We start from the raw sequence: 288358 nt of genomic DNA on the forward strand, positions 1-288358 counted from the left end.
GCAGATATATTGATGATGTGCTGATGCTATGGACTGGAAGTGAAGTGGAACTTAATGGATTCTTCACATGGCTTAATAACCAATCTAAGGACATTCAGTTTACCATGAGTATGAGTAAGACCTCTATTGACTTCTTAGACATCAGCATAAAGGTCATAATGGTCACCTCCACACCACCCTCTTTCGAAAACCCACTGAACGGAACAGCCTTCTACGATACACAAGTCACCATACAAGGAGCCTACGGGACAATCTACCGTTTGGCCAGTTTCTCCGGATAAGGAGGAACTGTTCACTCAAAGAAGATTACTTCCTAGAATCCGATCTCCTGATCAGGAGACTAATGGAAAGAGGTTACCCAAGACGACTGGTTACAAGAGCAAGAAAGAGAGCGTGGTATAGCCCGAGGGAGGACCTGCTGAAGCCCAGAGAGCGTCCCGTGGATCCGGAAAGGATTATCTGCGTTACCACTTTCTGCACGAAGAGTAACCTGATTAAGAAGACGGTAAACAAACACTGGACCATGGTATCGGATGTTATCAACCATGAACAACTGCCTATGCATGCGTTCAAGAAGGCCAAAAACATCAGGGACAAAGTGGTCTCTTCCTACCTAGGAACCCCGGCCCCCCCCACTCTGCAAAGCATATGGAACCTTCCCCAAGTGGTCGGTCATTTCAAATGTACGAAGTGCAAAGCGTGCCCACAGGCAATGGAAACCAAGGTCTGGAACTATCGTAACAATACAGTTACTTTGAAAACAATGACTAACTGCAATACAAGTGACGTTATCTACGCCATCATATGTCCTTGTGATCTGGTATACATCGGACAAACCAAACAACATGTCAAAAAGAGGATCTTACAGCATTGCAGCAGGATAAGGTGCCAAACACCGGGCTCCCCTTTGGTGGAACACTTCACGTCTAAATCACACACCCCTGAATCCTTCAAATGGCTGGTAATTGAAAAAATCACGGTGGGACCCAGGGGGGGCAATTTGAATTCACTATTGAACGTGAGGGAGTGTAAATGGATGTACACTTTGGACACTGTTGACAATGGCCTGAATGAACTTGATGCTACTTACTCGCAATTAGCTGGATTGGCACCCGACCAATAAGATGCTTAAACTTAATTTATGTAACTTTCAGGACAGGTATTCCTTCTTAAACTGTACATTTGTATCAACATGTTGAAGATATAGCGATGCTGGATATGAGCGATCTGCACGTAGGGAATATTGGGTCAGATCTTAATACTTCCCTTGTTGAGTGTTGATATGTACATGTACACTAACACCAATATATGATACATCATCATCATGGGTCCCTTAATACAAATGTCACCTTGCTCCTTAGCACCCATGCCTATGTAACCCCCTTTTTTGCCAGTGAGGACACCGACACAATCTCTATCACCGGTGCATTTACTGCGTTTAGCCTATGCCCTTGGTTCAGGTTGTACACACACGGATGGGTCATGAGGTATTCCGTTACCAGTACTTTGTCTCTGATCACTGGAGCCTTGTGTTAGCATTTCTTTCTCTGCCCTTTGTTTACCCAAACACGGAGGTCTTTAGATAGTCTTCGTTATAATATACAGTAATTCAGACCGACCTCCCGAGTCCGGAGGGGTAATAGTGGCTCGAGTCTGGCGCATGCGCCCCACGCAGTCCTCTAGCCGCGCAGCAGCCAGCGGCAGCACCGCGAGGTGCCGGGACACGCCCCTTAGAGACGCTCCCTAGTAACGCCTGTTACATGTATGGGCTGACGGGCGGCTGCGAGCTGTCACTGTGATTCAATCGGCAGCAGGCACGCAGGTATGCTCGCTCCGCGCTCTTTTGATAAGTTACCTAATGAGATACCGAGGGGAAACACCCAGGCAGCGGCACTCCTCTAGGTATTTTAGAAATGTTGCCATAACTTCCGAAATCGTTGTATCTCTTAATAAGTACAAGATAGCACGATCTTTTTAGATTGAGCTCCCCCTCTATCCCCCATAGTCGGATGCCTACCACTATCTTTGCGTTCTCACCCACGGGTTTAATTAATAATTATGAATGATTGTTTGCCTTAAGCTTTTAAATGTTTAAGTATTAGTCACATGAGTTGGCGGCCCTCCATAGTAGGACGTGGTCTTGACAGCCACCGGTAGGGATCTGGTGCCCCCATATTATGGACGGACCAATAACTTTCCTCATACCCCTATTGAACTCTGTCTACAACGATGTGGGGACATGCGAAGGAATACATTTTCTTCTTGAGCTCCCCCTTTATCCCCCAGACTCGGATGCCTATCATTATCTTTGCGTTCTCACCCACGGGTTTAATTAATAATTATGAATGATTGTTTGCCTTAAGCTTTTAAATGTTTAAGTATTAATCACATGAGTTGGCGGCCCTCCACAGTAGGACGTGGTCTTGACAGCCACCGGTAGGGATCTGGTGCCCCCATATTATGGACGGACCAATAACTTTCCTCATACCCCTATTGAACTCTGTCGACAACGATGTGGGGACATGCGAAGGAATACATTTTCTTTGTATTTTTCCAGACGGTGTAACTCACCTACACGTCGAACTCCACCGCCCTTTGGATGTAGGACGCTTGCCTCACCCCTGGACAGACCGGTCCTAGTATCGGCATCCACGACATTTGTAAGAGACTATTTGCTCTTCAAAGAACGGGCTAACTCAGTAAGTCCAAGTTTTCTTGTTTGGTTTAACTTATCACAACCTGCCCACATTATCCTTCCTAACCATAATCTATTTCCTCCAGAGAACAACGCTACAGGCGCGATTCCCAACTCTGAAGGGAACATCACCCGAACGCCTGGGCATGTAGGTACACCTTGCAATTTGCCCTGTTTTTAAGAATTTAATTAATTCCATCTAGTGATACACATTTCTGTTTTCCCAGGTGCTCAATGTCACTGTTTTTAACTGTCCTGAGGAAGACCCCAAACTGAGGACCCACCCGCCCTTAACTTGGGGGTCGAAACGTCGACAACATTCTCAACACATACACGCCCTACCAAACTTGCTAAACTTAGCTCCTGTGTATAGTGTATTTTTTGGGAACAACTGTGATCTGTAATATGACTGGAAATGTTCTGTGAATAGGACAGAATTGTTTATAGGACACAATTCCTTTTCTTTGTCCCTCATTCTTTTCCAAACACACCCTACCCCCCTTTAAAATCCCTTTCCTATCTGACAATCACCGAGCACTAATTGAATAATCATATATAATTTACCATGTATTGTATGAATATGAAATATAGTATATGTGTAATTGCAGTAAATTACTACGAACAGTTGGATTAAATGCAATTTAAATGACACGTACTTGGTGGGTGTACTACTTTTTTGTTTAAGTAATGATGTGTTTAACTGTTTTGTAATCGACCACCCCTTTTTATAACATTGTACTGACCCAGGTCGATGAGGTAAGGGTTTACCCCATTATTACCTACCACATTTACTGAAAAAAACCATCCTCCTTAAATTAGCTGCTCTTACGCCTTACAGCTCATTTTATTAAAATTACGCCATTGCTGAAGGTTGAGACGGCAGTCAATTGATTGAAAAATCTTTTCTAGATTGGTTATAGCTATTTGATCGTTCTGGGTAGATTTGAGCAATTTGTACCAATTCCCAATTCCCTGAACTTTAAGTACAAAGTGAGCTTTACTTAATAATAACCCTTTGGAATTATCCAAGTTACTCAGTCCTGAATAGAGCTTATTTATCTGAAAATGGCCAAAAAAAGAGACGTCTTAATATTGCTGTTAAACAATCTAATTTCTTGCCAGGTTCTAAGTCTTCCATTTTTATAAAAATCCTGAAGCTTGGAGAATCTAAATTTAGCCCAGAGATCACAAGTCCGAATGGACACATGTAGTCCCAAGTGGAGGCATTCAACTAATCTCAACTGCTGGTGTAGCCTAGGTATATCACATGTCTCCAAAATCTTCTGAAATTGAGAGGCCACTATCTTGGGAGTCTTGTATCGTGATCTCTTTGGAACCTTAGGAATTCGCAAAAAAGGTGCAAAAGCAATCTCCATTTCCCCCAGCATTAAATCAAGAATTTGTTTTGTGGAGGACATTTCTTCCAAGCTATTATAATCTAACCAATTGATTAATGAATCTTGGTAGTATAATCGTAGATTGGGAGCGCAAGACTCCCGTCTATAACATCAAGTTGTAAAATTGCTAACTTTAGTCTAGGTTTTTTACCCTGCCATATAAAAGAACTCATTTCTGGATTAATTTGCTCGAAAAAGTACTGAGGAACCCTAACCATCAAGTTAGAAAATAAGAATAAGAACAGGGGAAGTATATTCATTTTAATAAGAGCTACTCTGCCCATAATTGTCAGGGGAAGATCCTTCCATTGAGAAAGCAGGTTCGCATTTTGTTAAACATAGGAATATAGTTAAGTAAAAACAGATCTTCCACGTGGGATGAAACAAATATTCTCAAATATCTTATAGAGTGGGTCCTGAGATATAGCCCCTGCATCGAAAGAGGTAAGACAGCTGGCAAACAGTTAAAAAGAAGAGCTTCTGATTTTGCTTGATTAATTTTATATCTCCCAATAACTGTGATTTCACTTATTGTGGCCAAAGCAAGTCTGATATTATCTTCAAAGCCATATCATCGGCAAACAGCTTCAATTTAGTGGCGCCTGGGATCGGGGACAAGATATAGCGATCTTGCTGTATCGCACAGGCTAAAGGCTCCAAAAATAAGGAAAACAGTATTGGAGAGAGGGGGAGCCTTGCTGCGTCCCCCGACTAATGGAGATCGTGCCCGCTCTATTGCCATTAATCATTATGGACGCTTGAGTATCTAAATATAGGTTTCTAACTGCTCGACAGATTTCAGATGGAAGCACCAATCTACTTAAAATTGCAGAACATTCTACTGAACTCTGTCGAACGCTTTCTCTGTGCCCAACATCATAATGACTGCCTTGGTCCCATTGGTGTTAAAATAATCAATTGATTGACACAGATAGTAAGTATTGACAGCTAAGAGTCTACCCTGGATAACCCCATTTTGGTCGCTGTGTACAAGGAAAGCAGACACTTGAGATAAACGATTCGCCAGAATCTTTGAAAAAATCTTATAATCATTTTAAAGAAGACTTATTGGTCGATAAGAATTTACTTCATCCTCTGTTTTGCCTTTTGTGACAAAGCTAACTACTACAGCTTGCGTAAATTAGACTGGGACCGTTTTGCTTTTCAAGATCTCATTAAATAAAAGTTTCAAAACAGAGCTAAGCTGTGTTAAAAAAAAGTTTGTAAAACTCTATAGGAATCCCATTGCCCCTGCATGCTTTAGCAGAGGGTGAAGACATCACAGTTATTTATTTCTTCTGCTGTGATTTCTGTAATTAAACTGTTTTCATTTTCTCCTGATATAATGAAGGGCAGTTAATACAGTTGAGCCAGACATCCGCTGCCTCCACTGAGCTAATATAAGGATCAGAATAAAGCTTCTTATAGTGTTAAAACAAATGGCCTTAATTTCGATGGGGTGTGAAGTAGATCTACCAGAAGCTGGGTCCTTTATCTTTTTGATAGTAAGTGATTGGCCTTACGTTTTGCTGACCAGGCTAAATATTTGCCTATATGCTCATTCTCCTCGTACCTTTTCTGTAAGACTCCATCATGTGCAAGGATTTCTTTGAAAATGAAAATATCTTGAAGATTATATTTGGACTGAAGCAACATACTTGTATTTTCCCTGGAGGGTACTGCTAAGTATTGAGCCATCAGATTAGAAAACTGATTCTCAAGCTGCGACTTTTATGCCTTATCCTTTCTCCTTTTTTTTTTTTATTAATCTTTTTATTAATGCACATAAAATGAAATCAGAAAACACATACAATAAATACACTGGGTTGCATCTCACACGCATTACATATACATATGTCCTCCTGATCAAAGAAATACAGCAGAAATAACAACATACGGGTTCAGGGGTCCTCCAACATTGCTGGATCATCCGGCATGGCAGGAGGAGCGCATATATCACCCCTATACGTATTCCAGGGCCCCCAAATCTTGCCCCATTTCTTGGGTCTCCCCCTGGTCACATACACCGCCCGTTCTCTAAACATGCACCAATCCAAGTCTTCCATCCATTTCCCAACAGTAGGCGGCTGATTCACCCCCCACAATTGAGCGATATTGCGCATGGCAATACCGCATGCCAACGTGGCCCACACCTTTCCATGGGATGAGAGGTCAGTTGGGTCCCAAACATTCATGAGACATCGCCGCGTCTCCAACTCAAAGCTCACTCCCCACACCTCACGTACCTTAGCATGAATATCAGACAATACCCCCGAATGAGAGCACAGTCCCACAACATATGAAAGAACGTTCCAGCCTCGCCACATCCTCTCTTGCACGCATCACTCGCAGCCAAGCCCATTCGCACCATCCGTGGGCCAGTCACATAGCAGCGGTGGAGGATCTTTAATTGAACCAGTCGGAGCCTCATTTGAATTGCAACGACCCTCGGAGCGGCCACGGCCTCCCTCCAGTCCTCATCATCTAGGATCAGTCCATCAGCTGTCCACTGGTCCCTAAGTACCACCAGGGGATCCTCTGTGTGATTAACTAGTTTTCTATAAATCAAGGAGATCGTCTTCATGGGAAGATGACCATCCAACACTCGATCCTCCAACGGGGAAGCCTCCGGGAGCGTCGTTTCCCGGGGAATACCAGCAAGCAGCGCATGCCTAATCTGGAGGTAACTAAACCTTTCACTCCCATGCAATTGATATCGTTCCTGCAAAGTTTCAAACGGCAGGATGCCATCCTTACCCAGAGATCTCCTACTCGGGAAATCCCAATGAGGTCCCATTTGTCAAAATCCTTGGACTTCCATAAACTGCCCAAACGTTCAGAAATCCAGAGAGGTGTAGCCAGTGTGATTTTCCCCTCCCATTTGAGGGAGCGGTTAGCCTCGTGCCAGACCTGAACAGCAAACGCCGCTGGTCCCGCCAGGGGAAAACGTCCGCGCCTCGCATACAGAGCCCTAGTAAATTCTCCCCCGGAAACCTGACCGCGGTCCATGGCATAGGCTAACGGCGAGGAATAAATGGCCTGATTAACCGCCGCCAATTGTGATGCCCAATAATACTTACGGATATTAGGCAGACCGACCCCCCCCCGTCATACCAGGGCAACGTCAATTTCGCAAATGCGATTCGGGGCCTACCATCCCAAAGAAGCTGTCTCTGGAGAGACTCAACCTCCCTGAAGTATGACAGAGGAATCGGGTCTATGGAGTTCTGGAGCGCGTGTAGGAAACGAGGAAGAGCCATTATCTTAAACAGAACAGCACGACCGAGAAGAGAGAGTGGAAGCGATTTCCAACGAGTCACATCGCGTCTAAGCCAAACCAGGGGCGGCAACAGGTTATTGGAGTATCTGCTCTGAGGGTCCAAGGATATAAAGATACCAAGATATTTGAATCCCTCCGTTTCCAGTTTAACCGGACAACCTGGAGGAACCTCCGAGGGATCACCACCCAAAACAAAAAGGACCGACTTCGTCCAGTTAATGGCGAAGCCTGAATATCTTTCAAACACCTCCAGAACGTCTAAAAATGCTATGAGCGAAGTTCGAGGAGAGGTCAGATACAACAAAATATCATCCGCATAAAGCGATATCTTGTCCTGCCAGTCGGGTGTCCATCTGAGCTCCCTGATCAACCTATCCCAACAGACCCAAGCCGCAAGCGGCTCGAGCGCCAACGCAAATAACAGCGGGGAGAGAGGACATCCCTGTCTGGTGGCCCTCTCCTAACACAAAATCAGCCGATCTATGGTTATTGACAACTACTCGGGCCAGCGGACCGGAGTATAAAAGGCGGACCCAAGAAACAAACTCCGAGCCTATACCCATCTTGCCAGAACGGCAAAAAGATAGGGCCATTCCACTCTGTCAAATGCCATGGTGGCATCCAAGGATAACAAAATAGTCCGCTCGTGTATTTGTGATGCCCCTCCGAGAACCCCATGCAACCTGCACAGATTAAGAGCCGTATTACGGCGGGGCATAAAACCTGACTGATCCGGATGAATCAGTGTCGTGATGACCTTTACCAGGCGGGTCGCAAACAATTTTGCCAAAACTTTTGGTTCGACATTTAACAAGGTGATCGGCCGATATGAAGAACACTCGGTCTTCGGCTTACCTTCCTTATGCAGGACTATGATGTTCGCAGCACGCTGATCATACGGAAGCAGACCACTCTCCCTACTCTCCACAAACATGTCCCTGATGAAAGGAGCCAACTTATTTGCGTTTACTTTGTAGAGCTCAACGGGGAGCCCATTAGGGCCAGACGCCTTACCAGAACGAACCCTTCTAATCGCCTGCGCCACTTCATCATTTGTAAGGGGAGAGTCAAGGAACTCCTTGTCCTCATCCGAAAGCGTGGGCATCAGAATGTCACGGACCAAGTCCGCGTTCTCGGACTCCGAGTATTTACATTCAGCCGCATATACCTTCTTATGATAGCCAGCAAACACGTCCACAATCTCCTGCAGATTCGTGATTTTATCTAATTCTGCGAGCTGCAGCACCGGAATCAACCGCGACGCCCAATCCCCTTTCTCTAACTAGGCAATCAGGTTCCCGGCCTTGTCCCCGTGTTCGTACACCCTACTCTGGGTATCTGCCAATTGTGACTTTGCGTTATCCCGGGCCAGGCTCCGGTACTCATCCTTAAGGAGGCTCAAACGATGCAGCCCCTCCGGCGTGGAAGCAAGCGACACCTCCCGATCCAGCGCAAGCCACTCTGATTCCACCCTATCAATCTCAGCATGCCCCTCCTTCTTCTTTCCAGAAATATACGATAGCAGTTCCCCTCTAAGGACAGTTTTGTACGCTTCCCATTGGAGTCCACCGAGCCTACGTTCTCTTGAAAATATCTGTCGGCCACTCGCACAATCTCCTTCTTTGCCACTGGTTCTCAGAAACTCCAAGCGCTAATAGGTGCAACCCGGGCCACATCACGCCCGCCAAGGTCTAAACTGATCCAAATAGGTGAGTGATCCGAAACCCCCCTAGCCAAGTGCCGCACCTCCCGGAGCCACGCAGCCTGGGCCGCAGGCACCAGTACATAATCTATCCTGGAAAGGGATTTGTGCGCAGCCGAGACATGTGTGTATTGAGAATCACCGGGGTTCCTAAGCCTCCACCCATCAACCAGACCAGTAGTGTCCACAAAATCAGCCTACCACCTCCGGGACGGCAACAACTCCCGAGCCGGGCACCTATCAACATACCCATCCATAACTGCGTTGAAATCGCCACCAACAATCAACAACCCAACAGGCAACGTCAGAAAAATCTTGCACAGATCGTGAAATGATTCAGTCTGAAGGGCTGGAGGAACATAAACAGACAAAAAAGTTACAGTTCTCCCCTCCCACAACCCCGAAATGCCAGCATATCTACCCCTATTATCAGTCCATGTGGCCTGTATGGCCAGCGGGAAGGTGTTCTTAATCAAAATCCCGACCCCTCTCGACCCAGTTGTAAAACCAGCATGCGCAACCAACTTATAGCCCCCTCTGTGGAGAGCCATGCACCGCTTTCCCATAAGGTGAGTGTCCTGTAATAACACCACATCTGGGGAGTATCTCCGAATCAAGTAGCCAAACACCCCTCTTAATCTTGTCCCCCAATCCATCCACATTCCAACTCAATGCCGAGATCCTCACCACCCCTTTAACGGAGGATATAGCCATGCCAAAAAAGAACAGGATAGCATGTAGACACCCAGTGTGAAAAAGAATTACATACAATAATACAAAATACAATGAAACGCAAATCCACCCAGGACCCCCCCCCTCCAACCCCACTCCCTGCACCCCTGCATATGGCTTTCACTCATCCCCAACTAGCAGTGTGCCTGTCGCCCCCAACTAACCTACAAAAATCTAAAGGTAGAACACAGAGGAGGGCCTACGAATCGACCCACCATCCCGCGACTCTTTACGGACACCCCTGTACCCTAAAATCCTCAACATCATGCACACAATTCTGCAGGAAGTCCAAATTCGAACCCCGCCGAAACACCCCCCGGAACAACTGTCCAAAGCCCCCTCCTGAACTCATGCTACACCAAGTTATTGTTCCTCAGCTTCCCCCTGATCACAGGACTCCTTCTCCGGCCGCTGCACACTATCCAACCAGTCCGCGGCCACATCAGGATTGTCGAAGAACCAGGCCTTCCCATCAAGTTCCACTCGAAGACGGGCAGGAAACATCATGGCGTACCTCATGCCTTTGTCTCTCAGTTTCTTCTTGATCGAGAAGAACCTCTGCCTCTGTTTCTGCACCGCCTGAGTAAAATCCGGAAAGAACAGGAGCGTCGCATTCTCGAATTCCAAAGGATCAGCCGCACGAGCCACCTGCAGGATAGCGTCCCTGTCCCGAAAATTAAGGACTCAGGCAATGATCGGTCTGGGATTCGCCCCAACCCGGGGTCTGCTGCCCGGCACCCTATGGGCCCGTTCCACCGTGAAAAACGTACTGAGGCCCTTTGGTTTGAGGTGGTTAAGGATAAGGTTCTCCACAAAAGATCCATGGCCTGCCCCTCCACCTTCTCCGGGACACCCAGGATGCAAACATTGTTGCGTCGGGCCCGCCCTTCGTACTCATCCAGCCGCCGATCGGTGCCCTCCCTAGAAGTCCGAAGATGCAGCGGGCTCACATCGTCTATAAGACTCGCTGTCTTTACCTCCAGCGATTTAACCTTCTCGTTCGCCTTCGAGAGGTCCACCCTGATCAGCCCCATTTCTAACGACACAGTGTCAAGCTTAGTATCCAGAGTCTCCATCTTGTGGCCCAGGGACGTCTGGACCCCATTGATAGCCGCCATGAGGTCTGTTAAGGTTGGTTCTTCCGCAGCGGCGCGATTGTCGGCGCCGCCTCCCGGTCCCTTCTTAGACTCCTGAGGTGACCCCTTAGGCAAGGTATACCTATCCAGCTTGTTAGACTGCACCTGCCTGCCTCCCCTGACGGTCTTAGGCAGCTGTTTTTCCGAGTCCATCTTTGTCGCCATCTTGTCGCACTCCAGGCGACCACCGTCGAGGTCTGGGATGAAGCCCGGTGGGCACCCAGCCGATCAGTGCGTATACCGTCTCTCCGACAGGGGCCAGACCATATTCAGTGTCCCAGGTTCAGGCGCACAGCAGCCGATACCCCCGGGGCGAACGTCCACCAGGACCACCTGCGGCGCAATCAGCCCCTCCAGACGACCCAGGCAAAGGCCCACCGGGGATGCAGGACTGCCTCAGTTCAGTCTCTTGCACCTGCAGCGCTCCGCATCAATCATGGAGACCCGGCATCGTCGCAAATGCCCTCCGGGATTCAATGGGCACCTCCACCAGTTTGTGAGTCACCTCGGGACCCCCAGCACACAGGGTGAGACCGATCATCTCCCGCCCTTCACCACTTTTAAAACCAGCATTACCGCCTCAGCGGAGACATCTTCAGGGCACCCCACCAGGGACCCCCAGCCAGGCCTCTGTATAGCCCCGGGCCCAGCACCAGTAGCCACCACGGGGGCCGACAATCCCACCAGTCCGGTGTCACGGGCCCGCAGGGGGACCACCACACACCCGGTCCATAGTTCAGGGACCCTCCTCCTCCGGGGGGGGGCAGAGAAGCAGGCAAGGCAGCAAGAGGGCAGCAGCCAGCAACCCCCGCGACCGCTGACCGGACCGGCACAAGGCCGTCCCGGCGGCCGATGTTGACTAACTCCGGCCGGGGTGTGCTGAAACTCGAGGCCCCGGCTTCCAGCCGCCGCAGGTCGCGAACTTGCAGGCGGCGCAGCGCGGTCGCCGAGGCACCAGGAGAGACCGGGGATGTCTCCGCGCTCCGATTAGGTTCCCCCGCCCAAATCACGGGTTGGGGGACAGGATAGTAGGCAGGATCGCGAGCCGGTGAAGTGGGGCCGGCCGGAGCCGATCCTCAAGTGGCCATCTTGGTCGCCGGCTCGGCTCCTCTCTATCCTTTCTCCTTTTATATGCACGTTAGTTAATTACTTCCCCTCGAACAAGTACCTTGAAAGACCCCCAGACTGCGAAGATTGGGACTGTGTTTTCTTTCATTTCCAGAAATCCTCTAGAAGCAAACACATACCTGCCACCCATTTGTCATCGACTAAAAGGGACTTATCCAATGACCATCTAAACTCGGTTTGAACTTGGGATGGAATTAAAAATTGGACCGAAATGAATGCATGGTCAGAAAAAGGATTTTCGATAATCACTGATTTACCCCCAGATTCATCATGAACACATTTTGCTATTCCTTAATAGCGAAAAATACCGATCCGCTATTAAGGAATAGCAAAATGCTATGCATCAAGAAATCACTAAAAAAATAGCGATTTCTAATAATTCCTTAATTGCGACTCGCAAATTGCGAGTCGCAATTAAGGAATATCTCCCCATTCATTCCGAATGAATGGCAAGACAATCTCAATTTGCTAATCGCAATTAGCGATTCGCAAATTGAGATTGCGATTTCAAGGGTGCAGGGGTGTCCAAAGGACACCCTGTTGCATCCCTGAAATTGATGTGTGCACATATGTTGCCCTTAGGGCATGTGTGTGCGCAACATGAAACTTTAAAAAATGCACTTTAGTGCATTTTTCAAAGTTTTTGCAAATTACCACGAAGTTGTACTTCATGGTAATTTGCGTGCCCTAATAGCGAATTCGCTATTTTTTTCACTTTCATGCATTGCATTTAAAGAATCTCAATTTGAGATTCCTTAAATGCAAAGAATCGCAATTTAGCGAATTCTTAATTAGCGATTTTTGCATTTGGGATGATGCATCCCAAATGCAAAAATACCGATCGCAAAGGGGCCGATTCTGAGAATCTGCCCCTTTGTGAGCGGATTTAAGCTTGATGAATCTAGCTGTTAGTGCTTAAAAGAGCATGTGAGACAAGAAAAAAGTCAATTCTTGACGACAAATGATATCTCTTTGAGTGGCAGGTGAACTTCTTCTCTCGGAGGAGTTCATCACGGCAGCAGTCAACCAATCTCAAGTCATGTATTAATTCTTGACATAACTTGACAGATTTGGGTTTAGATTGAGATTTCTGAGGTCATGATGAATCAATAGCTGGATTGATTAGCAAATGAAAGTCCCCCCCAATAACCAAATATTCTGCTTGAGCAGTGGCAAAGTAGTATAGTGACTCCAGCACGTCTGGTGAATCTTCTATTGGGCCATGAAAGGTAACAAAATTAAAATATTTGGTTGCAGATCCTCATTTGCAGCCAAAGCCATCGTGCGTTATTATCGTTCTTGACCATTGTAATATCCCCCTGAATCTTTTTACTGACCAATATTGCTACATCTCTAATAGCCGCATTTGCCGAGGCGAAGAATTCATATTGAGCAAAAGCAGGGGTTTTATCCCTAGACGCGCCCTCCTCGTAGTGAGTCTCCTGTAAAAAGTTTATGTCGGCTTGAAAGGTGTTAAACCAAGCCAACATAGAGTGGCATTTCAGTCTATTATTAAAACCGTTCACATCACAGGAAATCATCTTTAATGGTCTAGAAGTCATTTGAGAAAAAAATAGAATAGATTAATATCTTGATCCTTTGCAATTCTATCAAAAGTTTGCTACATTTTGTATTTTCACCCCCCTGCCCTCCGTGACCCCCACACCCTCCCCCCCCTATACCCTTTGTGAGCTCAGGGATCACCTCAATCATGGAGCATCCCCGTCTGGGGCTGCCTGAGGAGACCCATCCCCGTACAGCAGAAGCCCTCCCACCTTCCCCAAGTGACCCTATCCACCTCCCAACAATGCTGTGACATGGCACCCAGGTGGTAAGCCAATAGCTGGTGGTCGAAGAACACATAGAGAAATACAGAGGGGAAGAAACAAAAGGAAAAACACCTAATTACACCTTCCTTTCCTTAAGCTTATACTCTTAACCAAACTTAAAAGTTAATTTAAAGCCGCCCTCCCTGGATGTTGTAGAGAATAGAGGAGCTCCTGTACCTCTTGAACTGATTCAAATATATGAACTTCCCCTTTATGGAACACTTTCAACTTTTATTGTTGAACTAGTCCTGCAGGAGCACTGGCTTGTTGAAAACCATTTACCAAGCCTCTAAACTCTTTTCTCTTCCTATCCGATTGGGCATACATATCTGAAAAGATTTTAAACAAGAAGTTGTCGCTTGTCTGATACCTTTTATCACAAATTGCACAGGCTGATATTTTTTCCTTTATTCAAAAGTCTCAAAAATTCACAATGGTTGTTCTTGGGTATTAGGCGTTTGGATATTGAACTGCCAGAACTCTGTGTGCACGTAAAATCGTGTGATCCATCTTCTGGGTAGTAGCTTCTGGGCATACATATTTAGTGATCAAGTCTGTGATAAATGTATCCATTGGTTGACCTTTTTTCGAATCCTTCTGTAACCCATGTGATAAGTAAGTTGCATCTTCAAGCACGATTTTCCGCATCATCAACCTTTAACTGAAGACTTGCTAACTCAGATTGTAGTTTAGTTATGTGAACTGTTTGCAGGGGAGTTGAGTCTTCAAGACAAGATATACGCTGTTCCGCTTCCATAACTCGTGATGTAAATTACTGGACATGAGACTAGATTGAGTTCAGTTGTGACTCTGTCCTTTTCTGAGCTTCATCTTGGGTAAGTTTCATGTTTTTAAGCTCTGTTAAGATCTGAATAACAAGGATTTGAGTGAGAGCTTCCGGTAGTCACCGGCGGCCCGGCGGGGCAATCCACCCGCCATCCCTGTAGAAAAGACCCACCGGCATATTACAATGGCTGGGGGGTCCGTGGCAGACGGAAAGACTGTCTGCCGCTTTTCCACCCGGTCGACATGTTGACCTGGCGAAAAAGGGTTCAATATGGTGGTGGTGTCTGAAAGACACCGCCAGCCATATTAGAATGTGCATTTTGGAATGCCTGCCGCCACGGAAAGGCATGCGGGGTCTGCATGGGGAGCCCGTTGCGGGCCCCCATAGACTCTGGGGGGTGGGGAGTGCACATGGGGGATCCCTATGGCCCCCTGCATTTCAAAGCACAACGTGGCAGGCACCGCTTTGAAAAGCACAACATGTATTTTTAGCATTGCTCGCCGCAATGTTAAAAATACGGGATACGCCCGCCACTGTTGTGGGCGCATCCTAATTGCGCCCATGGGACCCCCGCCCTTTTGGCGGGCGGTCCCTTTTAGCGTGAGGATGGCGGGCGGGCGGACAAAGTCCGGCCGCCATCCTAATGATGCCCTAAGAACAGTAGGCCTGTGTATCAGCTATTTGTGAATCCGAGAGAATGCCATCTGTGTCTCTCCACAGCCTCCTGCGCCTCATTCACAGCCGCAGACTGGCCTGCAGGGCAATCTGCCAGGGCCTGAAGGGGTGGTCTCACAGATCAGTGCCTGGGCTCTTTTTTGGGTGTTTGGTGGCCTGTATTATGGTCTGGCGGGCCAGTTATTAGTGTAGATTTCACCAGGTTTTCCCCAACCATTACCCACAGCAAGCACAACTGCATATGCAGTCTCCCTTACCTTTCAAACCACTTACACATCTTGTCTTTATAACTTTAAACCTGCCCTGATTTGGGAATGTGCCCACTCTTCTTTAGCTATCTGATTCACTAACAGGGGCGACTTTTAATTTGGTGCTAGGGCCTATTTTCAGTCCCAGTGCGACACTGACCCTTCATTCATTAGAGTAGGACCCCCCGCACACCAAGGTTCCTGCACTCATGCCTCCCAACAGTGCAGTCCAATATGCAAATACAGATCTAATTCTTATCGAAATTCAATTTAACTGAATGTACAGCACAGCTTGTAATGGTAAAAAGTAGAACTACAAGTCACAAAACAGAATAATTATATGTATCACAGATAAAAATGCACCACAGTGACTTAGTAGCTACGTGCCCCTGATCGCAGTACTGCAATCTGGGTGTATCTAAAGCAGAGGACTTCAAACTTTAGGATGCCGGGACCCCCCTGTCAACATTTTAAGGCATAAGGACCCCCTCCTTACAACCATTTCTAAACCTGTAGGCAGGGCTACTGGAATTATGAGGCAGGGGAAGGACCAAATTACACTACAGGCTTGACCAAATTGTGTGGGAAGAAAATCTAAATAATGTTATGTGACATCGCCAATTTTGGAATAGCATTGCTTCATTATTTTTACACACTGTAACAATAAGGAAAGATTTCACTCTATCAGTGCCAGTTTATAAACAAAAGAAAGCAATTAACATCAGAAATATGTCTATTCAACCTTTGTGATGGGCCTTCCACTCTGCAGGAATACGTGCTGCCACATTAGGTTCTGAGCTTGGCAGTTTGGACAATAATTTTGAAAGCCCAACTCTAGGGCCTTTTCGTTTATAGAGGACTTCAAAAGACTGGCCTTTTAGCGGAAGATACCTCAAGCAGGGGATATTACCGGCCCAGCTTGAATACTCAACACACCTGTGATGCCATTGCGGCCACAGGATTAGGTTGCCTCACCCCGTCCAAATCACCCTCATTGCGTTAGTCGAGTCCAAACGTCGACGCTCTACTCCAACACGAGGCCTGTACCGCTTCCCCCAGCCCATCTTCTGACGTTGCATTGCTGCATAAAAAACTGTATATATAAAAAAAGTATTGGAAAAATGTTCCTTACTGGACAGGTCTCTTTGTACTGGTCTTATTTACCAGTTTGTTCTTGAAAATATTTGAATTGTGTATTCTCTAACCAGTCACCTTCACTTGCACTTACCTATTACGAGCACGCCCAATCCCCCTTCTTTCCTTTTTGCAATCGTATATCAACTACTTAATTGTGATTTTATTCTTAATATATAGAATAAACAGACTTCATTTGATTATAACTGTTCTGGTGCTCCTGTTTCACATTCATTGTATGTTGTTGAAATATACTCTTGGAACATAGTGGCTTCCCACATGGTATTAAATACTAGTGTTGAATATGAATGCAACACACACTAGATAGTTTTGAATTTAGTTCTCTTTAAAAGAAGTCACGGGCCAATACTCTTTCATTCCCGCATTGTACCCAGGTCTAGTGATTTTTGGGTTATCCCATTATTTGTAATGCCACATTAGAAGCTCACCTGGCCCGGGCTGGGAGCAGCAGGGGTCCCTTAAAACCCTGGCGGTCTTGTGCCGAGTTAAGCCCTTTACCCAAGCCGCTTTCCTCTCACCCCCTCGCCTCTCACTTCACCTTTAATCACCTTCTGCCATTCTGTCTTTTCACTGCCCTCATCTCTAACAGCCTCTTGCATTTGCGTCATGGCCTCTCTGGCCCGTCACCTCCTGTTTCCCTCAGCACTTATCATTCACCTCAAATGTTATCTACTTGTACCTTACACCTGTTCAGTCCCCCATTCATCTTTCACATCTCCCCTTTGTTCTTCCATACCTTCTTGAACCAACGTCCCTCTCCCCTGTTACCTCAGCACCAGTGCTTAATTTGAGCAGGTGGTTTCCGGTGCTCCACACTGGCACCTAATTGTGCACACTGGCACTATGACAGTCTGCCACATGGTGGCTCTGACTGTGTAATTTAGAGATGAGCAGAACAGCTGTTTATTAATTCAATATACATTAAAAACGATAAACTCCTGACACCATTGCCATTCTTACAGCTTTAGGGGCTTGAAATAGTCTGGATAGTCACACTTGTACAAGTGTTATTGTTGGTAGGTACATAGGTATTGTCATTGGCCGCCCAGGCAAGGCAATGAATGGGTGGGTGGTTAAAGTTGCAGTGGCATACTGATAAGGGCCCTGGCCCATATTTTATAACATATTAATCACTGCTCAGCACCCACACCAGTACTCCCTCTCTTCCCCTATCACTGCTGTCCCTCACCCAGTCCTCCTATGATTAGGGTTGCCAGCTCATTATTTTAATGCCCCAGATGGTACAAAAATAAGCAGTCACGTAAAGCCGTATTTTTAGCACTTATCTGTGCATACTTAAAACAGCAAATATGAATAAAAAGCACTTTTAATTGTGTTCTAGGGCTGCCTCAATGATCAATGACTGATGATTAAAGGGAAATAAGCCAGAAAAGTCACATAACCAATGAATATAATTTTTTTTATTTATAACTGTATTTAGTGTCAAGAGGAGGTCTTTGCAGGCTCTTTAAACAACACAGGGCTGGCATTTTTCTTTTGGCAACCCTACTTTATATTCCTTTTCATGAAATGCATTCTCACACTACCCCAGTAAATGTAAAATGCAAATGTAAAGAATAGGCAGAGTGAGGGCCCAGGGGGTACTGGGACCAGAAAAAAACGAAGCCTCGGTAACCAGTTTACAAAGGTATGTAAATATGCAAATGGTCTTTAAAAACCTGTGAAAAGGCTCCAGACACTGCCCAGTCGAGCCCCCAGCAGCTCCAGCTGCACTGCAGTAGCCGGACTGAGACACACGACCTGGGAGGAGGGGTGCTGAAGCCCTTGTAGCCCTATGGGCCTGGGCAGAAGTGTGATCGGGATTGCACAACCCCCTTTCTATCACTCCACGGGCCCCTGGGGGTTGTGCCCCACAGTTTTTCTACCCCTGATCTAAAGTGTCTCCGTTCTGCTCTCTGTAATCTGTCCCCTTACTGGCGGTGGTGTCAATGCGTACTTGTACTGTGCTGGCTAAAGACTTTCCTTTTTTTCAAGAAATGGGTTGATGCCCCTTTAAACTTTTAAGAGTTCGCTATTCAATACCCTTCAGAAGAGAGAGTGTCCCTTTGGCTTAAAAATATGTGTATTTATTCATTAACAGTAAGTTTAGACCATTGTGCTCCTCAAAGTCTAGAATTTTTGTCTGTACTTTTTGTCTTGGCTAGTATTTCTTCTGATATCTGTGGCATGTTTTTTTTCTTTCTCTCTGTTGGAGTTAGTTTGGGGTTGTTGTCGCGATTGACACTCAGGAGAGATTTCTTACAGAATAAAAAGATAAACAAGAAATAAAGAAAGCCAGGCACTAATCTGATTGTGAAGCACACCCAAGCAGACTTCCCAGTCTAAGACATAAAAGAACAAGCTAGAGCATCCCAAAAAGGACAACATGCACAAAAGCTGTTTGGAAACAGCTACGTCATTGTCTTCATACAGTGGGAACAGAGCCAGCCATTTTGACCTTTAGAAGACCCTAGTCCTGAAATAGACCCCACAAGGTTACTAATCACAATAGTGGAAACATGTTGACCTGTTTAAAGGAGAGAAGAAAATACAACCTAACCAAATTGATAATAAGGCCCCCCTCCTTGGTTAGCAAAATCAGTAGGTCACTATGGCTAAGGTATAATTGCTTATAGATTTTTTACAACTAAACAATTGTGCCCCTAACTTTCAGAAAGACACTGCCTTTCACAAGGGATATTCTTCTGGTGATATATTTTGCAACACAACTAATAACTAAATATTTTAAAGAGAATTAAAAAATGCTGGACTACTATAAATGATAAGAACATTTTCCCATGCGATCTTCACTATCCTTCTATGCAATGTAATTCCTGTTTAGATTATATTGGCTATGCAAAGCCCATCCGTTGGTGTAACAATTGTTAGAAACCTCCCTACAGATTACAACACTTGGGGCTTAATTACGAGTCTGGCGGTCCATGGACTGCCAGACTTGTGGAGGCTCAGCGGCCTCTCGGCCACCCTATTACGATGAAAGCTGTCAGACCGCCATTGCCCGCTGCTGCTGCTAGGGAATCGCCGTTCCCTGGAGGTGTTGCGGTGGTCAGGAGGCAGTAATATGCTTGGCGGGACAGCAGCGGGAAGTGTATTGCCCTGATGTAATAATTGATACGCAAACATGTGAACATGAGAGACAGATGTTGGCAGGAGACCTTAATGATGGCCCCCATAAAGCAATTATAGGAACATGCGTGAAGCCTACAATTGCCAACTAAGTATCGCATAGTTCAGATATGAAGAAATAGGTGCATTTCACTACCCTCCTCAAACACGGAGCTCTCAGACTTGTAAGGCCTAAATTAAGATTCTCTGATAATAGGATGTTACCCACCGGGAAATCTGTTATCTTATTTATATGAGAACATTATGCATTACATATCTACACATTTAATTATCTATATTTTGTGCATATTTGTATTGGTGTATAAATGTACCTATCTAACTGTGCATCTATGAATCTTTGTATATTTATTTCCTGATATCAACTTATCTTTCTCTTCATATATTAGTATCTATGCATGTGTATGTTTCTGACTGTGCATCAGATTATCTGTGCATCAGTGCCTCTATGTAACTGTCTATGTATTTATGCATTAGTGTAGTTCATCATCTGTTTATCTATGCATCCTTGTATATCTGCACCTTCATATCTATGTATGTGTGTCTCTATACATCTTTGTAGCTACGCCTTTGTTTCTATCAGTCTAAATCAGTATTTCCATATAACAGAGATTCTATATTTGTATTATTATACATATAACTCTGTATATCTTTAAGGATGATGGTTTGTTTCTGCATATCTATGTCTCTATTCATCGTTGTATATGAATATGTATATATTGGTATCAATATAGCTATTGATCTGTGCATCTATGCCCATACACTTATATTTTAATCTATGTGCCTGTGTATGTATGTGTCACTCTACCTTCGTATCTCTGTCTCACTTTATCCATGATGCCCTGTCTTACAGGTTTCATTCTCTGTTAGGTCAGAGGTAGTGGACTCCGATGCGTAAGTAAACAGAACTGGTTAATTGGGCATGAGTTCCCATCCCAAGATGGACCGCCGCTTGCACTGCTGTTTTCTTAGCGTGGTTTAAAAAATAGATCAACTGAATACTAATGTCCCATAATGGAAACAGGGCAGAGACAGGTGGGCCAGCTTCTGGTCCTGACAACTGGTCCATCCAGCCATGGCTAAATCCTGATCCTGTAGTGGAAACGAGAACCTCTAGATAAAACCAGGATATGTAGAATAGTTTAGTTTCCTGATTTGAAGGTCTATGTTAAACCAACCATTATTAGTCTTCTGTCTCCCATTGTCTTCAATGGTGCACCCAACATTCTAATATAGCCTTAAAGCCTGTCATAGCGGGCTCTACTGACCTTTAAAGACTCTTTCCTTTTTTATTTAGTTTGCCTTTGACTCAGGCCAATAACACTGGAGTAGGCCTTTAATGACTGACAGAATCCCATTGTAGGTGGGCGAAAATAACAATCATCTGTAATATTTACACATTTCATGGAATAGTGGGAATTTGACCATCAGGAATGTTATTACAATGGTGCTGAGACAGAATATCGAGTTGGAAATGTTGACTTACACAAATATCGAGTTGGAAATATTGTGATTCAGAAATATCGACAGCAAGAATATCATGGTCAAGAATATCAAATTTAAGGTAAGAAATATTGTTTAAAAAAATATAGAAGTCATTAATATTGTTGCAAAAATATAGATGTTTAAAATTTCGAATTTTGAATTAGTGTTATGTATTTTAGTTTATCTCTTAAATGTATGTGATGTATTTTTTCGTATAAGTATTGTTTATGTTGTTTTAATATGTGTTAAATTTTTTGTAGTTAAGAATTTTATTTTAATAACATTTTACATTTTTTAGTTCCGTAGCGGGTTGTGGGATTATAGGGGAATAGGGTGGGAAGGAATTTAATTATAATAAATTAATGATTATTTTTTATTTATTGAATTTATATTTTATAACCTTTATTGTGGGAAGTAATTTATTTGTAATTAATTATTAATTGGTTCTTAATTGGTATTAATTAATTAATTGATAATTATGGTAATTGTGTTATTAATTTTAGGTGCGGATTGTGGGGTTTATAGGGGTAAAGGATGGGAAGTAATATTTTTAATTAATTAATAATTAGTTGTATTGAATGTGTTTTTACATTTTATTTTGAATGTAGCATCAAAAAAGAAAAAACTATTTGTAATATTTCTTCCATAAATTCCATAGACTGCTTATGAAGATCAAAATACATGTCTCATTAGATTAGCCAAGAGATCCTCCTTCAAAGACCACCTGGATAACAACGCACACGACAGCAAAGAGCTTTTCAGCATCGTAAAGGAACTCTCCAAACCCAGCGCCAACGCCAACGATATACCGCCCTCACAAAAACTGTGCAAATCACTGGCCATCTTCTTCCACCGCAAGATCGCTGACATCCATGACAGCTTCAACACAATGACCACCCCGACTACGCCAGATCCCACCTCCCCTGTGAACACCACCAGCGCCAACCGCCTGACCTCCTGGTCCAACGTCAACGACGACGAGACATGCAAGGTCATGAACTCCATCCACTCAGGATCTCCGTCAGACCCGTGCCACACTATGTATTCAACAAAGCAGACGCTGCCGTCTCACCCCAACTACGGAAGGTCATCAACATCTCCTTCGAAACAGCCACATTCCCGGAAAGCTGAAAACACGATGAAATCTACGCCCTCCTCAAAAAGCCCAAGGCGGACCCCAAGGACCTCAAGAACTTCCGGCCCATCTCCCTGCTCCCGTTCCCGGCGAACGTCATTGAGAAAATCGTCAACATGCAACTGGCCCGCCACCTGGAAGACAACAACATCTTGGACCTGTCCCAGTCCGGGTTCAGACGAAACCACAGCCCGAGACAGTCCTCCTGGCTGCCACAGACGGCATCAGGTGCCAACTAGACAACGGAGAAACATCAGACCTCATCCTCCTGGACCTGTCAGCCGCCTACGACACGGTCTGCCATCGCACTCTAAAGACACGCGTCCTAGAAGTCGGAATCCAAGAGAAGGCCCTTGACTGGACCACTTCCTTCCTCTCCGGCAGAACCCAGAGTGTCCGCCTCCCGCCATCCGATCTGAGGCCACCGACATCATCTGTGGCATCCCCCAGGGCTCATCCCTCAGCCCGATGCTGTTCAACATCTACATGGCCCCCCTCACACAAGTGGCCCGCCAACACGACCTCAATATCATCTCCTACGCTGACGACACCCAGCTCATCCTCTCCCTCACCAAGGACCCGCACACTGCCAAAGCCAACCTCCACGAGGGAATGAAGGACATCGCTGACTGGATGAGGAACAGCCGCCTGAAGCTGGACTCGGACAAGATGGAGGTATTCATCCTCGGACTCACCCCCTCAGCCTGGGACGACTCCTGGTGGTCGACCACACTGGGAACAGCACCGACACCCACCGACCATGCACACAACCTAGGATTCATCCTCGACTCCTCCTTCTCCATGTCTAAACAGGTCAACACTGTCTCCCCCTCCTGCTACAACACCCTCCGCATGCTCCGCAGGATCTACAAGTGGATCCCGACCGAAACAAGAAGAACAGTGACACAGGCCCTCGTCAGCACCAGACTGGACTGTGGCAAAGCACTCTATGCAGGAATCCCAGCTAAACACCTACAACGACTTCAACGCATCCAAAACGCCTCCGCCCGACTGATCGTCAACGTTCCCCGCCTCAGCCACATTACCCCCACCTGAGAGACCTACACTGGCTCCCCGTCGACAAAAGGATTGTAGGAGAGTAGGGTCTGCTATCCTATGGTCACCCCAATTTTTGCTTTTTGCTTCACTGGTTTTCGACTTAATGTGGCTGTGGGCCTGCTAATCAGACCCACAGCTTGCTGTTCTCTCTCTAAATTCATATCCATGTACTATAGGTACATCACCAATTTGGTACTGGACACCTTATCAGCCCCTGTACCATGCACTATAGGTGCCCAGGGCATAGGTGCATCCAAGGCCTACCAGGGGCTGCAGCATATCTTTTGCCACCCCTGGCTGGCCATTCAAATCGACACAACTGGCTGATCACTCAGCTAGGGCAAGGTGGTGTAATCACCCCTTGCTTGGATATAGTATACCTGTATCTAAACCTATATCTGGACACATATATACCTATCAGTCACTCCTATGGCATGCCTTAGCAATCCTGGAGGCAGAGTGCTTGGTTTTATGTGAGATGGTGCTCTAGCATGAGCTGAGCCTGTCTGCAGTGTTCGGAACCATTTCCTTACTGCTGTTCCAGGATATTGCCATACCATATACTCTTAAGTGCATTATAATCCTTGCGGTTATTGCTAACTTTCGTTTGGCTTTATCAAAACATGTTGTGTAAGGTGTCATACACTTTGGAATACTACTCCCTCACCAGTTCTGGCGACGGGGGTAGCATACCACCCTTCTAGAGGGAGAAGGCATGTTACTTTACTTAAAACGCGGTTAATCCTAACCAGAGCCTCAGTATCACAAAATGGATGCTGCTGCCCCGGCACAAGTCTGACCTCCTGCTGCTGACCGAAACTTGGCAGGGGAGGCCTGGACAAAGGGTTTCCTGTCACAGGGAGGTGCTACACCACCCCAAACAGGAGATAGTGGATTGGAGCAGGGAGGGTTGAAAGAAACCAGACACTGCCTGGGGCACACAAGGTGTCCCATGCAAAATCCAGTCAAACCAGTTCTGGGGCACTCCAGCCCCAGCTCTGGCACGAAACTGGACAAAGGGAAAGGGGTGTAACCACCCCCTTCCTGGGTCTCACCCATAGGAGGGACCTAGCAGGTAATCCAGCCCCTTGATTTGGAATAAAGGTAGGAGCTGTGCCAATGCACATCAGATTATCCTGACTGAAACGTATGAAACGAAACTCTGGACCCTTCGACATCCTACTCGACGTATGTTGGACCTGGCCCTTTTTGGCAGGTTCACCCCGAAACTTTTTGCTTCTTCCCAGCCTGTTTCTGGAACCTGGTGTTGGTGATTTTAGGCCTTGGCGCACCTTTTCACTGTGGTACAGTGTAAAGTGCATGAGCTCTCTGTGTATGTGTGGTGAGTGACCTGCCCTCCCATAGGAATGAATTGGGAATATGTATGCCCATGGTAGTTCCTGATGTGTGGGGAGTGCAGGGTCGAGTTTGGTATGTACAAACTCGTGAGATTGAATGCTGCGTAATGATGTATGCGGCCTGAATGTGTCTAGTGCGGAAGTGCCACTTCTAGACATGTGGGTGCATGTATAGTGAGTCTACTGGCACGTGATTGGCTGGAGCCTGGCTCCAGGAGTGCCTGGGCCTGCTTGTGGATTGACTGTCTGGTTTGAGGATGACAGGGGCTGGGGAGCCCCCAGGAGGTTGTCTGAGTCCGCCCAAGGATGAAAGGCTGCATCTGCTGCCAGGGAAGTGGGAGGAGATAGCACCTGGGAGTGAATGAGGCTGTGCCTGCCTGCCACAATGCTGGCTCCACCTCCCGCTGGGCGGCTGTCGCCTCTGCCCCTCACAATGAAAGGAGTTCCCTATAACCAGTTCTAGCTGGTTCTCACACTGCCTGCACCCTTTAGACAAAGGATTTTATAGTATAAAAAGGGGCTGTGTCCCCTTCCAAAATGTTCTTGTTTTCAACTTGAATCCTGCCAGGGGCGTGCCGCTGCTTGGGCTCAGGGGAAGGCTTGCCTCCCTGAGCCCTGCCCAGCCCCTGGATGCCTGGCTGCCTGCTGGACTGGGAGGCTGGAGGACTTTTCCTGGTTCTTGGGAGCTGCTTGCTCCATTTTTTGATGATCCTGGACTTTGGGAGGGGCTCTAGCGCTTGGGAGCGCTTTATCTCGCCATTAGCGCTGGGAGCGCTTTATTTGCTTTGCAGGTGCCCACCCTGCTTATGGTTGCCCTAGCGAGTGCCCACCTCGCTTATCTGACATTATTTTGTCCCCTGGCAGGTGCCCACCCTGCCAGGGACCTGGCCGCTATTTTTTTTATATATATTTTAACGCGAGGGAGCCCACTCCTCGGTTAATTCATGCCCCGCCTGCGGTGTCTGAGAAGGGCCGCCGCGCTGCCCGCGGCGACCGGAAGTGATCCTCGGCCGGCCAATTGCGGTGCGGCCAGGACCGGAAATCCCGCCCCGCAGCCGCGAGGAAGGAAGCTGCCTGCCGGGTTCCCCGGGGCTCCCGAGTGAAGGGAGAGCCCCGGGGAGAGAGAGAAGTCCGGCGCGAGGGCAGCGAGGCTCCCAGAATGGAGGGAGAGCCCCGCAGCCGGTGAGAGCAAGCCGCTGCCCCGCCGAAGACAGCCCGGTGAGTAGACAGGGCTGGGGGGCTCCGTGAGGCTGCTGTTGGTGCCCCGTGTGTCAGTGGGCCGCTCCAACGTGGATAGATGGAAGAGGACCCCGTGGGGGTCCCAAGACCTCGAGAGCACCTTCAGAGTGCAGGGGGCTACAGAGTATGAGGGGGTCAGCGTGCCCCCATGGGCCAGGTGTTTTCCGAGCCCAGATGGCTCCAACAACGGGGCCATATTTGTTTTAGAAGCCTGGAAGGCTCAGGGGCATTGTTTGTTTTGAGCCCTGCAAGGCTCCAACGGCGGGCCATTTTGTGTTTAGAGCCACTGAGGCTCTAGGGGGCATGTTTGTTTTAAGGAGCTGAGTTGGCTCCCCCCGCCCCCCTTATTTTTGAGAGGAGCCAAGGTGCTCCAAGGCCACAGTGATTTTAGCGTCCCCACGAGGGACTTGGGGGACATCTTTATTTACAGAGCCCCGTGTGGCTACAGCCTGCGCATATGTGTCTTCAGAGCCTGTGTGGCTCCAACAGAAGGTTTAGTTTTATTTCTAGGGCCAGTGAGGGCCCTGGCGCAGTTTTGAGTCTCCAGCTGCCCAGCAATTAGTGGGCAGCTGCACCGTTTAGGTGCAAGATAGAGAGTGAGTCCCTGAGAGGGACAGAGATGGCACATAGGTGCCCGGCCAGTCACAGCTGTGCAGCACTTAGTGCCAGCTGCAGCGTTTAGGCCCTTGTGATTGTTCACAGGTGCCCAGGAAGTAGTGGGCACCTGCACCGTCTAGGTTTTGCGCCAGTGGCGCACCCCTGACTGGCGCTGCAAGGCAGCACGCCCTGACATTCTGGACACAGGGCTCTTTAGTCCCTTTATTGGATGGGGGCTGGTATGTGATTTTATTTAGGCGCAATGTGATTACCTAAGTGATGGTATTTGCCTAATGTGAGTTTTGCGCAATGTGATGTGGTGCTAGGAAATGTAATGCATTTAATATGATTATGCACCTTGATCTTACACCTCTGAATGATTTAGGCATCATGTGTCTCCTTGTTCTTACACCGCTGAATGTATTTCTATGCATCATGTGTTTTCTTTCCTTGCACCTCTGAATGTTTTAGGCATCATGTGTAATGTGTTCTTGCTTATACTCCTAAATGTATTTTATTCTTAGGTGGTTGTTCTTTCCAGTACAGGTGGTCCCAGTGAGGTCCTGGTTCCCTGCGTGACATTTCTCCTAAGGTGTTTAGGGTTGCGTAGGTGGTACCTACCTGTTCCCAGTAGTTACTCGATGTGATTTACAACTGTTATTTTGTGCTATACTTATTCTAAGTTCTAGAAGTGCTATTTCTAAGAGTGTTGATTCTGACAGTGGCCCATGTGGCCCTGTCCTGTAAATAATCCCTTGTGAATATTGCCCGTGCCAGTTGGCACAATGTACATGTGTGATTTCTATCTAATGAGTTTTGACAATACAGAAGTTATTTTTATATAAACTTGTGTGGAGTTCCTTTTGTGGTGTGCCTAGGATGTTGTTGCTGTTGTGTGCTGGCGCAAATGCTTTACACATTGCCTCCGAGTTTAGCCTTACTGCTCGTGCCAAGCTACCAAGGGGGTGAGCTGGGGTTATCTTGGCGTGTGACTCCCTTGCCCTGACTAGAATGGTGGTTTCTGCCTGGCTTTGGCGTCAGCCTTAGCCTACCAGAAATAGCCAGTTCTAACAATGTAGAAGACTGAAGAATCTCCCTTGTGGTCAAGGAGTGACCACCCTGTGCAAACAGGCACCATCCAGCGCCTCACTGTTTGCTTTGTTGCAGTTCCTGCCAGAACTCAAGCAACAGAGATCGACAAGATCCAGCTTCCCTGACTTCTAACAGCCCGATCCACAGTCCCAGCGAATCTGAGACCCATGGAGGTGACGTGAAGCGTGGAGCCGGCCATCTTGGAAAAACTACGAAGTGCTGACCTTGCAGCTCCCGAGGCACCCTCGAAGCTGTGCATTGGGGTTTGTGAAGCCCCAGCCCCGAGCAGCTTTTGCACCGAAGATCTCCCCTCCACACTCACCGAGTGCTGCGTGGGGCCCTTTTGCATTTTTCTGCTTGACACATTGGTCCGGTCACTTGCCCGTTGGCTAGTTGCCCCAGTACCAACGAAACCTTGAATTTGCTCTGCTAGTCTGGTTGCTCCAGACTGGCCCTCGCTCCCCTGAAAAGGAGCACCCGCTCTGACCTTGCTGGTCTGAGTAAGAAGCGATCTTCGAATTCTGCGTGAGTTGCCCTTGCCAAGGCTTGTTAACTCCAATCCGGAAGCCAACACCGCCGACAGCGAGAGCCTTTGTGGGACAGCTCGTGATTCACTCCAGGTCATCCTCGGTGCCCCAGAGTCCACGTGGCAGCGGAGACAAGCTACTTGACAACCACCTGATTGCGCCCGACATCGCCTGGTTCCTTCCTGATTCCTTCCTGGTCACTGGCTAGTGACCCAGACTCTGTCCCCTCTGCTTTCAGGTACTCTACATCTTCGATCCACCCTTGGATCACACCGGACACTTCCCTCCTGGCCGCCTGCAGCATCTTCATCTCCAGGCTCCATAGATCTACACGACGAAACCCGACACGCTTTGGCACCTATGCACCCCCTTCCTGTGGGTGAGGTAACTCATGAACGCCGGTGCTCCTGTAGTGGTTTACACCTCTAGTGTCTAAGTTTAAAGTGTGGTAATTCTAGTCCAGTCGGAAGACTCCTAAAACTGTAACTCGATAACTTTTACGCACCATTGACTTTGCATTGGTGCATGCGTGTGCTTTTAGCGCTGCACCCGAATCCCGCGCTACCCCCTTCCTAACTGCTGTTAGTCCAGTGTAGTCCCAGCGATTCCCAAGGCCCCAGGCCTTACCACTGTTCGTAAAGTGATACTTATACCACTTTTTTGATATATGGTTTTAGTGGCCACCGGCCTCATCCTTAAACGTGCAACTTTCATATGTTAAAGTGTGCTTTTGTTTAAACGCTTGTGCTTCTATACTCATAAAGAGTACAGGGGATTATTCTAGTAATAAATACATATATTTTTATAATATATAACTTGTGTGGTGTCCTTTCATTTGATATTACATGATTGCATATGGTAAAACAGCTGGCTTCACATGCCCTCTTGAGTTTAGACTGAAGGCTGCTTAGTCCATGCTACCCCTAGGATAGCTTGTCTATAAGGTTGACTTACAACCACCACCATAAGGGATTGTTTGGACTGATACAAGGTGCCCACAGAATTGTGGACATCATACATCAGGCCAACTTCTCACATTGGTGTGCAGCGGTTGGGATTTGAGCTTGCTGTTGTTTTACCATTGCAATCTTTTTATCAAATTGAAAGATCACATTAAGTACCATAGGTACATATAAACAAAGCTTACATATTTAAGTTCTACTGAACTTAGTAGTTGTAGATCAAAGGGCGTACCACACCCTGCCTACAACTCACTAGCAAGGTTCCAGTAGGAAAACACTTAGTGTAGGTAAGTGCACCACTTACACCTCACTAGAGTCATGTCTGGCACAGGTGAGCAACCCATTGCTCTTCCTGTGATAGGTGACCTTACCAAGGCACCTTCCAACTATGACAAACTCAGCCACAGGGACTTGAGTGCCTTGGGCACTACAAGGAGGCTGAAAAAGTGTCACAACCTTACCATTCCTGTCCTGATAGCCATCGTGGAGATGGATGATCTTGAGAAAGCTAGTGCATTCCCCTCAGGGTCAGGAGAAGGAGTGAACCCCCAGATACTGAGAACACCACCCCAGAGGCAGAAGATGAGGAGGTGGACCCAGAGTCAGAAGGTCATGATTCAAATCAGTATCAAGGGGATATCCAGGTACCAGTTAGTAGGCTTAACCAAGCCAACTTGGACCTACATGGAAATGGAGAGGACCAGCACCTCCCCAGATTCCATAACAGAATACTCCCAGGCAATAGAAGGGAGAGATCTCATTCCAGGGATTGTCACCTTTCTAGTGCCTCAAGGGAATCTCAATGGGGAATGACTTCATTCAGAGAAAAGAGCATAGGGCAAGAATGAGAGCTGTCAAACTCCAGATAGAGAGGGAGGAAGTAGCTCTGGCCCAAGCTAAACTTGCTTTAGCAAGGGAACAAAAACTGTGTGGGGAGATACCCACTGGTGGCAGCATTATTCCTAGAGAGAAAGGCAGGTCCTATGATAATAGAAACATGACAAAGATTGTGCCTCCTACAAGGAAGGGGATGACATCCACAAATGGATGACTGCTCTGGAGAGAGCCTGCATGGTACAGCAGGTTCCTCAAGAACAGTGGGCAGCAATCTTATGGTACTCCTTTTCTGAGAAAGGGAGAGACAAGCTTCTCACTGTTAGACCTGAGGATGCTAAAAACTACTCTGTCCTGAAGAGTGCTCTTATTGATGGGTGTTAGAACTGGCTATTTCTGGTAGGCTAAGGCTGACGCCCAAGCCAGGCAGAAACCACCATTCTAGTCAGGGCAAGGGAGTCACACGCCAAGATAACCCCTGCTCACCCCCTTGGTACACATCAGATAAAAATCACACATGTACATTGTGCAAACTGGCACGGGCAATATTCACAAGGGATTATGTACAAGACAGGGCCACATGGGCCACTGTCATAATCAAAACTTTTAGAAATAGGAATACTGTCAGAAATTAGAATAAAAGGATATACAATCACTGTAGCACAAAATAACAGTTGTAAATCACATCCAGTAACTACTGGGAACTGGTAAGTACCACCGGCGCAACCCTAACCGTCTTAGGAGAATGTCACGCAGGGGACCAGGACCTCACTAGGACCACCTGTACTAAAAAGAACAACCACCTTAGTATCACACAGCATTTAGGGGTATAAGCACAACACATTACACATGATGCATGAAAACACATTCAGCGGTGTAGTAAAGGGAAACACATGATGCATAAAACATTCAGAGGTGTACGGACAACCACCTAACTATCACACAGCGTTTAGGGGTCTAGGAAAGAACACATTACCCATGATGCATAAACCTACACATTCAGCGGTGTTAAGAACAAAGCAATAGCGCAAAAATCACATGATGCCTAAAAACATTCAGAGGTGCAGGGAAAAACCACACAATTGCGCAAAACCTTACATAAGCCACCACCTGTGGCAGTCCCTAGGCCAACTGGCCTTGTTGGGGCTAAGACGCCCTGTGTCTCAATGTCAGGGGCCTAAACGGTGCAGGTGCCCACTACTTGCTGGGCACCTGGGAACAGTCACAAGACCTAAACGGTGCAGCTGCCCACTAATTGCTGGGCAGCTGGAAATCAACAAAACTGCGCCAGGGCCCTCACTGACCCTTAGGCGCAAACTGCGCCACTGCTGGAGCCACACAGGCTGTGAACTGCGCACTTGGAGCCACACAGGCTCTTAAACAATTATAGGCCCCTGGATCCCTCGAGGCTCTGAACAAATCCCTCGCAGGCAGGAGGGGGCGGGCACCGGCAATGTGCCCCCTCTAACTAATATGGCCCTCGAGCCTCGCTGGGCTCATAAATCAAATATGCCCCCTAGAGCCTCCGTGGCTCTAAACATAAAATGGCCCTCGAGCCTCCCTGGGCTCGTAAATCAAATGCCCCTTCAGAGCCTCTCTGGGCTCTACTTCAATGTTGGGGCGACCCACTGCCAACCGGGGCCGCCCTGCTTGCAGTATCTAGGCCCCCCTGAAGCCCTTGTGGCTTCATACCGACAACAAGCGCGAGATCGCGCTACTGGGGGGGGCGGACACCGACAATGTGTCCCGGCGCCCCTCCTTTCTCTTCTGCCCCACTCACCGGGTCTGGCGGCGGCGCTGCTTCTTCTCCTGGGCTGCGGCGGCGGTGCTTCACCCGGCCCCCCTCCTGGGACCCGGGGCTCCTCCATGCACCACGAGGCTCCCTCTGCTCATGGGAGCCCCGCAACACCTCTACCCTTCCTCCTCTGATGCCGGCGGCGGGCGCGAGACTCCTCATGCAAAACCGGAAGTCCCGCCCGCCGCCAAGCAAATCATCGCCTGACTTCCTGGTTCGCCTCCTCCTCCCCCTCTGACGTGGCGGGGCCTTTTCAAAATGCCGGCGGCTGCCTTTCAGGGGAAACTCGGCCTCGGGGCCGCGGCGGTGATCACACGGGGACAATAACGAGGGGTGGGCACCCTCGAAATCCAAAATAAACATAGAAGCGAGGTGGGCACTCGCTAAATAATTAAATAAATGCGGGCAAAGTCGCAGGGTAGGCACCTGCCAAACCTCACGCAAAATGCGTGACGGCGACACGCTAGGATTTCAGCAAAAAGCGCTCTTAAGCGCTATGGGACAAAATAAAGCACTTCCATCCTGCTGGGGGCACTGGTAGCACCCACAAGCCCCTAGAAATGACCCCTATAGCAAGAAGGGTCCACAGAAGTTCTTCAGGGGATGCAGCAAGTCCTTCCAGGCACTTTAGGCTATAACAAGCCTTGGCAAAAGCAAGAGAAAGTTCCCAGAAGTCTGCAGCAGGGGACCACAGGCAAATTTCCCCAGGGAAAGTCCATCAGGTGTCCAGAGGCTGGGCAGGGCCCAGGGATTCCCCTGGGCCCAAGCAACAGCACGCCCCTGGCTGATTCAAGTCCAAAAACAAGAACATTTTGGAAGGGGACACAGCCCCTTCTTATACACAGAAAAGTCTTTGAAGTCTTTGTGCAGGCAGGGTGAGAACCAGCTAGGACTGGTTATAGGGAAGTCCTTTCAGTATCAGGGACAGAGGTGACAGTCGCCCAGCGGGGAGGTGGAGCCAGCATTGTGGCAGGCAGGCACAGCCTCATTCACTCCCAGGTGCGATCTCCTCCCACTTCCCTGGCAGCAGATGCAGCCTTTCATCCACGGGCTGACTCAGACAACCTCCTGGGGGCTCCCCAGCCCCTGTCATCCTCAAACCAGATAGTCAATCCACAAGCAGGCCCAGGCACTCCTGGGCCAGGCTCACCAGCCAATCATACGCCAGGCACAAATTACACAAATATACCAACTTCTAAAAGTGGCACTTCTAGACTAGATACAATCATGCCACATACACCATTACGCAGCATTCAATCTCACGAGTTCGCACATATCAAACTCGACCCTGCACTCCCCACACATCAGGAACTACCATGGGCATACATATTCCCCATTCATTCCTATGGGAGGGCAGGTCACTCACCACACATACACAGAGAGCTCACGCACTTTACACTGTACCACAGTGAAAAAGTGCGCAGAGGCCTAAAACCATCAACACTAGGTTCCAGAAACAGGCTAGGAAAAAGCAAAAAGTTTCAGGGTGAACCTTCCAAAAGGGCCAGGTCCAACACAACCCCCTTCCAGCCAAAACGCAGGGTAGACCAATCACTCCACTGATGGGCTTCCTTGCTTTGGGCGACAAAACACGGACACGGGCCCGCACGGCAGGGACACCCTCCTGTTCTTCGCCACTCTGAACCCACATGTACTTCTCTCAAACAGAGCTCTCTGGCACAACTAGGATACCCCACTGGTACTCCCTAGTCATCCACGGCCAAGACCAGGCCCTAAGCCATCCAAATGTCACAGGTCCTAACCAATCCACGGAGCGGGGGGCAGTAACCCCTGGCACACAATAGCCATTCTCCACTCTCTCTCTCAGTGTAGCTATAACTACCACTGATCCATCAACCCAGGGACCACACCCTCAGGCTGACCAGAGGTCACGGGCAAGACTGCCCCACCCTACCTCTTTTTCTGGGGTTCCCGCACCCTCACAGGGAAGCACTCACCAGAACACAACTCTCCTACCAGATCAGGACCTCACTCCATCACTAGTCTACCACCTGGAAACTATTCCACTTCTGAGGTACAAAACACACAGCACAGTCCCTCTTCAAGCAGGTGGGGGGACACAGCACACAGCAAAGTCCCCTTTCCTCTACCTTAGTGGAAGCAACAAACTGCAGGTGGGCCCCAGAACACACAGCAAGGGCAGCCCCCTCAGTCTCTTCAGCTGATCCACTTTGGTAGAGATTCCTCTTGACCTGGAAACTTCCTAATCTCCCAACCTAGGATCTAAACCCTCAGGTTGCACCGGGGTCAGAAGTAAGGACACCGTCCCTCTGCACCCCCTTCCAGAGTTCTGCACCCTCCCACCTTGGAGCGGTACCCCTGAAAGCCAAAACCCGGTCAGGACACTGATTACAGATGCCCTTTCCTCCAGGTCAGGCTGAACCTGAACCTGGCCTCCCCCCTCCTCGGGGAACGACCTCCAGAGGCCCCACAAATGGTCAAGCACTCTAGTCGGTCAAATGCCCAGCAAACCAGGACTTCTGCACCCTCCACTTAGGAGCGGTACAGCCCAACACCAGGACCGCCGGAGTTCTGGTTACAGACACTCCCCGTCCTCTAGACCCAGGAAGATCTTCCTCAAATGACCTGCAAGTACAGCCTAGGCCCCTGACCTGGCGCTCCTTTAGGGAACCCTCCAGGCCCTGAGATAGGGTTTCGGGCCAACGTAGGACACACCGTCCCACACTCACTCCGCCTCCACTGAGACAGGACGTGAGCCCCTACACCCCTACCATCCTAATGGGACATAGCTGGGCTACACATGAACCTCTTCCCCTACACAGGATCATCAGATACACAAGCCACTATTTTTAGAATCACTCTCTAATGTCTATGCAAGACATCTAGCACACCGCCAGACGTCCACCTTCTTGTCCAGTGCCTCTGCAGGACCTCCTGCACACCACCAGAGGTACACCTCACGTGCAAGCTCCTTAAAAAAACCTCACACCAACTCCTCTAGCTCAAGACACCACTCATCCACGCACTCCCCCTCCAGACTGGTGAGACAGTTCCTCACTGCCGCTGACTCTCAACCTGTACCCCTCTTACTGAGCATCAGGCACCATACTCTGGGAACTGGGAATGGGACTTCATGCACTGGACACATTTAAGCTGCCACCACTGGATCCTACCATACTGGGGTATCCAGACACACACACTACACTCAAGGGATAACCACCCTCCCAAGCAAGTCATTTCTCCTCCACACTCCCTCTCTTCCATCTACCCACACAGGGACAGGAAAAGGATTGGCCACTGGACCCAGCAAGGGATTCCTAATCTATGGGAACCTCCCCCTCTACTGGCGTCCCGCCCTGTCATTTTCTCTCATCTGCCACTAAACCTAAAGCGCAGGAACACCATCTGGAGATGACACTCTTGAGGAAAAACAAAATCAAAAAACAATAATCCCAAACATGTGACTATCTGAAAAATGCAGAGTTTTGTAATGTAGCCAGTTGTCGCTGTGGCACTGCGCAAACACAAGTCCTAATCCGCATTGCTGACCAACAATGTTAGAACTGGCTATTTCTGGTAGGCTAAGGCTGACGCCCAAGCCAGGCAGAAACCACCATTCTAGTCAGGGCAAGGGAGTCAGACGCCAAGATAACCCCTGCTCACCCCCTTGGTAGCTTGGCACGAGCAGTAAGGCTAAACTCGGAGGCAATGTGTAGAGCATTTGCGCCAGCACAAAACAGCAACAACATCCAAGGCACACCACAAAAGGAACTCCACACAAGGTTATATTAAAATAACTTTTGTATTGTCAAAACACATCAGATAAAAATCACACATGTACATTGTGCCAACTGGCACAGGCAATATTCACAAGGGATTATGTACAAGACAGGGCCACATGGGCCACTGTCATAATCAACACTTTTAGAAATAGGAATACTGTCAGAAATTAAAATAAAAGGATATAAAATCACTGTAGCACAAAATAACAGTTGTATATCACATCCAGTAACTACTGGGAACAGGTAAGTACCACCTGCGCAACCCTAACCATCTTAGGAGAATGTCACGCAGGGGACCAGGACCTCACTAGGACCACCTGTACTAAAAAGAACAACCACCTTAGTATCACACAGCATTTAGGGGTATAAGCACAACACATTACACATGATGCATGAAAACACATTCAGCGGTGTAGTAAAGGGAAACACATGATGCATAAAACATTCAGAGGTGTACGGACAACCACCTAAGTATCACACAGCGTTTAGGGGTCTAGGAAAGAACACATTACCCATGATGCATAAACCTACACATTCAGCGGTGTTAAGAACAAAGCAATAGCGCAAAAATCACATGATGCCTAAAAACATTTAGAGGTGCAGGGAAAAACCACACAATTGCGCAAAACCTTACATAAGCCACCACCTGTGGCAGTCCCTAGGCCAGCTGGCCTTGTTGGGGCTAAGAGGCCCTGTGTCTCAATGTCAGGGGCCTAAACGGTGCAGGTGCCCACTACTTGCTGGGCACCTGGGAACAGTCACAAGACCTAAATGGTGCAGCTGCCCACTAATTGTTGGGCAGCTGGAAATCAACAAAACTGCGCCAGGGCCCTCACTGACCCTTAGGCGCAAACTGCGCCACTGCTGGAGCCACACAGGCTCTGAACTGCGCACTTGGAGCCACAGAGGCTCTTAAACAATTATAGGCCCCTGGAGCCCTCGAGGCTCTGAACAAATCCCTCGCAGGCAGGAGGGGGCGGGCACCGGCAATGTGCCCCCTCTAACTAATATGGCCCTCGAGCCTCGCTGGGCTCGTAAATCAAATATGCCCCCTAGAGCCTCCGTGGCTCTAAACACAAAATGGCCCTCGAGCCTCGCTGGGCTCGTAAATCAAATGCCCCTTCAGAGCCTCTCTGGGCTCTACTTCAACGTTGGGGCGACCCACTGCCAACCGGGGCCGCCCTGCTTGCAGTAACTAGGCCCCCCTGAAGCCCTCGTGGCTTCATACCGACAACAAGCGCGAGATCGCGCTACTGGGGGGGGTGGACACCGACAATGTGTCCCGGTGCCCCTCCCTTCTCTTCTGCCCCACTCACCGGGTCTGGCGGCGGCGCTGCTTCTTCTCCTGGGCTGCGGCGGCGGTGCTTCACCCGGGCCCTCTCCTGGGACCCGGGGCTCCTCCATGCACCACGGGGCTCCCTCCGCTCATGGGAGCCCCGCAACACCTCTACCCTTCCTCCTCTGATGCCGGCGGCGGGCGCGAGACTCCTCACGCAAAACCGGAAGTCCCGCCCGCCGCCAAGCAAAGCATCGCCTGACTTCCTGGTTCGCCTCCTCCTCCCCCTCTGATGTGGCGGGAGGCTCGGCCGGCTGTGCCAATCCCAGCGCGGCCTTTTCAAAATGCCGGCGGCTGCCTTTCAGGGGAGACTCGGCCTCGGGGCCGCGGCGGTGATCACACGGGGACAATAACGAGGGGTGGGCACCCTCGAAATCCAAAATAAACATAAAAGCGAGGTGGGCACTCGCTAAATAATTAAATAAATGCGGGCAAAGTCGCAGGGTAGGCACCTGCCAAACCTCACGCAAAATGCGTGACGGCGACATGCTCGGATTTCAGCAAAAAACGCTCTCAATCGCTATGGGACAAAATAAAGCGCTTCCATCGCGCTGGGGCACTGGTAGCACCCACAGGCCCCTAGAAATGACCCCTATAGCAAGAAGGGTCCACAGAAGTTCTTCAGAGGATGCAGCAAGTCCTTCCAGGCACTTTAGGCTATAACACGCCTGGCAAAAGCAAGAGAAAGTTCCCAGAAGTCTGCAGCAGGGGACCACAGGCAAAGGTCCCCAGGGAAAGTCCATCAGGTGTCCAGGGGCTGGGCAGGGCCCAGGGATTCCCCTGGGCCCAAGCAGCAGCACGCCCCTGGCAGATTCAAGTCCAAAAAAAACAAGAACATTTTGGAAGGGGACACAGCCCCTTCTTATAAACAGAAAAGTCTTTGAAGTCTTTGTGCAGGCAGGGTGAGAACCAGCTAGGACTGGTTATAGGGAAGTCCTTTCAGTATCAGGGACAGAGGTGACAGTCGCCCAGCGGGGAGGTGGAGCCAGCATTGTGGCAGGCAGGCAGAGCCTCATTCACTCCCAGGTGCGATCTCCTCCCACTTCCCTGGCAGCAGATGCAGCCTTTCATCCACGGGCTGACTCAGACAACCTCCTGGGGGATCCCCAGCCCCTGTCATCCTCAAACCAGATAGTCAATCCACAAGCAGGCCCAGGCACTCCTGGGCCAGGCTCACCAGCCAATCACACGCCAGGCACAAATTACACAAATATACCAACTTCTAAAAGTGGCACTTCTAGACTAGACACAATCATGCCGCATACACCATTATGCAGCATTCAATCCCACGAGTTCGCACATATCAAACTCGACCCTGCACTCCCCACACATCAGGAACTACCATGGGCATACATATTCCCCATTCATTCCTATGGGAGGGCAGGTCACTCACCACACATACACAGAGAGCTCACGCACTTTACACTGTACCACAGTGAAAAAGTGCGCAGAGGCCTAAAACCATCAACACTAGGTTCCAGAAACAGGCTAGGAAAAAGCAAAACGTTTCGGGGTGAACCTGCCAAAAGGGCCAGGTCCAACAATGGGTTTGGCCTAACCACTGAACAATACAGGTTGTTGTTCAGAGATACCCAAAAAGCTCAGACTAAGGACTGGACTGATTTTGTTGATTGTGCCACTAAGGCTCTGGAGGGTTGGCTGCAGGGAAGTAAAGTCTCAGACTATACAGGATTGTACAATCTAATAATGAGAGAACAGATCCTTAATAACTGTCAGAGCCAGCTATTGCATCAACACCTTATTGACTCAGATCTGACCTCTCCCCAAGAATTGGGAAAGAAGGCAGACAAGTGGGTCAGAACAAGGGTTAAGCAGAAACCCCAGAACCATGGAGGTGATCAAAAGAAGGCAGACCAGAAGGGTGGAGATAAGAAAGAAAAAGACCAGAAGTCTTCTTCAGGCCCCCAAAATAATTCTAATAAGGAGGGTGGTTCCCAAAATGGAAACAAGAAGAAGAATAATGATGGCCCAAAGAAACCTTGGTGCAATACTCGTAAGTCCACTTCCCACTGGGGTAGTGAATGCACCAAGAAAAATCCAGTCCCTACCACTGCAGCCCCTAAGGCACCTGCACCCCCTAGTACAGTCAGCAGTGGTGGTACACAACCCAAGGCTATAGTGGGGTTAACCCTGGGTACTGAGATGGAGTCTGGCTTAGTCAGAATCCCTACTCAGGCAGTTCTGCTATATGATGTGGACATGTCTGTGTCCACTCCTATGAGTCCCAGTACTTTGGGCAAATATAGGCAGACGCCTTTAATTAATGAGAAACTGGCTCAGGCCTACAAGGACACATGTGCCAGTGTCACTATGGTGACACCTAACTTTGTGGACCCTGGACAAATCATACTAGGTGAGAACTACCTAGTGACCAATGCTAGCAATGCCACTACTACACATAGTGTGGCTGTTGTTAAATTCTCCTGGGGAGGGGTAACTGGCCTCAAGAAAGTTGTTGTGAGTGCAGACCTCCCAGTTGACTGTCTTTTGGGCAATGATCTTGAAGAATCCTTATGGTCAGAAGTGGAGTATAGGACTCATGCAGAAATGCTAGGGATTTCAGCACATGTCCTTGTTGTAACCAGATCCCAGGCCAAGAAGTGCCTACCTGAACCTGTGTTGGATCTTGAAACAATAGACCATCCACAACCCAAGAGGAAGAGCAAGAGGGTTAAGGCAGTGCCTTCCCACTTGCCCCAGGTTGAGGATCAGCCCTCTCAGGAGGATGATTCTGTGACCCAAGAGGAGACTGTCCTGGAAGAGCTTGAACCTGATCAAGTTGAGTTTCTGGGGACAGGGGGACCCTCAAAGGCATATCTGGGGCAGGCTCAGTTAACTTGCCCTTCTCTTGAACCCCTCAGACAGCAAGCTGCTGCTGAGGCTGCTGGGAATGCTCAAGGTACCCATAGAGTGTATTGGGATGATGGGCTCCTTTATTCAGAGGCTAGAGACCCCAAGCCTGGTACAACCAGGAGGTTGGTCATACCTCTGCAATTTAAGGGCTTCCTTCTCACCATGGCCCATGAAATTCCCCTTTGCAGGACAGTTAGGCCAGAACAAGACATGGGACAGGCTTGTCCCGCACTTTCACTGGCCTCACATGTCAGAGAATACCAAGGAGTTTTTTCGCTCCTGTGAAACCTGCCAAGCCAGTGACAAAGCAGGTGGAACAACAAAGGCCCCCCTTATACCTCTACCTGTGGTGGGGGTGCCCTTTGAGAGAGTTGGGGTTGACATTGTTGGACCAATGGATCCCCAAACAGCATCTGGGCACAGATGTATCCTGGTGGTAGTGGATCATGCCACCAGGTAGCCAGAGGCAATTCCCCTGAGGACCACAACAGCTCCTGTTGTGGCAAGGGCCCTACTTGGAGTATTCTCCAGAGTGGGCTTTCCAAAGGAGGTCCTTTCAGACAGAGGTACCAACTTTATGTCTGGATACTTAAAAGCAATGTGGAAAGAGTGTGGAGTAAACTATAAGTTTACCACACCCTACCATCCACAGTGCAATGGGCTTGTTGAAAGGTTCAACAAGACCCTAAAGGGAATGATAAAAGGGTTACCTGTAAAGCGTAGGCGAAGATGGGACATCCTTTTACCCTGCTTGCTCTTTGCTTACAGAGAGGTCCCACAGAAGGGGGTTGGCTACAGCCCTTTTGAACTTTTGTTTGGCCACCCTGTGAGGCGTCCATTGTGGCTTGTGAAGGAAGGGTGGGAGTTACCTCTCAAAAAGCCTAAGCTTGATATTGTGGACTATGTACTTGGTCTCCGCTCCAGGATGGCCGAGTACATGGAGAGAGCATCCAAAAACCTGGAGGCCAGCCAAGAATTACAGAAAGCTTGGCATGACCAAAAGGCTGTTCTGACTGAGTACCAGCCAGGGCAGAAGGTGTGGGTGTTGGAGCCAGTGGCCCCAGCTGCTCTCCAAGACAAATGGTGTGGACCGCATACCATACTAGAGAAAAAGGGAGAGGTCACCTACTTGGTGGACCTTGGCACCCCTAGGAGCCCCCACAGGGTGCTCCATGTAAACAGATTGAAGGCATATGTGGACAGGGCAGACATGGGTTTACTCATGGCTACAGATGGGGAACAGGAGGAAGAGAGTGACCCTCTCCCAGACTTGTTATCCCAAAACCCTGATGATGGTTCAGTGGATGGAGTAGCCTTGGCAGGCAGCCTCTCTGAACAGCGGCAATGGGACTGCAGACAAGTGTTGCAGGCTCATAGACATATGTTTTCTCTTACACCCAGTCAAACTAACTGGTGCACCCATGAGGTGGACACTGGTGACAGTCTTCCTGTGAAGAATAAAATCTACAGGCAACCTGCCCATGTCAGGGATTGTATAAAGGCTGAGGTGCAGAAAATGCTTAAAATTGGAGTTATTGAACCATCAGAGAGCCCCTGGGCCAGCCAAGTAATTCTTGTGCCAAAACTTCATACCCAAGATGGAAAGAGAGAAATGAGATTTTGTGTGGATTATAGAGGTCTCAATGCTGTCACTAGGACAGATGCTCATCCTATTCCAAGGGCAGATGAGCTCATAGATAAGTTGGCTTCTGCCAAATTTCTGAGCACATTTGATCTTACAGCTGGCTATTGGCAAATCAGGTTAGCTGAGGAGTCCAAGGCCAAAACAGCATTCTCAACCCCCAGTGGACATTATCAGTTTGTGGTAATGCCCTTTGGTTTGAAAAACGCACCTGCCACCTTCCAAAGGTTGGTGAATCAAGTCCTTGCTGGGTTGGATGACTTTTGTGCAGCATATCTAGATGATATTGCTGTCTTCAGCTCCACCTGGGAGGATCACCTGATCCACCTGAAGAAGGTTCTGGAGGCCCTGCAAAAGGCAGGCCTGACTATCAAGGCTACCAAGTGCCAGAGAGGGCAGAGCAAGGTTGTGTACCTGGGCCACCTAGTAGGTGGGGGTCAGGTTCAACCATTGGAGAGCCAGATACAGGTCATACAGGACTGGGCTCCTCCAACTACCCAGACACAAGTCAGAGCCTTCTTGGGCCTGACTGGGTATTACATGAAATTTGTGAAGAACTATGGGTCTATTGTGACACCATTGAATGATCTGACATCCAAGAAGATGCCTAAAAAGGTTCAGTGGACAGTTAGCTGTCAAAAGGCATTTGATGACCTGAAGAAGGCCATGTGCTCTGCACCTATCCTGAAGAGTCCTGACTACTCCAAAGAGTTCATTGTCCAAACAGATGCTTCTGAGTTGGGGGTGGGAGCTGTGCTTTCACAACTTAATGTAGATGGTCAAGACCAGCCCATTGCTTTTATTAGCAGAAGGCTGACCCCTAGAGAGAAACGTTGGTCAGCCATTGAGAGGGAGGCCTTTGCTGTGGTTTGGGCCCTGAAGAAGTTGAGACCATACTTGTTTGGCGCTCACTTCCTAATTCAGACAGACCATAAGCCCCTCTTGTGGCTTATTCAGATGAAGGGTGAAAATCCCAAACTCAGGTGGTCCATTTCCCTACAGGGGATGGACTTTACAGTGGAGCACAGACCAGGGACTGACCAAGGCAGTGCAGATGGTCTCTCCAGGTATTTCCACTGAGAACATGAAGACTTATCTGGTCAAGGTTAAGTTTAATGTCCCTGCGTTTGGGGGGGGGTTGTGTAGGAGAGTAGGGTCTGCTATCCTATGGTCACCCCAATTTTTGCTTTTTGCTTCACTGGTTTTCGACTTAATGTGGCTGTGGGCCTGCTAATCAGACCCACAGCCTGCTGTTCTCTGTCTAAATTCATATCCATGTACTATAGGTACATCACCAATTTGGTACTGGACACCTTATCAGCCCCTGTACCATGCACTATAGGTGCCCAGGGCATAGGTGCATCCAAGGCCTAACAGGGGCTGCAGCACATCTTTTGCCACCCCTGGCTGGCCATTCAAATCGACACAACTGGCTGATCACTCAGCTAGGGCAAGGTGGTGTAATCACCCCTTGCTTGGATATTGTATACCTGTATCTAAACCTATATCTGGACACATATATACCTATCAGTCACTCCTATGGCAGGCCTTAACAATCCTGGAGTCAGAGTGCTTGGTTTTATGTGAGATGGTGCTCTAGCATGAGCTGAGCCTGTCTGCAGTGTTCGGAACCATTTCCTTACTGCTGTTCCAGGATATTGCCATACCATATACTCTTAAGTGCATTATAATCCTCGCGGTTATTGCTAACTTTGGTTTGGCTTTATCAAAACATGTTGTGTAACGTGTCATACACTTTGGAATACTACCCCCTCACCAGTTCTGATGACGGGGATAGCATTCCACCCTTCTAGAGGGAGAAGACATGTTACTTTACTTAAAACGCGGTTAATCCTAACCAGAGCCTCAGCATCACAAAATGGATGCTGCTGCCCCGACACAAGTCTGACCTCCTGCTGCTGACCGAAACTTGGCAGGGGAGGCCTGGACAAAGGGTTTCCTGTCACAGGGAGGTGCTACACCACCCCAGACAGGAGATAGTGGATTGGAGCAGGGAGGGTTGAAAGAAACTAGACACTGCCTGGGGCACACAAGGTGTCCCATGCAAAATCAAGTCAAACCGGTTCTGGGGCTCTCCAGCCCCAGCTCTGGCGCGAAACTGGACAAAGGGAAAGGGGTGTAACCACCCCCTTCCTGGGTCCCACCCATAGGAGGGACCTAGCAGGTAATCCAGCCCCTTGAGTTGGAATAAAGGTAGGAGCTGTGCCAATGCACATCAGATTATCCTGACTGAAACTTATGAAATGAAACTCTGGACCCTTCGACATCCTACTCGACGTAGAAGACTGAAGAATCTCCCTTGTGGTCAAGGAGTGACCACCCTGTGCAAACAGGCACCATCAAGCGCCTCACCGTTTGCTTTGTTGCAGTTCCCGCCGGAACTCGAGCGACAGAGATCGACAAGACCCAGCTTCCCTGACTTCTAACAGCCCGATCCACAGTCCCAGCAAATCTGAGACCCGTGGAGGCGACGTGAAGCGTGGAGCCGGCCATCTTGGAAAAACTACGAAGTGCTGACCGTGCAGCTCCCGAGGCACCCTCGAAGCTGTGCATTTTGGTTTGAGAAGCCCCAGCCCCGAGCAGCTTTTGCACCGAAGATCTCCCCTCCACACTCACCGAGTGCTGCGTGGGGCCCTTTTGCATTTTTCTGCTTGACGCGTTGGTCCGGTCACTTGTCCGTTGACTAGTGGCCCCAGTACCGACGAAACCTTGAATTTGCTCTGCTAGTCTGGTTGCTCCAGACTGGCCCTCGCTCCCCTGAAAAGGAGCACCCGCTCTGACCTTGCTGGTCTGAGTAAGATGTATAAATAAAGGTACCAGCAAGGGTTTTGTTTTTAAACTAAAGATTACAGCATCAAAGGTCTATACCACTAGGACTCGTAGACTGAATATATCAGTTGCTGCCGTTGTTTTATCACACCCAGGAATTGATGGAAAAACCTCAAAAGCTACCACACTAGCTCTAAGGAATCAAAACAATTCAGAAATGAGAAGCAACACAAAAGTTCATATTTCAAAAGACTTATTATTTATATCTTTGAGTAAAATGTATCTATTATAAGGGTACACAATCAACTGAATTGATACCAGATCTTCGGTATAAGGAAACAGACATTCATTCCATTAATACAAAAGATAAAAAATCCAGTCTGTATGATTAGTAAATGTGACTTCTTGTTGCAATAACCAGTAAATCAGATGAAAGTATATGCAGACATGGACTGGTATGTCGACGTTTCGGTATTTTGCAGTATTATCCCAAGACCATCATCAGGACGGAGGGCTAATATGGTATAGTTGACCCTTGTAGAAATGATTACACTGTGTGACTTTTATGGAATGGTTAAATTCTAGTTGTTGGTGTCACACTCTTGGAGATCACAAGTGTCTCTCTTTAACGGCGTTATGTCGGAAGTACCAGGCCGGGTTATAATTCTTTCTAATGGAATCGAAGTTCAATTCTTTAGCTTGAAATGAAACGAAACGGGAAACGCTGCCACCAAAATCTCTGGTAGGAGGTTATCCGAGTAAGAAGCGATCTTCGAATCCTGCGTGGGTTGCCCTTGCCAAGGCTTGTTAACTCCAATCCGGAAGCCGACTCCGCCGACAGGTCATCCTCGGTGCCCCAGAGTCCACGTGGCAGCTGAGACAAGCTTCTCGACAACCACCTGATTGCGTCCGACATCGCCTGGTTCCTTCCTGGTTCCTTCCTGGTTCCTTCCTGGTCACTGGCTAGTGACCCAGACTCTGTCCCCTCTGCTTTCAGGTACTCTACATCTTTGATCCACCCTTGGATCACACCAGATGCTTTCCACCTGGCCGCCTGCAGCATCTTCATCTCCAGGCTCCATAGATCTACACAACGAAACCCGACACGCTTTGGCACCTATGCACCCGCTTCCTGTGGGTGAGGTAACTCATGAACGCCGGTTCTCCTGTAGTGATTTACACCTCTAGTGTCTAAGTTTAAAGTGTGGTAATTCTAGTCCAGTCGGAAGACTCCTAAAACTGTAACTCGATAACTTTTACGCACCATTGACTTTGCATTGGTGCATGCGTGTGCTTTTAGCGCTGCACCCGAATCCCGCGGGCTACACCCATCCTAACTGCTGTTAGTCCAGTGTAGTCCCAGCGATTCCCAAGGCCCCAGGCCTTACCACTGTTCGTAAAGTGATACTTATACCACTTTTTTGATATATGGTTTGAGTGGCTACCGGCCTCATCCATAAACGTGCAACTTTCATATGTTAAAGTGTGCTTTTGTTTAAACGCTTGTGCTTCTATACTCATAAAGAGTACAGGGGATTATTCTAGTAATAAATACATATATTTTTATAATATATAACTTGTGTGGTGTCCTTTCATTTGATATTACAGGATTGCATATGGTAAAACAGCTGGCTTCACATGCCCTCTTGAGTTTAGCCTGAAGGCTGCTTAGTCCATGCTACCCTTAGGATAGCTTGTCTATAAGGTTGACTTACAACCACCACCATAAGGGATTGTTTGGACTGATACAAGGTGCCCACAGAATTGTGGACATCATACATCAGGCCAACTTCTCACAAGGATCACCTTCAAGCTCCTCACCCACGCACACAAAGCACTCCACAACGCCGGACCAGCCTCCCTGAACAGCAGACTCAGCTTCTACACCCCCACCCTCCAGCTCGGCTCCACCAGCCTCGCCCTCGCCCCTGTTCCCCGCATCCAACAAACAACCTCCGGCGGCAGATCCTTCTCCTACCTTGCCACCAAGACCTGCAACACCCTCCCTACCCACCTACGGCAGACCCAAGACCTACTCGCCTTCAGAAGACTCCTCAAGACCTGGCTCTTGGAGCAGTAGCGGCACGCCCTCCCCTCAGGGCCTTGAGACCCTCACGGTAAGTAGCGCATTTTACAAGTACTCTGATTGATTGATTGATAAATTATAAATACGTAGAAAACTTAAAAATAACTCATACAACAGACTTGATTATTTCCATTCTTTCCATATTCTATTTAATGTAATCATCGAACCCACTCTCCTTGCATAAACGGTTTACTGATTAAAAATTCTATTTATTTTATTTATCCATTGGGAAATAGTTGGAATTGTTACTGATTTCCAATTAGCCAAAATTAATGATCTTGCTACCAGAGTAGCGATAAAGATAAGTTGACATTGATATAGAGTTAACAAACTTTGAGCTTTCGCTAGACCTAAAAGAGCTGTGGAAGCCTTGAGGGGGAGATCGATTGCCAATATTCTTCTTACTTCCGAAAAAAACATTTTCCCAGAAGCTTGCGATCTGAGTACAAGTAAATCCAACATGTAGCCAGTCTCCTAAACCCTGATGGCATCTAAAACAACAAGGATCAACTGCAGGGTACATTTTATGGAATTTGGCCGAAGTAAAATAAATGAGCCATTTACTGAAAAAAGCCATCCTCCTTAAATTAGCTGCTCTTACTGCCTTACAGCTCATTTTATTAAAATTATGCCATTGCTGAAGGTCGAGACGGCAGTAATTTGATTGAAAAATCTTTTCCAGATGGTTTATAGCTATTTGTTCGTTCTGGGTAGATTTGAGCAATTTGTACCAATTCCCAATTCCCCGAACTTTAAGTACAAAGTGAGCTTTACTTAATAATAACCCTTTGGAATTATCCATCTTACTCAGTCCTGAATAGAACTTATTTATCTGAAAATGGCAAAAAAAAGAGATGTCTTAATATTGCTGTTAAACAACCTAATTTCTTGCCAGGTTGTAAGTCTGCCATTTTTTTTTAAATCCTGAAGCTTGGAGAATCCAAATTTAGCCCAGAGATCACAAGTCCGAATGGACACATGTAGTCCCAAGTGGAGGAATTCCACTAATCTCAACTGCTGGTGTAGCCTAGGGATTTCAAATGTCTCCCAAATCTTCTGAAATTGAGAGGCCACTATTTTGGGAGTCTTGTATCGTGATCTCTTTGGAACCTTAGGAATTCGCAAAAAAGGTGCAAAAGCAATCCCCATTTCCCCCAGCATTAAATCAAGAATTTATTTTGTGGAGGACATTTCTTCCAAGCTATTATAATCTAACCAATTGATTAATGAATCTTGGTAGTATAATCATAGATTGGGAAGCGCAAGACCCCCGTCTATAACATCAAGTTGTAAAGTTGCTAACTTTAGTCTAGGTTTTTTACCCTGCCATATAAAAGAACTCATTTCTGAATTAATTTGCTCGAAAAAGGACTGAGGAACCCTAACCATCAAGTTAGAAAATAAGAATAAGAACAGGGGAAGTATATTCATTTTAATAAGAGCTACTCTGCCCATAATTGTCAGGGGAAGATCCTTCCATTGAGAAAGCAGGTTTCGCATTTTGTTAAACATAGGAATTTAGGGGCATATGTAGGTAATTTCCATTTTGTGATTCTCAAATAGGGATTTTTAGGGAATCGCTATTTGAGAATTGCAAAATGGAATGCAGGTAAAAAATCGCAATTTTCTTGCGAATTGCTAAAATTCCTTAATTGCGATTAGCAAATTGCGAAACGCAATTAAGGAATGAGTGTCCCATTCATTCCTATGGGCCAAGAGGCCCATAGGAATGAATGGGGATACATTCTCAAATTGCGATTTTCTATGAGAAAATTGCAATTTGAGAATCGCAATTCCAAGGGTGCCAGGGTGTCCAAAGGACACCTGTTGCACCCCTGGAATGTGCCTGTAAGTACATGTGGCACATATACATGCCCTAAGGGCATGTCTGTGCGCAACATGGCACTTTGAATTTTAAAAAAAAATGCATTTTGACAGGAAATCGCAAAATACCATCTACTTTGTGTAGGTGGTATTTTGCGATTCCTTAAGCCAACATCGCATTTTAAAAGTCACCCCTACATAACATTTAAGGAATCACAAAATTACGATTCCTTAAATGCTTGAGCAAAATAAGGAATCAAGATTTTTGTGATTCCTTGAATCGCAAACGCCTTCCTACATATGCCCCATAGTTAAGTAAAAACAGATCTTCCACGTGGGATGAAACAAATATTCCCAAATATCTTATAGAGTGGGTCCTGAGATATAGCCCCTGCATCGAAAGAGGTAAGACAGCTGGCAAACAGTTAAAAAGAAGAGCTTCTGAACTTGCTTGATTAATTTTATATCCCCCAATAACTGTGATTTCACTTATTTTGGCCAAGGCAAGTCTGATATTATCTTTAAAGCCATATCATCGGCAAACAGCTTCAATTTAGTGGTGCCTGGGATCGGGGGCAAGATATAGCAATCTTGCTGTATCGCACAGGCTAAAGGCTCCAAAAATAAGGGAAACAGTATTGGAGAGAGGGGGAGCCTTGCCACATCCCCTGACTGATGGAGATCGTGCCCGCTCTATTGCCATTAATCATTATGGATGCCTGAGCACCTAAATATAGGTTTCTAACTGCTCAACAGAGTTCAGATGGAAGCACCAATCTACTTAAAATTGCCGAACATTCCACTGAACTCTGTCAAACGCTTTCTCTGCGTCCAACATCATAATGACTGCCTTGGTCCCATTGGTGTTAAAATAATCAATTGATTGACACAGATAGTAAGTATTGACAGCTAAGAGTCTACCCTGGATAAACCCATTTTGGTCGCTGTGTACAAGGAAAGCAGACACTTGAGATAAACGATTCGCCAAAATCTTTGAACAAATCTTATAATTGTTGTAAAGAAGATTTATTGGTCGATAAGAATTTACTTCATCCTCTGTTTTGCCTTTTGTGACAAAGCTAACTACTACAGCTTGCGTAAATGAGACTGGGACCGTTTTGCCTTTCAATATCTCATTAAATAAAAGTTTCAAAACAGAGCTAAGCTGTGGTAAAAAAAAAGCTTGTAAAACTCTATAGGGATCCCATTGCACCTGCATGCTTTAGCAGAGGTTGAAGACATCACACAGTTATTTATTTCTTCTGCTGTGATTTCTGTAATTAAACTGGTTTTATTTTCTCCTACGATGATGAAGGGCAGTTAATACCATTGAGCCAGACATCCGCTGCCTCCACTGAGCTAATATAAGGATGAGAATAAAGCTTCTTATAGTGTTAAAAAAATGGGCGAAATTTCCTGGGGGTGTGAAGTAGATCTACCAGAAGCTGGGTCCTTTATCTTTTTGATAGTAAGTGATTAGCCTTACGTTTTGCTGACCAGGCTAAATATTTGCCTATATGCTCATTCTCCTCGTACCTTTTCTGTAAGACTGCATCATGCGCAAGGATTTCTTTGAAAATGAAAAAATCTTGTAGGTTATATGTGGACTGGAGCAAGTTAATTTTATTTTCCCTGGAGGGTACTAATAATTATTTTAGCCATCAGATTAGAAAACTGATTCTCAAGCTGCGACTTTTCTGCCTTATCCTTTCTCCGTTTATATGCACTATAGTTAATTACTTCCCCTCGAACAAATGCCTTGAAAGCCCCCCAGACTGCGAAGATTGGGACTGTGTTTTCATTTCATTTCCAGAAAACCTCTAGAAGCACACACATACCTGCCACCCATTTCTCATCGACTAAAAGGGACTTATCCAATGACCATCTAAACTCGGTTTGAACTTAGGATGGAATTCGAAATTGGACCGAAATGAATGCATGGTCAGAGAAAGGATTTTCGATAATCTCTGATTGAGTGCTTAAAAGAGCATGTGAGACAAGAAAAAAGTAAATTCTTGATGACAAATGATATCTCTTTGAGTGGCAGGTGAACTTCTTCTCTCGGAGGAGTTCATCACGGCAGCAGTCAACCAATCTCAAGTCATGTATTTATTATTAACATAACTTGACAGATTTGGGTTTAGATTGAGATTTCTGAGGTCGTGATGAATCAATAGCTGGATTGATTAACAAATGAAAGTCCCCCCCAAAAACTAAATATAATGCTTGAGCAATGGAAAAGTCGTATAGTGACTGCAGTACCTCTGGTGAAACTTCTATTGGGCCATAAAAGCTAACAAAATTCAATATTTGGTTGCAGATCCTCATTTGCAGCCAAAGCCATAGTGCGTTATTATCCTTCTGGACCATTGTAATATTCCCCTGTATCTTTTTACTGACCAATATTGCTACACCTCTAATAGCCGCATTTGCCGAGGCGAAGAATTCATATTGCACAAAAACAGGGGTTTTATCCCTAGACGCGCCCTCCTCGTAGTGAGTCTCCTGTGAAAAGTTTATGTCGGCTTGAAAGGTCTTAAACCAGGCCAACATAGAGTGGCGCTTCAGTCTATTATTAAATCCGTTCACATCATAGGAAATCATCTTTAATGGTCTAGGAGTCATTTGAGAAAAAAATAGAATAGATTAATATCTTGATCCTTTGCAATTCTATCAAAAGTTTGCTACATTTTGTATTTTCACCCCCCTGCCCTCCGTGACCCCCACACCCTTCCCACCCCCTACCCTTTGTGAGCTCTTTCTCCCCACACCCATGGATCACCTCAATCATGGAGCATCCCCGTCTGGGGCTACCTGAGGAGACCCACCACCGTACAGCAAAAGCCCTCCCACCTTCCCCAAGTGACCCCACCCACCTCCGAACAATATGGTGCTGTGACAAGGCACCCAGGTGGTAAGCCAATTGCTGGTTGTCTAAGAACATATAGAGAAATACAGAGGGGAAGAAACAAAAGGAAAAGCCCCTAATTACACCTTCATTTCCATAAGCTTATACTCTTTACCAAACTTAAAAGTTAATGTAAAGCCGCCCTCCCTGGAGGTTGTAGAGAATAGAGGAGCTCCTGTGCCTCTTGAACTGATTCAAATATATGAACTTCCCATTTATGGAACACTTTCAACTTTTATTGTTGAACTAGTCCTGCAGGAGCACTGGCTTGTTGAAAACCATTTATCAAGCCTCTAAACTCTTTTCTCTTCCTAGCCGATTGGTTAGACATATCTGAAAAGATTTTAAACAAGAAGTTGTCTCTAGTCTGATACCCTTTATCACAAATTGCACAGGCTAATATTTTCACCTTTATTCGAAAGTCTAAAAAATTCACAATGATTGTTCTTGGGTATTTGGCGTTTGGATATTGAAATGCCGGAACTCTGTGTGTACGTAAAATCGTGTGATCCATCTTCTGGGTAGTAGCTTCTGGGCATACAAATTTAGTGATCAAGTCTGTGATAACTTTATACATTGGTTGACCTTTTTTCGAATCCTTCTGTAACCCCTGTGATAACTTTATACATTGGTTGACCTTTTTTCGGATCACTGACATAATATCGAGGGACATAATATCGACTATCAAGAATATCGTTGACAAAATATCTACAGACAGAACATCGAGTTTCTATCTACAAACAGGTAAGTACAAAAATATCGAGTTAAAAATATAGTTTACTAAAATATAGTTTATAAAAATATCGATTTATTAAAAACAATGTTAAATTAAATTAATATTAAAAATAATTACTAAAATATACTTAAAAATACTTAAATTAACTTATAATAATTAAATAATTAATGAAAGTTATAAAAACAAATTTTTACATCATATTTGTTAAAACACATATATATATAGTAACATAATATAATTAAATAATATCCAATATTATTACCGTACAATAGCGTAAGTGTAAAAATTACTATTCCCACTCCAGAGAGTGCAACAGTAGGGAAAGCGTTGGATAGCGTAGGGATACAAATTACTATTCCCACTCCAAAGAGTACAACAGTAGGGAAAGCGTTGGATAGCGTAGGGGTTAAAATCACTATTCCCACTCCAGTGGGTGCAACAGTAGGGAAAGCGTTGGATAGCGTAGGGTTAAAAATTACTATTACCACTCCAGTGGGTGCAACAGTAGGGAAAGCGTTGGATAGCGTAGGGGTAAAAATTACTATTCCCACTCCAAAGAGTGCAACAGTAGGGAAAGCGTTGGATAGCGTAGGGGTAAAAATTACTATTCCCACTCCAAATAGTTCAACAGTAGGGAAAGCGTTGGATAGCGTAGGGATTAAATTACTATTCCCACTCCAAAGAGTGCAACAGTAGGGAAAGCGTTGGATAGCGTAGGGGTAAAAATTACTATTCCCACTCCAGTGGGAGCAGCAGTAGGGAAAGCGTTGGATAGCGTAGGTGTAAAAATTACTATTCCAACTCTAATGAGTGCAACAGTAGGGAAAGCGTTGGATAGCGTAGAGGTAAAAATTACTATTCCCACTCCAGTGGGTGCAACAGTATGGAAAGCATTGGATAGCGTAGGGGTAAAAATTACTATTCCCACTCCAGTGAGTGCAACAGTAGGGAAAGCGTTGGATAGCGTAGGGGTAAAAATTACTATTCCCACTCCAGTGAGTGCAACAGTAGGGAAAGCGTTGGATAGCGTAGGGGTTAAAATTACTATTCCCACTCCAGTGGGTGCAACAGTAGGGAAAGCGTTGGATAGCGTAGGGGTAAAAATTACTATTCCCTCTCCAGTGGGTGCAACAGTAGGGAAAGCGTTGGATAGCGTAGGGGTAAAAATTACTATTCCCACTCCAAAGAGTGCAACAGTAGGGAAAGTGTTGGATAGCGTAGGTGTAAAAATTACTATTCCAACTCCAATGAGTGCAACAGTAGGGAAAGCGTTGGATAGCGTAGAGGTAAAAATTACTATTCCCACTCCAGTGGGTGCAACAGTAGGGAAAGCGTTGAATAGCGTAGGGGTAAAAATTACTATTCCCACTCCAGTGAGTGCAACAGTAGGGAAAGCGTTGGATAGCGTAGGGGTAACAATTACTATTCCCACTCCAAAGAGTGCAACAGTAGGGAAAGCGTTGGATAGCGTAGGGGTTAAAATTACTATTCCCACTCCAGTGGGTGCAACAGTAGGGAAAGCGTTGGATAGCGTAGGGGTAAAAATTACTATTCCCACTCCAGTGGGTGCAACAGTAGGGAAAGCGTTGGATAGCATAGGGGTTAACCTTACTATTCCCACTCCAAAGAGTGCAACAGTAGGGAAAGCGTTGGATAGCGTAGGGGTGAAAATTACTATTCCCACTCCAAATAGTGCAACAGTAGGGAAAGCGTTGGATAGCGTAGGGGTTAAAATTACTATTCCCACTCCAGAGAGTGCAACAGTAGGGAAAGTAAATACTTCATATATTATTTAAAAATAAATAAATTAATATCTATAAAAAAAATTATTAAAAGTTATTACCAATTTAATATAATATAATAATTAACCTATTAAAATTACTAATTAACATTAATTATCACAATTAGTTACCTAATAATACAAATTAATTACAAATTAACAAATAATTATTTAACAATTAAAAATTAATTAACAATTAATTCAAATTAAATACAATTAAATAAATGTAATTATTTAATTAATTATAAATAATTTACTTCCCACCCTATTCCCCTATAAACCCACAACCCGCTTCAGAAAATAAATTAGTACAATTAACATAATTAGCAATTATTCAATTAAATTAAATTAATTGTCAATTAAAATTGTATTAATTACACATAACAACTTAATTAACAATTAATTCTAAATAAATACCAATAATTAATTTTACATATTTAATTAATTATAATTAAATTACTTCCCACCCAATTACCCTATAATCCCACAACCCGCTACAGAAAATAAATTAGTAAAATTAACACAATTAGCAATTAATTAATTAATTAAAATTAATTGCCAATTAAAATTTAATTAATTACCAAATATAAATTAAATAACAATTAATTAAAAATTAATACAAATAAATAATTTTACATATTTAATTAATTATAATTAAATTACTTCCCACCCTATTCCCCTATAAACCCACAACCCGCTACAGATTTAAATTACGTAAAAATTAAAAAACACAAAATTCATTATTTTAAAATTAATTATAACATAAATACACACTTTTCACACATATAATAACATAAAAAACACTATAAAAAATTCGATATTATTAAAAATTCGATAATTTTAATAACCTATATTATATACTTCGATATTTTAACTTTCTATATTTTTAACATTCGATATTACATTACTTACCTTAAAAACAATATTTTTTCTGTCTATATTCTGTCCAGTCGATATTTTGTCCACTCTATATTTAAAACTCAATATTATGTCCAATCGATATTTTGGACTCGATATTTTGACTGTTTACCCCTTTTTTCGAATCCTTCTGTAACCCCTGTGATAAGTAAGTTGCATCTCAAGCACGATTTTCCACATCATCAGCCTTTAACTGAGGACTTGCTAACTCGGATTGTAGTTTAGTTATCTGAACTGTTTGCAGGGGAGTTGAGTCTTCAAGACCAGATATATGCTGTTCCGCTTCCATAACTCGAGATGTAGGTTGCTGGACATGAGACTGGATCGAGTTCAGTTGTGACTCTGTCCTTTTTTGAGCTTCATCTTGGGAAAGTTTCATGTTTTTAAGCTCTGTTAAGATCTGAATAAGAAGGGTTTGAGTGAGAGCTTCCAGAACAGCCATACTTCTTGAATCCAGTGATGTTGAGTCCAGTCTCTGAATGATTGGGCTACAGCAAGATCTTATCTGGAGTTACAGTTTTTTTTTTTGTTTAAATTTCTTTATTGGGAGTTTTACATTACATGGTACATAGTTGCACTTCATTATTAACACATGTTGACAGGTAAGTGCAGGCAATTGGATGGTATCATTGCAGTACGAAACAACCATCCCATCATATAGTTTGCATCACAGGTAGGATACAGCGAGATGAAATGGGGATTACTCTTCAGTTGGACCTTAAGTGGAGCAATAGGTTCCTTGGTATCTGTGTACGTGTTCTAGAGGTATGGGTTGATGTTCAGTCCCCATCCCTATCCCTGTAAACCCACTTGTGTAATGTCCATGATTGAATTCCCAATGCGAGTAGGCCGGCTTCGGGGTGCCGGGGGAAAAATATAGGACAGTTAACTAGGGGGTGGGAGATCGGGGGGAGTGGTTGGAGAGCTGTCGGATTGTATAGTGGTAACTGGCTATTATGTGGCTGATTCTGGTTCGCTGTTAGTATGTTGTTGTGTCTGTAGCGGGGGGAGAGAGGAGCCAGGGAGTCGTGTCGTCTGTTCGGGACAGGGGTACTTTTCTGGTAGTGCCCTAGTGCACAGTCGGTTTTATGTATCACACGGCTGCGTCGTGTTGGTCATCGTTTGTTCCATGGAGCACAGGGGTGGATTTTGAGATTGTGTGGCTGTGTGTGATTCCTCTGGTGTCGTCTCCTGAATAAATTGGAATAGTAGTTGCGCCTATTCAATAGAGATGGGATGTTTATGCATCCCCTTCACCTCCTCGTTCCTCAGTGTTTCTTCCTCTGCCGCCCCCATTTTTTCATGGCACCTATCTAAGCTGCTTCTGGGGGTCCTGTTGAGGTCCTCCAATGCATGGCTATTCCACGTTTTGCTAAAAGAATGGCTAGGGATGCAAACCGGCATTGTACCTTTTCTGTCCTTCACCTGCGGAAGATTCCCAGGGCACATGCCTCCCATGTAGATACAAAAGGGGGTGGTGATGGACGGAGCATCTGAACCAATCAAACACTCACACCCAGTCAACAGATCTGGGTTTAATCCATCACCGTTCTTTAGCCCACTCTGCCACCCCAGTTCAGACATGGCCATATGCAAATCTGTCTGACCCTGTGCCTCATGGGAACAGTCCAGCCCGAGATTGACTGTTGCCAGGAGTGTCTCGTGCACTCTATCCCAGTACTGTTGAATTGTGGGACAGTCCCAGAACATGTTTAACATTTGCCTCAGGAGTCTGGCATCTGGGGCATGTGAAATGTGTGTCAGGGTAAATACGGTGGAGTCGGTGGGGTGTTAAGTATGCACAATGTAAAATATTGAATTGAATATTCTTGAATTGTGCGTTCCTAGAAACCTTTTGGAGGTACTCCAATACTTTTTCACATTCTTTGTCATGAAACACCCGTCCTATCTCGTCCTCCCATTTCTGTCATAAGACATGTAAGGGGGCTGTGATCAGTTCCCGAATCGCTATGTAGTGCCAGGTGACTAAGTGTCTTCCCGTACCCATGCGCAGAAAAGTGTGTAGTACAGGGTGTGTCGGTGGTTCCCCCTCATTGAGATCCCAGCAGTGTTGTCCGCTGTCTACTAATTGTCTGTGTATCAGGAATTGTCCTGGTTGGGGTTAGGTCATAGCATTCCCTCATTTGGGCATATGTTCTCAGCTGTCCATCCTCGAACAGGGACTCGACCTCTGTCACTTCGTGATCGGTCCTTATCTGGAGGGCCCTGGAAGTGTAATGTTTCTCACACTGGGGGAATCCTACTAATGGGAGTAATGGGGAGTAGAGGGGCTGACCTCTTGACATACGGTGGATACGCATCATGCATTTGCGGGCTATTGAGACCTGCATAGGGTGTGTACATATAGGTTTGGTACCCGGCATCAGAATTCTCTGGAGGGCACGGATAGGTACACGGCCGTCATTGGAGAACGTCTCCTCCATGTGGCGTTCGGCTGTTCAATGAGATAGCCATTGAAGTTGAGCTGCTAAGAAATATGCATTGAAGGAAGGAGCTCCCAGACCCCCTTGCGTTGTGGGTAAGTATAGTGTACGTAACGCCACTCTGTGTTTACCACCCCCCCATATTAATGTTGTGAGTTATGCGTCTAGCTCTTGAAAAAAGGAGCAAAGTGGTATTACAGGGAGATTAGTAAAGGAGTAAAGCAGTCTGGGTACCATAATCGGTTTTGCTAGGGCTACACACCCTATGGGGGCTAAGGTCTTCCGGAAGGCGACCGCCATACGTAGCCCTGCCAAAGTCTTGTGGTGATTCCCCTCATAGAGGTTCTCGGGTGAGTGATACAGTCTCACTCCTAAATACTGGGGTGCCGCAGCATTCCAACCGAGTGTCTGGGGTCCTATCAATACCTCTGAGCAAGCTAGGTGGGGGCTGAGTGGATAAATCGTTGATTTATCCCAATTGTCTTTGAGTCCAGAGGCCTCTGCAAAGCCTTGTAATATTGTCCATATCGGCGTCAGGTCGCTCGTGATGTCCCGTACATAGATCAAAAGGTCGTCTGCGTATAGTGATATGCAATGTGTTGTGTATGCTATGGGAATGCCCCATGCCTCACCCCTCTGACGCAAGCGGATGGCCATGAGCTCCACTGCCAGGGCAAACAGGAGGGGAGACAGGGGGCACCCCTGTCTAGTCCCCCGCTCCACCGGAAATGGGGTCAAAATTTATTTTCCTATTCTCACCCTAGATGTGAAGCCCTTATAAAGGAGGTGTGTGTATGCCATCAGGGTTGGTCTAACACATATTTTTCGGAGGACCATGAATAGGTATGGCCATAGTAGTGAATCGAAGGCCTTTTCAAGGTACAGCATTAGGCATGCGGTGCGTGGGAATCGATCTGTTGCTCTATCCTGTATATGGAAGAGTCGGTGTATATTCTGTGAAACGTTACGCCTGGGGAGAAACCCGCTTTGGTTTGGGTGGATCAACTGTGGGAGGACTAGGATATATCAATCCGCCAAAATTTTGCCTAAAATTTTACAGTCTGCATTGAGCAGGGTTATTGGTCTATATGAGGACGGGAGAGTGGGGTCTCTATGTAGTTTGAGGAAGGTCACCAGGGTAGATTCCCTGAATGAGCACGGGAGTTCCCCTCTTTGTAGCACATTCTCGTACATGGAAAATAGCCGTGGGGTCAGCTGGACTGAGAAGGTGGTATAGTATTCGAGGGGAAAGCCATCCATCCCAGTGCCTTACATCGTGCCAGTGCTCTGATTGCAGGGGTTATTTTTGGGGGTTTAATCTTTGTCTCTAATGCCTTCCTATCCGCTGATGGAATGTTGGGTAGAGGCAGTGAGTGGAAGAACTGGGACAACACTTGCCGTGTCGACGGCGGTGGAGCCTGATAGACTCTTGTGTAATAGTCGTGAAAGATGCCTATTATATCCACTTGTGACTGTTTAGGGGTGCCTGCCGCGTCTATCAGTTCGGTGATTGATTTCATATCCGTGTTCTGTTTCGCAAGCCAGGCTAGGAGTGTTCCCGCCCTATTTCCCTCCCGATGCACCCGGGTGGCATAGACCCTAAAGTTATTTTTGCGAAGGTGTCTCATTGTCTCTGCATAAACTGTTTTGTCCGACGCTACTTGCTCTGGAGTAGCTTCCCCTTTATCCATGATTTTTGTTAGGCCCGCCAATCTTGTTTCCGCATTTTGCAGTGATTGCTCTAGTGTTTTTCGCACTCCTACTAGCTGTTGGATGCAGTGTCCCCTGGCATCGACCTTAAACATGTCCCATTCTATCAATCTAGATGTGGCTGTGCCATTTTAAGTGCGAAGTATTCTCGGATGTGGTCGCCATGCTTGTGACAGAACACCTGATCAGTGTGGCATTCCTGAGGCAACTTCCATGTGGGTATGGGGGTGGGGTGGTCGCCGCCTGAGGGTCACTGCATGTGCGTCATGGTCTGACAGGACTCTGGCTAGGTAGTCAGTGTGTTGTATTTGGGGGAGTAGTGCTTTGGAGCAGAAGAATCTATCTAGCCTCACCCATAGATTGTGTGGGGCAGAGTGAAAGGAGTATATTTTAATGTTTGGGTTCTTTTCTCACCAGGCATCTACTAGTGTCCAGTGGTTCACCCAATTTTGAAATTGATCTGTCTGTTTCGGTGCGGGGATTGCGCCGGAGGGGGATGAGATCTATCCAGGCTGATGTCTAGGGTGCAGTTATAATCTCCTAACAGTCATGGTATTGTTGTGTATTGTGCTAGCACTCTAGTGAGGCAGTTCCAATATTGCTCCTGCTCCACATTGGGGCATATATGCTTCCGAACAGTATTAATCTACCCTCTAGTAGTCCTGCTATCAGGGTATATTGGCCTTCTTTGTCTACTACTCTTGATTGCTCTCTGAATGGGATCCAGGTCTAATCCAAATCAGGGCACCCCTGGCGAATGCAAAATATGTTGTGGCACAGATAATACCCTGCCATTTTTTGCATAGGCGATCCACCTCTGCCGCCGTCAGGTGCTTCTCTTGTAGGAGAGCTATTTGCACTTGCTGTTGTTTAATGTAGGCGTAGATCGCGTATCATTTGTTTGCTGTGTGCATGCCCCTGACATTTAACATAATGACTTTCAAATCTGTGGTAGGGATCTTGCCTGCCATTTCCTCTGGTATCTAGGCGGTGCGTCTCCTGGCTTAGTGTCCCCTCCACCCCTCATGCCTCCTCCTCGCCCAAAAACCTGCCACTTGTGTATGTACTACATTTCTTCAATCAGTGTATATGCTCCCCTGGGAGTACTGGGGGATGTGAAGTGGGGGGTAAAGTAAGGTGAACCAACGGGAAACAGTCCCAACTCAGAGGACCTATCGCTCAAGGCGATATGTCCAAACTGCACTTCATGTGCTAACTTTAGTTTGTTGCTTGGGCGAAGTGGTCGTCCGTCTCCCCCAGCCGCTGCCATTGCGGCTGCCCGCCTGTTGACTATGTTTTTGTGGTGCCCAAAGATGTCCGTCACAGTTCAATTCTATATTCAATCTTCAAGTGTGTCTAGTTCAGGACTGGCACTGGAGCACCCCCTTGGTGTTGAGCAATATCTCTCGGTTTAGGGGGTCGTTGCGGTCACGGAGTATATCTTCATTGATGTTCGTCATTCCGTGCTGGGAGTATCAGATCAGTGTGTCCGCCGTTTGGGGGGTTACTATTGTTGGTGTTATCGAGCCATCGCAGGGAGTATTCGTGTCGCTGCCATCTTCCTCCGAAGTGAATATATGTGGGCCTCTCTCTCCATCCGAACTGTCCCCTGTTAGTCTCAACACTGTGGCAGCTTGTGGTGCCCTTCGGCAATCAGCTATAATTTGTTCGAGATCGGGAGAGTTGTTGTTGGATGAGTCTGAACGTGGGCTCAGTTGTCTAAGAGTGACTTTTTTCTGTTGTCTTCTCTGGGGTTGTCTATGTGTGAGAGCCGCTGTTCTACCCAGCTGCTAGCTTCCGAGGGGTCTGAGAAAAAGTGGGTGTTTCTGTTGTGGATGATTTTGAGATGGGCTGGAAACAGCAGTGCATATTGTATGTTCTTTTGGCGCAGGATTCGTTTGACTGCTATGAAGGTGACCCTCTGTTGTTTTTCAGCCCATGAGTAGTCTGGGAATAGCATGACTTGTTTGTCCTCCACTCGGAGCGTTCCCTGTTACATTGCGGCTCAGAGGATGGTGTCTCTGTCCTGGTAGTGAAGCAGCTTTAAGAGAAATGGACGGGGCAGTGTTCCTGGTGGTGGTTTGTGGGCCGGTATCCGGTGTGCCCTTTCTATGGAAAAGAAGGGGGTCAGATCCCCCGCTGGTGTGAACATCGCGATCCACGTTGTGATATATCTGAGAGGGTTAGACCCTTCCACTCCATCTGGCAGATGAATAATGCAGATGTTGCTCCTGTGGGATCGTCCTTCTAAATCATCAGTTTCATTCTCCAGGATCTTCACCCGTGATTGCAGGTCTTTCAGGGTGTCTTGTTGTAGTTCCAGGGTGTGCAACGTTTTCTCACCTTGCTTAACTTTGTTTGCCAGCTTCCTGTGGTCATCTCGGAGCAGATTGAGGTCTGGGCTAGTTCCCCAAACTTGTTTTCCATGGTAACTCTTGAGTGTTCAATTGCCGCGAGGACTTTGTCCATTTTGTTCGACATGTACTCTGAGTGTGAGGGCTCCTCTTCCAATTGTGTATTGTTGGGGACCGGGGAGGTTGTTCTTAGGGGTCCTGGGGCTTGTGATGTGCCCGTTGCCATGTTGGTCATGTCCCTCGCCGATGTTCAGTGGTGGATTCCTGCGTCGCGTTCCTCTTGTAGAGGTCTGGATGTTGCTCTCCTACAGTGACAGGGAGAATGCTTCTCCAGTGACAGGGGTCAGTGCCTGACTCTCTGGGTGCTTTTCCGGTGATAACAGTGACACCTCTTCTCTGGGGACAACAGTGTCAGTCTCAGGGAACGCCCCTCTGTGATAGCACCGACAGCCTCAGTGAACGCTCCTCCGGGACAGCGGACTCAGAGAATGCTCCTCCAATGACAGCAGCCAGTGACCGACTCTCCGGGTGCCTCTCTGGTGAAAGCAGGGAACCTGCTCCGCTGGGAATAGCAGTGCCAGCCCCAGTGAGCTCCTCCCCGGTGACAGCCCCTGTACGCGCTCCTTCGGTGACAGCACGGACTGTCCCAGAAAAAGCTCTCCAATTAAAGCAGCGACACCGCTCCGCTGGGAACTGCAGTGACAGCCAAAGTGCCCTCTTCTACGGTGGCAGCCTCAGTAAGCGCTCCTCCGGCTGCAGCATACACAGACCCAGAAAAAGCTCCTCCAGTGACAGCCGTGACTGACTCCCTGGGTGTCTCTATAATAACAGCAGTCACAGTCCTAATGAGCACACCTCCAGTGACAGAGAATGCTCCTCCAGTCACAACCTCAGTGGGCTCTTCTCTGGTGACAGCCCCAGTGAGCGCTCCTCTGGTAACAGCAGAGACAGATACAGGGAACAGTTCTCCGGTGACAGTAGTCAGCAACTGCCTCCCTGGGTGCCTCTCCTATGACAACAGTGACCGTCCTAATGAGCGCTCCTCCAGTGGCAGCCTCAGTGAGCGCTTCTCCAGCAACAGCAGAGACACAGAGAATGTCTCTCCAGGCACCTCAGTCAGCGACTGACTCCCTGAGTGCCTCTCCTATGACAGCAGTGACAGTCCTAATGAGCGCTCCTCCGGTGACACCATCAGTGAGCTTTCCTCGTTGACAGCCTCAGTGAGCTCCTCAGTGACAGCCTCAGTGTGCCCTATGTCGGCTTCAGTCGACCTCAGCGACAAGCTCGCAGGGTGCCCGCCCCACCCGCCTGGGTCACCGGTGCGCCCCTGCGTTCTTCGGTTTCTCGCAGGCCACGGGTCTCAGCACCTAGTGGGATAGGGGGTCTGCTCCATCAGGTTCCAGTCCCACACAGCCTGGATGTCGCTCCGACTCCCCCCACCAGGGAGTGGTCCACAGGGTTCTCCCAGTGTTGGTCTGCCCGTTAGGCTCTGTTTCCGATTGTGCCTCCCCACGCACCTCAAGGCCCGGTGCCATGCCGGTGGAGGGTGCCTTGCTTGGGCGCTTTGCGGGTGCTATGTGAGGTGGCTGGGCGTCAGGGGGGTGTCCCCTCCACTGGGTCCCCACGTGCAGGAGTCTCGTTACGCAGGGCTTGTGAGCGACCGCATCAGCGCTCTCACCTGTCCCTTCTGGCCACACTCCACTGCCTGGAGGCTACTTGTCGGTAATTTCGTATCGGGTCCTTGTCCAGGGATCGGTGATTATCAGGTTCAGCCTCTGATCCCTCTCCCCAGCCACCAGGAGCGCTCAGGGCTCCCGGGGCGCCGCCATTTTGAGTTCACGGCTGGCACCCCACCGAAGCTCCTGGTGTCATCGGGAGCGCCTCCTCAATCGTCCTCCAGGGCTCATCAGGCGCTCCTCAGGGACGTTGTTGCTGTGGTGGCATTTTCGGTGGTTTTTAATAGGGTAGAGCTTATATAATTATCGATGTCGCGGGCTGCCAAGTGGAGCGCTAGGGAAATGCGTCCGCCATGCCCCCTTATCTGGAGTTACAGTTTCGGCTCCCATTGCCTTAGTGAAAAGAGATACATCCAATAGCTGGGGGCTCCCCACCTCCTGAATCGCCAGAATAGAATTAGATTTAGGTAGAATAAAGCTATTTAAATTTGTCTGAGCCTTTACGTTGCGTCTCAGAGCAAGCAGGCCAGGGACATGCTGTTTATCCGCTGGAAGTCCTCTGTTATTAGTATTTGTGTTATTGATGAAGACGTATCATTAGATTGAAGAGTAACTACATTAGCTGAGCTGAGGGGAGGGATATCACAAGTGCTCATATCTCCCAAGGACATTGATTGAGACATTGTTGCTTGCAGGCTGTCACTGCCCGGGGGAGCATTCATAACTTGCTGCTTCTCAGGCTTCTTTTGAAGAGTCACACCTCTGAAACCAAACAAGCCTCTGGATTTCTTAGATGAATCTTTTTGCAGGTCTCCACTTCCACTGAACAAGCCAGACTCCACGTTTTTAATGGATGGTCTCTTGCTCTTACGACGTGAACTCGTACCCCTTGCAGGGTTTGCCGTCAGCCGAGGTTTCACCGTAGTGTCCCCAGAGATTCTTTTCATATTAGTTAGTTTTCCAGACTTATTACCAGACTTATTGCCATTCCTTGAGATGAATATAAAGATATTTAAGACAAGGGCACAAGCCGCACCCAGCCTAGCCAGGCCGCTTCCGTGCCTTAACCCCTACAGAACCTTAGCAGAGAAAAAAAAATGAGCAAACACACTCCTTTCAGGTGGAGAATATTCATGGTTGTGCTGCCGCTAGCGTTCTTTCCCGAAATTCCCAACTTTACCACCTTCACCTCAGCCTCAACCTCACAGGAGAACCAGAGTCCCCTTCCAGCAGCCTCGGATTGGTAACGCGGGCACTCGGGCAATGCCCGAGGGGCCGGTGTCGGAGTTCCTGCTCTGGGCTGCTTTATAGCTAGCGGCCTAGTGGGTGGCTGAGTGGCCTTTCTGCAGGCAGATGGGCGCTCGTTACCACCATCCCACCGTCCCCCCCCAACAACACCGCCGGTCCCCCACCCCCGGTTTAGCAACAGGCAGAGGTATCACTCCCTTTGTCTCGCTGGCCAGCCCATTAATGTATGCACATACTGAGTGGGGCAGGGGGACTCAGTAGAAGTGGCCTCACCTGTTTTCAGGTGTGTTTCACTAGAGTAAACGAATGCGTGCATTTTTGTAAGCCCCCCCCGCCTCCTTCTTTTTAATGCAATTACGCTGAAGCAGTGATTTGAGGAAAAGCATTATGTAAATGGGGGCCTATTTTTTTGCGTGTGCCCGGGCCGATTTTCAATCCCAATTCGACCCTGCCTTCCAGCCTGCCAGCGTAGGTGCAAGAAAAGTTCTGTTCAAGCTTGTTATGCAGGTGAGATCGTGGGAACCCTCCCAGGCTGACAAAACCAAGCCGAGCTGAAAAAGGGAGCCTGGAAACACTCATCCAGAATCACTGAGCAGAGGCCACCGCCGGCGCCTTCACCTTCCCACAGTGCTCGGCCACGCCCACCTCAGTCAAGGAGCATCACTGGAGCCCCTGTGACCGCATTAATTGGTTGTTGATTAGTAATAATTAATTAATTGATAATTATGGTAATTGTGTAATTTGTTTTAGGTGCGAGTTGTGGGGTTTATAGGGGTAAAGGGTGGGATGTAATTTTTTTTATAGGGGTAAAGGATGGGAAGTAATTTATTTTTGAATAATATTTAGGTCTTAATTTATGTTAACTAATTAATTGATCATGAATTATGGTAATTGTATGATTTATTTTAGGTGTGGGTTTTGGGGTTTATGGGGTAAAGGGACGGAAGTAATTTATGCTTAATTAATTAATATAAGGTGTTCATTTATCTTCACTTATTAATTGATAATTAATTATGGTAATTGTGTGTTTTTTTTAAGTGTGGGTTGTGGCGTTTATGGGGTAAAGGGTCGGAAGTAATTTATGTTTAATTAATTAATAATTAGTTGGTCATTAGTATGAATTAATTAATTTATATTTAATTAGGGTATCTGTTTATATTTTTGTGTGTGTATTTTATTGTTATAGGGGTACAGTGTGGGGAGTAAATACATTTTACTTACTTTATAATTAGTTGTTAAGTACTATTAGTTTTTTAATTGAAGATAAGATTTAATTGTGTACTTTTTTTACAGTTTAATTTTAGCTGGGGGTTGTGGGGATTATAGGGGTAAAGTGTGGGAAGTTAAATAATTTTGATAATTTGTCATTTGTTTTCTAATTAATAATATTTCTTTAATGGGTAATTAATTATGTTAGTTGAGAAAGTACATTTTTTTTAAATGTAGATGTGGGTTGTGAATTGTGTGGTGTTATAGGGTAGGAAATAAAAAAAGTAAATGTATGGAATAATTAATGTTTCTGTTTCTAAATAATTTTTCATTACAAATATTTGTTTGGAAATTATTTTTTATTTATTTAATATACTATTTGTAGGTGTTTGTTATATGTATTTAACATTGTAATAGATATTTTCTTCAATTTTAATATGAAATATATTGTATTTGAATTTTTGACATATTTATATATTTTTTAATTTATTCTGCCTTTTAAACATTTTTATTGTTGTTCTAAATTTGTTTGTTTTTAATTTTGAACTGACTGGAGTGAGAATATTAATTATTACTCCTCTGCAATCCAACACTTTCCCTACTGTTGCACTCACTGGAGTGGGAATAGTATTTTATTACCCCTCCTCTATCCAACACTTGCTCTACTTTTACAATTATTGGAGTGGGAATAGTACATTTTTATCCCGCCACTATCCAATACTTTCTCTACTGTTGCACTCACTGGAGTGGGATTAGTAATTTTTACCCCTCTGCTATCCAACACTTTCCCTACTGTTGCACTCACAGGAGTGGGAAGAGTCATTTTTACCCATCCGCTGTCCAACACTTTCCCTACTGTGCGTTCACTGGAGTGGGTATAGTAATTTTTACCCCTCCGCTGTCCAACACTTTCCCTACTGTTACACTTACTGGAGTGGGAATAGTAATTTCTACCCCTCCACTATCCAACACTTTCCCTACTGTTGCACTCAATGGAGTGGGAATAGTATTTATTACCCTTTTGCTATCCAACACTTTCGCTACTGTTGTACTCCCTGGAGGGGGTAATGTAAGTTTGAAAATTTTTAAATAGTTTAATGTTTCCCTTAATACAAGCGTTACTTAAACAAGGAGTGATATATGAGAGAGCATCACCCTGTAATACACCGATTTACCCGATAAAAAAGGATAAGGGAGAACTGGGAGGATGATTCAAGACTTCCTCCCCCTGCACAATATAATAATCCCAGAATTTCCATTGGTACCAGACCCATCAGTGATACAAACAAACCTTCCCATGGATGCCATCTACTTTTCAGTTATAGATCTGAAAAATGCATTTTTCAGCTTTCCACTGCCCCCAGACAGTCAATATCAAACAGGGTTTATGTACAGACAAACTTGGTATTGCTATAGAAGGGTCCTTCAGGGCTGTTACAAGTTTCCATGTATCTTTAACAGGACAGTGAAAAAGGATTTAGCAAATGTAAAATTAAAGGGCACCCTTTTATAGTATGTGGATGACGATTTAGAGAGTAGCCCCACTAATGACATATGCAATGAGCGTACTATTGATCTCCTTTGCATGCTGCAGAAAATGGATACAAAGTGGATAAATACAAATTGCAGTATTTGCAGAAAGAAGTTAATTATTTGGGTCAGATACCATCTAAAGATGAGAGGAGGGTGACACTTGATAGAGCAGAGAGCATCAAAAACATGCCCAAGCTCACCACTACAAAACAAATGCAGCAGTCCTAGGACTCTGTAATTATGTAACAAATGTGGGAAATTGACTACGCCACCCTGACTGCACCACTTTTGACTGCTTTAAAAGAGTCCCATACCAATGGAAACAAAATAAACTGGACTTATGAAAGAGAGACAACATTTTGGGAGCTGAAGAATGCAATCACAAATGTTCCAGTATTAGGTATGCCTGACTACAGCAAACCATTCTACCTCTTCTGTCATTATAGTGGAATGAGAATGTCTGGCGTACTGACTCAAAATACATCTATAGGGCACACACCAAGTGCCTACTACAGTGGGCTGCTAGATCCTGTCATGAATGGTCACTACCCATGCAAGTTACAGCAGCATGTGCAGTCCAGAAAAGCACCACAATAGTGATCGGATCACCTTTAACGCTGTTTTATAGAGCATGCAGTATTTGCTATTTTACAAAGAAGCAAGAGCACCCTCACAACTCAGAGGGCATCTGGGTACAAAGTAATACTTTCAGTACCATCTTTACAAATGGTTCGCTGCCATACAGTTAGTCCAGCAACATTCTTTGCACACCCAGTTACTGACGATGAACAAGTACATGACTGTGCTAATTACATACCAGACAAAGGGAGTAAGGTAGGAGAAGACGCCATCCCAGAGAGCATGTTGCTCTCTGATGATGGGTCCTCTTTCATAAATCAGGGACCTGGGATCAGACATTTGGGAGCCGCAGTTGAAAGAGCTGAAAAGCAGGGATCATATAATACATCGCAAATCATTAGCCATATGCCACTACCTTCCCATTTTCAGAACATGTGGCTGAATTAGTGGCCATTATTAAAGCACTGCAGCAAGTTGAGGGTCTACAGCTCACCATTTATTCAATGTAAGCATATGTCACCACCACTGTACATTCTAGCATTCACAGTTGGGAAAAGAGAGGATTCATTCAACCAGATGGATCCCCTGTGATGCATAAAGATTTGTTGGCACACTTAATAAAAGCTTTAACACTTCCATCTAAAGTTACAGCGATAAAATGTGCAGCACACACCAATCAGCAGGACGTTATCTCTAATATTACACAATACATACACTGGTAGATATTAGCACTATACCATGAACATATGTTAACATATTTCGTTATATAAAGACATTTTATCCTGTTTGGTAATTTCCCATGCTGTCCATCTGCTCAGCTGCTGGCCTATAATTCATGAATGAAAGCAAAGAAATTCACTTAAAAGAAGCACAATTTTCTGTATTTATCCATTTTTAAAGATAAATGCAGACAGAAGACACATTGTTTTCTGTCTGTATTTATCTGTAAAAATCAGTGAAAACGGAAAAACGGGAGCCTTAATTGTGAGGTACAAGGATAAAACTTGGAGAGCTAAAATATTACAGCATGGATTTTTAGGGATATCCTGACCTACGCTTTTCTGCAATAATTATTCCGCTACACCCCAGCCCCATGATTGTCAGGAAAGGCCATATTTCAGAGTAAATGTATTAGTATACATTAATGGTCATTGACACAATGGAGCTACATTTGGGTGCAGGGCCCTTTCTTTATGGAAAGGAAACCAGACTGATAATAGCAAAGGACAATGGTGTCTGGCAGTGTGGGATGATAATATATCATGACTAACTTGGGTAGAAACACCTAAAGCTCTTTGAGCAGGTAGAAAACCTATTCTTTCTCTTTGTGTTTTAGGGGAAATGGAACAGTCCAGGTGGGAAAGAACATCAATTACAATGTCATAAGATATAACGTTGACATGCAATGGGGCACCTTCAGCCTAATGGATTTTTACTAGAACTGTGATGAGTAGCTCTATACGCAACTTCCTTCAGGATGGAAAGGAATTTTCTTTTTGGTCACTGTGTACACTCATTCAAAGGTGATTCCAGGAGTTAACATTTCTGAACTACATGATCTTCCAATAAGCCTTCCACCGACCTTGCTGCACTATGATCAGAGGATGAGATCAGCAGAGTATGGCGATACTACAGACTGGGATAATGTCCTGTAAGAGAACTGACTGTTTAATAATGCGCAAATCTTCTTCAGAAGCATCCTTCTATTCATTTGTAATACTGGCGGGACTGGAATTTGAACTTAATACAATAACTCTGTAACTGTGGTTAATGCTTGTCTTCATTTTCTCATATACAAGGTTCAGTCAAGTCCAAACTAATATGTAGAGAGAACTGGTGAAATTAAAGATAACAGTCCGTATTCGAGCTTCTTCTTCAGCCCGTTCGTTCTTTCTTTTCTTTTGCAGATTCCACGAGATAGCCCACGACGTTGTAGGGAATGTTCCAGGGAAAACACAATGATTGAACCAGGTAAGAAGTCTTGTTCCTTACTTATAGAACATACTTCAATAGGGTAGTGTCTCTCAGAGGGATATAAAGAAACACCTGTGTCTACTAAGGAAAGGAAACTAAATGAACCGGGATAAACCAGTCTACGAGAAATGGCGCTTCTAGTTTTTCCTGAGGGGGATTGTAAAGTATACTCCATTGACATCATGTGAATAGATAGTAGTTAATTGACAACTCTGCATGAGGTACACAACCTCTTCAATTCGACAGCATCTTCAACTGTCCCCCAAAGAATACTCCCACCCATACATTCTAACAATGACAACCCACACATTCTCACAGTGATGTAGATACATTCCATACAATGGAATGCATCAACACCACACATCCCCCCCTATATAAAACAAACAAAGAGCAACTATATACAATGTACTTCTACTATTAATACAATAAAATTATGACAGCACAAAATCTCTGAGCTTTCGAGGAGTATGAAGGACTCGTCCCATTCTTCCTACTCTTCTCGAGTCTGTTCCAGCCTGTTCTTCTATTCCAGGAGACACATCTATGGTTTCCTGCTGACCCATAGTTTGTTCTAGCTCTACTCCATTTTCAACCTCATCCTCCCACAACCAATCATTAAACATCTTAGTTGAGATGTCCGTGGTTTCCCACACATCTCCTTTTTGTGTTTTTTGAAAGTTTTTACATTTGGCAATATGACTCATATGCCAAACACGATTGTCACTTAATCTAGCAGAATCTCTTAAACATTCTACTACCTTTAATGGTTTAGAAAACACACTTTCTCCTTTAGCTACTTTACCAGGTTTCTTTGTTTTCACCCAATCTCCCACATTTAGATCTTCCATTCTAGTAACATTCCTTGTATCATAATTCTTCTTGTATACTTGTTGTACCTTAATGATGTTTTCTTTCACAATATTTGGTGACCATTCAATATGCTTAGTACTATCCATCCACCCTATATTATCTTTTGTGAAAGGTTCCCTTCCCCTCATTAAAACAAAGGGACTACGACCTGTGAGAGATGGTGTTACACGATAACCCCAAAGCATTTTTTTAATCTCCACCTCCCAATTTTTCTTTTATTGCAAGCAATTTGAATAGTGCCTTTGATGACTCGAATAAATCATTCCACTGCACCATTTCCGGAGGGATGATACACAGAAGTTTTAGCATGAAATATACCATTCCTTTTTAAAAAAAAAAAAATCCTTTTTGAGCAGTAAAATGTGTGCAATTATCACTTATTATTCTTTTTGGCAATCCTTCTTTCAAAAACACATCACTTAAAAATGTAACTACGGTATCAGCATCAGCTTTTTCAACAACTTCTAATTCAACCCATTTTCTAAAATAGTCAATTAAAACAATGATACATGCATTCTCTCCATTCCTAGTTTGCACTGGACCAACAAAATCTATCGCTAGTAAATCTCACACCATTTCTGGACACTCAATGGGCATCAACTGTGGTCTCAAAGTCCTTAAACTTTTATCTTAATCTGCACAGTCCTTACACTCTCTCACAATCCTTTCTACCTCAATGTCTACTCCTGGCCACCAATATGAATACTTTACTCTCTTCTTTGTTCTTACAATTGCAAAATGTCCTTCATGACATAGCTCAATTATTTTTTTCCTTAAGCCAGTAGGTGGTACAATCCTTCCTCCCCTACTAATATATCCAGCCTCAACACTCAATTCATTCCTTACTTCCCAAAAACTCCTTTCCTCTACTGTATCAGGTTTCCTTTCTCCCCATCCTTTCAAAATATTTTCTTTTATTTTCCCCAACAGCCCATCTTTCTCATATTCTAAAATCCAATCTTTCCTGTCAATAGATTCCAAACTTTCATCTTCAACTATAGCAACTTAGTAATCATCCCAAATACTTTTCGGTACTTCCTTAATAGGTAATGGAATCCTAATCAAACAATCTGCAATCTTATTTTGCACCCCAGGAAAATACCTTATCCTGTAATCAAAATCTTGCAGCCTCATTGACAGTCTTGCTATCGTTGCTGACGCTTTCACCATTCCACCTGTAGTCAACAAATTCACTAATGGTTTGTGGTCCGTTCTCACATCAAATTCATTACCCCACAAGAATACCCTAAAATGTTCCATTCCCCACACTCAACCAAGGGTTTCCCTTTCAATTACTGAATATAATTCTTCTCCTTGATGCAAAACCTATTACTACCTCCTTATTCCCTTTTTCACACTGTGTAAAAACTGCACCCAAACCTCTTCCATTCACATCTACTGTAAAAACACTTCTCAACTCTGGATCGAATCCCTTTATGGATGTCGCATTACAAATGTCCCTTTTTAAAGTCTCAACATTTTCTTTACATGCACTATTCCACACAAATGTACTTCTTTGTTTAAGTAACTGTCTTAAATCATACGATTTCTACGCAAAATTTCTTACAAATTTGGAGTAGTACTCTGCAAGTCCTAGAAATGAACAAAGTTCCTCCTTGTTCCTCGGTTCAGGTGCCTCTTTCACAGCTTCAACTAATTCCTTTTTCGGGGAGATTCCATCTTTTCCTATGTTATGACCTGAATATGCAACCTTGTCTTTGGCAAACTTACATTTTTCATACTCAGCTGTCAATCCTCTTTTCCTCAAAACATTAAATACATCTTCCACTCTTTGATCATTCACTTCTCTGTTCTCACCCATTATTAGAATGTAATCTTGGAAATATAATATTCCAGGAATATCCTTCAAAATGTCACTCATTATTCTTTGAAAAACCGCTGCGGCGGAAGCTAGTCCGAACGGCATCTTGATGTATTGATCCAAAAGGAATTATAAACGATGTTATCTTCCTGCTTTCTTTATGCAATTGTATCTGATGATAAGCAGATGACATATCCACAGTAGAGAACCATTTCATACCTTTTGTTTTAGACAATAACTCATTAATCTTTGGTAGAGGATATTTATCAACTTGGATTTCTCTGTTCACACCCCTCAAATCCACACACAACCTAATTTTTCCATTCGATTTCCTTGCCACAACAATCGGAGACATCCATTCTGATGATTCTATTCTATCAATCACTCCTGCTGTTTCCCATCTAAGTAATTCTTTTTCCAATTCATTCCTCACAACAAAAGGTACATTGCTGACCTTAAAATGAACTAGTTTTGCATTCTCCTTAAGCTTAATTCTATGTTTAAACCCCTTGAGCATACCAATTTTCCCCGAGAACACATCTTTAAAATTGTCACTTATCTTCTTACTCAAATCATCATCATCATTGAGTACAAGTACTTGCTCCTTGCTACTAGGGTTTAAAATTACCTTCAAGCTTCCCTGATCTTTGTAGCCTAAAACACTCGGACCATATTCTGCAACATACATCCTTCCCTCTGCTTTCCGTCCTTTAAACTCAAATGTGACATCTCTACATCCTACCATAGGTATACTCTCACCAGTAAAACTGGTTGGGTTTACATAACAAACATTAAGTTCCTCACCAATTTCTTTTATAAATGTATCCTTCCACATTTCTAAATTAACAATAGTGTAAGGCGACCCTGAGTCTGCCACTAATACTACCTTCACTCCAGCCACCACAATTTCACACGATGGTTTACTCTTCCCTTTACTCTTTACATCTAAAATTGCATCATTATTCATGAAAATCTCATCATCCTCCTCTGATAGTTCTTCCTCTGTTTCATTTCCCTTTCCTTTTTCATTAACATATTTAACTCTTGTTGTTTTATCTTTCCTATTACATGCACATGCATAATGCCCTATCAAACCACAAACAGCACATTTTTGATCTCTATTTCTACACAGTTTGCTATTAGCTAAATGATTATAGCTTCCACATCTATAACAAGCCAGATTTCCTTGAGTTTCTTTTCTTACATTTGTTCTCATGGGATTACTACTTTTCTTTCATTTTTACCTTCCTTAATTTTCTCTTTCTCAAAATTTTTATTATTCAGTTTTCCCACTTTTATCGCAACACAAACTTCTTCTTTCACTTTTCCTTTCTCTTCGTTTAATGCTGCTTTAGCACATCTCACAGATACTTCTGCTTTTCTCACCGCCGCAAGTACCTTGTTCAATGTGCCATCACCCATAGTCCACAATCTTTCCTGTACTCTTTTATTGTTGGTTAACATAATAATTTTATCCCTTTTCAGTTCCTCCTCTATTTGCCCAAATCGACATCGCTCTAGCAATTTTCTTAAAGCACTCAAATAATCATCAATCTTCTCATTCTGATCTTGTTTCCTCCTGAAAAATGTATATTTATCAATAGCAACACAAACAGTCGGTGCATAATATTTTTCTAGGTCTTCCAAAGCATTGGCATAAACATCTACTTCATCTTCTCCTCTTACTTTCTTCTGCATTTGATGATATTGCCTTTTTTTATTTCCGGTGTCATACTATCATTGTTTATAGTGACCATATAATTAATGAAATAAACTTTCCATTCTTGCCATTTAATGCGTGGTTCCCCAGGTTCTGCTAAGAATGGAATTGGCGGCGTCAGTGTAAATGTTTGTGCTGCACACATTTTCAATTCCTCTTGTCTCTTAAATGAAGAATGACTATTTTTAAATGTTCCTTGAGTGTTGAAAAATAGTTTACTTTTCTTTTTCAAAGGTGAGAATATCTCCGATATGCAAATCAATTATGTTCAAACTTGAAAGTCTAACAAATATAAGTAACTTAAAAGCAGAATTCTTTTCACTCCTTCACTGCGCGCTTTAATCCCAATAACTGTGACTTCTTGCGTCGCTGTCACACTCACCATTAATCACCGCTTGCTGAAAGGTATTATTTCCTTCATCCCGCTTGCATAACCAACTTAATTTCTTGTGCGCTCCACTAAATAAACTATGCGCCGCTGTCCCACTCACCATAAATCACCACTTGCTGAAAGTTTTCTTTTTCACTTCTTAACGCTTACACAAATAGCCCCGTTAAGCATTAACTCCAATGCTGTCGTCTTCCGTGGATATAATTAACTTAATGGTTGCCTTACGCGACTCCTCGGTGCAACCTAATCCATTTCAATGCGTTTCATCCTCACCTAAAATGGCCGCCTTACGTGTTACATCATCACGTCAGGCGCCACGCTTCAGAGGCAGAACAATTACTTTCTTCCTCTTTACTGCTCTCGTGCTCTTGCGCAGCTACACTTCAGGCTTGTTCCACAACTCGTCACTGCTCCCGGATCGTGCACTTCTCCTTGCGCTTCCAACAGCCTCGTGGGTCAAATTTAATTTGTTTCAATTCTCTCTCTTTCTTTTAATAAGCTCCTCCTCACGCTTCTATTCCACTCTTGCTTTCACCGCTCACCTCGTTTAGTATCCTTCGTTCTCCTTCTCTTCAAATTTTGCTTAATTCCATGTACATGAGATCGAACACCTTGCGTGTATTCCTGCAGAGTTGTCCCCCGTCACCAGCTTGTAAAGTATACTCAGTTGACATCAAGTGAATAGATAGTAGTTTATTGACAACTCTGCATGAGGTACACAACCTCTTCAATTCAACGGCATCTTCAACTGTCCCCCAAAGAATACTCCCACCCATACATTCTAACAATGACAACCCACACATTCTCACAGTGATGTAGATACATTCCATACAATGGAATGCATCAACACCACAGGGATCCCCTCTCCTGGATTGGGAAGTGCTCAAACGAAGAAGAGAGGGAAAACAAAACAGAAGAGGATATCAAATAAAGTAAAGGATCTGTGGGGTCACGGTATTACAGTCTCACACCGCTAGTCCTGTCCACCAGAGTTAGCAAGTTTTTTTCAGCACTGTTAACCAGGTCCCTCTGCTATGTGTGTCCACTATAGAGACCCATACCACCTCCCCTATCCCTTCGACTACCCTCCCTCCAGCCAAAGATCCAACCTCGTACCTGGGTTAGCCACGTTTCTCCAGAAATGTGGTGAGACGTCGGGCTGGTCGTGGGACTCCTCTTGCCAGAGACTTCTATGTTGCTTCTTGGTAGGCTGCTTGGGAGTCTGGACCTCCAGCTCGAAGACTCAGGCATTGTTTATCTCGAACGCTCAAGAGTTCACGGTGCAGTGTGATTCCTGAGTCTCCAGCTACTACTCAAGAAGGGCGTAGGACATGGCAGGGTTCTTGCTTCTTTGGTATGCCCCATTGCTTCCGTGTCTTCTCCTCGGTATACGGTGGTCACCTAGGATTTCGTCAGGGCCCGATCTTCCTGTTCAGCCCCATTAAAACACCAGCCTCTCTTGCTCATTGGTAGATCCAGTGTCACGTGAGAGGTTATGCTGATGGGTAGGGAGACAAAATATCAAAATTAAAATATCGATATACAATAATATCGATGTTTTAATTTCGATGGTATAGAATATCGATATGCAATAATATCGATGGACATAATATCAATTTTAAGGTATGTATGTTACTAATATCGAAATTTTGTTGCGTGTTATGTATTTTATTATGTATTTTATATGTTTGTTAAACATGTTTTTAATGTATGTTTAGAAATTAGTAATTTTGTTTGCATTTTGCGTTTTAGTATCAGGGTTGTGGTTGTATAGGGGAATAGGGTGGGAAGTAATTTAATTATAATTAATTAATTATTATGTTTTAAAAAAAATATTTTTGATTAATAATTCATTGTTAATTAATAATTAATTAGTAATAATTAGTTAATTAAATTAATTAGAGTTAATGTAGTAATATGTTTTTATTTTTTGTTATTGTTAATTAATAATTAATTGGTAATTAATTATTATTAAGTGATTAAATGATAATTACATTTTTATGTGATTTTTATGTGTAATGGGTTGTGTGTTTATAGGGGAATAGGGTGTGAAATAATTAAATTAAATTAATTAAAGAGATTGTATTTATTTATTGGTATTTATTATTAATAATTGGTAATTAGTTGTATTAAATTATTTTAGAATATTAATTATAAATAATGTATTGATACATTTTGTTTATTTTTGTAAATATCTTGTTAATTAATTATTAATTGGTAATTAATTATTAATTGGTAATTAATATTGTCAATTAGTTAGTTTATAATGACATCAATTTAATAATATTAATTGCTATTAATTGATTAATTGATATTTATATTAATTGTGTTTTTTGTATGTGTTGTGTGTTGTGTGTTAAAGGGGGAGTAGCGTGGGAAGTAATTTTTTGTTATTTAAGTAAATATTAATTATAAATATTTGGTATTTAGTAATTTTTGTTGTTAAAAAAAATATCTAATTGATAAGTATGTTAATATAACGCTATAACGCTTATGCTATTCAGCGCTTTTGCTACTATTGCACCATCTGGAGTGGGAATAGTAATTTTTACCCCTATGCTATCCAATGCTTTCCCTACATTTGCACACTTTGGAGTGGGAATAGTAATTTTTACCCCTACGCTATCCAACGCTTTCCCTACTGTTGCACCCTCTGGAGTTCGAATAGTAATTTTTACCCTTACGCTATCCAACGCTTTCCCTACTGTTGCACCCTCTGGAGTGGGAATAGTAATTTTTACCCCTACGCTATCCAACGATTTCCCGACTGTTGCACCCTCTGGAGTGGGAATAGCAATTTTTACCCCTACGCTATCCAACGCTTTCCCTACTGTTGCACCCTTTGGAGTGGGAATAGTAATGTTTCCCCTACGCTATCCAACGCTTTCCCTACTGTTGCTCCCTATGGAGTGGGAATCGTAATTTTTACCCCTACGCTACCCAGCGCTTTCCCTACTGTTGCACCCGCTGGAGTAGGAATAGTAATTTTTACCCCTACGCTATCCAACGCTTTCCCTACTGTTGCACCCTTCTGGAGTGGGAATAGTAATTTTTACCCCTACGCTATCCAACGCTTTCACTACTGATGCAATATGTAGAGTAAGTATATATATTAATTTATATGTAGAGTTTTTAATTTATTTTAAATGTATATGTATTAGTTATTATTTTTTAAATATGTTTTAATGTTTATATCTATAATTTTTTTAATTATATGTATTTAAAAAATATTTTTACATTATTATTAATACATTTAAAAAAAGATATTTTTTACTTCTATATTTTTGTACTACGATATTTGTTTTTCGATATTTTTGTACTTACCTTTATGTAGATAGAACTTCGATATTTTTGATGTCGATATTTTTGCTTCGATATTTTTGTATGTCTATATTCTGTCTGTCGATATTATGTCATAGATTCATGCTGATGACTTTGGAGCTGTTCTGTACTTGTGTTTCCGGTTTCCTTGTGCGGCGGAGCTGGTCCTTACTTGCAGTTCCGATTTCTCTTGTATGTCGCCTCCTGTGGTGGGCTGTGGAGAAGAAGGAGGGCTGTCAGGAGAAGAATCAGGTAAGTGGAGTATCTGCCAGGGGATGGGGTCTTCGTCACTCTGGCTCTACCCTTTCACACAATTCAAGCAAAGGCAACTGCATGTTGGCTTCAGATTACCAGCTGGGCGTTAAGGAAGGCCATAAACGCCACTGAAGATGGCTTCAACACAATCAAGAAAGAGTTGCGAGCCATGAGAGTAATGATTATGCAGCACAGATATATGTTACTCTTCATGATGACTATTAAAGGAAGATTCAAACAGCTGGTTGCATGTTAATCTCGGCCAATGAGGCCGAAAATGGGACACTCACAGAAGCCATACAAGATGGTGCACAAAGCGGGTACTCCAACAATTGGTTATCAGAACGGTTCACCTGGATACCATCCTGGATGTCAGGACTATTTAAGGTCGTGTTGCCTCTTCTTGTGATATTGCTCTTGATGTTCTGTGTCATCCAGATAGTCGTAGGATGTTGCTAGAGGGTTAGTCAGAAGTTAGGAGCCTGTTCAGTAATAAGCTGGTCAATAAGATGCAGGACGTTGAGAAGAATGTATACACATTGATGACTCCAAGCAAAAGGGAAAGTGAGGAAATAGTTGAAAAATCAACTAATGGGGGAATGTTATAATATATGTAGAAAATGAAGAAGGCCCACTCATGTCAATGCAAGCATCAGCAGAATGTTGTGTACAGATTTATGTGTTAAATGAGAAATACAGACCTAAGCTAGTAGAATAGAAAGCAGCACTTATGGAGTCAGTACCTGGGGGAGGGAAATAGACACGAGTTTCAGTAGAATAGAGAAATATAATTAGACACAGCAGAAATGGCAAGTTACAAGCTCGCTTTGCGAGAACATGTCTCTGAGAAAATATGTAGATGAAATAGCACAGAGGCACATGATAGGTGGGAGATTAGGCCTTGCAGAGCAGTAGATATGTAAGGGGTAGACCATTGCTAGGCTTCAAAGAGACAAGTCAAGGACAAGCGGTAGTACAATGGGTGATGTGGAAGCATAACGAATAACACATACACACGAGTCACATTCCATAAACATGTGATTAGCTTATTTTTGCAGAGAGTATTACTTTTTAATATAATGTTGTGCTTAAGCAAGTGCTTTATTAAATATTCAAAAGTATGATGTATTTGCGCTCACAAATGTATAAATGAAACTGTCCCCCACATAGTAAGCTGAAACTCAGATTCTGATTCCAAGGAGCTGGCTAATCTTCTGAGCGCTTTATAAAAACATTATACTTATATTGCAAACAGAAGTTTTTTTTCTAATTTGTTTTTATTGATTTTATACAATAATCCGCTACACAGTGATTATCACCGCACATTCACCTTTGCACATAACTTAGTTATACATGGTTACAAACAGATTAGAATAATACACCTCTATAACGCCAAAGGTCTATGAGAGTTCCTGCAGGGCTATGCACAGAAGTCTAAAACCGTTATATGAATCATGAACAGCAAGCTAGTACAGGTAATCACAGCATTGTCAGCCGCACTAGTAAACCAGTATAAACTATTATGAACAATTAGCTCCATAAATATCCATTACATCTACATCAATCTAACACAACTTACCCACCCATCCCTCCCCCCTCACGCTCGGCCATAAACAGCTGTAGGCCAACAGAAGTTTCGTCTTTTTCTTTGGTCTGGCAACAGCACCACACTGCCTCACAGATCAACAACCATAGACGCAATTGTTGAGAAAGCCATAGAGGTCGTAACAAATGAGATAGCTCTAACTGAGCATAGATTGTTCACAGAACTCTGGAGGGGACCAGGGGAGTAAGTTCATAGCACTGACATACTTGTGGACTCAACGGTGAAAGGCGCATCAAGCGAGGACGGTGTGGAACGTATTTCTAGTTTATTTATTTATTTATAAACTGAAATAGCTGAAAATTGAGTCATAACTGCTCAGGACAATCAGTGCATTTGCTTACCACTACAGAGTTCAATTTGTGTCAATTCATTCCCCAGAGTCGCTAAATGCAGGAAGACCAGTAGTCGTGTTCCCCAGTCGAAGCTTCAAACTAATCCAATGAAAACAGACATAGGGCTGGACCCAATGACCCCGGGAAATATGTAAAAAAAATGATCTTGAATTTTACCCAAGCAACTTAGCCAGTTAAGAAGCGACTCACTACTATGGAACTCCAGTTTTACGGTTAGCAGCCAGATTAACCGTAACGACTGTAATGTGTGTGCATTACCTCAATAATGACAGGAGGCTGTTTGGGTATTATGGGGGTTTATTGGCTTTCTTCGCATCAGAGAGCGCCGAGCCGCTGCTTCCTCTCGGCTCCGGCACTCGCGCTCTTTTCCCCGGGATGCGTGCGCATCCCTAACATGGCCGCGGGCGTATTGCGTCATTACGCTATGCGCCGTCTAGAGCGCTAACATTACATATCTCCCCTTTTTACACCAATGAAACAAACGTGAAAACTATAGTCCATCACTCATATCATAGTCTTGGAACCTGGATGGTCTCACCACCGCTCTCCCCCCTCGGGTGCGTCTTACCGGGGTGGTTGGGTCTTCTCCCTCATGAGTCTCTCTAATACCTTCTCTTTGGCTCAGTTCCGCAGGGCTACCCATCGATCTTCTAGCGCTCCTCTCCGTCTCTACTCTGTGGTCGCTATTACTGTCCTGCTCCACATTCGATCCGTACTCTCCGGTATCCCCGTCCAAGTTGGAGAGCTCAATTTCCTGTTCCTGTTCCACTGTTCTTTCCTGCTCCTGCTCACCCAAGTCCCATTGTACTATTCTGTTGCATCGCGCCATCCTGTCTTGCGACCATACATTGCCATCGCTTAGTAGGGCCGCTCTATCATACACTTCTTTGACCTGGAGGGGCTTGCTATACTTGCTGTCCCCCTTCCTTTGCAATGTCGCCAGCTTGACTCTCACCCATTCGCCTTTCTTCAATCCTGTGTCTCTCACGTTTCTTCGTAGGTTGTAGTACTTGGCATAGACCGTTTGTGCTTTCTCCAAAAATGCCTGAACTACTGCTGGGGACCATTGGCTGGTCACTGTCTTCTCCTTCCACACTCTGATGTCTCTCGTGAAGGGATCTCGGCCCCTCAATATTTGGAAGGGGCTATACCCTGTCCCAGTAGGGGTGATCCGGTATGCCCATATCATTTTCCATATTTCCTTCTCCCAGTCCTTGTCACTCATTATGGCCGCCTGTACCGATCCCATCACCACTCTGTTAAAGCGCTTGACTAGGCCATTCCCGGCCGGGTGATATATGGAAGTGTGTTTGGACAGGATTCCATTTCTCTCCATGAATTTAGTCCATTTCTCTGATGTGAACTGAGGCCCGTTGTCGCTCAGTATCGCCTTGGGTATGCCTTCTCTCACAAATGTGTCATCCAGGAACCTGGGAATTGTCTCTGTGTCCATCACTTCGGCCACCTTCGCTTCGGGCCACTTGGAGTACCTGTCTATGAGGATACATACGTACTTTTGGGTTCTTTGCCCATCTAATATTGGGCCCAAGATATCAATGGACAGCTCCTCCCAGGGGTTCTTCGGGGAATCAAACTTTCCCAGGGCTGGCCTTAAGGGCTTGAGTGTTTTGTCCGCTCCTTGGCATTGGAGGCATTCTCTGACGTACCGTTCAGCTTGCAAGTCCATGCCTGGCCACCAGTATCCTTGTTTGGTCCTTAGTTTCATCTTCCCGATCCCCAGGTGCCCTTCATGGAGTAGTGTTAGCAGTTTCTGCATGATTTCTGCTGGGGGAATGACCTTGTCTCCTCTATATACAAACACCCCCTTATCGTCTACTGACAGTTCTTCTCTGATGTCATAATACTTCCGCAGATTTTCCTTGAGGTGTTTCTTTTCTGGCCATCCATTCACTATGCACTCCTTCACCTCTTGTATGTCGCAGTCATCCTTATAAGCCTCGTCCCACTCTTGGTTGCTGATGACCCTTTCTTGGTCCTCCGTCAGCGCTACCATTTCCTCACCTGCTTCTTTGTCTTCCTCTTCAGATTCCATGGCAGCCGCCCTGCTCAAATAGCCCGCTACTTTATTCCGACTTCCCGGGATATACTCCACGTCGTATCTGTACTCCAAGAGCTTTAGGGTCATCTTCGCGATCCTGGGAGTGGCACTGGCATGGCCGCTTGAGGTGAGTACTTTCACCATTGGATTGTGGTCAGTCTTCAACTGTAACCGTGTACCCCATAGAAATTGTCTGAATCTTGTCATTGCCCACACAACAGCCAGCATTTCTTTTTCAATGACGCTGAACTTTTTTTCCGTGTCACTCAGTGTGTCAGGATTGCACTCCGCAGGATCCGCATGCAGCAACAATGCTCCACCTCCGGACCCTCCGAACACCCTGAATATGTCTCACAGGGCGTTCAGACGATACGGTGAGGGAAAAACCCCAAAAGGGGAAAAAACCCAAATGAATAAAGGTAAGAAGGAAGGGGCAGCAAGGGAACAGAAGCTGTAATAGAAAACACACAAGGGTTAATACAATTCTTAACCCTTCTCTCATTTCAGTCTCGCTAGACAACAGGGAGCTTATTTTCACCTGTAAAACGACTTGTGCATGACCTTCATATAACCGGGTCTTCTAACTTCCTTCTGTCCTGTATAACACAAGAAATCCTTATTAACACATGGAATAGTTTCCCTCTGCCTATATCCCCAGTTCTCGCTACAACCTACCCCTTATCCCAAAAGCTGATAACTCTGAAGAAGAGTCCACAACGCTACGAAATCACAAGGTGCTTCAAATCCAAGAAAAGCAAAATCCCAAACGAAGCGCCTGAAGCACAGCGCTTAATAACAGCAAACAATCCTCTTTCACTGTGCAGAGTACTTTAGTAGCAATCACTGTAACAGAGTTTACAAAGTTCAGAACCAAACACGGCATGGCGTAGTTACTTCACTACTGCCATCCGCTTTGGTATTTATATTCCACAGAAGGTTGTATATAGAACACGTCATGTCTTCATGACGGTAATGCGGAGGTCCTCTTCCCCCCCTGCACTCCGCCACAACAAAAGTAAACAAAGCCCAAGGTAATACGCCTCTGTGTACTTGTTCTCGAAGCGCATTTAAATCCAATGTTTCCTAACACCAATCCTCGCAGCCGCAAGGCACTGTAAGCTCAAGTCGAATAACTCCGAACCCTGAAAGGAGAAGTGAACACACGCGCTAGCCAGCGCGTGATCAATTACCGGTAGGCGTCTTCCTCTGTAATACTGGACACCTCGAAAAGCCGTCCCCAAAGGGAGACAGCAGAACAACAGGAACTTCGGGAACTAAGCGCTCCCGCTGCTAACAAAGAATAACGAGCCCCGATCACCTGGGTCCGCCCTGCCATATCCTGCAAACTGCCATGAACCATGGGAAATGTAGTTCTGACCCTGAGCCTCATGGGAACTGAAGTCTTTGGCAGGCGCACGGTGCTCTAAACCCTGACAGTACGCCCTCCTCCCAAGCGCCTCCTAGGACCAGGCTTGGAGGGAAACCTCGAGTGGAAGGAACGGAGTGCCCTAGGAGCATGTATGTTCTGCCACGGCTCCCAAAAGTCATCTTCAGTCCCATACCCCTTCCACGAGACCAGATACCAAAGCACCCCCCTGCGCATCTTGGAGTCACGAATAGACCTCACCTCGTACTCCAAATTCCCGTCGCAAGCAACAGGAAGTGGAGCCGTTCTGCGCGATGTGAGGGCTCTCTTCAACAAATGCACATGGAACACCGGATGAATTCTCAACGTGTTGGGCAACTTAAGTTTATAAGCTACAGGGTTGATTCGTTTCATGATGGGATAGGGTCCGATGTAACGCGGATGGAAAACGCTCCTCAACTTGAAACGTATGTATTTTGTGGAGAGCCACACCTTGTCCCCTACCTTGAACTGAGGACCGGGATCACGATGTCTATCCTCCCATCGTTTGTACACCTCTTTTGCTTTACGCAGATGTTGTTGTACCCCTTTATGCACCTTCCTTAGGGCCTGAACACGTTCTCTCACGGAAGGCTGAGTATGCAAGTCAGTGGCGATGTTGATCGGCAATGTATTAGCGTCATAGCCGAAGTTAGCTTTGAAAGGCGACATGTATGTTGAACTGTGCCATGAATTGTTGTACGCCAACTCAGCCATCCATAACAATTCCACCCAAGATTCATGTGCTTCCTTGGAGTAGCAGCGCAGATATTTCTTTAAGTTCTGGTTTAGGCGTTCAGTCTGCCCATCAGTTTGGGGATGGAAACTGGTAGAGAGTGCTGACTCGATACCCAGCGCCTTACACCACATTCTCCAAAAACGAGCTATGAACTGGGGCCCCCTGTCATTACCCTTGGGATGCCATGTAACCTTATGACCTGGGAGGCCAGTAACTGGGCTGTTTGACTGGCTGTGCGAAGGGTCACACAAGGTATAAAATGCCCCATTTTTGTCAAGTTGTCCACTACCACCAATACAGCGGTTTTACCCTGATCCAAAGGTAGGCCTGTGATAAAGTCTAGACTTATGTTTTGCCATGGTCGATCAGGTGTAGGCATAGGCATCAACAGACCTTTCCTTTTGGTATTGTCTCCTTTTGCTCTGGCACAAATCACACACCTTCCTACCCATCGAGTAGCGTCCCTAACCAAGGACTCCCACCAAAAAAGTCTTCTAAGCAAGCTCACGGTCTTTGTAACCCCTGGGTGTCCTGCCGACGGAGCGTCGTGACACCAACAAAAAGCCTTCTTTCGTATCTCCTCTGTGGGTAGAAACAAACACTCCCCCTGAAAAGGCAATCCCTGTCTCACCTTCCTGCCAGACTTGGCAGCAGTCCAACGGACCCATGACCCCGGTGACCTAGAACCCTTAACTTCACCCTAAAACTTTTCAGCTCTTATCACACATATCACCTTAGCAGAAGGGATGATGGATTGATGTTCTTCCTTAGGCTGTTCTACGGGTATCTCTTGTCTTGACAGGGCATCTGCCTTCCTATTCTCCACCCTGGGTCTGAGGGTCACCACAAAGTTGTATTCGGAAAAGAAAAGCATCCAACGCATTTGCCTTTGCGTCAGATGTCTCGCTGAGGTCATGTATTGGAGATTTCGATGATCGGTATATACAGTCACAGCCTGACAAGCCCCCCACAGATAGGGCCTCCATTCCTGAAAGGCTCTTTTTATAGCCAGAAGTTCTTTTTCCGCTATAGTGTAGTTGACCTCAGCCGAGCTCAATTTCTTTGACAGGTAAGCAACGGGATGGAGCTGACCGTTTTGTGGATCTCTCTGGGAAAGAATCGCCCCTATGGCTTCATCCGAAGCATCTGCCTCAACTATAAAGGGGTGTTCTAAAACAGGGTGTGCCAACACCGGTGCTGAGGTGAAAGCCCTTTTTAGAGTCTGGAACGCATCCTCCGCCTCCCTAGACCATACAAAAGGTGTTCCCTTTCTTAACAACCTGGTAATGGGAACAGCTGTCTGAAAGAAATGCAGAATGAACCGACGATAATAATTGGCGAACCCCAAAAACTCTGCACCTCCCTTACGTTCTTAGGGGCTGGCCAATCCTGTACCACCTGTACCTTCCTCCCAGACATCTGCAATCCGCTTGGGCTGAGATTCACACCCAAAAACTCCACCTCCTGTACTCCAAACTCACATTTGCTCAGTTTTACGTATAAGCAATGCTCCCTTAGTTTGTCCAAAACCTTACACACCTGGGCTGTATGACACGAAACATCCTGAGAGTATATCAAGATGTCGTCGATATACATCACCACAAAGTGGTCCACGTACTCCTTTAACACATCATTTATGAAAAATTGAAACGCTGCAGGAGCATTACAAAGCCCGAAGGGCATGACCAGATATTCGTAAAGACCATATCGCGTCTTGAAAGCCGTCTTCCACTCGTCCCCCTCTCTCACCCTGACCAGGTGATAAGCCCCACGTAAGTCTAGACGGGTATAGATCTTAGTCTCTCTCACCTGGTCGAGCAGGACTGAAATGAGGGGGAAAGGGTAACGGTTACGTATGGTATTCTTGTTCAAGACGCGATAGTCCACACAAGCCCTCAGATCCCCGTTGGCCTTCGCTATGAAAAACAGAGGGGAGGCAGCTGGAGAGCGAGAGGGCCGGATGAACCCCAAACGTACATAATGATCGATGTATTCCTTCAAATGGGTGGTTTCGGGCACAGACAAAGGCGTAAACTCTGCATGATGGTATCGTGGCCCCCTCCACCAAATCAATGCGGCAGTCATACTCCCTGTGTGGGGGTAGTTTCTCCGCTTTCTTCTCACTGAAAACATCCCTATAGGACACATATTCAACTGGTAGCTGAACATCCGTTTCCACAGCGGTTGCGGCCAAGAAAGGGGTAGCCAACACAGCAACATGAGCAGGCGCACATGGCACTATGTGATCCTGGCAATTCTCTAGTACAAAATGGAAAGTTTTTGTCTGCCAATCCACCACCGGATTGTGTTTCCTTAACCACGGCATGCCCAGAATGACCTCATACTGAGGCGCAGCGATTATGTTCAAAGTCAAGTTCTCAGAAAGGACAAATCCCTGCAATATCAAGGACAAACCCAACTCACTGGTTCTTTCAGTTATGTGCCCTGAAGTTAAAGGTTTCCCATCCACCGCTAATACTTCTTCCGGATTCTCCCTAGGAACCCGAGGCAAAGCCAACCGAGTTACCAGACCATCGTCAATAAAATTGCCTGTGGCTCCGGAATCCAACATCACCAGAACCTGATGTTGCTCTAGTTCACATTCGAGTGTCATAACCACCACTAAATGCGATTCTGTTTCGTCTTTACCGAAAGAGGAGAGAGAGGTGAGTTTCCATCCCTGTTCACCCTCATACCTAGGTTTATTGTCCTCCTTAGGTTCTACATCCTGCAATGTTTTAGATACAGCCACCTTTTTAAATCTGTTAACATTACCCGAAGTTTTGGGTTTGGAGGGGCATTCTCGAACATAATGACCCTTCTTCCCACAGTACATGCATAAGCCCTGTACCCTTCTCACTTCTCTCTCTTCCCTTGACAAAGGTGCCCTAAGGGCTCCTATCTCCATTGGTTCGGGAGTTGTTTCTGATCCCCCTGCTACCTTACGAGGGCCCTTTTCACTACTGTACGTTCCTCTTTCCCATCTTCTTCTGTTATTACCTCTTTCAGACAAACGGCTATCCAGTCTTAACACCAGATTCACCATATCCACATAGGTAGTAGACTGAGGATCAACCTGCGCCACTACATCTTTTAAATCCTTTTTTAACCCCTGATAAAAAAGGGACATACTTTTCTCCTCGGGCCATTCCGCTTCAGCCACTAGCCTGTTGAAAGCTGTGAGATAAGTAACTAGTTCTCCCCTGCCTTGCCTCAATTCCAATAGCTCTCGATCAGCACTAAAGGACGTAGCTCTTCGGTCAAAAACTCTCTCGAATTCTGCTTTAAACGCCGTCCAATCCGACAGGATTGCATCATCGCGTTTTACTAAAGGTACTGCCCAATCGGCCGCATCCCCAACCAAGTACGAGATAACAAAGGCCACTCTCGAGTGATTAGTAGGGAAAGAGGATGGCTTACAGGAAAAATGCATAAGAACCTGAGTCATAAATACATGCACCTTGCGGGGATCACCTGAGAACCTTTCAGGAGTAGTCAGAGGAATGGGTGGAGGCACAGTGACCTGTACAGCAGAGGACGGGGCTGAGGCATTAAAAGGGTTGCCACTTAGGCGTTCCACCTTTTCCCGTAAAGCAGCGGTCTCAGCTTTAGATGAGGCCAACTCCTGCTGCACCAAAACCAACGCATGCAACACATCCTCCATGGACGCCATTGTTACCCCACGCGGACCGGGCAGAGTGAAATTCTTGGGCTCGTTATCCTGTCAGGATTGCACTCCGCAGGATCCGCATGCAGCAACAATGCTCCACCTCCGGACCCTCCGAACACCCTGAATATGTCTCACAGGGCGTTCAGACGATACGGTGAGGGAAAAACCCCAAAAGGGGAAAAAACCCAAAAGAATAAAGGTAAGAAGGAAGGGGCAGCAAGGGAACAGAAGCTGTAATAGAAAACACACAAGGGTTAATACAATTCTTAACCGTACTCTCATTTCAGTCTCGCTAGACAACAGGGAGCTTATTTTCACCTGTAAAACGACTTGTGCATGACCTTCATATAACCAGGTCTTATAACTTCCTTCTGTCCTGTATAACACAAGAAATCTTCATTATCACATGGAATAGTTTCCCTCTGCCTATATCCCCAGTTCTCGCTACAACCTACCCCTTATCCCAAAAGCTGATAACTCTGAAGAAGAGTCCACAACGCTACGAAATCACAAGGTGCTTCAAATCCAAGAAAAGCAAAATCCCAAACGAAGCGCCTGAAGCACAGCGCTTAATAACAGCAAAGAATCCTCTTTCACTGTGCAGAGTACTTTAGTAGCAATCACTGTAACAGAGTTTACAAAGTTCAGAACCAAACACGGCATGGCGTAGTTACTTCACTACTGCCATCAGCTTTGGTATTTATATTCCACAGAAGGTTGTATATAGAACACGTCATGTCTTCATGACGGTAATGCGGAGGTCCTCTTCTCCCCCTGCACTCCACCACAACAAAAGTAAACAAAGCCCAAGGTAGTACGCCTCTGTGTACTTGTTCTCAAAGCGCATTTAAATCCAATGTTTCCTAACACCAGTCCTCGCAGCCGCAAGGCACTGTAAGCTCAAGTCGAATAACTCCAAACCCTGAAAGGAGAAGTAAACACACGCGCTAGCCAGCGCGTGATCAATTACCGGTAGGCGTCTTCCTCTGTAATACTGGACACCTCGAAAAGCCGTCCCCAAAGGGAGACAGCAGAACAACAGGAACTTCGGGAACTAAGCGCTCCCGCTGCTAACAAAGAATAACGAGCCCCGATCACCTGGGTCCGCCCTGCCATATCCTGCAAACCGCCATGAACCATGGGAAATGTAGTTCTGACCCTGAGCCTCATGGGAACTGAAGTCTTTGGCAGGCGCACGGTGCTCTAAACCCTGACACAGTGTGCGGGACGCAAAACTCAATGTCTCCACCACTCCTTGTCCCCGGTCCTGCATTAACACCGCGCCGAGTCCCTTATCACTATTTACAACAAGGGGTGGTGATGGACAGAGTCTCTGAATTAAGCAGAGTACTCTCACCCAGTCAAGAGATCAGGGCTAGATCCAACACCGTTTTTTAGCTCATTGCACCATCCCAGTTTCAGAACCTGGCTGTATGCAAATTAGTCTGTCCCTGGCCCAGTGCATCATGGGAACAGGGCAGACCAGACTACAAAAGCCAATTCTTACACTGGGAAGGAAACAAGCTTCCGGGGACCGGTTTCTGGCATTACAGCCGTCTTCGGCCCGGCTTGCTTGAATCCTGATGGTGCAATGAGCAAGGGACTCACATCTGAGTATACCCTTCCACGCTTAGGGTGGACAAAATTATTTACAACAAGGGGTGGTGATGGACAGAGTCTCTGAATTAAGCAGAGTACTCTCACCCAGTCAAGAGATCAGACTAATTTGCATACAGCCAGGTTCTGAAACTGGGATGGTGCAATGAGCTAAAAAACGGTGTTGGATCTAGCCCTGATCTCTTGACTGGGTGAGAGTATTCTGCTTAATTCAGAGACTCTGTCCCTCACCACCCCTTGTTGTAAATATTTTTGTCCACCCTAAGCGTGGAAGGGTATACTCAGACATGAGACCCTTGCTCATTGCACCATCAGGATTCAAGCAAGCCGGGCCGAAGACGGCTGTAATGCCAGAAACCGGTCCCCGGAAGCGTGTTTCCTTCCCAGTGTAAGAATTGGCTTTTGTAGTCTGGTCTGCCCTGTTCCCATGATGCACTGGGCCAGGGACAGACTAATTTGCATACAGCCAGGTTCTGAAACTGGGATGGTGCAATGAGCTAAAAAACGGTGTTGGATCTAGCCCTGATCTCTTGACTGGGTGAGAGTATTCTGCTTAATTCAGAGACTCTGTCCCTCACCACCCCTTGTTGTAAATATTTTTGTCCACCCTAAGCGTGGAAGGGTATACTCAGACATGAGACCCTTGCTCATTGCACCATCAGGATTCAAGCAAGCCGGGCCGAAGACGGCTGTAATGCCAGAAACCGGTCCCCGGAAGCGTGTTTCCTTCCCAGTGTAAGAATTGGCTTTTGTAGTCTGGTCTGCCCTGTTCCCATGATGCACTGGGCCAGGGACAGACTAATTTGCATACAGCCAGGTTCTGAAACTGGGATGGTGCAATGAGCTAAAAAACGGTGTTGGATCTAGCCCTGATCTCTTGACTGGGTGAGAGTATTCTGCTTAATTCAGAGACTCTGTCCCTCACCACCCCTTGTTGTAAATATTTTTGTCCACCCTAAGCGTGGAAGGGTATACTCAGACATGAGACCCTTGCTCATTGCACCATCAGGATTCAAGCAAGCCGGGCCGAAGACGGCTGTAATGCCAGAAACCGGTCCCCGGAAGCGTGTTTCCTTCCCAGTGTAAGAATTGGCTTTTGTAGTCTGGTCTGCCCTGTTCCCATGATGCACTGGGCCAGGGACAGACTAATTTGCATACAGCCAGGTTCTGAAACTGGGATGGTGCAATGAGCTAAAAAACGGTGTTGGATCTAGCCCTGATCTCTTGACTGGGTGAGAGTATTCTGCTTAATTCAGAGACTCTGTCCCTCACCACCCCTTGTTGTAAATATTTTTGTCCACCCTAAGCGTGGAAGGGTATACTCAGACATGAGACCCTTGCTCATTGCACCATCAGGATTCAAGCAAGCCGGGCCGAAGACGGCTGTAATGCCAGAAACCGGTCCCCGGAAGCGTGTTTCCTTCCCAGTGTAAGAATTGGCTTTTGTAGTCTGGTCTGCCCTGTTCCCATGATGCACTGGGCCAGGGACAGACTAATTTGCATACAGCCAGGTTCTGAAACTGGGATGGTGCAATGAGCTAAAAAACGGTGTTGGATCTAGCCCTGATCTCTTGACTGGGTGAGAGTATTCTGCTTAATTCAGAGACTCTGTCCCTCACCACCCCTTGTTGTAAATATTTTTGTCCACCCTAAGCGTGGAAGGGTATACTCAGACATGAGACCCTTGCTCATTGCACCATCAGGATTCAAGCAAGCCGGGCCGAAGACGGCTGTAATGCCAGAAACCGGTCCCCGGAAGCGTGTTTCCTTCCCAGTGTAAGAATTGGCTTTTGTAGTCTGGTCTGCCCTGTTCCCATGATGCACTGGGCCAGGGACAGACTAATTTGCATACAGCCAGGTTCTGAAACTGGGATGGTGCAATGAGCTAAAAAACGGTGTTGGATCTAGCCCTGATCTCTTGACTGGGTGAGAGTATTCTGCTTAATTCAGAGACTCTGTCCCTCACCACCCCTTGTTGTAAATATTTTTGTCCACCCTAAGCGTGGAAGGGTATACTCAGACATGAGACCCTTGCTCATTGCACCATCAGGATTCAAGCAAGCCGGGCCGAAGACGGCTGTAATGCCAGAAACCGGTCCCCGGAAGCGTGTTTCCTTCCCAGTGTAAGAATTGGCTTTTGTAGTCTGGTCTGCCCTGTTCCCATGATGCATTGGGCCAGGGACAGACTAATTTGCATACAGCCAGGTTCTGAAACTGGGATGGTGCAATGAGCTAAAAAACGGTGTTGGATCTAGCCCTGATCTCTTGACTGGGTGAGAGTATTCTGCTTAATTCAGAGACTCTGTCCCTCACCACCCCTTGTTGTAAATATTTTTGTCCACCCTAAGCGTGGAAGGGTATACTCAGACATGAGACCCTTGCTCATTGCACCATCAGGATTCAAGCAAGCCGGGCCGAAGACGGCTGTAATGCCAGAAACCGGTCCCCGGAAGCGTGTTTCCTTCCCAGTGTAAGAATTGGCTTTTGTAGTCTGGTCTGCCCTGTTCCCATGATGCACTGGGCCAGGGACAGACTAATTTGCATACAGCCAGGTTCTGAAACTGGGATGGTGCAATGAGCTAAAAAACGGTGTTGGATCTAGCCCTGATCTCTTGACTGGGTGAGAGTATTCTGCTTAATTCAGAGACTCTGTCCCTCACCACCCCTTGTTGTAAATATTTTTGTCCACCCTAAGCGTGGAAGGGTATACTCAGACATGAGACCCTTGCTCATTGCACCATCAGGATTCAAGCAAGCCGGGCCGAAGACGGCTGTAATGCCAGAAACCGGTCCCCGGAAGCGTGTTTCCTTCCCAGTGTAAGAATTGGCTTTTGTAGTCTGGTCTGCCCTGTTCCCATGATGCACTGGGCCAGGGACAGACTAATTTGCATACAGCCAGGTTCTGAAACTGGGATGGTGCAATGAGCTAAAAAACGGTGTTGGATCTAGCCCTGATCTCTTGACTGGGTGAGAGTATTCTGCTTAATTCAGAGACTCTGTCCCTCACCACCCCTTGATGTTAATATTTTTGTCCACCCTAAGCGTGGAAGGGTATACTCAGACATGAGACCCTTGCTCATTGCACCATCAGGATTCAAGCAAGCCGGGCCGAAGACGGCTGTAATGCCAGAAACCGGTCCCCGGAAGCGTGAGTCCTTCCCAGTGTAAGAATTGGCTTTTGTAGTCTGGTCTGCCCTGTTCCCATGATGCACTGGGCCAGGGACAGACTAATTTGCATACAGCCAGGTTCTGAAACTGGGATGGTGCAATGAGCTAAAAAACGGTGTTGGATCTAGCCCTGATCTCTTGACTGGGTGAGAGTATTCTGCTTAATTCAGAGACTCTGTCCCTCACCACCCCTTGTTGTAAATATTTTTGTCCACCCTAAGCGTGGAAGGGTATACTCAGACATGAGACCCTTGCTCATTGCACCATCAGGATTCAAGCAAGCCGGGCCGAAGACGGCTGTAATGCCAGAAACCGGTCCCCGGAAGCGTGTTTCCTTCCCAGTGTAAGAATTGGCTTTTGTAGTCTGGTCTGCCCTGTTCCCATGATGCACTGGGCCAGGGACAGACTAATTTGCATACAGCCAGGTTCTGAAACTGGGATGGTGCAATGAGCTAAAAAACGGTGTTGGATCTAGCCCTGATCTCTTGACTGGGTGAGAGTATTCTGCTTAATTCAGAGACTCTGTCCCTCACCACCCCTTGTTGTAAATATTTTTGTCCACCCTAAGCGTGGAAGGGTATACTCAGACATGAGACCCTTGCTCATTGCACCATCAGGATTCAAGCAAGCCGGGCCGAAGACGGCTGTAATGCCAGAAACCGGTCCCCGGAAGCGTGTTTCCTTCCCAGTGTAAGAATTGGCTTTTGTAGTCTGGTCTGCCCTGTTCCCATGATGCACTGGGCCAGGGACAGACTAATTTGCATACAGCCAGGTTCTGAAACTGGGATGGTGCAATGAGCTAAAAAACGGTGTTGGATCTAGCCCTGATCTCTTGACTGGGTGAGAGTATTCTGCTTAATTCAGAGACTCTGTCCCTCACCACCCCTTGTTGTAAATATTTTTGTCCACCCTAAGCGTGGAAGGGTATACTCAGACATGAGACCCTTGCTCATTGCACCATCAGGATTCAAGCAAGCCGGGCCGAAGACGGCTGTAATGCCAGAAACCGGTCCCCGGAAGCGTGTTTCCTTCCCAGTGTAAGAATTGGCTTTTGTAGTCTGGTCTGCCCTGTTCCCATGATGCACTGGGCCAGGGACAGACTAATTTGCATACAGCCAGGTTCTGAAACTGGGATGGTGCAATGAGCTAAAAAACGGTGTTGGATCTAGCCCTGATCTCTTGACTGGGTGAGAGTATTCTGCTTAATTCAGAGACTCTGTCCCTCACCACCCCTTGTTGTAAATATTTGAGTCCCTTATCACTGGCGTCCGTTGTGAGCATCGTACGACCTTGGGGGTCATACCCTTGTAGGGGTTCGGCTCCTACCACGTCTCTTTTAATGCTTTCAAACTCCCGCTGCGTTTCTTCCGTCCAGCTGAACGGGGTCTTCTCCCTTGTCAGTTGTCTCATGTGGTGGGTCTTTGTTGCAAAATGTTAAACAAATTTACTATAGTATTCTGCCATGCCTAAAAAGGACCTGACCTCTTCTCTGTTGGTGGGGGGTGGTGCATAACAAATTGCTCTCACGTTCTCAGTCTTTGGTGTGATCCCCTGCACCCCTATTTCATGCCCCAAATAGGTCACAGATTCCATGCCCAGGTGGCACTTATCCCACTCCTCCGTCAGGCCTTTATTCTCCAGCACCCTCAGCACTTTGGTTAGCTTGGCGTCGTGGTCCATCCTGTCTCGCCCCATTACCAGGATATCATCCTGGAAGTACTGGACGCCATCCATGTTCTTGAACAATTGGTGCATCAGCTTCTGAAACACTGCTGCTGCCGATGCTAGTCCAAACGGCATTCGACAGAACTGGTAGCACCCAAAGGGGGTGATGAAGGACGTCAATTTCCTGCTCTCTGGGTGTAACGCGATCTGGTGGTATCCTGAGGTTAAGTCAATAGTGGAGTACCACTTTATTCCTCTGGTTTTGGCCAGCATCTCTTCAAAACGAGGCAAGGGGAACTTCTCCACTACAATGTTCTTATTGAGTTCGCGTAGGTCAACGCATGGCCTGACCTTCCCACTGGGTTTCATTACCACTACGAGTGGTGCTAACCATTCGGAGCACGTGATGGGTTTGATTATACCCTTGATCTCCAGCTCTTGCAGCTCTTCCTGCACTGCCTCTCTCACGGCGAGAGGTACATATATCACCTTGTGTGACACTGGCACTGCTCCTGCCTTGAGTACAATCTTGGGCGCAAACTTCTCCAGTCTTTCCACTGTGCCTCCGAATACCATGGGGAACTCCTTCCTTCACCGGTCTAAGTCCGGTCAGCTTTCCGGTTCTGTGAGTAATATCTGGACTTTTCCTCCCGGATCCAGCTTGATTCCCAGGTCCCCTTGGTCCAACCATCCCAACACTGAGGGTCCTTTCTCTGAGACATATAGTTTGCAGACGGCGCTGCGTCCCCTAAATTCAAACTTCAATGGTCTGAACCCTACCATGGGTATGCGATCCCCATTGTATGTGACCGGTCTTATGTCCAGGCGCTCGAGTTCTGGGCCCAGTGTTGGTCTAAATGTTTCGTTCCACACCGCCCTTTGGACTATTGTGTAGGGCGAGCCTGTATCTGCCACGATGCTGATCGGCACTCCTCCAATCGTCATGTCCAGCACTGGCTTGGTCGATCTCTTGGTGTCCACACAGAGTACTTGGTCGTAGATGCATAGCACGGTATTCTCTTCTTCACAGATGTCTTCCTCCAGGTCGTCTTGTCCCTGGTCCACAAATTTCACTATGTTCCTGGCTGACTTCCTGCGGCACTCCTTCTCATAGTGCCCTACAATCCCACTGAACAGGCATTTGGCTCGAAACGCCGGACATTTCCTGTCGTGGGCCTCGTGCTTCAGGCTTCCGCATCTGTAACAGCTCTTCTTACTGCTTCCTGTTAGCTTGCCTGAGGGTCCTGGATTTCCCTGCCATCTGTTCGGACTTTTCTGCGCGATCCCTTTGTTCTTGCCATCTCTTCGGGGCCCCTCGTCCTCTATTCTGTTTACCATCGGTCTGGCTATTGTCTCTTTCTTTGCCGCTTCAGCACATCGCTTCGCTAATTCTGCTTTCTTGACTATCACCATGACATCCTTCAGCGTGGCGTCCCCACTCGCCCATAACTTCTCCTGCATGGATCTGCTCATGGTGTACATCACTATTTGATCTTTGATTAACTCATTCTGGAATGCGTCGTACTTGCACGTGGATGCTAACTTCCTCAGCGCCGCCACGTATTCTTCAACCGATTCCCCAGTCTCTTGCTTTCTCTGTTGGAAGTTGTATCTGTCGATAGAAACGCAGACCGCAGGCCGATAGTGTTCGTACAACTCTTCAATAGCATGGGCATAGACGTCATCATCCGTACTTGCTCGTTGCTTGGGTACTAGATTTTTGAAAACTCTGAGCCCCTCCGGGCCTAGGTTGTGCAATAATATACGTTTCTTCCTCTTGCTTGTAAATTTCTCCTCATTTTCATCTTCCAGTACCTCAATGAAGTTGTCTATGTAGTCTCTCCAATCTTCCCACCTCATAAGGGGTTCCCCCAGGTTTAGGTAGGAATGGTATGGGCGCCGTTGCTGATGATGCCTGGGCACACATATTTTCGCGCCTTTCCGGGGGGACGGTTCCGCTTTGGCTCTTGGGGCTGCCCGGCGAGTCGTCCTCCTCCTCAGTCTTAGGTTGTCTCTGGGGGCTCTTATTGTCTTCCCCTTCACCTTTCCCCGAGGTCGCCAGCGCTCCGGCTCTTATGTGTGTCATGCAGTGGGGTTCCTCACTGTCTTACCCCTTGCGTGCCCTTGTTGGCCTCTCCGATGTGCGGTATGGCTCCTGTGTAGGAAGGTGGGCTCTGCCACGCTCTCTGATGCTGCTTTCGCCTATGTCGTGGGTAGCTCTTCCGAGCCATGAGCCACGTGGTCCTTGCTCCTGCCCAGGGTTCGGTGTTCTGTCCTGTTCGCCGATCTGCTTTTCACCCGTTTTTATTTTCTTTTATCCGGCTCTCGTCGCCATTGTAATGTGTGTGCATTACCTCAATAATGACAGGAGGCTGTTTGGGTATTACGGGGGTTTATTGGCTTTCTTCGCATCAGAGAGCGCCGAGCCGCTGCCTCCTCTCGGCTCCGGCACTCGCGCTCTTTTCCTCGGGATGCGCGCGCATCCCTAACATGGCCGCGGGCGTATTGCGTCATTATGCTACGCGCCGTCTAGAGTGCTAACATTACAACGACGTCACTGTTGAATGCGATTGTTGCCATATGTCTCATCAGAGCATGTCAGGAAAGCCTTTTTTCTGCAGCAATACCAGCACAGAACTCTCCAGCGCCCGCTTTATCGCACATATCTAATCGCAGCACCACTGGCTCTATTCCCACTAAACAAGGTGTAGGGGCGCTTAGTACTGTTATGCAGATGTTATACATTTTCTAACCAGGGCTTTAAGTGGGGGGGGGTCTGTGGGGGTCTGAGCAACCACCGTTGTTTGGGGGCGCCTCGAAACGGGTCTCTAGGGGGCTCTATTTTCAGGCCTCAAAGGTCATAGGTAGTGGGACCAGACGTCCCGGTCTTTGTTGGTGTTTCGGGTGAGCATGCGCGCGCACTGCTTAAGCAAATCAAGCTAATGCGCTCTAAGTACCCCTGGCATCCCCACACCAGCTTGATCAGAGGCGCAACTAGAGTGCCCACAACTCCTTGGTAGTGTGCTTTCATCGCACCATTGTGTCGATCAATGGTAACTCAAGTGGAATCATTTAGCAGCTTAAACCTCTTCGTGTGAGAAACTGCCTACATTTTGATATTTCTTCTTTACTTCTGATCATGGGAAACGGGCTTGGAAAGGCAAGTCAAACAAAAGTTAGACGTGAAATAATCCAAACGTGTTTTCACAGAAGAAAATGTTATGTGACCGCATCATAACGAGGATGTGAGAGCCCTATTTTGCAAGTGTGAGAACAGCAGGCTGATTTTGTGCGCTGCAACACTGGCCTGCAGCATCACACAGTTGTTTGGAACACCACAAGCCTCCCGGCGTGTTTACCGCCAGTGTTAAAGCCATTGAGGGGCCTATTCAATGTCCTGGCGACAAGCACCCACTGGGATACCCACGGGGTGACGAAGGGGAGGAGGGAGCATTTGCACTGTTGAACAAAACGCCCCTGGGAAGTAGTAGTAGGAAGTGTGGAGATGCAGGGGCTCTAAGAAGGGGTGAAAAAATGACAAGGAATCATTAACATGCAAATGGTCTTTTAACCCCTTCCATGCTCATGATGGAACGGTTCCGTCATGAGCATCGGTCGAGCTGTGCTCATGACGGAACCGTTCCGTCATGACCACGCCCGTTTTCATTAGGAAGGGGTTAAAGACCTTTGAAGTACTCGGGTGCGGCTGTGTGTGCGCCCCGGAAGCTGTCTTAGCCTGGGCTGCCACACAGAGGGGGATCTGAAGAATCCTAGAGCTGACGACTTGTCAGAGCAGGGGGTACTGCTACACTAGTTATCTTTATTTAGACCATGCCCCTACTTAGATAGGCCACACCCCTTTGAGGCTTGCCCGCTCCTTTTAGAGCACCCCCAGTTTTTTTTCCCACGTAAAGCCCTGATTCTAACAGACTGCAAAGAGCTAGGAGACCCCCCCCCATCTAAACCAGCCAGCGTGCAAAGCCATATGGCCATGGAAAACACGAAAACAGAGGTATGGACTTCAACCCAAGCTCCACGTTTTTAAATTTACACCCAGAGGCTTGCCCGTAAGTACTGACAGTAGCAGGAGTGCCCCATTTAAAGCATAACCAAACTGAGACTTAGGAGCAGGCCCATACAAGGTCATCCATTGGCTTGGCAGCCATAAAAATGTCAACGCTGCAGAGAGCAACAAGATCTTAATGGTGTGCAGGGTTGGCTGGATAGGACCATCACTAAAATACATCAAAGGAAACTGCATTGTTCTGAACTTCAGACACATATCGAGTGTAGGGTAGCTATTAAGACCACACATGGAGGGTCCATCTGTTAATACTAGTATTGTTACGCTACCTTTGGGATTTTTTAACAAACCTTCCACTCGATTGTCAGCTCTAGCCAAGATGGGGTTTATTGATTAACAATAGGTACCCTTATCAGGTTTCACCGAGAATGAGTGACAGGGTGTGCCCAGGTCACCTACAGTGACCGCCCCGCCAACTGAGTCTGTGGTACTGTCTGAATGTTATGTTATGTTATGTTATACTACATTTCTAAAGCGCTCAGCTACTCAGAGTATCCCGGCGCTGCTACCCTAAGCCCCCACCACCAGCTGAACAGGAAGAGCCTCTAAAAAAGAAAAAAGGGCTCAGAATAGTAGTGTTTTTAGGTTCTTTTTGAAGACAGCCGGATCCGCAGTCCTCCTGAGAGCAAGAGGAAGCTCATTCCAGGCTAGACCAGCCTTACGGGTGAAAGAGCAGTCCCCTAGCCTCTGGCATGAACAGCGCGGGTTCTGAATAAGGAGTTGGTCCGAGGACCGCAAAGTCCTGGGAGGAATATAGAAAGAAAAGCGCTTCTGTAGATATAGTGGGCCCAATCCATACAAGGCCCGATGGACAATAACCAGCCTTTTAAATTTCAAACGGGCCTCAACTGGGAGCCAATGAAGGTGGCGGAGAAGGGCCCGCACACTCTGCCTGGGGGAAAGACCCCGAAGGAGACGCGCAGCCGCATTTTGAACTACCTGCAGTTTTTTTATCAGATAGCCAGGGCATACCACTAAAAGCGCGTTGGAGTAATCCAGCCGGGAGAGGATCAATGCCCGGACTACAGTTTCTTTAGCCTCAACCCGCAGAAGAGGGAGGAATTTGCACAGGGTTTTAAGTATGCCAAAACAGGTCCCTGTAAGTTTTTTGACATGTGTCGCAAAATTCAAATTTTCCTCGAACCAGACACCCAGATTTTTTGCCAGGCCCTTATCTGATTGGGGAGGTGGGAAGTCCGTGGGCCACAGTCTGGTACGGAAACCCGCAGGGAAAGTTCCAAACAGGAGCACCTTGGACTTCTCCTCATTGCACTTAAGTTGTGCATTGGCCAATCAGCGAAACACCGCGGAGAGACAGCGCTGAGCCGTGTTGACCGAGTCCTCACCCCTTCTCCAGGTAAACAGTAACTGCGTGTCATCCGCATAGGCCATCACCCTAGCCCCCAGTGACTCCGCCAGATAAACCAGGGGAGTCACAACGATGTTAAACAAAAGGGGGCTAAGGGAGGAGCCCTGCGGGACACCAGTGGAGAGAGGGGAGAGGGATGAGGCAAACGGAGGGAGCCAGACTTGCTGTGATCTATCCCCCAAAAAGGATTGCAGGCAGCTCCACGCCATGCCCGCAATGCCGATGTCAGTAAGTCGATCAAGGAGGAGGGAGTGGGGAACCGTATCGAATGCCGCCGAGAGATCCAGCATCACCAGAGCTGCTCTCCCGCCGGCATCCAAACAGTCCCTGATAGCCTCAGCCACCTCCAACAGTGCTGACTCTGTGCTGTGGGCGGCCCGGAACCCCGATTGCGCAGGGTGTAGCGCGCCCGACATTGTCACATAGTTGGTAAGCTGCAGGGTGACCGCCTTTTCACAGACCTTGGCCAAACTAGGCAAAAGCGAGATGGGTCTGTAATTACCGGGAAGCGAGGGGTCAAGGGTGGGCTTCTTAAGTAATGGAAGTAAGAGGGCCTGCTTCCAAGTGAGCGGAACGTGTGCCTCGCGAAGCGACTGGTTGATCAGAATGTTAACTTCCAGATTAACCGTATCGGCTAGGTCGGCCAGCAGCCGAGCTGCGCAAGGATCGTTGGGGGAACCAGATTTCAACGCCCCAAGGATTTTGCGAGAGGCCAAGAGATCAATGGGGAAAAACGCCGAGAAGGAGTGATCTGGGTCCTTCGCCTCACTAATAATAATAATAATCCACATTTGTAAAGCGCACAATCACCCGTTAGGGTCTCTAGGCGCTGGGGGCCGTCGGGAAGATTAAGCAAGCTATTGCCCAGAGTCACATGGTGCTGGGCTAACCTGCCGCCGGTGCTGGGGATCGAACCGTGATCCCCAGATTCCAGCGTCAGTCGCCCTGGCCGCGGCGCCACATCTCTCCCTGGGGCCTGGGAGGCGTCAGGTTTTTTGGAAAAGAGTTTTGGATATCCATGATTTTCTCCCTGAAGTGATTGGACCGAGTATTTGCCCAGATGACTGAGGACGTTGCCACTATCTCCTGTGCACTGGGCGCCACAAAACTCTGCACATGGCAAAGATTTCCTTCGCATTGTTGTTAGCCCTATCAATGTGCGCGGCAAAATGGGTACTTTTTGCCACGGAGATGGCTGAATAATACAGTATCTGTTAGTCCCTAAGAGCCTGTTTGGCCATAGGACAATAGCCGCTGGCCCTCCAAATTCTCTCCAAGACCTTACATGAGTGTTTGAGATCCCTCAACTCTGCGGTGAACCAAGGCTTGGAGGGGGTTTCTCTCCCCAACTTACGGGGGCCAGAGGCCGAAAGGCCCATGACAGTGTCACTAATCCAATTCGAAAACATAGTAACGTTCTCCGGAAGGGTGCTCCCAAGTGTCAGCCGCGAAGCCACCAACTTAGCACTCAAAAGCACCGTGTCAATCTTTCTGACCTTCGGGGCGCGGTGGCGGGGTGGTGGATGGCGACCATGCAAGGCCGTCCATGAAAAAAATACTGGAAAGTGGTCAGACCACGTGGAATGCCCAGTTACAAGCTCACCTATCTCACTTTTGGAGGAAGCTCTGCTTACTGATTTTGAGGCTGTGTCTGAACGTCCAGTCCTAATTCAATCTCTTTTGATATTTATGCAATCAGACCTTCTATGAAAATATTAAGTAATGGAAGTAAGAGGGCCTGCTTCCAAGTGAGCGGAACGTGTGCCTCGCGAAGCGACTGGTTGATCAGAATGTTAACTTCCAGATTAACCGTATCGGCTAGGTCGGCCAGCAGCCGAGCTGCGCAAGGATCGTTGGGGGAACCAGATTTCAACGCCCCAAGGATTTTGCGAGAGGCCAAGAGATCAATGGGGAAAAACGCCGAGAAGGAGTGATCTGGGTCCTTCGCCTCACTAATAATAATAATAATCCACATTTGTAAAGCGCACAATCACCCTCTAGGGTCTCTAGGCAATGAACATCCACAGGCAAAAGTGCAATCTTCTCTCACACAATAAACATCCACAGGCACCAGCTTCTCTCACACAATGAACATCCACAAGCACCAGTGTAAGCTTCTCTCACACAATGAACATCCACAGGCACCAGCGCAAGCTTCCCTCACACAATGAACATCCACAGGCAAAAGTGCAAGCTTCTCTCACACAATAAACATCCACAGGCACCAGCTTCTCTCACACAATGAACATCCACAAGCACCAGTGTAAGCTTCTCTCACACAATGAACATCCACAGGCACCAGTGCAACCTTCTCTCACTCAATGAACATCCACAGGCACCAGTGCAAGCTACTCTCCCACAATGAACATCCACAGGCCACAGCGCAAGCTTCTCTCCCGCAATGAACATCCACAGGCACCAGCGCTTGCTGCTCTCCCGCAATGTTTTTTTTTCTTCAAAAAAACGTTACCTAGCTACCAATTTCAGTACTGCTAATTAATACTGCAGATTCGAAATACAACGCAAACAATCATTGTACTTTACTTTCATATTTGTATTGATTCAACTTCATTTTAAACAACTATTCATCACTTTTGATGCATAGGAGGAATACACATTTCATTCAGTATATTGTGTGACTCAAAATTATATAAAAAACATTTTACAAAAACATATTAGAAAGTCAAAAACAAAGACAAAATACTGTTGTATTTGCATCAATTAATTACACCAGTCCAAAATTTCAACAATTGCCTGTCAAAATTCAAATTCTATGTGGCACTATGACAGGCAGACTGCGGGGGAAATTATTTTTTATAAAAGTTCGCTCCCGGGGTATATTTCAATTATGACACCCTCACTAGAGTCCCATTCAATGTTGGTCCCTCGCAGACGATTAAAGACGTGCCGACGCGTTTCCAATCCCCTTCTGCATTGGGGGATTATCATCAGGGACTTAGACCATGGTGTAATCCAAGCGTACCTTATAGCTTTTGATGGGGTTCTTTTGATGGTCCATCTTCTGTCCTGGAGTCTTCGTACATCTATTTCGATGACTCCCCACTTCTGTTCGTGTTTCCAGACACAGTCAACTTAGGACGTTTTGAATTCACCTTGTGTGAAAGGTTCATCTTCTAGGAGATGAATTGCATCCTCATCTAAATTTGGGGCAGCATCATTTCTTTGCAGCTGTTTTCTTCTGGCATAGATTCTGTATTCTTCCACCTTGATTCGGAAAGTGGCATCTCTCACCAAACATGCATTAACATGCAACCTTCTCTCCCACCTTGATTCGGAAAGTGGCATCTCTCACCAAACATGCATTAACATGCAACCTTCTCTCCCACAATGAACATCCACAGGCACCAGTGCAAGCTACTCTCCCACAATGAACATCCACAGGCCACATCGCAAGCTTCTCTCCCGCAATGAACATCCACAGGCAAAAGCGCATGCTTCTCTCTCACAATGAACATCTACAGGCACCAGCACAAACTTCTCTCACACAATGAACATCCACAGGCACCAGCGCATGCTTCTCTCCCACAATGAATATCTACAGGCACCAGCACAAACTTCTCTCACACAATGAACATCCACAGGCACCAGCGCATGCTTCTCTCCCACAATGAATATCTACAGGCACCAGCACAAACTTCTCTCACACAATGAACATCCACAGGCAACAGTGCAAGCTTCTCTCACACAATGAACATCCACAGGCACCAGCACAAGCTTCTCCCCCGCAGTAAATATCCACAGGCACCATCGCAAGCTTCTCTCACACAATGAACATCCACAGGCAACAGCACAAGCTTCTCCCACACAATGAACATCCACAGGGAACAGTGCAAGCTTCTCTCCCAAAATGAACATCCACAGGGAACAGCGCAAGCTTCTCTCACAAAATGAACATCCACAGGCACCAGCGCAAGCTTCTCTCCCACAATGAACATCCACAGGCACCAGTGCAAGCTTCTCTCCCACAATGAACATCCACAGGCACCAGCACAAGCTTCTCTCACACAATGAACATCCACAGGCACCAGCTCAAGCTTCTCTCCCACAATGAACATCCACAGGCACCAGTGCAAGCTTCTCTCCCACAATGAACATCCACAGGCACCAGCACAAGCTTCTCTCACACAATGAACATCTACAGGCACCAGCGCAAGCTTCTCTCACACAATGAACATCCACAGGCACCAGCGCAAGCTTCTCTCCCACAATGAACATCCACAGGCACCAGCGCAAGCTTCTCTCACACAATGAACATCCACAGGCACCAGCGCAAGCTCCTCTTAAACAATGAACATCCACAGGCACCAGCGCAAGCTTCTCTCACACAATGAACATCCACAGGCACCAGCGCAAGCTTCTCTCACACAATGAACATCCACAGGCAACAACGCAAGCTTCTCACACACAATGAACATCTACAGGCAACAGTGCAAGCTTTTCTTACACAATAAACATCCACAGGCACCAGCTTCTCTCACACAATGAACATCCACAAGCACCAGTGTAAGCTTCTCTCACACAATGAACATCCACAGGCACCAGTGCAACCTTCTCTCTCACAATGAACATCCACAGGCACCAGTGCAAGCTTCTCTCCCACAGTGAACATCTACAGGCACCAGTGCAAGCTTCTCTCCCAGAATGAACATCCACAATAAAGAGGCAACACTGCAAGCTCCCCTTACGCTCAGAGAATGGTCAGTATGCTGCAAACTTCACTTACCTGCAGAGAAACATTACAGAACAAGTAGTCGCAGTACAGGTTTCTCTCATAAATATTAGGTGCAGCAACTGTGCAAACCTCCTTTACAAACACAGAGACATAGCAGCAGCAGCAAGGGTGTAGCTTGGTCAGTAAGTCGGGAGGGGGGCACTTCAAATTTTCAGACAATCACGCTCGGATATCATGTTAACTATTATGTGAGAAGCAGTGCTTGAGGGGGGCTCACGGGCCAATGGAAAGGGAAAGGAGTGCAGATTGTGGAAGGTGTATGCAGTATTTAGTGAAATACCCATGTTTTAAGATCTTCAGAACAGGAGAGTGTATATATGTTTTTGTGTGTGTATTTAAAAATCCTAGGTGAAATCCGACAGACATCTTACCATACCAGACTGAAAGCTCCTGTACCCAACTATTTACTAAAGAATACATTTATTGGGGGGGTGTAACACCTCAAACACCCCCTTGAAGCTATGCCCATGAGCAGCAGCACAATACACACATGCACACACCCAGGCACACGCTCTCTTTATTTCTCTTTCTCTCTCCGTGGTGCAGAAGGGTACCATGTGCCCTAGTGCAAGGTAAAGGAGCCCACGGTCCCTTGGTTTAGTAGTAAAAAAAAGCAATAATAAGGTTGGCCGTTCACACCCACGCACCCCGGCGACAGGGCACCCGTTTCACTACTAATAGCTATGCCCTGAACACAGTGTAGGAACAAGTGTAGAATAAGTCTCAGTAGGCACAACCATCGCAAATTAAATTACAAATGCAATAAAGCACACTTCACGCACACGCAGAACAGGACACCATGCACAGCAGCAGTGGTGCCAGTTTCCCTTACACACGTCACATGTCATGTCAATGTGGTCTTCACATAGTCACAGGTTTGCTCTTTTACTTTCTCATCCAGTCTTTCTGGGTTCGAGAATGTATTGGAACCCATGCAAGCTGCACCGTATTGGTTTGCCCTGGGTCATTGTTTTTAGAAATAAGTGGGGTTGAAAGGGTCACTTGGGTGCCTACTTACCCCAGTTTCCATTCACTGCAGCCATTTCGCGAAGAAATTGGATTCTTTTAGACATAGTTTTGACATTTACAGTTAAATTCACACAGACAGTGCCAAAAAAGCAAGGAAGTGCACTGGCCACTGTTGTCATGCCAAATTTGTCAGTATTTTATCCAGTGATTCTTTCACTATCCCTCCCCAAAACTACACTCTGGTAATTTCAATCGGAAAAGCAACTTTTAAGATCCTCCCTGAATTGTTTCCCTTCTTACTCCTCTGCACAAAACTTTCCAAAATCAAATTTACTTGTTAGTGAAGTATTTTGGAAGTGCTTTATGTAGTTATGTTATAAGACACAAAAGTTTTAATCAATCCAAAATAGGCTTCTATTTTGACCTAACCAACTCAACCATAATTACAGCCACCATCGCCAACTGTAGTGTTTCTCTCTCTCTCTGTCTCTCTCTCTCTCTTTTTGACTCGTTTCACTGATGACTTCATGGCCACTGAGAGATAACAACGTTTTTAATTCTTCTTCTCTTTCTTCTCCTAGGATGGTTACTTCATGGATAGTCAAGGAGGATGGCGAATGACCAACGACGAAGACCCCTGGACTCACTGGGGTGACTACGGCTACCTGCCTGGTGCCACAAATCTTGTGGCTTACAGTGTAAGATGAGTCAGGATTTAAAAGTTGCTTGAAAGACCACATGTGATGGAGCCCTAGTGACGTACCCACTTAGGACTAGTTTTGGGAACCTCAGGAGAAATTCTTTGATCAATAATAACCCACTTTATCCATAAATAGCAGAACATTGGTTGTCAGCAAATACTTGTTTTACTTGTAATCTTGGGGGTCAGTGGTACCTGGTCCTCCAGGTCTCCAACACATTTATGTCAAGGTGGTGTATTTCATCTAGCTGTCATTGTCTTATGCATGAGTAAGACAATTTTGAATTCTTTATTGTGTAGTTAATAAAAACCATTACAAAATATAAAATACCACACTGTTTAAAAAGCAGGGAGTTATCACTGCTATATGAAAGATAACATTTATAAAATGAAGATATCATTCAAACTTCAGGATAAACTTGTCAAGGACCATGGCTCAGCCACATAGATAAGGAGATCATGTTGCAGGTTCAAGTCTTTGCCAATAGCCCTAGCTTTTTCTCAAGATTGGCAGTAAATTTGACTGCTCTGCAAATGAATTGAGGATCCACTGAGCCTAGGATTTGTACGATCGCAGACCGACAGGTGCGAATTCCATGTTCCTTGAACTTGGCCTTTAGCCAACTCCGACGTTCCTGATTCAGAACAGGACAAATGCAAATCAGATGCATGAGTAGACCTAACCACTTACCTGACTCTATTCCAGGAACATGAGACATGCCTACATGGCCTTCACAGGGCAATGGCTATCCTAGCAAAGGTTTTCGATTCCGTTGTCTATGACTGCTTGCCCTTCTCTTAGTCTAACCCTTTATTTTGTGATAGCATTGATGCTTACTCTTTCCATGTCCACCAATACACATTTTCACTTCATTCAGGTGTTCCTTAGCATGATGTTGCTAGAGAACCTTTCCCTTTCCTGAGCAAAGACTGCCGGTAAGTGCCAGGGGCCGTGACAGTGGTATCTAAACTATTCACACCCTTACCATTCCAGCTAGTCAATGTGCTACCTATAAATGTTGGAAGAACAATTTCTGTGTATGTCTTGTTGCTTCGAGTCTTCCATGGCACATTTGTATTATCAAATTGGTACTTTTGCTCAAGAACCATTACTGACTGATTCCACGACTGGACAACAATCACATTGTATTCAGATTGCAGACTCCCCTCTCTGCTTTACATCAGCCGACCATCACAATCGTGTCGTCTCATGATTCTGCCATTGAATCCAGTTACAATACTTTTGGTTAATAAAAATACAGTCTTAGATTCAGAAGGTAGTCAGAAAATACCTGAATGGACCATTTCATTGTAGGGTTAGGTGGGGACTACTCCTCTGTGTGCAAGGCGCATGAGGACTGGCCAGATCTAGGCGCACTCTGGAGGTCTACGGAGATTATTTGTAGCCTTGATGCGCCTCAGAATTTAAAGGAAACAGTTCTGCAAGGACTCATTTAACATAAAGTTACTTTGTATTATACAAATAAATCACTATAGACAATCACTGCTAAATGTAGAGAAAGTAATAGCTCAGCCTCTCAATCCATGCAACAAAAAAAATCTAATCCTTTAAACTAAACATAGAGAATGTCAATTTAAAACATAGGAAAATAGCGCCAGAAAAGTGCCCTGTGTTCCAGTGAGCACATGAAAAAAGAAGAAACCTTGTGACCAAGAGTAAGAGTATATGCATACAGAAGACAAGCAGCTAAAGTCTTTTTTTAATTTAAAAAGAGGTTTTTAATTGAGTTTTATACTGGAGATATTATACTTCGACTAAGGTCAAGGATTGGAGAGGGCAATCAATGAAAAAAAACGCTAGATGCAAATCATAGTCCAATGCAGATGAGCAAATATCAGCAACATAACTTTGAAGGAGATACTTTGAGATCTAAGGTATTATACAGTAAAAAACGTACTTCAAGTGAAGCAACTGTAACCCACTTTATAAATAAATAAATAATAAACGTTGACTATCATAGCATAATGTCTAACCAATAGTTTAATCACAAGTAAAAAGAGAGATATAAGTCAGTCAGAGATGAAAGGAGAGAGGCGAGAAGGGGCGGGGGAGGACTGAATTGTGGCATGTTAACCATTATCACACACCTGGAAGGGACTCACAAAGTGTTACTGCCTCTGTGGAGGGTTCCCAGTAAAGCTGCCCAAGTGGTCACAATCGTGGCTCAGAAACAGTGATTCTGTAGAGTGAGATGGAAAATCCTAAATATGTTTTACTTGGTAGGTACTGATCAAGGCTATCCCATAGATGCCTTGAGCTACGAAACAAATACAACTTCTAATACATATTGTAACCTGCATTTTTAGTAGCCCAGAGCAAGGACACAATGGAGGTTCATTTCCACTCCATCAGTATTATCTTAGTTTCCAAGGTTAGGAATGGGTTGAGGAGTAGTAAGTTGTGAGTTGGCAGCGCCTTGAAAGCCTCTCGGGTGAGTAGCGTGCTTTATAAACCCCTGATTGATTGATTAATTGATTGATAGACGAGATTGAGTGGGCAAAAATCCCCACAGCCTTTATCAGAAAATCAATCATAAAAGTTACTTCACATAATTCTTGAATCATGTTTTGTATTCTAACCCAAAAAGGGTTGCCCAGTACTATGTAGGAGTACAGCATATGTTCCAAATAACCCACCACCTCATTGGCTTTTGAACAGAGTCTGGACTAAGTCAGACCCAGTTGGTGAAATATGCTGTGGTTCAATTTTCTTATGAATAGACCAGAATCTTGACTGTGCTAATGCAGGGGTTATTTTGTCAAGAGAAAGGGAGCACCACATCTTTTGCTTGATGATAAATCTGTAAAAGAACTAGTATGTGTAGGATGAATACATGAGCTCCATTTCTTTTTTAAACTTTTTAAGGGAACATGACTTATTTTCCCGCTTTCCCTCACCCTGCATGTTGTTACAACGCGTTGTTACAACAACCGCGTTGTAACAACACAATACCATTACCCCGCAAGTCTGTATAGAGCTGCAAATCGATGTATCTAGTTTTTTATCTAACTTTCAGAGCTTGGACAGTATCTAGAATTATAGCCCATGAATGTTCTAATATTAGTTGCGAGATTTGATGTATGGAGAGGGTAGCGCTAAGGGGCAAAGAATGTAGTAGTCTTAACCAAAGCAGAGTTTGGCTCTCCTGTGAAACAAACCATCATGTACCTTAAGTAGCCAAAAATGCAAGTTGGTATCTCTGGAAGCCAGGAACATTGAGCCCGCCCCTTAGTTTTGTTAATTTTGAATGTGTTCATGGTGCTCCTAGCTCTTTTGTCCCTTCCACAAAAAATCCGAAATGTATTTGCCTACTAAATTTAAAAAAAAGAGTGAGGGAATGAGATTGGTGGCATACTTGATAGAAAATTAAACGAATTCTGGTCGCAAAACAGTAAGAATTTATCACCAATTTAAAACTGGTGGCATCCCACTTGCAAAGGAAAAGGGGTCCCATGGGACCCCTTCCCCTTTGAGAATGTAAATAATTATATGTTTTTAAGAGCAGGCAGTGTTCCCACGGACCACTGCCTACTCTTAAAAATAAAACTTCAAGGTTTAATGTTTTTCTTTTTAAACACATCCCTTTTTCCTTTAAGGAAAAAAGGCTGCATTTTTTTTAAAGATTGCTTTATTAAAAAACAATCACAGACATGGCGGTTTGCTGAATTCAGTAGGCCACTATCCCTTAGGTGGCTGTGATTCTAATGTGTCACAAACTGAGACCTACCCCATAATATTCATGAGGTAGGTCAATTTGCGTCCTACAAAGAATCCCTAAATGAAATGCAGTGATTTTTATACATTAAGATTCCTGATTTCCTATTTGTAATTTATTTTATTTATAACATTTATAGAGCGCACTGTTACCAAACGGTGTCCTGGTGCTGGAATGAAAGCTCCCCTCGCCTAAGCCTAAAGTTTAATGTAAGAAAAGCCATGTTTTCAAACTTTTGCGGAAGGCCATCAAATCTGTAATCTGTCTAAGAGCCAAAAGCAGAGCATTCCAAGCCCTTGCTGCCCCCAAGACAAAGCTCCTGCCTCCCCAGCGCGCTTTCCTCGTCCGAGGGGTCAGGATCAGCCCCAAGTTAGCTGACCTAAGATGTCTACCCGGCATGTACCATTGAAAGTACTGTTTTAGAAACGACGGGCCAAGACCTCGAAGGGTGTTGAAGACTATGCACAAGGTTTTGAAAGAGATCCGTTTCCGCACTGGGAGCCAGTGCAGCTTCACCAATTCCTGGGAAACGGATGCAAACTTTGGTAAGCCTGTGATGAGTCGAGCTGCTGCGTTTTGCAAGGCCTGTAATGTGTTAGGAAGCCACTGTTGCGTATCAAGAAATAGGCTGTTGCAATAATCAAGGCGAGATAAAACCAGGGCGGTCACCACTGTTTTCTTACACCCATATGGTAACAAAGGAAGGATCTTCCGGTTTATTTTCAATGTAAAGTGAATGGATGGCGTCATTGCATTAACTTGGGGCCTAAAGGTAAGCTTATTGTCGATCAGAACCCCTAGGTTCTTGACCTTCGTGACTGGAATGGGGGGAAATACCATCCCTTCAGGCCACCAGTTCGGACTCCAAAAGTTATCACTGGAGCCGAAAAGTAAAACTTCGGTTTTTAGCCGAGTTTAACTTTAAACAGTTCCTGGCCATCCAGTTGCTAACCGCTGACATACACTCCTGGAATTTACTGGCTACGCCTTCCTCTCTACCTGGTAGCAGTGACACCACAATCTGCGTATCGTCTGCGTAAGATGTAAGTTCAAACCCATATGATTGAATAACTGGGGCCAGTGAGGAAACATAAACATTGAAAAGGGTGGGAGTTAGGGAAGATCCCTGGGGAACCCCACAGGGTAGCACGAATGGTTTAGATTCAAACTCCCCCAGTGCCACAACCTGGACGCTATTGGTAAGGAAAGCTTTCAAGATGTTAAGGGCTTTCCCTTGTATCCCGCAGGCCTCCAAACGGTCCACCAAAATCATGTGGTGGACCGTATCGAAGGCCGCCGACAGATCCAACAGGACCAGGGCTGCTCTACCCCCAGCATCCATCACTTTCCTGATCTCCTCTGTCGATTTGATTAAGGCAGATTCTGTACTGTGACCTGCTCTAAAACCATGTTGCGATGGATCGAGGGCTTTTGTGGCCCCTAAAAATGCGCTAAGCTGAATATTCATGGCTCTTTCTATTAGTTTGGCCGGTAGTGGTAGTCTGGCGATAGGACGGTAGTTATAAGGATCGGTAATGTCTAAATTAGGTTTTTTCAACAAAGGAAGAATCGAGGCCCATTTCCAGCTAGATGGGAATTCACCAGCCACAAACATGTTGCTAAACAAAGTGGCTAAGGTGGTGGCTATAGGAGCCGCGGCTAACTTCGCCACAGTAGCTGGGCAAGGGTCTCGGGGGGAGCCCGACTTTGTACCTAATAGCAGTTTCTTAATTTCCTCCGTACTCACCGGGGAGAAGTTCCGAAGCTTGACCTTATTTGGATTGACTGTTGAGTTCCCCAGCCTGGCCTCTGGCGAGTTATCCCTAACTTGACCTTCAAGGGAGTTAAAGGTGTTCTCCACCTTGCTTAAGAAGAACTGAGCTAGATCCACGCACAATTTGGAGAGAATTGCAATTAGGTCATCAGTATTCCTAATTTTTGCACATCTGGCCCTATGTCTTTCTTGAAGGCGAGGCCCAGAGTTTGGGATATCCAAGATTCCAAGAATTCAGCACATGAGTTAACAACACGGTCCACATTGTCTGGTAGGCCAAAAATCCAGAATTTAAATTCTGCGATTTTTGTTTACAAGTTCAGTCAATCCTCTATATAACATTCATTTTTTGAGCGGCCACGCGTGACTGTTTCTTTGTAGACATATTTGCACCTCCAGCATGTTTATTCTAGATTCAGCTTCTGTAATTGTACCTGCCAGTTCTTTAAAGTGGTTTCAAAGGGCCTGGATACCATGGTATATTTTGTTGGCGCTACCTTTGGTTTCTTTTTTTGTCATAACACACTCTATTTTTGTTCTGCTTTCCTTGCAAAAATCAATAAACACATGCATAAAGACAATGATTTGTTTGCTACTGTGGTCCCAGTAGCCCCAAGTGTGAGCAGGGGGCTCTTCTCCCAACATGATCAGTGGTTTAGCAAAGCACAACATATGTGCAGATAGTATCAACGGGTTCTCCTCACCAGCAGAAAGCATCCACATCACTAACAGCCCAAGGGCAGAGAAACAGACTCGTCCCTCTGCAGCATTAATTAGCCAGGAAACCGAGTGCTGTGTTTCTAGGGAGCCAAAATGCAATAATATGTATGTGGGAGACCCCATGTGTTAACAAGCATTGGCATAGCCAATAGGTCTCGCCTTTGGGACCTTGTAAGTAAAAAAAGAAAAACTGAAGTGTAAGACTTCACGTTTACATTTACTGCATCCTAAATACGAGGTAAATGTAAACGTGAAGTCTTATACGTCCGTTTTTTTTACTTAAATGGTCCCAAAGGCGCGATCTTTTGGCTATGCCAATGCTTGTTTATTGTGTAGTTACGATTTTTGCTACTGACGCTCGTAGGGGCATATTATCAAGGGGGTTTATCTCCGCCTTTTTGGCTTTAAAAGCCAAGAAAGCGGAGATAAAATTATCTCCATATTACTTAGCTGTCGCTAACCCCAGTTAGCGACAGCTAGTAGGAGATAGCTACCATCCTGGGCCCCACTTTGCATGTCAGAGAAATTTATCACTAATGACATGCAAAGTGGGCTTGCCAAGATGTTAGCGACTATTACTAACTTTTGGAGATATTCGCGCTAAGCGCGAATATCTCCGAAAGCTAACACCTGCCCTGAGCAGTTCTTAGCCATGTTATCCAATGGGAGGTGGATAACATGGCTAAGAGCATTAGCTCGGTAATGCATGAATATCGCTGACTTTTCAGCGATATACATGCATTGCGGCCGATTTTTATCGCATTTGCGATAAACCTTGGTAATACCAAATTTTTGTCTCTAACCAAGCAATAGCGATAATTATCGCTATTGCTTGGTAATATGCCCTGTAGTTCTTTGCTCCCATCAATGAAATATGCCTGCATTGTTCCTGCTGACTGGCTGCATCTGTTTTTTTTCGTTTCAAAACTCCGAATGGAAAAAAAGAACCTTTCAGAATCACATCAGTTTAATCACCCATTTTCTTTACCGTTAAATGTTCTTTGCTGGGCTTTCATAGCACTGATGCGACATACATACTGGCATCCACAAAACAGCACACTTTAGAGGCCCCGATCATTACTTGTGCTACTGAGATCGGATGACGTTAAATGCATTCCCAATTTTACATTTCAATCTGATTTTTACAGATCAGGATACAAGTGCATTATTGGAGATATGTACGACTAGGGACTGGCATAATAAAGGTCAGATTATTGTAGGGCATGGGGCCCGAAGTATTCTCCTTACACAGTCAAAGGACAAGATGTCAACAATGAGAAGTAGGGTGTCACAAAAACACAAGCACTAGTCTTTGTAAAGAGTTAGTACGGTAGTAGATGGTGCACACAAGGAGACTAAAGGGGAGAGTGGGGAACTGTTTCCGGGATCGGGTGCAACTCTCACCTGGTCCTCCTCCATCACATCAATAACAAGTTAAGCTATTTTAAGAACAACAACTACGAGGCAGGTATCAGATGTTTCGTCAATATTATTTTTTTCTGAATACACATTGATCTCTGAATCAGCTGCCTCAACACCTCAAATTAGCTTAAAATACTATCAGTATATTTTATCCCCTGTGTTCCGTCATTACGGATTTCATGGGGTCAGAGTTTCTAAATATTGCCTCGCGTTGCTTCCTATGGCAGCATGACTCGGTCGTCCCGGCGTTTCAGAACGTTGCCGGGTTTAGGGACGACAAAGGCGTGCTGCTCAGTATGCGCTGTGATCACATGTTCTCAGGCCAGGCTCGCCCGTTTAGCTCCTCTCCGCAGCAACAAAGTATGTACCAGGCTGCGAATTATAATGACCCGAAGACATAAATCCAGACGATAATAAAAACACAAGTGGGAAAAAGGGCGCCAAGCCTGGAAGGCCCAGACGGCCAAGCCGCTGAATGTAGCGCCAAATCCACGGAAGATCTGCGAAAAGAGAAAGACTGTCAAAAATTATAATGTTTACTTGAAATACGCCACAGTGACACCAGGGCGGTGTACAGCACTTGATAGGAAGCCTAGGGTAGGGGAGGGCTGGAGTGAAAAATCAACCCAGGGGCACATATCGGAAATTTGTATTCCAGAAAGACTACTACAGAGCCTTGATGTTGAGCTAATGACAGGCGATAAGCCGCTATCCCAACAAGAAAAGCGCTCACGCGGCAGCAGGGGGGAGGGATTCACTCACGGGAGCGATAATTGCGACAAGATGGGCCGCGCGCTCCCGCGAGTGGATCTCCTCACGTGCACGCGTTGCCATTGAAGGCAATGGCAACGCGTGCACGTGCTTGGCTGAAAAGCCTAAGCGCTAGGAAAAGGTCATCTTCGTATGCAACGCATGCGCTGCGAAGGCTCGACCTAAAAACCAGCTTCTCCATTGCCGTGCAGTAGTCAATGCCCCACGTCCACTCATGCATAGGGAGGGCCTATTCTGCTCTTCAGTGCATGGCCAGGTCTCTCTTAGCAACCAAATAAGCTATGACAATGGGGCCACGTGTAGCCCTTGTGTCCATCATCCCCAGCAGTACAATTTTGGGGTCTAGTGCTAGGCTGCGACCGCCCACCAGCCCAATCCTGTTATTAACTGCCAGCCAATATTTTCTCTACTTTTAGTTTCTTGAGTCAAATTATTAAGTGTCCATAGTTGTATGATATGATTCATATTTGCAGCAGAATCAGATTTCGGTTTCATCGGTGAATCGGGAAGCGGCGGATCTGCCTTTGTGTGTTTCAGACTGGGTTTGGATTCTTAAGATTCGCTGGTTTCTTTGCCCTCTTTGCTTCTAGATTTCGCTATTGTGCACTGTTCACTAAAGGAAGACGAAGCAAGAAGATGTACAGCCCCTGTAATGTCACAGTTTATTCTTTGTAGATTCTACGGTGTAGTAAGGGACACTTAGAATAAGTAATTTAGTACGACCGACTTTTCTACAAATGTGCAGAAATTGAGATTGCTAAAAACCTGCTTTCAAGCACCAGAAGGTAACTGACCGTGCATTCTCTCATAAGTCCAAAAATATAAAGTAGGCCATGTTACAATTGTTACATAACGGAATGTCCAAAGTCTGTACATGGAAAGGCAGTGATTGTAGATCTGAGCTGTAAAATTCGTCAGAAACTTCAAGTAGGCAAGATATGTTGCACTATATCTCTGATGTAGAACAGACAGACAATTTGTCTACATAGTTCCATGGGAGGAGAATGGCAATTCTCAGATTAACATGCATAGAGAATCAGGATTTCATTAAAGACACGGAGGTTAACATTATGCAATACTCTTTTATCGGCACTTCAATCAGAAGCACCTTTCAAGAACTTCTTCAAACAAGAACAATCCAGATTTAGAACTCCACTCTTCATAAAAGTTACTTTAACAGAACACTCTTCCTCTTTTAAATGTAAAACTGTAATGAAAATGAACTCCTTCCTTCAATCCGAATTTTCGATTTTCCCAACTTTGTAAGACTTTAAATCTGAAAGAAAAAATAACATATATACTAACAACTTGTCCTCCAAAGAAAACATCATAAAAGATTGTAAATTTTCTAGCTTCCTTCTTTCTTTACAATTAAAATATATATATATATATATTACACAATCCATATTATTACTATTCCCTAGGGGCGAGGCAGGAGGAAGAACGTTAGCCTCTGTGTCTTGAATGAAATCCTAATTATCTATGCATGTTAATCTGAGAAACGCCTTTTCATTACAAGACCGGAGCCTACCATTATCCATGATGAAAGCCCTTCAACACCTCCTCTGACATGTGCTGAATTGGTCTAAAATAGGGTTTTCCAAATGTTACCACATTTGACCAATCAGCTGCTTCAAAATATTTTGTAACTTACCTACAGACCAACAAGAATTACTTGGCCATAGCACCTCTTACCGAATGGGCTTTATACCGTTTCATATTCACCCTGCTTTTTCCATTGCAATTTTAACCCATCTAGAAATTGTTGCATTACTTAGCGCCTTAAATGGCCTCACATAAGATATTAATAATTGATTCCCACCATCCCTTCTATTTTCCAATACTCTAGACTCAAATTCTCTCAAACATTTAACCACACATAACTTTGGACTTTCATCAAACTTTGGATAAAAACTTTACATAGACATTGTCTTAGTCCTTTTCCCAATTTCAAACAATACTCCCTCTGGATTAAACATCCTGTTATTGACCTCTAGACATTTTACATCCAACAGTCTTCTGGGAGACACCAAGCACAAAATTGTCACAATTTTAATGGAAAGGTTTTTAGTACTCAAATATTTGTTCAATGGCCATGAGAGAAATCATTTCTGAATCACATTCACACCCCACAAAAAAAATACGTTGACAATTGGGCCTCTTCAATCTCATGCTTTTCATAATCCTACAAACCAAAACATTACTATCAGCTGATTTATCCCCGACTAAAACATGGCATGCAGAAACTGTGGATCTATAGCAATTTAGAGTCCTGTAACTCAATCCCTTTTTAAAAAGTTTCACCAATAAGTTTATAACTTCTACCACAGATGCCTCCACGGGATCCACACTCCATTCCATGCCCCAACCACCCAAATCCCCCATATTCCTTTGTATCTACGTCTTTTACCTGGTGCCCACGAGTCCTCAAGCAATTTTGTAGTCCCCTCAAAAGGTCTTCGAATGATCCAGGACTCCTGACACATTCCAAACAAGAAGGTTCAACACACTGCTCAAAACCAAAGAATGCTCCTCTCCTTCTTCGTTCATCAACAGACCATCCTCTGTCATAATCAACACAAGAATCTCACATGCCATTTTCAGAGCAGCTGGAAACCACTCCTGAGACACCCAAAAAGGAGTTACCAATACTAACTGACATCTCTCCTTCCTCACCTTCAGAAGAACCCTCTAAATTATTGCAAACTGTGGGAATGCGTACCCTTTATATCTATCCATTTCTGTTGAAAAGCATCTACCACTGATGCATCTGGGTCTAGTAACCAACTGTAGTATTTGTGTATCTGAAAAGTCAATCTTGTAGCAAACAGAGCCACATCCAAAGGACCCAAAATCCGATCTATCCTCCTGAAAAACATATGACCCAGTTTCCAGTCACTGACATCCTTCACATGTCTTGAATTTCAATCCTTACCCCTGGTAGATATTCTGCCCTTAAGCTTATCTTGTGTTCCAAGCAGAATAACCAAAGTTTTGTCACTATTTCCGATAGATTCTTGAACCTGCAACCTCAGAAGTGGTTTATGTAAGACAGCACTGAAACTTTGTCCATCTTTATCACAAATGTCTGAACCGGCATTGTTTCTGAAACTCCGCAGGCATACAAACCTGCTGTTAATTCCAAACAATTTATATGATAATTCTTCTCTTGACCTAACCATGCTCCACCTGTCTCATGCTCTCCTAAACAAGCACCCCAACCAATCAAACTGGCATCCGTCTTCAGAAAAAAGTGTGGTACACAACCAAAAATTGCTTTCCATTCCATGCCTTTAGATTGTGCACTTGCCAATCCAGCACCGCTTTTGCTTCCTGATTTCAAATAACTTTGTCCCCATACCATAGGCCCAGCCTCAAAGCCTCTGTCCTTACCCTTTGCAAAGCCCTATAATGCAAAGGACCTTGGAATATAGCTTGTATCAATGATGAAAACAATCCTAATATTTTTGCCAAACCTCTCAGAGCCAAATTGTGCTTTTTTACAACACATACAACCTCCTTCTTTATCATCTTTATTTTCCTCTCCGGTAACAACATCAACTCCCAATGGTGTCTATCCTGAAGCCTAAGAATTCCATACTCAGATGGAATCATAATGGATTTCTCCTTGTTTATGATAAAAGCCAAACTTTCCAAAAGTTGAATCATATCTTTAGTTGAGAAACCAGCACTTCTACATCCTGTGACATCAAAAGAATATTGTTGAGATAAACAATAATTTCTCTAAAAAATGCCACTACACCACACATCACCTTTGTAAAGCACCAAGATGTCAAAGAAAGACCAAAGGGAAGACATTGAAACTGCTTCCTCCATCTGAACTGAAGGAATCTCTGACTGTTTACCTCCATAGTAACTGTGAAATACACATTCTTCAGGTCTAATTTCCCCAACCAGTTTCAAACTGGAAGCATATCCCTTAGTAGATGGATTCTCTCCATCTTAAAATGCCTGTAAACTACAGATCTGTTTAAAATTCTCAGATTTATAACCCGTCTCCATCCTTTGTCCTTTTCCCCCCACCAAAAACAGCATGCTTACAAATCCTTTTGAGTGATCTCCTATTAAAATAATTGATCCTTTTTCTAAAATTGCACTTATTCCTAAATTCACTATTTTCATTTGCCCCTGATTTAGACTTATTTCCTGTGGTTCTTTTACCTGACTTTGTAATTACACAAAATCTATTTTGAAACCCTGAATTGTACTCAAGATCCAAGGATCGTTTGTTAAACATTCCCATTCTTTTACATGATCACTCAACCGTCGTCCTACACTTTTTTGAGAAAAATAAAGCAAATCTCCGTATTCACCGTGGGTACCAGAGGATGCATGTCCTCATCCCCGGACAGTTCTTGATCTCGCAAACTGTCCCCGCTGAGGGAAGAATCCTGTTGAACTCAGGAAGTCTCTTCCAGACCCTCTTCTGATGTAATTATATTGGGAACTTTGCAATCCCCAGCCAGGGTAACACGTCCAGAAACTGTTTGCATATTATTCTGCGCCCTGTCTAGCACTGTGAATGGGGATACATGTTTTCCTGAACTTTTAACCATGCCATCACCAAACAGTACACCTTTTGTATTGCTGCTGGCTTCCTTATTAGCGGTATCACCTAATTTTGGATTTATCTTCCTCAACATCAATTTCCTACATTCTGCAGAAGTCCAGAATTGGTATTTCCTAGAAATACCATAGCGCTTTATCTCCAACCTCGCAATAACTCTACATCCACTTGTTCAGCATGCATATGTGCCTCTTGTGCCATATCCATAATCTTTGCAAGTGGCCCAAAAACGTCTAATAAACTATCCTAACTTTGATTAGCTGATCTTTCCATGCCCCTACGTGGGCCTCTATCCATCTTAAACAGATATCAAATCATATCTGGATCCAGATTGAAAGTATAGCAAACCCCATGCTCATCTGGGGCCTCAAGCACTCTACCTTTAATACATTTCTCATTTCTCTCTCCAAAAGCCTTCTTATCCACTCTTTTATAAATTTACTCATGTAATCAAAAGGCCACCAGCCTGCGCTTCTTGGATGGCATATGTTGTACGGACTAAACATGTCTTCTACCAATGGGTCTTATATTACAGCATTTACCGAAGTAGATGCATCAACCTTAATGTCATCATTCAAAACATCTTGATTTACATCAAACATGTATTCATCATACATTTGACCCACTCCTTCCATGACATTGTAATCAGAATATTTTGTCATTTCTTCATCTGACGTTTCTTGTGTGTTGCTATGGACACATTTGCTCTTCATTCCGCTTCAGACACCCACCTTATTCATTGAGTTAAATCCATCTTTTCTCCTCTTATTCATATGCTTAGGTTTCCTAAGCTTCTTACCCTTCTTACCATCTATTCTAATCTCCTCGTCCTCTGACAACAATCAAAATTCTTCACCTGAGGCACAATCTGTTCTTTTCCTATCCATAACTAATTCCACAACTTCTCTCATAGAGGCCTTTACTTCACTATATATTAGTCTCCTTAAACTCTCTTCACGCAGCCTTCCTTCCATCATATTCTGCTCACCACTATTTCATTCTGTGGACATTTCCCCTTAATATTTGAACAAAATCTCTCTTCTAATCTATTTTCTCAAACACAAACTAAATCTCCAATTTGTCCTTAAAGGAGAAACTATTTTTCTCTTTAAATTAAATTCCTATCCCTTTCTCCTTATCACCATTCCTCCGTTCAGCTGTTAGTTTCCCAGACTCCGTAAGTCACAGAGCTTTCCCTGAAGCTTCAGCATATTTTCTAGTAAACCTCATAGAAATTAGCCTGATCCAAGATGGCACCCATGATTTCGCAAGATCAAAGGAACCAGTCTTGGGCCTTTCCTCTTACTCTATTACGTGAGCGGATTGCAAAGCCTGAACTGTCTCGCTGGTTGTTTCCCTTTGAAAGAAGCATGTGCCTAACTTGCTCTGAGCTTCTTTCCTAATAAAGGCCCTCACTGCAGCACGAGTACCGCCGCATGTACCGGACCGCCAACTGGTAAGCCACAAACACGTGCTAGCATAGCCTTGCCTTAAAAAATGTGGCTAATTAGCCGACATCCAAATTGAAAGAAATCAGAAGTTTTGCAAAACTTGAGCATTACTATCAAATAAACCTGCAAATATTCTACTGATGATCAGTAAGACCAAGAAAAAATCGTCTTCCTTGTATTGGAACAATGCTCGCATTGAGGATACGTCAGTATATAAATACCTAGGAGAAAAAATCGATAACAGTGGGCAGTTTACTACACAGAAAACCAGCATCAGAGGTAAAGGCCTTGCCTTGGCAATCTCTCTAAAAGCACTAAACAGCAAACTTACTGCCCCCCCCCCCCTCCTACCTCTGGTACAAGTAATACGAGCTAAACTCTTGCCAACAATCACTTATGGGAGCAAAGTACAGAGAGGCAGAGATGCAAAGACCCTTGATAATACAGTCATAGCTGCATACAGAATTATTTTTAGCCTGCCCAATCGAACCTCACCAGCACAAATTAGGCTAGAGTTTGGTGTCCAGAAACAGCTTCTGGCAAGACGGGGGCGTACATAACTACCTGGGACAAAGTGCGAAAATCCAAACAAGGAACTCTAAATGAGCATCTTTGGATGGAGTTAGAGCAACACCCTGCCTCACCTGCTGCCAAGTATCTTAAAAGTAGCTTCGCAAATATGGGCTTAATTCAGCTTTAGGATACCCCCACAAATCATATAACACTTAAAAACGTGGTTAATAAAACAATCAAACATCTTTTGTGGGTTGAAGACAAGGCAGCCCTCACGAAAAGGTCACATGGCTGGATGATCCTGAGCTCATATTCAACACAAGCACCACAGAGTTAGCTTGAATTGGGTTATGCTAAAACTGCTAAAATGAAGTTTTTAAAGTACAGGCTGGTCTTGTTACCCTGTATCCGACATTTTCCATATTGGCTAAAAGATAAGGTGGGCTCCCTCTGTCGGTTATGTGGCTCAGCGCCAGAGGATATGTTGCATTTGTTATGCTCCTGTGACAAACTGTTAGATGAACGAAAACATCTGCTAAAATGACATTTTAATCAACGAGGGATACGCTCACGAAGACAAGCTGTTCTTGCCTGCTTTGCACCCCAGGATCCACAGCTGAACTGTAGTTTTGTAAAGTTTATGAAGTGGAAAGGAAAATGCCAAAACTTGATTCCTAATTGCTTTTTAGATAATATTAGAATACAAAACTGTATCTATTTCCACTTAAGGTCATCCAAATAGTATGCATCTTTATGATTTTAAAATGAAACGAAAAATTGTGATTACGATATACTGGCTTTACCAATGCATGTAGATCTAGTATTAAATTTTGATGTTCGTACTGCAATGATTTTAATTAACTGTGCAAATAAATTACTTACTTACTTACGTAAACAAAATTTATGTTTAAAACGAACTTCCTCAACCAAAAGTATTTCCATTCATTCTTTCACTCTCCAGCTCCCAAAAATTATGAGCCCTTCTTACATTAACTCTTCTCACAGACTCTCACTAAAACATCACAGCTGTCTCTTAAAGTACTGTGTAGTTAAATGAAAGGCACTTATCTGATCAGAAGCAGCATTTAAAAGAAGAAGCGTGTTTTGTTACATGGACCTTTATGAAAAGTGGAGCTCTTATTCTGGATTGTTCTTGTTTGATGAAGTTCTTTAAAGGTGCTGCTGACTGAGTGGCAGTAAAAGAACATGGCATAATAGTAGCTCACGGTCTTGTAAAGAAATCCAGAGGATTGAGATGTGTGTGAGATGCATGTCTACGCAACTTAACAATCCTCTGAAAGCACATTGCCGAAAATATTATTCTCTCTTAGGCATCCCAGTGGCCTTTCCTTTGTGATTACGGTCTTACCACTGGTACTGGCACTAGCATACCAGTTTAGGCCAGGTGTCTCACTTACCAATTTGTTATGTGGTTTTGCCGGCGCTGGTGCCAATTTTGAATCAGACAGGATTCAGCATTTAGAAGCAAACTACTGGACAAGTAGCATTAGTGAAGTTGGACCTCATACAACTTTTTATGTGGGAAAATCAGCTGTCCCGTCATTATTTGTCATGGAGAAACACCAATGCAGGTGGATCGGGAGCGGAGCTGACGGCTCAGGCAGCCATCATGCTCAGGTGCTAACGGCCTCCCTCTCACTAACCATGCCCCCCTAGCTTAGGTCTTACACATCAGAACCGAATATGGTTGTTACATTTTATTAGTCCTGCCTAACAGTGGGCATAGGGACACTGGGCCCGATTTAGAATTTGGCGGATACTCTGTCACAAACTTGATGGAAACCCCGTCCACCTTATTACAAATGCCATAGGATATAATGTGCTTGTAATAATGCAGAAGGAATATCCGGTATATTGTTTATGCAGAAATCTGTCCACCAAACTCTAACTCAGGTCCTATGTGTGTATATTATTGTCAATGGCATTACGACCTTTGCATTTATTTGAGAGGCTCCATCAGTGCAGGAAGTAACACTTCATAGAAGATATGGTGGTGGGCCATATATATTACAACAGGTCATAGAACATATGACAGTGGACCATACAAAGAATAGGATATAGAAGATATGACATTGATCAATAGAACTGGCAACTTACCTGCAGGGAAGATGCAACAGTGGCCATAGAATTGGCAACCTCACTTCATTGAAGTTATGCCAGGCTACCACAGAAGATATGACAGTTCTCATAGGAGATGTGGTGGTGGGCCAACAAAAAAATTACATTGTGCCATAGAATTGGCAGCCTATCTACAGTTAAGGTATGACAGAGGGCAAATCAAGATATATTAGTGGATCGCAGAACATGTGATATCAGGCATGGTTTGAATAGGCCAAGACAGATAGTGTGAGATATTAAGCAATGTTAATTACATTCTCCTTTGGATTCAATTTGAAGAATAGCAATGAGGTGCAAAGCTTCTGAGAGTGTGTAGGGCATTCCAAACTCTTGTTGCTTTCCTGAGAAAGTGCATTGGAGGGTGAATATTTTGTTTGAAAACAGATGGCCCGATTCACAGAACTAACTTAAGACAAAATCCTAAACTTACTACCATTTTGGTATTCACAGAAGGCACTTACTCATTTTGGTATTCATAGAGGGCACTTACTCATTACTCATTTTGGTATTCACAGAAGACACTTACTCATTTTGGTATTCACAGAAGGCACTTACTCATTGATGATACCAAAATGAACAAGTGCCTTCTGAGGCACTTACTCATTGATGAGTAAGTGACTTCTGTGAATACCAAAATGAGTAAGTGCCTTTTCTGTGAATGCCGAAATGAGTAAGCGCCTTCTCTGAATACCAAAATGGTAGTAAGTTCAGGATTTTGTCTTGAGTTGGTTCTGTGAATTGGGCCCTGAATTTCGAGAAGTTATGTTCATGTCCTTCTTTGGGTCCCGGATTTGCTGTAACTTTTCTGTGTGATTTACTGCAATTGTGAAGGTTTAAATGTACAGCTTTGAATGCGAGGAAGCTTATTTTATAGGTGGAGCAAGATTCAAGTGTTAACAATTTGAGGTATTTCAGAGCGGGATGATCTTGTCAAATTGTCTTGTTTGGGTAATCAACCTGGCAGCTGAGTTGAGGATACCTCTTAGAGGAGTCAGGCCAGATTTCGGGTCTGATTTAAATCTTAGTGGATGTGTTACTCTGCCACAACGGTGATGGATATCCTGTCCATGAAATATAAATCCCAAAGGATGCAATGGGATTTATATTTCGGCGGATGCAATATCGTTCACTGTTGTGACGGGGTAACGTATCCACCAGATCTAAATCAGACCCTTAGTCCAGTTATTATTGTATTACCATATTTGATGCAGGATATCACAAGAGCCAGAATGGTGGATTTAAAGTCATGTTTAGATATGAAACATGTGATGTTTAGGAGAAGCTTCTTTCTGAATCTGGTGCTTTTAGCAAGTTCTTTGATTTGAAGATAAAGACTGATCTGAGCGTTTAAATAATGTGAAGGGTGGGATCGCTGCTGGACTAAACGTGGTGTCCCTCCAATGGATGGCCAACTGCAATGACTTATTACCCGCAAAGTCAACAGAAGCTCCACCGACAGTCAATTAACAGGTCCCCAACTCTATATGGGGCTGGTGAATCGGCAGGTCTGATGGAGTGGGAGACTGACTTATTTGCAGCAGGCCGAGCCCTCTGCCAAACCCTAAACGGCTCCCACAGTCTTTTGAGGGTTTAGAAAAATTCTGTCAGAGACATCAATGAGCTGATGTTTCATGGGTATGGGGCTAGAATGTCAGTACCATCAGTCTTTAGATACGGTGCACCATCCATGAAATGATGAACTTTGATACACGCTTTGGAGACAATCGCACCAAAGAAATGACATATAGGTAAATATAAAGTGGCAATTATAGATCCTTGTCATAGTCCGAACAGAACAGCTGTGATCACTGACAAGGGATTGCCTGTTTGCCTGTTTTAATGCAGTTAAATATGTTTTCAACCGTTCAGTACCAAACTCTGAATGCCCAGTCTGCCGCATTAAGATTAGAAATGACTGTTACGGATGATGGTATTGAATGCTGCGGACAGGTGCAAGAGTACTTGCAAGTAGTGTTGCCTTCTCTAAAGATTCTTAGAGGGTCATCAATGATTTTGAACAAGGGGATTTCTAATTACCTTGGTATTCAGTTTCAGGAAAAGAGCTATTGTTAGGCCCATTTGCAGAATGTTCACTTGTTTATGCACAACACGCTATGGTTATTAGCTAGGAGCAAGGCTGTGATAGTACAGGGCCCAAGTGATGTCTTCAGCATTGTACTGTGTGGGGCTTTGGCAATGGTAATAAACCAGTGCTTGGGAGACAGGAAAGTTTGTTTCACTTTGAACTACCATCCACCCTCCCTCTTTTGTCAGAATTCAGATTCAATGCAAGTCTGAGTAGAGGCAGATTGCTTGTTGTGGAGGCCGTCACACTTGACTGTTTTTAGGGAAACCATTACAGATGTGCTGGGGACCCATGTGAACCTTCTGTATTGAGGACAGCTAGACATAGGAGTGCCTAAGCTGTTCCACTCGCAAGAACACATTACACCCAGTAACAAGATTACAGTGCAAACATCCTAAGGGAAAATGTGTGGAATGGCAGTGGGCAGGAAGGATCATTGCCAGTTGTACGGTCCCCGCCTACTTGCAGAAGAAGGATTTACCAGCCGGGGCTGTAGCTGACAATGACTGACCTACTTTATACAAACCTCTTGCACTGAACAGTTGGACTTTCTCCTTCTTACCAAATATATTAAAGCCTGGGCTGCTGTCCTGAAGCTGTGAGTACTATACTTGCAAAGAAGAGCTTATGAGGCACTACCTGATGGACTGCTCTTTATTTATTAGCAATAGAAGGAAGGGGCTAGAGCCAGTTATGATGAATTACCTGAAATATAGCATTTGTGAACCGCCGCAGGTGTGGAAATGTACTATTATTGCTGCTGTCCTGTCACTGTTGCAGTTACAAATATATTGAGGTGCTGGGAGGTCTCGTCATAGACATCTTTTTTGTATGCATGTGAAAGGCATGGTCGCACTCCCATGCTATACATGTTTTGTTTCCAATTGAATATAAGGGATTTGTGTTTGGATTTTACATATGATTTTTCTGTGGCTGTCTTACCTGCTATTAGTACTTCTCACCTACCACTTTCTACCATGCTGTGGATGTTTTTTAATTGTTTTAACTTTATCGTCATGGATTCCCACATTTTCTTTGACTTTCATGTTTTGTTTCTAAAGATTCTTACAGCTGAAAGAAATATGCGTGTAAACTGGTCTGATCTAACCCAAGATTGGTACAATTCAAATAAATGGTTTTGTGCTGTAAGTTTCAAGAGCTGAGTAGGTTGGTTTTCTCTATGAATTTGTCCAGGAAAGGTTTCTCTCTTATTTGTCTATAGTTAAAGAGACTGTCAGTTCCAGCAATAAGGTGTTTTAGAAGAGGGCAAACGTAGCCTACTTTAAGGGTACCACTACTTTTAGTAGGGAGGGAGGTAAAGAGTCAGAGGAGAAGGATGAGGGCTTTGAATTTGAAATTAATATTTTCACATTAGATTGCGATATGGGGTGAAAGAATACCATGTTACTGAAGGTATTTTCACCGGTAGGGGATAGCATTAAAATGCTGGTTGGAGAGAAAGTCAATCAGTACCCTGCTTAAACGCATTAATTTTTTAACTGTGCCACCCCAGCTGGGAATGGTAGGTGGAGGATTGTTGGACCCTTAAAAAAAGAAACTCGACTGATCATGAATATTTTTGTGAAGCTCTCTTGATCTATTCATATCATTCTGATATTTGGAACAGAAAAATTAGGAATTTGACTAAAAGGACCTTTTTCCTTCTGTGGGGTTGAGAGTTTGGAGAGAGATGAGAGAGATGCGGATGTCCTTCTTTTCCTCTCCTGGGAACTTTTGAAGTTTTTCTGATTGCTCCTACCTTAGTTGAGCCAACTGATTGGCTTCCTTGGGTTCTTTTTACTTAATTTTGACCGAAGCACCTTATTAAATAGCTTGGTTATATTGTATTTGTTGAGATGTGATAGCTCACTAGGGACATTGGAATGGGGTTTCCTGATTGACAGATTGTTTTCTGTTTTCTGTTAAAATCATGCACAGTTTCTTGAAATCACTAAATCAGCGCCAGATACAACCATTTAATTAATGTTTTTTAAAATGGTAACAGTTTTTGTTCTTTTTACAGGACTCTAAACCTCGTGTTGAAGAGTTTCAGCCCCGTATTGACCACCACCTTCAGGTAATAACAATGAATGAGACAGATCTGCAATGTATTGTGTGTATCAGTCACTGAGTATAAATGGATCCAAATCCTGAGTGAGTGAGGGTGGCTCTATTCAGGTACCCGGCCGGTGCTGCTTAAAAGATGAAAACATACTGTCTAAACCAACCTTAATGAAATGAATTGAACATCCCCAGACCACTAATTAAACAACACTATATCTTAGAATATTACAACCTGTCATGGAGAAAAAATGTTTACTTAAGGAGCAGATTACTAACCTTGGTGAAATTCATCCATGGAAATAATACTAAGATGAAAAATATTTTCAGGTAACCACTGTGCATCCTTATTTCTTTTTTAGACCAGTTACAGTAATAACGTTGTCCTTATTTAAGCCCTGGCACACAACGTGCTGCACCTCAGGGAGAAAGAGTTAGTAGCGTCTTACCAGCCTGGGTACTCGCCAATGACTTGATAAGGCCTTCCACAGGCAGGATGCCTCCTGCTCCTTCCCCTTCACTGTCAACGAGTATGCGTTGACAATTGAAGGGGAAAGAGCAGGAGGCTTCCAGCCTGCAGAAGACCCATTTCAAGGGGTGTGTGTGTTATATATATATTTATATATATATATATATATGTATATATATATATATATATATATATATATATATATATATATATATATATTTTCCCTCTCCGTGTACACCTGCCGACCGCACTCGTAGGCTGGTGCTTGCTTTGTCGGGGGGGTGCCCGACATTTAATATTTGCTCAAACGATTCTCAAACCGCTGTCGCGCGGCCTTCTTCAGTATTCCTACTGAAGAAGGCCGAGTGCCGAAAGCGCGTTCTTGAAATAAACCTTGTGCATATACCCTTGGAGTGCTGCTATCTCTTTTTCCGCGCGACAGCGGTTTGAGAATCGTTTGAGCAAATATATATATATATATATATATATATATATATATATATATATATATATATACACAAAAGCAGGAACCCAATTTGGAAAAAGGCTGCCCAGAGGTAAAATAAGCGTTTTTAATGATTGTTTGCCAGCAGGAGCACTTCGTAAGACACACACCTTCAGTCGAATTGCCAGACGCGTTTCAGAACACCAGTTCTTTCATCAGTGGCATTTGCGGTGACAGGAAGTGGCGCTTAAAGTTCATGCACAGTCATAATTATTCACACCTGCCTCAAGAGGGCATGGCCCCACAGCATTCTGGTCTTCGTAGTGCATGACATTTTTTTCCCAAGTGGGTGCGTCTCCTCCAGTCCAAATAAAAACCTTTTATAAGTGCACCAAGTTCACGAGGGCACCTGCCCCGCCCCTGAGCAACCATCGAGCTTCAAACTGGCTCCCCCCTGCTAGAGGCTCCAGCTTGCCTCTGTTCCGCAGTTCGCAGCTTCTTTTGGTGCTGCGCCGGACCCGCCAAGACAGCAGTGAGCCTTCCTCCGCGACCTGGAAGGCCGTTTTACATCCAACAAAAGCAGGAACCCAATTTGGAAAAAGGCTGCCCAGAGGTACAATAAGCTTTTTTAATGATTGTTTGCCAGCAGGAGCACTTCGTAAAACACACACCTTCAGTCGAATTGCCAGACGCGTTTCAGAACACCAGTTCTTTCATCAGTGGCATTTGCGGTGACAGGAAGTGGCGCTTAAAGTTCACGCACATTCTGGTCTTCGTAGTGCATGACATTTTTTCCCAAGTGGGTGCGTCTCCTCCAGTCCAAATAAAAACCTTTTATAAGAGCACCAAGTTCACGAGGGCACCTGCCCCGCCCGTTCTTTGGAGAACGGAAACCCATACAGTTACTAAAGAAGACGCAACATTTGGCAATACAATAATTCTAGGAGAAATTAGTCACTGAGGAAATAAACAATTTATATATTGAAAGGAGAACATAAGAACAAACAAGTTTCTAGGACAGATCTATCAGCCACATGCATCATTGCACCCATTTGCGATTCATAAATTGTGAAAATTAGGGAATCGCAATTTAGAAATCGCAAACTGCAATGCATGAAAATTCGCATTTCTTTTTGCGATATGGTATTTTTCCTTAATTGCGATTCACAATTTGCGAATCGCAATTAAGGAAAACCCTTCCCATTGATTCCTATGGGCCAAAAGGCCCATAGGAATGAATGGGAAGGCATTCACATTTTGCGAATTTCAAATTGCGATTCGCAAAATGTGAATGCAATTTCAAGGGTGCAGGGGGGGGTCCAAAGAACCCCTCCCTGCACCCCTGAAATGTAACTTCAAATGCAATTTACACACACACATGCCCCAAGGGCATGTGTGTGTGTAAATTAATACTTTCAAAAATGCAATTTGTGCATATTTGAAAGTTTTTGGTAAATTAGCATTAAGGTCAACTTCATGCTATTTTACCACTTCCAAATTGCGAATTCGCAATTAAAAAATGATCATGCATTGCATTTAAGAAATCTGAAATTGCGATTTCTTAAATGCAATCGCAATTTTAGAAATCGCAACATGGTTGCGATTCCTAAAATTGCGAAATGCATGATGCATTCCAAATTAGTCAATTGCATTCGCAAACGTCCGAAAATTGTGATTCGCACCGTTTGCGAATGCAATTGACTTTGATGCATGTGGGTGTATAAGACTTCAATATTATTAACACAAAAGTGAAAGCTCGTAAATGGTTTTGATGATGATTGTATGAACCAGACCATGCTGCACTAATGTATTAAGAAGCCTTGAGAAAGCCCAGGTCTAATTGACCCCTATGGGCGAAATACGTGTCGCTGGTGCAGCTTTAGCAATGTGCTGTTAGGAACAAGGATGTTATACCTACATTGAACTGCACAAAATATTTACAAATCATGTGCAAAAAAGAACAATAAAAAACAGCTCTTCAAAAAGAAACTGAGATCTCCTTGTGCCTATTTAATTACAAACAAGAAGGAGGGGGATAAACTCACAACCATTTCCTACATTTACAATTTTGAGGCTGGAACGATCAAGTGCCTCGAGTGAACCCTCCTCAAACCTACTTATATCTATAGCTATATTGGGCAATACCATCCGGGACTAGGATCCCTGGACCTTAAAAATCTGGGATTGGCTATACCACAATATGCCTTCAAGCATGGGGGTGTCTGCTGTGATGTGCCAGGATATCTCCTAACCCGACTGGGCTGGCATCAACAACAACCTCTGTATGAAGCTTTGGATTAATATAGGCCATTTCAGTAGCAGTTGCAAAGGCTTGTTTGATTTTCTTAAAACTTCACTCACATTTTTGTGACCAATTGAATGAAACCTGTTTCTTCGTTAACTCTCGTAAGGGAGCACTTATGGTACCAAAGTCTCATATGTATCTTGGACATTAACTAGTCATGCTAAGAAACAAAAAATCTTAGAAACGTCTTGTGGGGGATCAGCATTTGACAGGGCGTGTACTTTGACATGATGTGGTGTCATACACACATCTGAAAACATAAGGCTACATTTTTTTACCCATGTCTTTTGGAACTCCCCTGTTTGCATTCAATGTCAAGCCTGCATAAGTCAGTAAACAACATACTTGGGTGAGAGCCTAATCATGCTCCTTCCGTGTAGATCCAAAAATCAGTGTCATCGCTATGATTGAATGCATTGACCACCGGCTGGGTGACACATCAAATGACTTCTTGGAAAAGTTCTGCTGCCGATGACACACCAATACTGAGTCTCTCAATTCAAAACAGACCGACATGTGTAGAAAAGGGTTGTAATATATGTGCAATCTTCTTCTAGTTCCAACTGATGATAACCTTTATTTAAATCAAGGCAAGAGAAGACCTTTGCACCATTCAATTGTGTTATCATGTCAGCAATGTATGGACCTGGATGTTGTTCTCGTTCAATTGCCTTGTTTGCTTGGCGCATTTCAACGTATATTCATACAGCTCCTCCAGTGTCCTTTTTGGACACTACCACTATGTGAGAAACCCATGGCATCGGACAAGTTGAACAGTCAATAATGTCATGCTTAAGTAACGATTCAAGTTCTTTTTCAACAGCTACTTGTAAATAAAAAGCAACTCATCCATGTCTCAACAGGACGGACATCATTGTTAATATGTAACTTTATTTTCAGAGTCTTCAGCTTTCCCAAACCATGAAACAATAATGGAAATCGACTTACTATTTCATGGTGAACATTTATATTGTAATTCACAGAAATCCGTCTCATATCAGCATCAATAATTAAACCGAGCAGACAGGCACTTTCTGCTGTACCTAGAAGCACATGAATGGGTGCTTGCACCTTCATTTTTATGTGTTCAATGTCGCTACAAACGAACCTTGAATTTTTCGATGCAGCCCAGGTATACACTATCATTTTCAATGGCGTAAGTTGAGGATATGAAGATAATTATTGTATTTCTCTTCAGGTATTATGTTTATTGATGCTCCACTGTCGATGAAGAAAGGTATCGAGCACTCATTTGTTCTTAATTGTAATTTTTGGGCAATGTTTATATGACTTTGGTGCTTTAGCCTGTTGACTTTTCTTTGGCTGACATTTTTTCTCACATGCAGCCAGTGTGACATGGGCACGCTTCTCTGAACATCGACATGGCACAACTGTCTTCCTCACATTCACTTGATATTGAGGCAGACAAACTGTTTGACGATGATTTTGATGACGATCAACTTCGTTTTGTGTTAATTTTCCTCAATTGATGTCGCCCCTTGGCCTTATAGGGGTGCGTCAATTGTTGCCTCTGGAATGTTCTGTCAGCCATTTTGTCTTTGCGCCTTGACGCACTTACTTTGTCCTTCACTTTACAAACCATCACAAAATGATTCTCTTTGCCACAGCCATTACGTAGCTGTCCAATGGTGGAAAATGTACCTTCATGTGGAACCGAAAATCCACATCTATAACATAACTTCTTTTTACTTGTAGACATCGCGTTGTGTCCTTCAGTTATTTGCTTTGGATTTTTATACTCATTTCTGATTCACTCTGGGCACCTCTGGACTCTATGTCAGCAACTTGCTTTTTACCAAGCTCCTCAGCTCTGGCAGACATCAACAATAATTTTTTACTAAGAGTTTCTCACAGTATTCATCGCCTGAATGAATCTGACAAGCATCCATCAATAACTCTAAGCTGCATAGCTTCCTCATCATTAAATTCATTGAACTTACTGTGTGTGATGAGTGTATCGAGTCTCTCCACAAATGTATCAACGGTTTTACCAACGTTTTGGCATTCTTAATTGAAAATGTATCATTCGTAATCAACGTTTGGTACTGTATCAAATTTGAGATTCTCTGTTTCTTCAATGTGAAAAAATTTAACTTCTTTGACTGTTCGCAACATTTTCTTTATGACTTCTTTCTCACCATCACCAGCAAGATGTTTTAGATACTTGGTAATCTGTTATCAGTCTCTTCAAGTGCATCAATTAATTCATCAAATGTCTCTATCCATGCAGTCAATATTTAGCTTTTTGGTGGTATCGAAAGGTGGGGGTGGTTTCAGGAATGGAGTAGCAGTGTAGACCAGTGTGGAACTTACTGACACCTCAGGTGGATCCCTGTAACTTGGTGTCTGCAGCTCATCTGTAAGACCATGCAACATGCTGGCCTCTGACTCCTCTTTAAGGAGAGCTGGAAACATGACTTTATTCACAGCCATCTTAAAAATGTCACTATTCTGGGCGTTTATCTTGGCTCTCTAGTTTCCCAAGACCTGTGAAGATTTTCTCAGCCCCACTAGGCAACTCTTGTGCACAAACTGCTTCAGGTATGGATGGCTCCCTAAGCACAACCTGTACACTTCTCCTTGAGACAAGTCTACCTAGGGCTGCAGTATGATGACTCGGCCCTCTCATGGTGGAATTGCCTGATAGTGTGTTGGCCCTGCAAAAAATGTAGTCAAAAGCTCCTTTCCTAGGCTCCATATGTGAAAATAGGGAAATTACTGAAGGGGGGAAATCTATGGTTTGTTTATATATGTCACTTTCATTTGGTGAAGGTTTTAAACCTTACTTTTTGGTCACACACCCTCAGCACTGATTTGTTTTAAATAGGCTGCTGCTGGGAATAGTGCATTTTTTAGTTGCCTTCCCAGCAATGAATCAACTATCCAGTGAGGTGATCCCTTGCACATTTGATGGTATTTTTAACCAATGCACTAAGCAGTTTTTAGGTCGAGCATTTGAGACCTCTTGTATATACTTTAGTATATACTTATATGTGTATGTACTTTGTGGACTCTGGAAATCAGCCCTAGGACTTGTCTGTAGGAGAGGAGGGTCTGCTTCCTATGGTCACCCCCACTTTTTGCTGTGATTCTCTAGTTTTTCAACTTTAGTGTGGCTGTGGGCCTGCTAATCAGACCCACAGCCCAACTGTTCTCTCTCTAAATTGATACCATGTACTTTAGGTACATACCAGATTGGTTACTGGGTCACCCTTGTGAGCCCCTGTAGGGTGTACCATAGGTACCCAGGGCATCGGTGCACCTTAGGCCTACCAGGGGCTGCAGCATGTATTGTGCCACCCGAGGTTTGCCTTCCAAACTGACACCACAGGTCTATTCACACAGCCTGGATAAGGTGGTGTAGTCACCCTTTACTTAGATATAGTATCCCTATATCTACATATATATATATATATAGACACATATACACCTATAAGCCACTCCTATGGTAGGCCTCAACAATCCTGGAGGCAGAGTGCTTGGTTTTATAGGCCTCAACAATCCTGGAGGCAGAGTGCTTGGTTTTATGTGAGAGGGTGCCTTAGCATGAGCTGAGCCCATCTGCAGCTTTCGGAACCATCTCCTTATAGCTGTTCTATGATATAGCCATACCATATACTCTTAAGTGCATTATAATCCTCGCGGTTAATGCTAACTTTGGTTTGGCTTTATCAAACATGTTGTGTAAGGTGTCAAACACTTTAGAATACTACCCCCGCCAGTCCTGGCGGTGGGGGTAGCCTTCCCCCGTTCTAGATGGAGAAGACATGTACTTACTGGTTTACCCGGTTAAAGTTAAACAGAGCCTCAGCATCACAAAATGGATGCTGCTGCCACAGACACGAGTATGACCTCCCGCTGCTGGACGAAACTCCAGCAGGGGAGGCCTGTACAATAGGTTTCCTGTCCAGGGAGGCACCTCCCCAGACAGGGTTTTGTGTATTGGGACAGGGAGGGCTGCATCAGCTGATGCTATTCCAGACACTGCCTGGGGCACACAAGGTGCTCCATGCATAGCCCAGTTCACACCAGTTGCTGGGGCACTCAGCCCCAGTTCTGGCGTGAAACTGGACAAAGGGAAGTGGGTGTAACCACCCCCTGCCCAGGTCCACCCATGGGAGGGACCTAGCCTGGTAGTCCAGCCCCCATCCTTAGTATAAGTATAGGAGCTGTATCCCTAGGACTTTAGATTACCCTGGACGAATCTTTGAAAGACATATCCTGGACCTTCGACGTTCCATTCTGACTGGAAGACGGAAGATATCTTTCTTGGAGTGACCACCCTGTTCAAACAGGCACCAACAGCAACTTTGCCAGTCTGCATTTTTGAGGCTCCCGCCGGATTCCGAAGAATCTGTGACACAGGAACTGGACTTCCAGACTTCTCTGACCCCGACCCACATCCACAGCAAAGCTGAGACCCGTGGCGGACACGAGAGATGTGGGACCGGAACTCCTGGACATCCGGCATTTTGCAAGCTGCACTCCTTCAACGAGATATTTCGAAGTTGTGCTTTGGGGTGCTTGAAGCCCCTGCCCCGAGCTCCATTTGCACCGAAGCCCAAGGCCCCCACACACCGCGAGTGTTCCGTGGGCCCCGCTTTTGCATTTGAGCTTGATGCATCTTCCCGGTTCATAGTCTGTTGGCTAGTGAGCCCCCTGAAGACCTTTCTTTAAATGTAACTTGCTTTCCCGGTTGCTCCAGGCTTGTTCCAGCCTCCCTTAAAAGGAGAAGTGCCACAGACCTTGCTGGTCTGCAACAGAGCCAATCTTGACATCCCGCGTGGGTTTCGGTTGCCAAGGCTTGTTGGGTCCGATCCAGATACCAACACTGCAGTCATTGAGATCCACTGTGGGACAGCTCAAATCCAGCGCCTGGTCATCGTCGATGCCTCTTGGACCTCGTGGTTGAAGAGACAAGTTCGACTACTTCACCTGAAATCACCCAACATCGCCTGGCTCCTTCCTGGTAACTGGCTAGTGACCCAGACTCTGTCCCTTCTGCTTTCAGGTTCTTCAGATCAATCAATCAATCAATCAATAGATTTGTAAAGCGCGCTGCTCACCCGCTAGGGTCTCAAGGCGCTGGGGGGAGGGGGAGTCGCTACTGCTCGAACAGCCAGGTCTTGAGTTGCTTCCTGAAGGAGAGATGATCCTGGGTCAGCCGTAGGTGGGTGGGGAGGGAGCTCCATGTCTTGGCCACCAGGTAGGAGAAGGATCTTCCTCCGGCGGTGGATCTGCGAATTCGTGGGACGGTGGCGAGGGGGAGGCTGGCGGATCGGTGATGGCGGGTGGGTGTGTAGAATGCGAGGCAGCTGTTGAGGTATTTGGGGCCCGTGTCGTGGAGAGCCTTGTGTGCGTGGGTGAGGAGTATGAACGTGATCCTCTTGCTGACGGGGAGCCAGTGCAGGTCTCTCAGTTGGTCAGAGATATGGCCGTGACGGGGGATGTCCAGGATGAGTCATGCAGATGAGTTCTGTATGCGCTGGAGTCTTTTCTGGAGTTTGGCTGTGGTTCCAGCGTAGAGGGTGTTCCCGTAGTCCAGTCGGCTGGTGACGAGGGCCTGGGTGACCGTCTTCCTGGTTTCGGCGGGGATCCACCGGAAGATCTTTCGGAGCATGCACAGGGTGTTGAAGCAGGATAACGAGACGGCGTTGACTTGCTTGGACATCGTGAGGGAGGAGTCCAGGATGAAGCCCAGGTTGCATGCATGGTCCGTTGGCTTCGGGGCTGTGCCCAGGGCAGGGGTCCACCAGGAGTCGTCCCAGGCAGAGGGGGATGATCCCAGGTTGAGGACTTCCGTCTTGTCTGAGTTCAGTTTCATCTTCGATCCACCCTTGGATCCACCCGGACACTTTTCCTCTGGTCGCCTGCAGCACTTCTTTGCAGCTCTCCATAGAAAACGATGAAGAAACCCGACACGAAAAGACACCTATGCACTCTGGTGCTCCCGTGGGTCTTGACTCTCGAAGTGTCCTGGTTTAAAGGGGTTCCATCCTAGTCCATCGGGAAGTGTCCTTAAATTATATATTTATAACTTTTACGAACTCCATAGAAAGTCAATGGTAACCCGCGCCTGTGTTTAGACACTGCATGCGGCTTCCGTGGGCCTCCTACTTCCTACCCTTTGGTCGATTAGTGTAGCCCCAGTGATTCCACAGGCCCTAGGCCTTCTTTCTAATTCTCTTGTGGTACTTATACCACTTTCTTAGTATATGGTTTGTGAGGCCCCTAGGGCATAACGTATACTGTGCAACTTATCGTATATTAACTGTGTGACTTGTATTGTAGTTTGACCTCTGACCTCATAAAGAGTGCAGAGGGGTTGTGTTTAGATTAAATACATATATATTTGATATATACCTTGTATAGTGTCTTTTCATTTGGTACTCAAGGGATTATAATGTCTAAAACAACTTGCTTAACTCGCCTCCTGAAGTCTTAGCCTGAAGTCTGCTGGTTCATGCTACCACTAGGATAGCTTTCTATAAGGTTGGCTTTACAACCGCCATCAATAAGGGTCGATTAGACTGGTGCAAGGTGCCCACTAGAACTAGTGGACATCATATGCCAGGCTAACTACTCACATTGGTGTGCAGCGGTTGGGATAAGAGCTTGCAATTGTTTTACCAAATAATCTTGAGATATCATCTGAAAGATCATATCAAGGTACCTGTAGGTACATATAAATCAAGTCTTATATATACATAGGTTCTACTGAACTTAGTAGTTGTAGGTGGTAAGGGCTTAGCACACCCTGACTACAACTCCTAGAGAGGTTCTAGTAGGAAAACAAGTAGTGTAGGTAGGTGCACACACCACACCTCACTAGCAATGTCCTTGGAAGCAGGGCCTAGTGGCCTCTGCCAGAAGACAACCAAAGGTTGCCTTCTAAGTATGACACATTATCTTTTCAGGAACTAAGAAGCTTGTGTGTGGTCTGAAGACTGAGACAAGGACAGAGTCCAACCTTTAACCACCTGGTAGATATCTTAGTGGATTCATGATGTAGAGAATGCATCAGACCCAGGTAACCAAGGTAGTAGAGAGGGGAGCCATCCCTCAACAGAAGAGAATAATACTGGGGAGGATCCAGTGGTCTCTGATGATGAAGTGGATGCTGAACAGGATGAGGTTGATGAACCTGACCTGGTCAACACAGGACTATCTGGAGGTGGAGAGGGCCATGGTAGGCCCCCCTCTAACCTTCCAAATAGGCCTAACAGTGGAAACAGAAGGCACAGATCACTTCCCAGTGGTCTGATCATTCTGATTCCTCAGTAGGGACCAGTGCCTCTGCTCTGAGGAGGATGACTTCCCCTCAGAGGAGAGAGCACAAAGCTAGAATGAAACAGGTCAAGCTGAGGATCAAGAGGCAATAAGTTGCCCTTGCAAAAGAGACCCTAGCTCTTGAAAGAGAGAAGAAATTGTGTGGGCTAGAGCCCGCTGGTGGCAGCATAATTGCTAGAGATAGGAAGAGGTCTTATGACCATAGAAACCTGAACAAGATTGTCCCTCCTTATCAGATTAGGGATGACATCCACAAATGGATAACTGCTTTGGAGAGGGCTTGCAAAGTACAGCAGGTACCCCAAAGTCAGGGGGCAGCAATCTTGTGGCTCTCCTTTGCAGACAAAGGTAGAGACAAGCTCCTCACTGTAAGAGAAGAGGATGCTGACAACTACTATGTCCTGAAGAGTGCTCTGATAGATGGGTTTGGGCTAACCACGGAGCAATACAGGTTGCTGTTCAGAGATACCCAAAAGACACAGACTCAGGACTGGACTGATTTCCTAGATTGTGCTACTAAGGCTCTGGAAGGCTGGTTGGTGGGCAGTAAAGTAAGTGACTATACAGGATTGTATAACCTTATTAGGAGAGAACAAATTCTTAACAACTGTCAAAACCAGTTATTGCATCAGCACTTGGTTGACTCTGATCTGACCTCTCCCCAAGAATTGGGAAAGAAGGCAGACAAATGGGTCAGAACCAGGGTGAAGCAGAAGGTACAGAACCAAGGTGGTGATCAGAAGAAGCAAGACCAAAAGGGTGGGGAGAAAGCAAAATACCAGAAGTCTTCTCAAGGTCCCCAAAAAGCCTCTAATGGTGGGGGTTCCCAACAATCTAAAACGAAAGAAGGCCCAAAGAAACCATGGTGCAAGTTTTGTAAAGTAAATACTCACTGGACCAGTGATTGCACAAAGAAGGAGGCAGCTCCAGCCACCATTGCCCCTAAGGCAACTGTTCCCCCTAGTTCAGCTCCAAGTGGTGGTTCTCAACAGAAGGGTGTAGTAGGGTTAACCCTGGGAACTGAGATGGATTCTGGCCTAGTCAGAACACCAACTCAAGCTGTTTTGATCTGTGATGGAGACATAATTATGTCCTCTACTGTGAGTCCCAATAACTTGGACAAGTACAGACAGACTCCTTTAATTAATGACAAAGTGGCTCAGGCCTACAGGGACACATGTGCTAGTGTCACTATGGTGACGCCTGGTTTTGTGGACCCTGGACAGATCATACTAGGTGAAAATTACCTAGTGGCCAATGCTAGCAATGTCACTACCACTCACAGTATGGCAATTATTAATTTCTCCTGGGGAGGGGTAACTGGACTTAAAAAGGTTGTGGTTAGCGCAGACCTCCCTGTCGAATGTTTGATTGGCAATGACCTGGAGACTTCAGCTTGTGCTGAAGTGGAGTATAGGACCCATGCAGAAATGTTAGGGATATCAGCACATGTCCTTGTTGTGACTAGGTCACAGGTCAGAAATTGCAACACCGAACAGGTACTGGATTCTGGAACAATGGACCAGTTGCCTACCAGGAGGAGAAGCAGTAGGGTTAAGGCAGTGCCTTCCCCCTTGCCTCAGGAAGAGAATCAGCCTTCTGAGGAAGCTGATTGTGAGACCCAGGAAAGAACTGTCCTAGAAGAGCTTGAGCCTGATCAGGTTGAGTTTCTTGGGACAGTGGGACTTTCCAGGGCAGATCTGAGGCAGGCGCAGTTGGACTACCCTTCTCTTGAACCCCTCAGACAACAAGCTGCTGCTGCTGCAGGGAATGCTAGTGGGACCCATAAGTTTTACTGGGATGATGGGCTCCTGTATTCAGAGGCTAGAGAACCCAAGCCTGGTGCTTCCAGGAGGTTGGTCATACCTTTGGCATTCAGGGGATTCCTTCTCACACTAGCCCATGATATTCCCCTTGCAGGACATCTTGGCCAGAACAAGACTTTGGACATGCTTGTCCCTCACTTTCACTGGCCTCACATTTCAGAAGACACCAAGGAGTTTTGTTGCTCCTGTGTCACCTGCCAAGCCAGTGGCAAAATCAGGTGGCACCACAAAGGCCCCCCTTATACCACTACCTGTGGTGGGGGTTCCCTTTGAACGTGTAGGGATTGACATTGTTGGACCAATGGATCCCCAAACAGCCTCTGGGCACAGATTTATTCTGGTGGTAGTGGATCATGCCACCAGATACCCAGAAGACATCCCCCTGAGGACCACAACAGCACCTGTTGTGGCAAGAGCCCTCCTGGGAGTTTTCTCAAGAGTGGGCTTTCCGAAGGAGGTTGTCTCAGACAGAGTTGCAAACTTTATGTCTGGATACCTGACTGCAATGTGGAAGGAGTGTGGAGTGAACTACAAGTTCACCACACCCTATCATCCACAGTTCAATGGCCTAGTTGAGGGATTCAACAAGACCTTAAAGAGCATGATTAAGGGTCTCCCTGAAAAGCTCAGGCGGAGATGGGACATCCTGCTGCCCTGCCTTTTGTTTGCTTACAGAGAGGACCCACAAAAGGGGGTTGGCTACAGCCCTTTTGAACTTCTGTTTGGGCATCCTGTAAGAGGACCCCTTTGTCTGGTGAAGGAGGGATGGGAGTTACCTCTCAAACCTCCCAAACAAGACATTGTGGACTATGTACTTGGTCCCCGCTCCAGGATGACCGAGTACATGAAAAAGGCATCCAAAAACCTTGAGGCTAGTCAGGAATTGCAAAAGGCCTGGCATGACCAAAAGGTGGTACTGACGGTTTACCAGCCAGGACAGAAAGTGTGGGAGCCTGTGGCCCCAGCAGCTCTCCAAGAGAAGTGGAGTGGACCCCACACTATTGTTGAACAAAAGGGAGAAGTCCCCTATTTGGTTGACCTTGGAACTCCCAGGAGCCCCCACAGGGTGCTTCATGTCAACAGATTGAAACCATATTTTGACAGGGCAGACATGGGCTTGCTCATGGCTACTGATGAAGGACAGGAGGAAGAGAGGGACCCTCTCCCAGACCTGCTCTCTCAGAACCCTGATGATGGTTCAGTTGATGGTGTAGCCTTGGCAGGCAGCCTCACTGACCAACAGCAGCAGGACTGCAGACATATGTTTTCACTGACTCCAAGTCAGACTACCTGGTGCACTCATGAAGCGGACACTGGGGACAGTCTGCCTGTTAAAAGTAAGATTTACAGGCAACCTGATCATGTCAGGGACTGTATCAGGACATAGGTCCAAAATATGTTGGATTTGGGAGTCATTGAGCCCTCAGAGAGCCCTTGGACCAGTCCAGTAGTCCTGGTGCCTAAACCTCACACCCAAGATGGTAATAGAGAGATGAGGTTTTGCGTGGAATACAGAGGTCTAAATGCTGTCACTAGGACAGATGCCCATCAAATACCCAGAAGGCTTGGAAGAAGTAGAGTGGCGGCTGCTGGCATCATCCTTACCTACAGATAAAGCTGCATTCCTTCTTGAATTACTTCATTTCTCGCTTTACCACAGTTATTTCACTTGGCAGGACAAATAATATTTGCAAAAAACTGGAACATCCATGGGGTTTCCCGGGGCCCCTTCCTACGCTAACACCTTCATGGCCCTTTTTAAACACACTCACATCTTAAACAACCCCATATGGAAAGCATATACTGTGGCATTTTTTCGCTACATCGATGATATATTGGTGATCTGGAAAGGATCCAAAATGATGTGAGAAGAATCTATCGCTGAATTAAACCAACATAACCCCAGGATAAAATTCACATACGATATAAGAAATGACAGCATACATTTTCTGGATGTGGAAATCATGAAGACAACACAAGGTCTGGTGACATCAGTTTACAGGAAGCCCACAGACGTGAATAATGCTTTGCACTTCTCCAGTGCTCATCCCATTTCTCTCAAACAACATCTACCCGTCTCACAACTCATGCGGATCAAAATAATTACTTCAGATGCACACACTTGCGCTACAGAAATTGAGAAACAGATGACGCGATTTAAAGCCAGAGGTTATCCCCCGCAAACATTAACACAAGCAGAACAGATTATTGCTTCAAAGGATAGGGAGCAGCTACTCAAACCTAGTACAAAAATCCCCCAAAAACGCGAAGTATTTGTATTGAAATACTCAAGTCAAGCGTCCCAGATAAAAAGAATAATAAGAAGACGCTGGGAGATTATTGATCACGAACCAGACTTTATCAACATTTTCAGGGATCAACCACTGTTTGCGCACCATCAACCTAGATATGTACGGGAACTACTTAAATCAAAATCCACCGATACCAAACAAGTGTTTAAGGGAATGAGCAAGTGCCATAACTGTGGACAGTGTAGTAATGTCATTCTAGGAGATATATTCATGCATCCACATACGGGGAAATCTATAAAATTGCAACATACCTCTAACTGCAACTCTGAAGCAGTTATATACACGATTAAATGTCCCTGCGGGTTGGTTTATGTAGGGAGAACCAGCCGCAAAATAAAAACCAGGATAATTGAACATAAGAGCAGGATTTGCAACCACAACACCACCTCCCCATTAGCAGTACATTGGGATCCATCTTCCCACACAATACCCCAGTTACGGTTCACTGTCCTTGAACAAATTAAGATGAGCTCAGGGGCAGACATTAATACATCTTTAGCTAGAAGAGAAACACACTGGATTAACAAATTGGGAGCATTTACCCCTGAGGGGCTTCATGATCACTATGAGATGGTATGTTTTCTGTGATAATTATTTGCAATATTACTGTACAATCATGTTATCTCATCCTTTGTAAAGAATTTGCACTCTATTTTTATTCTATTTCCCCACCAATTTTGATATCTTCTTTTACTTCGATTATGCACATTTTACACACTCAATTAGATTTATTTACATACAATACACCCGACATTAGGTTTGTTGGACAATAGGAGTGTCCATCGGGTTGTCTTCAACTCATGAATTTCGTTGAGCATATCGCAATTATTGCACCACTCGATGGTACTATTCATCGCTCCAGTATGAATATCTTGACTTTCACCACACTTTATTAATTAAATGTAGGGTGGAAATCAGATACTTTGTTAGGCACGAAGTGCACATAAAGTTTTGTTGACCTCTTTTCACTCCGATCACGTGATGGAAGTTAGCGATGAGGCGGCCCCTTTAGACTTGCTTGGTAGCTTAAATTCATGCGCGTTGTCCCGTTTTCTGGCATTGCAGTCTGCAATTTGATCGGTCGGAAGTCGGCGATGTTATTTCGAAAGCGAAGGTGAGGCTTTGATCTTAGGGCTAGAGCAGGGGCACTTGTATTTATATCTCTCGGATTAACGCCATATTTAATCGGTTACATTTACAGAACTTTCACAGTTTGGATATTGTGGACGGCTCCACATATATGAATTTGATGACTGTCAATATACTCCTGAACGTAAGGTGAGACGGTGCTTTGATTTATGGCATTAAGTACATTGGTAATATACTCTAGACACATTGTCATTCATGGCATTGCTTGTATACAGGGAGTGGTGAATCCGGTACAGCAACACGTGACGTTCTATACTCTTCAGGTTTTTTTTCGAAATACGGGTAAGAGAGCATACCTGTGAGCATTTTCTAATCCTATCACGCTGTGTAAATGAGGTCATTTAAGTGTGCTTTTATATTCACAGAAATTTCACCCCGCTCTGGTGAGTTTTACATTTCTGATTGATTTTTGTAACGGTTTGCATGAAAGCAATATTTGGGCTATAAGGATTTAACTTACAAGTCCACATATCGGCAAAGGCTGTCACTTTGGGTTCCGGTTTGGTATACCTGAGTGCACTATGGGTAACAGTATTACGGCACCAGATTCATACTTTTACTTCACTACATTTTGACTGGCATTCTGAGCCTTTCATTTCTTTTCTTTTACCACGACCATCTATTTACGGGCAGTAGCATACTCTCTTCATTCTTTTTTAGAGTGCAAATTCTGATTCATTATTTATGTAATGAAGTAATAATAATTTTGTTATAGATCCCTGTGGAGGACTGCATTATCATTTGTATTGAAACACAACGGACTTAACATCTATCCCCTGACGGAGGGTTCAGATACGAACCCGAAATGCATTGGGAATGTCCCCATTTGTGAAAATGTATATATGGAATTACTGATGTTATCTGGCATCTTGAACATTTCACTTTGTTTCTCAAATAAATGTAAAAGCATTATTGTAACATAAAACAGCTTCTAGGGATGCTGATATGTTTTTGAAAGTTTTGAAATATAAATGTAATATGAGACAGGATTACTGTGTGTATATGTTATTTTGAAATCATTGCATTTATTTGAAAAATTGAATAAGACATCAATTGTCTATAGCTGTGCTCGACCAAGGCTGTGGTGTTTCCTCAGCCCTCTTTTGTATTTTGCATCCAATACCCAGGGCAGATGAACTCATTGACAGATTGGCATCTACCAAGTTCTTGAGTACATTTGACCTGACAGCTGGCTACTGGCAGATCAGACTAGCTCATAATGCAAAGCCAAAGACAGCATTTTCAACCCCTGGTGGGCATTATCAGTTTGTGGTGATGCCCTTTGGTCTGAAAAATGCACCTGCCACATTCCAAAGGTTGGTGAACCAAGTCCTCTCCGGTCTGGATGACTACTGTGCAGCTTATCGAGATGATATGCTGTCTTTAGCTCCACTTGGGAAGATCACCTGATCCACTTGAAGAATGTTTTGGAGGCCCTGCAAAAGGCAGGCCTAACTGTCAAGTCCACCAAGTGCCAGATAGGGCAGAGTCATGTTGTATACCTGGGCCACCTTGCTAGGTGGAGGCCAGGTTCAACCATTGCAGAGCAAGATCCAGACCATAATGGACTGGACTGCTCCAACCACCCAGAATTAGGTCAAAGGTTTCTTGGGCCTGACTGGGTACTACAGGAAATTTGTCAAGGGGTATGGTTCCATAGTGACACCCCTTAAGGACTTAACTTCCAAGAAAATGCCAAAGAAAAGCTGTCAACAGGCATTTGATGACCTGAAGTAGGCCATGTGCACTGCACCAATTCTGCAAAGCCCAGATGCTTCTGAGTTGGGGCTGTTCTTTCATAACTGAATAAATATGGTCAAGACCAGCCAGTAGCTTTTATTAGCAGAAGGCTGACCCTATTTAGAGGGAGGCCTTTGCTGTGGTTTGGGTCCTGAAGAAGCTGAGGCCATAGTTGTTTGGTACTCACTTCAAGATTCAGACAGACCATAAGCCCCTCTTGTGGCTTAACCAGATGAAGGGTGAAAATCCCAAACTGCTCAGGTGGTCCATTTCCCTACAGTGGTTGGACTTTACAGTGGAACATAGACCTGGGACTGACCATGCCAATGCAGATGGACTCTCCAGATATTTCCACTTAGAACATAAAGACTCAACTGGTAAAGGTTAGTTTAATGTCCCTGCGTTTGGGGGGGGGGGGGTTGTGTAGGAGAGAAGGGTCTGCTTCCTATGGTCACCCCCACTTTTTGCTGTGGTTCTCTGGTTTTTCGACTTTAGTGTGGCTGTGGGCCTGCTAATCAGACCCACAGCCCAGCTGTTCTCTCTCTAAATTGATACCATGTACTTTAGGTACATACCAGATTGGTTACTGGGTCACACTTGTGAGCCCCTGTATAGTGTACCATAGGTACCCAGGGCATAGGTGCACCTTGGGCCTACCAGTGGCTGCAGCATGTATTGTGCCACCCCTGGTTTGCCTTCCAAACTGACACCACAGGTCTCTTCACACAGCCTGGGTAAGGTGGTGTAATCACCCCTTACTTAGATATAGAATCCCTATATCTACATATATAGTATCCCTATATCTACATATATATATAGACACATATACACCTATAAGCCACTCCTATGGTAGGCCTCGATAATCCTGGAGGCAGAGTGCTTGGTTTTATGTGAGAGGGTGCCCTAGCATGAGCTGAGCCCCTCTGCAGATTTCAGAACCATCTCCTTATAGCTGTTCTCTGATATAGCCATACCATATACTCTTAAGTGCATTATAATCCTCGCGGTTAATGCTAACTTTGGTTTGGCTTTATTAAAACATGTCGTATAAGGTGCCAAACACTTTAGAATACTACACCCCCCCCCGCCAGTCATGTTGGCGGGGGTAGCATTCCCCCCTTTTAGAGGGAGAAGACATGTAGTTACTGGTTTACCTGGTTAAAGTTAAACAGAGCCTCAGCATCACAAAATGGATGCTGCTGCCACAGACACGAGTCTGACCTCCTGCTGCTGGACGAAACTCCGGCAGGGGAGGCCTGGACAATAGGTTTCCTGTCCAGGGAGGTGCCAGCACCTCCCCAGACAGGGCTTTGTGTATTGGGGCAGGGAGGGCTGCATCAGCAGATGCTTTTCCAGACACTGCCTGGGGCACACAAGGTGCTGCATGCATAGCCCGGTTCAAACCAGTTGCTGGGGCACCCAGGACCAGCTCTGGCGCGAAACTGGACAAAGGGAAGGGGGTGTAACCACCCCCTGCCCAGGTCCACCCATAGGAGGGACCTAGCCAGGTAGTCCAGACCCCATCCTTAGTATAGGTATAGGAGCTGTGTCCCTAGAACTTTAGATTACCCTGGACAAATCTTTGAAAGACATATCCTGGACCTTCGACGTTCCATTCTGACTGGAAGATGGAAGATATCACCCTTGTGGTCAAGGAGTGACCACCCTGTTCAAACAGGCACCAACAGCAACTTTGCCAGTCTGCATTTTCGAAGCTCCCACCAGAACCCGAAGAATCTGCGACACAGGAACTGGCCTTCCAGATTTCCAGACCCCGACCCACATCCACAGCAAAGCTGAGACCCGTGGCGACACGAGAGACGTGGGACTGCAACTCCTGGACATCCTGCATTTTGAAAGCTGCACTCCTTCAACGAGGTATCTCGAAGTTGTGCTTTGGGGTACTTGAAGCCCCCGCCCCGAGCACCATTTGCACCGAAGCCCAGGCCCCCACACTCCACGAGTGTTCCGTGGGCCCTGCTTTTGCATTTGAGCTTGGCGCGTCTTCACGGTTCCTAGTCTGTTGGCTAGTGAGCCCCCTGAAGACCTTTCTTTGAATTTAACTTGCTTTCCTGGTGGCTTCAGGCTTGCTCCAGCCTCCCTGAAAAGGAGAAGTGCCACAGACCTTGCTGGTCTGCAACAGAGCCAATCTCGACATTCTGCGAGGGTTGTAGTTGCCAAGGCTTGTTGGGTCCAATCCGGATCCCGACACCGCAGTCATCTAGATCCATCATGGGCCAGCCGGACATCCAGTGCCTGGTCATCGTCGATGCCTCCTGGACCTCGTGGCTGAAGAGACAAGTTTGACTACTTCACCTGAAATCACCCGACATCGCCTGGTACCTTCCTGGTTACTGACTAGTGACCCAGACTCTGTCCCTTCTGCTTTCAGGTTCTTCAGATCTTCGATCCATCCTTGGATCCACCCGGACACTTTTCCTCTGGTCGCCTGCAGCACTTCTTTGCAGCTCTCCATAGAAAACGACGACAAAACCCGACACGAAAAGACAGCTATGCACCCGGCTTCCCTGGGTGAGGTAACACGAGAACTCCGGTGCTCCCATGGGTCTTGACTCTCGAAGTGTCCTAGTTTAAAGGGGTTCCATCCTAGTCCATCCGGAAGTGTCCTTAAATTGTATATTTGTATATTTGTAACTTTTACGAACTCCATAGAAAGTCAATGGTAACCCACGCCTGTGTTTAGACACTGCACGCGGCTCCCGTGGGCCTCCTACTTCCTAACCTTTGGTCGATTAGTGTCGCTCCAGCGATTCCACAGGCCCTAGGCCTGCTTTCTAATTCTCTTTTGGTACTTATACCACTTTCTTAGTATATGCTTTGTAAGGCCCCTAGGGCATAACGTATACTGTGCAACTTATCGTATATTAACTGTGTGACTTGTATTGTATTTTGACCTCTGACCTTATAAAGAGTGCAGAGGGGTTGTGTTTAGATTAAATACATATATATTTGATATATACCTTGTGTGGTGTCCTTTCATTTGTTACTCAAGGGATTATATTTGGTAAAACAACTTGCTTAACTCGCCTACTGAAGTCTTAGCCTGAAGACTGCTGGTTCATGCTACCACTAGGATAGCTTTCTATAAGGTTGACTTTACAACCACCATCAATAAGGGTCGATTAGACTGGTGCAAGGTGCCCACTAGAATTAGTGGACATCATATGCCAGGCTAACTTCTCACATTGTCTGGGGACTTTTTTCTATTCAACTGCCTCTATTTAACTGTCTTGATAGAAAACGACCAGCAGAGGTCAGTAAAATACCAGAATTGCTTTCTGCTGAGGGACTTTCTTTTTTAAAATTTTTCTGGCAACTGCTTCTATTTAACTTTCTTGATAGAAAATGACCAGCAGCGGTCAATAAAATACCAGAATAACTTTAGCATTTTCTATATTCCAGTCCATAGTATTTGTCTTCCACCAGCACCAGAAGGCAATAATATTTTTTGAAATCTTGTATTTTCAGTGATATGACCACCGAAGCGCCCGATTTTATATTAAAAACAGAGCTCTGGACGAAACCATTTCTCGCTGAAAGGCAGCATTTCTCTCTATATGTTCCCTTACCTGGCGTGTCACGCAGTTTGGTGCTTACTTTCCCGCCATGTTAAAGAACAGTAGATGTTTCAGCACCCAGGCTAATGTGCTGCATAGCTAAATAGATATAACATCCCAAAGGCGAGACCGTTTGCTTTGGAAATGCTTGTTATGATGAGTTGAGACGATTTTATTTGAAATCACTTTTTATTGAGAATAATATTAGGGACCTCAAAGCTGCACTAAAATTCTTATGTGCTTTGATGGCTCCTTGTCTATGTTTTAGTGTTGCTTCATTTATATGGTGCGCAGTAAATATTAGGAAAGGTATTACTTTCGAGCGAAAATCCAGTATTCACATTTAAGCACTTTTCTGGGAATCAACAGAAAAGATTGGTCCTCAAACTTTGCTGAACTTGCGCTATGTGTAATGTATGTGTTTCTTGAATTGCTACACCTATCTACAATGCAGTTTGTTTTAAAAAGATTTATGGACTGGGTTTAGGTAAAAATAGCTATTATTTAAGAATGCTTATTTTATATTTTTGTTTTACCTGTTGGGATTAAATCTTTATCCTATTTTTTTTAATTAATATTAATATTATTGCTCCTTTATGGTAAACATATTTGCACCGAATAAAGAATTTGAATCAAATAGTCTCTCTTTAGAGTATTTACTAAATCATCATCATCATCATCAAAATATCTTTATTCGATTGTGAAAAATGATCATAAAAAACCAACATATAAATATCTTAAAACAAAAATAAAACCCACCTACTGCTGATCATAAATGCATTGAGAAAAAAGAGAAAGAAAAAACAAATTAAGAAAATTGAAAACAGAAAAAAATAATCACATAACAGTGCTATATTTCAACTCTAAACAGCAACAGTTTAATGAAACCTAGAACATCTTGAACACAAAGCAGTACGTAAAAAACAGCAAGTAAGGCATGCTCATTCGGTAAAAGTTGAAAATAGAAAAGTGCTGGTCATACTTGTGCAAAATTAAGAGCTTTCAGTAGAAGTAGGAGAAAATGTTTCCTCAGTGCTCTAAAAAATATACATAGCAATACAAAATGTAGGGTATCCTATGGAGAAGAACCATTGCAGCCACAGGGACCTAAAGTGCCTGAGGATAACCATCCACGTGGACCGGCTAATAGATGATGTAGTAAATTGAACCTAAAGTGTGCTACCACAAATCTGTCATTAGCATTGGATAGAAGAAAAAGATATGGCTCCACTCCCAGATAAGATTTTAGCAATAAATAACTCTGTAACATAGGTTTACCAAGCTCCACATGTTCACAATGCACTGAAACACGTTCTAAGAACAAGTCCCTCACAATTGTGTGTTCCTTATGACACAGGCTGTGATGGTTATCAAAAATATCTGCCCACCCCAAATTGTTGGAAGCAGTCTTCACTTCGGCAATCCACAGAGTTTTAAGTATGTGGTCAAGGGAGAGGGAATCAGAAAGTAATAATCTGTTTAGCTGATTGCCTTTCCCTGTCCAGATCCTTATCCAACACAAAAGGGGCTAGAGGGCTATAAAATCCTCGATGTGCCTAACCCCAAGTTCCCCGTGAATAGAGAAGGCTGGGGTACTATGTGGAACCCTCAAATGCGTTTTAGAAATTGTTCTCTGTAGTTTGGATCTTGCCAACAGGTTTATAGCCCCAGACTTCACTACCATATAGAACCTTGGAAATGCACTTTGACTGAAAAAGCTTGACAAGAGTAGCTGGTGGCCAGGACCCCAGTCTTTGAGCAAAACTGGCCACTGTCCTGGTTATTTTAACCAAGTCCAGAATCTTACCCTCAACCAAGGGATTCCATTTCAGATTGGCATCATATAACAACCCCAGAAAGCTGAGACCTTAGCGAGGGTATGAGTTCCTGCTCTGAATTTTTTTTACTTTGTTGAATGTGGACCGACTGTCAAAATGTGGGATTTATTGAAATGAACCTCTAGATCCAGACTGTCCATAAAACTGACAAACCTATCCAGCAGGGACTGCAATCTTACAACCGTGCAGGCCCTAAGTATCACATCGTCGTCATATATAGGAGCCCTTGTAGTTGCCTCGTTCCCACCCTGAGGCAGTCAGACTTGGCAGAAAGAAAGGCAAGTTTAAGGGTGAAAAGAAAAGGAGCCAAGATGCAGCCCTAGTGTACTCCCCTTGAAGTTCTAAACAAATCTGTGAGTTCCGAATCCTGGGAATGCAGCTGCAAAAGTGTTGGCATGCAAGTTTGACAGGAGTAAAATGAGTATTCAGTAAGTCATTTATTTATTATCTTCTAAATGTCACTTTGCATTTTCTAACACCTGATTGATCTCCACCTTGCAGTGCTTCTGTTGCAAGTTTTCAGCATTATCTTGCAAAATATGCACTTTGTAAAACAGGTTGAATTCATTTTCAGCGTTAACACTATCATTAACAACTTTATCTTACGTGGCAGCATGGTACCTTGATGTATGGATTGACCAGCAGGTTCTCGACCATCAACATGTAGATTCATGGTCAAGCTTCCGTTGTCTTCATTTGCTTTACAGCGGCTGGAGTTGCGCTTTGACTCCACATGAATGAATAATTGATTCTGTTCTTCGACAGCAACACACATGGCATGCAAAAGCAGTTTGCTTAGACTACGGCACTCTCTCTTGAAGAGCACAGTCATTCTTAAAGATACTTATCCCCTATCTCATCACCATTTATAGCGTCTTCCGAGCATCAGTACTTACCAATGACGACGCCACAAACAGAGCTTTGTATTAAACATCTTTATTCTGCTGCGTGTAACTGCGAACTCAACATTCTAAAACAAGCTTTCATGGCATTGCGCACTGATACCTATGTCACAGCTCTACGGATTCTGTTAAAAGCCAAAAAGGTTCCATCACAAAATATTGAAAGACACTACAGAGGTCATGATGTCCGCCACCGTGACAGAAGGCCATCTACCATATTTAGATATCCCTGCCTGCCAGGCCGGCACCGCACTGTTGTGAAGGAAGCACCTCCACAGCACCTTCCTTTACAGCATTGAAGTCTGCCAAGTGGGCACTATGTTTAAAGTGACTGTTAAAAAACATTTTTGTTCAGAGAAACAGACTCTGAAAATTTTCTTAAAGCAGATACTGGGGCCTGTGATTAGGCGGGCGCTTAGGAGTTTCAACATTTGCTTGTTTCTGGGCTGCAGTGCATACCTTATTGAAACATCGGCCCAACAACACTGACAAAAAATCTTTTTGAGTGCTATTCATAGGAAAGCACTGCTCTGGCAAGAATATCTGGCTTTTGGGCTTGAAATTCACACCTCACTGACCCTTCACTACTTTCTCCCAACTCCAGTACAGGACACCTATAAAAATTCCAGCAAAGAGATTAATTCTGCTCTACCTGGTGGGGGAGAGCAATTTAGAAGATGGCTTCCTGCAGCTCTCAGGCCATAGTTTGTACCTGTTTAGACTGACAGTATGCTCTGCAGTTCGAGCGGAGAGAGATACCATGCACTGTTGCTGTTTTTGTGAAGGCTAAAACAATGCCTAGCACTAAAAGACCAGACCGAAGCTGCTACCCCTCCTTGGGAGAAGAGGATCTGGGATAGCCACAGTGGAGATAAGAGAAACTGCTCTGATCTAGAGGGGAAGAGCCACCAGTCATGAAAAAATACATCCTAGCCGATCTGGACCGACAACTTAGTCATCTACTGCACCATCTACACAGAAACATGGCTACATGGGTATGCTCTATACCACAACCATCATTAGACATCTCATTTTAAAGTGATGCATATCATCCATAAACACAGACCTAGACAAATATAAGGTGTATAGCAATCATCCATAAAGTGTTTCGGGACTGTGCCATAAAAATATCACCCAGTTCCTTGCCCTTGAGCTACTGTCAATGTACAATCAATGACGTCTTCATAGAGACAATAACAAACTCCATCAATGAACTATCGCCCCATCTCCTCTCCCCAACTCTCAGAGTAAGGTTTGATAAGCCTTCAAATCCATAGTATTCTAATAAACTACAATTTAGTAAAACGTTAATGAAGTATCACAACCTAGGACAGTCATCTTAAAATGAAGGGAATGAGCTCTGATGCAATTCCACTACTCTCCACCAAATAAGAACTGAGGGCTGAGAAGTGTGAAAAAACCACCCTTCTGCTTTTTGTTAGGGGGGAATGGGAAAGGGAAGGAGAAGCACACTGGAGGCTGTAAACTTGGTAAATGTCTATATCTTGAATCTGTTAAAGGGACCACATATGCCCCTGGTACAGTTAACCTAACTATAATGATATATGCAAGCATGCAACATTGTACTAGATATGTATATACCACAACAGAACACAATCCCTATTCCCATGTAACTCACCTGATGCTCCTGAAGAGACAAAGGTTAAAGACCCCAGGATGTAACCAGAGACCTTCCTGGGCACCAGGAGATGCAAAAGTGGGTGTAGCACTGAGTGGAATTCAAGAAATGAAGGTCAAAGGTGAAAGCAGGCGAAACAAGGGAATGTTTGAGAAAAACAAAGTTGTATGAAATGTAAAATACGTGAGTGAACACAACCATACAACCAAGCAGGTGCTACCTGGCTTCTTAAATTGTTCTGGATGCAGTCCTCTTGTTCTGAGTGGCTGCCAGTTTCTGCCTGATCCAGACGACCTGCCTCCTGTATCTCTTCCCCTGTCCCTATTGTCTAGTCTTCTATAGACTCCATGTTTTCAGTCTCAATCTGTTCTTGTGTGCACATATAGGGCTAGATGTAGGTAACTTCAATTTACCGACTCATAAATGCCGAATTTTACCGATTCGGTATTTATGAATCGGTAAATTAGAAGGAGGGAGATGTAGGAAAATTATTTTTTTGAAATACCGAAACTGTGAAAATCGGTATTTACCGAATCGGTAAATACCGATTCGGTATTGCCCATTGATTCCTATGGGCCTTGAAGCCCATAGGAATCAATGGGCAATACCGAACCGGTATTTACCGATTCGGTAAATACCGATTTCTGCATGGGTGCAGGGGGTGTCACTTTGACACCCTCTAGCACCCAAAATACAGGCACGTCTAACATGTGGCACACATACATGCCCAAGGGCATGTCTGTGTGTCACCTTGCACAGGTGTGCATGCTCAGATGGGCATGCACACCTGTATTCGGTATTTTACCACCCAATAGGATTGGGTGGTAAAATACCGACTCTTAAGGGCCTGTGGCACTTTCTGAAGTGCCACCTACATCTCATTTACAGAATCGGTAAATTTACAGAATCGGTATTTTACCGATTCTGTATATTTAGCGAATCGGTAAATTTACCGATTCTGTAAATGACATGCCCCCTACATGCCAAATCCTAAATACCGGTAGGTAACGGCCGAAATCGGCCGTTACCGACCGGTATTTTGGCTCCTACATCTGGCCCATAGTTTTTTTATGACCACTAGTGATATTCTGATGAGTCATGACACTAAGAGACTGGTAAAAACTCGCAACTAAATAAAATTGGCAGGTGTACTCAGGGCCCTTAAAGAGCAGAGAAGTAAAAATAAACATATATTCCACACTACAAAATCCCACTGCTTCAAAAACTAAGATTAGAAAATAATTCAACAGACCAAGAACCCTCTTACAAACCATAACATCCTGCTGTAATCTGATTACCCACCCAGGGACTTTAAGCTCAAAGACCAAAGCAGAAACTATTTTATTGTATTCTATTGTAACAGAATAATATTTGTGAAGCACCCCTCTGCTCTCTGTGAATATCATAAGTAAATACACTTAAAACATCCCTCTGCTCTGCACTCTATGAATACCATAAGGGAACAAATAAATAAAATCATAAATACATTAATCTACTTTAAAAGAGGGAAAAGGACATGAAGAAAACTCAAGAGAACTGGGCTGTCTCCTTGAGCGCTTAACCTCTACACCTGCCCTATAACTCAGTAGAGCGTTGCTAAGTCAGTGACTAATTGGTGGATAGAAGTAACCTCATTTTATGTCTCAGTGCGTCTGAGATCCACATCACTGACTGAGACCACTAAGATGGGCTTAAGATATTACTGATCCCAAAATCCTTGTCCATTGCTATCCATGACTGTCACATGAACAAAGAAACTTCTGTACACAGGACATACATTGCTTAAAAAACTTTGACCAGTCCCTTCCTAGCCAAGCAAAAGCCCCATCGTTCATTCAGTGGTTTACAATTCTGGATGGCTGGTGTCATTGCAGTTGTGCAGAGGCCAAGGAGCTCAGGGGCAAAGTGGCAATCCTTATATCATGGGTACTACTGTTAACTGACTGAATGGCTAAGTATCTTTATTGTAGACTTTGACCTTCAGAGGACAGTAAGGTACACCAGTCAAACAGTCAAGGGATGCTTTTAAATGGTGATGTTAGTTTAGAATCGCAGGTAGAATTAACACATGAACAGTGTGTAGTATTCTGTGTTATGTTATTTTACTTATATCCTGTTTCTTTTAGTTTACTTGTGAATGTATTGTCTCTGTTCCTATTTTAATGTTTCTGGTTGCCTAGGAACATGAGAATGTACATAGGTTTACTCTTGAAGCTGTATGTGTTGGAGCTGGTTGTTCCCTGGCTGGCTCCTTTTCCATGTAGCCTTACAATAAATTTCTTCAAGACTGATCCTGTTTGCAGCATCTTTACTACACAGTGCACCTAAGTAAATCTACAAAATCTTGCATTCTTCCTGTGTGTGCAATAAATTGAACATCGAGTCAGTTTTATTACTTTCTAAAACACTTAGGGACTGATTTATAGTCTAGCGATGGAGTTTACTCTATCCGGATGATGGAGAACAATACATCTGCCAACCTCTGCCATTCCAAGGATTCTCCCCCACAATAGTTTGCATTGTCTGTCGGCCCTCTGGACAACTCTCTAAATTGGCAAGAACCGCTCTCATTGTGGTTCCTGTCAATGTAGGAAAGTTTGATGGTTGTTACTGTCAGCCAAGATGACCAGTGTCAAAATTGTTTTACCGTTTTTTGTTTTTCGTAAACGGGCATTTGTTTTTGAAAAACAAAAAATGAATGGCTTTCACAACCTGGCAGTTCACTTCCAGAGTGTGGGGTTCATAATTGTTTTCCTGCCCCTTACCACCAGGTTTTCCTGGTGATGACAAACAGGGAATGAATTAGTTTACACAGTCCACTCTAAATAACGCAAATGGTCTAAAACCCTTCCTCTGATGACTCTTACTCGATTGGGCTATTTTATTAAGCACTCCAATTATGCAATCAACGGGGGCTCCATTGACAAAATACTTATGGTCTGCCCAACTCTAAATGAGGTGGGCAGACTGAGTGTTTAGCAGACAGGGTACTTTGTTGCATTTGCAAAAGAGCACACTGTTGGCTAAACTCTAAATCTTGCCCATAGACTTTTATTTGCTTTAGGCTAAATAGCTATGTGATTGGTTGGCCTGGTGATATATCTGTTCTACATGATCAGTTCAGAACGTTTATATTCACTTTTAGCCATTTAGTTTTACATGAGTTGGGTGTGTGGCAGTGGCTTCATGGATGCAGAGCAGCTCCAGAAGCCTGATGGAGCACCGGCTTGGGGGTAGATATTTTAGCCATGTGATGTACTTGGAGGGAAAGTATAGCTTCTATTGAAACAGGCTCCCAGCCTCAGAGAATCCACAGTTGTGAACCATAATTTGGGAAAAAGGCTATCTGAACTGATAGGCAACAATGTGGGATCTGAGCATCTTCACAGGCATGGATGAAGCAACTTCCTTTGTGCAGCTAGCAACAGCATTAACATGAACAGGAAGCCCACACTCCACAGTCACAGGACAAAATGCCACAAGAAACATAGGAGCACCTCTTTCTTGAGTTTTTCTCTCACCTTCCATATTGTATCTGTATCATAACAGTCACTGTCTCAGGGTGATGTGGAGGATGAGTGAAGGCATAGTCTCCACTGATTATGATCCTTAGGTTGGGCTGGGCAGGCCAGTAGTAGGATCACTCCACTCGAATGCAGCTCCTCTATCACGTAGACAGCTGAACATTGCAGCAGCATCACAGCTGCTGACCCTTTTTGCCTCTTGCAGCGAGTTATGGTTGGTTCTTAGCAGACAGGGTATTTACCTCCAAGTCCTCTCTTTCAATTAACAGGAAGGTTTCGTATTTAGTTCTAAAGGTTGTCCATGACTCTAAGTGGAGGACATCACCAAAGTCCTGGCTCAGGTCCAATCCTTACTCTGTACTTCTGCACAAAACGTCAGCTTGAAGTGAAAGGTCAATTGATAGTCTGGCTTCCAGAGCCCACTTATATCTCAGGTTAGTGGCAGCTACTCTGGACCTTGTGTAGGATTTGTGCATTTGGAAGGTGTGGTGTTTACCACAGAATAAGATAAGACAATTTATATAGTTTAATGAGGATGATTTATTAAACCTCACCCACAGACAGCACAAGCTCAACTGCCAGGAATCCTGCCTGGACGTTCCTAGCAACAGAACATCACAGGGAGTTGATTCTACATTCCAAAGAGAATAAAGACATGGTGAGAATAGTATACAAAGCTTGGCATTACACATCTCCCTTCTTAACAAAATAGAGATAAACATTCAGGTAAGATAAGAGTACAAAGTGAATAAAATCATGGAACCAAGCAAAAACTAGGAAAAAGAGTTCATACATAGTCATTCATGTAAGCAGGAGCCCTGCGTAATCTTTGGCTCCTAGCACGAACTCCAGGAGTATTACTGGAACCAAATGGGGGAACACCGATGGAACCAAACAATTGTTTATCAGCATCAGCATCACCTTGTTCACCACACTTGGACTTTATTACAACTACACGACTTTTGTTCCAAATCCTACCATCATCAGTTTTGATAGCATTCCTAAAAACTTTTATTACAGATCTTGCATTTGTGTATTTAGACCAAGTTTGACGTCCTACAGGTGCTTTTATTTTGACTAGATCACCTATATTGACTTCTTGGAAATGAACACATTTTTTATTATCAAAATACAATTTCCTACTGGCTTGTATTTCCAACTCCTTCTCCCTCCATGGACCAATGCGATTATCAACAAACCCTTTATTCAGCTTCATCCAACCAGGACACCACATAGTATTGGGAATTCTGCCTTTGAATAACTCAAAAGGAGACCTTCCAGTGGTAGAGTGAGGTGAACAGCGATAGGCATCTATCCTTTCCTTGAGGGCTACCTTCCAATTTAAACCATTAGCTCTTGCAAGCTGAATACATTCTTTCAATGTTTTGTTCACTCTCTCAACAGCACCATTGGTCTCTGGATGATATAAAGAAGATTTCTTGTGAATAATACCACAATTATTCAAGAAATTGCTAAAAACAGAAGAACAAAATTGGGGACCATTGTCCGACAAAATACTATTAGGAAAACTTTCCCTTTTGAAGATTTCTTCCAAAAACTTAATAACAGAACCAGACGTAATGTCACTAACTGCACACACCTCAATCCACCTAGAATATAAATCAATTACAACGATTAAATAAGGAGTGTCTGACACACCAGGGAGAGGTCCTAGAATATCAATGGCAATCTCATCCCAAGGATGATTGGGTAAATTCCTACAAACCATGGGCATTTGTTTAGTCTTAAGAATTTTATCACTTGCGCAATACTCATCACAATCTCTAACCATTCTTTCTATCTCCAAATCCATCCCAGGCCACCAAAATTGTGTTCGTAACATCCCCTTAGTCTTCACAATACCCAGGTGGCCACAGTGTGCATGCAACAACAATTTTTTTCTCAAGACAGAAGGAGGTATAAGTCTCACACCACGTGTCAACATGCCATCAGAAATAGACAATTCATCAGAGACAAGAGACCAAGGTTTCTCTAAACGTTTTTTTCCTCAGCATACTCATAACCTTGACTAGATCCTCATCTTTTCTCAGTTCATTCTTCCACTCATTCTCCTCAACAACACCTTCTGTAATTTCACAGACACTGATAACCTCATCGTCTTCCTCAAACACACTCTCAACAAACAAATTATCTCTTTTCACCAATCTAGAGAAACAATCTACCGATTTATTAGAAACATCAGGTATGTACTGTACCTCAAAGTCAAACTCCTGCAAAGAAATAATCCATCTCTTAATCCTAGACAAGATAGAATCTAAACCCTTTTTGCAAAAAACCTCTTTTAAAGGCTTGTGATCAGACATGACAAAGATCTTAGTACCCCAAATTACATTTTTTAACTTCCTCAAAGCCCAGAAAATCGCCAAAGACTCTTTCTCTATAACAGAGTAATTCAACTAAGGCCCTCTAAGACACCTTGAAGCACAAGCAATTGGGGAATCATTACCCTGTTTACTTTGAACTAAAACAGCACCAAGACCTTTATCACTAGCATCAGTGAATAAATAGGTTGGAAATCCTGGAACAAAAGCATGAAGACAAGGAGCTTTCTTCAATTCCTCTTTTATCTCAACAAATTCTTTCTTACATTCAACTGACCATTCAAAAACCACACTCTTCACAGTAAGCCTTCTCATGTTCTTGGTCTTATCTGCAAAATGTATGATGAATTTCCCATAAAATTCTACCATACCAAGAAACGAAAGTAGCTCCTCCTTATTTACCGGTTCAGCCAAGTCGTCAATGGATCTTACCAACTCAGATTTAGGAAAAACACCTTCTCTCTTTATACAATGCCCCAGATAATTCACCTCTTCCAATCCAAAGTTACACTGTTCTCTCTTAAGTGACAACCCAGCTTTACTCAATCTGTCCAATACTGCACATACACGATCGTTATGCTCAGACATATCAGCTCCATAAATCAACAAATCATCTTGATAACACTTTACACCGTGCAGACCTTTAAGAATACTTGCCATTATGCATTGAAAAACTGAGGCAGCTGAAATCAGCCCAAAGGGCATCCTTTTAAATTTGAATGTGCCCATAGGAGTAATAAATGCAGTCAAGTCCTGACACGATACATCTAATTCTACCTGATGGTAGGCGGAAGCTAAATCTAAGGTGGTAAAGTACCTTGCACCTTCCAATGTTCCTACGATTTCATCAATATTTGGCAATGGAAATCTGTCCACAATAACTTCCTTATTCAAGGCACGTAAATCTATGCATAAGCGAATCTCGCCAGTAGGTTTCTTAGCTATAACAATGGGTGCCAACCATTCTGTGGCCTCTACAGGCTCAATAATTTGATTCTCAATAAGTTTATCAATTTCCTTCTGTACCTTTTCTTGTTCTCCTAAAGGAATCCTCCTTACTTTTGCTACCACAGGAATTGCATCCTTCTTTAATTTGATACAATGTTTGTAACCTTTTAAACATCCTAAGTTCTCATTGAATACACAGGGAAATTTTCCTGCAAACATTGAAGACAAATCCTCCACCTCTTGTATCTGCCCTTGAGGTGAAGCATTTGGATTAAGCTTAACACCTAGATCACGTTGATGTCTCCAACTAATCAGAGCATCCCCATGTTTGGCTACATAAACCTTTCCAGGAATAATGCGACTTCCCAATTCAATGGTAGCCATAAAATAACCCAACAATTTGATAGGTTTGTTCCCATATCCCAAAGGTAGAATGTCACTTCTTAAGAGTTTAACATTTTTCCCAAAACTTTTGTGTAATAATGTCTCATCAATCATTGTAATTTGCGAACAAGAATCAAACTTGAACTCAATTAAGACATCATCAACTTTTACCAAGTGAGAAGGATGTTCTAATTGTCCTCCATTAATTTGAAAAGTCACAGTCTTTACCTGAGGTTGAGACCATCTTCTATTAATATTCTCTCTTTTGTTAATTTTAGTTCTACAACATTTTAAAAAATGCCCTCTCTTACCACAACTATTTCACATAGATTTCAAAGCAGGACATATGGGAGAGTTCGCCAAATGACCAATATTTCCACATCTGAAACAGGAAAACTTGTTATTAACATTCGTAACATTGGAATTAGTGCTAATCAATGCAGAATCACTTTTGTCTATTGTTACTTTGTCTTCTTTTTTTACTTGACAAATTACTTCCTCAACTTTCAATTCACTTTTTTTCTCTGTTTCCGATGCCCTTTCTTTTTCTCCCTTCAATTCATCTACACATTTAGTCATGTGCTCCACCTGTTTTGCAATTACTAAAACTTCTTCCAAAGGAGGTTTATCCTTTAACCAGAGTTCTTTCCGGATACTGTCATGTGCACATTTTAAAACAAACTGGTCTCTTATTCTTTCATCCAACGTTTGACCAAATTTACAAGAAGAGGCCAATTTCCTTAACGCAGAAACATATTCTTCCACGGATTCATCTTTTTTTTGACCTCTCAAACCAAAATGGTACCTTTCCATAATGGTACTCAATCTGGGAAGATAATGTCTATCCAATTGTTCAATTGCTATTTCATATTCATTTAAGTTCCTTTGTTCAGATGCACTTAGTTCTGGTAAATGTTCTAATACATCTTGACCTTCGCCTCCCAAACAATGGAGTAATAATGAATGTTTCCTTTCAGCACTTAAGTTAGTTCCGCACACTCTCGCATAGTTAGCAAATATTTTCTTCCATTTCTGCCATTTTATATTAGGCTCTCCTGGACTCGTTAGAAAAAACGCTGGCTGAGTTACATTTTGCATTTTCTTTTGTTTTCTTTTTTATTTATTCCAAAATGTTATCCTCCTTTTTTTTTTTAAGTACTTCTCCTTGAATATAAATAAATATGTATATTTTATTTTGATCTAATTTTAAACATTCTGTCTCTATAGTTCTTGGAGATCTTTATAAACCAGTCAGAATGCGTGTAAAAAAAAAATATTTCTAACGAGCTGTCTATTTTTATATTTGACTGAGGACAGAGTAAAGAAAACTTATGGCAAAACAGTGCTGATTATATTTTCATTCAGAACACAGAACAGGCAATTGTTGCGAGTAGAACGATGTCTTCTTTTTTTTTTTTTAGTCAAGTATTGTGCGTCTTAATGCTTTGTATGATAATGCTGGCGTTAAGCGTCCAGTCACAATGGTAGATAGATAGCTGGTAACGTTGTGTGTCACTGACACGCACACGTTGAACAATGTTCCAGACGAAGCGCACGCTGTTCTTGATGGAACGCAGACGCGAGTGAAAGCAGCGTCATTGAAACGCAAAGCGTTTGAACGGGATTCGAAACGACTTTTCCCGACTTTTTATTAAAGTCTAATAAAACCCATTTATAGGCCTCCCGCCACACTCCTCACCGTGTTACTTCATTTTTAAAAATCGAACAACTGCCGCTGGGAAGACTACGCTTCCGTCCAATTAATCAGCCGCTGGAGGAGTGGTGAGGCGATGCAGAGCTGGCTTCGTGTTGAGGTAGGAAGGGTTCTCTTCCGATCGTCGCCAAATTAATGTGGTGTTTACCACAGAATAAGATAAGACAATTTATATAGTTTAATGAGGATGATTTATTAAACCTCACCCATAGACAGCACAAGCTCAACTGCCAGGAATCCTGCCTGGACGTTCCTAGCAACAGAACATCACAGGGAGTTGATTCTACATTCCAAAGAGAATAAAGCCATGGTGAGAATAGTATACAAAGCTTGGCATTACAGAAGGGGCAACGAAATTCAAGCACATCTATCTTGTAGCAAAAGTTCTGTTCCATGGTAAACAAAAGCCCCATTATATGCACATCACTTCCAGAATCTATGGTGATGTCTCAAATCCCGCAATATCTCCTGTAGATGTGTATTCATTCTAGAAATGTGTATAGCCAATCATAAGCTCTTACAGAAACTGCAACTCTTCTTGAACAAATGCTTATAGGATACAGGGGATGGGCGTATACTTAGTCTCTTTATCCAGGTGAGAAGATACGGCAGTGCCTTGGAGATAATGCCAGAGATGCTGGACAAGAAGTGGTAAAACCCAACTACACTGCACTGTATGGCACTCCCCACAGCCCCCAGCACCGCAGCTCCCCCAAGTCCCATTTCCTGATTTCTCTTTCTTTTTTTGTGATGTCCATGGTGGGTATCAGCTCACAGGGTTTAAACCAACAGCCATGGTCTGGTCACCTCCAGCAACACCTATACAATCCCAATACATGTCCAGCACACCCCCAGGCCCCCTCCTGAGTACATTAAGAGTATGTCCCCCCTCTTTACAGGCCCTTCAAAAGTACATTAGAAGCTGGTGAGAAGAGGAAAGGACAAAACCCAGTGAAGCAAGAGGCCCAACAGACTAGGTAGCAGCAATGGAGCGTAATGGATTCTACACAAGGAGCTCTTAGGTGATATCTGTATACATATCCATGCTAATATTATAAAGAGAGAGCCCAAACCTTTGAGGCGGGTAATCTCAGTAACCAATCACAACACCCAATACAGCGTTGGAAAGGGCAGTTGCAGCAGAAGGACATAGGCTATGCAGACGGCCACCATTTACATTTTCTTTTTTTTAAAATTGTTTTTATTAACTTTTCAAGAAACAGTGGTGTTCATCACAATGATACAGTGCAAGACATACAATTGTACCGTAGGACACTGTGAGAAGGAACCGCCACTTACCCGCATAACAGCACCAAGGGGGGGGACCGTGGTTACGGCGTTCCCATGGACTACAACATCCATGTTCCTCTGACGTGTTTTCACAGGAAGAAGCGGACCAGAGGCACGACCCGGAAGTTCTGCCCCCACAACCCGGAAGAGACGAGCGCGAACCAATAACATGCGCGCAGGGTCAAAGGGAGAGAGAGAGAGTTGGCGCGAATGAAGGAGCAGGACGACGGAGCAAAGACGAAGAAGAGAGAGAAGACGCGGGACCCGTGTGCAACAGAGAAGACGCGGGACCCGGTTCGGAGGACATCGGGACGCCAGGGAATCCAGAAGACGCTGAGGAAAGCTGGGCAGAGGACTGGTGGTGCCCGGAGGATGCTGGAGAGCGGCCGTAACTCAAGGAGAGTTACGGCGGAGCCGGTGAGTGCAAACGGCTCGGGTTCACACAGAGGGAGGAGGGCGGGATTGAAAAGCTGATAAGAAGGGGAGAGACAGGTCACTAACTGTGGTAAATGGTCTTGGCTTGCTGAAGGAAGCGGGAGGGACCTCAATGTTGGCATAATAACAGTGGGACGATTCCACCGATATTGTACATGAATATCAAGTGTAGTATAGACTGGTCATCAATCGCTGCACGATTTTGCACTTTATTTCTTCTTCCTTAGGCACATAAGGTTCTACCCCCCCTGAATCTTTCTTTCTGACCCAAGTTTGGGGAACTCTTTTGTTTCTATTCTCATAAAGTCTCTAAGATATCTATAACAGATCAGACAGTTTAGACAAGAGCACAACGGTTTGGTGACGGGATAACCTATCTTAAACTTAAGGATACCATTCTGACGGTTCCCCTATTGTCTCTTTTATCCTTCTATGAGCCTCCGGGGAGACCATCTCGGTCCAGAGGAGCCAGAGAGCAAGAGTCCACCTTTGCCCACATCAACTCCCTCCGGTTCATCCCAGGAGTCATCATCGGACGAAGAAGAGCAACTAGGACTTCCTTTACCATCGCTTCTCTCTCACCCTATACTCAATAAACCACTTCATATTAAACCTCTATTGCAGCCTCCACGCCTGTTTATCAGACCTGCGCTCCCACACACACCATATAAATGTAAAAGGTAAAAGAACCGTGCCAGAAAAGTAGTCCCTTGTGGGCGTGTCTGAGTTGTGCTGTGGACGTGGGCTGGGGGCGTGACTAACGCTGGGGGCGTGTGGAACGGCCATCACATCGTGGGCTGTGGGCGTGACAAATGCTGGGGGCGTGTTTCCGCCCTTCATGCCATGTGAGTCGCACATACAAGCGCCAATTACGTTGCTGTGCAGCATCAAGGGGCACGCTGGGGGCATGAGAACCGCTGGGGGCGTGCGTCCGGCCTTCATGCCATGTGAACGCAATTGCGCCGCATCAAGGAGCACGCTGGGGGCGTGAGAAATGCTGGGGGCGTGTGCTACGTTCCGCCCTTCATGCCATGTGGGTCGTACATTAATCAGAAGATCGTCTGCTGTGGCCGTGAGCTGGGGGCATGACAAACGCGTTCAGCTGGAGGCCTGGTAAGTAACATTACTGCAGCCCCTCCTGCGCGCTGTTACTGAACTCTCTCATTCAACGAAATTAGACGGGCTTGCTACCATCAACCAGGGCCTAGCCGGGCTCAGGCGGCGGATCAATACACTAATTACACGCGCCTGATAACATCAACCAGGGCTGCAGCTGGGCCTCAAGCCGGGGAACACACGCCTGCTAACATCAAACAGGCCTGCATCTGGGCCTCAAGCGGGGGGAACACGCAAATGAGCGTGTCTGCGGGGAAAATTACTGCAGCCTCTCCTACTCGCTGTCACTGAACTCTCTCATTAAACGGATTTACCCGCGGCTGATAACTCTCTCATTCAACGACATTACACGCGCCTGCTAACATCATCCAGGGCTGTAGCCGGGCTCAGGCGGCGGATCACTACACCAATTACACGCACCTGCTAACATCAACCAGGGCTGCAGCTGGCCCTTCTCCGTCCCTATTCTAATGAAACAAAAAATGTTGCCTACCGCAAGATTTCAAAATAAATTGTCCTTGCCAAATACACATATTACACACATTCTATTTCATACCCGGACAAAGTCGGGACGGGCTGCTAGTACTATTATAAAGAGAGAGCCCAAATCTTTGAGGCGGTAAGCTCAAGAAGAACAGCACCAATCACACACCCAATACAGCATTGGAAACGACAGTTGCACCAATAGGCGTGGCATTCACGGGGCGCGGGGCGCGCCATTCCCCGTCATTACTGGTAAAAGCAAAAACGGCATTGTAAACAAAAACCTTCACATTACTCCGTTGTGGGCCTGGCCGTTGTCAGAGGTGAGTGGCAAAACCTGAATGGGCTCCGCATTCACGGGAGCGCCTCGTGGACGTTGTCAGAGGGGCATGGCCAAACACCAATGGCAAAGGCTTCAGGGGCCGCGGCATTGCTACGGTGCTCATGCGGGGGCTCAAGCCACTCGGCCTAACAGCGGGGATCACAAAGCTTTGCATACTGCTCCGGTGCTCAGGTGGGGGCTCAAGCCACTCACACTAACAGCGGGGAGCACAAGCTTCGCTTATTGCACGTGCAGGCCTCGCAGGCACGCTGTCACGCACTGCAGTCTCAGCGTACACAGACTTACAACAGGCAGCCTTCGCATTTACCACTGCCAAAATTGCTACGGTCTGGCAATGTCGACAGCCAATTTATTCTCCGTCCCGATTCAACTGAAACTACAAATGTGGTTACCGTGAGATCTTACAATAAATTTTGCTTGACTATTACAACCCTTTGCACACATTCTATGTCAGCCCCGGACAACGTCAGGACGGGCTGCTAGTATGTGTATAGAAAGACATATTCTCTTCTAAATGACACATTATGAGTTCCATCTTCCTTCATGTCTGCCTGTACCCCGCACCTGTGTACCAATTCTGGTGGGTTCCACTCTCTGAGTGCCCCAGATGTACCTGCTTTTTTCCAAACCCTGCTAGTCTGTTATACACCACACAAAAGGCTGTGAAGCCAGGGTGATGGGGCAGACTGATACTGCCGGGATTTGCTCTTGACAGACTGGGGGAGGTAGTTTGTCGAGAATAGCATGGGGAGGGGGTCAACAGCAGTTGAAGGAAGAAAGGGCGCTCTTGGGGGAATCGGGGGTCCTACTTCCAAGCAAGACTTACTGGTGGGTGAGAATACAACCCATCTGAAATGGCGATTAATTGAGAAGCAATGTAATGTTCTTGATGCATAACATGGGAGCATAGCCAAGGAACTTCAACATGCCGAAATGTCTCACACCTGCAGAGGAAAAATATTCACACACATGCTACTCGAAAAGACGCAGACCTGGCGAAAGGAAGAAGGCAAGCATTGGCAAAGCCAAAAGGTCTGGCCTAGGTAGGCTCATTCAATGGTTATCTTTTTACCTTTTTTCTTTCAAGCATATTCAGCAAAAATGTATAGAAAAAAATGCAACTACCTAAACATGGTTGCCATATGTCGCAATTGAAAAAAGAAAACCTTTAAAAATATTCACTAATGTGACCGTATTTATTGTGTAGTTGATTAAATCAGCCTCGTAGTGGTGCAATGCATTTTATTGTCATTTTATTGTTATTTTTGAAGGAGACAAAATATCACATAACCTAACACTTAATTTGCACGCAGATACAATGTTAAAATGTCACTTTATAACAGCAGCTTTAAACATGGGATAGAAAATAAATCACCATCTAACTAGGCAAAGTGAGGTGTAGGCAAAAATATATAGTTGGGATTTAAAAGTTAATAAAAATAAAGAAAAAAATAAAAACCAAACCCAAGGTGAACCATTTGTGTCACAGAATAAAAAAAGAACTAATTTTAAATGGATGGGAAAATGTGCACAAGCTTGGTGCAGTCACTGAACGTGAAGAGAGCTAATGGGCAAAATTGCTGACCTTTTGTGCCATGACATTTCCTGGAGTGGGTAGACGCTAAAAATAAATACCAATTTAACAGACCAATGGACGAAGCCCACTGACCAAAAGCCAATCCAAGTATCTGCAATATATATTAACTTTATGAAAAACAATAGTCTGGTGAGACATCTAAAGGTGTCACAATGACGAGACCTAAAATAAATTCCCAGTGCAGTGTTTGTTCAGTATTGGTCTCCCCACCACATACCAAGTAACCGGATACGTCACTTCCCATCCAAATAGCCCACACTCAGCTCGTAGACTTAAATTAGAAGCATGATTGGCCCAGAAGATTGGGGAACAAAATTGATCAGAGAAACAGGTGTGTGATGATGGGCAAGGATCGATATGCAAACAAGGTCGGGTCAGACTTGGTTTTATTGTGCAATGCACTCTTTTCTTATGAGAGGCCGGAGTTCAAGTCCTCATATAATGCTTCTTCTTATCTTCTCCTGTTCAGTTCACAGGGTTATCTCTCCTTCTTCTCTTTCTATTTCCTTGCGATGCCCTCTGGATGCTCGGAAAGGGAAAAGAAAGTATAGGACACGTGAGGGCCTCTATATACCCAAATTCCACGGGAAGGGAGTGAAGGCTCACCAGTGCTGAAACAAACGTCTAGGGATGTGTGGGTCAGTGCTTGGGGTACCGGGTAATGCATAGGGTGTCAGGAGGCGTCTTACTCATCGGCACTCACTCTCCTCCCAACCCACCCTGAAACACGCCCCGTACCTGTTTGAACCACTCTCCTCCAGGAGCGTAGCAGAGTGCCGAACCATGACGTTGGCCTCCTGGCTTTCCCGCTGCTGCTACTCCCACCGGAGTCATCGTCAGCAACAGTCGTGCCTTCTCCGGTGTCTCGCTGCCGTTCTCCAAGGATCTCTTGCTTCCGCTCTGCCTTTCAGGTACGGTGGGGCTCTCATCACAATTTCATCCTCCTTCTATTGGCCAGTTGGGGATGACGTCAGTCCTTGGGGCGGCTTCTTTGGTAGAGTCGTCACAGTTAAAGGGACCGGGTCCTATGAATCGGGTGTTCTCCTCTTGCTGTGTGCTTTGGCCCGTACAAGCAATGAAAGGACTCAGTTCATGGGGCAGGAACCACCAGCCTCTTGTATCCTCCTATCCCTCCCATGTGGTAGTGGAATCGTGCCCCCCCTCCTGCTGTCCTCCCCCGGGATTCTCCCGATCGGGGAGAGGAAACACTCTTGACAAAAAGTCCGCATTTCCATTGTCGGTTCCCCTGTGGTGTTTCACCTCGAATGTAAAGGATTGGAGTGACAGAAACCAACGCAGCATGCGGGGATTATGGCCCATGTTCCTGCTCATCCATTGGAGGGGTGCATGATCTGTATACGGAGGGGTGCGTGATCTGTATACAGGGTGAAATGGCTGCCATCCAGATGGAACCTCAGTTTGTCTATGGCCCACTACATAGCAAGGCATTCCTTTTCTATTGTAGGGTATTTCTCCTCACAGGGAAATAGTCTCCGACTGATAAAGAGGACAGGGTGGGCAACACCATCTGGGGAGAGCTGAGACAATACTGCCCCAGTCCATAATCAGTGGCGTCTGTGTGAAGTATGAAGGGCTTGTTGAAGTCGGGAGAGGCTCACACAGCGGGCTGCTGGTGATGGCTCATTTTGACTGAACGAGTGCATCTAGCATTTCCTCTGAAGGATTCAGTAATGTCTGTACCCTTACATTTTTGCGGCGAATGTCCATAAGGGAAGCCGCCATCTCTGAATATTGAGGGATGAAATGCCTGTAGTATCCCAGCAACCCCAGAAAGGCCCTCATCTCTCTTTTGGTTGGCGCGAATGGTGTTTCTGCAATCGCTTTTACCTTTTCTTTCTGGGGGCCATGACCCCATGACCCAGTACATATCTTACATATCGGACCGACTGAAAGCCCGACCTGGATTTTTTTAATTAATACAGAGCCCAGCCTGTCGTAAGGAGTGTAGTATTAAACTTAGGTGGTCTAGGTAGTCCCCCCAGGTGGGATTGAACACCACAATATCATCCAAATAGGCTGATGAAAATGTCTGGTGTTCCCAGAGGACAGTGTTCATTAATTGTTGGAAAGTGGCGGGGGCTCCGTGGAGACCAAACAGGAGAACAGTAAATTCGTACAGCCTATCTGGCGTAGGAAAAGCAGGTTTTCTCTCTATCGGTCTCTTTTAGCGGGATTTGCCAATAACCTTTTGTAAGGTCGAAAGAAGTTATGTACCACGCCTCCCTCATTTTCTCGATCAACTTGTCTATCCTAGGTATCGGGTAAGAATCAAACTTGGAGATAGAGTTGAAAGCTCGAAAGTCAATGCAGAACCGGGTAGATCCGTCCGGTTTGGGGACCAACACAATTGGAGAGGACCACTTGCTCTTGGCGGGTCGAATAACCCCCATCTCCAACATGGTTTTGACCTCGTTACGCACACCCTATCTCCGGGCGGCCGGTATGCGATATGGTCGCTGTTTGATAATATGGCCTGGGATGGGTCGTGATAGTATGTTCTGCAAGGGTCATTTTCCCAGGGTTATAGGAGAAAAGGGAAGAGAAGGTGCGCCAGACAGCATCCAAGGACTGTCTCTGTTGGGGTGACAGCCCATCATTTACGACCAGTTGGTCTATGGTACAAGAAGGTGTTTCTCGGGGTATAGGCATGGCTATATGTGCCGAGGTAGGGAGCGGTCCTAACCATTTCTTTAAGATGTTTATATGATATGTCTGAATACGGGAGGGTCGTATCTGTACTTTGTAGCTGGTTTTTCGAAAAGTACCCACTATTCTATACGGTCCCAGCCACGTGTATTTACTTGTAGAAGAGGGTAACAGTACCAACACCCAATCGCCAACGGTCATCCACCTCCATTTTTTCCCTTGTCATAGTAATGTTTCTATCTCTTTTGCTTTCGCTCAAAGTGAGAATAGGCAAGAACCCGCAATTTCCCTATCCTTGTTTTTAGGGTCTTGGTGTACTCAAGAAACCTCCGGGCTTCATCTGTCTCCTCCCTTTCCCAGGCCTCCTTTGTCATCTCTAAGAGAGACCTTGGTTGTCTTCCGTACAGCATATCAAAAGAGGAACACCCAAGCCTGCTTTGAACCTGACTCCTGATCACATATAGGGCCAAGGGGAGTGAACAGTCCCAGTCGGTCCCTTCACTACTCAGCATCTTTTTGAGAATTAACTTTAGGGTCCCGTTATACCTCTCACACAGGCCATCGGTCTGGGGGTGGTATACTGATGTTTTAATGTGTTTAAGATTGAGAGTTTTACACACTTCTTTCATAAGCCGGGAGATGAAAGGGGTGCCCTGATCAGTTAATATCCCTTGTGGGAAACCTACTCTGGAAAAGAGCTTGATCAGTTTCTCTGCAATATTGTGGGTGGTGGGGGCTGTTAGAGGAAACGCCTCAGGGTATCGAGTTGGGTAGTCCACAAGTACCAGGGCAGACTGGTGCCCCTTTCAGGTTTTTTGTAGGGGGCCTATGAGATTCATGCCCGCCCTCTTGAATGGCACACCTATTATTGGTAAAAGCTGGAAGGCTACCGGGGGAGAGTGATACGGGTTCCTTTTCTGACAGGTCTCGCATTCCTGAGAGTATTTTTGTATGTCCCCGTACACACCAGGCCAATAAAAGTGCCTCAATACGTTCTGTGTGACTTTCTCCATCCCTATGTGTCCCGCAGTAAGATGTGAGTGTGAGAAGAATAGTATCTGCTCCATGAAGGCTAGGGGAACGAGCAGCTGTGGATCCTCCCCCTCATTTCCAGTCCGATACAGTAGCTCATTTTTAACAATGAAATGGGGATATGTTGCGGGAGGATTTACTTCGTTATCCTGGGCTCTCTGCCATTTAACTGAGCGAATTTGAAATTCCTGTCTAGGAGCCAGGGTTCAGACGTAATAAGGGCAGGAAGGAATGTACCTCGGGTGGTAACCCTCTCTCTTCTTTTGTTCTAGTTCCGTACTGTAGATAGGAACATTCTGAGGAAACCCGGATTATCGGTCCCTATGATTAGTTCCTCAGGTAACTCGGCCAACACACCCACCCTGACTTTGTAAGGAGACCAGCCTTTTGGAGTGATGATGATAGAGACAATTGGATAAGGTTTCACGTCACCATGAACACATCTGATGTGCCATAACTCACACAAACAAGAGGGGAGAGGGTAAAAAAGAATCTCCACTACCCGAACCCCCTAGAGTAATATGTAAACACATAGAGGGGTAGGGAGAACAAAAACACCCAAACGCAGACACACAAGTGACAAAACTAATATGTTTTGAAAACTGCCCTCACTCACACACAAATGTGTGTGACATGCTTCATCATCGGGTCTGCTTACAAAACGCCCTGGCGTTGCCACGCTCAGGACAGAGCATAGGGGGGGAGAAACTAACACATACACAACACAACACAAATGTGACAGAATAGTGAGAACACAGTGAGTATCACCCTGTGACTGGGTATCGTGATAGAACAAAGTGCAGCATAAGAAAGTGCTTTAAAACTGGGTAATGGATACAATCAGGACCTTTATTTATAGGTTCCACGACCAGGATTAAAATAGTGAAGGATGGGCCATGTTTAGAGAGAATGTTGCGTTCTCAAAACACCCCTCCTTAAACTGCTAGTGCCAACATGTTTCGACCGACTTACTGTGCCATTAATAAGCTGGTCACCCGGGACTTCAACAGGACGTCTATCTGTCCCAGTCCTAATGTCCACCTTACCTCAATCAGGCAAATGGATGGAGTAAACAGGATCGTAATCGATCATGTACGTGTGGAGGATAGTCCCGCCATCATGGAATACAAATACGAGTTTATCAGTGAATTAAACTCGAAAGGGCGCCCGGCAGGGAGGATTCTAAAGAACACAACTGTTGCGAAGGATATCCACACTTGTCGTGCCTGCTCCTGGACCACCGCCTGCCGGGCGCCCTTTCAAGTTTAATTCACTGATAAACTCGTATTTGTATCCTAGTTATTTTACATGTTTATACAACGTAATACACAAAGATACGTACATATCGTTAGTGAAAAAAATGCTTGTTTACAGAGGGATATGCTGTAAATTTCTGTTTGCGTATGGTGCTTATGTGGGGAAGAGCCAAATCTTGAGTAGTTTTTGAAGATAAGGTGGTTGTCGGTGGACCTTATGTTGGGGGTAAAGAGTTCCATAGTTTGGCTGCTTGAACAGAGAAGGATGAGCCACCCATGTTTTTTTTCTTGTATGGTGGGATTTTGAGGCGAGATGCTCCTTTAGAGCGGAGGTTTCTTTGTGGAATGTGTTTGGTGATTTTATTCCTGATGAAGAGCGGTCCCATTCCATGTATTGCTTTGTGGGCGATACAAAGCAGCTTGAACGTGGATCTTCTGGCAACCGGTAACCAATGCAGGGCTTTCAAGGCAGGGGAGATGTGGTCTTGCGGTTTGATATGCAAGAGTAGTCTGGCAGCCGAGTTCTGAATCCGTTGTAGTCTTTTCATGGTCATTAAAGGTGATCCGTGGTAGAGGCTATTGGCGTAATCGAGTTTGGACAGAACAAGGGAGATGGTAGCTTGGACCTTGTGTGGAAATCTCAAATGAGGGAAAATTCGTCGCTGTGTTTTTATAGTAGCAAAGCTTGATCTTGCTAGTTTATCCACTTGATCATTCGTCGACAGCTTGGAGTCCATGGGCATTCCGAGGTTTCTTACTTCCTTTGATACTTTAGGCAGTGATCCCAGTTCATCAGGCCATGTGGCAAGCGGGTTGTAATGTTTCCAATCGCCACACGTGAGTATTTCAGTTTTTGAAGCATTCACTTTGAGATGGCTCCAGGTCATCCACTGATCCACGGCTCTGAGACAGCTGAAAATTGGCCTCTATATACACAAATTCCACAGGAAGAGAGTGAAGGATCACCGGTGCTGTAACACGTCTTGGGACGTGCGGGTCAGTGCTTGGGGTACCGGGTAATGCGTAGGGTGTCATGAGGCTTCTTACTTGTCGGCACTCACTCTCCTCCCCACCCACCCTGAAGCACGCTCCCGTACCCGTTTGAGACACACTCCTCCAGCAGCATGGTGGGGTGCAGAACCGTGACGTTGGCATCCTGGCTCTCCCACTGCTGCTACACCCACCGGAGTCATGGTCAGCAACAGTCATCCCTTCTCTGGCATCTCGCTGCCGTTCTCCGAGGATCTCTCGCTCTCGCTTCCTCGCTGCCTTCCGGGTACGACGAGGCTCTCATCACGATTTCGTCCTCCTTCTATTGGCGAGTCGGGGATGACGTCCGTCCTTGGGGCGACTTCTTCGGTGGAGTCGTCACAGTTAAAGGGACCGGGTCCTATGAACTCGCCTTTCTCCTCTTGCTGTGTGTTTCGGCCCGTACACCAGTCATCTGGCTGGAAAGCAATGAAAGAACTCGGTTCAGGAGGCAAGGACCACCAGCCTCTCATATGCTCCTGTCCCTCCCATGTGGTGGCGGAATCGTGACGAGGTGCCTCATATGTGGCCACTTATATGCAACAGAGCCTAATTTAATGACAAGACAGGAGGCTAGCATTATGCATTTCCTTTTAGTCACCAACTTCTAAGCAGCACTTTAAAAGCTACTAACATCACAGAATGAAGTCATAAAACAATAGAACATTCAACCCCCATAACCCTTCAACATTCTGGGCTCTTCCTCTTTTGTTTGCTGCTTTTAAGCAGATATGTATACTTTAATGGTGCTTGACTTATTTCCTAATTAATATTATATATATTTTTCTTAAATACAAGTGTAAAGATGAATATCGTAGAGTGATTAAGTTATGAAGTGTTTTAGTTGTTTAGGATTTTTGTTAGAATAACCCAATTGTCAGGTGATTTTTCGTAGGTTATTTTTAGAATATATGGGATTTAGGAATATAAATGTAATCAAAGTTAATTGTCTTTAAAGTTTTTATGACCTTAGCAATTTGAAAAGGAAGCTAAAAATGATTAAATAGAGAGGTTTATTTTTTACCGTTTAATTTTAAATGTCGGCGCGTGCTGTTTTGAGTGTTTCATTAGCGGTGTCTGAGGAGACACGAGACTGCTTTCACTCGATCGCGCAGATTTCTACGTAGTCATGATCGCACAGTCTTGCAGCATTGAGGCTTAATTCTGTGAGAGATTTGACACATTTGAACTGCGTGAGTTCAGACACGTCTTTTTCTAAAAGAAAGTGAGCTTGTTTCCCAGACGCATGACGACTGAAGGAAACAAGCATTGGAAATGCAATAGGGCTCGCATTAGGAAAGTTTGAGCTATTGGTCTTATAAATCAAAGTTTTTTTTATGTGTTATTCTTTAAAATAGCTAAATTAATAGCTTTGTCATTTGCTATGTTTTGTTATGTATGCTATGTTTTGTTGTGTTTTGTTATGCTATACTATATTTTGTTTTGTTTTGCTATGTTTTGTTTTGCTATGTTTTGTATTGCTATGTTTTGTTTTGCTATGTTTTGTTATTATATGTTTTGTTATGCTATGCTTTGTTATGCTATGTTTTGTTGTGTTTTGCTATGCTATGCTATGTTTTGTTGTGTTTTGTTATGCTATGCTATGTTGTGTTTTGCTTTGCTATGTTTTGTTTTGTTATGCTATGCTTTGTTTTGCTATCCTATGCTTTGTTTTGTTATGCTATGCTATGTTTTGCTATCCTATGCTTTTTTTTAATGCTATGCGGTGTTTTCTTATGCTATGCTATGCTATGCTGTGTTTTGTTATGCTATGCTATGCTATGTTTTGTTATGCTTTGCTGGTGAGGGGTGAGAGGGTTGTGAGGGTGAGAGGGTGAGAGGGTGTGAGGGTGAGAGGGTTGTGAGGCTGAGGGGGTGTGAGGGTGAGGGTGAGTGAGGGGTGTGAGGGTGAGTGAGGGGGTGTAAGGGTGAGTGAGGGGGGGTGAGGGGTGTGAGGGGGTGTGAGGGTGAGGGTGAGTGAGGGGGTGCGAGTGTGAGGGGGCTGTGATGGTGTGTGAGGGTGAGTGAAGGGGTGTGAGGGTGAGTGGGATAGGCGAGACCTAAAAATCTATCCAACAGCTGTACTGAATGAGTAAAGTGAAGTGCAAAAACCAATCAAATGTCAGAAGTGATCCTTCTGGTGTTAATAATCTTTATGAATTCATAGTTCTTGAACATGCTGGAGAGCACCTTCAAAGCGCAAACAACGTTTTTAACAGCTTAATCGTTGTGATTGGGTGGGTTTTTGGTGGTCAAAAGGACAGCATTCAGGCTGGTTTTCTCAACAATGGAAAATGCTGCATAACCAATGAGTCACCTCTAAATGCACAAAGGCATTAAAGGGCTTTACCTGCAGAGCGGTGTGAACTGCAGTGGTAGATCAGCTGCTGCAGGGGAGGAGGAGAGGTGGGCTGATCACCGTGACCCCTGTGGCTATAGAGGGGATCCGGGAGAGGCTGACCCCGGGCGGCCGATGACGAAGGGCACTCTACTTAACCCGGAAGTGGGGGTGGGAGGAGTGTAGATTTTGGTGTTAAGAGGGAGGGCACCAAACGGGGAGAAATGTTAAAGGTCAATGTGATTAAACAAGTTAAACAAGTTTTTTTTAAAAGTACACTGGGGGGAGGAGAATCACCAAAACGTGCACTAACCCTCTATGAATTTCACGAGCCTGCATTCTGGCGTCATGATGTTACACGGCGTCCCTGCCAAAAGACCCCCCATTCCGCTCCCCCCAAATGATTCTGCATTTGCTAATGTTTTGTGACATAAAACCGGGAGATTATTATTTTTTTCCCTGCCTTAATTGAAGGAAGCATTTAGTGGAGATGTACCCATTATTGGCTCTCGGCGCGCATGCGGCGCGCTCGCGCACTCCGGAGCAGGTTTGGACGAGCTTGCAGGATTTATGCGAATGGGCCTGCGGGGAGAGGCAATTTGTAGCCGAGACGGATGTTAGAATTGGGGGTCTCTGGTTGGCGCAAGTAGGTACTTGTGACAAGCAGGGACCCTCTCCTCTAAGTCAGGGCAAAGGATGACCCTTCAGAATTACCCTTGCTCACCCTCTAGGTGCGTGGCGTGAGCAGCCAAGGCGATTCTCCAGGCGTTAGTCAGTTAAGCATTTGTAGACACACACACAGTAAAATATACCAATCCCCCCACAAATGGACACCAGGCTGTGAGTATATAAAAATACGCTTCTTTATGTAAAATATATATATCTCTTAGGTCAGACTTATCACAAGATCAAATAACGTTTTTGTAGCACCACAGATTGTAAATAGGCACTTTTCTTCTTAGTTGCAGTTTCAAATGGGAATATCTTTGTTATATGTTCCCACAATAGTTCTTTCTCCTTCTGCACAGTTCTCCTAGTTCTTTGGTCGTTTCTGACCAGATTGTGCACTTTGTCACCCCTCTAGGACCTTAGGGACTCGGTCCTGCACTTTGTAGCACTTCGCGGCGCTTCTGACAGGGGAAATCCCGACCCCCTTCCAAGTCTCACGCTTCCCGCGTGGGACGCGGTCGGCCCGGCCGGGTCTCTGGGAGCGTACGGCCCCCCCTGGTCTGCGGGACCCCCGCGGGGGAGAGCGCCGACCTCAGAGCTGCCAAGGGGGGAAGAAGGCCAAAGAACCCAGCGCAGCCCCGGTCAGTCGTGCAGGGGCTCGGCTTGCAGCCTGCAGCTTCCCGACGTTCAGAGGATTCCAGCGGGAGGGGCTGGAGCGCGCTCGCGGAGAGGCGCTGCAGGCAGGCACACAGAGCAGAGCGGTGCGAGTCTGGTGAAAGGAACGGCTCGCACCGCGGGGGGACAAGTACAGTACCTTGGTCACTTGTAGGCAGGAGCAGTCAGCAAGGGGAAAACAAACGTTGCGGGCCCCGAGCCCGTTGACGGTCTCGGTGGCGGCTTTCCTCCGGGGACAAAGGCAAGGTGCCCAGCGGCTCAGGCAGAGCGAGGCTGGCACCCGAGGCGTCCGTCCAGTTCGGAGGTCTGTCCCCTGGGTCTGTTTGCGTCCGGTGGGGATTTCTGGCGGGAGGGTGAGGCACCGCAGCGGGCCCTCTTAGGCGGTCGACACAGCGATCCCCTCAGCGGGGGAAGAGCGGCTCAACGGAGCGGAGCTCTTCCTCGGCGGGGACGAGGAGACACAGTCGGTCACGGCCTCAGGGAGGGGCTGGGGGGCACCACAGCAGCGAGCCTTCCAGGCGGTCAACACGGCGATCTCCTCAGCGGGGGGAGAGCGGCTCAACGGAGCGGAGCTCTTCCTCGGCGGGGACGAGGAGACACAGTCGGTCACGGCCTCAGAGAGGGGCTGGGGGGCACCAAAGTCACCGCTCCGGCAGTAGTAGATATCCCGGTTAATTACCGGCAGACGGGCAGAGGCAGGTTGAGCCAGATGGTCCTGTGGCTCAGGTCAGGGGGCAAGCTCAGTCAAGCCCTTGGAGAATGTTTAAGCACAAAGCAGCAAAGTCTTTTCTCATCAAGTCTTTTCCTCTCCTTTCTCAGCAAGGCAAGCAGCAGGCCAGTTCTCCCAGCGTCTCTTCTCCTTCTAGTCGGGCAGAGGTCCTTCGTGGTGAAACAGGATTCTAATTTACAAGGAGCAGGGCTCCTACTTTTATACACAGTTTCTTTTGTTCTCACTGGCCAGGGGGGCCTCTGCATAACTGCTCTCAGCTCCTGAGCACTTGTGGTGGGTACTTCTGCTTCTGCATTCAGTGTGAGGGCAGGCACATCAGCCGCTCCCCAGGGGGGCGGAGCCGGCATTGTGAAGACAGGGGCAGCCTGAGCACTCTGTTGACAAGCTTCGGTCCTTCCTGGGCCAGGTGCAGGCTGAGTCATCAGTCGCTCCCCAGGAGGGCGGAGCCAGCATTGTGGAGGCAGAGCACAGCCTGATGCATCATTCAGGGGAAACTCCCACCACCCACTAAGGTGTCATCCTGCTATTCACAACCTGTCAACTCCCAGCCCTGTCACTCACACACTCAGACAGTCAGATACACACAAGAGCAGAGGCGGGCTGAAATGGTTAGACAAGCAAATGCTAGCTTTCTAAAAGTAGCATTTGCAAACACAGGATATTAAAATAAACTTTACTAAAATAAGTATTTTATTATTCTGAGTTCAGGCATACTAAACATTAATTTCTACCATGTTCCCTGAGCCTGCTGGGATTATAGAGTGTAATAATTCCAGCAGCCCATCTGGCCTAGAAGGGAACTGGTAGCCTTACAATAGTGAAAAACGAATTTGGCAGTAATTCACTATTAGAACATGCCACACACATCAGGGCATGTTCTACCTTATACTTACAATGCACCCTGCCCTTAGGCCTACCATAGGGGTGACTAATATGAAGCTAAGGGAAGGTTTAGGGGCTGGCAAGTGTGTGCACTTGCCCAGCCAGCATGACAGTACCAGACTGCACGCAGGTTCTGCAATGGCAGACCCTAGACACATTTTAAGGCTGCTTCTGTGGGTGGCGCAACCAGCGCTGCAGGTCCACTAGCAGTATTGGCATTCACAAGCCCTGGCACTCCTGGTGCACTTTACTGGGGACTGACAGTAAATCCAATGAACCAATCAGGTATATCAATCACATGTACACTTTTCACAGGGAGAGCATATGCACTTTAGCACTGGTCAGCAGTGGTAAAAGTGCCCAGAGTCATTAAACCAACAAAAACAGGTCAGAGAGAGTATTGGAGGAAGGCAAAAAGTTTAGGGATGACCCTGCCAAGAGGCCCAGGTCCAACACAACCCCCTTCCAGCCAAAACGCAGGGTAGACCAATCACCACTGTGATGGGCTTCCCTGCTTTGGGCGATAGAACCTGGACCTGGCCCGCAACAGCAGGGGCATATTCCAGTTCTACGCCAATCTGAACCTATTTCAAATCCTCTGTCCATACTCTCAGGGTCCACCAAGCCAATCCCTGGGGCACCCTTTTCTTCCTCTGTGGACACCACCTGTGCAGCCTCTAACCTTAACTGGCTCACAGGTGTGTCCCAACAGGCAGTCATCAAATCACCGTGGCCACTGACGGTAGTCAGGGCTGAGACCCAGGCCTCATGCCTCTCAGGGCTCTCAAACCTCTGTGGCCTCAGAGAGCGGGGGGCAGTAGCCCCAGGTGCTTGGCACCCTTTGTCCACTCTCCCTCCTGTCAGGTCAGGTATGCCATCCTGGCACTGACTCACCAGCCCCAGGCCTGTACCTGGCTGGTGGACCAAAGACTGGGGTGGGCTCTCCCACAACCGGTCCTCCTCCTTGGGGCTCTGTACCCTCCCACCGGGAGTGGTACCCCCTTCCAGAATTGTCAGGGCACCTGTGGCAGGTGATCTGCACAATTCTCCCACCAGTTCAGGGGTGCTATCCTGCAACTGGGGCACCAGGTCAGGGGGGACACCCTGCACCTGGCCCTTAAACCTAGGGTCTAAACCCTCAAGTCGCACCGGGGTCAGAGGCGAGGACTCCCTCCCTCTGCACCCCCTTCCAGAGTACTGCCCACTCCCAACTGGAGTGGTACCCCTAGAAGGGACATGGGCCAGGACACTGATTACAGTGGTCCCACCCTCCAGGTCAGACAACACCTGAACCTGACTCTCCAACTCAGGGACCCAACCCTGCAGTTGAACAATTGCCTGGCGCACCAGGACTTCCCGGGGAGCACGCATGCCCCCCCTGAGGGTGGCACATAGCTCATGTGCCGTGCGACAGTCTACCTGGCGCAGATCTCCCAGCCTCTGTCCCTCTGACAGTGTGGGAAGATCCCCAAGGACAGAAGTGGTGTCCCCCTGGTCATTCACTGGGGACACAGCCCTGCTGGCTGGCCCCTGACCCAATGGTTCTTCCACTGGGGACTCTTTCCCCCTCTCGCCCCTCTTTCTGGACTTCTGCACCCTCCCAACTGGAGCGGTACTGCCAGACACCAGAACTACTGGAGCCCTGTTTACAGAGCCTCCACGTTCTCTAGCCACTGGGGGATCCCCCTCAGAGGGTGACTCATCCGGACAGCCTAGGCTCCCCACCTGGTGTTCCCTTAAAGAACCATCCAGGCTCTGAGACTGAGGTTGGGCACTACCGGGACAAAACCCATTCTCACTCCTTCCCCTTAAAGACAGGACGTGAGGCCCTACACCCCTCTCACTACTACAGGACCTAGCTGGGCTACTCTGCGCCACTTCCACCACTCTGGGCTGGAAGTTACCTGAGCCACTCCCCACAGGATCACACCCCAATGCCTCTCCAGACCCTCTGGAATCCACCACAAGGTCTGCCTTCAATGTGAGCTCCCTGGGGTCAGAGAACTCACTCTCAAACAGGTGTTGGCATAGCTCTGGAAAACTGGGACTTAAAGTATGCTCTCCCACAATTGGATTACACAGCCCCCTAGCAGGGTTAACCAAACTATCCTTCACCTCACCATCCAGCGCCTCACACACATACTCCACACCATTCTTCTGAGACTGGCCAGACAGTAGCGGACTTTCTCTGTCACGCAACCCACACTCTTCTGGGCGGTCCTTACACTCACCCACCAGGACCTCAACCATGGGGGAATCCCTCCCACCACTAAGACCATGAACTCCTACGCCAGCCACCCTATTCCCTTCAGGGACGCTGCGCACTACTGGAGCTACCTCATGCCCTTGAACCTCCTGGTGTATGTTAACCCCCTCCAAGTCAGTTGCCATATCTCTAGGTGCGCGCGCTATGCTGTCAGCACTAGATACCTGAATGTTGCTGCCACCATCTGAGCTGGACTCCACCTCCAACTCAGCAAAGCTCAATCTGCGAGCTACACAAATCTCTGGATGTTGGGCGGAAGCCCTCCTGGCTTCAAGCTCCAAATCAAGTTCTTTCATCCTAAAGTAGTGATCTCTTTGGCGTTTTAGCGCCTCCATGGCTAATTTTTGGCTTTCCATTGCCAATTTATGCTTGTCCATTTCCATTTGTCCTTTTAATTTCGCCATCTCTATTTCATGTGCCCTGGTTGCTGCCTTGTCTGCCAACTCCTCTGGCGACAAGCATCTGGTTGCTGCCTTTTCCATCCTCACTGAACCAGGCATGACGTTTCACAAGCACATGGAGATCTCCCAGCAAAATTATAAAAATGGAAACCTGTGGCTACGTTATAGATCTGCTCTCACTATGTGGTGATCAGTAATTCACTGTATGTAAACTACAAATGCAAATTCGCAAATCCTCACCGCTGCGACCAATGTTAGAATTGGGGGTCTCTGGTTGGCGCAAGTAGGTACTTGTGACAAGCAGGGACCCTCTCCTCTAAGTCAGGGCAAAGGATGACCCTTCAGAATTACCCTTGCTCACCCTCTAGGTGCGTGGCGTGAGCAGCCAAGGCGATTCTCCAGGCGTTAGTCAGTTAAGCATTTGTAGACACACACACAGTAAAATATACCAATCCCCCCACAAATGGACACCAGGCTGTGAGTATATAAAAATACGCTTCTTTATGTAAAATATATATATCTCTTAGGTCAGACTTATCACAAGATCAAATAACGTTTTTGTAGCACCACAGATTGTAAATAGGCACTTTTCTTCTTAGTTGCAGTTTCAAATGGGAATATCTTTGTTATATGTTCCCACAATAGTTCTTTCTCCTTCTGCACAGTTCTCCTAGTTCTTTGGTCGTTTCTGACCAGATTGTGCACTTTGTCACCCCTCTAGGACCTTAGGGACTCGGTCCTGCACTTTGTAGCACTTCGCGGCGCTTCTGACAGGGGAAATCCCGACCCCCTTCCAAGTCTCACGCTTCCCGCGTGGGACGCGGTCGGCCCGGCCGGGTCTCTGGGAGCGTACGGCCCCCCCTGGTCTGCGGGACCCCCGCGGGGGAGAGCGCCGACCTCAGAGCTGCCAAGGGGGGAAGAAGGCCAAAGAACCCAGCGCAGCCCCGGTCAGTCGTGCAGGGGCTCGGCTTGCAGCCTGCAGCTTCCCGACGTTCAGAGGATTCCAGCGGGAGGGGCTGGAGCGCGCTCGCGGAGAGGCGCTGCAGGCAGGCACACAGAGCAGAGCGGTGCGAGTCTGGTGAAAGGAACGGCTCGCACCGCGGGGGGACAAGTACAGTACCTTGGTCACTTGTAGGCAGGAGCAGTCAGCAAGGGGAAAACAAACGTTGCGGGCCCCGAGCCCGTTGACGGTCTCGGTGGCGGCTTTCCTCCGGGGACAAAGGCAAGGTGCCCAGCGGCTCAGGCAGAGCGAGGCTGGCACCCGAGGCGTCCGTCCAGTTCGGAGGTCTGTCCCCTGGGTCTGTTTGCGTCCGGTGGGGATTTCTGGCGGGAGGGTGAGGCACCGCAGCGGGCCCTCTTAGGCGGTCGACACAGCGATCCCCTCAGCGGGGGAAGAGCGGCTCAACGGAGCGGAGCTCTTCCTCGGCGGGGACGAGGAGACACAGTCGGTCACGGCCTCAGGGAGGGGCTGGGGGGCACCACAGCAGCGAGCCTTCCAGGCGGTCAACACGGCGATCTCCTCAGCGGGGGGAGAGCGGCTCAACGGAGCGGAGCTCTTCCTCGGCGGGGACGAGGAGACACAGTCGGTCACGGCCTCAGAGAGGGGCTGGGGGGCACCAAAGTCACCGCTCCGGCAGTAGTAGATATCCCGGTTAATTACCGGCAGACGGGCAGAGGCAGGTTGAGCCAGATGGTCCTGTGGCTCAGGTCAGGGGGCAAGCTCAGTCAAGCCCTTGGAGAATGTTTAAGCACAAAGCAGCAAAGTCTTTTCTCATCAAGTCTTTTCCTCTCCTTTCTCAGCAAGGCAAGCAGCAGGCCAGTTCTCCCAGCGTCTCTTCTCCTTCTAGTCGGGCAGAGGTCCTTCGTGGTGAAACAGGATTCTAATTTACAAGGAGCAGGGCTCCTACTTTTATACACAGTTTCTTTTGTTCTCACTGGCCAGGGGGGCCTCTGCATAACTGCTCTCAGCTCCTGAGCACTTGTGGTGGGTACTTCTGCTTCTGCATTCAGTGTGAGGGCAGGCACATCAGCCGCTCCCCAGGGGGGCGGAGCCGGCATTGTGAAGACAGGGGCAGCCTGAGCACTCTGTTGACAAGCTTCGGTCCTTCCTGGGCCAGGTGCAGGCTGAGTCATCAGTCGCTCCCCAGGAGGGCGGAGCCAGCATTGTGGAGGCAGAGCACAGCCTGATGCATCATTCAGGGGAAACTCCCACCACCCACTAAGGTGTCATCCTGCTATTCACAACCTGTCAACTCCCAGCCCTGTCACTCACACACTCAGACAGTCAGATACACACAAGAGCAGAGGCGGGCTGAAATGGTTAGACAAGCAAATGCTAGCTTTCTAAAAGTAGCATTTGCAAACACAGGATATTAAAATAAACTTTACTAAAAGAAGTATTTTATTATTCTGAGTTCAGGCATACTAAACATTAATTTCTACCATGTTCCCTGAGCCTGCTGGGATTATAGAGTGTAATAATTCCAGCAGCCCATCTGGCCTAGAAGGGAACTGGTAGCCTTACAATAGTGAAAAACGAATTTGGCAGTAATTCACTATTAGAACATGCCACACACATCAGGGCATGTTCTACCTTATACTTACAATGCACCCTGCCCTTAGGCCTACCATAGGGGTGACTAATATGAAGCTAAGGGAAGGTTTAGGGGCTGGCAAGTGTGTGCACTTGCCCAGCCAGCATGACAGTACCAGACTGCACGCAGGTTCTGCAATGGCAGACCCTAGACACATTTTAAGGCTGCTTCTGTGGGTGGCGCAACCAGCGCTGCAGGTCCACTAGCAGTATTGGCATTCACAAGCCCTGGCACTCCTGGTGCACTTTACTGGGGACTGACAGTAAATCCAATGAACCAATCAGGTATATCAATCACATGTACACTTTTCACAGGGAGAGCATATGCACTTTAGCACTGGTCAGCAGTGGTAAAAGTGCCCAGAGTCATTAAACCAACAAAAACAGGTCAGAGAGAGTATTGGAGGAAGGCAAAAAGTTTAGGGATGACCCTGCCAAGAGGCCCAGGTCCAACAACGGACAATTATACATGGCCCATGAGTGCAAGAATGACGGCGCCAGGTGGCTAATGGGTAGTAAGGCTGCGCCGGCAGCCATGAGCCGCACAGCGGTGTGACGGCGGCTCCAGAGAGCGCCGAGAAGGGGTGCTGCGAGGCACTGGCCGCAGCCAAAGAGAAGGCTCGCGGGGAACTTTAAAAGTGAGCGAGGGAGAGGGGCTGGGGTAGAGAGAAGCCAGAGGGTGAGGAGAAAACAGGAGAGGGATACAAAAAGAGTGTGTGGGGAGTTAATTCAATAGATTAGAGTACAGGTGCGTGGGTGTGGGAAGGAAGTGAGAAGGCAAAAGAGCATTAGAGATTTTAAGAGACTGCGAAAAGAAAGTGAGAGTGGGAGAGACGATGGGGGACAGAGAGGCAGTGCTGTAGTGAGGAGAGAGAGATGAGTAAGTATGAGAAAGTGATAATGAGAACGAAGATAGGTGGGAGGAGAATTAGTTGGGGTGAAGGGTTAGCAGTAAGGATGAACTGGGAGAGGAAGGAGGAAAATTGGAGGGGAAAATGAAAAGAGGTAGGAAAAGAGGAAAACAATGAAGTGGAGATAAGCGGAAAGGATGAAGAGAGGGAAATAAAATGGACAGGTATGAAAATGAGTGAGGGAACGAGAGTGACGACGAGAAAAGAATACGGGAACAGCGGAAACCAGAGAGAAAGATGGAGAGAAAGACTGAAAACCTGAAATAGAGGGAGGGGGAAGAATCACAAAGAAGAGAGAGACGGACTGAGGCTGGAGAAGTGATTTAGAGAGGCACCGAGAGAGTAGCACTGAAAAACAGGTCCAGGGCTCGAAAAGAGAGACATATATGGTCGAGGTGGGAAATGCAGAAATCAGAGACAAACGAGCCAAAGAGAGGGAGGAAGATAGCGAGACGATGAGAGAGAAAGCTGGCCAGTGAGAGAGGCGGTAAGAAAGAGAAAATCAGAGAGAGAGAACATAGCATGTAACTGGGTAATGTGGCCCGATATTGCCATGAGGGGGTTCTAGTAATATCATGAACCACAAGGTGACGAGGCAGAGTGGTTTATAAATGTCACAGGAACCCTAAGATGGCAATGTAGGGCCATATTATGTACGCATGGTACCCATTGTGTATTTTAAATGGCATACATTAAGTTTGGGAAAAGTAGCTTGAAAAAGCAGTTTTCTAAAAAGTGAAGTTGGCACTGGGATTTGATTGGAATTATATATAATGTTTAAGCTTCTTTTAACTCTCCTTTAATAAATTGGTAATTGAAAAATGGTGAGGGTCATTGGATTTAGAAGATTCTGTGACTGCTGTGTTTACCGCACAATTATGGACTTACACTGACATTGAGGGAGAAAGCTGGACAGTGAGAGAGGCTGCAAGAAAAAGAAAAGCAGACAGAGAGAGAGAGGAGAACATAAAGGCACAGAGAAATGGAGAATCAGAGACAGAAAAAAGACAAAGAGAAAAGCATAAAAGGAGACACGGCCTGTGGCCGTGAAACTGAAAATACGGCCGGCCGGCCGTGAAAAATTAGGGGGTGAGAAATGCGCTGGGAGGGCTGCCTTTGATGTGGTAATGAGAGGCAGGCAGGCAGGCGGCTGGTGGCATTGTGCACGCGCTTTTTAGGGCTTGCGCTTGCGCAATGACCTAAAAAGCACATGCACTCCGTGGAATCGCCAGTGTAATTGTGCTTGGTTAAACGCTGTTTAAGCCCCTATAGAGCTTCGCCAGCTATGCGCATGCGCACAGCAGGCGAGCCCTAAAAAGCAAAGGTTACTAAGCAACAGGGAACCGATTGGCAAACAGAAGTCAGTTGACTTTTGACAGTTTGCTGATCGGAGGAAATGACGAGATTGTTTAAGGAAATTGTGGCGTTTAGGAGCAAAAGAAAAGAAATAAAAAATGTAAGGAAATTGGGGTGTCCTTGATATAGGAAATGATATAGATGTTAAAAATAAACAAAAACGAAAGAGTAATTAAGTGAATTAAGAGAGACAACTTGATTTATTTAAACAAACTTTATTAACATGAGTGAGGGAGCAGAGGTTAGTAGTAAGAAGGTATAGGAGGAGATTATTAGGAGACTAATAGAGCAAGAAATAGGAAATAAGGTACAGGTAACAGTAGAAAGAACAGTTATGGAAGGGAAGAGGAAGGCAGATAATTTAGATGAGGAAGAATTCTGGACATTATTTGAGGAATAGGATACTCAAAATAATGGTCCAGATGGGAAATGTTTTAAAAAACATAGCAACAATGTAGAGAATATCTCAAGTGAAGAGATTAAGAAAGTAAATAATAAAAAGAAAGGAGTGGCATTGAGAGGTGCACAGAGCGGCACGAATGAAAGGCAGGTTAACCCTGCGATTGAAAGAGGTGGTCAACCCACATGGCGAGATAATAAGGAGGATGATGGCATAGATGAGTATGTATTGGATCTTGATTATGATGAGGATAAAGATGAATTTTCAGAGTATACTAGCACTAATACTCAATCAAAGAAAGAAAAAAAAGATCCATTTGGGCAAACACTATTTAATCCTGCTTTAATTAGACATCCAAGAAGTTCGGAATGGGGGCCAATGGAACATGTTTCAGACTATATTACATTTTGGATTCTGAGACCTTTAGAGAGAAATGAGAGAAATGTCATGAAAGCAGAATGCTCCCGGCCTGTAATTGATGTAAAAGGGACCATGGCTCTTAATCTGGAGCCGGACCTAATAACTTATCTTTTTAAGTTAGGCCGTGACCCAAGAAAAGGATTAGAAAGATCGCTTAAATAATGTGAAGATAAGGTTTTAGATATTCTAGGTCCAGTGGCCAGAATTATTGACATGGAGGAAGAGTCTTACCCAAATGGTACTGACATTGATTTGGGGCTCCTAAGAGGTTGGAGTCAAAGGGTGGTGTGCTTCTTTGCAAATGTTAATGCAAGCTTGATATCCGAGAGACGGAAGGTAGTCTTATTCAGAATAAGCCCTAAATTAGGGTATTTTGCGCCAGAAAGGAAAGCAGTGAAGAGCCAAAAGGACTCCTTTTCGGAATGTTCCGGTAAAATCCTTAGGGAAACATGTGCAAACATTTACTTCTCTAGATAAGGCACATACGTCATTGAGAAGAGTCTTCGGAAGTGGAAATTTATATGGCAGGGCCGGAAGGAGGGGTCAGTCTTTCGGCCGTCCATTTTCAAGAGGCCCATTTTATCAAGGAGGAGGAAGTTTACAAGGAAGAGGTAGTTTCAGAGGAAACTCACATCAAAATACATTCTATCCACAAAGAGGACGTGGTGGAAGGAACAAAGCTGCTCAGGGAATCTTGAGGACAAACAGGTCAAGGTGAGTACGAAAATTATTTTTGGTTTTACCCAGGAAAATTCAGGAGGGAGATTGAAAATGTTTCTCGAGAAATGGAAATAAATAACTGGAGACTCCTGGATTTTAGAAACAATAAAAGGTTATGTGATAGATTGTGTTACAGTTCCCCAGCAGGATAGAGAACCAAAGAAAATATATTTCCAAAGAGAACTTTAAACTATTATAGAGGAATATGTGAGAGAAATGTTAAAAAACACAGGCAATAATAAGAGTTTCAGAGTGGAGAAAAGGGTTTGTAGGTACCCTTTTTGTCATAGAAAAGAAGGATAACGGGTGGAGGCCTATCATAAATCGGAGGGACTTCAATCAATATGTAATTTACAATCATTTCAAGATGGAAGGAATCCATCTGTTAAGAGATATTTTGAAGGACAATGTTTGGATGATGAAAATAGATTTAAAGGATGCGTATTTTTCAATAGCTATGGCAGAGGAAAGTCAGAAATACCTTCAATTCAGGTGGAAGGGTCAGCTTTACCAGTTTGTATGCCTCGCCCTTGGACTATCTTCTGCCCCTTGGTGTTTTTCAAAGGTTATGAGACCAGGTGTGGGTTTCCTGAGAGAAAGAGGGGTCCGGATGTTGATTTATTTGGTCGACATACTGATAATGAAAGGATAGGTAAATAGTTTATTGGAGCACAGCCTCATAGTGCAGAATCTGTTGAAGGATTTAGGTTTTGTCTTAAATTTGGAGAAATCTATTTTAGTGCCAGCACAGAAAATTGAGTTTTTAGGTTTTGTGGCGGACACGATAAAAAAACTGTTGGTGTTACCAGAGAAAAAGATCATTTTAATAAAAAGAGAAGTGAAATTATTGTTAAAAAACAAGAAGTAAGCAAGTGAGCAACAGTTTTGGGACTTTTGTCTTCATCGATTCAGGCAACATTTCCATACCATTGCATTACAGATCTTTGCAGAGTGTGAATGGTGCACATTTGACCGAAGGATTATGGTATGGAGACAAGGTGAAAATTCATGTGGAAGCAAATGAGGAATTGATTTGGTGGCTAGAAAATTTAGAAGCATGAAGTGGCAGGGCAGTTTTTGGAGCAACACCAGATTATGTGATAGAGACAGATGCGAGCAGCTTAGGATGGGGAGCGAGACTAGAAAGTCAGGAAACAGGCGGACGTTGTAATATGGAAGAAAGGGACGATCATATAAATTGTTTGGAGCTGAAAGCAGGTGTTTTGTCAATTTGCAGTTTCAGGAGGAGAATTATTCAGAAAAGGACAGTCTTGTTAAAGATGGACAACACTGCTGCTGTGACTTACATAAACAAGTTAGGCGGAAGCAGGTCAAAGAAGTTAGCGGATCTGGGGAAGGATTGTTTGAGGTTTTGCAAGGAACACAAAATAAGTGTAATGGTTCAGTATCTGCCAGGGAAAGAGAACTTGGTAGCGGATTGGAATTCACGTTTTTTTTTCATTACATTTTTTATTAAAAGAAGAAAAAAAACAACATACAAGGCAAAAAAGGAAACAGTGTACATGGACATGTGTTCACATAGGAGGACACCAAGGCACGATATTATACAATAGATCAATAGTACATATTGTGGGGAGGGGGCCAGCGGGGGAACAAATTTAAGGATAACAGAGAGCACACAATACATGGAATGCCGGATCAGGGGAACAGAGGGACTTGGGGGTCGTCCACGAATGGAGGCGCACATAGATTTCCACGGTATGCGTTCCATTGGCTCCAGATACTATTCCATTTTCTAGGTTTGCCCCGCGCCACATACACAGTCTTCTCTCTGAACATACACCAGTCCATATTCTCCTTCCACACCGATACCGTGGGCGGGCGCTGGAAACCCCACAACTGCGCTACATCTCTTTTGGCTATCATATTCCCAAGGGTCGCCCACTGCGTCTGGGCCACACTATATCATTCGGCTCCCACACATTCAAAAGGCATCGCCTGGCCTCGGGCTGCAGCACCACCCCCGTGACTCTACTCATCACTGCATGCACATTATTCCAGAACTGCACCACCTCCGGACACTCCCAAAGTATATGGAGGAAAGTTCCAAGCATCCCACAACCACGCTTACATAACCCGTCCGAGGAATAACCCATGCGAATCAAGTGCGGACCAGTGATATACACAGGGTGTAAGATTTTGAGCTGAACGAAACTGAGACGGGCAGGAATCGCGACTTCTTTAGGCGAGGATAATGCAGCTTGCCAATCCTCATCATCCAGCTCCAAACCATCGCCGGTCCAGACCTCCCTAAGACGCACTAACAGATCCACTCGGGTGTTAATCAACTTCTTATATATCAGGGAAATGGTACTGTTGGGGACGTGGCCATCAAGGATCCTATCTTCAAGGGGGGAGGACTCCGGGACGACAGTACCCGCAGGGAGAACCGAACTCAAGGCATGGTGAATCTCTGTGTATTGGAAGAATTCCCTGACACTTAATTCATATTCTGTCTGTAGTGCCGCAAAGGTCTTGATTTTGCCTTTGACCCAAAGTTCGCCCACGCAGCCAATACCAATCATATCCCATTTTTCAAACCCTTTCGTTTTACAGAGACATCCCAACCTTTCAGAAGCATACAAGGGGGTCGCACGAGTCAATCGATCTTCCCAACCCACAGACGCATTTGCAGCATGCCACACGCGTACAGCAATCTTGGTAGGTCCAGATAAATCCTTGCCCGCTGCCTTCGAGTAGAGCGCCCTCCTGTAGTCCCCGCCCGGTAGCAAATACTTATCCATCTCGAATGCCGGATTAGGAGCAAGCGCATATGTCGCATGGTTGATCGCACTCAATTGCGAGGCCCAATAGTAACGCCTAATATCCGGCAACGCTATACCCCCATCATACCAGGGAAGAGTGAGTTTAGCGAGGGAAATACGCGAGCGTCCATCCCAAATTAACCGTCTCTGCAGGCTCTCAACCTCTCTAAAGTAGCTCGCCGGAATAATATCGAACGTATTCTGAAGCGCGTACAAAAACCTCGGCATGGCCATCATTTTAAAAAGGGCTGCGCGCCCGAGCAGCGATAGCGGCAACCCGCGCCAGCGCACAAAGTCAAGTCTCAGTCTTTGAAGGGGGGGAGCAGATTATGTTCGTAGCGAGCCGCAGGGTCTAAAGATGGAATTCACGTTTTTTGAGGGATTACAGCGACTGGAAACTGAGTCTTTGTTTTTCAGGAAGATACGGATAATATCATGTCCTTTAGAGATAGATTTATTTGCATCAAGGATAACAAATCAGTTGGAGAATTATGTGAGTTGGAGGTCAGATCCAGGAGCAGTTTGTGTGGACACATTTAGTCTAGATTGGAAAAGGTTGAATGGGCTATGCGTTTCCACCTTTTTCGATGATTCCGAGAGTCCTGGCACAAGTGAGGAGACAGGCTTCCAGTCTGGTTTTAGTAGCACCTTTCTGGATAACTCAAGCATGGTATCCTTCAGTAATGGAATTGGCGGTGGACGATTCTTTTTTGATTCTAGCAGTTTAAGGGTCTTTTGATGGATGTAGACGGAAGGGAACATCCGTTAGTAGAGTCAGAGGTGCTCAACCTTCTATTTGAAGCATTTCAGGAAATCAGATAGATTCGCAGAATTATCAGAGGAGGCTTCAGATTTGTTATATGAATCTTGGGCACCAGGAACAAGGAAGAGGTACACTGGAGCATGGAAAGTGTAGGGTTGCTGGTGCATGGAAAGGGGTTTGGATCCCGTGGAAGTGGATGAAGTTATAATAGCAAATTTTTTAGCAATGCCTTTCAGGAAAGGATTAAGTTATAGAACTGTGAACTGTTACAGGTCAGCTGGTCATTGTTTGGTTGATGGAATTTCTGTTGGCAAAGGTCAATTGGTTTTTAGGATTATGAAAGGAATTAGTTTAAAGAAACCTCCAGGTTCTAGGTATAGTTTTCTATGAGATGTATGTTTGGTTTGGAAACTTTTTGAACGTTGGCAGGGTAATAGGTTTTTGAGTTTGAAACATTTATGTTGGAAGTTAGGTACATTATTATGTATGGTTTATTTTAGACGGGTTTCAGACGTGAAAGCCTTAGATCTTTCAGGAAGAATTATTTCACACAAAGGAAGTGTTTTTTTAATTAAAACAAAGAACTAAGACTATGTCTGAGGGAATCTTATGTGTGGAAAGATGTTTACGGGAGTGTTAGAAAGGCGGTCCCCGGGACGGCAGAAGATGTCTGACTGACCACCCCTAGACCCACCTCTCCTTCGGGAGATGGCCGAGCGTTTGTCGAGAGGCCTCCTGGGAGAGGTTCCTCCCCTAGAATCGTAACAGCAGAGCAATCACACCACTACAAAGGTACACCACACCAAAGGATAACTTCTTAGGGTCTTTATCAACAATAAAGATTGGTTCTCTCGGCAAAATGTACAAGCGGATCGAGGGATCCTTAAAGTCTTGGTGGGGGGAAAGGGGTAGCAGGACAGTCTTAGTACCAGCCTGGTACAGGGATACCCTACGCACAGCTCTCAATCCTCAAGCCGGGGGGTTCCGCAAGGACGAGCCGCGGCAGCGCCAGCAGGACTCCAAAGGTGGTTTCAGTGAGGTTGGGCCGCGGCAGCGCCAGCAGGACTCCAAAGATAGTTTCAGCGAGGTTGGGCCGTGGAAGCACCAGCAGGACTCCAAAGGTGGTTTCAGCGAGGTTGGGCCGCGGCAGCGCCAGCAGGACTCCAAAGATAGTTTCAGCGAGGTTGGACCGCGGCAGCTCCAGCAGGACTCCAAAGGTGGTTTCAGCGAGGTTGGGCCGCGGCAGCGCCAGCAGGACTCCAAAGATAGTTTCAGCGAGGTTGTGCCGCAGCAGCGCCAGCAGGACTCCAAAGATGGTTACAGGGATCAGAGAAGTGAGTTCTTTTCGGGGTCAGCCACAACAGCGTCAGCAGGGCTCTCGACTCCAGGATACAACTGCTGATTCATTCCAGAGCTGCCCCAGATATAGGTCTGGAGTCCTTTGATGTCCGGACCTTCGCGCTTGGGGGTCAGAGGGGCCGGGATGAGGGTGTCCAGACACCCAGCAGGGGGGTGGAGCCAGCGCCCAGGGAGTCCGGAGGGCGATCGAAACCAGGCATCCGGGGACGGCTGGAGGGCCATCGAAACTCTCCTCCTCCTTGATTCGTCGAGTGGCCGTTTTACCCCCTGGTCGGATCTTGGTGCCTCGATGTCGGGGCTTCGCTGGGGCCGCGGCCGATGTCGGGCCGAGGCCACGTGGTCGTGACGTGGAAGGCCCAAGATGGAGTCGAGCCTGAGATGGCGGGCCCGGTTAGGGGCCAGACCAGCAGAGTAGGGGTCGCCGTGTTCCTGAGGGGGAGAGCCGGGGGTCGCCAGGAGTGGCGGCTCTCGTTGAGGGTTGGAGAGGGAGGTTCGTCGAGGAGGCCAGGGGTCATTGCTGACCAGGGCCCGCCATGCGGGGAGGAGCGGGACCACGCCACGAGGCCGGGTCCAACACACGTCCCCCCCAGCTGAAGGCGGGGAGAGTCACCCATTTCCTTGGGGGTTCTCCTCGTCGAGGCGGAAGAAGCGGGACAGGCCGTCGGCGTTGGCGTGGTCGTTGCCGGGGCGGTGTTCCACAGTGAAGTCCATCCCTTGCAGGGAGATGGACCATCGCAGCAACTTTGGGTTCTCTCCTCGCATCTGCATCAACCACCGCAAAGGCCGGTGGTCAGTTTGCACCCGGAAGTGGGTGCCGAAGAGATAGGGTCGGAGTTTCTTGAGGGCCCACACCACGGCGAAGGCCTCTCGTTCAATGGTGCTCCAGCGTTGTTCTCGGGCCAGCAGACGTCGGCTGATGAAGGCCACGGGCTGGTCAACTCCTTCGGCATTGAGTTGGGAAAGGACCGCCCCGACACCATGCTCCGAGGCATCTGTCTGTACTATGAATTCCCGGCTGTAGTCAGGGGCTTGGAGCACCGGGGTTGGTACACATCGCTGTTTTTAGGGTCTCAAAGGCGGCCTGACACTCGGGCGTCCAATGCACCTTCTGGGGCTGTCTCTTGGAAGTGAGTTCGGTGAGGGGGCCAACAATGCTCCCATAGTCCTTTACGAAGCACCGGTAATACTCAGTGAGCCCCAGGAAGGCTCTGACTGCTGTCTGGGTAACTGGCGGCTCCCAGGCCATAATGGCGTCGATCTTGGGTTGGAGGGGAGCCACATGGCCGCTCCCCACTTGGTGTCCCAGATAGGTCACGGAACCTTGGCCTATCTGGCACTTGCTTGCTTTTATTGTCAGTCCAGCCCGTCTGAGGACCGTCAGACCCTCCCAGAGGTGCTTGAGGTGCTCGGCCCAGTGGAGGCTGTACACCGCAATATCGTCCAGATAGGCGGCGCTGAACCCTTCTAGCACCGCCAGCACCTTATTCACCAGCCTCTGGAACGTTGCAGGGGCGTTCTTCATCCCGAAGGGCATCACCCTGAAGTGGTAGTGGCCATCGGGGGTTGAGAAAGCGGAGCGCTCTTGGGCGCCCAGGGTGAGTCTGATCTGCCAGTAGCCGGAGGTTAGGTCGAATGTGCTCAGGTAGCGGGCCGCCCCCAGGCGGTCGATCAGTTCATCGGCCCGGGGGATGGGATGAGCATCGGTCCGGGTGACGGCGTTCAACCCCCGGTAGTCTACACAAAATCGCAGTTCGGGAGTGGCACCAGGAGCGGCGACTTTGGGGACCAGGACGACCGGACTGGCCCACGGACTGTCGGAGGGTTCGACTACCCCCAGAGCCAACATCTTGGAGACTTCCGATTGGATGCAGGTCCGGACTCGGTCGGGAACTCTGTAGGCCTGGTGTCGCACAGGCGGGCTGTCCCCGGTGTCGACATCGTGTACGCACCACTGGGTGACTCCGGGGGTGAGCGAAAACAAGTCTGTGAACTGACCCAGCAGTTTTTGGCAGTCCTGGCACTGTTCTGGGGTCAGGGCGGAGGAGAGGGTGACCCCCTCGACGGAGCCATCTTGCTCGGAGGTGCTCAGGAGGTCCGGTAGGGGCTTGGAGTGGTCTTTGGCCCCGCCATCCGTAGCCATCAGCAGGCTGAGTTCAGTCCTGACAAAGTGAGGCTTGAGCCGGTTGGTGTGGAGGACCCTGAGGGGGTTCCTGGGGGATTCCATGTCCACCAGGTAAGTGACAGGACTCTTACGCTCCACCACCTTGAAGGGCCCCGTCCATTTGTCCTGGAGGGCACAGGGTTCGACCGGGGACATGACCCAGACCAGTTGGCCCGGTTCGAACTCAATGGAAGAGGCGTTTTGGTCATACCAGCGTTTCATCTCCTCCTGGCTGGCCTCGAGGTTGGCTTCTGCAAGTTCCCGGAACTTCCGAGTTTGATTTCGGAGGGTCAGGAAGTATCGGTAGACGTCGGGGGGAGCATCTTCGACTGCAGCCTCCCAGCCTTCTTTGACCAGGCTGAGGGGACTCCGGACGGGGTGTCCATACAATAGTTCGAAGGGGCTGAACCCCAGGGACTTCTGAGGGACTTCCCGATAGGCGAAGAGCAGGCAGGGCAGCAGCACGTCCCATTGGTGTCGCAAGGGCTCCTCCAGGCCCATGATCATCCCCTTGAGAGTTGTATTGAAGCGCTCCACCAATCCATTCCCTTGGGGGTGGTAGGGGGTCGTGAATTTATACATGACCCCGCACTGTTGCCACAGGGCCTTCATGTATCGGGAAATAAAGTTTGTACCCCGGTCACTAACGACCTCTCGAGGGAAGCCCACCCGGGAGAAGATCCCCATCAGCGCCCGGCCCACCACGGGGGCCGTCACAGTCCGGAGGGGGATGGCTTCGGGATAGCGGGTGGCATGGTCTACCAGGATGAGAATAAACCGGTGTCCTTGGGAGGTGTGAGGTTCCAGAGGCCCCACAATGTCTATTCCCACCCGCTCGAAAGGGGTGTTGACGACTGGGAAGGGTTGGAGGGGGGCCTTGTGCTTCCCTCCACTCTTCCCGCTGGCTTGGCAGGTGGGGCACGTCCGGCAGTGATTGTGCACATCGTTTCTCATTTTTGGCCAGTAGAAATGGGTTACCAGGCGGCTGTATGTTTTGTCCTGCCCCAGGTGCCCGGCGAGGGGCACATCGTGTGCCAGGTTCAGGAGGAAGTCTCTTAACCTGCAGATTGGTCTAATGACAAGGTATTTAGGGATTTTTATTTTAGGCCAGTAGAGCATGTGTGTGGGAAACATCTAAAAGACTTTAAACATGCATAATGCTAGCCTACTGTCTTGTCATTAAATGTCGATTCTCAAAGATTAAATGCATAGAGAATCATCATTTAATTAAAGACAAGGTGGCTAGCGATATTCCTCCCTCCCTACTCATTAGTGGGTGAGGAGATTTTGTTAAAAAAGTAAATATTTTAAGGAGAAGGTTGTGATGTTTTCTATTAGTCTTTTTCGTGAAAGAAGTCTAATGGAGTTTTATGATTTAATGTTATTTTTCTATTCTAGATATTCAGTAGAAGAGTCGTTGACAGAATGGGGGAAAGATGGAGGATTTAATTTATGAGAAAGAAGAAGAGAAACAAAAGAGGAAGAGCCTAGAATGTTGAAGGGTTATGTTATGGTTGAATGTTCTATTGTTTTATGACTTCATTCTGTGATGTTACCTAGCTTTTAAAGTGCTGCTCAGAAGTTGGTGAATAAAAGGTAATCCATAATGCTAGCCTCCTTGTCTTTAATTAAATCACGATTCTTTATGCATTAAATCTTTGAGAATCGACATTTCCCTCCATCTTAAATAGAACCCACCTCGTTGTGTTGACAATTCTGTCTCCAGTTTGTTCCAGTAGCCATTAATGAGCAGGATGTTGATTACATACTGTTTTCTATGACTGTGTTGTCATTAATACCCGTAAATGGTATTATGGTTCTCATTGTATTATTGCATGCAGTAACACCTCATTATGTTTTAAATAGGGACAGTTCCTTCAGGTCCTTCCTGGAGATCTTTGATCAAGGCAAAAGTCTCAGAATTATGGGTTTGACGATTTTTGCATGTTAAACTCCATTTCAAATGGGCAAATTGGGGATCAACATGTGATCCCTTGACACATACCCCTGACATAGGTAATATTGTGTGCAGTGTCACCTCCTGGGAATGCTGAGCTACTTTTAATGGTGATTCAGAAAAGGGGGTGGTGATGAACAGAGTGTCTGAATTAAGCAGACCACTCTTACCCAGTCCAAAGATCAGGGCTTGATCCATCACCGTTATTTAGCTCACTGCCCCATCCCAGCTCAGAACCTGGCTATATGCAAATTAGTCTGTCCCTGGCCCAGTGCATCATGGGAACAGGGCAGACCAAACTACCAAGCCAATTCTTCACCAGAAAGGAGACAAGCTACCGGGGACCGGTTTCTGGCATTTCAGCCTCGTCGGCCCAGCTTGCTTGAATCCTGATGGAGCAGTGAGCAAGGGACTCATGTCTGAGTATACCCTGCCACACCTATAGTGGCCAAAAACGATTTAGAAAAGGGGGTGGTGATGAACAGAGTGTCTGAATTAAGCAGACCACTCTTACCCAGTCCAAAGATCAGGGCTTGATCCATCACCGTTATTTAGCTCACTGCCCCATCCCAGCTCAGAACCTGGCTATATGCAAATTAGTCTGTCCCTGGCCCAGTGCATCATGGGAACAGGGCAGACCAAACTACCAAGCCAATTCTTTACCAGAAAGGAGACAAGCTACCGGGGACCGGTTTCTGGCATTTCAGCCTCGTCGGCCCAGCTTGCTTGAATCCTGATGGAGCAGTGAGCAAGGGACTCATGTCTGAGTATACCCTGCCACACCTATAGTGGCCAAAAACGATTCAGAAAAGGGGGTGGTGATGAACAGAGTGTCTGAATTAAGCAGACCACTCTTACCCAGTCCAAAGATCAGGGCTTGATCCATCACCGTTATTTAGCTCACTGCCCCATCCCAGCTCAGAACCTGGCTATATGCAAATTAGTCTGTCCCTGGCCCAGTGCATCATGGGAACAGGGCAGACCAAACTACCAAGCCAATTCTTCACCAGAAAGGAGACAAGCTACCGGGGACCGGTTTCTGGCATTTCAGCCTCGTCGGCCCAGCTTGCTTGAATCCTGATGGAGCAGTGAGCAAGGGACTCATGTCTGAGTATACCCTGCCACACCTATAGTGGCCAAAACGATCCAGAAAAGGGGGTGGTGATGAACAGAGTGTCTGAATTAAGCAGACCACTCTTACCCAGTCCAAAGATCAGGGCTTGATCCATCACCGTTATTTAGCTCACTGCCCCATCCCAGCTCAGAACCTGGCTATATGCAAATTAGTCTGTCCCTGGCCCAGTGCATCATGGGAACAGGGCAGACCAAACTACCAAGCCAATTCTTCACCAGAAAGGAGACAAGCTACCGGGGACCGGTTTCTGGCATTTCAGCCTCGTCGGCCCAGCTTGCTTGAATCCTGATGGAGCAGTGAGCAAGGGACTCATGTCTGAGTATACCCTGCCACACCTATAGTGGCCAAAAACGATTCAGAAAAGGGGGTGGTGATGAACAGAGTGTCTGAATTAAGCAGACCACTCTTACCCAGTCCAAAGATCAGGGCTTGATCCATCACCGTTATTTAGCTCACTGCCCCATCCCAGCTCAGAACCTGGCTATATGCAAATTAGTCTGTCCCTGGCCCAGTGCATCATGGGAACAGGGCAGACCAAACTACCAAGCCAATTCTTCACCAGAAAGGAGACAAGCTACCGGGGACCGGTTTCTGGCATTTCAGCCTCGTCGGCCCAGCTTGCTTGAATCCTGATGGAGCAGTGAGCAAGGGACTCATGTCTGAGTATACCCTGCCACACCTATAGTGGCCAAAAACGATTTAGAAAAGGGGGTGGTGATGAACAGAGTGTCTGAATTAAGCAGACCACTCTTACCCAGTCCAAAGATCAGGGCTTGATCCATCACCGTTATTTAGCTCACTGCCCCATCCCAGCTCAGAACCTGGCTATATGCAAATTAGTCTGTCCCTGGCCCAGTGCATCATGGGAACAGGGCAGACCAAACTACCAAGCCAATTCTTCACCAGAAAGGAGACAAGCTACCGGGGACCGGTTTCTGGCATTTCAGCCTCGTCGGCCCAGCTTGCTTGAATCCTGATGGAGCAGTGAGCAAGGGACTCATGTCTGAGTATACCCTGCCACACCTATAGTGGCCAAAAACGATTCAGAAAAGGGGGTGGTGATGAACAGAGTGTCTGAATTAAGCAGACCACTCTTACCCAGTCCAAAGATCAGGGCTTGATCCATCACCGTTATTTAGCTCACTGCCCCATCCCAGCTCAGAACCTGGCTATATGCAAATTAGTCTGTCCCTGGCCCAGTGCATCATGGGAACAGGGCAGACCAAACTACCAAGCCAATTCTTCACCAGAAAGGAGACAAGCTACCGGGGACCGGTTTCTGGCATTTCAGCCTCGTCGGCCCAGCTTGCTTGAATCCTGATGGAGCAGTGAGCAAGGGACTCATGTCTGAGTATACCCTGCCACACCTATAGTGGCCAAAAACGATTCAGAAAAGGGGGTGGTGATGAACATAGTGTCTGAATTAAGCAGACCACTCTTACCCAGTCCAAAGATCAGGGCTTGATCCATCACCGTTATTTAGCTCACTGCCCCATCCCAGCTCAGAACCTGGCTATATGCAAATTAGTCTGTCCCTGGCCCAGTGCATCATGGGAACAGGGCAGACCAAACTACCAAGCCAATTCTTCACCAGAAAGGAGACAAGCTACCGGGGGCTACTTTTAATGGGCCATGAAACTTTAGACTGTCTTTGTAGTGTGTGTTAATCTTCTGCACGGTTGCATGCTTCATCATAGGGTTCTTCCCATTCTGCTACGGAACAGGTCTTGCTACTATCTGTGAATTTCGTTGGATCACTGAATGGTATGCTCTGATGATGATGGAGTAGGAGTAGGAGGTTATTTGGGTGAAAATTGAAAATACATGCCTGGTAGGATAGCAATTCTTTAATCCGTCCTCCAGACAGTATGGTTAACCTCTTGGTGTTCATCCTTGAATACTGATTGTTCGGTTAGCTTCTTTGAAACAGCCTTACATTTCAAAAGTAACCTTGCTTATAGTTACCCTCCTCCTCCCTGCATTTCTTTCTGCTTTGAATCTTTGATGTTTGAAAGCAATGACTGTAAAAGAGTGCTGTGCAATTCTTTAAGTTTAAATGCTCCTGGGAGGAAAGCGTATTGCAGCCCCAACTAATTTCAATGAAATGGATACATCTTGAGATGGGCCCTAGGCCACTTGCATGCTAAGCCACTAGTCTTATTCTGGGAGTGGTGCAGGAGGAGTGAGGTGTAGAGGAGGAAATTGCAGTCTATCCTAAATTAATATGTGAGCTGATTGGCCATTTGGAAGATTCCTTTCCATTTGTATTGATCCAACATTCGATATGAAATATCTTTCAGACCTTAAAGATGGTTGAAATGTTGTTCAGGAATGTGTTTGATGGTTTCAAATTGCATAAAAACGTTATGGTATTCCTCCTGAACACAATGTTTTTCTTGTGGATTTTAGATAGATATCATGTTATTTAAAATCTACGATGAAGTTAAGATGTTCGAACTTGTTGAGCTGGAGCCCAACTCCACCGAAAACCGATGTCTTGACTGCTGCACTCCGACACCCTATGATCCCAAGCGTCCAATTATGAGAAGAGAAGAAAGAGCTTCGACCAGAGATCATCCACCGCAAAATGTGAGTTTTAGAAATAAATGAAAGTCAATAAGTATAATATTAATAAATTATACTTAAAACCATCTCAAATTTAACAAACAAAATAATGTGGCAATATTGCCACTATTACAATTGCAAAACATTGACAAAGTTTTAACTCTAGAATGTATAACGTGGCTGCTATTGACAAGATCTCCAATACAAAGGCCCTTATCTGAGTAACAGGTAGATTCATCATGGTCCCGATTTGCGAGTCCTTAATAGCGATTATTAAGGAATCGTTATTAAGGACTCTCAAATCGGGATTCATGTAGAAATTGCAAAAGAAATTGCGATTCCTACAGCCTCCTTATTTGCGATTAGCAAATTGCTAATCGCAAATTAGGAATAACTCCCCATTCATTCCTATGGGCCTAAAGGCCCATAGGAATGAATGGGGAGTCAATCCTTATTTGCGATTAGCAATTTGCTAATCGCAAATAAGAATGCGATTTCAAGGGTGCCGGGGGTGTCCAAAGGACACCCTGTAGCACCCCTGAAATGGAAATGTAGCCTGATGTTGCGCACACACATGTCCAAAGGACATGTGTGTGTGTAACATACCACTTAGAAAAATGCACTAAGTTTTCACTATTTACCACAAAGTCAGACTTCGTGGTAAATAGCGGCCGGAAATTGCGAATTCGCATATTTTAAAAGTTTCATGAATTGCATTTAAGGAATCTCAAATAGAGATTCCTTAAATGCAATTCCTCGCAAATATGCGATTTCGCAATTAGTGATTTTTGCATTTGGGATGATGAATCCCAAATGCAAAAATTGCGCTCGCAAAGGGCCAGAATCTGAGAATCTGGCCCTTTGCGAGCTGATTTTTCGTTCATGAATCTAGCTGTAAGTCACTTAAAGCTTTATAATTGTTAAACAAATGCAGCAAAAAACATGACAGGTTTTGAAAACATCATAGTTACTCTCACTGGAGTTTGTAAGGTACTTAGGGGCATATGTATCAAGCCCATTTCCCGTTCGCAAATGAACCGATTCGCCGAATCGGCCCATTTGCAAACGGGAATAGGCCTTTTGGGATTTATCACCCCAAAAGGGCATTGCAAATTAGAGAATCGCAAAATTTGCGATTCTCTATTTTGCAATTGCATTTAAGGAATCGCAAATTGCGATTCCTTAAATGCAATGTATAAAGCACAGAAAAAGTGCAATTGGGCCTTAAGGAATCGCAAATTATCACCAACTTCAAGTTGGTGGTAATTTGCGATTTCTTTGAAAATGCATTTTTTTGCATCTTTCAAAGTGTGATGTGGCGCACATACGTGCCCGTAGGGCATGTATGTGCGCCACATGTGCAGACATACATATTTCAGGGGTGCAACAGGGTGTCCTTTTAACACCCTGGCACCCTTGAAATTGCATTCTCAATTTGCGATTCTCTAATCGCGAATCGCAAATTGAGAATGTCTTTCCATTCATTCCTATGGGCCTGCTAGCCCATAGGAATGAATGGAAAGGTATTCCTTAATTGCAATTCGCAATTTGCTAATCGCAATTAAGGAATGCCAAGGAATCGCAAAATATTTGCAAAATTTTTATTACATCCCATTTTGCGATTCTGTAAAAATCGCTATTTGAGAATCGCAATGCCGGTGTTTAATACATAAGCCCCCATATTCTGCTATAGATTCCGGATTCTACACCAAATCGTCACTTAGGGCCTCATTACAATGCTGGTCGCATTGTAATGAGGCATTGTAGGGGACACCGGACCACCCGGACCACCCGACAAGAAGTCTGCGGTTCCGCTACCTTGATTTTGATGCAACCGCCTTGATGGCGGTCGGAAAGTTTATTTCTCCTGTTGTGGCTTGGGCTGCGGGCCACAGCACAAGCTGCAATAGGAAAAATACACTTTTGAAACATCCATGCATCGTGTGGCTGGCACTAAGCGGTGCCTTCCACATGATGCAAGTATGTTTAAGGCAGAAACATAGGTGCACCCCAGGGTCCATAGCGGAGGGCCACTGGGGACAGGGCCCATGCTAGGGGCCCTAGAAGACCCTTTCCGCCAGCCTTTTCATGGCAGAAGAACCAACATAACAAGGCTGTTGTGAAGGTGCATCGTAATCCCCACGGCGGTGCCTGAGTAGGCACCACCTCCATTTTGGGGATTACTATCTGCCCACTGCCTCAATGGGCATCTTGAGCCTGTCAGAGGTGGAGCGGATTCCCAGCACAGGCATTGGTCGGACTGCCTGTATCCTAATACTGCAGTTGGATAGATGTCCCAGATGTCGGACGGACAGCCACCAACGAGCTGTCAGATAGCCTTTTGCCGACATCGTAATGAGGCCTTTTAGTATTTTATTTTACTTAATAGATGTCCTCCTCTTTCCCCTTCATCTTCAATACCTTTCCCTTAGATTTATTTTTTATTCTTTCAGTATGTAAATTGTTATAAGGTTTTAAATTACATAAATGATGGTTTACGTTGATTAATGTACCCCCAACTATACAGCTGGGAGTGCGACTTTGGATGAAAATTTGATCTGCAGAATATATTTTGACCGACTAAAAATGGAAAAACTACTTATAACTATCTTATAATCAAATGTAATTTTTATTTTAATGAAGAAGAAGAAGAAGAAAATGCTTTATTATGCCGTAGGTCATTGAAGTAACACAATAAAACAATAAAAACACGATACATTGATATTAAAAATCAGTACCGCAAATGTAAAATATTGCATTAAAATGTTCCTCTGTTTGCCTGACTGCACAAAAGTCAATTTAGAAGGCAAACCATAAACAAAAACCTAAATGGTCGGTCATGCCTAAAAATAAGGTTTATGCAATCATAATGTAAGCAATGACTTAAACTAAGAGCAATCACATACCAAGTAAACAGTTGACAGTGTAAGAAAATACATCAATAAAATTCATTAGTTAACGTGTTAGCCTGCAAGAATAAAATTCATAAACCATTAGGCTAAAATATAACTCCATACATAAGCTAGCAGATGGCAACAATGGCTCACTTGCGCAGCACTGGTACCCATGCAAGCCCTAAAGGGTTCCACAAGCCAAACACAATATATAAAGTTCAAGTGCTCTTTTAAACAGGCAAGAGGACAAGTTCATCCTGATCAAGCCCACTGTCAGATTTGCTGGAAGTCCGGAACTCTAATATTATAGCAGAACCCCAAGTCGCTTTCTAATCACAGCCACTGCCAGTAGGAATGTACCCAGAAAACAGTTAGTCTACTACTCTTAGAGCTCAGGATTTGAAAAGCAAGCAATATATGCAGCAGCCCCAGACTACGACAATAGGGTTTCAGTCATTTTGATCGCACTGAAGAATACAGCTGACAGCTAAACAAGATATGTTGTATGATTTCCGCCCTACCCAGACATATGGAACATGATTGCTTCTTAATCGCCTCGGGCTCGACTTGTTCCATCTGTGCGTGTTTACTGTTCACCGCTAATATACCAACCCTAAATTTGATTAAAAGCCCTTGGGTCCACTGTGGAATAATCTCATCAAGTTCATCTTCAAACTTAGGGGAAGGTTTTATAGACAAGAACCTTCCAGTAAGGCTGTCACTATCAGCTTTCCATATGCACTCACTTTTAATATGACCCCCAAAATGCTTTCTTCACAATCCTTCTGCCTTGATGGCAGACGGATTGGTCCACTCGGCTTCCAAACCTAAACTAAAGAACCAATTTTTAACATGAGCTATCCAAGGAACAATCAAGTCCTTACCCAGAGGGATAATTTCACGAAGGCCTTGCCTGTACAATTCAAGCTCGGGGCATGACCATAGCCTAACTTAAAATACCATGGGTGTCAAAGCAGCTAGATCACTGATCCGCTTTAGAGCTAAGTCAAAATACAGAGGGACAAGTGGCGAGGATTGGGGGACAGATTATATGGACCTTTTAAAATGCTTTTCTAAAACTGTGAGAGTATCCAAAGGACCTATGCCCCAAACCTCAACTCCATAAGGTGCAGCTGACTGGACTATGACCTTATAGACCTTCATTACTGGAGAGACTGCTCACTGGGTGGAATCCAAGCACATCCTTCCAATTGCAGCTGATTTATAAAATAGCGCTGGACTTTTCAATGTGGGAAGACAATGTCATGGAGCCACTAAACCTTAAGCCAATGTAATCAAAATGTTTAATTTCTTTGAGTACCTCAGAATCCAATGTTAGGTTTCTACGGAAAGTTCTATGCAGCCTTAGAGTCATAAATGTGGTTTTCCATACGTTAATCTCAAACCACCTATTACTACAGAACTCATGGAATTTGTTTAACAATTTCTGGATCCCCCACAGGTGTTCTGGAGATAAGAAGTGTGTTGTCAGTGAACAACAGGCCAGAAATGGGGACACCATCAAGTTTAGGAGCACCATTAATAAAATCATGAAAGTAATTAAATGTGTCGTTAAGACAGAGGGAAAAAAGTGCTGGTGCACCCCCGTGTGACACTAATCCTCTCTGTTAGTGCCACGTCCTTACCCAAACGCCTTTGGGCAAAGTTGTTCTTGTGTAACCTACCCAAGATGCCTGCCAGGGATGGAGGTGCCCCTATTGACCTGAGTGTGTCCCAGAGACTAGCTCTGGGAACCAGATCAAATGCTGCTCTCAGATCAATGAAGGCAACATAAAAGTGGTTCTTTAAAATCTTAATATACTTCCAAAGTATCAGTGAGAATCTAAATATTTGGTCCACAGTTCCTACCTTGACTCTGAGCCTGGGCTGGAATGGTAAGAGGACATTCAAATAAGTGGCCAACGCCTGGAGTTTGGCCAAAACCTGGCAGCAAAACACCTTTGGCAAGGTGTCACTAAAGCTAATAGGCCTATAATTACTTGGGTCGGATCTGGCGGCCTTTTTAAACATTTGAACAATCACTACTCTTCTCCATGAATTGGGGAGATCAGAGTGGTATGAGTCGCCAGGAATGAGATCTAATTTGAGAGCATTCCCTGGTTTCAGAAACAAAATCGCTTCCTTAGTCTCCTCTAGGGAAATCTTTAGGGGAGAGGAGTTGGCCTAACGGCTAGGGCGGTCAACCTCAAATTTGGAGAACCGGATTCGAGTCTCAGCAATAACGCAGAACATCCTGTGATTCTGGGCAAATCACTTAATCTCCCCATGCCTAACAAAAATAAATGTGTCCTCATGTAACATAACTGGTGCTATGTTAAGCGCCCTGATACCCGATTCTGGGTCAAGTTTGCGCTATATAAAACTCCGTAATTAAAAAAAATATTAATAATATCAACCGTTGCAAAATCTGCATTAGCCAGTGAGTACAATGCAGGGCTAGGAGGCAACTGAGCTAGGGAGGGAGTAGAGTAAAGATGACTAAAATGTTTGCCCCAGATCTTTAGTTGAATGTGGTGCGCAGTTGGGGATTGAACTTCTAAGCTACCATGAACAAATATATGCAAAACGGAGGAAACTTCCTTCCTTTAGGAAGCTTCTAACAACGATGCCAATTTTGCTCATCCCAACTCTTCTTAATGGCCTCTAACACCATTTATATGAATTCCATGCCTCACAAATCTGCTCGTATCATAAAGATCTAAAAGCAGTCAGTATACATGATTTAACCAGTCTGCTGCCTTTAGAGAACCAGGGGGAAGATTCAGAGGGGGCTTTCTTAAGGTTGCCGAAATTCACCTCCACCTCAAAGAGACAACTTAAGGTGGTGACAAAGTGGCCAAGGATAGTGGTAATGGGAATATTGTCTTTATCAACATACTCATATGGAGAAAGTACTACGGGCAATATTATCAAGAAAGGGCGATACATTGTCGACCTTTCTTGATAATGTGGCCCGTAGTTCAGAACCAGAACCTGGGCTTCTATGGGAATTCACAAGGGCATATTATTAAGCCCATTATCGCTGCTTTAGCGGCAGTTTCCTGCTGATAAAAGCGGCGATAATGTATTGCCCTTTCTTGATATTATGGCCCTACATTTTCAGAAAGAAGACGGTGGGGGTTAAGCCAGGTACGCAAAAGGGTGTATTTACACAGTACGTTCCAACAATTATTATCTCAATTATAGCACTCTACTCCTCTCGTGGTTCACCGTCCAAGCCACTCAAAATGATCCAGAAACACAATGAACAAAGAAGGAGTGCTCCAAATTCAAAAAAAGATTTTTCAGTCCAATGCTGTAGTCCCAAAGTTCTTTATTTCCTGATTAATCCAATTTTTTCAGTTTTTTTCTTTTTTATCACCGGAACAAAATATCCAATTCCAATATATCCAATTCTTGAGATGACAATCACATACGATAACAGCCTTGAGATGACAATCACATACGATAACAGCCTACGCGTTTCGTCCTTGACGGACATCATCAGGGCTGCAAAAATAATAAAAGGAAAATGTTTTTTACAATCATATCATCTTATCATCTTATTTGTCATCTAAATACATCGTACAAAGTAAAATTTACAAATATTACATTTAAATCACTGAAATTTCATGACCTTAATTTCCCCTGCCTATATACCATTCTGAGTTCCTTGTTATACGATCCTGTACCAGCTTCAGTATTTACAAGTCTTCAGATCCACCCTTGACCATTGATTAGAGCCCACTGTTCAGTTTCACCCATCATGGAAAGTTATATATAAAAAGACCAATACCTCCAATTTCATCAAGATCCTGTCATCCAAGTTCTGCACATCAGTTTTCTGTCACTTCTATTGTTCTCGCTCTTCTCTATTGTCTTAATTGCTAATCACTTTGGCCTGAGTGAGGGAAATATATAAATACGTGTCTTAACATCCCTATTTTATATGTCAAAACCTCAATTGTTGTATCATTATCCAATTATCATGGATCCCGATGCTCACCATTAATTAGCTATATTCAAATCTCAGCGAAGTACATTCAGTTCCAGGTACTTCTGGATGACAGTTGGGTTCACAGCTTACCCCAATTCTGAATAAAATATTTAAAAAATTGATAATAGAAATTATCCTTCTTTCCAATCGTGTCCTACAATTAATACCCCATTCTAGTCATTACTACTCTATTTACAGAGGTCATAACATATCATTTTCATTACCCTCTTTCCGATCGAGCTTTGATACTATTTTGTGAATTCTGTTCCATTGTCCTCAACACCCCTACTATTGTCCTTATAGAGCTCTATTCCATATTATCAACCACAAATATCCAAACATTTCGACTTGATTCAACCCAATACTAACCGCAATCCTCTCTTTACAGTCTTGTTTCCCAGTTCTCAGTAATTCTCTATTTATCCCAAACCGCAACAGTAATCTGTAAATAAAGTAAAAGACGGAAACCAAAACCTTAACGTCCACTCCTTAAAGCACATAGCCTATCTACTATCACACCTCTTGATGCCCAACAGATTCAGTGTCAAACTCTCACCTTCAAAAGAGTCCCGGAAAGCCGATTCTCGTCCTCCAACCAAAGCGACACGCCTGATCGTGATACATCGGCCGTGTACTGCAGTAGTATTATCATCAACTATAAATACTCTCCCTAATTTGGTAACAACCTCGTTTCAGCTGTTGAATTTTCTATCGTAGCTCCCTCTCTGGTCAGCTAATCCCATTCACCAATCACACGCACACATTTAAACGAACCAATAGCCTTATTCCATCGTAATGCTGGCAAGCAGTTCTCTGCCTGGTCCGCTAGTCAAGCCCTCTAGGTTCCCGTACGGAACCGGAAATGCTTACACATTATATTCAACACGAGCGGTTTCCACCTAGGTCCGTTACTTCTCTTATCTGTAACCGTGTAGGTAACCGGAAAGACTATAGATTTCCAGTTATAAACTGAAGCATTACGTGAACCACTTATATCGCAGAACACTGTTATCCAATGTTAAAACCACTTAAAGTCTATTTGTCAGTTTCATCCTTCGTATCTTACCTAAGCGTGAATGTGATAGGCTGGCTTACTTAACCGGAAATATTCCATGCTTTCATCAACTGTTTGTTTATTTTTAACACACCCAAATAGCTATGCATTCGTCATTGATGCCACATCCCTATTACAGTAATCTTAATAATTCAGTAACTAACTGTATCATAACATCACACAAATCTCCACCTCATTGCGCTTTAGTCACATCGTTTAGTAATATATTGCCCGACTCCTTTTAGCCACTGCATTACTCAAAACGTCAACAAATTTTTATAAAAGCACTTCTATCAGCTGGTAAGTAGATGTTGAGAAAAATAACCAAGTATATAGACAGTTATTATGCCTTTACCACCCTAGTTCAATACTGAATAAAGGAAAACTTCATCAATCCAGCAACCTGAGTAATATATCCTCCTTCACTATAGCCAATTCTGAAAAAGTGAAAGATTAATATTACTCAAGTTCTCCCAGCTTACAGATACTCATATCTATCATTATAGAAAGTAGTGTAGTTCATTATCAAAATTCAAGTCTGCATTAACCGTACTACATCTACTGATCCACCTTGCTTCCTCCTTTCTGATACTCAATTCCCAGTCTCCACCTCGTCTATCGGGCACTATTTTTTTAATTCCATGAAACCTAATTTTAGTCTCCATTGCATGATTATTCCTCATGTGTCTGTACAATGGTGATTTCTCAACTTTATTCTTAATGCATCTACTGTGTTCTTGAATTCTCAACTTTAATACCCTTTTCGTGCTTCCAATATACACCTTATTGCAATCGACGATAATGGCATAAATAACACCTGTGCTATTACAATTTATAAATTCTTTGATCGTATACATTTGTCGAGTTGCTCTATCTGCAATCATTGTTTAACCCACGCATTACCTTTTGTATGGCGAATTTTTTGGTTGCTGCAGCTAGGATAAAAAAAGTACACTCACTAGCCCCACCGTTATCCCTTTTTTAATTTTTGGTAGGCCTAGTTTTGTGTTAATGTATTAATGTATTAATGTATTAATGTATCGGATGGAATGGTTATATTTTAATGTGTTTACAACGTCCTACAAATTCCCTGTATGAAATGTTCTTAATTTCTTTGTATGACTTTAAATTAAGTCGAATAAAGATAATTTGACTGACTGACTGACATTTGTCGAGTATTATATGAAAAGGTTTTTGACTTATTCAGTCCCACTTCACACGTATTACAATCCCCACAAACATAAAAGCCTGCCGGGGGTTTTGGAAACCAGTTTCCACTCTCAGAAACTAGTGGTTCCAAAAAGTTTTTAGAAATCATTTGTTTAATAGTGGGACTCCTTCGATAAACTATCTCTGGTTTATCCCCTTTTATGTTTGTCAGACCTGGTACCCCTTTTAACAAGTCCCAATTCTTTTTCAGAGCTTTATAAATCTTTTCCTTCTGTGTACAATATGTAGTCACAAAAGCTAACCGATCCTTAGACACTGACCTATGTTTCTTAACCAGGGTGGATTCTCTCTTAATATTCATAATACGTCCTCTAGCTTTATGTAAAGAGGATGCATCATACCCCCTCAGGTGCAATCGATTTTGTAGTAAATCTAGTTCTGTTTGAAAATCCAAGTCCTTACTGCAATTTCTCCTAATTCGTACCATTTCTCCATACGGGATCCCCCGCGTTACTGCTTTTGGATGTGCACTATCTGCTCTAAGTATAGAATTAGTTGCAGTACTCTTCCGGAAGAGTTTACTTAATATCCTGTTTCACTCTACAAAAAGTTCTACATCCAAAAAGTTGATGTTACAACTGCTATGTTCTATGGTCAATTTCACATTAAAATCATTCCTATTCAAGTGATTAAAGTATTCAGCAAGCTCTTCCTGTGTCCCTCTCGAAATCATAAAAATATCGTCTATGAATCGGACCCAAAATAAAATGTGATCCGTCCATGTGCTAGCCCCTCGACTCCAGGCATGCTCCCTCTCAAACCAACCCATAAAAAGGTTGGCGTAAGAGGGAGCAAACCTGGAGCCCATCGCCGTACCCCTTATTTGGTGGTACCAATCCACACCAAACAAGAAAAAGTTATTAGTCAAGATCAATAAGCACATTTCCACCAACATATCAGAATGAGCCCTTAGGCTAGAACTGCGACTACCAAGAAAGTGATGTAAAGCTTGTATCCCTTTCTCATTCTCTATACAGGTATAGAGTCCAAGCACATCTAGGGTGACTAGAATAAGTCATTCTTCCCAGATTACATCTTGTACCTTGTTGATCACATCCATTGTGTCCTTGATGTAGGACGGTAAATTAAAAACTAAAGGTTTTAAATGTAAATCAACTAATTCAGATAAGTGTTCTGTCATTCCCCCAATGCCAGAGACAATAGGTCTCCCCGGTGGATTGGTTCTTGATTTATGAACTTTTGGCAGAACATAAATAAACGGATAGGTCGGATTCTCCACAAATAAGTATCTATATTCTGCCTCGTCCAATAGACCTTCTTCCTTCCAAACAAATAATCTCTCGTTAATTTGTTGAGAAGCTCTCTTTATCGGATTCGTGCTCAACTTCTCATAACATGAGCTATCTTGTAACTGACGATTTATCTCAAGACAATAATCAGACCTGTTCATAACAACAATATTGCCTCCTTTGTCAGCATTTTGTATTACAATGGTCTGGTCTGATCTCAATTTGCACAGTGCCACCCGTTCTCCCTTGGTCAAATTATCATCTCTAGCCACAACTCTTTTAAAATTGTTATCATCCAATTTATGAAGTTCCTCCATTGTTTTTTGTGTATATAAATCTATTGCAGCAAACTGCGCACTTTGTGGGGTGAATTTAGATTTAATTCTCAAACCACTTGAGCAACTATAATCCGTGGAAATATTAAGTGCATCAGCAACATCATCAGCTGTGAAATCATCCCCTTCAGTAATTGACATTAATAAATGAAGATTCCGTAATTCTGAAGTAGTCATTTCACAACTTTTAATCGAAGAACGTACATTCATTGGTTTATCAACAGTAGCAAAAAAACTTTTAAGCTTTATGGCCCTACATTGTATAGGTTGAAAATGTAGAGACAGTTTGCTGAAAAAGCCAGCCAAATACCAAGAGAGAATCTGCAGTTGTCCCACAGGTCTTGATTGTTCCAGTGCAGTACCAGAGGGTTTGTCCCTGCTCTCAGGAACAGAATCTGCCTCTGCTACCATCGGAGATGACAAAACTATGGGGACAGCCTCTATGGGCACCCCGACAGAAGTAGCTTTGGCAATTACAAACAAGACCTAGAAGCAGGTGGGGGTGCTAGGTGGCGCACAACCAACATGGCCGCACTGCCGTGAGGCTCTGGCAGCGCAGCAGCAATATCCTGCCAAATATCCTGTCCACGACTACCTGCATGGTCACTGAACCAAGCTGATTGCCCATGACTCCTTCCATCACCCACTGCTGCCAAAATTAGTGCAATAGGGGGCCCCAAGACTGCGCAGGAGCCCGTCGACTTGGCAACACATGATCGCCGCTGTGAGCTGCTCGCTGTGTGGTAAATAAAATATTACCCTGGCAGAATTTCTAGGCATTAACAATTAGCATGCATCAAGTGAGAGGCAGAGTCCGTGGTATCTGAGTTAAAATGGGCTTTATTCCAATAACTCGAGTCAAAGGGAGAATATGTTCCATCACCACAGAGGTTCAGGAAGAGTCTTCTAACATTTAATAACAAAACATTATATTATATACTTTTCACTCCTTGTACATAGGAGCAGGCGCAAGACAGAAATGAGATAAGAACATGTGGGTGTACACTTGATGAGTCATAGGTGTTTGATAGGTAGGTGTCATAGGTGGGTGGGTACTTAGAGGAGGAGTTGGCATGACCAGCACGAACTGTGCCCTAATTGTGCAACTTTGAACATGACGTGCAATTGACGTGTAACTGGGTGGAGGCTGACTTCCAACCTAGTAGAGAGATCTCTTATGTCAAGGCGACCAGCACATCTAGTACAACTGATATCTAGAGTCAGGGGATGTATTATCTGAAGAAAAGGTTGTTCGTCACTAAAAGACAGAGAGGGCATATTTATTCGTTGCATGAGCTTTCTATGGGTGCAAGCACTGTGATTTACTTTAATGGAGACAGAATGGCTAGGCCTATCTCCCTCGGACGGGTTCTGTTTACTTTTCCTCACCGGGCAGGCAGATAACTGTTAAGCAAAATATACTGTCTTGGCAACCCTTACTGGGCTTCTTGCGGCTGAGCTAGAAGTATGCGAGGTCAGAGGGACGTAACTGCAGCTTCAGTGTGTCAGGAGTCATGTAAACATTAATTCAGAAAGTGGTTTCAGGCTCAACCAGTACGATATTTATTAGAGGTGTACAATGCAAAATGCAAATACATGGGCCTTATGCTAACTTAACGTTTGGGAGACTTGATGACTGGCATTTCTAATGCAGGACATGATTGCAGGGGCCTAGTGATTCAGGCCACTACGGGAAATATGCATGGGTGATATGCACACACATGTAACATAGGGTATATGTAGAGGACATATTTGGTCATATTTGGTCAGGCAAAATATCATTTTCCTCATTCCCTCCTTGTCCCCTACATAACCCTTCAGGATACATCTATATTCATGAGACCATATAGTTGATCATACAGCATCATTTCTTCATCTTTTATCCTTTGTTTACGTGGATGTGGAATACAGGCAGTAGCACACAGCCCGCAAATCGCCGGGCCGCGCTGCAGACAGAGACAGCAACCAAATACCATAAGTAGGGCCATTCCTAGGAAGGACATAACTTTCCATCCCCATGCAGATATTACACCCCAGAACCAACTGGACCAAGTCCATGTGCCTGGATCTTGATGTATGGCATTAGCAATCTTGTGGAGTCTTGTTATTGCTTCGTACACAGATGGTGCATTATCTGGGATGAAAACGCAACAACTAGATCGGATGACTCTACAGGCTCCGCCCCTATCCGCCAAGATGACGTCTAGAACGAGGCGGTTTTGAAGAACGACAAGTCTAATAGCAGACTGTTCCTGGGTTAAGTTCGCCAGGGCAGATGCAGTTATATTTACAACTGTTTCAAGAGTCCTTGTTAACCTGCGTATCAGTTTACTGTTTTGGATGGGACCTATGAAGAAAAAGAATCCTCTGTTGAAATCTGTATATTGCTCCAAAGCTGTTTCAGTCTGATCGATACCTGCAGAATCTGTCTCTCTCTTTTGTCTAACATGTTCTAGTCGTGAATCTCTATGATAATTTGATGGGGCTAGAAAAACGGGTGGCAATAAGAATGCTATATAACAAGTCCCACCCCAGTCTAAGGGCAGATGTACGTAGGCTGTCTGACCACAAATGAAATAGGTATGGCGTGATGTTTTGAAAGAAGATAGTCCGTTATCATCAAACTCTACTACAGTGTTACACTCGCTGTGTCCCATATGTACTGAGCCTTTCTTACTAACACATAAATCACCTTTTGCTGGCAGGACTGAAATAAACGGTGGACCTGTGTTTTGCTTGGGCTGAACATTTAACATTATAAAATTAACAGATGCATTTCCCTGTTCGTACTCTTCATTCTCTAAATCGGATCCCTTTCTTTGGGGGAATCCGTCTTTGTCTGGGAAGCATGCTTCATTCATTACTTTATTCAGGTTTCCATATATCCAGCCACCTGAATAAGCTATGTACCTTCTATCTATTGATGTCATTAGAGCAAACCATGCTCCACACGAACCATTGTGTGAGAACGGTAAAGGGTAGAAGGGCAATACTCCCTTCGTCTCTTGATAAGGGGGCAGTTGGCCACATACCCAGCAATTAGTCGCATTGCTGGTCTGGTGAGAATGGTGTAACATTCGAATAAAGGTATTGTTACGTAGTGCAAGTCGATATGACAATTCATGAGGTGGCAGGTCACTAAATGTGTGCTCTGCGGTGCTGTTACTGGAAGAGTGTAAACGTGAGGAAATGGGAAAGAAAACATGTAGCAATAAACTGACACCAATTATAACAATGCACAGAATAAAAAGGACGATTAAGGTAACTATACATCTACTGCGTAATCTCTTGCAGTATTTTTCCTTCTTATCTCTCTTCTTGCTATTCTCATATGTGATCTTATGCATGTCAGAATCGAGTCTAACCGATTCACCACCGGGTGGGCTTAAACAATTAAACTACGTCTGACTTGCTAGTTCTAGACCTATACTCTTGCTGAGGGGTATTTTCTAGCAAAGGTCAGTGTTCCTTTTTTAGTTTTTTTTTTTTTCAAAGTTCAAAGTTCCAAATAGTGATGAAGGTGAGTTCGGCCTTTACGTCCTTCCACCAGCTTCGGCGTCTTCCAACGTGGCTCAAGGGGACTTGAACGATCAAAGATCCTGAGGAGTCCAAATTCTCCTGGTGCTATGGCATGTTCCTCGACCTTGGTGTTTGTCAGGTGTCAGGGAAGGCAGCAGCAACCTGTGAATGAAAAGAGAGTAGTGCAGACATCAAGGAAGCCAGGTAATCTGTCAGCATGTTACTGTCAACATCAGTTAGTTTTTCCTTTCTAGGCATAGGCGTACGCCACATATACAGTTCATAAGGAGATAGGCCTGTTCTGGAATGAGCTACCATAAGCATGTAAAAGAGGGCGACCGGCAAGGCCACCATCCAATCCACGCCTTTTTCTGTACAGATCTCAGCAATTTTTGTCTTAATTGTCTGGTTTGTCTTTCTACAAGGCCTGCGGCTTCTGGGTGTCTGACACAATGGAATTTCCTCGAAGGGACACTTGTTTCATTAATTCAGAGGAGAATGGCTGATCGTTATCTGAATAGATCACATGAGGTGATTCATAGCTGGGAAAGTACTGCGCACTACTTGTCTGGCTGTTGTAACAGCAGTATAATCTGGAACTGGATATGCTTCTGTCCATCTGGACAGGGCACATACAACTAAGACATATTTGTTGATTCCTTGATCCTCTACATCTGTCCATTTGGATATAATTCATCTGGAGAACCTCAAAAGGGTGGTCAGGAGGATGAAATCCGCCTTGTTCCACCGGAATGCCTTTACCTGGATTGAACTGGCAATAGATCATACATGTTCGTAGATCATACATGTTCGCACTGCTGCACGTAGGTGCTTGTTAAACCATATGTTCTGTAGGCAGTCTAGCATTGCCTTCTCTCCTAAGTGTGCGGGACTATGTGTTGGGCTTATGATTATTTGTACCATAGAATCCGAAAGAAACCATGTGCTTTTTCCCTTAGTCATCTATGCCTATGGACTTTAAAAAAAAAAAAAAAAAGCATAAAATGTTTACTGTGACATGGAGTCGCTTAAAACTGGCGCTTGACATAATGCTCTTTTTAATTCCTCAAATGCCAAGGTGTGTTCTTGTGTCCTAGGGAGAACAGTCAAAATGGCTGCCTCCTGTGTAGTTAACTGTATGAGTGGTTTGGCTAGATATGCATACTGGGGAATCCATTGCCTACAGTAAGAAGTGAGGCCAGTAAAGGCACGTACTTCCTTTTGTGTCCTGGGCTGTGAAAGGTTAGTAATGAGCTGTATGATTCTTGTGTTAGCTGTCTACCTGGTGACCCTCCTTGGAAAGCAAGTGTTGTACACCACTTGCTTTACACAGAAAGTGCAAGACTGTCAGAGATGCAATGTCACGGTCTGGTTCTGATCCCGCTGTATTAGCGCTGTGTTGGTAGGCATGTCAATACTGTCTAGCTGTCTTTTCAGTGTCTGACTGTAAATGCTAGGGCTCACTGCCATCAATCTAGCAAAAATGAATTACATAAAAACAAATAAATAAATAAATAATTAAAATTAATTCTCAATTCCAAAGCTCTGCAGTTTACAAAAAAAAAAAATCCTACTCTAGATCTTGGGAATAGTATGACCATACTACCTACAATATGTTCTCTAAATGTATCTGAATTAAATCCACATTATTCTTGTTATAAACAGAAGGCCTAGAAGCCTTGAAAAAAAACTCACTCCTTTGAGAAGCAGCCCCTCCCTCTAGAATTATGTTCGCGCTCGGAGCTTTGAATCAATTCCAAGCCGGGCTACACTGAGATCCAAAATTGAATGACTGCCAGATGCTGAACTCATCGCAAGAGCAAGACTCTTGCCAATTATTCTGTTTACACTACTGAGGCAATAACTATCCATTTGCAAGCGTGACTTATCTGAAGTCAATGAAGCTGGCTGCTAGGAAGAGCCTGACTCAGCTGGAGAACAGCCAATAATTGTCCGCGGAAAAGAATTGGAGGATGGCCAACAAGACAGGCACTGCTCGCTCCAAGAGGGAGTAGCCCTCCCTTTTTATATAAACATTAATTACTGGGAACCAAGCCATCTCGGTCTCGGACGGACTGTCTCAAGGTTAAAAAAACACATTCCTTGTACGTCATAACATATCTCTTCCCAGGCCAGAACCATTATTCTCTAACTAACTGAAGCAAACTTTAAAACGTTGTAAAAAGTAAATTAACAAAGACATATTTTTATTTTGTAACTAAGTGACATGCTAGCATTTTAAAATAATTCTGTACTGCTACTAGCTGCAAGGGAAAAAATAAACAGAACAAAACAATCATGGCATGGAAACACACCATATTTTACTTTTTTTGAAAATAACATGTCGAACTTCTTAATTCTGCATTGCATAACCAATATTTTCATAAGTAAGTGTGCAAGCTTTTCTATTTTACCTATTAAAAGGGCCAGATTCATACTTTTTCAAAAGGCCATGTTTTCTAATTTTAGTGGGGACTGTTCTCTGCACATATTAATTGAAGCAGTCTGTCAAAGTACATAGGTGAGCCTTGAAATTAAATGAATGCAAATCAAACTAATGTAGGGGACTCTTAGCAATACACTAAGATGGTAGTGTATTATAGCTATCAAAAAGGGCCACGTTCATTAATTTACAAATAGCCACTTACCTAATTGAGTGGGCTAACATTCACACGCTATTCTAAAGGGCAGCTTGCATTGGGAAAAATAATAATTCATATTTTGTAGAAACATCCCTATTTAAAAAACACACTGTTCTATTACACTAATGAAAAACGCATTCTATGAAGGGTCTGATTTATATTTTCTTGTCAACCCTGAAAACATCTAAGCACCCTTTGTGCAAACCTTTATCTCAATTAGACTGGTCTATTTACAACTATACCGACCTCTGAGCCAAACACATTAAATCAAGTATTCCAAAGCAAAACCCTTCACAAAAACACTCCTTTACCCTCCATGCAACATTTTACCATTCAATCTGCAAACCGAATACGCCCATTGGATAACATGGCAAATCGCACCTACACACAAAACATGCTTTTTCCACCCCTTCCACAGCCCAGATCCTTTTCAAATTTGGCATCACAGTAGTCCAAGCTATTCCCTAAATCCCCACCAAAAAACAACCAAATCCCTCCACTGGAACGGGTACGAATTTCCGCTCAAAAACACGCCCCCCCCGCAAACACAAAAAAAAAACGCCAAAATTCCACAACACCTTGTTAAAACAAATACTGCCTTCTCAATAAAAGATATTAACTCTTTGGCAGCCGAAGCACAATCATTCCCCAATGACTGCAGTACATGGGAAAGTCATGAACTCATCTCTCCACGTTATCACAGAACACATACGCACATCTTCAAAACATTTTCTCTAAGCACTTGAAAGAGATCCAGCTCTCTCCTGCCTAACGTAATGGCTAGGGACCTGATGATAACATGCTCTGCACAAAACATAACTACATGGCGCTATTTACAAGCCATATTTACAAGAAACTCAACAAGTCACAAAAATGACACGCTATTCACAAGGCATATTTACAAGGAGCTATACTTAAGAAAATTCAACATACCACTCACAAGTCTGAAATACCAGTTAACAACGGCATTTCTTGGCTTGTTTAGTTCTCTCTGCTTTATTGAATTCATTCTTTGTTCTCCTATGTCACTCTTTGCGCCATAACTCAATGGCATCTTTCTGAGAGGGTCTTGACTTTTTAACACATATCATGACCCGGTGTGTCTCTAGGCCGGATATTAACTGTCTATTCTAGTATACCTTTTCTGGTCCCTATCTGACGTAATTTTGAAAACAGAAACCAATACAATGGAAACACAATACACAAAAATAGACTGTAACAATCAACAATCATTCACACTAAACAATTTAAACACTGAAACAGATACAGATACAACCTAAACTGATACAGAGAGTTAAACATGTACTTGAAAAACAGTTTGTGCACTGAAAATACAGTACAACCATACCGGTCCCAAAAAATTGAGACACGTCTTTACCGGGCCCACCTTTTACCGTGGGCACGTCTTTACCGGGCCCACCTTTTACCGTGGGCACGTCTTTACCGGGCCCACCTTTTACCGTGGGCCCGTCTTGAAACTAGATGCAATCCCCATAGTGGTACTCACCGGGAAAGCAGAACTTGAAACTTGAAGGCCTCGGAAACTTGACTTGACTACGCTTGCGCCTTGGAACGGGTGGACCTCTGGAGACCTCGGACCTTGCTCTCTCACGGGCTGGGCCTCTGGTTGAGACGACCCGCTTTCCTCACCGCCTCACATGGATGCCTGGTCCGTCCGTCCTCCTCCGTGGGCCTGAGGGAGTGGCAGGAAGACCTGCTGGTGCGCTTTGAAGTCCGTCACGGCTGTAGAAGGGGGCAAAGACTAGACCCACAACTCCGGCGAGTGGGGAAAGGGATATGTCCCGGTAAGGGCACCAAATTATGTGGTAAATAAAATATTACCCTGGCAGAATTTCTAGGCATTAACAAAGTATCATGCATCAAGTGAGAGGCAGAGTCCGTGGTATCTGAGTTAAAATGGGCTTTATTCCAATAACTCGAGTCAAAGAGAGAATATATTCCATCACCACAGAGGTTCAGGAAGAGTCTTCTAACATTTAATAACAAAACATTATATTATATACTTTTCACTCCTTGTACATAGGAGCAGGCACAAGACAGAAATGAGATAAGAACATGTGGGTGTACACTTGATGAGTCATAGGTGTTTGATAGGTAGGTGTCATAGGTGGGTGGGTACTTAGAGGAGGAGTTGGCATGACCAGCACGAACTGTGCCCTAATTGTGCAACTTTGAACATGACGTGCAATTGACGTGTAACTGGGTGGAGGCTGACTTCCAACCTAGTAGAGAGATCTCTTATGTCAAGGCGACCAGCACATCTAGTACAACTGATATCTAGAGTCAGGGGATGTATTATCTGAAGAAAAGGTTGTTCGTCACTAAAAGACAGAGAGGGCATATTTATTCGTTGCATGAGCTTTCTATGGGTGCAAGCACTGTGATTTACTTTAATGGAGACAGAATGGCTAGGCCTATCTCCCTCGGACGGGTTCTGTTTACTTTTCCTCACCGGGCAGGCAGATAACTGTTAAGCAAAATATACTGTCTTGGCAACCCTTACTGGGCTTCTTGCGGCTGAGCTAGAAGTATGCGAGGTCAGAGGGACGTAACTGCAGCTTCAGTGTGTCAGGAGTCATGTAAACATTAATTCAGAAAGTGGTTTCAGGCTCAACCAGTACGATATTTATTAGAGGTGTACAATGCAAAATGCAAATACATGGGCCTTATGCTAACTTAACGTTTGGGAGACTTGATGACTGGCATTTCTAATGCAGGACATGATTGCAGGGGCCTAGTGATTCAGGCCACTACGGGAAATATGCATGGGTGACATGCACACACATGTAACATAGGGTATATGTAGAGGACATATTTGGTCATATTTGGTCAGGCAAAATATCATTTTCCTCAGCTGCCTTACTAGCCTCCATTTCCAACTGAGCCCCCGGCGCCCACGTGGAGACTGGGCCACTCCAGCGAGATCGCGCTGTGGTGAAGTGCATCGCCCCACAAGTAATTCTGGGGCTTTTATGTGCCACAATGCTGCATGCTGCAATGTCCAGCGCGAGTACAGCGATTTAAAGCTGCCAGGTATAGGCGCTGAGGAGACCCCCGCTGTGTGGGCCTGCAGTCACTCCATTTTCCGCAGCTGTTGCATACTACCACGCACCTCAGAAGAACGGCGGAACGGACAGCCCCCCCCCGGCACTACATGCTGGCTTTGGCACTGCTGGGCACTGAGGTGGAGGAATACAGCATGACATACCCATGGTGCCTCCGGAGGGCCCTCTCAATCACTGTGGCCCTGGCAAACAGACACAGCCTCCCACATTGATATCTGATCCATATCCAGTGGAACTGGTGTACCTAGAGAGAGATGTTCTCCCATGTAGAGCTGACTGGTGGACATTAACACGTGCCTAGTCACTCTGTGCTTACAACCCAAGGGATGAGTTTGTGATTTGGCACCTGCAAGAGAATGCATTACGCCCTAAGGATTGTGTGCTCACTCCTGGCTGGACATTATAGAGTGCATGCTCCCTGTCTACTGGGTACTTGATTGCGTGAGATACCCCAAAGTCACTATATGACCTGGATGAACTACATTTATACGACAATGTGGACAGACGCAGATGCAGTGACAAGCCCGTGCAGCATTATAAGAACCTTGCTAATATTGGACCTGCAGTCCTTTGGTCCCATTGAGCTACAGGATTCCCTTTGCTGCATCCCTGAAAAACGCTGCATCACTGGTTGCTTAGACTGTTGCGCCTGAGGCTTAGACAAGCTCATAGCAACCTTGCACTGAGCCCACCATGGGGAAAGCGGACGGCAAGCAGTCAAAGCTGCGCTTTGAGGCTCAGAAAAATGTCACGCGATCTAGCCCAGATGACCCCAGATGGTGCAGGCGCAGAAAGGACGCATGATCCAGAAGCCTCCAGAGAAGATGATGTCAAAGCCCTTCTGCTTGTCATGCAGCAAAGTCTCACATCTATAGAATCTAAAATGGACTCCATGAGCACTCAATTGGATTCATAGTTCATAAACTGGACAAACATGAAGAAAGGATAGTGGAGGCTGAGAAATGCAATCTCAGATAGTGAAGACAATGCGATCCAAATGCAAAAACATATTGCTCAAATGGATAAGATCCTGAAGGTCATCGCCGCAAAGAATGAGGACTTGGAGGCACGCAGTAGGCGTAGTAATGTACGCATTATTGGATTTCCAGAGAGCACCAATACTGGAAGGATGGAGGATTTCGTCGAACGTCTAATGCGTGACACTTTTGGAGATGAGGCCTTCTCACAACACCTGACCATAGAACGGGCACACCGCTCCTTGGGCCCCAGGCCTCCCCCAGGAAGTCAGCCGTGCCCAATCATCGCTCGCTTCCTTAATTATCGGGCCTTCCTTAAATATCATGGCCTTGAGGTTGGCCCGAGAGAAGCACCATTTGAACTTTGAGGGGAATGACTTCACCATATACTCTGACTTTACTCTTACAGTACAAGAGGCAAGTAGCAAATTTGTTCCAGTATAGCTGAAGCTGGGCAAAGCACAAATTGACTATGCACTCCTGTATCCTGCGCGCATGCGCATCACGCATCAAGGCAAACAACACTTCTTCACTACTGCACAGCAGGTGGAGGATTTCCTCAAGCGAGTTAAAAAACAGACTTCTCCTCTTATGTCAGAGGGTGCTCCATCCAGATCACCCTTGCCAACACAGGAATGAGCGGAGAGACTTTAACCCCATTGGATTTGTCATGTGATGTTGCAAATGTCTATACTCCCTACCCACTCTCTGGGACAAAGGGATTACCAACTGGTTTCAGGACTACTTACCGGACTAAATGCCCAACATACACTGGGCTTTGATAACATTGATGCGATCCTGCTTTCAGATAAGTTGATTGTATTGCGGGGAGGCGGAGGGAGGTGAAGAAACACAGCAGTTAATGGGACTATATATGGATTAAACTGGGCTACACTCTCCCCCACTCCTGACTATATCTGGGCTACTTTAACATCTGGTGGGAGGAGAGAACCTTGTGTTCCCCCTATTGTACACCCCAAGGGTGTTCCTCTCGCAACTTGGGTCCTAATAGTTCTAAGTTTTACTCTGTTTAATGGGAGGGATGGGCGTACAGATACCAGCATGATTGCTGTTGTGGGTGGTAGGGGAACGGAGATTTGGGAATGTTGGCAAATGGTTTTTGTAAGACACATGTTGATATGGAAAGATCTGTTGATACACGCACAGTGCACTTTAGGCAGCGGAAACTCTACATATCTCGATAGCCTTCATGTGATACTTCCCCTATGACTCAGGATGCTGAAATTCTGAAAATACGTTTCTTGACATGGAATATTAGAGGTCTGGGGACCCTCGTAAATGTAAGCAGATATTGGCATACCCAGATAGACACAATATAAACATTGTTATGCTCCAGGAAACACATTCTAATCCGGCACCGCCTCCAGTTTTTGCCGACAAATGGTCCATGCATAAGGTGTTTTCTTCTTACTACTCATACTCTAGAGGCACTGCAATCCTGATAGAAAAAGGCTCCTATTAATTACTGATGGCATGTCCTCAGATAAGAATGGGAGATACTGGCGGAGCTTGGAGGCGCCGAAAATGGCCGCCTAGTAGAGAAGCTCTGCATTTCTCACTAACTATCCTTCTATTATCCTGCTTTTGCATCGGACGGCACTTCCCGAAAATTGCAGCAGCCTGTGGAGGAAGTTATCAGCTGCCTGCAGGTGTTCCCTGACTGCGCTTGGTTGCAGCCTACTCGAGAAAATGCTGGAGGCGACGCCGTGAGTGGACTGGGCCGTGCATCCCTGATATCGCCTCACTGACTTGCCGGCCGGAAGTGCATCTCTGCCGGGTCGTGGCACCAGAAGGAGCAGGTCGGAGCTTTTGGCGGCGTGCAAAGCCCAAGACGCTGTGGAAGATTTTGGCCACCGGTGCATTGTATGTGACGTCCTGCCCTGGTCCGAGGGGGTGTACTGGGACGCACCGGCGAGACTACTGGAAGGGGCGCATTCATCGGAGTAGCTTCGGCGGCAACAGAGGGCAGTCGAATTCGGCCCTGAGGTGGAGAAAACAAGACGCTGCATCCTTGCCCGACGGTGCGCTCTTCTTTTTAGGAGCACTGCTGCGTAAATGTGTAGCCTACTCCCTCCATCAGACGCCACCTGAATGTCGCATTGAGAAAAGTGCGACCTGCTGCTGGCAGTGTACATGTTGTGAGGTGAGCAGACTTGAGGACTATATATAACTACCCCCTTTGGCCTTTCTCCCCTTAAACAGTCAATCAATCGGTTTGGCTGCTGGTTCTGCTCCTCACAGTTGCCAAACACATTCTTACAGCGTTTTGTCACCACGACTGGTCCTCCTGGCACCTGCTGATTTGCCGCAAGTGACGCGGTGTTGCTGGGTACACACATTGTTTGGTGGGTTCGCCTTGTTGCGCTATCCCCTGGTGCCCATAGAACGGTCGTCACTTATATTGGTGGATTGGGAGCCCTTGAAGTTGTCTGGTGTGCTCGGCTATCATCTCAGTGCATGGCGTGGTGACCTGTGGAGGTATACGGACCTTCACCTCCTGTCTAATATCCGCTGCGACATGCGCTGTTGATGGCTGTTGGTGCACTAATACTTCTTGACCCAGAGTGCTCTCTTGCTGCGGGCAGCAATGGGAAGAACGGACAAAACGCAACAGAAGCTATCTTTTGAGCAGCGCAAGCCTAGAGAACGCATGCAGTCAGCTGATGATCGAGAACAAGACGAGCGTGAACAGGGGTCATAAGCTGGAGAACGTCTTGGGAACGAAGATTGATTCACTTTCCTATCGCATGGACCGGATGTCCGAGAGGCTCGATAAGCAGGTGGAACACATTGATATGGCAGAAAGGCGTATCACTGAAGTAGAAGAGGCACAGACTGAAATGGTCTCAAGCCAGAAATGCATGGATCGGATGCTACAAGTTCTACAGAACAAGACTGACGACCTTGAGGCGAGGTCTCAAAGATGCAACCTACGAATTACTGCTACTGATATTATGGAGCAGTTCGTAGAGAAACCACTGGTCACGCTTCTGGGTCCTGAAATATTCTCGTCCATGTTTGTGGTTGAGCGAGCGCATCGCTCCTTGGGCCCGCGCGCTGCTCCTGGTGCCCCTCTACGGCCGAGAATAGCAAAGTTGTTAAATTACCGTGATAGAGATGCGGCGTTAAGATTAGCTAGAGAGAAACAAACTTTGCGATATGAGGGATCTGAGCTCGCTTTATTTCCAGACTTAACTATGAAAGTGCAGGAGGCGAGGCGCCAGTTTGTGCCACTAAAAAATCAGCTAAGAGAACAAAACATTGACTATGCAATGATGTATCCGGCAAGCCTGCGCGTCAACAGGCAGGGCAAGTCCCACATCTTTATGGACCCCAAGGTACTCCAAAAGGCCATGAAAGACTGGACCAGGGATCAGCGGCACAGCCCAGGCGGGGAGGCCTCGGCTGGAGCAGTTGGCGGCTCCATGGAGGAGCAGGACTGATATCAGCTTGTTCCTGACACAGATAAGACTCATGTCTTTGGGGGGATAATAGTTTATTATCATTGTTTATTAACGATACTGGCAGCCGGGAACATTGGGAGGCGACTTGGGAGGATTGTTGTTTTTATAAGGCCTACTCCAGTGGTATTATTTTTGGAATACTGAGGATGTTGCAGAATTGAAAACTTCTTCGGTTTCATTGTTATGTTATGTGAGGTGGGGGCGTGTGTCCTTTGCTAACGCTTAAAAGTTGCATGTGAGAGTGCGGAGGGCTGTTATTTGTTGTCCAGTAAGTAGACAGGGCATAGTGGGCAACCTCCGCCTATGAGTGTAATCCACACCAGGGGTAATTGTTTTAGCTGCTTCTTGGTGGGAGGGACTGTTGCCAATTGGCCTGAAGCAGCGTAATGTATGTTCAATTTCAGGGGGAGTTATGGGTATTTTTTTCATCAGGTCCTGGTTGGGGGTGTCTTGATGTGGGTGGGGAGTGGGGGTTATTGAGACTCAGATGTTATATTGTACTTGAACTTGGGTGAACACACTTGCTATGTGGTACCAAAGTTACACGCACTACTGTGATATGGCAACGATGACCGATCCTGAGCCACAACCAGATGGTGGCGATCAAACTCCTCAAGCAGACACACTTAGAGCACTCACATGGAACGTAAGAGGACTGAATGACCACAGGAAAGTCCGAAAAGTAATTTCTTATCTGACAAAGCATCATATAGATGTGGCCCTCCTGCAGGAAACACACCTCCCTCTATCTTCTTCCATGCTGCGTAGTAGGGGTTTGCTAGGCAACATTCATGCTGCGGGTTTGACCACACACACGCAGGGCGTGTTTACATGGGTAAACCCTAAATCTGCATTAACTATTCACCCTTTGCACACTGATACTGAAGGCAGATATGTCATTACAAGGTGCTGCGGGAAGGGAACGGATTTACATATCGTGAATGTATACGGTCCAAACTTTGATAATCCTGAGTTTTTTTACTACACTGGCCCATAGAGTAAGAGGTAACGACGATGTTCTTTGGCTGTGGGGCGGCGATTTCAACCTGGTTAGAGACCCCAAGTTAGATAGATCGGGGGGGGGGCTGTGGGACACATTACAGCTGCAGCCAGAGAAGTTGACTCTTTGCTAGTTCGGTTTGATATGAAAGACGTGTGGCGTTTGAAACACCCAAGCGTTGGAGGCTACACGCACTACTCAGCATATCATAACTTACACACACGTATAGAATATTGGTTTGCGTCTGTCTCCCTGTGCGATGGTGTTCATTCGTGCCATATCCTCCCACGAACACTTTAGGATCGTTCGCCAATCCTATTGATATTGGACTCCCCTAGCAAGCGTATACCCCATTCACTTGGCGCTTTCCCCCCTACTCACTACTGGACGCTGTATTCAAAGAAGAACTAGCAGAAGCAATTGAGACCTTTTTGATAAGAATGTGGGCTCTGTTGATGACTATAAAGTTGTCTGGGAAGCTTTTAAAGTCTATATCATGGGTATCACCATATCTAAGCACTCGGGGGTTCTACGCTCTATACTTAATTGCCTGATGACTTAGAGGGAAAAATCAAAACTCTTGAGCATAGCATGCTGCTCGATATGGATAGTTCGGTTAGGGAGAAACTTGAAGAGTTGCTGGTAGAGTATAATACAGTGGCTGACGATGAGATTAAACATCTTGGTAAATATGCCACTGCTGGGGCATATGGGGAGGGTAAGAGACCGGGGACAGTTTTAGCACAATTACATAAGAAACGTGGGGAGGTGCAGCACACGGTGGTGGTTCGGTCTGTAGAGGGTGAGCTATTGACTGAGAGCACAGAAGTCGCTGAAAGGTTTCGGCAATACTATACTGCTCTTTATGCCTCTAGAAACCATGCCACGGACGAAGAGATCCTGGATTATTTGATGCACATACAGCTCCAATAGCTCTCCAATACACATAGAGAATTCCTTATGAGACCCCTAGAGAGAGACAAAATCATTCTTGCTTTAACTAGTATTAGGGCAGGGAGTGCTCCGGGGTCCAAAGGACTCACTGTTACATTCTACAGGGCATTCATAGATTTACTGCTACCGCAGCTGACTAAGCTATTTGATGATATGTGTGTTACGGAACAGATGCCGCCCTCCATGTCTGAGGCTGTTATAGTTGCTCTCCTTAAACCTGGAAAGCCCTCGAAGGACTGTGCATCGTATTGCCTTTTTTCCCTCCTTAATGTACACAAGAAGATCTTCGTAAAGATTCTAGCTAATCGATTTGTCCCTTTAGTCCCACTCCTAGTTGCTCCAGGAACAAGCAGGGTTTGTTCCCTGCCGAAATTTAACATATAACTTACAAACGGTTTTTGGTACCCTGCAACACATCAAGCCGGAGACACTTGCTGTGGCGCTCTTCCTGGATATAGAAAAGGCATTTGATTCAGTAGAGTGGTCATTCATGACACAAGTGCTAACTAGGATGGGAGTTAGCACGTATTTTTTACAATTGGTGGGCACACTCTACTGCAAACTCACGGCCTGTATAAAAATAGGCAACATCGTGACTGATCCCATTAGCATTACACGAGGCACAAGACAGGACTGTCCATTGTCGCCGCTGTGGAGAAGTGTGGCTCAATGGTTAGAGCGGCAGACCCTGATGCAGAAGTCTAGCCCGGGACCAGGCTTCAATTCCCCGCCTCGGCGGGTCTTGGGCTCAAAATTCCACGGACCTGATAATTCTTGCCTCGGTGCCTATTCCAATCATGGAGTCCCACTCTGCAACTCTGGGCAATAGCTTGCTTAATCTCCACAACGGCCCCCACAACGCTAAGGATGCCTGGCCTCCACCTTGGAGGTGCCCAGGAGTGGACACCTCACAGGGAAAGCCAGGATGGGTTCCACAGCGGTATTTGTACAAGCGCCTTGAGACCCTTGCGGGTGAGTAGTGCGCCATACAAGTATCAATTTTTTGTATGCTTTCGTTGCGGAACCCCTAACCTGTGCACTAGGGGAATACCATCAGAATCGGGGTATATGCTTCCCGCATTATAAAATAATAGTATCCACATATGCTGATGATACACTACTGTACATAAGACAGCCGGAATCTAATCTATCCGCAGTCTTACGGGAGGTGGTGCGCTTTGGTGGCCTCTCTGGGCTACATGTTAATTAGCCGAAGTCCATTGTCTTTCCTCTTACTCCGAGCACCCCCCAATTTGAAGTGGATTATCCCCTACTGTGGACCACGAATGCTGTGCGATACTGGGGAATTAAGGTACACACAGACTCCGACATAGTATTCAGGGAGAATTGTGGGACTGACTTTATCAAGTTCGAAGACGACGTAGAGAAGTGGATAAAGCTACTGCTTTCCCTTCTTAGCGGAATATCCATCATGAAAATGGTAGTGCTCCCACGACTTCTGTTTGTATTTACCAATATATCCATGGTTCTTCCGCGAGTCTTTTTTGACTGCCTTACTTCCCTTATGGTTTGATTGGCGTGAGCAGGTTAACAGCTGTGGGTTAAGTGGCAGATACTGGTATTACCTTATTCTATGGGCTGGTTGGGGGCACCGGATTTTAATTTGATTTATATTACAGAGCTGCACAGAGTACTCACGCCTATTATTGGATGCATGGCTCCCCAGATATTCTTCCTGGGCCAGACTGGATTTTTGGATGGTCACTCGGGGTATTGGCCCTTGGATAGTTGACGCTACACATTGAGCCAGGACGTACTTAGACCACGCCCTGGTCTGCTCGACATTATCCCCGCCGATGTTATACTCAGCCCCCAGAACTTGGAGACTCATCCCAGAAACGTTGCTAGACGCGGCCTTTAAATCCAAACTGGGACAAGAAATCACAGACTTTTTCCAAAGAAATATAGGCTCCGTCACACATATAGGCATAGTATGAGAGGCCTTTAAAGTCACCATACATGGCTTTTGCATAGCCAAAAGTTCCAGAGTTTTGAGAGACATTCGGCATTGTTGAAACAAAATCACTCAAGGAAACCTTAAATTGGTGTGGAATTTTCAGCAGCTCAACAGGGCCATAAATGTCATAATCAGTTCTATCCCATGCTATTCCACCAGGTAGAGGAACCGCTGTGATGTTTACTGATGACAGGTCTCGTTGTTCATGATGAGATGATTTGTGTGGTTTCAGGAGCAAGTTGATGTTCTTACTTGCTGTGTCCATTTTAATGTGTTTTCCATCTATCAGAATTCCCAAACTTAAAACGAGAATGAGCCATAGTAGGAGATAAAATACACCTAATCCAATCCGAAATTCAACCCTTGGTGAAACTAGATATGTATTTGCAAGCTCTTGACCAAGTACCGTTAATTGTTCCTTGAAAGTTTTGTTTGTCTGTACTGTTTCAGGTTCACTGGGATCCTCAGAAAAGGTATCGAAGTTGATGAAATAGCCACAGGCAGTTTTGTCAATAGTTGGTATTGCATCTGGATTATTTGAAATCGCTGGGACTGCTTGTTCCCTTGACATGTTAGTATAGTCAGATGCTACATCATTGTTGCTGGGAGTTTCTTGACAAACTGTTATTTGGGTTTCAAGAGACACAAGTTCCATGGCTTTATTGCCTAGTCCTTCTTTTCTCACTGCAGATCCCCAATCTTTGGAATCCAGACAGGTCTTGCTGGGACAGGTGGTTTTTCTTCAGTGGTCGTTGGCTTTTCACTGGTGTTGCTTAGACTTCTTGTTTCATTTAAATCCTGTAAAACAGCCAAACGATCTTTGATATCAAAGGGTTTTTGTTCCACCACTGAAGTATGATGACCAAGGTCTTCAACCAACTTTCTAGTACCAAAAAGGGTTTCTTATGGAGTGATTCCACCCAGAGAATTTCTTGGCAGGTTATTAAGACTCCGTTGGACACTTATTAGATGTTTGACCCAACCCATCACCCGAACCTAATACCCTAGCTGTTATAGATTGCTTTATGTCACGGTTTTTTCTCTACACAACCAAATTTCCCTCAGGATGGAATGGACTCGAAAACCGCAATGCAACGCCCAAGCTGGCCATGGCCTCCTTGTAAGCCCTAGAGCTAAACGCAGGACCCTGGTCAGAATGTAGCGTGCCGATTGCATATGTGCCAATAAAGACTCGCAAATCTTTTATAACAGTTCGGGCGTCTGCCGAGCGCTGAGGCCACAAACAAATGAATCTCGTCCTAATATTTGTGGGATCGCATTCGTCCATGGTGTCTGCGTGTAGAAAGTCTAATGCTGTCTAACAATGGTGTCTGTATTGGGATGGCTACACTGTAGTCCGGTATCTCGCGGCGCTCTAAGCTGTGATCTCTGAAACAGACATCACAATTAATCCCAAATTCGTAAATGGGGGCGTTCATCCCTGGCCACCAGTACATTTCTGTTAATTCTAGTAGAGATTTTGAGATCCCTTGATGTATCAGACCCTCTCCCATACGTGCTTTGTGAATCAGAGCACCTCTCCTTTTCCTGTTTGGAATTACTCTATCCCCCACTCCAGGGATTCGAGCAAAAGGAACACAGTTTGCATCAATTATGTATGTATACTCGAGTGGATAATTTAGAGGTAATGCAGCTCCGCTGCCTTTGCTCGTGGCATTGACAGCGAGCATGGTTTCACCGTCTATTTTTGTTTTTGAACGAGTGATTGCAGCTACGGAAGCCGTTTGCACAGCTGCCTTTGCGGCTTCATCAGCCAATGAATTTCCTTCAACGGGAACGCCATCACGCTGATGACTCAGTGTATGGATCACGTGAGTCTTTTGTAGTTCTTTCTGCAAAATAACTACTTGTTCCCAAAGCATTTTATGCTTGATTGTGCCACCTTTTGCATCTTTAAAACCATTTTGAACCCAGTTCTGCAGATATTCATTGTAAATTGCAAAAAACACAGTTGATGGACAGAATGTAGAACAATGTCATACATTCATCCCAGTACAAGGATCTGAGCCTAAATCCATCGTTTTTTTGCACTCCACACCACCCTGGGTTAGACACTGGCTATATGCAAATCAGCTCTGACCCTGTGCCTCATGGGAACAGTCCAGTCCGAACTACCATGCCATGTCTTTCCCAGACCGGAACCAAGCATCCAAGGACCGGTTTCTGACTATCAGCCTTCATCAGCCTGGATAGCTTGACTCCAGTGGTGTTGAGAGCATGGGACTCACGCCTGAGCATACCCAGCCCACTCGGGGTGAAAATTGCAAAAAACACAGTTGATGGACAGAATGTAGAACAATGTCATATATTCATCCCAGTACAAGGATCTGGGCCTACATCCATCATTTTTTTGCACTCCACACCACCCTGGGTTAGACACTGGCTATATGCAAATCAGCTCTGACCCTGTGCCTCATGGGAACAGTCCAGTCCGAACTACCAAGCCATGTCTTTCCCAGACCGGAATCAAGCATCCAAGGACCGGTTTCTGGCTATCAGCCTTCATCAGCCTGGATAGCTTGACTCCAGTGGTGTGGAGAGCATGGGACTCACGTCTGAGCATACCCAGCCCACTCGGGGTGAAAATTGCAAAAAACACGGTTGATGGACAGAATGTAGAACAATGTCATACATTCATCCCAGTACAAGGATCTGGGCCTAAATCCATCATTTTTTGCACTCCACACCACCCTGGGTTAGACACTGGCTATATGCAAATCAGCTCTGACCCTGTGCCTCATGGGAACAGTCCAGTCCGAACTAGTCGGATGATTTTTTAACTGGATTTTATGGTGAGGAGAATCCTCATCCCATCCCACATGATTTTTATATAATGCTGGAGCCTGACCCACAGCCTATTTTCTGGCATAGGTGTATTTTTTATGAATAGGAATATGATTTGAGATGGCTGGCATAATGGTCTCTTCGCCATGTGGGCACTCCCTGACAAATTCAGGTGGCCAGTCTTTTTCAGCCAGAAGAATGTCATAACCCTTCGATAGTTTTTCCCAAAAGAGTGCTTTTATTTTCCTAGTTATGTCCCCCTCTATTCGGAGTGTGACTTCATATAACTTGTGTGGTCCACTAACCCTGGTATCTGCAGTTTCAACTTGAATGCATTCATTCAGATCCACTGTCTCCAGGATCCTGCGAGCTATGGTGACCACAGCTGCACTGTCCAGCATTGTCTGGGCCCACTCCCCATTCTTGAGTTGTGTCCTCAAGATCCTCGGCATGTCTGATTTTAATACTTGCTACCTTCTTTTTGGTGAATTGAGTTTTCTTATTTTTTGGAACGTGTTGATCGTCTTTGGATTTCACACGTTCTTCTGTGCGTTCTGATCGTCCTCTTCTTTTGGATGTCTGCGAGGAAGTCTGAAAGGTACGAGAGGAGCGTGTATCATTATCTTGATATCTATCAGGTTTTCTCAAATTATCCCTATTTCTGAGGTTAAATCTTTTTTCAGAGTGCTCTTTTTGAGGAGATCTACCTCTGGATTGAGAACGCTTTTCATTAGGCAATGACTGTCTACTATTTTCCCATTCCTTTTTTGTCGTAGTGAGATTGTTTTTGATAAAAACTTTTTCAGGATTTTCTGTTAGTTCGGGCTTTACTGGTTTCCCTCCCAAACTGTCTCTACCTAGTTCTTCATAGGATTTTTCTATTATCCTGACAAGTTCATATGGTTGCTCACTTCTTTTAGTTTTTGGCGGATTGCCATGGATGCTGCTTCACCTTTAATGTTAGCTAATAATATAGCTGAGACCTGTTTGAAATCTACAGTAATTTCATACCAAGATTCAATGCAGGTTCTCGTCCGTATTCATTTTGAATCTGTTTCAGGACGTCAGGTATTACCGCCATTAATGGAACACCATGTGTTTTAGTGTAGATTGAAGCAAAGACTGTACCCCAAGTGTCACATTCCTCCACGTGTGGTGCTATCCCCATTGGTAAACAGGTTGTTAAAATCCTGTGTATCTCATGAGGTGTACTATCGGGAAATACTGCCTCTATTTGAGTAATTTTTTTAGCTAACCAGAATGGAATTTGTTCCCTTTTTGCAGGCAACCTACCAATGACTGATTGTATAGTCTGTGGTGTAATTTTGTTTGTGTTCCCCTGATGAGGGGTGTGCTGTGGAATCCTTATAGCAGGTTGGACTGTTAAAGTCCGCATGACATATTGTACCAATTGTCTATGTATTTTGATTAATTGTTTTAGTTGAGCTAACAGTTCTGGGCCTATCATCTGTTCTATGGCAGGATGTGGTGTATAGCTAGCTAGTACCGGCCATGTTGCTCCTGGTCTACCTGATGGACCGAGCCTGGTAATGTGATTTTGATGTTGTAGGGCACCTTTAAACCAGAGCTGATGCTCTTGGTAAGTTAGTGGAATTTCAACATCCTCGAAAGGAGCGTATTCCGCTGGAGGTTCCTCCATCTTGTAGAAGTGGAACACATGTGTTGTTGGATTTGCTTGTGGAAAGATAATCCATGAATAGAACACCTCTTGCTGATAGGCCATTTCCTATAAGCTTTATAGCTATGGCTTTCCTTACATTTTCCGGGATGATTATGGCATCCATGTCATCTTCATTAAACCCTGTGGTATCAAAACCTGGTCGGGTTGCAGTTCCTGCAGCTCCACCGTTCTCGGGGTCGCTATTCGGCATTTTGTTGAAAGTTTTGCAGAGCAAGTTTCAAGGAAATAAAGATAAGGTGCACAATATTTTGGAACACTGAATCCTTCAACGTTGAACAAAACCAAAAACTAATACATAGGATTTTTTCGTCCTACTTAGTTATGGCAGATATTTTATCCTTTTAACCCACTCCAGACGTCTATTGGAGTTTTTACGGGAAAAAGGGGTGTCTGTGAAAAGCACGACTGAGTTACTCTAGTATCTAGCGTTGAAATTAGTGCCTTGCCAAACGTTGGGCGCCATGTAGTGTAGTTCCTATATTCCCAATAGGCTCTGCGCACTGGAATAATATATCCTATAGATGTGACGTAGGACTTGTGTCTACTAGGTCTCTATCGAATATACTAGACTTAATTGTAAGTGCCAGATAGCTCAGAGGTCACTAGAAACTTTCTCAAGTTCACAAGAAGGGATTTGTTTCTGACAACTGCATAAACATGACAACTTTGTTTCCCCAGGAATAAACTGATCTTCAGAGTCGTGGAAACAATAGATAGATATTTCACTCAGTCAATCGTGCATGCTTCGTTTCACCAGTTGTGCAGAGAAATAGATAGACGGGGCGTTTTCAATAAAAAGGATTTATTGAACAGTCTTCTTTCTCAAGCATAAGAAATGAACTGCTACAATCGTAAGACTGGTTGCAAAATATAATGCATACAGTAAAAAGAGTAGAATAAAATAATACTGTAGGAGCATTGTATGGTTCCTAAACCATAGATAAATACATACATAAATAACAAAGGCTAAAAGTACTCAACTGGTGCTTCTAAAATACACCTACTCCGATGTACCTAAGGGAAGAAGTAAGTGAGGTGTAGCATAAATGTAGTATTCTTTTGCCAAGAATCTGTCCAAGATTTCTCTTAGGGTCTAATCAGCTCTGTACCTTGATTTGGAATGAAGAAGGTCAGGCTCAGGACTCGATTTCCCAACAACCCGCAAGGCTAGCTTGGAAACACTAGAGCTGGATTTCTCGGCAGGAGAAAAGACAGCGTCTCTCTCAGTGCATCTGCTGGAGGATCGGCTTCCTTCGGCACTTGCAGTAGCAGGGCGCGTCGGGCAAGTAGATAGTCGAACTGCTCCAAACCACTGTGTGTTTACTATGGCAAGTGTGGGCATATTTATACCTTGAAGATACCGAGTTTGACGTAAAGGTGGACATAATAACATCATCAAAGACTCTCAGTTCTTTGAAAACTCCATGAGTTCTTGGACAAGTCAGTTTTCGTGCAAGAGGAAGTCCCTAGCTGCTGAATCCGAGTTTTCCAAGAAATCATTGTCAATTTTCGGAACTAGTGGAAGTAGCCCTGCCGTATTTGGACTGCATGAGCTATGTCTAAATATGGTTATGATTCTTATGCCTATATAAGGATATGGTGATTTATAACTTTATAAGGGAATATATATCGGGAAAATTACAATAGGGTCCTAAAATGTTATACAACAGTTCTGGTTTGCATGGCACAGGAGGATATTTATTACCAGGCACGTTGTAAATCACAACAGACTTCCAATTAAAATGATCTACTGTAACATTTATAAAAGCAAACAATGAGCCTGTTCTAACTAATGGGAAGTTAACTTGCTCCTGCAATGAGAAGGAAAATCTGCCACTCCACTCTGAAACACTCTACCATACACTGTGTTCTCACAAAATATTTGATTTGCGATGTTATAACTGTTTGTGTAAGTACTATTATTTTACATGGTATAAGTGAGATAATATAAAATATTATAAGCAGTGCATGGAGAAGTTCCATGTTATAGTTAATGTAGTGTGGTTACCGAGTTGAATACGCTGGTTATGAAGGTGCGCAAGTTATTATACTTGGAAGTTGCTGTGTAGATAATAAATTAAATGCATTAGTGTAAGTTTAGAAATGTTGATTTTTCCGTACTTTAACTTTTGTTGTTGCTAAAGAATAAATAAAGTTGTCAGGGTCGGAGAGTCTACCGGACTTTCCTTAATAAACAATGCAAAACAAATGTTTTAAAAAGTATGCTTTGAAGCTGTTTGTTTTGCATTGTTTATTTAGAAGCGCCTGCATCTCCTCAGGAAAGTGTTCCCACTGCTCCCCGACACCACCAGAAGAACCTTGGTACAATCGCTCGTGTTGAGCAGATTAGATTATTGTAATGGTCTGTTGTTAGCTGCCAACGAGGGGGCCATTGCAAGACTACAAGTTGTGCAAAACACCGCTGCACGCCTTGTTCTTAATTTCCCCGCTCGAACTCCATCCAAACCTCTGCTGATCAAACTCCACTGGCTTTCAGTGAAACAGAGGGTGAGGGTTAAAATATGCTGTGTCATCCATAAATGTCTCACTGTGAATGGTCCCGATTACCTGACGAAAAAGTTCAACCTATACGTCCCCCCCAGATCTCTTAGATCTGGAGATCAACAATTATTATGTGTTCCCAAGTTTAACAAGACAAGACAAGGGGGCAGAGCTTTGTCAGTGGCTGGTCCGAAGCTATGGAACGATCACCCCATGGAACTCAAACTATGCAGAGAACACTTTCCATTCAGAAAAAAATTAAAAACCTTTCTCTTCCAGCATTAGGTCATCCTTCTGGCATGACCATTACATGTTTGGGCTCCTTGCTCTTTGTTGTGTGCCAGAGGCGCGGAGATACTCCTTCGGGAGTCGAGTCCTAGCGCCGTATAAGTCTGAAATAAATAAATAAAAAATAAATCTCCCCAGCAACAAAATCGGCCCCTCCCCAGTGAACCAGAACCCCGCCCTGCCACCCCAGCAAAAAACACCCGGGTGCCAGTCCTGCCCAGAAAGTTGCACATTTAAAGGTTTTGCGTAAATTATGAATTTAAGTTAGTTGTAACGTACAAATTTCTAATGTTGGTATATTTTAAGTTTGGTTTACATAGAAAGAATATATCTTTCTATAAGTTTATATTCATGTATCTGTGCCTCTATCATCTGTGTATCTTTTATTCTATGTCTCTATTCCTGTATGTATTAGTATATTTGTTTACCTCTGTATAGCTCAATCCGTGCTGGGTATCTGCCTTCAGATCCATGTATTTGTGTATATCTCTGCCACCATCTAGTCACAATGTTTTGTCTTACAGGTTTCAGTCACTCTTTGGAAAGAGGTAGTGGCCTCTAGTATGGAAGTGAACAGAACTGGTCTCTTGAGAAAGAGTTTGCATTCTAGTATGGACAGCTGCTCGCACTGCTGCCGTCTCAGCGTGGTTCAAAAAGTCAAACGCCTGGATGCCAATGACTCATAATAGTGAGAGGCCAGGTACAGGGGAACCAGCTTCTGATTCAGACAACGGGATCATCCTTTCATGGCCAAATCCAGAGCCTGCATCCACATGAGAATCTCTGGGGGTAACACACAGGTTGTGTAGCATGACCAGGCGTCCAAAACCACTTACAAGACAAAGGCCCTGATAACCTCAGGACGATTTTGATTGGACAGGAATCAAATAAAGCTTTATATTTAGATTATGTTTTTTTTAAATACGTTATATCAACTATATTCATTTACATTATGCAGTGCAATGAAGTGGAAACTCATTCAATATGTATATTTTTATATAGCAACATATAGCTCTGGTGGGAGCCAGGATGTACATAGGAAATTGCTAAAAGCTGGTCTCCTTCCTCTTGATCTAGCCTCATTCTGAACCAATAAGTTGTTTAGCCTCTACGTCCCAATACTCAGAGTTTCTTACATTACACAATACATTAATTGTAATGTTTATTGTTATGTGTAAACCATGATGATGACCCTAAGGTATAGCAAGGCTATAGAAAACTGCTAAATAAATAAATAAATACAGTTCGGCTTCTATTTGCTGTCTTTAAATGTACGTGAGTCTCCAATCTTATGTCTTTATCCAGCCTCGCGTTTTCTTCTTATTTGCTCCTTGCTGCCTTGTTCTTAATACCCATTCTGTTTCTACACTTGCCACCTCTCTTGTTCTTAGAGCCACTTCTAATCGCAGTTTTTTAAAGTGAATTTTCCACAGCTCTGCCTGTACTGGCAATTTGTACTATTTTAATTTGTTTTAGGTATTTGATAAAACATGGACCTGGCTTCAGTGAGAAGCTGAGTGCTGCACATGGACCATTTGCATTGCAGGAGGATCATTTTAAACATGAGGAGCTGTGCATTAAACAGTATGGTGCCCGAGATCCTGCAAAGAATACATTATAGGATCCCAAATTAGCGTGGCAATGCGGGTGGATCAGCACAGTACTATACAGCACACTAAATTGTATTTCTTACATTGCACTTGTTCTTAAGTTACACAGTTGCATGCATTAACTTTTTCAGGCCCAGGGAGAGGGTGTAATATGCTCAAAATAATAAACTTGTATTTGAAGTGCCAAAGCCTGGGTTAGACAGCAATTTAACCACTAGGCTGCTTCGTCCCACTATGTCCTGTAGACCACTCTATGACAGAATTAGAAGATAATTATAATTAAATAATTATACGAAAAAGGTATCAGAGATGGTCAAATTTAAATTCATCTGTAGTCGCCAAACCTGAGGATTGCACGCTCTAAACATGCAGTTTGAAGAAATCAGCAAGTCTACCGACGCGAAAGCTCATACCCTCGCATTTGACAATGAAGAATGCCGCTGTATCTATTCTCTGATTGAAGAAGATATTAACCCCAGCACAACCTTGCGAACCAAAGAACAATGCCTGAAACAACTTATATACCTTTCAAAGAGACACATCAACCAGAAGCTCCATGCGAGCACTTTATTGCGATACCACAGAGCCCACAGAATCCCACGAGGACTCAGAATCTCCCTCAAGCCCTCTTTATGCAAAAACTCTAAGACATTCAAAGACAAATGGGAAGGCATACTTAACAAATGCAGCTTGGACTTAATCTTGCTTATTGTTGAAGAATTCTCTAGCATTTTGAAAGATCTTGAAAAAGAAATCAGTGAGGTCGATGCTGAATTGAAAGATCTCTTAACCCCAGAAGAATTAGACACCATGTTACAAGACATCAAGAGTACACTCGACAAGCACACCAAAGAAATCAATGAGCGAAAAATAAGGAAGTATCGTCGTGATACTCTTGATTACAAGTTAGACGAGGTCTATACTTGGGCCGACATATATGCTCAAAAACGTCGCAATCGACCACCCAACACCCAGACGGACACATCATCCTCAAGCAGCGATTCCACCTACCGACCAACGCGACGAACTGTTCCAAGCACCAACAATGAAACTACGGCAAGAACCCCGAGCACACAAGCCAGCACATCAACCACCGACGCACAATCTACATCTCAGGTTCATTTTTTAGCGTCAGGCCCAGAAGTCACCGAAGACTCAGGAGGAGCAAGAAGAAAAGACACAGAGACAAGTCCACCATTAACCAGGAGTACAGTTTCCAAGAAGGATGCCAAATTAAAGAAAGTCACTTAGTCATCAACATTTCTGACACCCAGTTGACGCCACACCAGATCAACCTATTGGATAAAGGGACATCCTTCATCCCAGTCACACAAACTAATCTACTAGAACTGGAGGTATCCACATTCAAATTGACACGCAAACTCCGCTTACGTCATTTTTTTGATAACATTCTCACCAACGACCCCACTCAAAAACCTGACCAACTCAGAGGTCTGCGACCAGCGAGCACCTACCAAGCTCCGAACAGCCACAAAAGCATAGATCTTTTCGAGAATCTAGTTCGCCAAGAATTATCTAAAATTAATTTCAAAACGAGATCTAAACGTTCCAACTTCACACAAAAAGACAAAGACACTTTAAAAAACTTGGCCAACAATACACACATCAAATGTGTTAAAGCCGACAAGGGTGGAGCAATTGTTATTTTGAACAGTAGTTTTTACAATGAACGCTTACTTGAACATATTCAGGATGATAACATCTACCTGGAATTAGACCACAATCCTACCAATGAGTTTCAATCCACTCTTACAGATTTAGTCCACAACGCCCATCAAAATGGCATCATTGAAGACCGCACGAAAAAATATTTGCTTTGCAACCACCCTAAAAGTCCGGAAATCCACATGGCACTGAAAATACACAAAAATCTACACAATCCCCCTTTCCGACCTATCGTATCCACCAAAGGATCCATTCATGAACACGTCGGTAAATATATCGACAAATATCTACAACCTTCAGTCACCAAGATGCGGAGTTATATCAAAGATACCACCGAATTTCTATTGAAATTACAACAAATGGATATCAGTACCCTCGAATCCATCACATTATGCACAGCTGATGTCAGTGCATTGTACACTTCGATACCCCACCAGGGCGGGATAGAAGCGATCGAACAAACCTTACTACAAAGCGACATTGAACCATCCATGCAATCCTTTTTAATGGAACTTATGGTATATACCTTATACCACAGTTACTTCCAGCATGATAAAAAATGGTACCTACAACGTTCAGGAATGGCGATGGGAAACTGTGCGGCTCCCACGTACGCTAACATTTACATGCACAATTATGAACAGCAATATATCTACGACAATCCTGACTTTTATGACAAAATCAAAATGTACGTCAGATACATCGACGACCTGTTCTTTGTATGGACAGACACCAAGGAATCTCTCAATTCAGCTTTGAACACTCTCAACACCAAGGATGAACGAATTAAACTCACATGGATGATCAACGACAATGAAATCTCATTTTTGGATGTTAATATAAAAATCATCAACAAAAAAATCATCACAGACTTACACCGAAAAAGCACTGACCGGAATAACACTTTGCACTATTCAAGCTTTCATCAAGAATCATTAAAAAAACACCTTCCTTTTTCCCAAATGCTACGTGTCAAACGTATAGTTTCAGAAGAATCTACATGCACAACCAGAATGACAGAAATGCAAAACCGATTCACCGAAAGGGGTTACCCTCCTTCAATTCTGAATGATGCCCTAACACGTGTCGCAGCTATCAGTAGACAAGACAGCTTGCAAAAAAAAACACCAACTGACACGACTAAACGCATGGTCCTTGTATCTAAATACTCTACCACCAGTCACACTTTCAAAAAAATTATCCTCAAGTTTTGGCCTATTCTCCAAATGGAACCTGATTTCAGGGAATGTTTTCAAGATTTACCGCTATTTGCATATTCACGCAGCAAGAACCTGAAAGAAATTCTGTCAAAAACACCGGAAGACCACGTTGATTATAAAGGAACTATCCCATGCAAAAATTGCAGCAACTGCAACTGTATCATTAAAGGCAACATTATACAACATCCAATGAAAGGTTACCCCATCAAACTTCATGTTAACGCCACCTGTGACTCAATGAACTTGATTTATGCAATAAAATGTCCATGCGGTCAATTATACGTTGGCAAAACAGAAAGGAAAGTGAAAACACGCATAACTGAACATAAGTCAAACATTCGTACTAAAAATGAGAAGTCAAATCTAGCAGTACATTTCAACGAATTTCGCCATACCATTGCCCAACTACAGTTCATCGTGCTAGAGACACTGTCCAAAAAAGAGGGCATTGACATTCGCAAATTCCTCTTACAAAGAGAATTAGAATGGATCTATAGATTACAGAGCCTGAAACCTAACGGTCTTAATGACCGGGCTGAATACAGTTGCTACTTGTAAATATACCTGTCATATATTGTTGTTATTTCATGCATTGTTCGCTTACACTTTGTACCTATCATCTCACTTTTTACGTTCCCCACTCCAAGATGGCCGCCACCACCCGCGTCTTAATCCTTTGTTTATGTTGATTACATTTTCTACTTCATTTAACTCTCTTCCACTTGCCGGTCCTAACTCACCGAGCACGCTGACAGCGAGACGCATGCTTTTCTCCGCATAAAGTAAGTAACTAACCCGGTAGCCCGCACGTTTGATTAATCTCCCACTTCAGTCACTTGTTTTCGGAAGCATGTTTTGATCCGCTTTCAATCTATTACACGTTGTATCTGAACCACTCAATATAGACGGGCATAACCTGTAACCTCCTCACAGTCACTTGGTCACTTCAACACGAAGCGCATGATAGTTTTACTTTGCCTGCTCACTCCATTTAACGCGACTCACAAGCTCCTGTTGTTATCGTTTTTTACCCTCTAGTCACTGTAACTCCACAAACCCTCACACCGATGATTTTTTTATCTATTTTATTTTATTTAATCGCGTGACCCGTTTTTCACATTCCTAATCCGCGCTAATCTCTTCTTCTTTCAGCGCTCCTTGAAAAAGGGCGTTCTTAGCCCGAAATGCATCGGAGCTATATGCGTGAAACGATATGTTCATCAGTATTCTAAGACTTTTTTGATATGAATCTCAATATCATCGAAAGAAATAATTTGAACGAATAAATACTTTCAAACAAACAGTGGAATCATTATGTTTTGAGCCACCCAGGAGTGCCTCCCTGGGATGTACTCGCATGTTCCATGCGTACACGACTTTTCAGTATTGTTATGTGTAAACCATGATGATGACCCTAAGGTGTAGCAAGGCTATAGAAAACTGCTAAATAAATAAATAAATACAGTTCGGCTTCTATTTGCTGTCTTTAAATGTACGTGAGTCTCCAATCTTATGTCTTTATCCAGCCTCGCGTTTTCTTCTTATTTGTTCCTTGCTGCCTTGTTCTTAATACCCATTCTGTTTCTACACTTGCCACCTCTCTTGTTCTTAGAGCCACTTCTAAGCGCAGTTTTTTAAAGTGAATTTTCCACAGCTCTGCCTGTACTGGCAATTTGTACTATTTTAATTTGTTTTAGGTATTTGATAAAACATGGACCTGGCTTCAGTGAGAAGCTGAGTGCTGCACATGGACCATTTGCATTGCAGGGGGATCATTTTAAACATGAGGAGCTGTGCATTAAACAGTATGGTGCCCGAGATCCTGCAAAGAATACATTATAGGATCCCAAATTAGCGTGGCAATGCGGGTGGATCAGCACAGTACTATACAGCACACTAAATTGTATTTCTTACATTGCACTTGTTCTTAAGTTACACAGTTGCATGCATTAACTTTTTCAGGCCCAGGGAGAGGGTGTAATATGCTCAAAATAATAAACTTGTATTTGAAGTGCCAAAGCCTGGGTTAGACAGCAATTTAACCACTAGGCTGCTTCGTCCCACTATGTCCTGTAGACCACTCTATGACAGAATTAGAAGATAATTATAATTAAATAATTATACGAAAAAGGTATCAGAGATGGTCAAATTTAAATTCATCTGTAGTCGTTGACAAAATAAGATTATGACTGTAACAGGGTTAAACAGAAGGGACACAAACTAGTATTGATGGTGTCTTTGGGCCATATGTATCAAGCAAATTCGCATTCGCCGAAATTAGCAGATTTTTTAGCAGAATTTCGGCGTTTGCGAATGCGAGTATGCCAAATGGTATGTATTAAGGGAAATCTGGTGCAAAACAAGGAATCGCAAAACTTGCGATTCCTTATTTTGCAATTGCATTTAAGGAATCGCACATTTTGCGATTCCTTAAATGCAATGTAAGAAGCAAAAAAAAAAATGCTAATTGTCCTTAAGGAATCGCAAATTACCACCAACTTCAAGTTGGTGGTAATTTGCGAATTCCTTGAAAAATGCACATTTTTGCATTTTTCAAAGTGCCTAAGGGCATGTATGTGCGCCACATGTGCACCCATGCTTATTTCAAGGGTGCAACACCCCTGCACCCTTGAAATTATTCTCAATTTGCGATTCTCAAATTGCGAATCGCAAATTGAGAATAACTTCCCATTCATTCCTATGGGTCTCCTGGCCCATAGAAATGAATGGGAAAGTATTCCTTAATTGCGATTCGCAATTTGCTAATCGCAATTAAGGAATACTAAGAATTCGCAAAAAAATTGTACATACATCCCAATTTGCGATTCTGAAATAGCGATTTCTAAAAAATCGCTATTTCAGATTCGCAAATCAGGTTGATGATACATATGGCCCTTTGTTTTTATTAGGCACTTTGTAAGATTTATATTGTGGTTTTAATGAAACAATAGAACTTAAGGAAAAAGAAAACTCAAATGGATTTTCGTTATCCCAGAGAGTTCCTTCCCTCATCTTGAGTCTCCCTGGGTCCTAGATACAGTAAGAATGTGTCTGCGTTATTATTTCTCAGGAATGTGGGCCTAGGGCATACAACATTACAGTGGTCCTCTTCTGTTGGTGGCCGGTTCTGGTGGTGACGTCATGGCGCAGGATCCTTCACTGACGTGCATCGCTAGAGGCGCCACCTTCGACCGCCCAGTGCAAACTGCGGTACATACGTGGAAGTGCCGCTGTCTCCTGCCACAATGACATAAAGCTTGTAGTATACATTTATATTCTGACGTTCTAGCGTTTACTTTGAAGACTTCCTCTACATGCCTCAGAACTAATCTATTTGAACACCTTTCTTTCAAAGTCTGAAATTCTTTTTTAGAAAAGAAGCAGATGAAAAAACTGTTTGGTTTGAGATGACTGTGCTAAGGTGTATCAAAGTTATATTATAGAAGGACCACAATTGTGAACAGAAAATCGATAGACAGAATATCAATGAGAGAAGTGAACAGGGGCAGGTATGGATTTACTATTCTTAACTCCACATCCACGTACCTTGAAGATATATATATCACCAAGGAACGTAGATGTGGAGTTAGGTATAGAAAATCTATACATACTTACCTTTCCATATTTTGTTGCTCAAATATTCTGTTCAAGGGGCGCACTGGAGTAGAATAGACCATGTCGGCCGCAAGCAGGAACCAAAAGTCCTGCTTGTGGCCGTGCGGGCCCTTAAATATGGGTGGGATTTAGTCGCGCTGCCCCGGAAGCAGGTTGCTGCTTCCGCGTCAGCGCACGCCTGGCCCAATTGCCGCTGACCTCCACATTGGGAGCTGGGGTGACCACGCCCTGGTCCCATCTGTGTCCTCTGGCTCCCCACCACCAAGGGGCAGAGCCTCTGTTAATATTGTACTTCAAGCGGCAGCAAATCATTTCCCCCAGAGGCGTGTATGGAGGGAATATAGAAGTCAGTGAGTTAAACATTTCATCATAATCAACCCATATTTACACAAGTGTCTCCCAATTACATCTAAACTCATTTTCTAAGCATAAGTGCTTTCCTGTGATTGTACTTCTGAATATCAACACCAACAATATTGTGGTACAAGAATATTGAGGTACAAAATATCGAAAGGTAAGTAAGTGTGTATAAGGAATACAGATTTACTATTCCTAACTCCACATCTACGTACCTTGAAGAGATATGTACTTCATAGGTACATATATGTGGAGCTGGTTATAGAAAATCTAGGCTTACGTACCTGCTGACATTTTATTTTTGATATTCTGTCCTGGATATTGTGTCCCATTAATATTGTGGCTTCGATATTCAGGTAGCACACCCATTCAGGCATAGAGAACTTACTAGTAAGGAGAAGGGTGGGTGATGAAAAGGCACACCTTACATAGCAGAGGTATCTCTAAGGAAATACAAATGTTAGTAGGACAAGCTGGTCTAGGCCACATTTATCTTACATTTTCAAACCTCAAAGAGCAGGTATTGTTATAAATGAGAACATCTTGATAAGTATGGATACAGATGCTTCTACGCAAGCCACTGAATGTCTGCCACAGGAGCAAGAAAATTACTTCCTGCAACCAAGAAAGTGACAGAATCGAAAGAGTGCTCTTTAATCAGCATACATTATCACTAAAATCTTGGAAGTATTCCTGGTTTGTACAGGCAGCAAATGCAGCTGTCTCAGCTCTGAACTTAGGTGAGATCTTTGAGAGATCTCAGTGACAATTTGTGATTCCAGATTCTAGATGATCTGCAAACTGTACTACAATACTGCAGGCAGGCCAGCATAAAGGGAGCCGCAATAATCCATTATGGCACCAACAAATGCATAGGCCACAGCTGCCAGATGATCTTGGGAGAAAAAGATTGATCTGACAAATTAGATTCCTGTAGTGTGAACCCACACTGACCACACATTCTCATGTGATTTTAAGAACATACAGACACCCAGGTCTATGTTCAAGGCTTGGCTGACAGGGTAGGCAGAATGTTGAAGAATAGCATCTTGTCATTTACTGATAAATAGGTACATTGTCTGTGTATTTTGGGTAAATTAAAAATTTTCCCCCTAACATAAGTTTAGGAATTTCTTAAGCAACACAAACTCAGTCCTCAAATACCAGATGTTTCTTTGTAACAATAATATACGTTAGTTTTGAAATATCAATTAATCATTTTATGAAGAAACATACTTTTACTCACAAATTAGCTTAACATTTTCAGTAAATGCACTAATTGCTTTCCAAAGTATTATTCTGTCATTTTTAGTAAAGACATATATCCCAGGGATTGCCATTTTATGGCAGTCAATGCTTTAATCCCTCAAGTGCCATATTCCAGATAGTGCAATCATGTAAAAGATGGGAAACATCCTTTACAACGCAACCATTACATCGCACTACACTTACAAGGCAGTCATTACATCGCAACATCCTTTACAATGCATGTCACTACAACGCAGGCAGTACAACGCATACCATTACAATGCATACCATTACAACGCATAGTACCCCTACACTATCCAAAACCTACCCTACTATTGCACCCCCTGGAGTTAGAATAGTAATTTTTACCCCTACACTATCCAACACTTACCCTACTGTTGCACCCCCTGGAGTTAGAATAGTAATTTTAACCCCTACACTATCCAACACTTACCCTACTGTTGCACCCCCTGGAGTTAGAATAGTAATTTTTACTCCTATTCTATCCAATACTTACCTGAATGCAATGTAATGGTAGGCGTTGTAATGGTATGCATTGTAAAGGTATAATGCGATGTAATGGAATGCGTTGTACAGGTAGTTTAGAAAATTCGATGTAGTGTCATGCGTTGTAATGGAGTGCGTTGTAAAGGATGTTACGATGTAAAAACTGCGTTTTTAAAGATGCGGAAACTGACTGAGGGGTTCTTTGACCATAAAATCACCTGTGTCTTGGAACCATATCTTGATTTTATCCAGGTCCCGCGAGATAGGACTCTGTAGATCAAACTGAGACTTGGGACCCTCCCTGTTAATAGTGTGACAGCACTCTGGAAGGGGCCAAACCTGCCATCGGCACCCTGTCCAGGTTGGCGTTACCATAACGAGTCTACTGCCCATTTCCTTTTTGCCTGCCCGGCATATAGAAGCGCCAGAGCCAAATGGCTCAAACCAGTGTGCAAAATGTTGGGTCCTATGACCCATCGCGCAGCCCTCCGCATTTTAAGAACCGACACCTCATCAATATTGATGATCTGCGGAGTGGCCAAGTTCCTGGGCATAGCCTGGTTGATACGGAGAAAGATGGTAGAAAAGATGTGCTAGCCCAGATAACCCAAAGGCTTTTCGATTGGGATCTCTCTGACATGTAAGACCCCTGATCAAACATCTAGCGCACACTAACCTTTTGGTTCTTAAGTGAAAATGCGAGTATGAACTATGGGCTACTTCCCCCTTGCTTTCCCTTCATCCTTCTTATCCAGCATACCCTTGAATTAAGTGTTTTTATCTTACGGATGCCTGGATATTTTCCCTTTTTTAAATACTTGTTTTTAACGATGTCAGCCTAGCTGCTACATTTTTTTATGATCAATATGTGTTTATTTATGTGTAATTCTATGCTGTACATATTCTCTCTTTTATCATGGTACTGTTTTTTATTCTGTAAATGCTTTGATGATATCTTTTATATCGAATAAAGCTAATAATAATAATAAAATGTATGCGTTGTAACGTCATACATTCGTAAAAGATCGTGTTTATCACATGGCAATCAGTGTCATGTGCAAATGTATGCTGAAGCACATTTACTTAGGTTCTATGCTTCCACAACCTCAACCATGGATCATGGACTTCCAGAGGTCTGCCCCGATATTTCATAATCTTGAAGCCATGGTAGTTGAGAGGGTGCATGGTTGTGGAACACAGGTCCCAAGACAGCACACAGTGGGTGCCAATTTTTGAATCTATTTGGCAATGCTTCATTAGTCTTTACTTACTGTGCAGAGAACCTTGAACTTGCTCTCTTTTCCCACAGGGAGCCAGTAGAGTGCTTTCTGGACTGGTTTCTGGTGGTCACACTTTGTTGACTAAAACCTTTCCTCCACCTTTTTTTTTGATAAATCAATGTTATTGATTTTTCCGAATTAAACATAAACAGTGAAGTGCAAACAGTATTACACAATCTAAGTCCATAAAATCATAAGTCCATAATAGGCCCATCATCTGACCCATATTGTCTGAAACCATTGCTGCCAGCCTTTCACCTCGTAGATAGGTTCCTTGCGTTTTCTGCCACCTTTTAACACATTTCTTTGCGAGCTCCTGTCGCAATATTGATGGAATATTCTAAGCATTCTTTGACTAATTCAGCAGCTGGTTTGAATTAAGGAGAGGAGTTTCTATAAGGGAGGATAGCAGCAAGATTGTATCCTTCACCACTGTACTGATTTCCAGAGGGGATGAATGAACTGTGTTGAATTGTACTGCTAAATTCCTGATCTTCAAGAGTACCGAGAACGGTATTTCCAGGTTTGGAGGAAAGACAAAAAGCAGCGACTTATCATTTGATTTTCCCACATCCAGAATCTCAGTGTTGTATCTGTTCATGCAAAAGAGCTCTCACACATATGGCCTAGACAAGTGGTGGTGTTGGTCTTGATCCTTGCCTTCATTTCCAAACAGAAGTGGATTAGTGTAATGTTTGCATGCATCTAGAGATGCCCTTACAACAGTACAAGAAGCAGCACCAGATGACATGTAGTTTTGGAACAGCATGCACACAAATGAAGTGCTTCTGGAAGAAAGCCAAAGAGAATCTAAAAGCAAGCCAGGAGGTCATGAAACAGTAGTGAAGGCCACTCTGGTTTAGTTTCAGCCTCGCCAAAAACTGTGGGTGATAGAGCCTGTGGGGCCCAGGGTCCTGCAAGACTGCTGGTCTGGGCTCAATGAGATCAAAGAGCGCAAGAGTGAGATCAACTACCTGGTGTACCTCAATACTCCCAGGAATCCTTTAAGGACATATCAATCACCTCGAACCCCACTTCAAGAGGTCCGAGGTAACCATGCTCCCGGGCACACATGATGGAGTGGATGAGGAGAGTGAACCTATCCCAGACCCCCTTTCTTCTAAAGGGCAGGATGGGCCAGTGGAGGTTGTCAGCCTCTCCCCTACACTGATCCTAGAACAACAGTGAGACTGCTGCCAGCTGTTGAGGCAGTATGCATCCATCTTCTCCCTTACCCCAGGACTCACCACAATGTGCACCCATAATGTTACTGGAGATAGCTTATCTGTGAAATGTCAGATCTACAGGCTGTATGATACGGGGAGAGCCAGCATTAAGGAGGAGGTTTCTAAAATGCTAGAGTTAGGAGTTATTGAGCCCTCAAACAGCCAATGGTCCAACTCAGTGGTGCTGGTCCCTAAGGCTGCTCCTCCAGGTGCCACCCTAGAACTTAAGTTCTATGTGGATTACCGGGGGCTCAGTGCAATCCCCAAGACTGATGCGCACCCCATCCCCAGAGCTGATGAGCTCATACACCGGTTAGGATCTGCCAAGTTCCTCAGCATGCTTGACTTAACATCTGAGTACTGGCAGATTTCCTAAACTGAGGAGGCCGAAGGGAGTTCTGCATTCTATACCCCATAAGGGCACTTCCAGTTCCAGGTAATGCCCTTTGGGTTAAAGAACGCTCCTGCCACCTTCCAGAAAGGCTTTCCTTCCAATGTATGACTGTTCAGTCCTTCCTTTCCTAAGCAACACCCCTCTTACATTGTCAGTTCTTCCAGTCATCATGTGAGGCTAGAATCATGGGCAGTTACTGGCTCCAGTCTTCAATCTGATTGTGGGAAGGGTTGTTGGTGACTGAGGAGCACGTCATAAGAATCCCCATGCCTGAAGTGGCAGAGGATAATAATGATTGATGTCTGTAACACTTGTGCCCCTATTCCTATTCCACTTCTTTCTATGACATTTCTCAGCTTGGAGTAGTTGTAGGGGAAGCAGTAGTGTCTGTCACTTGTTCTACTCAAGGCACCAGTGGACCCAAAGGTCACTTTGTGTATTTTTAATCAATATATATTTTTTTAAGTTTGCCTGCTTTGGGTACATCACATGGCAAGAGGAACTTACCATAGAGCTCAGTTAACATACTTTTTTAATCAATCCAGGTTAGATCGGTCGGAATGACATTAAGGTATTCACTAAAGGAAAATTAATAAATAAAAATATATATGTTAACACATTACATAGACCGCCATTTGTTATTTAAAGTGAAACTAAGAGATAGGTGTTAGGAAACTAGAAGCAGATACTTGCCTCTTGACTTGAATGAAGAGACTTTGTTGAAAAGTGACCATGGTTTGTATAGCAAAGTACAGGAGTTGTAATTGAGCATAAGGTCTCATTTGGGTCTGATAGCAATCCCTTAGAGATGACCATGGTTCAAAACTCTAGATTAGAGGGTGCAGAAGGTTATATGGTGCATAGATGATGAGGGGAATTAATCTTCTAAGTTCCTCATTATAAGGCAACCATTACATTCCGGTAGGTGCAGTAAATCCTGTGGGTGCATAAACCAGAATAATATGTTTTGCGGCTAACACTGCACCCTTACAATTCTCCTTAGGTTAATATCAGTCAAACCTGCTTGGGGTAAAAATACCCGTTAATTATTGTGGCATGCAGGTTTTGTCTGATTAACACCAAAATCTACATGCTTTCCCCAAACCTTGTAACAGACACTATTTATCACATCTGATACATTTTGTTCCCAAAGAAGTTGATAAATAGTGCACCAAACAGGATGACTCATAATGGGGCCAACATAGATCCAGTAAAATAGTGTATCCACTTATGTGCAATGCCCGGTTACTTACAGGTAATAGTCATTACTCCGAGTCATGTCTTCCTCATCACAACCCTTATGTATGAGTTTATCTCCATTCATGCAGAACCTAAAAACCAAACTTGACTTTTCCTTCCCAATCCAAGATGGTCCCCATAACAAAGGGTATTAATACATCACTTCCTGGGAAGGACTTCCTGAAATAACAATGCTTAGAAAGAAATCAGTTGAACAACAAGGAGAACTCAGGACTGTGAAGAGGAAAACAAGGAGTCAGAGTGATGTATATTACTGGTTAGTAACTGAGCATTACCTCCTCATTCGTCTTTCTCTCACAGTACTTACATAAGTGTATGGACCCAAGCCAAAAACTGATTTCAACAAACAGCACAAGAGAAGCAAGAACAACTGAAGGCAAGGCAAAGACCAAAACACAGGACACTGCTAGAGGATTCACGAACCCAAAACAGCAGACCCTAAAGCAGAAACCCAATGCCCCCCGATGGCAAAGGGCCATGGATAGTGAAAGGATGAGGCAGAGCCCAAACACCAGCAAAGCAAAGACGCCGAAAGGAGGCACTCTGAAAGCCGCCCAGAAGGCAGAAACACTCCCGTCCAACCCCCCCCCCCCAGAACAAAAACTGTAACAGGGAAGCCAGCGACTGAAAAAAGAAAGGGAAAACCAACCCACACCAATAGGATCAAGGACAGAGAGGGTGTGAGCCCCTCACCACCAGACAATGAGACAAATAAAGCATCTGACCTGCAAAACAAAGCAGAGCAAAACAAAGAAATTGATATCGCACGAGGTACACCCAGAAACGGAAAACGCCCCCAGTGCCAGACACAGGAGGAGGACCAAAGGCAGTCAATACAACCTCGGAAGGCAAAGGGAAAGAGGAAAACACCTCGTCCAGAAACCAACTGAAGGTCCGGAGGGGAGTACTAAGCTCCAAGCACCCCTCTTGGCACCCTGAAAAAACAGCCACCAGAAACACAACAGTGGCAAAAGGAAAATCACAAGCCAGGCGACCACCAAGGTCAAAATGAGCAAGCTACACACCGAGCCAAGCCAGAGGCCCCCTAACAAGGCACCATGAAGCAAACAACCGGATGCCAGAAAGAGTAAGGCCACATCCCAGATAGAACACCCGTCCCCCTGAAAAGCTAGAAAAGCCGTCTCCTGGCTACGGGGAGCAGACACAGCCAAATCAAGTGGAAAACCACCTGAAGGAACTCCAACACTGCCATAGGAGCACAAGAAGAAGTTGACAAACCCCATCAGGATACCAGAGAGAAAACCTCTACTAAAGGACGGCCAAGAGCTGCAAGGTCAGACAGCAGCCGTGACTGCAGGGCCAGGGCTGGAACAGCCAACAAACACCCTTGCACCAAGAGTGTCTGCCACACAAGCCTCAGACTGCAAACTTCAACCTGTAAAGCATGTCCAAAGGAAGAAGAAGCAGATGCTGCGGTGATGGAGGAAGTGGTAACCCTCAATGTGGCCGCACCAACAAATGGAGAAGGCAAGGGGACTAAGGGCACCTTGACCCAACTGGGGAAATCCACAGAATCACCGCCAGGTCCCGTGCCACCCTCTGAACCATCCGGGGGAAAAGAGGAATGGGGGGTGGGGGATGGCTCCGGAGTTCCACGCCTCTGTGTAGCCATCGTGACTCGTGGCCCCGCCCCTCTCTGACTGCAGTAATGATGATGGCGAACAAGAAAGCGGTACGAAAGTGAGCGGCGAGCTGGAGCCGCCGCTCAGCACTTTAGAAAAGGAGAAAGACGCATAACGGAGCCCTTGGAGTTTCGGGTTCAGGCTGTGAGCCTTTGAAGCGATGTCGGTGCAGTCTCGGCGCCCTTGTGTTCAGCGGCGGCGTTTCTCGAGCGTTTCCCACAGCAACTTCTGCTGACTCGGCTGGAGAGGTGTTTTTACCGGCGCGGAGGAGGATCTTGGCCGCAATTTCATTGAAGTTGCCATGAGTTTTTGGGAGTGGGGCAAGGAGCAGAACCTGATATAGACCGGACGTCTTAGAGGTGAGGCGGAGAAAGGGGGCAATTTGACTGTTTATGTAAAGCACTGACACTGACACACACGTGTGCAATTTATTGATCTCCCCTTAAGGCTTGAATTCTTGAGCCCTCTGCTTGTGCAGCCATGGGGAAACAATTGAAAGACGGCGAAGGGTCAAAACAGACTTGCAAGATAGAAATAGCCGCCCGCCTCAAAAGTAGAACTCGGCAAGCGCTGGCTAGAAAAACTGCACGACTAGCGGCAAAAGAAAAGGATAAAAATAGGGAAGGCAATCCGGTTTCCCCAGCCCCGGATACAACGCTAGAGAGTTCAGAAGATGAACTCCACGTCACCTCAATCTCCTTACAAAACGAGGGTTCGGGAGAAGCAATGCCGGGAGGAGATCAGGCAGAGAACGCAACGGAAAATGTTTTGACTTCATCAGAGGCTATATCGGAGGCGGAGCTGTCTCCGGTAGCCTCGTTATATCCGGCTCAAGACTATCAAAACGGCCAAAGCGGGAAAAGTACGATTGGAGGGAAAAAGATGAGAGATTTTCCTCTGTTTGCAAGGAAGATTACTCCCAATCCACAACCATCAGCGGTCCCAACCAACGCTACCCTGCCAGAAAAGAACACCATAAACTCTCCCTCGACACCAGCTGCAGTACAAGTACAAGTACAAGTACCCCATGGGAAACTTGATTCTCTGCAAAAATCGCCTGAGAATGTAATACAAGCCATCTCTGAAGTTGCTCAATTACCAGCGCAATCCCAGGGTCAAAACTCTAACGAGGCAGCAAAGACTGATACAGTTAATGTGGATCCAGTGACAGGGGTTGGTCCCAGCATAATCAATGAGGAATCTAGGATGGAGATATTGGTGAATCAGAATCTACCTCCAGCTGCAGTTGTACAATCTCCCTCCCAGCCACTCGATGTACCATTTCAAGAGGGGGCCCTAGGTAGTCCAATATCTGCAACTCATTTTGCTTTAGCAGACCCTATAGCCCTGGTAAGTCAAAGGGGGAAAGGCGATACCTCTGACAAGGAGACAAGTTATCAACTTGATATTCGCGAGATGCTGAATTTGATTCTTGACGAGATTCGTGAAATAAAGGTGAACCAGCAAGTCGAGATAGCCACCCTGCATTCCAGGCTCGAGAAATTTGAAGAGTCGACGTCATGACTCCCAAATAGACTACAAGAGGTGGAAGAAAGAATCTCGGCTATCGAGGATCATATGAACCAAGCAAGGGCAGAGGCCAAGGAGGCAGCAAGTAAGAAGAGCCCTCTGGAGAGTAAACTGGAGAGTAAACTCGAGGAACTCGAGAATCAGTCCCGAAGATCCAATCTAAGGATTGTAGGGGTTCCTGAAGGTCTAGAAGGATCCGACACGCTACAGTGGGTAAACTCATTTATCCACCAAAGGGTATTGCCAGAGTTCGAGGGTGACTTAACTATTATGAGAGCTCATCGCGTTCCGGCACAGCGCTTTGCCAATTCAACCTTCCCCAGAACTATTCTGATGAATTTCGCAGATTTTCGGATTAAAGAAAAGATTCTATCTAAAGCGTTTCAACAGAGACAGTTTCCGGTGACCGAGACAACCAAATGTAGAATATTCTCGGACATGACTGCCACGGCAGCACGACGCAGGAAAGAATTCGTTAAAATCCTCCACCTCTTCAAGTCTCATGGGGCCCAAGCCTCGATTGCTCAGCAATCAAAATTAAAGGTCCTTGTAAAGGGAAAGTTTTACATGTTCTCAGACCTCGAGGAGGCACGATCCCTCCTCAAGGAAATCTCTTCAGGGGCTAACGTCTGAGCAATGTGCAGGATTGGTTGGTTTAGCGGTAACGGTAACCAATGACAAAGGGTGTGGGTGAGGCAAAAAAGGTAAAAGAGAGGTGGAGAAAGGTTATGGATTAGGCCTAATTCTTTTCTGCTGTGGGCAAGATTACTGGTCTTCTTAATTTAAATACATGAAAACTACGGAAAATATAGAGGGCTTTTTGGGTTGTTAGGGTGCTTTAACTATGTATGTGTCCGGCTCTCTTCTCCTGATACATGATTGTGTTTTATTGCTTTCTTAGAAGTTAATTCTACTTTAGTGTCGGGGTGGGGTTTGTGGTCCACAGGTTCACGCAGGGTGTGACAAGATGATACCCAGGCTAGCAGCAAAGGGTGAAATGTGGTTTGCGTGGGGGGGATGGAAGTTTCCACATTTCAGGGGGGGTGGGTCCTCACCAGGGGCGGGAGAGGGGGGGTTGGGGTGAAAGCAGTAAAAAAGAGCAGGAGCCTTAGGCATGGGCAGCATCCAATCAAGAATTTAGGATTTACTGTCAGAAAAAATCATTATGGAAATGAATAAATGTAGCATCTTGTCAGTCAATGCCAACGGTGTTTTAAATAAACAAAAATATGGCACCCTCATAAAATGGTTAGTATCCCTGAATCCCCATGTGTTATTTCTCCAGGAGACCCATTTAAAATCTAATACCCCCAAATTATTTATTCCAAAATTTTTCTCTCATGCATTTTTTGCGTCAGCTGGGGTAGCTCAGCGAGGCGTTGCCATCTATTTATCGAGAAAACTACCCTGGGAATTTGTAAAAATTCAAAGGGACCTTAAGGGGAGATGGATTTGGGTTATTGCCAGAATACAGGGGAAAGTCATGAATTTCGTTAATTACTATGGCCCGGTATCAGATGATGTCTCTAGCATCACAGAAATTAATGAACTTTTGAGGGGGGCTCCTGGGCAACATATTTTGGGAGGAGATTTTAAATATATACAAGACTTAAAAAAGGATACTTCCAATAAAAATAAGAAACAACTAAAACCCAATACTAAAAAAGTTTTGGGTGCCTTAATTTCAGAATACCAACTATTAGACCCCTGGCGCTGTGCGAAGCCAGATCAGGAATTTTTTACCTGCTATTCGCATCGCTTCAGGACGGCATCCAGAATTGATTTTTTTCTGATATCAAGATCTATTCAGACCCTGAGCTCATCTATCGGATGCAATCCCTTTTCCGATCATGGGAAGGTAGAGCTAGAAATTAGGTTCAGGCTAGAAAACAGGGACCAACCCAGGTGGCAGCTGGATCGTACTCTGCTTCAGAAACAGGATTGGGTGGCGGGTTTTGGAGAATGGATCTCGGAGTATTTCCAAATTAATAATGACACGGCTGAACCATTCTCAGTGTGGGGGGGATTTAAGGCAGCAGCTCGCGGCCAGATTATATCTTACACATCTGCCCTAGCAAAAGAGAGGAAACAAAAAATAACTATGCTCCAAAAAGCAGTAGATAAAGAATATGCCCTCCAGTTCCGCCTATACCCGAATCATCTTGTGCAGGCGAAAGCAGAGTTAAGGGATTTATTTGTCCTGGAAGAGATTAACAGCTCCAGAACGTTCCAGCAAAAGGTTTACGAGGATAGCCAGCTTTTAGGGAAGCTCTTGGCTAACTCTGTGAGAAAGAGGCAGGAGTCTGCAATGATCGTTAAAATAAGGGACCCCTTGAGCGGCCAGGAGGTAGTGGACAGCGAATCGATTGAAAGGGTTTTTCTGGAGCATTTTAGTCGCATCTACACTACAGAATATTTAGTAGGGGAGGAACAGATACAGGAATATTTCTCAAACACAGAGATCCCGAAGATTACGGTCAATCGGGCTACCCAACTAGGGCTTGAAATAAGTACAGGCGAAATTGCAGATTCCATCAAAGCAACAGCTGGGGCGAAGGCTTGTGGTCAAGACGGGTTTCCAATCGAATTTTATAAAACCTTTTCGAATGAATTACAGACACCCCTGAAAAAATTATTTAATTACATCAAACAAGGTGGATTGGTACCTGCTTCCTTTAAAGAAGCAACAATAGTATCCTTCGTTAAAAAAGATAAAAATCCAGAGGACATCAATTCATACAGGCCCATTAGTCTATTAAACTCTGATTATAAGTTTTTAATGAAGGTCTGGGCCCATCGCTTTGTATTTGCTGCACAAGAGGTTATACACAGCGATCAGTCAGGTTTTATAGCGGGCCCATCAATGGCATCTAATACCGAATTTTTAATACAGGCCCTGGATTACTTCCACATCAATTTAACCCCAGCGTGTATTTTAATGGTCGACGCCGAAAAAGCGTTCGACTTGGTAAACTGGACAACCCTGTTTTATTCCCTTGGCCAATTCGGGTTCCCAGAGCAAGTTACTAAGATGCTTCGTAATATCTACCAGGGAGCATCGGCCCAGGTAGTAATAAACTCGAATAAGGCCGGTTCTATCAAGGTTATTCGAGGGACTAGACAGGGCTGCCCTCTGTCTCCTTTGCTTTTTACTTTCTTTATTGAGCCCTTAGTGATTAAAATCAGAAACAACCCTGCTATTTTACCCCCTATCACTGGGATGGCAAAGCTCAAACTTTTCGTGGACAACATCATACTTTATTTGCAGCCGGATAAAGAGAATATTGAAAGTATATTGAGGGAATTTAAAGCATATGAACAAGTAGGGGGCTATAAAATCAATGCTAAAAAAACGGAGGTTCTCGCTTTAAATACCAATCTAAGCCTTTTTCCATCCTGTTTACGTACTCAGGCCGCTAGTCACGATCCTGTTAGATACCTAGGCATATATGTGACTTGCGATTACCATCAGCTTTATTTCGTAAATTACGTGAGAATGAAAAATAAAATTAAGAGACTCCTCGCCCAATGGCTTTTACTCCCTCTCACACTGATAGGCAGGGTATCATTGGTCAAAATGTCGATCTTACCCCTGCTCATATTCCTGTTCGGCAATGTCCCAATCAGATTAAATTCATCCTTTTTAAAGAGATGGAAACTATGATTAGAGGTTTCGTCTGGGGTGGAAAAGCTTCCAGGGTCAAGCTGCCAGTGATTCAACTACCAATTGAACAGGGGGGATTGGCCCTACCTTATCTCAAAACATATTATGAGGCAGCCTTTCTAGATATAGTGGCAGGACTGTTAGGTGCAAAAAAGAATCGAGATAGTTTCTTCCTAGCAAAAATGTTGCAAGAGGTAGATTCTCAAATTCAGGTATTTTTAAAGATCGTAAGGTTTCCAAAAAGGATGAGATATAAGACACTGAGAGAATATTCATTCAGGTTACAGTGCTTTTTTAAAAATACTGGTTCCTCAGGCTCCCAATATTTAAGCCTACAAGAGTGCACCTGTCTGGGCCTCCAAATTAGAATAAGCCATATTATAAACTGGGAAAATTATGGATTTAGGGAGTTGAGGCATTTTGTCGTTCAGAATAGAATTATTACGTGGCAAGAAGTTATGGCAAGAGCAAATAATCCCAGGCGACCAATTTTTTTTGAATATCTTCAAATTATCCATTTTCTAAGAAAGGATATAAGTGGCCTCTTTGACTCCACGGAGGAGTCTGTAACGCTCCTTTATGGAGCCAAAATCAGTGGTATAGGGAATTGGTACAAGTTGCTCCACAGTCCTGGCCAATTAGCTCTGGAATATCGCCTTCTAGATAAAATAAGCCGTTCAACACAATGCAATTTGACGCGCAAAGACTGGGAGTCCTTATGTTTGTTGGGCTATAAATGTATGCGCGCAGCAAATTTCAAAAGGATGGCATTTCTATCTCGCTGGCTAGCGTATTTAACTCCCGGGGCACTAGGGAAAAGGTTCCCTAAGGTCGAGAACAAGTGCTTTAGATGCCTAGCGGACGGTCAGGGCGGATGGCTCCACATATTTTTCACCTCTCCTCAGCTTAAACTCTTCTGGGAGGCTATCTATACAGATATCGAGTTGGCTATAGGGAAAACACTTCTGCCCTCGTCTGAACTGGCCCTCTTCGGTATATGTAATGATAGAAAGTTGCTAAAAGATGCTGAGGAAACATTTGTATTTATTTCTTGCTCCGTTGCCCGCTCCCTAATACTCCAGAATTGGAAATCTAGGGAAGCTCCATCCCATCTGAAATGGCTTAACAAAATGAGGAGGTGCTGGAATTTTGAAAAAGCTTACGCTAGCAGAGTAGGATCAGTTAGGAGATTTGACAGGAGTTGGAAGTATTTTGAGAATCTGGAGGAAATAAGGGGGGAACAATAAAGATTTTAAGACTGAATGTTGATACTATGTCTAACCCATTTTGAAACTGTCATGAAGCATCGCTATGTCAAGTTAATATGCTATGTCGAGTTAATAGCCACAAACGCACTTTCCAAGGCTTGAATATTTTCTGCGGATTTTGCACTACTAAGTACTATTAAGCACTAGCACTTTTTTTTGTACTTGTTTGATTGTATTGTACTGTATAGCACTAGCACTTTATGCTCGTATATTGCGGATTTTGCACGTCGCTCATAATCAATTATTATTAACGACATTAACTGCTACCGGTTTGACAGTATCAGAACCCTCCTTTTATCCAGGCCTTAATAATAGAAGAAGCTTTTAAATGTGTTTTACAAATGCCTTCACATCCTAAATTGACTGTGTAATGTACTGAATTGTCCTTACCTATGCTCTGCTCAATAAAAAAATTATAATAAAAAAAAGAGAAGCGGAATGGGCAGAAATCTATAAAGGAGACCGCCGGGCAATGGAACAGCCAGTGAGAAGAAAACGGGGAAGGAGGGCATGCACCTCTGAAACGAACAGAACCAGTCAAAGGAGACCGAACTGAAGAAGAAAAAAACGAAAGACTACAGATGCAAACACAACTTCACAGAGAATGGACCAACCCCGGCAGGCCAAACCCCCCACCACCGGAAGATAAATTGCAGCGAACCAAGAGAAGGGAAATGGCCCAGAGGCCAAACCTCAGAGAAAGAGAAATGGAGAGGGGCACCCATCGGAGCACACAAACTGGCTGACTGCCAGAACACACACTGCCAAGTGCAACAACAGTGGATGGAAAAATAAAACGTTCATCAGAACTGCTGCCAGCCCCTCCAAAGTGGAAAACAGTAGTGTCACCATTCAGCACCCCAGAGCAGCGAAATACCCCAGAGAGGCACCCCATCCATCCCACAGGTATCGGTCGCAAGAACCAGGACCAGAAAATTCCCAAGGGATAAAAGAGCCCAAGGGAGAGGGCCGCACCCTCCGACTATGGGGCCACACACCTGCAGATGCTGAGAGGCAAAGTAGGTGAGAGGACAAGTGGAAACGGAACTCAAAACCCCAACTGATACAAAGATCACCCCAAGGCCAAGCTGAAGTGGACCCCTACAAAGAGGAGTTCCTGGGACAGCCAGACCAGGGACTATCCCAGGTTCAACAAGAAGCTGTCCTGCAGCCACAACGTGCGCACCCAAAGAGCCACCATCTGGGCTCGAAAAAAAGAACATCAGGCAACCAGTCAGCCATCCAGGGAAGAGGTGGACACCCGCAAATGTAAAATTACCCATCAATGGAGTCAAGGGGTGGAGAACACCCAGGGTACGGAGCCCAGTTCAAAGTGCAGGACCTAGAACAGCCAGGGGAGGCCCTGGATAAAGAAACAGAGGACCAACTGGTGAGACAGAAAAACCGGGACCTGGGGAGAGGCCACCATGAAAATAATAGAGGTCAGAATCCGCCTCCCTGAAACGAGGCAGAAGCAGCTGGAAAGACACCAACCAGAATGACACATGAGAAATAAACTGAAGGAACACCATGAGGACTGGTAAAGGGCAGAACACACACGATGCCAACCGGACCACGAAAAGCAGGGACAAACACCTAAGGAAAATCCACCAAGAGGAATGAGGGAAGCCTAATGGACCCACTAAAGGCCAGCAGAGAGACAACCCACACCACACCAAAGAGGGAAAGTCTACTGCAAAAAAAACTCCAGCGGATACCTGGCAGACAGAAATCAAGGAAACCAGATTAAACAAAGTCCAACCACTCTCAACACAAGAGCCACAAAAGCTTAAAGAGTGTTCAGAGAATCAGGCTCCCACCACTGCTACTACAGAAAAAAGTACCAGAATATGCATGTGAATAAAAAAAAGAAATGAGTGCCAGTAGAACCCACATATGCGAGCCAAAAGGAATCTGTCCCTGAATACCACATCCGTAGACGGCAATCTGGAGCAGCCGAACACGAAGCATTAGGATCAATGAGGCAGGATCTCCTTCTCCAGCTGTTAAGGGAGAATTCCCTGTTTTATTAAACAGTTTCTGCCGCAGTACCAGAACAAGTGAAGAGCCCCCCCCACCTCATGCAAAACCGCTGGGAAAAGGCACCTCAGGTTAAGCCCCCTCTACCTCCTGAGGAGACCACAGCAAGGCAGCCTATACATGCAGGGACCCCGTCCATGCCCACCAAAGAGCAAAAGATAAAGGAGAACCAGGACAGTCCACAGCGCAATGTAACCAAGCAAAAGTGAGGGGGCTAGGCCCACCACATGCCGTACTGTAAAGCAGGATGAACAAGAATGAAGAGGCAACAAGATTGTGCACAGGGGAGATCCAACGCAACCTTCCACAGCTAGAGCCGATCCCCGCTCCCTAGCACAGCAGAGTGGGAACACCAGAACCAGCAGCACTCCAAGACCAATCCACCGAGCCCCAGAGTCAGCCCCATAATTGCCCAGTTGAGGAGGCAGCACATGAAGAATCTGACAAACGGAGTCCGTAAGGCAACTGCAGGAGCAGGCAGTTCAAATATAAACAAGCATTGGCATAGCCATTAGGTCTCGCCTTTGGGCCTTTGTAAGTCCTGTGGCAGTGGAGGGATCATCCCGAGATGTGCAGGAAATAACTACAGCTTTACAAGAGAGGGGGGAGCTTTGGAGAAACTGAGGGGAAGCTACCTGGGATTCCAGCCTCTAATGCGCGCAGGAAGACAACAGTTTGGAACAGTAAAGAACGCACCACTACTTAAAAAAACGCACACAACTCTAACATGGCTTAGACATGTCTCGTTCTCAGAAACAGCAGCCTGGGATTATCTACGTATGCCAGATAGTGAGCGTGCCTACTGACACCCACAGCCCAATTATTAAGGACTAATAATGACAAAATGAGAGATGTGACAGAGCGCACTACCGGTAACACGTCACAAGCCCAACAAACTTTGATATGCTACTGAAACATCAACGCTGTTTTGAAAGTCGTCCTCAGACTGCCAAAAGGGGTAAAGTCAGCATCAGTGGAGGAGTGCTCGCTTGTTTGCCCTTCCTTTGTCATTCCAGACATTAGCGCTTTAAAAACGCACAAATAAATGCATGCAAGTAGTGTAACGTTCACAGTATGTTGTCGCCAGGTGTAACAAAAGTAATAAAATAACAAGCTGTCACCAATGCGCGAATGCAGCCGCGTGTTTATTTTTGCATCACGCTTTCACTTTAACAATAGCAGTTAAAGTGAAAGTGCGATATAAAAATAAACCTGTGGCTGTCTTTGCCAAAGCCAAATGAAGCAAGCACGGCCGCGCGGCCGTGAGAGTGAAAGCAACATGTCCCAGGGAAAGTAACATGATCCACAACAGATGGCACCCTGTGCGCCGCTGCTCGCTCCCGACAGCAAAACGCCATGGGAGTGAACATTTTAAGAAGAGGTGGGACATGCACCCGCCTTTGGCCTATTGCGTCCTTTCATTTTTTGAAAGCCACACGCAAAGGCCAATAGGTTTTGACAACCAGGCGCACAAGCTTTCAGAAAGCTTTCTGAATGTCTGGAGTGATTACAAGAGGCCCTCTCCTAGAGCAGCGCATGCAAGCTGAGACCTAAAAATGAAACTAAGACAAATCTATGCCCTGCACAAATGGCCTGTAAGGTTCTAATCACACCAGCCAACGGCGAAAGAACCTATGTATCATGCATGAAGTGGAAAAAGGCCTACCAGGGAAAACACCAGGAATCGAACACATAACCTGATTCCAAAACCTGAACACCTAGATCACATTGATACTTGAACAACAAAACATATTTGAACAACAAAAGACTCTGAAGCGAGTAGCAATAAGGCCACCACAAACTGCAACCAGCACGGCACCGGAAAAGCATTCTATGCCAAAGCCAGCAGGACGCCGAGACAATGCCGCTCACGTCGGAGTGCACTCCCTGCCCCCACCTATCAGGAGGAAGCACCCAGACATACTGATTAGACTGCATAAGGTAGCCAAAAGGAAATACACCATCCGGAAAGGCAACAAAAGAAAGGGCACCAAGGACCAACCTCACATAACGTTACAATGAAGCGGAAACCAGACTGGCACAAGCCAGTCTGGACACTTTGCCACCACGGCCCCATGCCGCATACTAACCGTCCCACAAAGGATAGGCGGTAGCCATGAGACATGCTGCGTGCAATTATGTGACCAGGTAGATGCCACACGACTACCAAATCAACAAAAACATGGACCAGGCAGACCCAAGAAGAGCCAGGCACCCCCACCGGAGCCCAGAGTTAAACACGAGGGTCAGCAGGAGCGCCAGGATATGTCCCACCACAAACATGGAGGGAATCTCTGACAGAATATCGAGGCTGAAAATATCGACAGACAAAATATCGACGCTGGAATATCGAAGGCAAGTATATCGACACCCTATCTACAACATGGTAAGTACAAAAATATCGAAACTAAAATATCGATGTTAAAAATATCGTAATTAAAAATATCGTTTTTTTTCTGTTAAAAAAAAGGTAAAATTAAGTAAATAATACTTATATATAATTTAAACTTATGTTAAAATGTGTTATAATGTTTAAAATGAATAAATAATACATATTTAATATTAAACATTTAATTAACATTAAAAATACAATATATAATATATACTTAATTAATTATAATATATACATAATTTTTTAAATAATTAAAAAATATTAACAAATACTACAAATTAAAAATACATCAACACTCATAAAATAATAACATAAATAATAATAAATAATTATATTTAATAAATAACAACAATTAAATATACTTTCAATATTTTTAAAATTAATTAAATACAACATTATGTAACATCTTATATACATAAATAAATACAAATAATATTGAATAGCATAAGGGTAAAAATTACTAATCAAACTCCAGAGGGTGCAACAGTAGATAAAGCGTTGGATAGCGTAAGGGTACAAATTACGATTCCAACTCCAGTGAGTGCAACAGTAGGGAAAGCGTTGGATCGCGGGCATGTCAAAATGACTATTCCCACTCCAATGAGTACAACATTAGGGAAAGCGTTGGATAGCGTAAGAGTAAAAATTACTATTCCCACTCCAGAGAGTGCAACAGTAGGGAAAGCGTTGGATAGCGGGTGGGTAAAAATTACTATTCCAACTCCAGTGAGTGGAACAGTAGGGAAAGCGTTGGATAGCGGGTATGTAAAAATGACTATTCCCACTCCAATGAGTGCAACATTAGGGAAAGTGTTGGATAGCGTAAGGGTAAAAATTACTATTCCAACTCCAAAGGGTGCAACAGTAGGGAAAGCGTTGGATAGCGTAGGGGGAAAAATTACTATTCCCACTCCACAGACTTCAACAGTAGGGAAAGCGTTGGATAGCGTAGGGGGAAAAATTACTATTCCCACTTCAGTGAGTGCTACAGTAGGGAAAGCGTTGGATAGCGTACGGGTATAAATTACTATTCCAACTCCAGAGGGTGCAACAGTAGTGAAAGCGTTGGATAGCGTACGGGTGAAAATTACTATTCCAACTCCAGAGGGTGCAACAGTAGGGAAATGGTTAGATAGCGTAGGGGGAAAAATAACTATTCCAACTCCAAAGAGTGCAACAGTAGGGAAAGCTTTGGATAGCGTAGGGGGAAAAATTACTATTCCAACTCCAAAGGATGCAACAGTAGGGAAAGCATTGGATAGCCTAGAGGGAAAAATTACTATTCCAACTCCAAAAGATGCAACAGTATGGATAGCGTTGGATAGCGTAGAGGGAAAAATTACTATTCCCATTCCAGAGAGTGCAATAGTAGGGAAAGCGTTGGATAGCGTAGAGGAAAAAATTACTATTCCCACTCCAGTGAGTGCAACAGTAGGGAAAACGTTGGATCGCAGGTATGTAAAAATAACTATTCCCACTCCAATGACTGCAACATTAGGGAAAGCGTTGGATAGCGTAAGAGTAAAAATTACTATTCCCACTCCAGAGAGTGCAACAGTTTGGAAAGCGTTGGATAGCAGGTGGGTAAAAATTACTATTCCCACTCCAGTGAGTGGAACAGTAGGGAAAGCGTTGGATAGCGTATGGGTAAAAATTACTATTCCAAATCCAAAGGGTGCAACAGTATTGAAAGCGTTGGATAGCATAGGTGGGAAAATTACTATTCCAACTCCAGAGGGTGCAACAGTAGGGAAAACTTTGGATCCCGTTGGGGGAAAAATTACTATTCCCACTCCAGAGAGTGCAACAGTAGGGAAAGCGTTGGATAGCGTAGGGAGAAAAATTACTATTCCAACTCCAAAGGGTGCAACAGTAGGGAAAGCGTTTAATAGCGTAGGATTTTATTTTAACATACTTATAAATATTGTTTTAATTTGAAATAATGTATTAATAATTTTTTTAATACATCAACATCTATAATAAACAATTAATAATTAATAAAACCAATTACATTTGAATAATTAATTGACAATAAATTAACAACAAATACAAATAAGTAATAGTTATTAAATATTAGTCACCAAATAATAACTATAAAAAATTAAATATTTATCATAAAAACACATTTCTTTGTAAATTTAAATCACAATTAAAATTTAAGAAACAATATACTAAATATTTAAAAACAAAAATGTTAACAATTAATTAAAGAATTTTTCTAGTTAATAAAAAATAACTACGAATTAAAAATATTAATTGCCAATTAAAAAAATTAATTATGTTTGAAATACATTATTTGCAAATTAATAATTAATTAACACATTAATTATCCCTAACAAAAAATGTATAAATAATTAAATATTTACAATTAAATTACTTCCCACCCAATACCCCTATAAACCCACAACACGCTCCGGTACTAAAACATAACATTTAATAAAAATGAACATTAATTACTAATTAAATAATTAATTTATCAATTAAAATAATTAATTGCCAATTAATAAATATTTTCAAAATATATTATACATAGAAAAATGTAATTAATTACAATTAAATTAATTCCCACCCTATTCCCCTACAAACCCACAACCCACTCTGGTACTAAAACATAACATTTAATTAAATTAACATTAACATTAATTACCAATTAAATAATTAATTTATCAATTAAAATACTAAATTGGCAAATAATAAATATTTACTAAATATATTATACATACATTTTTTTAATTAATTACAATTAAATGACTTCCCACCCTATTCCCCTATAAACCCACAACCCGTTCTGGTACTAAAACATAACATTTAATAAAAATTAACATTAATTACCAATTAAATAATTAATTAATCAATTAAAATAATTAATTGCCAATTAAAAATTAAATAAAAATTTAATTAATTACAATTAAATTACTTCCCACCCTATTCCCCTATAAACCCACAACCCGCTCTGGTACTAAAACATAACATTTAATACAAATTAACATTAATTACCAATTAAATAATTCATTTATCAATTAAAATAATTAATTGCCAATTGTTAATTAAATAAAAAATTATTTAATTACAATTAAATTACTTTCCACCCTATTCCCCAATAAACCCACAACCCGCTCCGGTACTAAAACATATAATTTACTTAAAAATAAATTTATTAATATATAAAAATAATACACATTTTATATAAATTAATTTAAATACTTAACAAAAACATATAACACATACATAATAAAAATCAAAAAAATAATACTAATATCGATATTAGTAACATCGAAATTAGTTACATCGATATATATGCTATCGATATTACTAACTTCGATACTACTTACATCGATATAAATGACTTAGATATTACTTACCTTAGAGTCGATATTCTGTCCTACGATATTCTTGACATCGATATTCTGTACCTTTGAAATTTTAAACACGATATTTTGGTAGGTCGAAATTTTCAACTCGATATTTTGACTCTGCACCACATGGAGGCACTATTCTGTAATCAGGCAGACGCCTCCTGGCTGCTGATTCCAAGGAAAAACTGCATCACACCGATGCAGAACCTAGTGGCTGGCTGCCTGGCCATTTTTTGTAGGAAATCTACTTTTTCTGCTTGGTCACCCTGTGCTTTTCACCTTTTGCTGGTGTTAAAACTCTGTGCACTTTAAACCTGATAACCAACAGAAAAGTGCCAGTGCTCTCCCTTTAAACATGGTTGAATTTTCATATTTCTAATTGGTATATTTAACTTTTTTTTTTTTTTGGAAAGTTTTAAACCTTTATTAGTTGCGGTCAACAGAGATACATGACAGTTACAGCAATAACACTTCAAGAAAGCATGATAGTTATGGTACATTCATTAGAACAGCAGTATTTGTACACGGGTCGGTCCACTACATTTAGGCTTGCCGTTAATACATTCCCCAGTGATCTGCAGTGGGAGGAGACCCGAATCAGAACACACCTCTTACATAATCACGGACATAATGAATATGGAGCCTTCAGTATCCTCACATACAGGCGTAGGACCAATCAAGGAGGGAAGGTGCCACTGATCCCCCCCCGCCTCATGGCCATCTCATCCCTCACCAGTAATCCAGTGACGTCACTGTGAAGAGCAGTGAGCCATAAGTGTGTCAAGGAAAGGTAGTCTCTCCCGTCCCCCCAGCAAGCGTTCAGTGTATAGGCAACAGGAGTGCAATGCGTAATAAAGGGGGTGCGCAGTGCTCAAACGAGTAAATGCCATCCCTACCGATGTGCAGTCTCAGGATCCAATGTGTATGCCTACCCCCTGTCGAACTACTGTAGCTGGGCAGCAGGAGGGCCAGGAAGGTGTGTTCCGTACGTAGCAGCACATGACATGCAAGTGTCCCAGAGCACCCAGTGTCACTCCAGCATCAAGCCTACCTCAACTGTATAAGCAGGGGGGGCCGGGGTCCCACCCTCCATGCGATATGTAGTATGGTGAGTGTGTTACGCAACATCCACTCGCTCACGGGCCAGGTAACAGACCTTCATCCCCAGAGGAGTCACTGTGAGCCGCCTGGGACATCCAGTACACCTGCAAAGGGGACCAAAAATCCCTGGGTCTACAGCGGGCGGGTAGCAATTCCGCATAGATGCCATGTTGATCTTGGCAGTACGTGAGGTCGTCCAGCCATTCCTTAAACTTCAGTGCCCTGCCTCTCCCCCACCTGCAAGCGATTCTCCTCTTAGCCAGTAGCAGCGCGATATCAACAAACCTTCGGTCCGCCTTGGGTACATCCTTGGTATACCCCAGCAACATCACCACCGGGTCCAGAGAAAGAGGGCCAGCAATCATGACCTGGAGTGCAGCATGTACCTGCGCCCAGTATGCCTGTATCGCCCCACACTCCCAGGCCAAATGAAGGAAACCCGCGCCTTCCGCACGGCAGCGTGCGCACCTGTCATCCTCCGAGAGGTGAAAACGTAGCTTCCTGACTGGAGTGTAATAATACCTCTGTACAAACTTGTAATGAATGATTTTCAATCGACAGCTGGAGGATATGTTAGCCGTGACCGAGCAGCAATACTTCCACTGCTCGTCTGTGAGCTCGACAGTTAATTCAGAGTTCCAGTCAACCCGCGCTCTAGACAGAGCCGGTGGACGCTGCCCACGGATGGCAGCATACAGTTTGGACACCAAGTGCCTGCCGTCCGACACCAGCATCAAATGCAATGGCAGGACTGTCTCCGGCTCCTCTGGGAAGCTTGGGAGTATGTCCCGCATACCCTGACGAAGACGAATATAATAAAACACCTCCATCGGTGTCGGGGGTCCATTCCGAAATATCTGATCTTTGGTACGGAACAACCCATCTTGGAACAAGTCACCCCATGTAGTAAGGTGAACGCGTTTGCACATGGCCCGAAACCCATTCTCCAGCAATAGCGATAGCTTCGGGTGATATGCTAGGGGCATCGCTGGTGAATAAACATGGGCGCTCCAAGTAGTTTAGTCACTCTCCTCCAAGAGTCAATAGTACAAGTAACAGTGGTAGCAGGCGTCTCGACATCACTAGTCAGTCCCATATTCATGCCCTTGAGCGGGAGTGGATGTACTATCCAATCTTCGGCAGCAGCCTGTGGCATAAAGGGGGCGGGGCAAACCCAGTGATAGGCGTGCTGCGCCTGAGCACTGAGGTAATACACTTCCAGATCAGGCACATCGAACCCGCCCCTGTCATACGGCTGTGTCAGAACAGTCCAGCTAAGGCGCGGCTGCTTGCCACCCCAGAAGAGGCGAAGCAGCTCAGTCCGAAGCCTCTTAAAAAAATAGGTGCCCGGGTAGTAGGGAATGTTCTGGAAAAGGTATAGGAAACGCGGAAGGATGACCATTTTTATCAAGGAGGCTCTGCCTGCCATGGAAAGCGGGAGGGCCAACCAGCGGGTTACATTGTCAGTCAATTGAGAGATAGCCACTCCATAATTCAGCCGAATCGTGTCCTCTTTATTGAGCGATATCTCAATGCCTAAGTATCGCAGGTCAGAACTACACCACTCTAAGGGGTAGTCTAATGGAAATTGGGCAACTGATGCCGTGAGGGGGAAGAACTGCGATTTCTGCCAATTAATGTGCACTCCGGATATGCCTCCAAACACTATAAATTCTCTCAAAAGCGGGTTAAGGTGTTGTTGTGGGTGTCGCACATACAATGTAACATCATCTGCGTAAAGGGAAATCCCAATCTGCCCTTGGTTACAGTTAAAGGCGCTGGCCTTATGCACTTGCCGGATTCTGCATGCCAGTGGTTCAATTGCCAAGGCAAAAAGCAGGGGCGACAGGGGGCAGCCCTGCCTGGTCCCTCTCGTAATCGGCATTTGGGCAGAGAGCACCCCATTAATGATGACCCTGGCGACTGGAGAGGTGTAGAGTAGTTTCACCCAAGCAATGAATATCCGAGGGAACCCCATTCTGCCTAAGATAGCCATGAGATAGCCCCACTCCACTGAATCGAACGCTTTTGTGGCGTCCAGAAACACAGCAGCGACCGGTAGCTCAGGCGCTCTGGTGGGTATAAGGGAAAACAGGGTACGGAGGTTATTCGATGTGGCACGACCTGGGACAAACCCTGATTGGTCCGGCAGCACCAGTGTACGCATTAGCAGGGACAGCCTAGTCGCCAGCACTTTAGCAAGTATTTTTGCGTCGCAATTTAACAGCGAGAGGGGTCTATAGGCGTCGGTATCAACCGAATTCTTTCCCGGTTTCAGAAGGGAGGTTATCGCTACCTCCCTCATTGAGCCCGGCAGTATCCCCACCTCAAGCGATTCTTCAAAGACTTCCCTCAGCACTGGTGCCATGGTGTCTATGTAGCACTTGTAGAATTCGGCCGGAAGGCCGTCCAGCCCCGCAGCCTTGCCATTGCTGAGGGACATGATCGCTTCCCTGATCTCATCCAGTTTGAAAGGACATCCCAGGAATGCCCTGTCGCCGTCACTCAGCCAGCATAGCGCTATGTCCTCCAGGAAGTTCCCGAACTCCACATCTCCCTCCTGCTGTGTGGAATATAACCGTCTGTAGTGCTGCAGGAAGGTGTCCTGAATGCTCTTAGTATCTTGATAGGACCTACCCTCGCTATCAGTAATTTCCAATATGTGAGTGGCATGGCGCTGGTGTCTCGTGAGCGCCGCAAGTACCTTACCCGGCCGATCCCCCTCACAGTAGCGCCTAGCCGTCCAGTACTTGCCACAAAACTTCACCTCTCTGGCAGCTTCCTCCTCATAGGACGAGAGTTTGGCCCTGAATTCCTCCGCCAAGTCAGGTCGAGGATTTCTGACCATCTCAGCCTCCAGCGCTTTAAGCTCTAATTCAAGTTTAGTCAACGTGCGCACTATGTCCCTAAGTATACCACAGCTCTTAGAAATCGTGACGCCCCTGACAGTCACTTTAAAGGCTTCCCAGATTGTTTCCACCTTCTCAACTGACCCCTTATTTCTAGGGAAGAAAGCTTCTATCTCCTCACCAAGTTCATATTTAAAGACAGGGTCAAGCAGGGCAGAGGGGAAGAGCCGCCACGGCGGGCGCACTTTGGCGTAACCAGGCATCTCCAATACAGCCAGTACAGGGCAGTGATCTGAATAAGTACGAGGCAGATGTTTCACTTGAGCAACACCCCCAGCCAGACCTCGCAAGATAAAGCAGTAGTCAATCCTCGCCCATGAGCGTGCATGTGTCGTGAAATGCGTGCCCTCCCTGGCCGCCGGGTGTGTGTGCCTCCAGCTATCTAATAGGCCTGCCTCTGTCAGTATACCTTGAAGACTGTCTCGCGCTTTCGTGTTGTACTGTCCACTACCATCCGACCTATCCACCCCAGGATTCAGTGATAGGTTGAAGTCCCCACCCCAGATTATGTGTGTAGCCTCGATCCCCAACACATGACCCCACAACGTTAGGAAGAAACTGGGTGTGTCAATATTGGGTGCGTAACAATTAACAAGCATGATCACATCAGTGCCCAACCTGCCCCAAAGGATCACATACCGCCCCTTAGTGTCCACCCTCACACCCAACTTTTGGAAATGCAACGCTTTATTGACCAGAATAACAGTACCCCTCGAGTAAGTGGAATATGAGGAAAACTCCCTCACAGTTGCCCATCTACTTGCAAACTTAGGGGCACTGCGTGGGTTCAGGTGGGTTTCCTGAAGCATCGCTATCTGCACATGATGCCTATCCAAATATGCAAGTACATTTCTGCATTTCCTGGGGTCATTAAGGCCTCGAACATTCCAGGACATTATCGAAACATTACCCAAGGCGCCATCACCTATGCTCATCATCGTATTCCTGAAAAAAGCCCACAGCCAGTGCTCCAGCCTCCGTACGGAACGTACCATACACAAATCTTCCTGCTGTTCTGACCATCCGCCCCATCCATCCACTAATGCTTACACACACTCTGTCAATGTACTCTGCATACATGCCATGAACATCTCCCGCAAATCTGCCGCCAGGTTCAACAACGCATACCCCAACAGTCAAACACCCCCCACCCCCCACATGCAGCACCCCACGCACCAAGTCCTCCCCCCTCCCACTGAAGCAACCCAAACTTGCCAGTACCGTAGCACCCCCCCAACCCGAACCCCACATTCAAGAAACATAGAAGAACTGTGTGGGGAATCCCCTCCTGGGGGCATCAGAGGTACACACCAATACACCCCTACATTCCCCTCCCGCCCCGCACAGGTCATACGGGAACAGTCAGAGAAGGGGGGGGTGGTGCCTGGTATACATTACCCCTGCGGGCCAGTGCCTGTCCACCATATCAACGTCTCTCCCGGCAACCTCCCCAAATGGAGAAGATGCCAGCCAAGGCAAGTGAGCCGTCCATGCTCCTGTCACTGCTCACACCACCGCAAATATCACCACTATCCCGGACAGGCAAATACCAATCACAACCCTGGTGTACAGTGTACGACCAGTCCGCCATTCCACAGCCAGTCCACACAATGATGACATCGCAATGCAGTTCCTCAGCCCAGAACAGGACAACCAGGGCTAAAACAGGCCATAGGATCCAAACCGAATGTTAGTACAACAACAGCAGGTCAGCCAACTAGCAACAAAGAGGCAATCTCAGTCTTCAGCTTGCTCCTCTGGGCCTCTGTCCGCATCTCCATTTTCTGCGTGTCGTCTGTCTCTCCTAGCAGCCCGGAGTTTCTTGATGTAGTCCTCCACCTGCTGCGGATTGGTGAAAAAATATTGCTTGCCCTGATGGGTCACCCTCAGTCGCGCCGGGTACAGGAGTGCGTAATCCACCTGCATGTCTCTTAACTTTTTCTTGACGTCCAAAAACTTCTTCCGCTGTTCCTGCACCAGAGGCGTAAAGTCCGGATACACTGAAAAGGGCACACCACCGCAAGACAAGTTTTGATTCATCCAAGCTGCTCGTAGTGCCGCGTCGCGGTAGTTAAGCAAGCGGGCGATGATAGGCCGCGGCTGCGCCCCTGGTTTGGGCACAGGACCCAGAGATCGATGCGCTCTCTCGACGATAAATTGACGAGAGAAGGCCTCCCTGCCCATTGCAGCAACTAGGATTTTCTCTACATATTCCTCCATGCGACCAGTGTTGGTGGACTCCGGCACACCCGTAACGCGAATGTTATTGCGTCTACTCCTCGCCTCCAACTCCTCATTCTTCGCCGCTATCACCCGCAGGATATTGTCCATTCTGGAGAGGCGCGCGTCGTGAGATGCCGAGGAATCCTCCGAGGCAGAAATACGCCTCTCTGCTTCCGTCAGGCGTTCTTCATGGACCTCCAGCTTCTGTACGACCCCATCCATCCTGGAGGATAGGCGGTCCACCTTGTCCACTATTGTGGCGAAGCCCTGCCTCATCTCTTCCAGCATTACTCGCAACTCAGGGGCCATGGACGTGGAGGGGGGCTCAGTGCCCGACGGTTCGTGGGCCCCGGCAGCGCCATTTGTGCCACGCAGCTGTTTCTTGGGGGGGGCAGGTTCAAAAGAGAGCTTAGGTTGTTTATTGTCGTTCTTCCCCATAGTGCTACGCCTGTAGGGGCCTGAGGCGCCCAGCGAGAGGCGATCAATGTGGCGCTCACTGCCCCTCGCCAATCCTTTGTGCTTTCGCGCCTCCCTGCGCAGTGTCCGCGCCGATGGCAATGCCTTCTACGGGAGGAGCAGGTCAGCAGCGACAGAGCGTCTCCCTCTCCTTAATGTGTCCCAACTTCAGTAGTCAGAGCCAGCCTATATCGCCCACGAGGGGAACTGAGGCCCCAGCTGGCCACATTGTGTGGATAGCGGGCAGCAACGTGCCGGAGAGGAGCGAGCAAGGTCCGCACTCGAGGAGCCCTGGGTGGCGGTGGGGAGGGGTAGGGGGAAGGAAGGTCCAGCGCGCCTCCACCGGACAGCAGCTCTCGTAATCCGACCACAGCCTGTGGCCCCCAGTGATCTTCAGATGCTCCCCCGGCCCTCAGACCTCAGAAGCAGTGAGCCCCCAGAAGGAGCAGGGGCACCGCCAGCAAACCGCTGTAAGAGGCCGGGGTCCCAGACAAGCACCTCTCAGCTCAGGCGGCAGTTCTCGGCACCATCCGCAATCCCTGCAGGGCTCAGGATCGCCATCCAGCACCACCACACGCAGTCGCGGCCAGGGGAGGGGGAAGACTCACCGCCACCGCCGTTCCCCGATCTCCGGCGGGTCCCGCACCTCCAGGGCAAGCCTCTCCGTTCCCGAGGCCTACCTGCCTCGTGGACAGCCCCGGCCTCGCGTGGCTCGGCGCGCAGGTTCTCGCACCGCCCCTCCTTCGCAGTATGTCCCGGCCAGAGTCCCTGGTCGGCTAAGTTCGGCGCCGAGCGTCGGATCGTCCCCAAATTTGGACTGGAGCCACAGGATAGGCAGGCTCACACTCGCTGTGATTTTCAGGCGAAAACCCGCAGGCAATCAGGAGAAAAGCAGGATAGAACGGTCCAGGCGGCCAGAGCCTCACTAGAGTGCGGCCATTAGCTCGTGCGCCCTCTAGCGCCCCTGGTATATTTAACTTACCTATAATTCCATAGTATATGGTACAAGATGTACTGAGGGCTTGGAAGTTAAATTGCACTAGTGGACTGCAGAACCTATTGTTCGATCTACTACAGTGGCAATGCAAAGATGGCTTCTGGCCTACCAGTGCAGCCTCATTGTAGCTGCATAAAAACTGCAATTTGACCTGTCAAAATAAACCCTATTGACAGCTCAAAACTCCCTTTTAAATATTAATAAGTCACCCCAAGTAGGCCTTGTTATCCACAAGGCAGGGTGCATGCTATTTAAAATTAGTATATGTAGAAATGTAATGTTAACATATCCTTAAATTAACTAGCACCCAAAATAAATTTTCACTGTGGCAGACCTGGCTCAGTACAGATAAAAACATCCTAATACTGTATCTCAGGAATGGGCCTACCTAGAAAAATAACTAAAAAACTACTTTTATTGATTATTAAAAGCTCAATACCATGGTGAAGTTGGATTGGTAATAAATATTAAGGGAAAGAAAGTCCCCTAGTCTCTGTCTGAAGTTCCTGGAGGCTAATTTGCATTTGCTCTCAAATTTCTCCCAGGGTCAGATTAGCATTTGAATAGTTGTAAAAAAAAAGGTGTGAAGTGCTTCCCAAGAGCAAACAATAGGCTGACCTGCATGGGCAGACATGACTCCTCTACACCTCCCAGAATATGCAGCGTGGGGGCTGTGAGCATCCTTTTTGAAATTACAAATCTTGCTTGAGTGTCAAATCCTGCTTGACAGATCTGCTGGGTCTGCATATAACATCTTTGGGTGCATTGGAAAGGTAAAGAACAAAGGGCTAGATGTAGGTAATTGAAATTTACCAATTCGAAAATACAGAATTTTACCGATTCGGTATTTTCAAATCGGTAAATGCTAAGTAGATAAAACATCGGTAAAAATTACCAAATCGTTAAGATTCGGTATGTACCGAATCGGTATTTACCGATTCAGTAACTGCCATTCATTCCTATGGGTCTGGAGGCCCATAGGAATGAATGTCAATTACCGAATCGGTAAATACCGATTCAGTAAAATAGGGAAAGAGTCAAGGGTGGCAGGGTGTCACATTGACACCCTGTTGCACCCCTGAATAGTGCTTGTGTGCACATGTGGCACACATACATGCCCTAAGGGCATGTATGTCTGCCACATGGCACTGGTGTAAATGCACAGATTTGCATTTAAAGAGGTATTCGTTATTTACCACCAACTTATAGTTGGTGGTAAATAATGAATCCTTAAAGCACAGAAGCACTCTTCAAAGTGCTTCCTACATGTCATTTACAGATTCGGTAAATACCGAATCGGTAAATGATGATTCGGTAAATACCGGATCGGTAAATACCGATTCGGTATTTACCGAATCTGTAAATTCCACACCTACATCACAAAAGCCTATTACCGTCGGTAACGGCCGAAATTCGTTAATTTCGGCCGTTACCGACTGGTAATAGCCTTCCTACATCTGGCCCAAAATGGTAAGACATTTCTTGAATATCCACTTTCTGAATGCAGACCAGCCCTGCAGTGTCCTACCACTCTTCTGTCCTGTGTTTTACATATAAACTGAGGGTGAAAGGAAGGGAAACAAGATGCCCTGACAATTGTTGTATGTATACTGTCCAGTTTTTGGAAAACCCTGCTTTGATATACCAGACTTCTGGTTCTTGGCTTATTGGGGGTTCTGTGGCTAACCTAAGCTGGATTTTGGTGTTTGATAGTGGGGACTAGGATTACCAAGTACCCCCCCCCATACACACCCAGTCCCCAGAGTTCACGTTTAGTGTGACTGAAGACTTTTGCCAGCTAGAGGTTGCCCAAAGGAAGCAGGGTTGGCCATTGGGACTTCTATTCCATAGCTTAGAACATGCCCAGGAGCTTTTCCCTCCCACTATCCTGTGCCAGGCATAAATGTAGAATCTCCAAGATTCTACTTTAGAACACTCTTGGACCCAAGGAAGATCATAAGAGGTCTGAACCTGCTTTGTGACCTGAGAATAGCCATGAACGTCATGGCGTATTCTCTCTTATAGCCAGGACAAAAAAGTGTACTCCAAAGGTTCATAAAACCTGCACTGGGCCATGCTGGTGGCCTATGCAAGACACCCGGTGAGCCTCTAAGCCCTCCCATGAGGTTCTGGGGGGGGGTTTACAAGTTTCCTGCTGTGGGGGTTTGGGACCTAAAGAACTAAAGTCATTAGGTAAAATCTTTGAGCAGGAGGAACCTGCATGGTGTATCCGACATGTGATCCTTTGCGGCCAGTGTCAAATTGTGCCTAGGCCCTATTTCTACTTACTACTCTAAAAATTCATATTTACAGTTCAGCTAATTAGATTTGTGTCATATTGGTGTAATTTTGTTTTTTAACATTTTTATAATTCTCTTTGGGATTTTTATTGTTTTGCATTTTAACTTTTTAGCAGTTTGCAGTTTTCGTACTGCATAAATACTTTAAACATTGCTCCAAGTTAAACCTGTATGCACTCTGCCATAGCTACCAGGGTGTTGAGCTCAGGTTGATTTAGTAACTTTCAGGGTTCCTCATGATGTGTCATGATTATTCCTTGAGGTGGTTAATCACCCACCCCAAAATAATAATCCAATATCCTGCAGTGTTACCTGTAGGATCAATGCAAGGTGGGACTGACGCTTAGTATATTATATACAACAGATATAGTTCCTTTCGAGCATGTGGTAGATGCAATGAACTTTTCTAGGCTGCAGTACCCACTATCTCAACAGGGTATAGTGGTATCGTTCTACCTCTCTAAGTGAGAATTCAACAATGTAGGTATCGCATGATTTGGCCTGTTACACAGGTCCATGATCATAATACAGCCTTGCTTTCACCATACTGATGTTCTAGAGATAAGGCTAATCCCTTTGGGCTTCTGAAGGGTTTGTATGGCAACTGGATTTTGTTGCCCACCATAAACAAAAGCTTGTAAATGGCAAGTAATTAGTCTAGATTTGGAAGGCCATCCTCCCCTCAGGTAACTAGTCCATTATGTATGCGCAGAGCACATGTATCTCATTTTCTGGTGCCCCCCCCCATGTGGGTGAGCTATCAAGATGTGCACGCTGTCTTGAAGGGTGCATCAGTGTGTGTTAGGCCCTGGCTTGATGTGGTGCTCACCTTCATCGAACACAAGTGCAGATGCAACAATCAACTCCATGGTTTATTTCTGCCAGGCTGCCATAGTATCATCACAAGCCAGTCACTGAGCAATTCCCTCTGAAAGCTTCTTTGGGGCGAGCAGCTGCATCCCCAGGGCTTCCATCACCGTTTCTCGGGTCCCTCCTGCTCCACTGCCACACCCTCCTCCTGCAGCCCCTCTCTGATGTTAAGATCAGAGAAATTAGATTTCACGTTGTGCTTCTACTTTTTGAGTTGAAGCCTACCAGACAGTGCAGCTATCTGGTTTGATAACAACATCCTGGGGACGTCTGGAAAGCTTCCCTGGGTATGTATCCTGTCTATTGCTTACCATTGGCTTTGTGGTTTGTAACTCATTTGCTTGCTTTCTATTTTCTGGCTCTATTTGTTTTAGGTTGTCCAGCTTGCGTTCATCCCTTCTGTTGTGCAAATTCTATTCACTGTATTCTTCTACCAATTCTTGATTTCTGTAAAGAGGCCTTTGAATCTTTTTCTTATCTTGTCACATTTGCTGTGCAAAAAAAGCAGAGATCAAATGTCAGGCTCTGTCTTCAAGGGAACTTGGTGTTTACTTTTCATTCTCTGAGTTCAAAGTGAGAGGATTTATGTGACAATCATGCTGGCTACTGGGGGTGTGCTTGAGGAAGGCTGCACAATGTAATTTTTTTCCAGCACACAACAACATGTAAATGTCTGCAATGAGTTGTGCAGATATTTTGGAATATATCAGAATTAAAAAAGAAGAAATGAAGCACATTTTTTGGGGAAGTGTGGTGGAACCAAATATTTTAATACAATAAAAACAAATCAATACACTGGATGATGACTTTTCCACACATTTTTGTTTATGCACTGAATACTTTATGTGTACTATATGTATGTGTATTGTGTGATGACGTGAGCTCTCATCAGACAGCTAAAGATGCCTGTAAGCGAGACAAAAAACATGAGGAGTAGTTACAAAGAAAGAAAGCCAGGTTAAAGGAAAGGGGATGAAGGATAAAGGCTTAATGGAAGAGAGGGCAAAAGGAAAGAAGGAAGAGTGACAGGATAAATGTAAGGCATAAAGGAAGGATTAAAGAAAGGAAGTAAGGAAAAATTATGAAAGAAAGGAAGGAATGATGAATGAAGGGTAAAAGGAAAAATGGAAATTGAGCAAAAGAACAAATGTTAGAAGGAACGGTGGAAGGATGGGTAAAATAAAAAAATGAATGGTTAAAGGGTGAAGGGTAGGGTGGACAGAAGGATATGGGGGTTGATAGAATTGTGATCGAATGTATATAGTGTTTACCACGCCTGATGAGGCGTTGAAATACTTTAAGCCAGGCAGCATGCTGTTCCGGACCTAAGGTCAGTAGTTAGTCAAGTTTTATTGGTTATTGTGCACTGAAGCAAACCATTCCAAGCAATCACTCATGATTCTTTGAGGTAGATTAAAGTAATAGGAATTAGATGTGATCATCATAGGGAAAGCAACCTATGTAATTTCACACAAGTTTTAGGTGGGTGGTTAATAGATGAGCTAGAGGAGAATAGGTCATGTTAGGTTGAAGGGGTATCAGTTTCCTTTGGGGCGTCCAATCGCCATCATTGTGGGAACGGGAACGGCCGACAGGTAGTCGGCAGTCCCGCCCGCCAAATTACAATACGATCACCGTGGAGGCAGTCGGAAACATGCCTCTTTGCATTGAGGTATGTGCTGCGGCCCTGAAAACGGCCTCAGCATAAGCCACAATCCCAAAAGGCATGTTTGTAAACATCCCTGCACCCTGTGGCAGGCACCAATTGGTGCCTGCCACACGATGCAGAGATGTTCAGAGTGGCACCGCAGGTGCCCCCCAGGGCCCATAGTTGAGGGCCAAGTTGAACAGGGATCCTGCAGCGGTCTGATCACGGTTATAGACGTCAGTGGGACGGAGGGCATGTCAGTGTCGGCCCCACCTACATCATAATCGGTTCCTTTGTGAGTGCTGAAATCAGCAGTGGGAAATTTGTAGAAATACAGTGATGGTGATTGTGGTTAACATGCAGTCACTTAGAAAAGGTTTTGCTCAGACAGAGGAGGCATGGATATGATGAAAAAGAGGGAGAAAGCCATTTAAAAGGAAAAAGGAGAAGAAACCATCAAGAGATTTTCAGTAACACTCGTTTTTCGTTTTTCATGCCAGGCTTTAGAAATATATCGTTTTGGGAGGGACAGTGTGCCATTTGAGGACGCAAGATTGTAAAAAGAAACAATATCATTTACATGTGAAAATAGCACTATGGTAGGCGCTAGAATAAGGCAAATAATTGGCCCACTGTTAGGTTACCACTAGAAGACAGCTTTAGCAAGGAGAGTGGGAACAGAAAGTAAGGGCTGGATGCAAACATTGAAAGGAGATTCTACAAATGTTGGAGTAAAAAATACAGATGTCCAATCTAATGTATGGCTCAGTATTAATTATTACGCACAGTGGGATCAATTTAGGATCTCTGGTTGTGACAGGGCACAAAATGTAGGGTGAGAACAGCTCACTCAGACAGTGGAAGTGTATTACCTGCATTCCTGAGGGTGGGGCTCCAGACACAGAGGTGAGGCAGATCCCAATACAAATTCAATGAAGGCTTTGTTAGCAAGGGGCAGTTCACTGACAAAATATCGACTACCAAAATATCTACATGCAAAAATAACGAGTCAAAAATATTGATCTAAAAAATATCGAATTCCTATACTTAAAATTAAAATTATAAATATAGCGAGAAAAATAATTAATTGTCACTAATATATTTATAAAAAATATCGATTTTTAATATATATATACATTTAAATAGTAAACATTAATTAAATAAATGATAATACAAATATAATAAAAATAAAATATATTGAATAATGATTTTGAAAAATATAATAATTATTCTTATTTTCAAAAATGTAAACAAATATATATTAATATATATGTATATTTATTTACATATATCTAATTTATTAATATCATTAAATTAATATTTTTATTTATATTATTTGTTATGGTTTAAAAAAAATATTATATACAAAATTTATATATATATATATATATATATATATATATATATATATATATATATATATATATATATATATTACCTACTGGCGGTTGCCAGTAGGTATATATAGTTAGGATTTTTTTCCTATGGGATTTTTGAAAATTCTATGTCGAATAACTTTGGCGTTTGAGGACGGAATTGGCTGAAATTTTCAGGAAAATTTAACATTTTGTTTCTGAGCAGCCCCTGAAAGTTTGGGGGGGTTTTGTCAAGGGGGGGCCGAGAAAAAAGGGGGGTCCCAAAACGCGTTTTTCCCATCCAATTTTCCATAGGGCGGTTGGACTCACTTTTAGCTCGAACGGCTGAATGGATTTCCACGAAACTTGGCAAAATTGTAGATATTGTTTGCCCGATGTGCCTTTGCTAGGTCTCAATATATGTGCTCCAGTGGATTTTGATAAATAAACGTTCAAAAAAATATATATATCTGTAACAGCGCTCCGGTTAGCGCTCCGGTTCGCGTACCTGACGCGTAACGGAACTTCGCGAAGCGAAGCTGATTGGCTCTGCGGTGTCTGTCAACATTCTAAACAGTCCGGAGCGGCCGCCATCTTGTCTCTCGGTAGGATCGAGAGACAAGAGGTGAAGAAAAACGAAGGGGGAAATTAATGAAAGGGGGCAAGGTAGACCCCTCCTGACCCCCTAGGATTGATGAGGGGGCTATTAAAGGGTCCCGCGGGGCAAAAAATAAAAAAAAATTAAAATTCAGTTTTTTCGCGGTAGAGGCGCTACCCGGTACGCGAACCGGGTAGCTAACCGGTAGCGTACCGGGAGTCCGCCATCTTGTGTTTCGGTCGAATTTAATCACAAGATGGAGGGAAAAAAATGTGGGAAATGGGTATAAGGGGGCAGAGGAGACGTATCCTGACCCCTAGGTTTTCTGAGGGTGGCTGAGGAGGCCCATATATGCGAGAAAAAACCCCACATTTTTTTTCAAATTTTCGCGCGGTTAGCGACCGGTTCGCGTACCGGGTAGCGTTCCGGGAAGCGAACAAAAGTGAAAATTTGTGAAAAAAGGTACATTTGAAATTTTTAAAGAGTAATCATAGTTAAGGTAGCTCTGAAAAGAGCTTTTGGGTTCTGTGTAAGTTCTAGGTACCAATACATAGTCTTAAATTCAGGATGAAAACTCTGTTCCCCTCATCTGAGAAGTGAACTCCATCTCCTCTGTAGATATCTTGCATGTAGTAACGCAAGTTATTGTTGTAGATGGAGCCCATTCCATGGTCTCTCATGTAAGCTGAAACAGACTTATTTACATGCTTCCTCGATTTCTCAATTTGTGAACAAAATTGGTTGGACCACCTCCATTTCTGTCTTTGGCATATATTTGAATATACCAAGGCAGTTTGAGGAAAAAGTGCAATCAATTGCTCAAAGGTGTCCTTTAAAAACATTTCCAGACCTACCCCAGTCAAAGTGCCCAAGTCATTTCCTCCACAGTGCACAATTAACAGGTCAGGTTTTGGCAAATGCAAAAAGGTTTTCACCAATGGTATCAATTGGTGACATCTTAATCCTCTGTGGCCAATCCAGTTGATTTCCACATTTTGTAAATTGAGGTTGTGTAAATTTCTGTTATCAGCATACCTTTCAGCCCAGTGGATGTAACTATGTCCACCAATCCAGACAGAAAACATGGTGAGAGGAGATTCTGCTGCAGTCAGATGAAGTGTGGAAATGGAATGGCAGTTGAAACAGTAGGAGTTTGTAATGAAAAAAACTGTGGAGTTTCTGTGCTAATGATTCAGTAGCAGTGATTGGTGGATTTTGATTGCTGAAAACAGAAAGTTAGGGTGCATGGATGAGTTCTTTGAAAGATGTAATTTGAGTGGTCAAGAAAAAATCATTTTATGAAAGATTGCACTGGATACGCAGGTGTACTGAGAGTTCAGAGTTCAATTGAAACATTGTTGTGTGAACTTGTAAACATGAGAGGTCTTTCAGGAGGTGGTTGCTATGGAAAAAAGGCAGAAAAGGCAGAGGGGGGAAGGGTGTTGATTTGAAAAAAGCGAGGGAAGAGTTTTGATTGGGTGACATGAGAGATATGTGTGATGAATTACAGCATTTCTGTGCCTTTGTTGGTTGCAGCCTCTGGAGTGCATACCCTTTGCTCTGCTAAAGACAAATTGGTGTGTGTCTGAGACTGTTTTGAAACTCAAAAAGTATTTGCTAAGGTGAGAAAAGATTCATTTAAATTAGATAGAGAATAGTATGCTTTAGGGAGAAAATTAGGAAGAAAGTTGTGTATTTAAAATGTTGCTTTGTGTCAAGTGTTTTAAAAATAGATTTTGTTTCTTTGAGTTACATAGCCATGTTAAAAGTGACGCAAAAATGGTGCAAGGGCCTTAAAAATACGCTTTCATGTGTGTTAGGGTATTTTAAGTCACTTCCCCATGAATCTGGGTGATTAATTTGTTTACTTGATGTGTTTAAAAACGTTTCTTGAAGTCAATTAGGTTTCTTGATATGTACTGCTAGAGTTTCATAGGCTGCTTGGGGCATATTTACAAGGCCTTTGAGTCACTTTGACGTTATTTTCCCCATTTTAATTTAAGTCATTTCCCCGTGGTGCAAGGTCCTTGTAAATACAATTATGAAGAAAGTTGTGTATTTAAAATGTTGCTTTGTGTCAAGTGTTTTACAAATAGATTTTGTTTATTTGAGTTACATAGCCATGTTAAAAGTGACGCAAAAATGGTGCAAGGGCTTTAAAAATACGCTTTCATGTGTGCTAGGGCATTTTAAGTCACTTCCCCATGAATCTGGGTGATTAATTTGTTTACTTGATGTGTTTAAAAACGTTTCTTGAAGTCAATTAGGTTTCTTGATATGTACTGCTAGAGCTTCATAGGCTGCTTGGGGCATATTTACAAGGCCTTTGAGTCACTTTGACGTTATTTTCCCCATTTTAATTTAAGTCATTTCCCCGTGGTGCAAGGTCCTTGTAAATACGCCCCCATGTGTGCTTGGCAAATTTAAGTACTGACAGGGTGTGCTTGTACATAGGAGCTGTGTTGTGTTTTCAAATTATGACCAGAAAATCGTTTTTTTAAAAACGGTTCTTTAAATAAATATTTCATTTTCCGCCATGAATATGGGAGAATAATTTTATTGTTTGCCGGTTTAAAAACACGTTTCTTGAAGTCATTAAGGTTTCACAATATGTTCTGCAACAGTTTCATAGTCAGCATGGGGGCAAATTTACAAAGCTTATGAGCCACATTCACGTCATTTTCCCCATGTTAAAAGTGACTTTAAAGGTGGTGCAAGGTCCTTGTAAATAAGCCCTCATGAGTGCTTGGTAAATTTAAGTCATTTCTCTGTGGTGCAAGGCTCTTGTAAATACGCCCCCATGTGTGCTTGGCAAATTTAAATACTGACAGGGTGTACTTGTACATAGGAGTTGTGCTGTGTTTTCAAATTATGACATGAAAATGGTTCATAAAGAAAAGGAATGCTTTTTACATTTATGTCAATGACAAAAAGGTGTCTGCTTCTTTAAATAGATATATCACTTCTCACCATCAATCTGGGAGAATATTTTAATTGTTTGTTGGTTAAAAAATCGTTACTTTAAGACATTTAGGATTCACAATATGTACTGCTAGAGTTTCATAGTCACTATGATGATAATGATATACATTTAGAACTGTGTAGGAGGCATGGAGAAACTGAGGCTTCTGTAAGTGTCAAGGGAGGTGAGTAATGTACATTGCTCTGTTGCATACAGTCCTCACCTTCTGCGTACTCTTGGATATGCTAGACTACATCTGCACAATGAGATACCTAAGCTGAGGAAAGACAGGTGATGTGATTGTGAAATGAGCAAAAATATTTGCACGTTTTTCAATTATATCACCTGTGTTTCCTAACATTACGAATCACATTTTGCAGATGAGGTTTAGGCCTGTCCAGGGAGACAGAGGAGGTCTGGCCTTTGTTCAAGAGTGCAGTGGACATGACTTACTTCGTTGGTAGGCCTGCACATGTATTATCTCCTCTGTACTCTTCAACAAGCCTAAATTTCATCTGCAACCCTGAGTAGGCCTCACCTGAAACAAACCTCTGGATAGGCCACACCTTATCGGCATCCTGAATCAATTATTTAAAATGTTAGGGGCAGATTTATGATGGCTGTGTGCCTCTTTTGCGCCGCCGTTGCGTCACTTTTGTGACGCAGCAGCGGTGCAAAAGATGCACCATTTTGCAAGATAGGCCTCACTTCATCTGCAACAAGATACCGTCAGTTTAAACTGTATACATTTAGGACTGTGTAGGGGGCATGGAGAAGCTGAATCTTCTGTAAGTGTCAAAGTTGTTGCATACAGTCCTCACCTTCTGCGTACTCTTTGATATGCTAGACTACATCTGCACAATGAGATACCTAAGCAAAGGAAACACAAGTGATGTGATTGTGAAATGAGCAAAAAAAATTGCACGTTTTTCAATTACATCACCTGTGTTTCCTAACATTACGAATCACATTGTGCAGATGAGGTTTAGGCCTGTCCAGGGAGACAGAGGACGTCTGGCCTTTGTTCAAGAGTGCAGTGGACATGACTCACTTAATTGGTAGGCCTGCACATGTACTATCTCCTCTGTACTCTTCAACAAGCTTAAATTTCATCTGTAACCCTGAGTAGGCCTCACCTCAAACAAACCTCTGGATAGGCCACACCTTATCGGCATCCTGAATCATTCATTTAAAATGTTAGGGGCAGATTTATGATGGCCGTGCACCTCTTTTGCGCTGCTGTTGCGTCACTTTTGTGATGCAGCAGCGGTGCAAAAGATGCACCATGTTGCAAGATAGGCCTTACTTCATCTGCAACAAGATACCGTCAGTTTAAACTGTATACATTTAGGTCTGTGTAGGGGGCATGGAGAAGCTGAGGCTTCTGTAAGTGTCAAAGTTGTTGCATACAGTGCTAACCTTCTGCGTACTCTTTCATATGCTAGACTACATTTGCACAATGAGATACCTAAGCAAAGGAAACACAGGTGATGTGATTGTGAAATGAGCAAAAAAAATTGTACGTTTTTCAATTACATCACCTGTGTTTCCTAACATTACGAATCACATTGTGCAGATGAAGTTTAGGCCTGTCCAGGGAGACAGAGGAGGTCTGGCCTTTGTTCAAGAGTGCAGTGGACATGACTCACTTCATTGGTAGGCCTGCACATGTATTATCTCCTCTGTACTCTTCAACAAGCTTAAATTTCATCTGTAACCCTGAGTAGGCCTCACCTCAAACAAACCTCTGGATAGGCCACACCTTATCGGCATCCTGAACCAATCATTTAAAATGTTAGGGGCAGATTTATGATGGCCGTGCGCCTCTTTTGCGCCGCTGTGCGTCACTTTTGTGACGCAGCGGCAGCGCAAAAGATGCGCTATGTTGCGACATATTTACAACTTGATGCATCTAGGCAGATGTGTCACGCTGTAAAGTCCTGCGCCACATGAAACCTGTGTCAGGTTTCATGTGGGCGTTTTGTTGCAGGGTGGGCATTCACTTGCATGAAAGCCCTGTAAAACTAACACAGTGAAATTTACAAGATTTCACTGAGTCAGCTTTATGGCATTGCTGAATCAAATCCTTACGCCTGTTTGAAACAGGCATAAGGAGTGACGCACCATGCAATGTGTGGCTTGCCCCTGTGCATTGCAGTTGTCATGTCGCGCTTACGACGTGATTCCTGCAATGTGCCGTTTTTGCGGCACAGATGCGTGACGCATCTGTGCTGTTTTTGCTCCATGGTGCTCCGCATTGTAAATGCGGCACATCATGGGTGGCAGAGCAGCGGCGCACGTTAACTGGTGCATCCCTGGGGATGCGCCAGTTAACATAAATCTGTCCCTTTACATTTAAGTATGAGCAGGGGACACAGAGTCGGTGAGGCTTATCCAAGGTTAAGAAGAGATGAGTCCTGCTCACTGAAAACTTGGACATAGGCCTCACCTCCTCAGCATCGCTCGACATGGCTAAATAATATCTGCAAAATGTTACTCTTGTTAAACAATTTTACTATTATAGTCTCTGAGATTTGTCTCTTACTCTGCAACATCTCATTGTTGTTCTCTTTCTTTAAAGATAACGACAACATCAACCATGAGTGATAATGAGCAATCTGTTGATCTCGATTTTATCATTGAACTTGTCATTGAAACGTCAGTGGAAGTAGATCCCTTGGATGATTTATATCCTGTGGATGATGAAGAATATGATGAGGATGCTGATTTGTCAGAATTGTATGACATAGGGTGGGCAGCTGACCTGATGGAGCCTACTGAATTATAAAGACTTTTAAAAATAAATTTAATTAACTGGAAATGAAAAGTAACCATGTTAACCATTTCATTTAAAATTAAATACAACTTGAAAAACAGCTTGTGTGAAGTGTCTTTAATGAAATAGTGAAATATGCTAATAAAATTAGTTCAGATTCACATATAAAAGAGCACAGGTCAAATGTGGAAGCATTCCATTTCTTTGCTACTATTTGTGAGTTTTAAATTTGTCAATGCACTAAAAATTATTGTAAGTAGAATTGACAACTAGTGTGTTAATTTTTTGATGACTGTTATTGATTTACTGTTTGGTAATAGTGGTTAATAAAATGTTTTATTATATTTTACCACAGATTCAACTGCAGATCATTTCAAAATTAAAGTATGCCTTCGAGGCAAAGAAGGAGGAAGGCTACAAAACGTCAAACACAGCAGCTTACTACATGCTTGCAGCAGTCCTCTACAATAAAAACTCGTCAAGTCACCAAGAAAGCTCCGGGTAAGACAACAAAATCTTTCCTAAGAAATATTTCCAGAAAAAAAAGTATCACTACAGAACATGTTTTAGTCCAGAAGAAGAGAGCCAATTTAAACGGAAAGGAAAGGCCACTCAAAAATGTTACTGCTAGAGCAGGAGAAAACTCTTTGCATGGTAGTAGAAGGAAAAATCAGTTTAGGGACATTCGTAGACGAATGTTCCGCAACAGGATAATTGGCAATTTGTTAAAAAATATTAAGAAAGGTCAACAGAAAGTGGCTTTTTATAAGAGAAAGAAACACGTTGAGAAAATTATTGATCAGGCATTCGAAATTAAGCGAAAGTTCTTTATTTTGATAATCAATAGAATTAGGAAACTAAACAAGGCAATTTATGATTTCAAAACAAATAGTAGATGGAAGAGAACAGTTAATCGTAGTAATTTTTGTGACGTTTTTTCTGGAGAATGGATGCATAGTTCAAGTTGTGAGGCATTTTTTAATGAGGAGAGTTATTTCCAGGATAATGATTTGGTGCATGCAGTTGACACCAGTGGTCGAGCATATGAGGTGAAAGATGGTTGTCCGGTTGAAAAAGAAAAACTTGTGTCAACAGAGGCAGAAGAGGTGTTAGGTAATGAGGTTTTAGGAAGACGTCCTAAGGGACCAGTGTACACCTGGAAGTGTAGTAGTATTTGCAGTGTGCGACAGGATTCCATTAATTTGCTTTGTGATTTTGTACGGACATTTAATAAGAAAAGTTTAAAACAGAAAATGAAGTTGTTGCAAGAATTAGATCCTTGCAGAGTGAGAGAAGTGACAGGTTTGCATGGTCATTCATTGGCTTGTCTTTCCAGGAGAGTATGCCAGAGTGTTTTTCATCATTTCAGGATGCTAGCAGTGCATCATAATAAAGTGAGGAAATTAGTTAGAATGTTGTATTATGCTAAGAGTCCAGCAATTGTGCTTAAACAATTATGCACTGCTCTTTTGCATGGTTCAGAAGTAGATGTGAAGAATATTTGTGCAGAAATTGAGTTTTGTTACTTTGCTAGTAAAGAGAACAATGTTGAAATTGACTCAGAAGAAGAAGGTAATGTGGAAGAGAGTGTACAGATTTCCAGTACAGATAATTTTCAGAAGGAAATTGCCACGTTTCAGATGAAATCAAGTGAGAGGCCTAATTTCACTTGTGTGTGTTGTCGACGCACTTATTATAAGAATCAGACTAAGTTAGTGGATTTGTATGCAAAAAGTGAAAGGGAAAATAATAGTGAATGGAAGGATTTCGCAACATGCTTGATGGTAGAAAATTGTTTTGATTTGGGATCGGATCAACGTGTGTGTACTTATTGTTGTAACAAATTAAATCAAAACCGGATGCCTGCTTGAGCGGTTCATAATAATCTGGAATTGGTTGACATTCCTTCTGAATTGAAGGATTTAAATACTTATGAATCTATTTTGATTCAAAGTGTCCATCCCTTTCAGGCTATTGTACGAATGGAGCCAAAGACAGGGAAATGGCCTCCATCAGATTTACAGAGAGGATTAAAGGGAAGAGTTGTTTATTTGCCTCTAGATTTGAAGAAAAACATTAATACAATTGGAGTAGAGAAAGTGGAAGAGGAACCTCTGGTTATCTTAGTTAATGGGGTTCCGACAAAGAGTAAGAAAATCTGGCAAGATTTAGTGGATGTTAGGAAAGTCAAAAAGGCAACATTGTATTTGATGAAAAACAATAAGCACTACAAG

The 288358-nt window shown here is 44.8% G+C and overlaps 1 protein-coding gene across 1 annotated transcript; it reads left to right on the forward strand.

Moving 5' to 3' along the window:
- Positions 1-105797: 105797 nt before the first annotated feature.
- Positions 105798-236876, forward strand: LOC144783824 (uncharacterized). Its single transcript, XM_078662574.1, has 4 exons — positions 105798-105910; positions 127137-127190; positions 199780-199959; positions 236158-236876. The coding sequence occupies exons 1-4, from the start codon at positions 105806-105808 to the stop codon at positions 236317-236319; spliced, it is 501 nt and encodes a 166-aa protein (XP_078518700.1). The 5' UTR covers positions 105798-105805; the 3' UTR covers positions 236320-236876.
- Positions 236877-288358: the final 51482 nt, after the last annotated feature.

Source organism: Lissotriton helveticus, chromosome 10 (assembly GCF_964261635.1).
Source record: "Lissotriton helveticus chromosome 10, aLisHel1.1, whole genome shotgun sequence".
NCBI lineage: Eukaryota > Metazoa > Chordata > Amphibia > Caudata > Salamandridae > Lissotriton > Lissotriton helveticus.

What these genes read in the sequence shown, in the direction of transcription:
- LOC144783824 (XM_078662574.1), top strand. Translation starts at nt 105,806, where the DNA reads ATGGATAGTCAAGGAGGATGGCGAATGACCAACGACGAAGACCCCTGG. An exon ending in CAAATCTTGTGGCTTACAGT is followed by an intron (nt 105,911 to 127,136) that starts GTAAGATGAGTC and finishes TTCTTTTTACAG; the next exon opens with GACTCTAAACCTCGTGTTGA. An exon ending in GTATTGACCACCACCTTCAG is followed by an intron (nt 127,191 to 199,779) that starts GTAATAACAATG and finishes TGTGGATTTTAG; the next exon opens with ATAGATATCATGTTATTTAA.